The following is a 214,500-nucleotide window of genomic DNA, read 5'->3' as shown; positions in this document are numbered from 1 at the left end:
TTAATATAATCCTCACAAGATGGAGCTTTTGCTCATTAATTTGTATATTGTAAAAACATTAATATAATCCACCATAAGAGGGAGCTCCTGCTCATTGATTTCTAAAGACATAAAACATTAATATAATCCACCACAAGAGGGAGCTCCTGCTCGTTTATTTCTATAATGTAAAACACTAATATAATCAACCACAGGAGGGGGCGCCCTGCTCATTGATTTCTATAATGTAAAACATTATAACAATCCACCACAAGAGGGCACTCCCGCTCATTGATTTATATAATGTAAGACCGTAATATAATCCACCACAACAGGGAGCTCCTGCTCATTGATTTCTAAAGACATAAAACATTAATATAATCCACCACAAGAGGGCACTCCCGCTCATTGATTTATATAATGTAAGACCGTAATATAATCCACCACAAAAGGGAGCTCTTGCTCATTGAATTCTATATTGTGAAATCAATTAAACATTCATTCATAAGGAGGAGCTTCTGCTCATTGATTTCTATAATGTAAAACATTATTATAATCCACCACAAGAGGGAGCTGTTGCTCAATAATTTCTATATTGTAAAAACATTAATACAGTCCACCACACAAGGGAGCTCCTGCTCATTCATTTCTAAAGCTATACGACATTAATATAATTCACCACAAGAGGGAGCTCCTATTCATTGATTTCTATATATTATTATTCATTTTTATAGCACCATTTACATGTGAAAAATGGGTATACAAGACATGCACAATAAATATGAGCAATACAAGGCACACACAAGTACAGAAGGAGAGAGGACCCTGCCCGCGAGGGCTCGCAGTCTACAGCGGATGGGTGAGGATACACTAGGAGAGGGTAGAGCTGGTCATGCAGCGGTTCAGTTGACTGAGGATCACTGAAGGTTGTAGGCCTTCCAGAAGAGGTGGGTCTTCAGCTTCCTTTTGAAGGTTTCCGTGGTAAGCGAAAGTCTGATATGTTGGGGTAAAGAGTTCCAGAGTGTGGTGGAAGCATGGGAGAAGTCTTGTATGTGGTTGTGGGAAGAAGAGATAAGACAATATTGAAGTCATTCAACACTTGTTTCTCGGCCTCTTTACACCAACTGAGAAAGAATGATGGGGACAGAACGATCACTAATGGATCAATCTGTCCCCAAACAGTATCATGTTATCAGCAGCACATCTACAGTTTACACCCCATAGTCCTCCATATAATATAATGTGCCCCATAGTCCTCCATATAGTATAATATACTCCTCAGTCCTCCATATAGTATAATACACTCCTCAGTCCTCCATATAGTATAATACACTCCTCATAGTCCTCCATATATTAAAATACACTCAGTCCTCCATATAATATAATACACTCCTCCATATATTAAAATACACTGCTCAGTCCTCCATATAGTATAATAGACTCCTCATAGTGCTCCATAAAGTATAATACACCGCCAGTCATCCATGTAGTACAATTCACTTCCCAAAGTATAATGCACCCCATAGTTCTTCATATAGTATAATGTATTCCCCATAGTCCACGATACAGTATAATGCAGCCCATATATAGTATAATGCAGCCACCACATAGCGCATAATGCTACCACCCCAGAGTATAATGCAGCCCCACCATACAATATAATGTAACTTCCATAGAATATAATGCAGCCCCCCTCATAGTATAATGCAGCCACCCCTTAGAGCATAATGCAGCCACCCCAAAGAATATAATGTAACCCCCCCATAGAATACAATGCAGCCCCCCTCATATCATATAATGCAGCCCCTCCATAGAATATATGGCAGCCCCCTCAGAGTACAATGCAGCTCCCCATAGAATATAATGCAACCCCTTATATAGTATAACTAGCTATGAACCCGTTCTACGCCCGGGTGGGGAACATTTTTATTGTTATATGGTCTCCCATCCTGGTATGCATGCCCCCCTCATCCCTATAATAGTATGTATGACCCCCTCATCCCTATAATGGCATGCATGGCCCCCTCATCCCTATCCTGTATGCATGGCCCCCTCATCCCTATAATGGTATGCATGGTACCCCTCATCCCTATTCTGTATGCATGGCCCCCTCATCCCAATCCTGGTATGCATGCCCCCCTCATCCCTATAATGGTATGCATGGCCCCCTCATCCCTATTCTGTATGCATGGCCCCCTCATCCCAATCCTGGTATGCATGGCCCCCTCATCCCTATCCTGGTATGCATGGTACCCCTCATCCCTATCCTGTATGCATGGTACCCCTCATCTCTATCCTGGTATGCATGGCCCCTCATCCCTATAATGGTATGCATGGAACCCCTCATCTCTATCCTGTATGCATGGCGCTCTCATCCCTATAATGGTATGCATGGTACCCCTCATCCCTATAATGGTATGCATGGTACCCCTCATCCCTATCCTGGTGTGCATAGTACCCCTCATCCCTATAATGGTATGCATGGTACCTCTCATTCCTATCCTGATGTGCATGGTCCCCTCATCCCTATAATGGTATGCATGGACCCCTCATCCCTATCTTGGTATGCATGCCCCCCTCATCCCTATAATGGTATGCATGGTACCCCTCATCCCTATCCTGGTATGCATGCCACCCTCATCCCTATAATGGTATGCATGGCCCCCTCATCCCTATCCTGTATGCATGGCCCCCTCATCCCTATCCTGGTATGCATGCCCCCCTCATCCCTATAATGGTATGCATGGCCCCCTCATCCCTATTTTGGTATGCATGCCCCCCTCATCCCTATCCTGGTATGCATGCCCCCCTCATCCCTATCCTGTATGCATGGCCCCCTCATCCCTATAATGGTATGCATGGCCCCCTCATCCTTATAATGGTATGCATGGTACCCCTCATCCCTATTTTGGTATGCATGCCCCCCTCATCCCTATCCTGGTATGCATGCCCCCCTCATCCCTATCCTGTATGCATGGCCCCCTCATCCCTATAATGGTATGCATGGTACCACTCATCCCTATCCTGGTATGCATGCCCCCCTCATCCCTATCCTGTATGCATGGCCCCCTCATCCCTATAATGGTATGCATGGTACCACTCATCCCTATCCTGGTATGCATGCCCCCCTCATCCCTATAATGGTATGTATGGCCCCCTCATCCCTATCCTGTATGCATGGCCCTCTCATCCCTATAATGGTATGCATGGTACCCCTCATCTCTATCCTGGTATGCATGGCACCCCATTCCTCATCCTGGTATGCATGGCCCCCTCATCCCTATTCTGGTATGTATGGTCCCCTCACCTCCCCCCAATCCTGATGTGCATGGTCCTCTCACCCCCCAATCCTGGTATGAATGGTACCCTCACTCCCGTATCCTGGTATGCATGGCCCCCTCATCCCTATCCTGTATGCATGGTACCCCTAATCCCTATCCTGGTATGCATGCCCCCCTCATCCCTATAATGGTATGCATGGCCCCCTCATCCCTATCCTGTATGCATGGCCCCCTCATCCCTATAATGGTATGCATGGTACCCCTCATCTCTATCCTGGTATGCATGGCCCCTCATCCCAATAATGGTATGCATGGAACCCCTCATCTCTATCATGTATGCATGGCCCCCTCATCCCTATAATGGTATGCATGGTACCCCTCATCCCTATAATGGTATGCATGGTACCCCTCATCCCTATCCTGGTGTGCATAGTACCCCTCATCCCTATAATGGTATGCATGGTACCTCTCATTCCTATCCTGGTGTGCATGGTCCCCTCATCCCTATAATGGTATGCATGGCCCCCTGATCCCTATCCTGGTATGCATGCCCCCCTCATCCCTATAATGGTATGCATGGACCCCTCATCCCTATCCTGGTATTCATGCCCCCCTCATCCCTATAATGGTATGCATGGTACCCCTCATCCCTATCCTGGTATGCATGCCACCCTCATCCCTATAATGGTATGCATGGCCCCCTCATCCCTATAATGGTATGCATGGTACCCCTAATCCCTATTTTGGTATGCATGCCACCCTCATCCCTATCCTGGTATGCTTGCCCCCCCTCATCCCTATCCTGTATGCATGGCCCCCTCATCCCTATAATGGTATGCATGGCCCCCTCATCCCTATCCTGTTTGCATGGCCCCCTCATCCCTATAATGGTATGCATGGTACCCCTCATCCCTATTTTGGTATGCATGCCCCACTCATCCGTATCCTGGTATGCATGCCCCCCTCATCCCTATCCTGTATGCATGGCCCCCTCATCCCTATAATGGTATGCATGGTACCACTCATCCCTATCCTGGTATGCATGCCCCCCTCATCCCTATAATGGTATGTATGGCCCCCTCATCCCTATCCTGTATGCATGGCCCTCTCATTCCTATAATGGTATGCATGGTACCCCTCATCTCTATCCTGGTATGCATGGCACCCCATTCCTAATCCTGGTATGCATGGCCCCCTCATCCCTATTGTGGTATGTATGGTCCCCTCACCTCCCCCCAATCCTGATGTGCATGGTCCTCTCACCCCCCAATCCTGGTATATATGGTACCCTCACTCCTGTATCCTGGTATGCATGGTCCCCTTACCCCCTATCCTGGTATGCATGGCCCCCTCATCCGTATAATGGTATGCATGTACCCCTCATCCCTAAAATGGTATGCATAGTACCCCTCATCCCTATCCTGGTATGCATGGCTCCCTCATCCCTATAATGGTATGCATGGCACCCCTCATTCCTATCCTGGTATGTATGGTACCCCTCATCCCTATCATGATATGCATGGCCCCCTCATCCCTATAATGGTATGCATAGTACCCCTGATCCCTATCCTGGTATGCATGGTACACCTCATCCCTATCCTGGTATGGATGGTACCCCTCATCCCTATAATGGTATGCATGGCCCCCTCATCCCTATCCTGGTATGCATAGTCCTCTCACCCCCCTATCTTGGTATGCATGGCCTCCTCATCCCTATAATGGAATGCATGGTACCCCTCATCCCTATAATGGTATGCATGGTACCCCTCATCCCTATCCTGGTATGCATGCCCCCCTCATCCGTATAATGGAATGCATGGCCCCCTCATCCTTATAATGGAATGCATGGTACCCCTCATCCCTATCCTGGTGTGCATGGTACCCCTCATCCCTATCCTGGTATGCATGCCCCCCTCATCCGTATAATGGTATGCATGGTACCCCTCATCCCTATCCTGGTATGCATGGCCCCCTCATCCCTACAATGGAATGCATGGTACCCCTCATTCATATAATGGCATGCATGTGTGGCGCCCCTGAGGCTCTGTCGCCACAGAGGTACTGCACCTTCTCCTAAGGTGTAGTGCCCCACCATCCTGGTAAGTTGGGAGCTCCTTTCCACACTCCAACACCTGCACCCGCACACAGGATAGTTCAGCAAAGGACCAGATTTCAGAACATGCTTAGAGGGTACCAGAGCACCTTTCGTGGGTCCTTGCTTCGTAACACGAGATGTGCTGGGAGGTGGGTGGAGTTTAGATTCATATAAAAGATTGGGAAGGTTTAGAATTACAGGTCAGGGTAGTCTGACAGGAGGTCAGTCTCTTAGGGGTCAGTCTGACAGGAGGTCAGTCTGGGGTGAGTCCCAGAGGAGAGAAGGACAGTCAGTCAGGAGAGTCTGAGGATGGGTCCGAGGAGAAGGAGAGAGACGTAAACCTGTAACCTAAGCATTCATACGAAGGAGAGACAAGTACGGAACGAAGGAGTAGAGAACAGAGAGGAGGAGTGGGTTGGATAGGAACCCTGCCTATAGGTTCTCAGCGCAAGGCCAGGGCCCGGTCCCCGAGGTTGCATGGACACTTATGGCTCTGCAGCAGATACCAGAGGGGTAGGAGGCTGTAAATGCACTACTCCCATCCAAGACTTGGGACACAACAGCAACACGGATAGAGAGCCGGGATCCAGGAGAATCCCCGAGCAGGCTACAGCTGTCTGTCATACAAGTAGAGTTCTAGGAACATCTAGAAAGGAGGTATTCCAGGGTAACTAAGTACTGGAGTGCTTCACACCACAAGGCGCATTGGAGGAGAGCCCTGACTTGCCTGGGAGGTTGATTGAGTCTCTACCCCGGAGGACACGGCATGGAGGCAGGCACCAGTGTATACCACGAACTGTGAGTAAAGCTTTGAAACTGCAAGCTCTGGTGTCCTCCATTCATCCGTCGCTAACACCTTCAGCACCGCTACATCTGGGTACCAGCATCCACACCATCCTGCACCTATCCTCATCCATAGCACCTACACTGCCCTGGGACTACAGCTCCACCTGTGAGGAGCTACACCATCTTTGCTGCATCACACCATCAGTCCCAGTGGATCTGCAAGCATCTTACTTGCCATTCACCACGGGTGGCGTCACGAACTATTCCATTAACCACAAAAACCACCACCTTTGACATTGGGCGCTCAGGGCCACGGACCGGGTCACCGCCACCGCTGTGACACATTCTCCCCCTGACACCGGCCCGGTACTGAGTACCCCACAGCCCTGGGAGGGCGACTCACATTGCCCCCTCATCCCTATCCTGGTATGCATTGAACCCCTCATCCCTATAATGGTATGCATGGTACCTCTCATCCCTATCCTGGTATGCATGGACCCCTCATCCCTATCCTTGTACACATGGCCCCCTCATCACTATATTTATTTTTATTACCATATAATAAATATACTATCAGTCTGTCTTTTGAATGTGGGAGGAAAACGGAGTACCCGGAGGAAACTCACACAAACACGGGGAGAACATGCAAACTCCTGGCAGATGTTGTCCTTGGTGGGATTCATGTGCTGCAGTGCTAACCACTGAGCCACCGTGCTGCTACCCCTATAATGGTATGCATGGTACCCCTCATCCCTATCCTGGTATGCATGGCCCCCTCATCCGTATAATTGCATGCATGGTACCCCTGATCCCTACAATGGTATGCATGGTACCCCTCATCCCTATCCTGCTATACATGGCACCCCATTCCTCATCCTGGTATGCATGGCCCACTCATCCCTATTCTGGTATGTATGGTCCGCTCACCTCCCCCCAATCCTGGTGTGCATGGTCCCCTCACTCCCGTATCCTGGTATGCATGGTCCCCTCACCCCCTATCCTGGTATGTATGGCTCCCTCATCCGTATAATGGTATGCATGCACCCCTCATCCCTATCCTGGTATGCATGGCCCCCTCATCCCTATAATGGTATGCATAGTACCCCTGATCCCTATTCTGGTATGCATGGTCCCCTTATCCCCTATTCTGGTATGCATGGTCCCCTCATCCCCATCCTGGTATGGATGGTCCCCTCCCTTCACCTCACCCCCCTATCCTGGTATGCATGGAGCCACTGATCCAACAGTCATGTAATGTTAGCCCCCTCTACCTCACATCTGGAGGCAGCGCTGCCCAGGAACCACACAATGCAGGCAGCACAGCGGCGGGCCCTGTCATGTCTCCTGCCTCGCAGTCCGGCCAGACACTCAGTCCCCAGGTCTGCTGCTCATAATGAGGAGGGAGGAGGATGTGGAGCAGCTCCCCTCCCTCTCCCCGGTGTGCAGTGGAGACACAGGCCCTGTGCACAGTCTACCTGACAGGCCGCGCGCACTCGTGCTCCGGATCCTGGCACCGCGCCTCCGCCGGCAACTGACAAAAACCCTGACAGGTCAAGGTAGACACTAATGTGCAGGTCTCCGATGCGAGTGCGGCCGGAGCATCGCTTCCGGCACCTGTTAGTGAGGGGTGCGGGTCACTGACGTCATTGGGGAGTTCCCCGTGAACCACACCACCATGATGGCGCCAGAGATAATTCTATAATATAACGCTTGGAGCGTCACTCTGCACTGTGCAGGCGCGTCGCGCTTGTGCAGTCTATAGAGGCTTCAGACAGAGTGACGCTCCCACCGTTATATTATAGACGTAGGCCCTCCATAGAATACAATGTAGCCCTCCTCATATAGTATAAGGCAGCCCCAATGGAATATAATGTAGCCCCCTCATAAAGTATAATAAAGCCCCGATACAATATAATCTAGCCCCCCATAGAATATAATGCAGCACCTCATAGAATACAATGTAGCCTCCTCATATAGTATAATGTAGCCCCCTCATAGAGTATGATGCGATCACCCCCATAGAATATAATAAATATAATACAGATCCCCATAGAATATAATATAGCCCCGAATAGAATATAATACAGCCCACCTCCCCATAGAATATAATGTATCCCCCCTATGGTATATAACACAGCCACATAGTATATAGCACAGCCACAAAATATATAACACAGCCCACATAGTATATAACACAGCCCCACATGGTATATAACACAGCCCCACATGGTATATAATACAGCCTCACATGGTATACAGCACAGCACCATGGTATACAGCACAGCACCAAATGGTATACAGCACCATGGTATACAGGACAGCCCCACATGGTACTGCACTGCCCCATGGTATACAGCACCAAATAGTATACAGCACAGCCCCATGGTATACCGCACAGCCCACATCTCTTGCCCCCCCTGAGAATGGCCCAACAGTCCAATACTGTTACATTAAAAAAAAACAGACTCCTCTATCCCCTGTCTCCTATCCGCCTGCGATTTCCAGGCCTTCTGCTACCTGTTCCTGATCTCCTATCTGCCTGCGATCTCCAGGCCTTCTGCTACCTGTCCCCGGTCTCCTATCTGCCTGCCGTCTCCAAGACCTCTGCTACCCACTTCCCACATTCCTCACCTGTAAGCTGCACTAATCCCTGTCATGGCCTGTGAGCCCACCCGGTCATTGGCTTGGAGGGTCCATCTCATCATGTGAGCCTAACATGAAGTCCTTCTACACTACTGTCCGGCTCAACTTGTGCAATGGCCCGTGTTCTGGTATCTGCTCCATGCTCTTGATCTGGGAGAAACCGACATGACGGTACATGGATGTGCCATCTTGGAGAAGCTAGATGACCTGTGTCACCTGGATGGGCCGCAGGTATGGCTTCATGCTACCAGTAGTCATGAGGACACTGGAGGGGAGAAAAGGAACATGGCCCCTCGGTGCCATTCTGTATTGTGACCAGTGTTGATAAGACCCAGATTTCTCTGATTTTTGCAATGGGTGAATTTTGTAAGGCAAAAATTCTCTGCATCAGTTTATGACCCGCTCCCCTCTGTCACACAAGACACAAAAGCAGCAGCAACAGAACTTTTATCTCTTGCTCAGAACATGCTGAATCATCTCTTAGGTTATGTGCACACGCTGCAGATTCACCAGCGGATTTGTATCTGCGGATCCGTAGGTAAAACCGCAGCTAAAATGACCTGCGGTTTTACCTGTGGATTGGCCAGCGGTTTTCCCCTGCGGTTTGACACCTGGACATGTCAATTCTTTCTGCGGATTCAAAACCGCAGCTTTTCTGCAGTTGAAAAAGCGCAGCATGTGCACTGTGGATTGTAAATCCCATAAACTTACATTGTACTGTACACTGTCTGCAGAACTGCTGCGGATCCGCAGAGGCCAAATCCGCTGCGGATCTGCAGCAGAATCCGCAGTGTGTGCACATAGCCTTATTTTCCCTTTTTTTCTTCCTTCTCACTTTGCTGATCACCTGCAGCGGCGGTGTGCTTCAGCGCCTCCCTGTATTTACACACGATCTTATTACTTTCTGTTTCCTTTTCTGCTGCTTCCTGGTAGCTCTTTATACTTTCGCTCACAAAATGGAGACTATGTTCATCATCCTCCTGACTGTGCCAGCAGTGTATTCTGGTGAGTATTTATGGAGACGTCTTGTATCGCCATTTGCAAGTTCCTCTGCGATAACCAGACCCCAGCAATTAGGTGATTGACACTTGGTCATTATTTTAAGGGTTGTCCTGGACTGATAACTTTTCTAACACCTATTTGTGACCTTGATTCTTAGTGACAGGTGCAGAAAGTAGACGAAGCTGCTGTTACATGTCTACTCATCCCTAATTTGTATTTTATTTCATGATTTTTATAATAATTGCAAAACTGACATATTGTTACAAAAACTGCAGGAAAAAGCAAACAACACAAAAACGACCATGCAGGTTTGTGTCTTCCCCCATGAGCAACATGTTTTGCTTTGATGCTAAATGGAAATAAATCACTTGCAGTAAAATTGATTGTAGGAGATCACATAGGGCCCCATATATTGCTCCATTCATTATAATGAGCCCCATATGTTGCTCCATACAGTATAATGAGCCCCGTATTGTTGTCCATACAGAATAATGGACTTCATATAATGCTCAATACAGTATAATGAGCCCCATATACTGCTTCATACAGAATAATTGGACCCATATAATGCTCCATACCGAATAATGGGCCCCATATAAGGCTCCATACAGAATAATGGGCCCATATAATGCTCCATACAGAATATGGACCCCATAAAATAATCCATACAGAATAATGAACCCCATATAATGCTCCATTCAGAATAATGGGCCCCACATAAAGCTCCATACAAAATAATAAACCCCATATAATGCTCCATACAGAGTAATGGGCCTCATACTTTGCTCCATACAGAATAATGAACCCCATATAATGCTCAATACAGAATAATGGGCCCCATATAATGCTCCATACAGAATAATGAACTCCATATAATGCTCCATATTGACTAATTGGCCCCATATAATGCTCCATCCAGAATAATGGACCCCATATAATGCTCCATACAGAATAATGAACTCCATATAATGCTCCATACAGAATAATGGGCCCCATATAATGATCTATGCAGAATAAAGGGCCCCATATAATGCTCCATACAGAATAATGGACCCCATATAATGCTCCATACAGGATAATGGGCTCCATATTATGCTCTATGGAGAATAATGGGCCCCATATAATGCTCCATATAATATTCCATACAGAATAATGTGCCCCATATAATGCTGCATAGATAAGAAAAATAAAATATTTACCTCTCCCTCTTCCCCCCGCTGCTGCGGTCTCCTCGGTATCTTATGACTCTCTGCACTGCGAGTTGAAGGGACGTCATTGCTTCCTCTGCCCTGAGATGTCAGAGAGTCAAAAGACACGGAAAAGACCAGACCTGCGGAGGAATGAGGAGAGGTAAGTATGGAGGACCCATAGCGTGCTGGTGGCTCCTATGGCAAGTGGGCCCCTGCACGCGCTGGGTGATGACACCGGCCCTGCCTGCCTGCAAGGGCCCCCTCCACAAGCTGTACCGGCAAAATATGTCCACCCCTGGTGTGAGTATATATATATATATATGTGATATTAGCTGTGTATTAGTTTCTAATATGACTCTGTACTTCCGCAGAAACTTCTCTAGGTTTTGATATTTTATATAAACAATTAGTGCCTTCTTACTATCGGGGCTCCCTAACTGGCTCAGCCCAACCCACTAATTTGTCCTCTGTCTGTTCTTTTGGATATTTATACCTACTTTTTAACCCCTTCACCCCCAGCCTTTCTTTACCTTCCTGACCAGTGTCACTTTATGTGGTAATAACTCTGGAACTCAACGGATCCTACTGATTCTGAAACAGTTTTTTCTTGACATATTGTACATCATATTATTGGTAAATTTAGGACGGTATGACTTGTGTTTATTTGTGAAAATATCAGAAATTTGGCAAAAAATTACAATTTTCAAATTTTTAAGCTTTTAAACTAGAATGTTATGTCACATAAAATAGTTAATAAATAACATTTCCCACATGTATACTTTACATCAGCACAATTTTTGAAACATAATTTTTTTTGTTGGGAAGTTATAAGGGTTAGAATTTGACCATCGATTTCTCATTTTTTCAACAAAATTTACAAAATCATTTTTTTTGGGACCACCTCACATTTGAAGTGAGTTTGAGGGCTCTGTATGACATAAAATACCCAAAAGTGACACCATTCTAAAAACTGCACCCCTCAAACTGCTCAAAACCACAGACATTAAGTTTATTAACCCTTCAAGAGCTTCACAGGAACTAAAGCAATGTAGAAGGAAAAGATAAAAATGTTACTTTTTCCCACAAAAATGTTACTTTAGCCCCAAATTTTGCATATTTTGAAGGGTAACTGGATAAAATGCACTATGAAATATTTTGTGAAATTTCTCCTGAGTACGCCGATACCTCATATATGATGGAAAACTACTGCTTGGGCGCATGGCAGGGCTCAGAAGGGAGGAACACCATTTGACTTGTCTAACACAAAATTAGCTGAAATCATTAGAGGATGTCATGTTGTGATGAGCGAGTATACTCATTGCTCGGATTATCCCGAGCATGCTCGGGTGACCTCCGAGTATTTTAGCGTGCTCAGAGATTTAGTTTCTGTCGACGCAGCTGCATGATTTGCGGCTGCTGGACAGGTTGAATACATGTGAGAAATGCCTGTTTGTTAGGGAATCTCTACAAGCCCCAGGTGCTTCACATAATTTTATAACATTGAGCAGAAAAAATTTAAAAAATCATATTTTTCCCACAAATATGATGTTTTAGCCCCAATTTTTTTTGGCTTTACTAGGGTAGCAGGAGAAATTTCATCATGCAATTTCTCCTGAGTACACTGATACCCCATATGTGGTGGAAAACTAATGTTTGGACTCACTGCAGGGCTCAGAAGGGAAGGGATACAAACTGAATTGTTGAGCACAATTTTGGCTGTAATAGATTGTGGATGCTATGCAACATTTGACAAGACCTGACATTCTAAAAACAGCAGAAACCACAACAACTGACTCCTTTTTGGAAACTATGCCGCTTGAAGAATTCATCTAGTGGTGTAGTGAGAATTTTTAACCCTCAGACTATTAACAATATTGTATAACATTAGGCTGAGTAAATAAAAAATTACAATTTTTTTTCCACAAAAATATTGCTTTGGCCCCGTTTTTAGTTTTTGAAAGTGAATATAGGAGGAAATGAATGCTACAATTTGTTCCTCAATTACTCCTGAGTACACTAATTTGGGGCACAGTGCAAAGCTCAGAAGGAAAGAAGCGCCATTTTGGAGTTCAGATTTTGTTGGAATGGTTTGAAAGTGCCATGTCACATTGGCAGACTCCCTGAGGTGCCAGAACAGTGGAACCCCTCCATAAGTGACTGCATTTTACAAACTACACCTACCAATGAATTCATCTGGGGATGCAGTGAGCATATTGACACCACTTATAGAATCATAGAATCATAGAATCGTAGAGTTGGAAGGGACCTCCTGGGCCATCTGGTCCAACCCCCTGCTCAAAGCAGGATTCGCTAAATCATCCCAGTCAGATGTCTGTCTAGCCTCTGTTTGAAGACTTCCATTGAAGGAGAACTCACCACGTCTCGTGGCAGCTTGTTCCACTCATTGATCACTCTAACTGTCAAAAAGTTTTTTCTAATATCTAATCTGTGTCTCCTCCCATTCAGTTTCATCCCATTGCTTCTAGTCTTTCCTTGTGCAAATGAGAATAAAGTTGATCCTTCTACAATGTGACAGCCCTTTAGATATTTGTAGACAGCTATTAAGTCTCCTCTCAGTCTTCTCTTTTGCAAACTAAACAATCCCAAATCCTGCAACCTTTCCTCATAAGACAGGGTTTGCAGACCGGTCACCATTCTGGTTGCTCTTTTCTGAACTTGCTCCAGTTTGTTGATGTCTTTTTTAAAATGTGGTGCCCAAAACTGGACACAATATTCCAGATGAGGTCTGACCAAAGAGGAGTAGAGGGAAATAATGACTTCACGTGATCTAGACTGTACGCTTCTGTTAATACATCCTAGAATTGCATTTGCCTTTTTTGTTGCTGCATCACACTGTTGACTCATATTCAGTCTGTGATCTATTAGAATACCCAAGTCTTTTTCACATGTGCTGTTGCTTAGGCCTATTCCTCCCATTCTGTATATGCTTTTTTCATTTTTATTGCCCAGATGTAGTACTTTGCATTTTTCCCTGTTAAAAACCATTCTGTTAGTTGCTGCCCACTTCTCCAGTTTATTTATATCTTTTTGAATCCTCTCTCTCTCTCTCTCTTCTCTAGTATTAGCTATCCCTCCTAGCTTTGTGTCATCAGCAAATTTAATCAGTTTACCCTCAATTCCTTCATCTAAATAGTTGATAAAGATGTTGAACAATACAGGGCCCAGGACAGAGCCTGTGGTACCCCACTTGAGACATTATGCCTCACAAAATGTTTTACCATTTTTACAACTAAAAATGAAAAATGGACCTCACATGTGGCTGTACAGTACTGCTTAGCCACGTGGCGAGACTCAACCAATAGATAATAATAGTTTTCAGATTCCATATACAGAGCCCCTAAGTGCCAGAAGAGCAGAATACTCCCCTCAAGTGACCTCATTTTGGAAATTGACCCCTTTGGAAATTTATCTACAGATGTAGTGATTATTTGACTTCATGGGTGTTTTCCAGAAAAAAGCAGCAGTTGATGTTGCGGAATGAAAATTGCAAATCTGCTACTATAGTACATATACATTGTAGTACCGCTCATTGTGGTGCACAGTATATTGTAGGGCCCAATACATTTTGCCCAGTTCATGCTTCTGGAGGAGACATGCACACGTAAATCAGGCAGCTCAGAAATGCCAAACATGTGGTCGCTAAATGTAGTTTAGGCACACTGAGGCTCAGAAGGGAGGAGGCATTTGGATTAGGGAGGACAGAATATGCTGAATTTCTTTGGGTGGTGAAGAGCCATTTTGTGTTTTCAGAGCTTTTGTGCTTCTAGAAATGTGAAGCTCCTATTATTTCCGTTAACAAATGACAGATCAGAGTGGAAACATGCTTTTTTGTGGATTGATCTGAAGCTTTTGTTGGGAACTGTGATGACACAGCATTTTGTCTTAATTAACCAAAACTCTATTTTCAGTAAGCCAGGAAGAATAAACTTATCTATTTGTTGACTTTTGCTTTTGAATTATTTATGTGTTTGCTCTTTGGTAGAAAACAGACTTTGGTAAGAAAACAGACTTTTTTTTCTTGTAAGCCTTGAATATTGACTTTTAAGTTGATGTTTGTTGTAACATAATGTTCTATTATCCTGGATGACAGAGACGCAGGGTAATTGAACAATGATGTTTGCTAATATGTTGATTACACATTGTAAATAGATTAAATAATCAAACAGTGCAAGTTAGTCTCATCACCACTTCCCCTTTACCTGTGAATGATGGCTTGAAGAACAGTTGTGAATTATAAGAGATATATACCTCTATAACAGGATATCCAAGACATTCAAAGATCCAGAGAACCATAGACTCATCGCAAAACCACAGCCATGAACACTCTACAGGATAGCTGCCTGATCATGGCTCCATCACGAGGGACACAGATTTGACATTCTACAGGATGTCAATTTAGGGGACCTTGGCTCCTGCTAAAAGAATACAGATCTGCTCCATTGATCATCACTGAACCCATGGGTACATTTGGGATGGTCAGGATTTGGACCCACCGGTCACCTTAGCCCCATGGATACTTTTGGGAAAGCCAGGATTGCAACCCACCGGTCACCTGGCTCCATGGAGATGTAAGGAGAAAACAGGTTGTGACTCTTCTGTCACCTGGCCTTGTACCTCAATGGACTGTCAGATTCCTAAGCTCGTCGGTACCTCCTCTCTGTGCATGCCACAGGTGGGGATAGTCAGCCCTCAAAGCTCTGAAGTCACAGCTGCTCTTATCTCAGTGAGTCAGTGGAAGGTTGGGATCACACATGCAAGAAACACGGCCGAGTCTCGCATGTTAATACCCGGCACTGCTGCCGGCACTCGGATCAGAGCGTGAGGCCGCATAGCAATACATAGAGCCACAGGCTCTGCTCCCGAGTACCAGCGGCAGTGCCAGGTATTAACATGCGAGAATCGGCTATGTTTCTCGCATGTGTGATCCTGGCCGAAGGGTGAGACTCTGTAATTTGCAACATTTGGGGTATTTTGCTGGGACTTTTATTTGCCTGTTTTGTAGTACAATAAATTATTGCAACACTGTTTTACCCTTACCCTGTTTGGTCTAAGTAATATATTGCCCACGGTAAAATAAGAGAGGACATTCGGTGGGATGATCCCTGGTGCATGTGGTTTCGGCTAGTGGACTAGGGCACCCACTGAACCCCCGTGTCTCCACACTACATAACATTTTGGATCACATTTATCCTTCGCTCAACGCTGCTGTGCTCAGGGTTTCCATCTAAATATCCGAATAAGATGTTTTGGATGAAACCATGGAGAGTTCTATTTGCTATTATGAGGCAGAAGAGTTACTCTGGGCTCTGTCTGGCCTCTCTTCAGCATTATCCTTCTTTTCAGAAGTGCACAAAACTGTGGCAGCCCTCACTTTTATGCACGCTTAAAAAGACAGACACGCCAGATCATAGGACAGACACCGTCCATAGTGTCTCCATCTGTCTCATTATAGGGAATCTTCCTCCAGAGGTTCCATCTGAATCACATATTTCAAACATTTACATGGAAATGCCGGGGTAGGAGTTCAGTGTAGTGCGCAGGATAAATGTGAGCCAAGCCTTACTGCAATCTTTGGGAGGCAGAATAAACAAATCAATAGCAGGTGAAAAAATTGATTTTTTTACGTCGTTCATCATGTGGCATAAGTGATTAGACGACTTTATTCTTTGGGTCACTGTGATTACAGCAGTACCAGGTTTACATAGTTTTTTTAAGTTTGGCTGCTGTCACACAGTAAAAAACACAAAAGTAAATTTCTGTGAGCGCTATAATTTTTCCATATTTCTATCATCAGTCATGTGTGTGCTTGTTTTGTTGACATTTTTATTGACACTATTTTCTGTCACAACATTTTTTGATTGCTTTCTATTCCGATTTTTGAGAGGCAGAATAAAAAAACCCCAGCAATTAAGGAATTGTTTTTGATTTTTTTTTTTGTTGTTCTTCATGTGGTAAAATTGATAAGGCAACTTTATTCTTTGGGCCAGTACAATTACAGCGATACCACACTTATAACGTTTTTTATGTTTTGCGGCTTTTACACAATAAAATTTTTACAGGAAAAAAATATTTTTGCATTGCTGTCCTCTGAGAACTATAACTTTTTTTATTTTTCATCTGATGGACCTATATGGCGGCTTATTTTTGTGGGAAAGATGGCGTTTTCGGCAATACCATTTTTATTTACATTCATCTTTCTGATCGCTTTTTATTCCACTTTTTGCTTGGCTGCATGATAAAAAAGCCCCCATAGAAGAAGCATTTGTGAAACGGCGCTATTGGGGTGGGAGCACGTGGCAGCTGGTTCTCCTGCAGTTGGCACTTTATAGGTAATGTCTACTTTCCTCATCCACCTTATCTTGTTGTACACTTGTATTAGGAAGTGGTTTATTGTTAGCTCCACACTAGGAGAAATATACTATTTGCCTTGGTTATGTTGCACTTATACACTTTATAGGTAATGTTTACTCTCTTCATCTACTTTACCCTATATTTAAATAGTGGTTATGGCTATCATGATATCAGGAGTTACATACTACTTGCCTTGTTTGTGTTGTTTTGCACTAGTCACTTTATTTTGAATTTCATACTTTGGACAACTACTGATTTCTTTTAAGTATCTATATTTTGCACTACTCCCTTTCTTTGTATACTTATGAATTAGTATTGTCCTTTTTTTCACTTCACATAAAGGTCTGGATGATGAACACATAAACTTTACCACTTTGTTACATTGTGTATACGTATGAGTGCTGGCACTATTTGGCATGAATCCCTGCTCCCGTGCTCCTTTTCTCTTGTGTTCCTATAGCTTGATTATATGTAATATTTTTTATTATTTACGGTATGTGTTTAATCTTTCTTTCGAATCTTTATATTTTTTGCAATTTCACTGTCTTAAACCTCAAAATACATTTTTGAGGTTGTGTGTATCATGTGGCGTGATAGCTGTAAGGCATTATGGGGAATCCATGCCCGAGATCGTGTGATCCTTCTCTAGCTGAGACAATCTTCTTCAGTTTGTAAAATGTAGCCATCCTTTTTCCGTGATTTGAACTAAGAGAATCCAATCAATTCACTCATCTCGAATGTATACCTTGTGTAACTCCAGCTGTGTGACCTGTCGTCCTCCTCTTCATCTGCAATTTTAATAATATGAAATTTGTGAAATTGTTATATTGAATAGTACTAAAAACTAATTTACTAACCCACCCCTGATTTGATCCGTGTCATAGTGTGTTATTCCTCCTCAGACAGTCACTCTCTGCGATATTACTACACGGGGGTCTCCGCTCCGGGATATGGGATACCCGAGTTCTCTATCATTGGATATCTGGATGATAAGCCGACTGAAATATACAATAGTGACATTAGCAAATCTGTTCCTGTGGCTCCGTGGCTGAAGAAGGAAAGACCCGAGCAATGGCTGAGAAAAACACTGACTTGTAAAGCAAACGAAGATGTTTTCAGACATGAAGTGAAGATAGTGATGAAACGGTTCAATCACACCGGAGGTCAGACACACAATATACTGTGTATATATATCATGTATGCATTCTGCATGTACAATGCTCGTTACAAGTTGTGACACATTGGGCAATCTGGTACCTATAGGATCCATATTACATAAGGGTCGTATTGGTAGCAGGTAAATGAATCTTACGTAGACCTCTCTACTTTATCTTCAAAAGTACTTTTTGCAGCCAAGAACAGTTTATTTGCCTAATTGCTTCCTCTTTCTAACAATCCACGCCCAATGGTGTACCTTGAATCCAATGGGCCCTGGTGCAGAATTTGGATCTGGGCCTCCCCCTGCATGTTGATCAGATGTATGGGTCCTTGTAGCATTCTAGCTTCTGCTTCCTAGGAGATCCTGTGATACTTCTTCAACATCTGGGAAATTTGCCAACTCTTCCAGGAATCTGGTAGATCTCCACTTTTATTTGAAGAGTTTCCCAGATATTCCTGGAGCGTTGGTAAGTATGGTAAACTAGTGCATAAGAAATATATACAAGAAAACTGCAATAAAATATTGTGACATGACGACACACATGCTCGCCGTCCCAGACATGTGCTGTGTGACTTGTTCCTGTCTCGTGTGCAGGTATCCATTTGGTGCAGTTGATGCACAGCTGCGAGCTGAGAGATGACGGCAGCATCATAAGTTATGAGCAGTTCAGGTACGACGGGGAAGAGTTCATGTACTTGGACACAAAAACAGGAACCTTTATCCCGACAATGGCTGAGGCACAGATCACCACACAGAGATGGAACAGCCCGGATGTAAGAGCGGGAGAAAGGATCCGAAATTATCTGACCCAGGAATGTATCGACAGGCTGCGGAGATACATTGTGTACGGGGGAGAAGATCTGGAGCGGAGAGGTGATAACGCGAATACACAACTCCAATGTCAAAAAAGCTGAGACACTGTATAAAATGTAAAGAAAATATGAATTCAATGATCCAGAAATCTCTTATTGATAAATTTTATTCACAACCAGGGCCGGTTTTAGGCAAAGTGGGGCCCGAAGCAAAATTTAAAATGGGGCCCCAAATGCTAACATATTGCACATCACAGAAGCATTTCTATTGTTTTTACATGCGCTGAGTTCAGGCTGATAAACAAGAGTGATCGACAATATTGAAGTCGTTCAACACTTGTTTCCCGGCCTCTTTCCACTGTCTGAGAAAGAATTATGGGAACAGAACGATCACTAATGGATCAATCTGTCCCCATACAGTATCATGTTATCAGCAGCATTTCTACAGTTTAGGCTACTTTCACACATCCGTTTTTTTAAATCCGGCCCGATGCGGCGAAAATTGTGAAAACCGGAGCCGGAATTGGATCCGTTTTTTTTCACATAGAATGTAATGATCGCCGCATCGTGCCGGATGGACATGCGGCGCCTCCGGGTTTTTCCGGATACGGCAAACATGCGTCGTCCGGCGTCTGCAAAAAACGTTGGCTGCAACGTTTTTTTGCAGCGCCGGACCGGCTTTTTCAACAGCGCATGCCCGGGCACTGTGAGTTTTAACCCCACAAGTGCCCGGCGCGCATCTCTCTCTCTCCCCCTCCCCTTCTCTCTCTCCCTCTCTCTTCATACGCTTTATACCTTTCTTTGGCTGGCTCTCCCGTCCCCCGCTGTCTCTCTGGCTGCTCTCTCGTCCCCCGCTGTCTCTCTGGCTGCTCTCTCGTCCCCCGCTGTCTCTCTGGCTGCACTCTCGTCCCCCGCTCTCTCTTTGGCTGCTCTCTCGTCCCCCGCTCTCTCTTTGGCTGCTCTCTCATCCCCCGCTCTCTCTTTGGCTGCTCTCTCGTCCCCCACTCTCTCTTTGGCTGCTCTCTCGTCCCCCGCTGTCTCTCTGGCTGCTCTCTCGCCTCCCGATCTCTCTCCAGCTGGCTCTCTCGTCCCCCGGTGCAGCGGCTCCTTTAAATGTCCTCTAAGCCGCATCAGGCGCCGCATGTACATCCGGTGTCACCGCTGCAGGCCGGATCCGGCGGCCCGGCTTTTCGCCGCACGCCGCCGGACCCCTGACACCGGATGTCTGAAAGAGGCCTTACAGTGGCGATGTGCTGCTGAGAACAATGATTTTTGTTCCGGCATAAACAATCCAATCACTCGATGAATGTGCAGCATTTTGCTTGTTTAATATAATACACCACATAGTCCTCCATTTGTTATAATGTGCACCACAGTCCTTCATATTGTTAAATACACACCCCTTAGTCCTCCATATAATATAATGTGCCCCATAGTCCTCCATATAGTATAATACACTCCCTATAGTCCTCCATATATTAAAATACACTTCTCAGTCCTCCATACATTAAAATACACTGCTCAGTCCTCCACATAGTATAATACACTCCTCATAGTGCTCCATGTAGTATAATGCAACGCCATAGTCATCCATGTAGTACATTTCACTTCCCATAGTATAATGCACCCCATAGTTCTTCATATAGTATAATGTATTCCCCATAGTCCTTGATACACTATAATGTAGCCACCCCACAGAGAATAATGCAACCACCCAACAGAGTATAATGTAACCCTCCACAGAATATAATGCAGCACCCCTCATAAAGTATAATGTAGCCCCCTCATAGAGTATGATGCAATCACCCCTCATAGAATATAATATAATGCAACCCCCCATAGAATATAATGTAGCCCTGAATAGAATATAATACAACCCACCTCCCCATAGAATATAATGTAGCCCCATCAAAGAGTATGATGCAATCCTCCCTCATAAAATCTAATACAGCCCCCATAGAATATAATGTAGCTTCCCATAGAATATAATACAGCCCACCTCACCATAGAATATAATGTAGCCCCCATAGAATATAATGTAGCCCCCCATAGTATATAACATAGCCACATAGTATATAACACAGCCTCTCCCATAGAATATAATATACCCCCATAGTATATAACACAGCCCACATAGTATATAACATAACCTCATAGTATATAACAGAGCCCGCATAGTATATAGCACAGCCACATAGTATATAACACAGCCCACATAGTATTTAACACAGCCCACATAGTATATAAAACATTCCGCATAGTATATAACACAGCCCACATACTATATATCGCAGCCTACATAGTACATAGCACAGCCACGTAGTATATAACACAGCCTCATAGTATATAGCACAGTCCACATAGTATATAACAGCCTCATAGTATATAACACAGCCCACGTAGTATATAACACAGCCCACATAGTATATAACACAGCCCACATAGTATATAACACAGCCTCATAGTATATAACACAGCCCACATACTATACAGTATATCGCAGCCCACGTAGTATATAGCACAGCCATGTAGTATAGAACACAGCCTCATAGTATATAACAGCCCACATAGTATATAACATAGCCTCATAGTATATAACAGAGCCCACATAGTATATAGCACAGCCACATAGTATATAACACAGCCCACATAGTATATAACAGACCGCATAGTATACAGTGCAGCCACATAGTATATAGCACAGCCACATAGAATCTAACATAGTATATAACACAGCCACATAGTATATAACACAGCCACAGAGTATATAGCACAGGCACAAAAGATATAGCAAAGCCACATAGTATATAGCACAGCCACGTAGTATACAACACAGCCACATAGTATATAGCCCAGCCACATAATATATAACAGCCCACGTAGTATACAACACAGCCCACATAGTATATAACACAGCCCGCTTAGTATTTAACACAGCCCGCATAGTATATAACACAGCCCACATAGTATATAACACAGCCTGCATAGTTTGTAGCACAAACCTCATAGTATACAGCACAGCCCACATAGTATGTAGTACAGCCCACATAGTATATAGTACAGCCCGCATGGTATATAGCACGCCCCTCATAGTATATAGCACAGCCCACATCTCTACTTCCGCCCGGAGAATGACCCCACAGTCCAGTACTCACTTTTATGTTTAAAAAAAACACAATCCTCTCCTCATGCCCACGCTGCTCACGGCTCCTGTCTCAAGGGCAGCACTGCCGGCACACAGTGAGTGCGCGATGACATCATCACGCACCCACAGTGTCAGAGGCAAAGCGGGGAATGATTGGAGAGGGAGCGTCAGCTGACGCTCTCTCCTCCATCATTGCTTTGAACTGTACCAGCAGACACCGGTATAGTTCAATGCGGCGGGGGGGCAGGCCTGCCTCACGAGCTCCATAGGGCTGCGTGGTGTGCCACTAGCTGGGGGCCCCTGGGGGAGCGGGGGCCCTAGGCAGCTGCCTGGTCTGCCTGCCCCTAACGCCGGCCCTGTTCACAACTGATCAGATGAACTTTGGTCATTTTCCATTTTATTTGAAAAAATAACTAATTTACAAATTGATGGCAACAATGTATCTCTGTATATGAAAAAGGTTTTTGGAGATTTAGGGAATTTCTGATATAAAAAGTGTCCAAAGGTTCTCAGTATCTGGTAGTAAAGGAGGTGTAAAAAGACTGAAAAGGAAGCTGCCATCAGAAATTACCTAATGTTTAAATCAGGTTTAAGTTACAATTCTTACAATTAATCCTTAATTCACAATCACAATTAAAAAAACAAAATTTAGTAATCTTGCAATCTTTAGACTGACCACTAGGTCTTTTTTAAGGTACTGTCACACTTAGCGATGTACCAGCGATATGACGCGGTCAGGATCGCTGGTACATCGCTAAGTGGTCGCTAGTGAGCTACCACACAGGCAGATCTCACTAGCGACATCGCTGGGGACGGGGGTCGCTACTTACCTGTCACACCAGGCGATCCTGCGTCCTCCCGCCCGGCTCCACGCGTCGCTCGTCCTCACAGCAGGAAGCGCCGCAGGAAGCTGACGACGAGAAACGGTCCTGGACGTTCTCGCGCGATCAGCGATAACCAGCGGGGGAGCCGGTCGTAGGTAAGTATCAGACATAGTGATATCGCTAGCAATATCGCTATAACGTCACAAGTTATAGCGATATTGCTAGCGATATCTCTTAGTGTGGCAGGCCCTTTAGACTCACACTTCCTGTACTTTCAGGATGACCCATCAGCAGGCTCATTATTATCAGAAGCAGGATTACACTGACTGATAACACCTCTATATACAGCTGATAACACAGGATCCACCACTCACAATAGGTGATATCACAGCTCTCCTCCTCCTCCTGTACAATGACTGATAACACCCCTATATACAGCTGATAACACAGGATGATATTCCTTTTATCAATAGGATGTATTAATGGTAGGCTTGCCTTTCTCCTATCTGTCTCTGAGTCTCTCTCCATCGCACTAAGGGCCTGTCACACTAAGCGATATCGCTAGCAATATCGCTATAACGTCACTAGTTTTTGTGATGTTATAGCGATATTGCTAGCGACATCGCTGTGTCTGATACTTACCTCCGACCGCTCCCCCGCTGGTTATCGCTGATCGCGCGAGAACGGCCTGGGCCGTTTCTCGTCGTCAGCTTCCTGCTGGGCTTCCTGCTGTGAGGACGAGCGACGCGTGGAGTCGGGTGGGAGGACGCAGGATCGCCTGGTGTGACAGGTAAGTAGCGATCCCCGTCCCCAGCGATGTCGCTAGTGAGATCTGCCTGTGTGGCAGCTCACTAGCGACCACTTAGCGATGTACCAGCGATCCTGACCGCGTCATATCGCTGGTCGGGATCACTGGTACATCGCTAAGTGTGACAGTACCTTTAATGCCAAAAAGCAACAAACCTGCTTGTCCCAAAATGAGAATGACCAAAAGGAAATCATCTGAAAACTTTATGTATCTGATGCTGTAAAAACCTCTGCAGTCAGACAGATCACTTTTCTTTCTTCTTCTTAGTTCGGCCGAGGATAAAAGTGACACATCGGGAATCTAGAGACGTCACAAAGCTTCACTGCCAGGTGTACGGATTTCACCCCCGACCTGTGGATGTGAAGTGGATGAATGGGGAAGACGAGGTTCACTCATATGAGACCACAAACGTCCTCCCCAACCCTGACGGCACCTATCAGATCAGGGTCAGCGCGGAAGTGACCCCCAAAGATGGTGACAGCTACTCCTGTTATGTGGATCACAGCAGCCTGGAGGAGCCGCTCCTTGTTCTATGGGGTAGGGATAGAAGTTGTTTTTTATGGGTGGATAAGTTGCCAGTAAGAAACAATGATCAGGAAGATGATTGATGTTTGTTTTAGCATTTACATGCTGCAATTATTGGAAGGGTTTTGTAATAACGATCATTTATTTAATTGTTTGTTCTCCATTCCGTTTACCTTATTTCTGCAGAACATCTGTAAGCATGGTGTGGGATGCAGTGACAGGCAAGAGGCAGAGCAAGGGTTAACAAGATGTAACAATTTAATAGAACAAGATATTCACTCCTTCAGGTTGATGGTTAAGGGTATGTGCACACGTAGTGAAATCTGCTGCGTTGTACAGTACCTTTATTTTCAATGAAAAAAAAAAACGCAGTGCACATGCTGCGGATTTTTCCTCGCGGTTTTGCTGCGGTTTACAATCCGCAGCATGTCAATTGTTTGGTGCAGAAACGCTGCAGTTTTACACCTCATCTATTATGAGGTGTAAAACCGCAGGGCAAAACCGCAGATAAACCGCAGGATTTTTGTCCTGCGGATTTACCTGCAGTTTTCTCTCCAAAATCCGCACCACCCAAAAAACGACGTGTGCACATAGCCTAAAGGGGGATAATAGGAATAACAAATGTAAACAACAGCAGTCCAATGAAGGAACTTATCGTGTCCTGTATGCTCCTCTGCAGCAGATGATCCCGCAGGGCGGGAGATTGTAGAACCGGCAGCGGCCGGGGAGATGTCCTCAGATGGGGATGATGGTCTGTCTTCAGGCGGCAGCAGTCAGTCTCCGGTACCTTCCACTGAGCCCCTAGTCCATAAACAAGTGCAGCCGAAGCAAACAGGGCCGCAGAGCTCCCAGAGGCAGACGGAAACGGGCATGAAGCAAGTGGCAGGGGAGGCCGCAGGAGTCTGTCCGGTACCTGGCTCTCCCTCCTTTGCACGTGCGCGGTACTCACAGTCACTGAGCGCTTGGCACCTCTCTCTCCGGCAGTTACAGAGTGCACGGCACCTCTCAGAGCTGCAGTCCCACTGCGGACAGCGGGGACCAAACAATGCGGCCTGTCCCAACGCCGACACTCGGGGGACGGAGCGCAATGCTCATCTGGCTGCGCACTGCTGTTGGTTGGCGCCAAACTGCCTGCTGCTGCGCGTGCTTTTTCTTTTATCTCACTCCGCATCCCCGGGTCATGAGGTTGGTCTGGCTCCTCATTTCTTCCCCCAGGAAACAGAGGAGGCGGCCTCAACAGTTCCGGACCTGGCTCGGTACAGGTACCCACAACCCGGTCCTCCTCCTTACACATCTGCTGGTATCACAAGTGGATCTGCTGCTGGAGGACAATGCTCAGATATGATCAGCGACAAATGAATAAATTATTGTTTGTTGTTGGATCAACGGATACCAGGAAAGACCAGGCTCAAACATTCATAAGATCATTGATTCTTGTAAAAGGACAGTGTTCCCTATAACAAATATATTCAACACAGGAGCCCAAATAATAAAATGACTCACCGAGGAACATCAGATTAATACCTTAGTACTCGGCAGTTACAGAATACACCAAATTTATGACGGTGGCGCACTCTCTGTTAGATTTGGCGCATCTTGCATGACTTTGGACCTAAAGTGTCAAATCTTAGTTGCCTAATGTAGACCATTAAAGGTCTAAAAAACTAATTATCAGCTATCCTTTGGATATGGTATAACTTACAGATCACTGGATGTCCGACCACTGGGACCTCTAATGATCCTGACATCGGGATGGGGGGTGGCAACCCTGTCTTGAATGTAGCAGATGTGATTGCTGTACATGGCTGTTTCCAACTGTCCCGTAAACAATGAAGAACACCGAGGCTGAGCATGCGCATATCCGCTACATTGACGATAGGGCTGCAGAGCCACAGTATGGGGGTCTAGCAGTTGGCCCTCCAGTAATCAGCAAATTATCCCTTATCCTATAAGCAGGTTTTTTTTTTAGGAATAATCCTTTCATTTTTCCAGGCATGCCCCATTTTTAGACTCTTCAAAGCTATGATTGCTTTATAGATACATGCAAAACTGACCAGTAACACGCAAGATGAGTTACACCAAAAAGATGGATTAATCTGGATCTGCCCCAAAAAATTTACTATGGATTTCTGATACAATATTAGTTAATAGTTTTATCATTTTTAAGGTTACAGGTAGGCAGAAGTCCATCCATCAATTTATAACCTAACATGTTGATCCAGAAGAAGCAAAAACCCCATGAGGCCGATGCTAATAGCTCGGTATTAGGAGAAAACTTTCTCTCTGACTCCACATACGGATCAACATCCATCACAGAATCTAGTGCCCATAGCCTGTAATATTTAATTTATTGCAAATCCCAGACTTGTGGTCACGTGCCTGCCTGATCCTGGCACCGGCACCATGAAATCCTCACGTGCACACAGCGTTACACACCCTCACACAGCTGTTCAAGGATTGCATACCAGTGAGAAGAGCACTGTGCACTGGACGACATTGTCAATAATGAAGCACATTTTACTAATGGGGATTGCACAATCCAGGAATATAACAGCTAAACATAAACGGTGAAATAAGTCGCCTCCTTCTAAAGTCACTCAATCCAAAGTCAAGTCACAGAATCTCAAATCACACTTAAGCAAAACTACACTAAGGCTATGTGCACACGTTGCGTTTTACCTGCAGATTTTGTGCGGATTTCCCCTGCGTTTTTACACCTGTGGATTCCTATAATGGAGCAGGTGTCAGAACGCTGTGGATTCCGCACAAAGAATTGACATGCTGCGGACTTAAATCCGCAGAAAATCCGCAGCATGTGTACTGTGTTTTTCATTTCTCATAGACTGTACTGTACAACGCAGCAGAAACTGCTGCGGATCCACAGGGCCAAATCCCCTGCGGATCCGCAGTAGAATCCGCAACGTGTGCACACACCCTTAGAAGAAACCACTCGCAGCTCGTTCACCCCCTACTTCTGGTGCTTTAAAGATAGTTTCATTCTCTTAGCTGCAATACAACCTGCGACTCACTGCAATGCGTGCAAAGCATTGTGGGACAATATGGTGGAGAAGTGGAGAAAAGTAATAGTAGCAGTTACAAGTTACATGTTCGCTTATTATGTCCATGTGCATATTGACTACCTGTATCAACCATCTCATCATTCCATCCTTTCACTTTTCAGAACCTCCACACGTCTTCCCTCGGCCGGTGGTCATCAGAGCAGTAGTCATTTTCATTTCTGTTCTCACGTCTGTCATTGCTGGACTCATTATATACAAAAGTAAGTATTAGCGATAAAGGGCTCAGTGCAGCCAGAACATCACAATTCAAGGCCTCACCAATCCTTTGTCCATTCTTTAAGATCTCTGCTTGCTGTCATTCAATAGATGAATTTATAGCCTCGTTCCAGAGGATAAAAACATGTCCCAGTCTTATGAAGGATGCTCTTGGGCATGGCTCATTCCACTACAGTAAATAATAAAATAAATACATTTATATTATACTATCTGAAGAGCCCGGCGTTGCCTGGGTATAGTAACAAACTGTGGTTAGTTATAACAAATTATAATGATTGTTGAAGCAAATTTTTTTTTAACACAATAGTAACCCCTTAACGACTGCCAATACGACGTTTAACGACGGCAGTTAAGGGGCCTTATTCGTCCTGCACCTCATGCTTCTGCTTTTTACACAGCTTCCTCCTGCACCTCACGCTCCTCCTTTATACACAGCATTTTTCTGCATCACAGCTTTTCTCCTTTAGGCCTCATACTCACTGGCAATAAAATCGGACGATTGCAATCCGATTTTAAATCAGATTGCACTCTGACCAATGTGAGTGATTGGGTGACATCTCACTTGCGATTTTTTTCTCAGCCAAAATCGGTCTGAGAAAAAAAATCGCAGCATGCTGCGATTTGCAGCGATTTTCCACAATAGAAGTCAATGGGTGCCATTAAAAAAAAGACCAAAAACAGACCATCCGTTTTCCATCCGTTTTTAACAGATACATCACCATTCTGTGGTATAGAACACTGTAAATGGGCCTGTAAATGACTGTAGAAAAAGAGTGGCTGGGAAAAAGAAACGGATGAAAAACGGATGGAAAAATAAAAAATCGCATAGAAATCGCATGACAATGGCATAACACTCCACCCTTTTTTCCGGTCCAGAAATCGGACCGTTTATTTATTCGCCAATGGGTATGAGGCCTTATAGTCGCCTCCAGAGGACCATACGTCCATTTTATCAATACACAAATATTCACATTCCACAGACATGCACACATTACACATCTATATATATAAAGCTGAGTGTATGTATGTGGGTGTGTGTGTGTGTGTGTGTGTATGTATCAAGCCACGCCCACTGCATGCCCATTCCACATAGCCATATCCATATCTATATATATACACACACATACAATATATGCACACATATATACATTGGGGGGGAAAAAAGTATTTAGTCAGCCACCATTTGTGCAAGTTCTCCCACTTAAAAGGATGAGAGAGGCCTGTAATTGACATCGTAGGTAGACCACAACTATGAGAGTCAAAATGAGAAAAAAAAAATACAGAAAATCACCTTGTCTGATTTGGCAAGATTTATTTTTCAAATTATGGTGGAAAATAAGTATTTAGTCATCTAAAACCATGCAAGATTTCTGGCTCTCACAAACCTGTTACTTCTTTAAGAGGCTCCTCTGTCCTCCAGTCATTACCTGTAGTAATGGCACCTGTTTGAACTTGTTATCAGTATAAAAGGCACCTGTCCACAACCTCAAACAGTCACACTCCAAACTCCACTAAGGTGAAGACCAAAGAGCTGTCAAAGGACACCAGAAACAAAATTGCAGCCCTGCACCAGGCTGGGAAGACTGAATCTCAATAGGCAAGCAGCTTGGTGTGATGAAACCAACTGTGGGAGCAAAAATAAGAAAATGGAAGACATACGAGTCCACTGATAATCTCCCTCGATCTGGGGCTCCACGCAAGATCTCACCCCATGGGGTCAAAATGATCACAAGAACGGTGAGCAAAAATCCCAGAACCACACGGGGGACCTAGTGAATGACCTGCATAGAGCTGAGACCACTATAACAAAGGCTACCATCAGTAACACACTACGCTGCCAAGGACTCAGATCCTGCAGTGCCAGACGTGTCCCACTGCTTAAGCCAGTACATGTCCGGACTTGTCTAAAGTTTGCTAGAGAGCATTTGGATTATCCAGAGGAGTATTGGGTGAATGTCATATGGTCTGATGAAACCAAAGTAGAACTGTTTAGTAGAAACAAAACTCGTCGTGTTTGGAGGAGACAGAATGCTGAGTTGCATCCAAAGAACACCATACCTACTGTGAAGCATGGGGGTGGCAACATCATGCTCTGGAGCTATGTCTCTGCAAGGTGGGCTATGTATCGTGAGATTTTGAGTGCAAACCTCTTTCCATCATCAAGAGCATTGAGGATGAAACATGGATGGGTCTTTCAGCATGATAATGATCCCAAGTGCACCACCAGGGCAATGAAGGAGTGGCTTCATAAGAAGCATATGAAGGTCCTGGAGTGGCCTAGCCAGTCTCCAGATCTCAACCCCATAGAAAACCTTTGGAGGGATTTGAAATTCCATGTTGCCCAGCGACAGGCCCAAAACATCACTGCTCTAGAGGAGATCTGCATGGAGGAATGGGCCAACATACCACCAACAGTGTGTGCCAACCTTGTGAAGAGTTACAGAAAATGTTTGACCTCTGTCATTGCCAGCAAAGAATATATAACAAAATATTGAGATGAACTTTTGTTAATGACCAAATACTTATTTTCCACCATAATTTGCAAAATAAATCTTGCCAAATCAGACAAGGTGATTTTCTGGATTAGTTTTCTCACTTTGACTCTCATAGTTGTGGTCTCCCTATGATGTCCGTTACTGGCATCTCATCTTTTTAAGTGGGAGAACTTGCACGATTGGTGGCTGACTAAATACTTTTGCTCCCCACTGTACATATATATTACACACAGATATATATATATAAATACACAACCCTCCCACATATGTGGCCATACACTGTGGATGTGACTTCCATCTGATACATCACAGAGGAGCCTTCCACAGGTCTAGTACAGCTCCGGCTCTCCTACATTTGCAGTGCTCCCCAGTCTGTGCTCCCCGGCAGGGCGGTATACCGAGTGTATACACAGCCGTGTACAGTATATACAGTGCACACTGTTACCTGTCCGCGGCAGCAGAGGGCATCCCTCCCCGAGTCTCCTGGCAGGATCCTGGGCTGTGTCCGATCCTGGTTCCCCAATGTCTAGGCTGCAGGGATTTGTCAGGTACAGTCTGGTGCCGGCGGTGCTCTCCCTACCCGGTGCCGGCTCCCAGCTGCTCCCGGTCTCATCTTGTTTTGCCGCCGTGAGTTCTGCTGCGAGTGTTTCTGACCCTGATGGGAGTGTAATCTTACACGGTGGGAGGGGAGGCTCTGACACACTGTGATTACAGCGGAGGGGCTGAGCCTGCGGTCGGTGCGGCCGCTGGTGCCGGTACTGGGCAGCCTCCTCCTCCTCACCATTGCCTGTAGCTATCCAGTCATGTACCAGAGCTGATTGTGTTACTTGGGCCTCTCTGTGCTCTGAGATAAAGCTGCAGTCCCATCTATAACACTGCTTATAATTTTGAGATACGAATAAGGGGTGTTCACTGCTTTATACGGTAGGTGCTCAGGAGAAAATAAGTAATTCAATAAAATGACGAACTCCGGCACTCTGAAAGCACATTTCTACAGTTTATTTGACGAACACGATTGTTGTAGATGGCAGACCCAGAGAAAAAAAATTAATACAGACACGTGTAATTCCACATTTTGGCAATCTAGCCTTTCTCAAGAAATGTCTGTTTCTGTAAAGACATCAAATGTTTGGTGTAAAATTTGTTTAAAACAAACAAAGTAAAGAACAATGCAAGTGAATGGAGATTTACAGAATGCTGATTGCATGGTGTATTCCTGGTATACGGCGGGTCTTGTGGTGTGTTCCCATTATATGGCGGGTCTTGTGGGGTGTTCGCAGTATACAGCATGTCTTGTGGGGTGTTCCCAGTATACAGCAGGTCTTGTAGGGTGTTCCCGGTATGCAGCAGATCATGTGGGGAGTTCCTAGTATATGGCAGGTCTTGTGGGGTATTTCTGTTATACAGCAGGTCTTGTGGGCTGTTCTTGGTATATGGTGGGTCTTGTGGGGTGTTTCTTGTGTATGGTGAGTCTTGTGTGGTGTTCCCGGTATATGGCAGGTTTTGTAGGTTGTTCCCAGTATATGGCGGGTCTTGTGTGGTGTTCCCGGTATATGGCGGGTCTTGTGTGGTGTTCCCGGTATATGGAGGGTCTTGTGGGGTGTTCCTGGTATATAGCGGGTCTTGTAGGGTGTTCCCGGTATGCAGCAGGTCTTCTGGGGTGTTCCCATTTTACGACAGGTCTTGTGGGGTGTTCCCGTTTTACGGTGGGTCTTGTGGGGTGTTCCCGGTATACGGCAGGTCTTGTGGGGTGTTCCCGGTATACGGCGGGTCTTGTGGGGTGTTCCCGGTATATAGCGGGTCTTGTGGGGTGTTCCCTGTATATGGTGAGTCTTGTGAGGTGTTCCTGGTATACAGTGGGTCTTGTGGGGTATTCTAAGTATACAGCAGGTCTTGTGGGGTGTTTCTGGTATATGGCGAGTCTTGTGGGGTATTCATGAGATACGGCGAGTTTTATGGGGTATTCTTGGTATATGACAGGTCCCTTGAGGTGTCCCTGATGTACGGCAGGACATGCAGAGCACTGAAGCTGTGATAGCTTGTTGCTTATTGGCTCACGTCCACCTCTGAAAGCTTCTACGATGAGCAGTAGATAGGATCATGGAGGGATGGAGGAGGATGGCCTGGAGACTATGAATTACAGCTTCAGTCAGATCCATTTTGATTGCATAAGGGGCCCACATAGAATTAGGCAGGTGGTTGTGATGTTACGACTGATGCCTTTACTAGATCTTTGATTAATTACTTGACTTTCCTTTCCTAACTCCACTTCATCTGCTTATTTCAGAAAAAAGGGAGAATTACACGGCGGCCAGCAGTGAGTATTGTTCTCTGCAGCTCTTTTCTGCATGTGTAGGATGTAATTATTATATACGGTGCATTTATTGCACATCCTGAATATATCTTCATATTTCTCTAATAGTCTTGTCACAGTCTGGGTGCAAGTCTCTAAGAGAAGGCCCAGAAACCGCTCAGCCAGCCAAAGCTAAATGATAAAGTGCAAGCAATGGCTCCATCACCAACATATAAAATACGTGTTCAGAGGAGAGATTATATAGTATAGCTCTCTGGAAAGTGGAGGAAGGGATGTCTGGGAGAGCATTTCACATGAAATCTCAGTGACAGCGACCTCTGTCACTTATCCAAAACATTTACAGAAGTATAGAGTTATATGCAGTACAAACGACAGGAGTGCAGAACATGTAGTACAGGCAGAGAGCGGTACAGTACAAGTAGTACAGGTAGAGACCAGTACAGTACATGTAGTACAGGTAGAGAGCAGTACAGTACATGTAGTACTGGAAGAGAGCAGTACAGAACATGTAGAACAGGTAGAGAGCAGTACAGGACATGTAGTACAGGCAGAGATCAGTACAGTACATGTTGTACAGGTAGAGAGCAGTACAGGACATGTAGTACAGGTAGAGAGCAGTACAGGACATGTAGAACAGGCAGAGAGCAGTACAGTATATGTAGTACAGGCAGAGAGCAGTACAGGACATGTAGTACAGGCAGAGATCAGTACAGGACATGTAGTACAGGCAGAGATCAGTACAGTACATGTTATACAGGTAGAGAGCAGTACAGGACATGTAGTACAGGTAGAGAGCAGTACAGTACATGTAGAACAGGTAGAGAGCAGTATAGTACATGTACAGGTAGAGAGCAGTACAGGACATGTAATACAGGCAGAGAGCAGTACAGGACATGTAGTACAGGTATAGGGCAGTACAGTACATGTACAGGTAGAGGGCAGAACACTACATGTAGTACAGGAAGAGAGCAGTACAGTATATGTAGTACAGGTAGAGAGCAGTAAAGGACATGTAGTACAGGTAGAGAGAAGTACAGTACATGTAGTACAGGTAGAGAGCAGTACAGCATATGTAGTACAGAGAGCAGTAGAGTACATGTAGTACAGGTAGAGGGCAGTGCAGTTCATGTAGTACAGGTAGAGAGCAGTACAGTACATGTAGTACAGGTAGAGAGCAGTACAGGTAGAGGGCAGTGCAGGACATGTAGTACAGGTAGAGGGCAGTACAGTACACGTAGTACAGGTGGAGAGTAATACAGTACATGTGGCACAGGTAGAGAGCAGTACAGGACATGTAGTACAGGTAGAGAGCAGGACAGGACATGTAGTACAGGTAGAGAGCAGTACAGTACATGTAGTATAGGTAGAGAGCAGTACAGTACATGTAGTACAGGTAGAGAGCAGTAAAGGACATGTAGTACTTGTGGAGAGTAATACAGTACATGTGGCACAGGTAGAGAGCAGTACAGGACATGTAGTACAGGTAGAAAGCAGGACAGGACATGTAGTATAGGTAGAGAGCAGTACAGTACATGTAGTATAGGTAGAGAGCAGTAGAGTACATTTAGTATAGGTAGAGAGCAGTACAGTACATGTAGTACAGGTAGAGAGCAGTACAGGACATGTAGTACAGGTAGAGAGCAGGACAGGACATGTAGTATAGGTAGAGAGCAGTACAGTACATGTAGTATAGGTAGAGAGCAGTACAGTACATGTAGTACAGGTAGAGAGCAGTACAGTACAGGTTGAGGGCAGTGCAGGACATGTAGTACAGGTAGAGGGCAGTACAGTACACGTAGTACAGGTGGAGAGTAATACAGTACATGTGGCACAGGTAGAGAGCAGAACAGTACATGTAGTATAGGTAGAGAGCAGAACAGTACATGTAGTACAGGCAGAGAGCAGTACAGTACATGTAGTAGAGGTAGAGAGCAGTACAGTACATGTAGTGTAGGTAGAGAGCAGTACAGTACATGTAGTACAGGTAGAGAGCAGTACAGGACATGTAGTACTTGTGGAGAGTAATACAGTACATGTGGCACAGGTAGAGAGCAGTACAGGACATGTAGTGCAGGTAGAGAGCAGGACAGGACATGTAGTACAGGTAGAGAGCAGTACAGTACATGTAGTATAGGTAGAGAGCAGTACAGTACATGTAGTATAGGTAGAGAGCAGTACAGTACATATAGTACAGGTAGAGAGCAGTACAGGACATGTAGTACAGGTAGAGAGCAGTACAGTACATGTAGTGCAGGTAGAGAGCAGTACAGGACATGTAGTACAGAGAGCAGTAGAGTACATGTAGAGAGTAGTACAGTACATGTAGTGCAGGTAGAGAGCAGGAGGTTGTGTATATAGTATAATCATTGTACACTGTGTGAGGACGCTGCTTTGTTTGTGTATAAGATGTAATTACTTTATTCTGACATTTTTCACATATCTTCACAGTGTCGGACGCTCTGGGGGAGACCAGTTGTGAAGTCTCTGAGGAATCCTGATTTATAAGAGCAGATAGTACTTATTTTCCTCACTTATATAGCGCCATTAATTCCACAGCACTTTACAGATATTCAGGATGAGTCCAAAAACAACGATTATTTCGCGTCAGGGTTGGATGATATTACAGACTGATGCCCCTTGGTCCTGTCCCATCCACCCACAGTAGCAGCGACTAATGCATCAACCTTAGGCCTCATTCAGATGTTAGTTTTTTACACACATGTTCTGTCAGTGATTCTCACAGATATATCACATGCACATCATCCATGGGTCACACATCTGTGCTTTGTCGTGGTCCGTGTGTCACATACGTCTATGGTCTGTGGAAATCAGGCAGCACGTGGATTTCACTGTGACTAACACTGTAGTGTAGAGAAATCTATACAATCTATTCTTTTTCATATGCAAAAAAATAATTGGTGGTAAAAACTGAGGCACTGGAGACCCCATGACTGATATTTCTATAGATGGTGTTGGGTGAGCTATGATTTGCCCGTCTGTAGTTTCTGGCCTCAGCCTGGATGAATAGAACTATAAACTTGCTTGTCCTCTACCTGATTTGTAGCCAGAATCAGGTTTAGGCCGGGGTCACACTTGCAAGAAACTCGCACGATTCTCACATCTCAATACCCGGCACTGGCGCCGGCACTCGGGACCGGTTCGCTCAGCTGCATAGAAATACAAGCAGCCGCACACTCCGGGCCCGAGTGCCGGCGGCAGTGCCGGGTATTGAGATGTGAGAATCGTGCGAGTTTCTCGCAAGTGTGACCACGGCCTTAATCATTACCTAGACCTCTAGTGTTTTCCGGGAACATAAGGAATTAACCCTTTAAGATCTCCTAGTTGCCTCTTGCTTTTCCGTTGACCATAGCTTTTTTTTAATTGTTTTTGTAGCTGTGGCTTTTTTTTCGTGTAGGACTAGTTGCACTTTTATTGGTAACATGTTAGTTACATATTTGTGAGTTTATTTACATTTTAGATTTTGTGGAAAATTCTGAGAAAAGCGATTTATTTTTACATTTTTTATTGCACTTGCTAATTACTCAACAAATCTAATAGAACAAGTGGTTTCTCCAAATTCAACGCCGAATGCCACTGACGACTACTGTGGTCTATTCTGAGTACAAATTTATGACGAACTTTGACACTCTCAGTGCTGGAATGAATGTGTCGCATGGATTTATGTCTTTTTACATCAATTAAGGAATTTCCTTTTAAAACCTTGTGGGGGCATCACAACACAGAACTAGACCCCAATCAGAGGACCATAAAACATCCGGACTCCTTATCTATGAACTGGTCCAATGTTTATATTTATGTTTCTCCCTCTCACATATTGATAGTTCTGCTTCACGTCACTTGTCTTATCTATTGCATTTTTTCTAGGCTGTATTGTGCATAAATATGTGACTTCAGATTTTGTATTAGTCTATGCCTGATGAAGAGACCTGAGTAGTCTGGAAAGCTTGCAATGTGTTACCATCTTTTCAGTTAGCCATTAAAAGGTATCAACTACTGAGGACTCTCAAACCTGAATATTTTTCTATCTACTGGCTAACACGGTACAAAGATATACATCTTTCCTGTGTCTTCTCCTAGGATCCTAGGATTTTCTGATACTTGATTGAATCAATCATTCTGTAGACATCTCTGATCCCCTGCCATGCTTCACTGTAGGCATCTCTGAGCTCCTGTCATGCTTTGCTGTAGTCAGGGTGTTGTTTTCGCAGATACTTCTTTTTTCCTTTGCAAGCTGGCGTCTGGCTATGCATCAGGCTTGCAGCATGTCATATAAGCCAGAGGGTCTCTACTAAATAGTAACAACTCAAGTCATGAGTGGCTGATTAATCCTGAGACTTGTCATATTACTCTTGTTCAGCTATTTCGGTTCTAGTTTAACCGGTTTATTGCAAACATCAGAAAGATTGTAAATGTTGATAATAAACTGAATTTAGATTGGGGAGGGGAGTATTTTTTAGTGCACAAATATAAAAATATGTGCTGAAAAGCCCTAGCCAGTTCACCAACCAAACAGCCGGAGCATGGAACCTCGTCTGAACTTCAGCAAAGCATTGATTGAAGAAAAAAAAGGGATCGTTCCAGCTACTAAAAAACTTGCTTTATTGCAGAAAATTTAAAATAACAGTATGTCGGCTTTCTCCTCTCCATCAAAGGATACGATCCACTAAGGATCTTTTTCACAGCTGTAGATTGATGGTGTAACACAAATCTTATACACATCAGGAACCAATAGCAGATACACTTACAGTCACATGATTAAACACTAAGGTCCTTTGCACTTTTCTCAGAGAAAATAGAGATTTGCGTTATGCTGAGGATAAAATAATTATTTCACATTAATAACAAATACAAATATATAAAAAAAAGAAAAAAACATAGAAATAACCAATTAGTAATGGTACATGATTTCAGTTCTCTTCTTTAGACCATTAGGATATCTGAACCCCAAGCAAAAAATCCAGAAAGCCTCCCTTGTGAGAAGGCGTCTTTTTACATCTCCTCCACGTTTCAAATTTTTAATGCATTCAATTCCCACTACAGACATTGAATCCAGATTACCATTGTGGTGCATTAAAAAATGTCTTGAAGCCATAGAAATATTACGTGTGTTTAAATGATTATTCTCTACATCCCTAATATGCTCCAAAATCTGAGTTTTTAATTTCCTTGTTGTGCAACCTATATAGAACAAATTGCATATTTCACAGTGTATTTTATAAACTACATTTTCTGTATTGCAGTTAATAAATTGTTTTATGTTGTAAGTTTGAACATTATTGATGTCACTAAATTTTTTAACCCTTTGTGTGTATCTACACATTTTGCATTTCTTCTTACCGCATCTGTAAAAACCTGTAGTTTTAACCAATTACCAGTGGATTGCACTGATGAAAAAAAACCTGGAGAGACAATGTCCTCAATTGTAGGAGCACGCCTATCTATTACATTGGTGCCAGTTTGTAATATTTTAACCAAAGTTTCGTCCTCGTATAAAATTGGTAAACACTTATAAAAAATTTCCCTGATTTTATTAAATTGAAAACTATATTACAGGCTAACAAACTTTTTTTTGCTATCTTCTTCTAGCCTTCTCCTGCTTTGTAGGCCTGCACCATTTTCACTTTTGGAGTGCTAGACAGCTGATAAAAAGAACCCATGGTTGCTGTTTTTTGGCCCAAGGATAGAGGAGGCTGGGTTTTTAAAAAGATGATGATGATGATATTGAACAAGCCATAACCCTTACAGGCTAATTGACGTCTGAAACCATGGTTAAAGTTATCTGAGCACACAAATCTCCAAGGGTGCCCAAACATTTGCATTGGCCCATATTACTTTTTGTACTTTTTAAAATGTAAAAAATGAAAAAAAAAATACAAAGGAATTGTGTCATCTTTAACTTTAGGCCTCTTAGAGATCATTTCATCTTCAACTTGATTAACAGTTCACAATAACAGAAATCAGGGGTGCCCAAACGTTGACATGCCACTGTATGTAATGATACAAGCACAAAAATACAAAAGCATGGTATGTTATATTGAGCCTCTACCTACAGACATAATATACCTCTATGGTCAAAAACGAGGAAGGAGAATATGCGCAGGCACCTTGATCTCCGTTTCACTGCACTGGGCTTTGTCAGGTGGCGAATAGCTGCAGATACCCTGACCTTCACCTTTTCACCGACACTCATCTGGACTTACAACAACAGGGATTCCTGGGTTACATCCATGGAATAGCTGTGAAATGAGGTGGCAGAGGAAAGTCAATGAAAACTAGAGAGGGTACGTACGAGACAAAAATCAGGAGTTAGAGATGAAGTGAGGAGGTAGCCGACGTCAGAACCAGGAGTAGAGTGTCAGAGTCACAATTGTAAGGCAAATGGCGGGTTAAGTCAGTCTTGGGTTAGCAACAGATATCAAATGTGTGGGATCTGGTATCAGGGTAAGGCCACTTTCACACTTGCGTCGGTACGGGCCAGTCGCAATGCGTCGGGCCGACGTACTGACGCACGTTGTGAAAGATTTGCACAACGGGGGCAGGGAATGCAGTTTTTCAATGCATCCGCTGCCCCATTGTAATGTCCAGGGAGGAGGGGTGGAGTTTCGGCCGCGCATGTGCGGTCGAAAATGGCGGACACGACGCACAAAAAAACGTTACAAGTAACTTTTTTTGTGCGTCGTGGCCGCCAAAACACGACGCATCCGTCGCACGATGGATGCGACGTGTGGCCATACGTTGCAATGCGTCGCTAATGCAAGTCTATGGAGAAAAAACGCATCCTGTGGGCAACTTTGCAGGATGCTTTTTTCTCCAAAACGGCGCATTGCGACGTACGTCACACGACGCTAGTGTGAAAGTAGCCTAACTCAGACACCTCCAAACTGAGCCAGTATAAACTTACAACTTACAACTGTCAACTCCCAGCAGTATGCTGGGAGTACAAATAGGGTGTGGTGCTGCTTCTTTCACCACAGAAGGTAATGTTACACATACTGAGATGTTGGACAGCACACACATATCCATACTGTCTGACTGGACATCACCACAGTTCCATGATACACCAGGATATCTCGATAGACAGTGCCTGCATCGCACAGAACTATTGGCCAAAATATTTCCTCCATGACCAGTGCTACTCAAAGATTGAATATTCCGCACCTGGTGACAGAATCAGACGTCGCTGGAGTAAGTTCAGATACAGATGTGACACTTGCGTAAAGGAACAACTTTAGAATTATAGTACATATTCTTAACAAAAATGACCATATATATAATAAACAGCTTCATATTCAACATCGGCCATTTACAAAGTAGTATAGTATACTTATAGTGATGGCAGGCTGCCAAATTGTGACAGCGTGCAATGTGCGCACTGTCATAGTTCAGCAAAAAGCAGAAAGATGAACGGCAAATTAGGTACTTGCATGAAAAACATGAGATATCCAAAGGAATGTATATAGGAAAAATGCAGCATTCACCACTTGAGCTGAAGATTTATATGTCCTTTATTTCACAAACGTGCCAGGTCTCACCTAGACCCGTAGAAGTGAGCAATTGCGAATCGCCGTTGTCCGGCACATCCCTCCCCTTGCATTCCTCTAACGTCCTGCTTGTCCATTAAATCGGTCTATGGCACGTTTGTGAAATAAAGGAAATATAAATCTTCAGCTCAAGTGGGGAGTGCTGCATTTTTTTCTATATACTGTACATTGCACTGTCATGGTTCCCCGGTATTACTGGTGTAACTGGGCGATCATCTCGCCGTAAGCACGCGATTACATCTAACTTGAGAGAAGCCAGATGAGACAATTCAGCATATGCGAGGTGATTGCCCGTTCACACCGGGAACACCAGGGAATACTTACAGCATGCTCATAGCATGCCGCACTGTCCTGCCATAATTTGTCAGTCTGCAGTCACATACAGTGATTGAAGCCTTCTCTCCCAAGCAAGACCACCACTTTAAGAAAATACATAATGATATTTTGCATCTAAATTATATCTATAACATTCAGCAGAATATTATTGATGCAATGTAAATAAGTGGAAAAAATACATAAATAAATTTAAATTTCTCACATTCTTAACATTGTAACAACCACAAAACCCACCAAACCTAACAGAAAAGAGTTTGGTTACTGCAAAAAAACTTCCAGGATCCTTGCTTAGGACATAAAAAAAAATGCCAACCATGTAAATGTAAGCAGGAAAATCAGTGTCATCAGTTTAAAAACTTTTCAATCCAGATATATAAATGTACACTTTCACAATTTATACTATGCATTTAGGAAAATGTCCCCCCAAGGACGCACATCTAGCTGAGCCTAGCAGTGGCACCAGCAGGAACTAATCTGCCCCTGGCGGCGTCGTGGTGGCACCATTTGTTTCATCCTGAGTCGTGAGCCCACCAGGGGATTCTCCGATCTTTTGGTGGGCCAGTCCGAGCCTGTACATATTTAAAAATGTAATTACATTTATTTGACGTTATTACATTAAAAAAATGTTTTTATAGTCTTTATCCAGCCCCACCAACCCTTTTTCCAACCTCAGTCATTTCTTACTTATATTCCATGTCAGTACAAGGAGGATGATATGAAGATGGTGTTGACTTATCTCCCAAGTAGAACAAAGAATCAGATAATTAAAATGTAACAAAACAGAACAAAAAAGAAAAAAAAAACACCTTCAGTCTTTCTTACAACATCAGGAAAGCCTTGGACCAAAGACTTTTATAAAAGGCTCCTGATCGCACAGGACAAGATTGGATCACATCACTTGCTCCAAATCTCCAGTTTTCGCATAGAGCTATTTTTTTTCCTGGGTTTAGTTTTCATTTTCTTGAAGAAGGTTTTTAATACAATGCTTGTAAAAACAATCATATGTGAGTTAGGAAAGCTGTTTGATGCAATGTACAGGATTACAGAAGCAGCACCAAATTTGAGAAGTTTATGATCCTACAGTGTTGCCCCTCCACACTATTGTTGACTGTGTTTTGTGAATGGAGTTTTCTCCATCCCTTTCTCTGTAATAACCAGGCCACTTCAGTAAAATACCACAGTGGTCAGACCACAAGGAGGACAAGTGTGAATGTGGTTTTATGGCCACACATGCCATGGCTGGATTGCAATTGTTGATTTCACTTCTCAGTTTGAATTGTCACTTTTCTTTGCTATCAAAAATGGTGACTTCTCCTAACTAATGTCCAGTTTAATGACCAGACATCTTTAGCCCCTTAACTCTCCCAGTCCATCCCCACCCTGTTCTTTAACACTATCCTGCTGCTACGATCACTATCATACATTTATAACTACGGTACTTATAGTGCTTTCCAAAGGACCATAGAGGTCTGTGTCTGGTTTTCTTACTACCCGAGGTGAAAATTGAAATGTTGTATGTGTACAAATATATGCGGGGACAGTACAAAGACCTTTCTAATGATCTTTTTACTCTTAGACCTGTGACGGGGACAAGGGGGCATCCTCTACGACTGGAGGAAAGAAGGTTTAAGCATAATCACAGACGTGGATTCTTTACTGTAAGAGCAGTGAGACTATGGAACTCTCTGCCATATGATGTTGTAATGAGTGATTCCCTACTAAAATTTAAGAAGGGACTGGATGACTTTCTTGAAAAGTATAATATTACAGGGTATATACACTAGTTTCCTTAATATTGCGTTGATCCAGGGAGCTAGTCTGATTGCTGTATATGGAGTCGGGAAGGAATTTTTTTCCCCAATGTGAAGCTTACTGTTGCCACATGGGTTTTTTTACCTTCCTCTGGATCAACATGTTAGGGCAAGTTAGGATAGGATATGGGTTGAACTAGATGGACTTAAAGTCTTCCTTCAACCTTAATAATTATGTTACTATGTTACTATTGTGAGGTAGCGCTGTCATTTAAGTAGGGGATCAATCGCTTGGCAGCCACAAAATCACATCCGGCACAGGTTTTCCATAAACTCATAACGGTCCATGCGGTTTATTAAACATCATAAACCATGACCAGCAATATATAAACAGCATAGCGTCCATGACAGAGCTTCACTCTGTTAGCAATGTCCAATACGCAGGCTTTTCAGCCTCACAGTTATATCTCACCCTGTCAGAGTTCTCTCATGGCTGCTTCTCCATACTGCAGACATTCATTCCCTCCAGAGAACTCTCAGGCACTTGCAGCCATTAAAAACAGCGTCCACACGTGCTGTCAGGCAGGAAGCCCCATCTCAGCGGGACCTTCCACACTGGACCAACCAGGACCCAGCATTCACCCCCATGTGACCTACCCTGGCCACATTATATGGTCCATAGCCACGCCCACCAGGTCACATGACTCTGACCTCATCACAGGTCCTTCAAGCCTTTACACACTCTTTACAATAGTGCTTTAAAAACACCCCCTGGGTGGGTTTGTAGGTAACCAGGTCCGCCCATCTCTCTAGTTACCTGGAGACTTCTCCCTTACACATTGAAACAACACCTCAGCAGTATCACTGCTGATCAACACATAAGTCTCCATCCCAAAGCCACCCACTTTGAGATACATAAAGGCCATTCAGTATTCTGCCATTCATCCTTTCTCCTGGGACATCCACACAGCGCCCCCTAGCGGACTCCGTGGTTACTACACCACATACCTCCCCCCTCTGTTCAAACTTGTGGGGTTGAACACAAAGCATTACACCAGGGTCTCATGACCGGGCACTCACTACACCTTGCCACACAGGTCGAGAGAACCGTCTCCATCTGTCATACGGCCTCGTTCCTACGTTAGACCTCCCCCGCCTCCAGCGGTCAGAATATCGGTCGTTGTCTTTGACCCTCCATTCACTGTCTGTCTGCGTCGTCAGACACTGGTTAGTCACCATCCTTTCTCTATCTAAGCGTCTTGTAACAAATGGTACCCCACCACATCTAAGTTTACTTTTCAGTGCATTAACCTCACAGTTCTTTGCATCTGCTGTCTCTGTAGCAACCTCCAGTTCACACTGTAATCTACGGTGCAACGTATTGGCACGTTGAGCCTCTTTCTCTGCTTCTTCCACCTGGCGTTTCAACTGTTTCAGACGCACATCATTTCCCTCCGCCAGGCCTTTGTACTGCTCAGAATTACACCTTTCATCATCCATTTGCCTTAGTACGACCTTCAGTTTTTTCTCCGTACGACGTACTTGTTTGCTAGCAGATTGTCGCACTTTAATTTCTGCATCATGCTGTTCCTCCAGTAGTGCAACCTTTGCTTCTAAGTCCTTATTCTGGCGAACTAATTGCTGACGGGCATTCTCATTCTTCTGAGCCTTACTACGTTCTGTCTTCAGATCAGCATCCATCTGGTCAACCTGAAGTGTGGCCTTTCTCAGCTTGTCATTGGCTAATTCAACGTTGCCGTGTTCTTCCTCCACTACTTCTTCAAGCTGAAAATGCGAGACTCTAACCGCCTCTTTTCTTCCGAAGCCAGAGCACCTTCACCTCTGTGTTGGCAATCACATCAGTCAGTTAATCTCTTTCCTGCTGTGCTTGTCTTTTAGCACACTCTGCAGCAGCAAGCTCCATCTGCAAATGAATCACCTCTGCTTCCATACTTTTCAGTTTCTTTTTGTCTTCACACTGTTCCTCACTCAGGTCTGGCCGCTGTAAGTCTTTGTCCCACTTTTCTCCCGCAGAAGACCTCTTACAGTTTTTGTTAGTACTCCTACCTCTTCTCTGAGGGACTTATTCAGACCTTGCCACGATGCCAGGTGACCTTTGAGCTCGAAGACTTCTTTCTCTAGCTCATCTGGGTCGCCCTCCCAGGGCCGTGGGGTACTCGGTACCGGGCCGGTGTCGGCGGGATGTGTCACAGCAGCGGTGACCCGGTCCGTGGCCGTGGGCGCCCAATTATCAGGGGAAGTTCGAATGGTGGTGGAATGTAGTTAGTTGAATAGTTTGTGACGCCACCTGTGTCCTGGTGTTAGGCCGACACTGCATGCAGATCCTCTGGGATTGATGGTGGGTTGCAGCCAAGATGGTGTAGCTCCCCACAGGTGGAGCTGTAGTCCCAGGGCAGTGTAGATGCTGGTACCCAGATGTAGCGGTACCGGGTATGTTGGCGCAGGAATGAATGGAGGACACCAGGGCTTGTAGTTCCAAAGCTTTACTCACAGTCTGTAGTACACACAGGTGCCTGCCTCCGTGCCGTGTCCTCCGGGTCAGGGACTCAGTCAACCTCCAGGCAAGATGGAATGCTCCCTTCCAACACTCCGCCAACATGTGCCTTTCTGAACGTCTCCTCTATAGTGTGAAGTACTCCCAGTACTGAGTTACACTGGAGTGCCTCCTAACAGATGTTCCCAAGAACTCTAATTGTACGGCAGACAGCTGTAACCTGCTTCGGAGACTCCTTACTCCTGAGTCCCTGCTCACTATCCAAGTTGCTGTTGTGCCCCCAAGTCTTAGATGGGAGTAGTGCATTTACAGCCCACTACCCACTACTCCACCGGTGTCTGCTGCAGAACCATTAGTGTCCATACAACCTCGGGGACCGGGCCCCGGCCTTGTGCTTAGAACTTCTAGGCAGGGTACTTCCTCTAACCCACGTCCTCTGTGTTCCCTTTTACTCCTACATTCCATACTTGTCTTTCTTTCCTATGGAAGCTCAGGCTTCAGATCAATGTCTTTCTCCTTTCCTTTCCCGTGCCAGCTGGCTCAGATCACTGAGGCAGCTGCAGCACTCCTTCCTCCATCACTCTTCCAGGGATTTCCTTTCCTCACTACTCTCTGAGTGACTTCCTCCCTCAGACTGACCTGTAATTCTAAACCTCCCCGCTCTTTTATGTATTCTCAACTCCACCCGCCTCCCAGCACATTTCGTGTTCCAAGCAGGGAACCACCAAAGGTGCTCTGCTACTCTCTAAGCAAGGAGCCGCAATGTGGCTTTGCTGAACTACTCTGTTGTGTGGGGTGCGAGTGTTGGAGCGTGGTCAGGAGCCTCCAACTTACCTGAATGGTGGGGCACCACACCTCAAGAGGAGGTGCAGTACCTCTGTGGCGACTGAGCCTCAGGGGCACCACATATCCAGTCCGTGCTCCCTTTCTCTCTCAGAGCCACAGTCACCCCTAGAGTCTGAGTCACGCCGATCATCTGAGTCAACCCTCCAGTTACCCTCTGACCGTGTGTCCACTCCAGTCACCTCATCTCCCAGCCCACCATCTGTCTTGTCACGAGACGTCAGGTCCGTCAGTTGGGCAGATGTACTTCTTTTCCTAGTCAGTTCTACCTCTGACCTGTCCACGTCAGGAGTCGTCACTGTCTCAGTGTCTGCTGTCCCCACAGTCGAAACGTCTCCATCGTCCGACCATACGTCATCAAACAAAACAAAGTCTTGGCCCCTCTCAAAGGTATGCACTAAGTTTGCTGGCATACTACCACCTTGACACTTCCCCTTTGTCATCTCATTCATAACTGTCCACTAGGGTGACCGCAAAAAATCGATGTTGGAATTTTGTCCGTCTGGACCCCACAAAACGATTCCCCTTTCCAGATATTGAGATAGCCAAAATTTGAGCTCGATCAAACGACGTTAACCCGTGCCGCTCGTCGCTCAAAGTTTGAAAAAATCCAAATTGAGGTATTTTAAGATTTAGGTATTTTGCATAGTCTGTTAGACTATAAAGAATGTGACAACAACATTGCAGAAATAGCCCTGACCAAATTTTCGAACCATTTGTGGTATTTGAATGCAGAGTTGGTGGGATTATCGTTTTTTGATCCCACCATTACAGACAATGAAAAGTTGTTAATGGCTAATAAATTGCTCAGTAGCACAGATGAACCATCAGAGCACGCTAGGATTGTAAATCCAAAAGTTAGGAAAGAAAAATTAAAAGAGGTAGGAAGTAACCGACTTTAACGACCTTCTGACAAAAGATGAAGAACAAAAGCAATATGTCCTGCAAGTTGTAAGCAAATGCCGAGCATTATATTCTGATGTTTCAAAAACTACTTTAACAAAAGCTCTAGAATAGATTAGATAACTATGTAAAATTATCAACTCATGTAGGTTAGCGTGCTCTGATGGTTCATCTGTGCTACTGAGCAATTTACCACAGCTCCCTCCTGCTGTCACCGATCACGACACCACCGGTTGCTGTTCACACACAGCGGCTGGTGTCCTCTTCGTAACCCCACCAAGTTACAGGAAGCCGCTTGTTCCCTTCATAACCCCGCTGAGTTACCGGAAGCCGCTTGTCCCCTTTGTAACCCCGACGAGTTACAGGAAGTCACTTGTCACCTTCTTGACTCCCACTGAGCCACCACAGACTGAGTTGAGAAAAGAAAAAAAAACACCACACAAAAAGCTCACGTGTCCTGTCTGTGCTATTCAGGATGTACCGTCTTCGCCTGAGACCGTCCAACACACAGGGCTCATCGGGTGCTATTCATCAGGACATCCATCTCCGACTGAGACTGCCCAACACTCACGCCTCACCAGGTCCAAGGTCATACCACGTATTCCAGGGATTCGATTCTTCTCCTAGAATCTCCCCACACTGACCCTCCAGGACCTTGCTCACTGAACCCTCCAGGTACACCGTCTTACTCACTGACCCAGGTCAGTACCACACGAACACCTGTCCGTTACCTGTGTCAGCCACACAGGTCCTCGGGTACCTCTTCTCCACAGAGGCACCCTATCAATCACCAGTCTCTTGCTCATTGACCCCGGTCAGTACAACACGGCTTTCACGGCCATCACCTGCTGGCTGAGCAGGTTCTCGGACCCCTCTACCGGAGAGGTATCCTATAAGTCTCTTTCTCCTGGGGAAACGGCCGCACTGGGCTCACCGTTCCAGACAGTGCCTAACTCACTAGGCCGCCCCACGGTTCCAGAACCACAGCTGGCCAGTGGCTTCCCCAACAGTCAGCCCTCCTGGCTCAGCGTTGCCTTTAGCAACCGACTTTGCAGTCCTCTTCCATTGCTCCCAGCAACAAGGCTACAATACTGCCCATAGCTTTCTCCACCAAATGTGAGGTAGTGCTGTAATTTAAGTAGGGGATCACTCGCTTGCCAGCCACAAAATCAGATCCGGCACAGGTTTTCCATAAACTCAGAACGGTCCATGCGGTTTATTAAACATCATAAACCATGACCAGCAATATATAAACGGCATAGCGTCCATGACAGAGCTTCACTCTGTTAGCAATGTCCAATACGCAGGGTTTTCAGCCTCACAGTTATATCTCACCCTGTCAGGGTTCTCTCATGGCTGCTTCTCCATACTGCAGACATTCATTCCCTCCAGGGAACTCTCAGGCACTTGCAGCCATTAAACACAGCATCCACACATGCTGTCAGGCAGGAAGCCCCATCTCAGTGGGACCTTCCACATTTAACCAACCAGGACCCAGCATTCACCCCCATGTGACCTACCCTGGCCACATTATATGGTCCAAAGCCACGCCCACCGGGTCACATGACTCTGACCTCATCACAGGTCCTTCATGCCTTTACACTCTTTACAATAGTGCTTTAAACACACCCCCTGGGTGGGTTTGTAGGTAACCAGGTCCGCCCATCTCTCTAGTTACCTGGAGACTTCTCCCTTACACATTGAAACAGAACCTCAGCAGTATCACTGCTGATCAACACATAAGTCTCCATCCCAAAGCCACCCACTTTGAGATACATAACGGCCATTCAGTATTCTGCCATTCATCCTTTCTCCTGGGACATCCACACAGTGCCCCCTAGCAGACTCAGTGGTTACAACACCACACTATGTTCAGCCCAAAGTATGATATAAACTTGGAGTAAAAGAACACAATTCCACAATTGTTTTTGGAGTTTTGTTTTACTGTGTTCATTGTGTAGTAAAAATGACCTGACAGAATGATTCTCCTGGTCAGTACAATGATGGGAATACTAAACTTCCACAGATTTTTTTATTTATTTTTTTATCTTAGATGGAGTAGGGCTCCATAGAGGGAGGCGTGAAGCTGAGGTCAAGTGAATGAGTTTTAGTATAGAGAGGTTGGTATTAGCTGCAGAGGTCCAAGATTTGGAGGTACAAGTATATCACCAGCAGTGAGGAGAAGCATACAAAGGGAGAGGAGGTGGGAGAAAGAGAGAGAGGAGGTGGGAGTCATGCACAGTGTAGGACAGACTAAGTGCAAATCAAAGGGATAAGGGGAAGGGGCCAACACTAGGGAAGCGTGAAGTGGAGACCCCTAGGCAATCTAACATCACCCTGTCTGCCCTAAGAGACCCTAAATAGGTTCTGCACCTATCGCCGAGCAAAATACCTAATCCCTGCCAGACCCTAGCGGTAAGTCCTACTTAGGGAAAGAAGGGGTGAACGCTTGTTGGACCCCACTAACACCAAAGAGAGTTTGGATAAATGAAACAAGGGAGACACTTAAATTGAGTAGACTCAGAGAGAAACACTGGCGCTCTCCAAACTCCAAAGAGGACACCAGCAGACTACTACAGCTCCAAGCCTCAATATGAAAGTGCAAATAGAAAATATCACCCGCAACTCCCAACAGCAATTGGGAGTTAAAAACACCCAGATCCAGGTGTGACCATTAGAGCCGGCAGAAGTCTGCAAAGCAAACTGCTAAGACCCTCTGCAGCCAGATGCAGTGCAATGGTCTGCAGCCTATGACACATCTGTGACAGTACCTCCCTTTCTACTTGTGGCCTCCAGGCACTCAGGACCAGGTTTCTCAGGATAAAAGGTGTGGAACGAAGGAACCAGCTTGGAGGCATTCACCTCTGATGCAGAAACCCACATCCTTTCCTCTGGACCATAACCCCTCCAATGCACCAAGTATTGTAAGGAATGATGTCGGAGGTGAGAATCTACAATCATCGAAATTTGAACCTCTAGGTTTCCATCAACCATTACTGGGGGAGGCGGTAGGGGTGAGGGCTCAAGGGGTTCCACATATCTCTTGAGCATCGGCCTGTGAAAAATGTAGATCATAAGAGCCTGGGGTAGCTCAAAACGAAACGCTGCTGGACCAAAGACGGCGTTTATCTTATACGTACCAGTGAATCTAGGTCCCATCTTCCAAAAAATAACCCTCAACCTGAAATTCCTGGTAGACAGCCACACAAAATCATTCACATTCCAGTCCGGACCTGGCATGCGTTTACCGACAGTCATACGTTTATACCTGTCTCCCCTGACCCGGTTAGGCTGGTTTCACATTAGAATATCTGTGCGCAGCGTATGATCCGCATAGATCCGCATGCGTCACGCGTACATATATTTAACATTGCGTACGCAGGGACATGTGTTTGCATCAGTTCGGGTGCTGATGCATACACATGCTTCGTTCCGCGGTGTGGGGCGGTGTCTGGCGAACGCAACATGTTGCATTCTTTGAGGTGTCAATTATGCTCAGTTATGCACATGCGGATGAGTGCGTCAAAGCAAGGTATTACTGTCTATGGGAATGCATTGGTGCGTAAGGAAATGCGTTCTCATGCGCTAGATACACATTCGTACGTCAGAATCAGCTGGTCCAGGAAGTGTTAAATTAAACATTGTTTTTATTTTTGTTAATAATTTTTTTTTTCACAATCCCTGTCTCCCTGTGTTTTCTTTATTTATTTAAACATGTGTGTATTGTTGAATGAAGTATTAGCGGGTGTTACAGTCAAGGTGTTTAGTATTAAAGTTACAATGAAAGTGATAGTATTAAAGTAAGCAAACATTACAGGTACATTTTACTTATTAGCGGCTTAAACCATTTCATCTTGCCATGCCACATGTCCAATATCCGAAACAAAGTAGGCAGCAAATTTATCCCTCATTTGGGCAACTTCCACTGTAGTCCTCAGAAGGTGATCTTGGTAATCCTGCAATGTGGTAGTAACAGGTTCCTCAAGTTCTAAGTGGTGTCGCTTTTTCACCAGGATGTAATTGTGCTGAAAAACACACGCTTTCACAACCTCAGCAATTGTCTCAATTTTTAGATTGATGGCTGTTCCCAAAATGCGCCATTTAGATACCAGCAATCCAAAGGCACACTCCACAGTTCTTTGTGCCCTTGTCAGTCGATAGTTGTAAATCCGTTTGGTGTGATTCAAGTCCCGACTTGAGTATGGTTTTATGAGGTTGGCACACATTTGAAACGCCTCATCCCAAACCACAACGAACGGCATTGGTGGTACTTCAGTGTTCGGAAGAGGTCGTGGCTGTGGAAAATTGAAATTATTCCCATACAAACGTTGGCCCATGTCAGAGTTTTTGAAAGTCTGTGAGTAGAGTTGAGCGAAATGGGTCGGTCAAATTCATAAGTCGCCGACTTTCGCTAAAGTCAGGTTTCATGAAATGAAACCCGACCATAGCGTGAGGTCGGCCATGAGGTCGGCGACCAGAGCGCCAAAGTCGCGTTTCAAATGATGCTTCCAGCGCCCTTTTTCAGCCAATGATGGAGGACGCACACTGTGGGCAACGCAATGACATGGGCAGCGGTCACCACCATCTTTGAGAAGGGCATGCAAGTGATTGGCTTGCTTTGTGTGGCTTCACAGGGGCTATAAAAGGGCGTGCACGCCGACCGCCATCTTACTTCTGCCGATCTTAGCCTAGGGAGAGCTGCTGCTGATTCTATAGGGAGAGCGTTAGGCAGGGAAGAACAAAAAACCTGCTTCTGCTGGTAGCAATTTTCACTGTACAACACAACAGTTTGTGTGCAGTGACAGGGGAGGCTCTATTTTTGTGCATCAGCTCTGTTGGTTATTAGGCTGCCTTATAAGGCTCCCTGATAGCTGCATTGCTGTTTGCACACTGCTGTGCAAACTGTTTTTTTAAAAGCAAAAATACTTTTCTTCCTCTTTTCTGCACAGTTACCAAGTGTTCATTTCTCCACACTTTTGTGTGCAGCAGTCCTGCTTATTAGGCTGCCTGCTGCCATACTTGGACTGAGAGCATCATTGTAATCTATAGTGGGCCTGAGATAATAGTTCAGCCTCCTAAAATCTCTAGGGAGATTCAAATTCTCCCCAATACTATATACACCTTGTACTTTGTTTCACACCAGCCAATTTCAGCCTGTTAAATTGAGGTGTAATCTATAGTGGGCCTGAGATAATAGTTCAGCCTCCTAAAATCTCTAAGATATACAAAACTGTTGGCACAACTCTAAGGTGGTGGTGCACAAGTAGGATCCCAATCCGTGTACTTGTATAGACTAACTTGGCACACACATGTGGATAATGCTGGTGAAAAATGGTATTTAATAGAATACAGAACATACAGTAAACGTTTCGGTCACAGCGACCTTCGTCAATGTACTGAAAACAAAAATACAAATCAATAAACCAAAGTATATACAATAAAATATTGCTGGGTACAATTGTATGTAAAATAGTATTTATGCCATGTACCAATAAAGCATTATAGCAAACATAGAGAAATAGGGATTCATCAATAGGAATTATATACACACACTGAAGGACACAAAAATATATAAGCACATACCTATATACACATACCTCAGGGACGACGTTAACAAAGGAAAGGTTCACTTCCCTTGGAATATGTCCTCACTAGATCAGAAAGCGTTAAAAAAACCTGCAAGATAATAAGGATATAATCATTAAACCTGCGGACAAGGGGGGAGCAGTTGTAGTCCTTGATAAATCTATGTACCTAAATGAAATATACCGCCAATTAGAGGATATATCTATATATCGACCACTGCAGGGAGATCCCACTCATGAAATTCAGAACCAAATTCAGGAAATATTAATAAAATACACAAACAGAGGAGTCCTAGACAAAAAAACTTGTGAATACCTCACAAAACAATATCCTATTATCCCTGTTTTCTATGTACTCCCCAAATTCCACAAGAGCCTTGACAATCCACTTGGAAGACCGATTGTGGCTTCCACAGAATCCATTTTTTCACCCATTTCAAAATATCTAGAGAAAATTCTAACACCCCTCATCAGACACACAACATCTTTTATACTGGGCCAAAAGAAGAAAAAGAGTGCAATACATACAATAAAGTACAATGAAGTACACAACAATATGATGAAGTAAAAATAATATTTATTAATTAATTACAAATAAGTGTATACAAAAGTTTTTTTTATTAAAATTAAGTATATCATACAACCCTAATTAGTATATGTACCCAGTGCAAACCAAAACAACAAGACTCTTTAATGGCACATAACAAAATTATTTCACACAGGAGTGTTATAATGACCATTAAAAGGCAATACTATTACATATATATAGGCAAAAAGCTTTGATGGCACTAAATATAGTCATTTTACACCAAAAATTGTACTAGCCATAGAAACCAATAGCGCTACATGTATATAAAAGCCAACCTACAAAATACTGCTGATAAAAGTACAAAAAAGAGTCAAGTAAAATCACAGCTTCTTAACGCTTACCCATATAGTATGGTGCCTGGTTGCTCTGGAGCCACGTGTCACCCTTGACGCGCATTTCGCCCTTAGCTTTATCAAAAGATCCCTTTTGATAAAGCTAAGGGCGAAACGCGCATCAAGGGTGACACGTGGCTCCAGAGCAACCAGGCACCATACTATATGGGTAAGCGTTAAGAAGCTATTATTTTTACTTTATCATATTGTTGTGTACTTCATTGTACTTTATTGTATGTATTGCACTCCTTTTCTTCTTTTGGCACATTCTGTTCGGAGTTTACATTTACTTTATCCGTTAGGACTATTTTTGGGCACATATTATTCACTAGGTTTATTATTGACTGATAATAGGTGTCATTTTGCCCATAGTTGCATTTGGAAATTTGTTGAAATCTTTTATACTGGATACGGGTGCCTTCCTTGACCTAATACATAACCTAGGACAAATTCCCAAAGAAGCCCTACTTGTCACTTTTGACATAAAAGACCTATATACATCAATACCACATGTTGAGGGTTTAAGATCAATACGCAGGTTATTGGAACTATCAAAATTTGACCCAGAGCAAGAGAATTTATGCTGTCACCTACTCTCGATCCTTCTTACAAGGAATTATTTTTTATTCGAGGATACTTTTTATCTCCAAATTAAAGGCACAGCTATGGGCTCGAATACTGCACCCCCATATGCTAATTGTTATGTGGCACATTATGAGGAGGACATTATTTACATAGATGACCTCTTCCGCACATATGCACTGGTGTGGAAGAGGTATATCGAAGATATTTTTTGCATCTGGGGGGGTACTCTAGATACAGTGAATTGTTTCTTTTCCCGCCTACGTTCCTCTTGGCCGGGCCTAGATTTTACAATGTCACATAGCCATCGAGAGATCAATTTTCTGGATACCCTTGTCATCAAAGATGAAACTGGCATCCTTTCAACAGATATATACATCAAACCTACGGATCGTAACAGCTTGCTCCATTATGACAGCTTTCATCCTACCAAAATGAAGATGCCATACCAAAATCTCAAATGAAAAGGGTCTAGAGAATAGTATCTAATCAGGAGGTTCGGAAACAACGTATGGAGGAAATGTGCCTAAAATTTACAGAAAGGGGATATCCTAAGAAATCAATGGTTTCCATCAATACTCCACCTAAACCAAAAATGGAAAATCGTATCCCCTTCGTCCACGATTACCACCCTCTGGCGTATCGCCTTCATAGCAGCATACGCAGACATTGGCACCTCCTCAGCACGACCCACCCGAACATTAAGGAATTCAAAGAACCATTCCTTCCCTGCTTCAGGCGCCCTCGCAATATACGTGATCATTTAGTTAGAACAGACAATGGCTCTTCGCGTCCTCTCAAGAAACAACGTTTTCTCATGAATCCTACTTTGGTACCTTTCCTTGCTTACAATGCACACAGTGCAATAATGTGCTTAAAGATAACCATTTCTTCCATCCTTACACAGGTAAAAGATACAGTATCAAGGATTATTACACCTGCAGTACGTCTTTTGTGGTATACTTGATAAAATGTCCCTGTGGGCTTCTCTATGTGGGAGAAACCACACAGCACATAAGGGACTGGATCTCCAAACACAAATCTACAATCAGGTGTAAAAATCTACTCCTCCCAATTCCATCACATTTTGTTGCAGCGGGCCATAGTATTGCTCAATTAATATTTCAAATAATAGAGCAAGTCCATACACCATGCAGGGGAGGCAATCGTATCAGTTTACTAAAAAGAAGAGAGGCATATTGGATTCATGAGCTGAACTCATTGGCACCCAAGGGGTTAGATAAAGAATATGACGTGCAATCTTTCCTAACATCGTAAATGCACTACCGTTTTTATAACTGTCTTTATTGCCGTCTCTACATGACAAATTTTCTATATGGAATAATGTTGTGACATAGCTGTAGCCTATATGAAACTAATACTCTGAATCTCTATTACAGAACCCCCGGAATTGAAACCTACGAATTTATTATCTGTGAGCACGGACCAACACTGATCACATCCCCTCTTGAATAGCACAATGCCAAATATGGTCAGATTGCCTATCGCTGCACTGAGACGCATCCTGAACACAACAGCGCTCTAAGTAGGACGGCTCTCTCAAGGGTAACCTACAATGATAGACAGATATTGCACACGCCCTCCCTCCCACGTCCTTCCTGTCTGTGGAACACACAGTGTGACGCTGCTGAACCGCACGCCAAGGTACTTCCGCTCTGGAATTTCCGGTCGGCGGCGATAGCCTCTGTGTATATAACACCGGTGGGCGCACTCCATACATCACGGGAGACAAGCGGTGGAAACCGCGTCTATGCTACCACCCACCTCACGCTTCTATAACCGGTAAGGCACCGCACTTTTATGATACAATTTTTGAACAACAGCCTGGCCATAACATTCTATCAGAGGAAGTTATTAATCTTAGGCTTTTTGACTCCACAGACAGATGGCCCACCATGTTTTGAAATAGTTCTTAATGGTATGTAACACCATCACGCCACTATGGGCTCACTGGGACTTGGGTGCAAGTATATTACATAGTTATTAAGGTTGAAGGGAGACTTTAAGTCCATCTAGTTCAACCCAATAGATAATATTAAAAATATCCTTCTCCTATAGGACAGGTTGCCCTACTAACAAGTGCATTCAGTACACTATATAGGTATGTGCTTATTTATTTTTGTGTATTTCAGTGTGTATATAATTTCTATTGATGAATCCCTATTTCTCTATGTTTGCTATAATGCTTTATTGGTACACGGCATAAATACTATTTTACATACAATTGTACCCAGCAATATTTTATTGCATATATTTTGGTTTATTGACTTGTATTTTTGTTTTCAGTACATTGACGAAGGTCGCTGTGACCGAAACGTTTACTGTATGTACTGTATTCTATTAAATACCATTTTTCACCTGCATTATCCACGTGTCTGTCCTAAAATCTCTAGGGAGATTCAAATTCTCCGCAATACAATATACACCTTGTACTTTGTCATACACCAGCCAATTTCAGCCTGTTACATTGAGGTGTAATCTATAGTGGGCCTGAGATAATAGTTCAGCCTCCTAAAATCTCTAGGGAGATTCAAATTCTCCCCAATACTATATACACCTTGTACTTTGTCATACACCAGCCAATTTCAGCCTGTTACATTGAGGTGTAATCTATAGTGGGCCTGAGATTATAGTTCAGCCTCCTAAAATCTCTAGGGAGATTCAAATTCTCCACAATACTATATACACCTTGTACTTTGTCATACACCAGCCAGTTTCAGCCTGTTAAATTGAGGTGTAATCTATAGTGGGCCGGAGATAATAGTTCAGCCTCCTAAAATCTCTAGGGAGATTCAAATTCTCCCCAATACTATATACACCTTGTACCTTGTTTTACAGTACCATATAGCTGGTGGTATTTTGGGTACATTTTCCCAAAAATGAGGAAGTATGGTGGAAGATGCTGTGAACGTGGGTTGCTGGTACTGATGGTGGTGGTGGTGCATCTGCTAGTAGTGGCAAAAGCATAATAGCAGCTAAGGCAGGGAGGTGTTGAGCCTGCATCATCGTCTGGCTCCACAAGGCCTCAAAGGCTCCCTTTTCTTGGAGTAGGTTAACCGCTTTTAAAGCCGGAGCATCAGGAACTGGTTTTGGCTTACATTGCCAAAACAGACTCCAGCTAATATGCCCTCCTCTTCTGAAGTTTCAAAAAATGCAAGCACTGAGTCGTCAAGTGCTGACTCCTGGTCAGGAAGAACCCCTTTCCTTGTGTCCTTCACCTCACCGAAAGTGAATGATGCAGCAGGCCACACTTCACATTAGACCATGTAGCTCTTTCTCACATACCATGCCTGGGTTATCAAGTCAAATCGTGAATTCCCCAGTCCAAGATGAATCTGACATGGAGTGTGGGTTGCCAGCCAAGGCAGTGGGGTTAATCGGTATCGGGCCGGTGTCTCAGAGGGATGTGTCACAGTGGTGGCGACCCGGTTCGTGGCCCTGGGTGTCCATGCAAAGGGGTGAATAACGTTTATAGGTGAATGATACATGACACCACCTGTGGTTTCTGATCAGATTGACCAGCGCTGCAGTGTGGCTTCTCTGGGACAGATGTTGTGGCGCAGCTAAGATGTGGAAGGCCTGCACAGGTAGGGCCGTAGTCGCAGGGCAGATGAAAGAGTTGGTAGATGGTGTGCAGTGCAGGAAGTAGCAGAGTCATGCGCCAGGCGCAGGAGAAAGATGACAGACACAGTTGTGCAGTTCCTTAACCTGTACTTGGTAAGTGCCGTCCAGGACCCAGAGTACAGATGGAGGAGTTGGTCAGCCTGGAAGCAAATTAGGAATTATCTCTCTGCAGATAGGTAGTGTGGCCTCCGTTCTAGCGCTTATCTGAGGTACTCGCAGTACTGAGTTCACTGAAGTTCACCCTGTTGACTCTCTTTTGGAACTTTCTCGTATGGCAGGCAGCCGTAGCCTTTTCCTTCTGGCTCACACACGTCGCTGCTGGGGCCTCCGAGCCTTAGTTGAGAACAGAGCATTTACAGCTGCTACTTCCTCCGGTTTCTGCTGCAGGAACGTCAGTGTCCCTACAAACTCGGAGACCGGAATCCAGACCATGCGCTCCAGCTAGGAGTGAGCCTTAACTCTGCTCATCCTCCAGCTCCCCTTCTCACATCCACACACTTCCCCTTCCCTTTACAGACTGCTCTAACTTCCCTCCTCCCGACCACAGAGAGCAGCTCCTCAGCAGTCAGGTTCCGAGCTCTCCCTGCTGGCCTGGAGTGGGAACTGTGTTGTGTGTTGGTTTAACTGCTAGAGAGATCCTTCATTGCTCCCAAGCATAACATCACACTCCCTAGGAGGAAGGTAATGCCACTGTGGCGACCGTACTCCTGGGGGCGCCACAAGTGCACTGATGCCCAGCCACTGCTAGATGATTCTGCTGGTACATGGACCCAGACCACTACATTCCCCTCACACTCTACACAGCCAGAATCTGACCCTGATCAAACTCAGGTTCCCCTTCCCGCATACTACACCATCTTACACAGTGACAAAGAGGAAGGTGCAGATGAAAGTGCAGGTTCCTTGAGCAGGTGGGGGGGCATATTCATGGGCGATGGCACTGGCACAGGGCCCCTCATAGTACGCAAAAGTGTCTCTGTCGGTGGGTGGGTACGCAAAAGTGTCTCTAGGGCCCACCCACCCGCCGTCACCCGCCGTCAGACACACCGCCGTACTATGAGGGGCCCTGTGCCAGTGCCGTCGCCAATGAGTGGGCCCCCCCTGCTTGCTCAGGATCACAGCACTTGCAAAGTTGAAATACTTACCTCTCCCTGCTCCACCGCCATGACGTTTTCCGCGTTTCCTGACAGTGACATTCTAGTCAGAGAGCGCGATGACATCACGTCTGTACGCCCTCTGCCTAAATAGTCCAAGTGCAGAGAGATGGAAGATGGGGACAACGAGGAGTCCAGAGTACAAGGAATCCCTAGTGAGGAGACTTATTTAATTGTTTTAAAGGTTGGGAGCAATTTTTGGGGAGCACTATACTCTGGAGAATGATATATGGGGCCCACCATACACTGGAGCATTCCAAAGGTGGACATCAGACACTGGAGCAGCATTTACAGGGCCCATTATATATGGAGCATTATTTGGGCCCATAAGACAGTGGAGCTTCATCCATGGGGACCAACATATACTGTAGCATTATGTGGAGCTCATCATATACTGTATCGAACATTATATGGGACCAGAGATTCTGTATGGAGAAATATATGGGCCTCATTACTCTGTATGGCGCATTACGCGGTGGCCATAATACTGTATGGAGTAATATACTGAGACATAGAAAAAACACACAGTATGACAAACGTGCATGAATACTCTGTTGTAAAATATATATAACAGTAAGCAGCAAGTGCCAGTATGTATACGAAGCCACTCCACCACGTCACGGTATACCCTTCTCGGAGCAGTCCTATCTAATGTATTTAAACCTGATCATGTGAACAATACCTACATGAGCAGGATTCAGAAAGGCGCTGCCCAGTGTGGGCACGCTGGGCAAAATGGCTCTTCATGTGCATGTCCCACAAGAGAGAGGCGGGGATCTCCCAAAGCTTGCATGAGCAAGAAATTAATAAATTAAAAAACACATGGGTCATGAACAAGAATGAACAGGTCAGTAAGACAATGTTCACACCACCCAAAGACTGAGACACAGAAAAAACACACAGTATGACAAATGTGCATGAATACTCTGTTGTAAAATATATATAACAGTAAGCAGCAAGTGCCAGAATTTGGCACTTGCTGCTTAGGCCTGTTTCACCCTTCCGTTTTTGACCATCAGTCAAAATCCGCCGTTTTTGAAAAAAACGGATCCGCCATTTTTTTGGCGGATCCGTTTTTTTCCCCGTTCACTTGCATTACCAGCGGATCTTGACCGATGGCCATCCGTTGGATCCGTTTTTTTGCGGATCCGTCAATTTTTTTGCGTCCGCCGAGATGCCTGGACGGACCATGTAACGTTTTTTGTACTGCAGGATCAGCATTTTTATAAAGCGCATGCCCGGAGGAATGAAGTCAGGAGGAAATTTAACCCTCAAATCATTTCTGGCGGACAGAGAAAAAAAAATTCTCTCTCTCTCTCCTCACTCTTTGGCCCTGGGCCTGCGAAAATCTGGAGCCATCCCCAACCCCCCACAACTTTAGCCAAATAACCCCCAGTTTTCAATGCCTAACTATTATTATAAAGTAAATTAAGGTTGACAAGCTTAAGTAATAAGAATTGATGTTTTTGGCATTAAAATGGGCACTGTAGGTGTGTTTCCTGTCCTCCATTCACTGCCGACTTTTCTTCCCCATTGACTTGCATTGGGTTTCGTGTTTCAGTCGGCCTTTGTCTTTTCACGATAATCGGCCGATTTCGTTCGACCCGACTTTTGCGAAAGTCGGGTTTCATGAAACCCGACTCGACCCGAAAAAAGGCAAAGTCGCTCATCTCTATCTGTGAGTCATTTCCTCATCCAAATGAGCCAACATCCAAGGCGACAATTCAACAGTCAGCATCTGCAATCACCATGAGAACAATCAAAAAGTATTTTTTGTAATTGAAAAACTCAGATCCACTTCCAGCAGGTTTCATAATCTGAATGTGTTTGCCGTCCACAGCCCCCAGTTTGGAAAATTACAAATGTCCTGGAATTTTGCAGCATTATCCAGCCAGGGATCAGTTGTGGGTTGGGGGAGGAATTCTTCATGCAGAACATCACATAAAGCACGGCAGGTCTCCCCAACAATTCCAGAAAGCATGGACACTCAAATACGGAATTGAAAATTTCGAGATAAGGTCTCTCCAGTAGCCAGGAATCTGTCAAACAGAAAATGGGAAAAAAAATTAGTACATAGCTTTCAGAACAATCATATTAATGACAAGTGTTTCTTTTTCAAAATTGCGTACCTCAGGGTCACCACAGACGTTCCTCAGCAGGAATTGCTTGACGTAGCTGTGTTCCTGCCTGGTGATGGATCGTAGCAGCAAGTCATGGAAGCTCTGTTCCGACATTCTCGTGTACTCGAAAAACTTCTCATGGTTTTCACGCAGCTCTGTGTACAACAAGTGGTAGGCTCCACGGCTCTCTCGGACATCTAAGATGTGGTGTTGCCAATAGTGACGACGACGTCTTCTCCGTCTTTCTCTCCTTCTTTCTTCTTCACAAGCCACAGCAAAGGCAACAGCCAATTTCAATGGCAAATCAAGATTAAGAATGAAGCTCCATGCTAAGATCTATCTTGTAGCTGGATACAGCAGCAAAAGACAAGGATTTCATCAGTGCAGTGTGTCTATATATAGAAATCCCATGAGACACGCCCATTGGGTGTCTGGTGTCAAGGAAATTCTACTGGAAAAGCATTGGCAATATCGAACCCATGCGCATAAACAAAGCAAACGCATGCAAAAATGCATACAAACACATGCACACGCAGCATTTTTTGGCATCATGCGTAAGATGCGAATAAAACTGCTGCGTAAACATCCGTTTGCATGCGTTTTTGCATGCGTTTGCGCATGCAGATGACACTCTGCACACAGAAATGCTAATGTGAACCTAGCCTTAAGAACAGGTAGTGTTGAAACAGGACCAGATGGACGAGTATCTGGTACTTTCAGAACGTGCACAAACGTTGCAGGTAGACAATTGTTCAACCACATCCCGATGCAACCCAGGCAACCAAAAACGAGAAAGGAGATCTGTGGTTGCCTTACCACCTGGTTGGCCAGCAAGCACGAGTTATGAAATTCTCCAGTTACTTTGCGGCGCAGTTTAGACGGCACAAGTAACCTACCCGAAGGGCAGGAAGCAGGGGCGTACCTCTGAGCCTCCAACACCTTACCCTCCAGGTCAGTGTACATGGCCGACTTACCTACTGCCTTCTGCAAATTGGGGCAGGGTCATCCTAGTCAGACAAAAATGCCAGTAAGGTCCCTGTAGAAACAGCAGAAGGAGAAACATTTAGGCAGTTACCATGACAGTAATCTCCCCACTTTACAATCTCTCTGGATTGCCAATCCACAGTTGAATTACGCTTCACCAAACAGGGCAAACTCAGAACCATTGGAGTGTGGAGTCCCTTCAGGGCATAACAAGGGATTAATTCATAACGAAAAGACCCCACCTTCAGTCTTATGTTCTGAAAAATTTATGTCTGTGTTCTCTGTGCAAGTGGTGCGATGGGGCAAATATGAATAGGTTTAGCCAAGTTAGAGCAGACAAAACCATGAGTTCTAGCAAACTCAGCATCCACCATACTGACTCCAGCTCCACTGTCCACAAACAAAGAAATTTTTTCAGACCTACTCTCTAGCACCATTTCTGCTGTCAGGACAAAACAAGAATTGCAGTTGAAGATGAGCACATCCCTTGATTATCAAGCTCAAGGCTCCCAAGGGTTAATCGAGTCCCTTTTTGCTTTGGAATTGCAGGACATGCCCCCCAAAAAGTCCCTTCTTCCAACAAAAAAAACATACGCCCTATTACTTGCAAATGTCGGGGGAAACATGTGGCGTGATTGCACCTCACAACTGTATGGGTTCCGCTAACTCCGCAAGTATAGGTTCACCTCTGGATGTTTCCTCCTACACCTGGATCTTGTCCCGGAAATAAGGCTCAGAAGCAGGTGGTCTTACCCATTTGTCCCTCAGGCATCTATCCACCCGAATAGCCAAGGACATGGCAGCCTCTAATGACACAGCAGTTTCATACACTGCTAATGAATCCTTTAACCTTTCAGTGAGGCCCTGAAGGAATTGGCTTCTGAGAGCCAGGTCATTCCATTTGGTATCAGTTGACCACCTGCAGAATTCAGAGTTAGGCCGGGGTCACACTGGCGAGGAATACGGCCGAGTGAGAGGCGCTAAAAGCACGCATTAGACATGGACAAATGATTCTCTATGGGGTACCTCGCACCAGCCGTATATTTCTCCGGCGTATTCTACGGTCCGTGCCAATCGCAGCATGCTGCCATTGTCAGCGTACTACGGCCGTAGTACGCCAATGCAAGTCTATGGGTGCGCAAAAAATACGGATTACACACGGACCACACATGTGACTTGCGAGAAATACGCACCAGGTGTCTTTTAGCAAAGCCGGCAATTCAGTGCGCTATACAGTAAACTCACACTGACAGGTTTTATAAAGAAACGAAAGAATAGATATATACACATAGAATACACATATATATATATATATATATATATGCATTCTATGTGTCTATATCTATTCTTTGGTTTCTGTTAGAAACCCTGTCATAGGGCTCCATTATATGTCCATTTTGCAAGCCTGCGAGAAAATCTCGCCATGCGGATTACATACGGATGCTTACATGCGCAAAATACGCGACCACACCTTGATTACGGATGACATACGGAGCACTGTTTAGGGGTCTGTCATCCGTATTACGCATGTAAAATACTGACCGTATTTTGCGTCGGTTAGTGTGACCCCGGCCTTATAAGTCTCTACTGAACGATTCCCTTGCTGGATGCGATGCAGCCTGGATTCTGCCAAGGAAATTCGGTCAGGGTCATCACAGATAAGGGCTAGGGCAGGGGTGGGATTCAAATTTTTAACAACAGGTTCTGTGTTTGTGTGTAGGAAAAACACCCATTTTTGAACCACACCAATTTTTAAGCTACACCCATTTTTAAACCACACCCATTTTTAAGTCACACCCATTTAAGGAGAATAAATTGGAATGAGATCAGAACAGTGCACCTTCTGGCCAGCGGCTCTCCTGATGACGCGTGCAATCCAAAGGCGCACACTGATGATGTAAATGGTGAGGTCCATAACCATCCAGCTCTGCCAGGCTAGAAGAGGTGGTTATGCTATTTTAAGGGACGTCACGTCACGTCCAGGCTTGTGTGTGGACCGAGGGCAGAGTAGTTAGTACTGATGCGGCCAGCATGAGAGGAGACTGAGGGTATGTGCACACGCTGCGGATTCTGCTGCGGATCAGCAGCGGTTTTGGCCCTGTGGATCCGCAGCAGAATTAGCTGCGTTGTACAGTACCATTATATCCTATGGAAAATGGAAACCGCAGTGCAGACGGTGCGGATTTTTCCGCGCGGTTTTTGCTGCGGTTTCCAATCCACAGAAAGAATTGACATGTCACTTCTTTTCTGCGGATTCCGCTGTGGTTTGCCATCTCCTCCATTGTAGAGATGATAAACCGCAGAGCAAAACCGCAGACCAATCCGCAGGTAAAACTGCAGGTCTTTTGACCTGCGGTTTTACCTGCGGATTTTGCAAAATCCGCGAGGAAAAATCCGCAGACCAATCCGCAGCGTGTGCACATACCCTCAGAGAAGTTAGTGGCAGTACCCAGAGGCAGACACTGACAGCTTGGGGCCCCTGTGCAAGAAATGTGTCTGGGCCCCACCCCTTTTCTGGTGTCAAAGCTACATATATACTGTATATTAGCATATATAGCCACACACACGTACATGTATATATATTACATAGTCTCCTTTATTATGTATATTGCTGTCCCTTACACAGTGTCCACTCTTGTCATGTACAGTACTGTCCCTTACATATTGGATTATATAGAGCCCTGTTTTTTATTACATGCCGTCCTGTCTTGTTAGCTGTATAATGCAATGATGGCTGATGGAGCATGGGAAAGCTTCTTTTCTAATGGAGGAGCTGATGGATGGGTAGTCTGGTCACCGGCTCCTCGATCAGCAGTCATTTTATATCTAAAAAGAGAGGGGACTATGTAATAAAAGAGGGCGCTGTGAATAACAAAGATAACAATACACTATGTAAGAAACAGCACTATACATAACAGCAAAGGAAGCTATATAATAAGGGACGGCACCATATATAACTAGAGAGGATGGTACATAATAAGGGACGGTGTTATACATAATAAAAGAGGAAACTATGTAACTAAGGATGGTGTTATACAGAATTAGTGTGTACACTATATACTAAGGGACTGTGTTAGACATTGTGAGTGCACTCTATACTAAGGGACTGTGTTAGACATAATAAGCGATAATAATGTCTTCATCCACCTCCCCCTGTTCCTAAGAACATTATAAGTTCCCTATCCCACACCCCTCATTGTCCTCCTCCCCTCACATCCCATTATTGTCCTCTCCCCCACTCCATGATTGCCCTCTTCACCATCTCCATCATTTTCTTCTCCACCACTATCTTTGCTTTCTCCCCCACCACTCCCATCATTGCAAATTCCACCACCTCCATCATTTCCTCCTCCTCCACCACCCCATCATTGTCCTCTCCATCACCCCCATTATTGCCATCTCCCCATCACCCCCATCATTGCCTTCTCCATCACCCCATCATTGCCTTCTCCCCATCACCCGCATCATGGACTTCTCCCCATCACCCCATCATGGCCTTCTCTCCTCATCATGGCCTTCTCTCCCCATGTCCCCATCATATCATTGCCTTCTCATCCAGGGCCAGGCTCCACCTACACACACACAGACATACATACATACATACATACATACATACATACATACTGTACATACATATACACGCACACACACAGCGTGAACACACAGCACACACACAGCACACACACACAGCGCACGCACACAGCAGCCGCACCTCTCACCTGCCCGCCGCCCGCGCTTCCTCTCTCTGGTACAGCAGCGGCCACTGAATGATGATGTCATTCAGCGGCGCTCCTCTGTGTCTGGAAGCGCGGGCGGCGGGCAGGAAGCAGGACGGATCCTTGCAGCTCCACTGCTATTTTCTCTTGGAGGCAGGGGAGCTACTTGGATCGCTCTCTGCCCGCCGCCCTGCAGGGCCTCCCAATGCCGGAACCGGATCACGGCTCTGAATCTCCCTGGTTCGGGGAACCGGCTGCTTTTTTAGCAGAATGCTAAAGCTCCAAGCCTCAACAGGGAAGGACAAATAAAAAAATGTCACCCACAACTCCCACCAGCAATTTTGTAGTTATAAACGCATAGGTCCAGGTATGACCATCAGAGCCAGGGAACGTGGACACTGGGTCCTAGCATCATAAGAACCAGGCAGAAGTCTGCAAAAAACTGCTGAGACCCTCTGCAGCCAGATGCAGTGCAACGGTCGGCAGCCTCTGACATATCCATGACAGTGGGAGAAGAAAAGAAAGGATGAAGAGGTGGAAGAAGAAGAGAGGGAGAGGAGGTTGGAGAAAAAGAGAGAGGGAGAGGTTGCGGAAGATGAAAAGAGAGGGAGAGGAGGCAGGACAAGAAAAGAGAGGGAGAGGAAGTGGAAGAAGAATAGAGAAGGAGGGGAGGAGAGAAAAGAAGGGAGAGGGAGACGGGGCGGATGAAGAAAAGAGAGGGAGAGGAGGCGGGAGAAGAAGAGAGAGGGAGGGAGAGGAGGTGGAAGAAATAGTGAGAGGGAGAAGAGGTGCAAGAAGAAGAGAGAGGGAGAGAAGGCTGAAGAAGAAGAGAGAGGGCGCAGAGGCAGGAGAAGAAGAGTGAGGGAGAGGAGGCAGGAGAAGAAGAGAGTGGGAGAGGAGGTGGGAGAAAGAGAGAGGGATAGGATGTGGGAGAAGAAGAAAGAGGGGAAAGAGAGGAGAGAAGAAAGAGAGAGGAGGTGGGAGAAGAAGAAAGAGTGGGAGGAGGCTGGAGAAGAAGAGAGAGAGGAGGCTGGAGTTGAAGAAAGAGGGAGTAAGCGACAGAGCAGGAAGCCGGTGGTGGTTATGTTGACAGTGTCACAATCATTGTGGCCCAAGGCTGGCTCGGTCCATCTGGCATTTGCCAGATTTGCCCAATGGTCAGTCTGGCCCTGGTCACGTGGCATCATACTTAACAGTGTTATAAAGACATGACATGTCTGCAGAGGTGAGGGATTCAGGAAGGTACAGTATTACAGGATATCTGTGTGTGTGAAAATGTACTATGTAGTTGGATCGCCCCGTACCAGGGCCGTGGGGTGCTCGGTACCGGGCCCGTGGGGTTCAATGGGAGATGTCATGGTAGCTGTGACCCGGTCCATGGCACTGGGCGTCCATTGTAAAAGGGGAATGTCGAGCGTGTGGATGATGATGATTAAAGTTTATTAGTGAATGATTCGTGACGCCACCTGTGGTGTTTGGCAATAAAGATGTTAAGCTGACGATGCAGACAGATACTCTGGGACAGATGGTGTGGTGCAGCAATGATGGTGTAGCCCTCCACAGGTAGGGCTGTAGTCCCAGGGCAGTGTAGGTGAAGACGAGAGGTGTTAAGTGAGAGAGTGTAATGTCCGGCACCGAGATGCAGCAGTGCTGAGTGGGTTGGCGCAGTAATACGCGGAGGACACCAGGGCATGCAGTTCCAAAGCTTTACTCACAGTCTGTTGTGCATATGGGTCGCCCTCACACCCAGGGCTGTGGGGTACTCGGTACCAGGCCCGATGAGCTTCAATAGGAGATGTCACGGCAGCTGTGACCCAGCCTGTCGCCCTGGGCGCCCATTGAAAAAGGGGTTATTTCAGTGTGCTTATGGTGATGAAAGTTTATGAGTGATTTGTGACGCCACCTGTGGTGTTCGGCAATGAAGATGTAAGCCGACGCTGCAGACAGATCCTCTGTGACAGATGGTGTGGTGCAGCAGTGATGTTATAGCCCTCCACAGGCAGGGCTGTTGTCCCAGGGCAGAGTAGGTGAAGTGACACATAGATGGTGTAGTGTCAGGCGCAAGGGATGTAGCAGTGCTGGGCGGGTTGGCGCAAGAATAAGTGGAGGACACTAGGGCATGTAGTTCCAAAGCTTTAATCACAGTCTGTTGTACAAACAGGTGCCTGCCTCCGTGCCGTGTCCTCCGGGTCAGGGACTCAGTCAACCTCCAGGCCAGATGGAATACTCCTTTCCAACACTCCGCCAACATGTGCCTTTCTGAACGTCTCCTCTGATAGCGTCTTTAAATGAAGTACTCCCAGTACTGAGTTACACTGGAGTTCCTCCTGTCCGATGTTCTTATGAACTCTACTTGTACGGCAGACAGCTGTAGCCTGCTTCGGGGACTGCTTGCTACTAAGTCCTGGCTCACTATCCAGTTGCTGTTGTGCCCCCAAGTCTTGTGTGGGAATAAAGTGGTCACTACTTCTATTCCTCCGGTGTCTGCTGCAGGACCATTAGTATCCATACAACCTCGGGGACCGGGCCCCGGCCTTGCGCTTGGAACTTCTAGGAAGGGTTCTCTTATAGCCCATGTCCTCTGTTCCCTTTTACTCCTCACGTTCTGTACTAATCTTTCTTTCTATGGAAAATCAGGCTTTGAGTCTATGTTGCTCTCTCTTTCTTCCTTTCCCGTGCCAGCAGACCTAGGTCACTGGGATCTTCTGCAGCACTTCCATCCATCTATCCCTCTCTCTAGGGATCTTCTTCTCTCCAACTCCCTAACCAACTGACTACCAATCCTAAACTCCTCCCGCTCTTTTAGTGTCAACTAAACTCCACCCACCTCCCAGCACGTTTCGTGTTCCAAGCAGGGAGCCACCAATGGGTGCTTTGCTATACTCCAAGCAGGGAGCCGCCGAAGGTGCTTTGCTACATTACTTTGTGGTGTGGGGTGCAGGTGTTTGAGTGTGGTCAGGTGTCTCCATCTTACCTGGATTGTGGGATACCACACCTCAGGAGGAGGTGCAGTACCTCTGTGGCGACTGAGCCTCAGGGGCGCCACACATACAGGTGCCCGCCTCGGTGCTGTGTCCTCCAGGTCAGGGGCTCAGTCAACCTCCAGGCAAGATGAAGTACTCCCTTCCAACACTCCACCAACATATGTGCCTTTTCTGAACGTCTCCCTTGTGCGCCTATAGTGAAGTAATAATAATAATAATAATCTTTATTTTTATATAGCGCTAACATATTCCGCAGCGCTTTACAGTTTGCACACATTTCATCACTGTCCCCGATGGGGCTCACAATCTAAATTCCCTATCAGTATGTCTTTGGAGTGTGGGAGGAAACCGGAGTGCCCGGAGGAAACCCACGCAAACACGGGGAGAACATACAAACTCCTTGCAGATGTTGTCCTTGGTGGGATTCGAACCCAGGACCCCAGCGCTGCAAGGCTGCAGCGCTAACCACTGAGCCTCCGTGCTGCCCGTACTCACACTACTGAGTTACACTGGAGTTCCTCCTGTCAGATGTTCCTATGAACTCTACTTGTACGGCAGACAGCTGTAGCCTGCTTCGGGGACTCCTTGCTACTAAGTCCCGACTTACTCTCTATGCTGTTGTGCCCCCAAGTCTTCTGTGGGAATAAAGTGGTGACAACTTCTATTCCTCCGGTGTCTGTCGCAGGACCATTAGTATTCATACAACCTTGGGGACTGGACCCCGGCCCTGCGCTGTGAACTTGGGAAGGGTTCTGCTCTAACCCTGATCCTTAGTCCTCCTCTCCTTACGTTCCGTACTAATCCTTCTTTCTTATGGAGAGAGTCAGGCTTTCTATCAATGTCTCTTTCCTGTGCCAGCGGACCCAGGTCACTGAGGTCGGCTGTAGCACGTCCTTCATCCATCCAACCCAGGGGATCTTCACTCTTCCTCTCCCTCTGTCAGACTCACTGACTGACTGACCCCTAAACTCTTCCTGCTCTTTTGATGCCAACTAACTCCACCCACCTCCCAGCATGCTTTGTGTTCCAAGCAGGGAGCCACCAAAGGGTGCTTTGCTACACTACTATGTTGTGTGGGATGCAGGTGTTGGAGTGTGGTCAGGTGTCTCCACCTTACCTGAATGGTGGGGTACCACACCTCAGGAGGAGGTGCAGTACCTCTGTGGTGACTGAACCCTCAGGGGCGCCACATAATCATGATTTACCTTGCAATTTGAGCATCTTATAGCACCATTATTTGTGTACCGGCTATATTATCTCACTGTATAGTGCTATTATTTTGGCATTGTATGTCATTCTGTTTGATTGAAGGTCAAATATTGCCATGTCCATACTGTGTATAGTAAAATGTCTAAAATATTACAAACATTTACAGATGATAGATTATGACACACATTATACTCATGGTCAGTGTCAGTGTTGTTCTAGATGTTTCATATTTTCAATCATAAACCTCAATGAGTATAAAAACCATCTGAAGTTAATTTGAAGTTAATTTGTATGAGTTTTGCTGCAGTTTTACCCCCCTCCCTTCACATAAATGAGCGCTCGAGGTCTTTTATTTCTCATATTTTCCCTTTCGTTCTCGTCTATCCTGGAAGCTGCTGATCACTTTCTTTGCATTGCAGTAAGTCTGACAGCCACCCAATCAGAGCACTGCTCACGCCTTTTTGAGCTGCTTGGCTGTTTCATTTTATACTTCTCCATTTTCAAAGTTTCTGTTTTCTTCCATAAACCAAACACAGGATGTATAAGATGTCCGCCCTCTCCCTGATACTTCTGGCCGTGTCTGGAGTGTATTCTGGTGAGTGTGTAGGGTTTATTATATTATTATTTATGATACTATTATATTTACTTTGCCTTCTATCATTTTGCTTTTGTCAGCACTGGTTTCTATGTCGCTTTTGTGCTTTGTGTTAATATAAAGATATAAGATTTCATATAAACATAAACTGATTGTCCAGGACTCTGCTGCTGCGTCTTGTAACAGATTAATCACTGAGGCCTGAAGCTGCCTGCTACATCTGACTGATGTTGAAATAATATCCAACACCTAATTGGTCAGAGGAGATGGAGTGGGGTCATAATGACTACGATATCTAAGCAGTCAGGCAGGGAAGGACATACTGACGGCAGGCAGGGAAGGACATACTGACGGCCCTCCCGCAACCCATTTGTGTAATTCTAGTAATCCACAGGGTTTAAAGGAACAACTCAGACCACCCCTTCTTATTTACTATGTTCCCCCTTGTAACATAAAAACAGCCTATACTCACCTGCGTGCCATTCTATATTGGTGCCACCATGGATAAAACAAAAAAAGGAACTATTGCATGAAAGAAAGCACAAAAGTGTTTGGGAACCGGTCTGTTTCCTTCCTTAGGTACAAATAGCAACAAATACAAATAGCAACATATACAGTCACTTATATCAGTGGCGTAACTACAAAGTTATGGGCCCCAGTGCGAACTTTCAAATGGGCCCCCATGCTAAAATACATGCACATCTCCGCTCCGTACACGCATGGCTCTGCTCCGCCCATCTCGTACACACACGTGGCTCCGCTCCGTCCACCTCGCGCACACGCGTGGCTCCGCTCACCTCGTACACACACAGCTCCACTCCTTACACCTCGCACACACTCGGCTCCGCTCCATACACCTCTCGTACACACACAGCTCTGCTACATCCACCCTGTAAACCCCTCCTGACCCCACACAAACTTACCCTCATCCAGCACCATGACAACCAGCACAGCAGAGTCCTGCATACACGGAGGCTCCTGATCATGTGACCCCTGACTCCTTCCCTCCTGTGACCGCATCACAGGTCCTGTAACCTCATCACAGGTCCTGTGAGCACAGAGCAGCCATCGCGTCAGGCCAATTGCAGCCTGGCAGCCAATCAAAGCACGGAGCTGCACAGCCAATGATAGGCTGCAGCTCCGCGATCGGGCCCCTAAGCACTACGGGCCCCGTTGCAGCTGCAACCGCTGCGACCACAGTAGTCACGCCCCTGATTTATATAGTGGAGGTCAAATGAGTCATGAAATCAGCATAATTAATGAACACGAGGCTACAAGGGGATGAAACACTTAAAAACCGTCTGAACAATACAGCTCTGGGAAAAATTAAGAGACTACTGCACAGTTTTATAAAAATCAGCTTCTCTACTTCTCTGACAGCCATTCCATTCCATACCAATATATTAGCAAGTTATCATAGTTGTGATTCTCTGCATGTTATGGCACAAATCTAACAGCTGTGATGCTCAGCATGTTCTGACAACTTTCTATCATAGCTGCAATGTTCTCTGTCATAGCTGCGATGATATGTGATCTGACACCATTCTTTCAAACATTAATAATGGCCAAAAAATGAGAAACCACTATGCAACATAACATTTCAAATTAAATATATAACAAAGAATCCCTAAAGTATACTATATATACAGCTCTGGCAAAAATTAAGCAGTCATTGCACAGTTTTACAAAAATCAGCTTCTCTACATGTCTGACAGCCATTCCATTCCAAAGTCAGTTGAATTCCAAGCAGAGTACACCTCATTCTACTTAATGTGCTTCTGATTAGGTGATTATACCTGAACCAAATCTTATTTAACGAAGGAAAGCATAAAAACCCTGCCGTAGTGTTCACAATCCTGTTGCAATAGGACAAGCTGGATGGCAAAACAAGTGCTAGTAATATTCCAAAAATAATAGGAATGAAAAAATAACTTTTAACCATGCCAAAGGAGTTGAAAAGTAAAGTCTTGAGTTAGGAAAAGAAGGGCTCAAATCTGGCTTTACTAGCAGAGGGATAGCGTGAGCACTTGATGCCCTGATGAAGTGAGCTGGGACTGGCTCAGGAAACGCGTTGGCAATAAAGATACCTTGAATTCTACCACAGCAGCGCAGTCTCTTATTGCACTACCAGCCTTCTCTTTGTATCAATGAGAAGCATAGGAGAGCTAGGCTGATGTTTGCCAAAGACCATAAATTGTTAAATTGTAAATCGCTGCAGAATATGTTGGTGCTATATAAATAAAGATTATTATTATTATTATTAGAAGGATTGGACCATAGAGGACTGGAGTAAGGTAATCTTCTCTGATGTGTCTAATTTTCAGCTTTGCCCAACACTTGGTCTTCTAATGGTTAGACGGAGACCTGGAGAGGTGTACAAGCCACAGTGTCTTGTACCTACTATAAGAAGGGGCTAGGACGGTAGTCATAGCCGAGGACACCAGGGCCTTGGTGTCCTGGCCTATTCCCACAGAAAAATTGTCAGCTTCTACCGGCATACCTGGCTCACTGCCAGGGATTCCACTGCTGTGCGGCACAGCTCCTGTACACTCGGTGTCGGTGCATAAGGTTGAAAGAATGGACACAGATACCGATTCAGATGCCAAACAAACGATTTTACTTTTCTCTTCAATGGTCCCGGGCACATCAGTAACATTACAGTTCCCACAGCACTCCTCCTGCACTTTCCCTTTCCTGCTTTCTTTGTCCTCATGCACATTACGGGGTAGTAGCATCCTAGGCACTACCGCAGCATCGCTTCTGTAGGACCTCAGGACATAGGGGATCCCGTTCATCCGTTACATCCCGGACTTACAAGCTTCTGCCCTATTTAAGATCTGCCACATTGTGAATCTTCTGTGCCCTGAACGACTCTTGGACCACGTAAATGTGGTGCCCCCAGGAGTATGGCCGCCACAATGGCATTGCCTTTCTCCAGGGAAGGTGGTGTCATGCCTGGAAGCAAGGAAGGGTCTCTCTCGCAGTTAACCTATACATGCAACACAGTTCCACTCCAGGCCAGCAAGGGGGACTCTGAACCGGAATTAAGGGGAGGAGTGCTCTCTGAGGGCCAAGAGGAAGGAGTGGTCAGTTAGTCTGAGGAAGGTGAAGTGTGCAGACGTGTGGGAGAAGCGCGGAGATCGAGCAGAGAGGAAAGGCTCATCTCCAGGGAGAGCGCATGAACTGGAGCCTGGTCTCCACGGTTGTATGGATGCGAATGATCCTGCAACAGACACCAGAGGAGTAGGAGGCTGTAAATGCCCTACCCCCATCTAAGACTCGGAGGCACAACAGCACGGAGTGAGCCAAGAGAGGAATAGCGGCTACAGCTGTCTGCCATACGAGGAGTGAGAGTAGAAGAGAATTGAGAGGAACTTCAGTGTAACTCAGTACTAGGAGTACTTCACTCAAATAATTGCTAGGAAGGAGACTGCACAGCCCATCTGCTGAGAGAGAATCCCTGAGTTGCTTCCAGGCTAGCCTGCTCCGTTACATCTGTAATCAGGACCCTGGACTGCATTTGTCAAGTAAAGGTACAGAAACTGCACCCCGCTGTGTCTTGTCTGCTTCCTACCCTTCCGGCACTGCTACATCCCCGTGCCAACCACATCTACACTGCCCTGGGGCTACAGCTCCACCTGTGGGGAGCTTCACCATCTTGGCTGCAACACACCACCAGCCCCAGAGGATCTGCATGCAGCGTAGGCCTAACATCTCACTTGCCGAACACCACAGGTGGCATCACGAACTATTCCATTAACTACATTCCACCATTCAATCTCCCCTTTTTTACATTTGGCGCCCAGGGCCACAGACCGGGTCACCGCTGCTGTGACACATCCCGCTGACACCGGCCCGGTACCGAGTACCCCACAGCCCTGGGAGGGCGACCCAATTTCGGCGTCACGAACAGGATTACGGAGCCCGGTACCCCCCGGGTCCTGTGTGCCAGAGACTGTTGTGTGCTATAGACTGTGTGTGAAATTGGCGCCATCACCGCCATTATCCCGCTGATTGGCGCGCGCGGGAAGAAAAGGGGCAGGCCTTCGTGGAAGGAGCCTACCAGAGAGCGCGAAGCAGTAAAGTCCTGCGCGGGAAGAGGAAAAAGCGCGTGAGAAGTGGGAGGAGCTGAGGCCTACAGTCCGGAGCGTCGGGCCTGCGAAGAGGCCGCCGGTAAGCTCACCCAACCCCCGGCCCTGGCTAACGTTAAATAGGGGGGTAAGAGAATGTCCGCGCCACACAGCAATGCAGCGGCGGACGCCGCCGCTAACCCCTCCGCACCGCAAGGAGTAGCGCCCACCGCAGCGGTCCCCATAATGCCGCTGTCCATGCCCTACATACCGGGAGCGGCCTGGCTACCGCAGTACTCGGGTGAGTCACATACCCTGAGTGAATTTAAAGAGAGACTGTGCAGTTTGTTTGAAGTATACCCCCTGTCCGAGAGTCAGAAAGTGAACATCTTGATTGGGCAGCTAACAGGTACAGTGCAGAGAGAAGTGAAAGCCTGGCAGGACACTGACAAGGAGACTGTTAAAAAGATTTTGGCCAAGCTAAAAAGCACCTTTGACACTCGCACCGCAGCTGAGATCAAGATGAGGTTCTTTGGGTGTAAACAGAAAGTGCAGGACAGTATAAGGGATAATGCTCTTAACCTGCAGGAGGCGCTGCGAGCAGTTAAGCAAGTTGATCCTGACAGTGTGAAGGAGGAAGACAAGCTGTTAAAGGAACAGTTCATTGAAGGACTCCTAACCAGTACCCACAGAGCACAGCTGCGCATCATAACCCTACAAGACCCTGACCTGGACTTTGCTGATTTTAAGGACAGGGCTATTCGGGTACTGCAGGAATCAACTGACAGCCGTCCAGCGCCCCCTAGGCGCCCAGCGATCACCTACCACCAGGAAGCAACATCTTTCCCTTCCATCCCTGTGGAGGCTGATGCACAGACTCTGGATAAAGATCCAACTGAAGAGCTGCATCTCCAGGTCCAGGAGTTGACCAAAGGTATGGCTGCACTTACTAAAACTGTGCAGTCCCTGCAGGTGTCCTCCAAAAAGAAGATCCAGCTTGCTTCCAGTCCAGAGGATGTCCCGTGGCTCCGGAAGAGGAGAGCCCCGCCACTCCGAGGGAGGAACAACGACCGCTATGACCAGGACGGACGTCCCATCTGTCGTCGCTGCTACAAGGCAGGTCATCTTGCAAGATTCTGTCCTTTAAACGAGAAACCCCTGGGGCAGAGGGCCAACCCCCAGGAATAGGATCACAAGGCCCAAGGAACTGGAGAGCCAAGTATGTTGGAGGGAGACCGAATCTCCCTGTGGTGATTGATGGCATCCCCATGAACGCTTTGCTGGACACTGGCTCCCAGGTGACCACTATGCCCTATATCCTTTACAAGCGGTATTGGGTTGATTCTGAACTTACCCGTGGCCCCACTGATGAACTGACAGTAGTTGCCAGCAATGGTCAGTCTTTGCCGCAGATTGGATGTAAAGAGATTACTGTTAAAGTGGGTCGGGTAGAACTAAAATCTCAAGGTCTGATAGTTGTAGATATTGATCGACGAGAATATAATCCCATGATGACTCTTGGTACATATGTAATTGAAAATTGTCTTTCCGAGGTTATTGTCTTGTTGCAACAGATGGCTGAGACTGCTGGTTCCAGTGAACAACGAGTCCTGCAGAAGGAGATCAGAGCCCTGATGCAAAGACAACAGGTAGAACTCTCTGACGGAGAAATTGGTAGTGTCAGAGTGAGTGATTCTTTCCCCATTGCAATACCCCCCAGATGCGAAATGTTGATTTGGTGTCGGGCAGCTATAGGTCTCAGAGGGAAAGATTACCAAGCATTGGTAGAGCCAGTATACTCTGATAGCAGGCCCACTGTCCTGACAGCCAGAGAGGTGGTTGATGTACGTAAAAGGAGAGTACCTGTACGCCTTTTGAATTGAGGGGAGGAGGAGGCCACAATACCTCGGTACACCACAGTTGCTAAGCTGCTCACTGTCAGTAATAATGCAATGCAGGCAGCAGAGCCCTTGGTCTCATCCGACCAGGTGGAGGACAATGGCTCTGGAAAGCAGCTAGAGGAGTGGTGCCAGCAACTGCAGGTGGGGACTGACTCTACACCTTCATACCAGAAAAATGGGGTTTACAGAGTGACACAAGAATATGAGCAAACACCCACTAGATTTTGGGCAGGCAAAAGGGGTGCAACATCATATCCCTACTGGAGATCATCCACCCATAAATGAAAGGTACCGGCCTATACCCCCAACACAATACCAATGTGCTAAAGGTATGTTGAGAGAGATGAAGGAAGCAGGGGTTATCAGAGACAGTTGTAGCCCCTGGGCAGCTCCAATAGTTTTTGTAAAGAAAAAGGATGGTACCATGAGAATGTGTGTTGATTACAGGAAAATTAACAGCATTACACATAAAGATGCCTACCCATTACCTAGAATTGAAGAGTCATTAGCTGCACTTAAAACTGCTAACTACTTTTCCACCTTAGATCTCACTAGTGGGTATTGGCAGGTTCCCGTGGCAGAGGCAGACAAGGAGAAAACCGCATTCCCAATGGGTCTCTGTGAGTTCAACTATATGCCATTCGGGCTCTGCACCGCCCCAGGAACATTTCAACGGCTGATGGAGTGCTGCCTGGGACACATGAAATTTGAGACAGTCCTGTTGTACCTTGATGATGTCATTGCTTTCTCCAAGACTTATGAAGACCATCTGGAACACCTGGCTGAGGTGTTTGAAGCCTTGTCCAACTTTGGCCTGAAGGTGATGCCCTCCAAATGCCACCTCCTGAAGCCCAAGGTACAGTACCTCGGACATGTGGTGAGTGCAGAAGGTGTGGTACCAGATCCGGACAAAGTCACAGTCATCCGGGTCTGGCCGAAGCCCAGTAATCTCCATCAAGTACGCCAATTTCTTGGACTGGTAGGTTACTACTGAAGATTCATCAAAGGCTTCACTGAAATAGCCACTCCTATGCAAAATCTCCTGGTGGGACAGTCTAAGAAAGCGAAACAGAAGAATTCCTCATTTGAATGGACTGAGGAGTTGGAGAGATCCTTCACCCAACTGAAGATGGCTCTCACAGGAGATGAAGTTCTGGCCTACCCAGATTATGACAAGCCCTTTGTGTTGTATACTGATGCCAGCAACGTGGGACTGGGAGCAGTACTGTCGCAGGTACAGAATGGCAAAGAAAGGATGATCTCCTACGCCAGCAGGAAGCTTCGTCCCACTGAAAGGAACTCTGACAACTATAGTTCCTTCAAGCTGGAGTTCCTCGCCATAGTCTGGGCTGTGACTGAAAGATTCAAGCATTAGGCCTCTTTCACACTTCCGTTTTTGACCAGTCAAAATTCGCCAGGTTTTGAAAAAAACGGATCCGCCATTTTTTTTTGCGGATCCGTTTTTTTCCCCATTGAGTTGCATTAATGGCGGATCTTGACGGATGGGCATCCGTTGGATCCGTTTTTGTGAGGATCCGCCACATTTTTTTCATCCACCGGCATGCCTGGACGGACCTTGTAATGTTTTTTTTGGTGTTGAATCCGCATTTTCCATTGCGCATGCCCAGAGAAAGGAAGTCAGGGAGAAAATTAACCCTGAAATCCTTTCTGGCGGACGAAAAATAATATTCTCTCTCTCTCTCGCGGTTCCTTTAAAATTCTTCATTCTGCGGATCCGTCAAAATGTGGATCCTGTGCCATCCATTCACATCAGTTAGGAACGGATCCGCTTTTCCGCCTTTTTGGCAGATTTGAACTGAAACAAAAAACTGAAGTGTGAAAGAGGCCTTACCTAGCTTCAGCCAAGTTCACTACCTTCATAGACAACAACCCATTGACTCACTTGGAAACTGCCAAGCTAGGTGCACTGGAGCAGCGATGGATGGCTCGGTTGTCTAACTATGAATTCACCATCAAGTACCGATCGGGGCACAAGAATGCCAATGCTGATGCGCTGTCCAGAATGCCTAATCTGCCAGATGCAGGAGAAGACCCTGAGGCTCTTGAAGAAATAGAGTTACCTCCCTTCCACCGGCCACTTGCGGTCCAACGTGCTCAAAGAGTGAGAAACAGACGGTCTGGCTTGAAAGAGGTCACCCTAAATCCATTGCCCCATCATGACTGGGCAGAAACTCAGGATGATGACACCGCAGTCCTCCTGGTGAGAGAGCTACTGTCGCAAGCTGACTCACGCCCAGAGTCAAATGCTCCTGAAGAAACCCAGCAGTTGTGGAAGGAAAGAGGTCGGCTGTTCATTTGTGAAGAAAAGCTGTGTCAGAGGAGTATCAATGTCCGGACTCATGAGCTGGTCTGGCAGGTGGTAGTCCCAAAGAGAGAGGCATCAATGGTCTTGCAAGCATACCACAATGGAGCTGGACACTTCAGATGGAAGAAGTTGGAAGAATTGCTCCGGGAGAGATTCTACTGGGCTGGTATGAGGAAAGCAATTGAAAAGTGGTGCCGAGAATGTGGACAATATAACCTGCGCAGAAAGGATCGAAACAGCCAGAGAGCTAATCTGCAGCCAATAGTAACCAAACAGCCACTCGAGTTGGTAGCCCTGGACCATGTGAAGCTGGTTCCAAGCCGGTCAGGCTACATCTATGCTCTTACCATCGTGGACCACTACTCAAGATTCCTGGTAGTTGTGCCTATCAAAGATCAAACAGCCAGGACAGCAGCCAGAGCATTCCAACAGCACTTCTGTAGACCACATGGATATCCTGAGCAAGTGCTTACAGATCAAGGATCAGCTTTTGAGGTAGAAGTGTTCCAGGAATTTTGTAACTTGTATGGTTGTAAGAAGATCCGGACAACCCCTTATCATCCACAGACCAATGGCATGTGTGAGAAGATGAACCAGGTAGTGATTGACCTACTGAAGATATTGCCTTTGGAGGAGAGAAATCTGTGGCCAGAAAAGTTGCCAGATCTGGTAGACCTCTACAACCATATTCTAGTGAACTCCACCAACTGTACCCCAACCTACCTAATGAGAGCGAGGCCTGGTAAACTGCCTATTGATTTGGACATGGGAGTCCTGACACCTGAAGTAACGTCACCAGATGCTGACTGGGACACAGAGAGGCAGCAACAGTACAGAAGAGTACAAGAGTGTGTGGAGAAGAGTCTAGCTCAGAGGAAAAGAAGACTGCATAAATTGGATGACCAATGGGAAGCTGAACCCTATACCGTTCTACCCTCAAATTTTGATAATACCAAGGTGTGCCTTATTAGTAAAGATGGAGGAGAAACCTCAGCAGCCGTATCAAGGGATCATTTGAAATTATGCCCTGGCCAGTTAAGAGAATGAATGGAGGAACAAGATAACATCCAACCCATAGAAGAAGAAAAGGTCAGCACCATACTTGGAGAGTTTCCTGCCAATTGGACTAAAGTAAATGATGCAATAGTGGTGCCCGTGTTGACATTTCCCCAACTGGTAGCACAGGAAGATGTGACTCAAGAAAATCCTGAAGATCAGGAAAATCAAGCAGCAGATGCCACACCAGCAGTGGAGCCAGAGAACCCTCGCCCTGCCAGTGGTGAACCTGTTATGCCCATGGTGAGTCTAAGAGTCCCTAGACAATCTAGTATCCCCATGCTACACAGAACCACCAGTAGTGCATCCAGTACATTACCCACTACACCAGTAGGATCCCCAGTCACACCAGTGTTACGCAGGCCTATCTGTGTTACACAAGGTATACCGCCCATCAGATATCATATATAGATAAATAAGTGTAAATGTTTAAATTATATGTATGTATATGTAACTGTTCTCAAGCTTTGTGCCTACAGGTAACCTGTAAGAGTTTCCGCTGAATTTTCCAGTTTTTACCTTGTTTCATGGACACTGAACCACAGGACTGTGTGTGGTCAAAAACTTTCTTTGTAATTAGTTCACCATTTGCCCAGGAAAGGGCTATGGACATTGATGCTTGGACATGTCATCATAGGACTGTTTTTGGAGCTTGTGGCTTTTGTACATTTTTCAAAATCTTCTACAATTATATTTGTTATAAGTTATTCATGTTTTCTTTTATCAGCCCAGGAGTGCTGACTTGCACTAGGGGGAATGTGGCACCCCAGGAGTCTGGCTGCCACAATGGCATTGCCTTCCTCCAGGGAGGGTGATGTCATGCCTGGAAGCAAGGAAGGTTCTCTCTTGCAGTTAACCTATACATGCAACACAGTTCCACTCCAGGCCAGCAAGGGGGACTCTGAACCAGAATTAAGGGGAGGAGTGCTCTCTGAGGGCCAAGAGGAAGGAGTAGTCAGTTAGTCTGAGGAGGGTGAAGTGTGCAGACGTGTGGGAGAAGCGCGGAGATCGAGCAGAGAGGAAAGGCTCATCTCCAGGGAGAGCGCATGAACTGGAGCCTGGTCTCCACGGTTGTATGGATGCTAATGATCCTGCAACAGACACCAGAGGAGTAGGAGGCTGTAAGTGCCCTACCCCTATCTAAGACTCGGAGGCACGACAGCACGGAGTGAGCCAAGAGAGGAATAGCGCTACAGCTGTCTGCCATACGAGGGGTGCTAGTAGAGAAGAATTGGGAGGAGCTTCAGTGTAACTCAGTACTAGGAGTACTTCACTCAAATAAGCGCTAGGAAGGAGACTGCACAGCCCATCTGCTGAGAGAGAATCCCTGAGTTGCTTCCAGGCTAGCCTGCTCCATTACCATCTGTAATCAGGACCCTGGACTGCATTTGTTAAGTAAAGGTACAGAAACTGCACCCCGCTGTGTCTTGTCTGCTTCCTACCCTTCCGGCACCGCTACATCCCCGTGCCAACCACATCTACACTGCCCTGGGGCTACAGCTTCACCTGTGGGGAGATTTTACATCTTTTCTGCAACACACCACCAGCCCCAGAGGATCTGCATGCAGCGTCGGCTTAACATCTCACTTGCCGAACACCAGAGGTGGCGTCACGAACTATTCCATTAACTACATTCCACCATTCAATCTCCCCTTTTTTACATTGGGCGCCCAGGGCCACGGCCCGGGTCACCGCTGCTGTGACACATCCCGCTGACACCGGCCCAGTACCGAGTACCCCACAGCCCTGGGAGGGCGACCCTTAATTCTCTCCTTTCTTTGCTGCTGTGAAACACCGTAACTCCCGGGGTGCTTAGGTCTCATCCAGCAGCCGTCTTCTTGTGACCGTGCACTTTTCTTTAAACAGAACGTTTCGTAGCTGCTATTTCGTCCTGGGCCTAAAGCCCTTGTGGACACTTTAGGCGTCCTCATCCTTCTAACCTGTTCCTATCTCCTATGCTTACTTAACCCATAGCAGCTTCTCCTACAATTAACCCCCTATGAACTTCCTATCAACTATACCTAACAAGGCCCACTAGAATACCCCATCTAGTGGTCCACTACAGAACTACACTTGCCCATATCTAAGAACTCTATACTAATAGTGTCCTCCTCTAATGACTCCACAGGATGCACCAACTTACCCTAATATATACATAAATATGCAGAACATAAAACACAATATATTACAATCTGTACAGCATGGTAACACATATACGATGTGGCAGTTCCAATGAAGCAAACAATAGTATTATACTATAAGTGTAGCAGTACCAAGAATAATGACATATATACATTAGGCCTTCTTAAAGGGAGATGACCTTAAAGTGGATATCATACTTCACTCCCCTACACCACTGTGAAATTTGGTGGAAGATCGGTGATGATCTGGGGATGCTTCAGCAAGGCTGGAGTTGAAAAGATTAATCTTTGCGAAGGACATATGAATCAAGCTGCATAAAAGGTTATCCTGGAAAAAAGTTGATTCCTTCTGCTCAGGCAATGTTTCCCAACTCTGAGGACTGGTTTTTCCAGCAGGGCAATGCGTCATGCCACACAACTTGGCCAATTAATGTGTGGATGAAGGACCACCACATCAAATCCCTGTCATGGGCAGCCCAATCTCCAGACCTGAACCCCATTGAAAACCTCTGGAATGTAATCAAAAGGAAGATGGATAGTCACAAGCCATCAAACAAAGAAGAACTGCTTAAACTTTTGTACCAGGAGTGGCATAGGGTCACCCAAAAGCAGTGTGAAAGACTGGTGGCAAGCATGCCAAGACGCATGAAAGCTGTGATTAAAAATCATGGTTATTCCACAAAATATTGATTTCTGAACTTTTCTTGAGTTTGTTGTTTCTATATGACTAGCTTGGCCCGTGCAAAATTTTCACACATTGGTTGGTAGGGGGCACAGGCAATTTCCAAAAAAGCAAGCTGGTCAAATGTAAATGTATTTCATAAGCTGATGAACACAGACAGGTATTTATATATGTAGAGTGGTAATACAATAAATTGTTTTGATAAGTAGAGGCCAAAAAATGTTCTCCGGTTGAGGTACCACCTGCAGGTCATTGTGTCTTTCTGCAGGTTTATGAAAATGAATGTTTAAACTGTATTTAGTGATAAAATCATGAATGTGTGGTTTGTTTGATTATGAACTTGTTTTCTTAGCATTATTTGAGGTCGGCAAGCACTGCATTTTATTGTTATTTTGACCAATTCTCATTTTCTGAAAATAAATACAAAATTTAGTGCTTGGAAATTCGAAGACATGTTGTCAGTACTTTATAGAATAAAAGAGCAGTTTACATTTTACTCAAAAATATACCTATAAAGAGAAAAATCAGACAAACTGAAAATTTTGCAGTGGTCTCTTAATTTTTGCCAGAGCTGTATCTATATAAGAACAATATAAACATAAAAAGAAGTAACCCAATGAAAACTGACAATTACTATATTGATCAACATTCAATCAAACCCTCCGTCATTAAAGTGCATTTTTTTAAAATCCCAAATGTCTCACTATTAAATAACCGACGGAGTTGGTTACATGATTTCAGGAATTAACTCAATTTGAAACACATTGTATCCTTATTATGTTCAAGTAAAAATGTTTAGATGCATTATGTGACACTATAGCAAGATGGAAGTGATTGTGGTTCCCAGCGTTGGGGAAAGGGAAATATATGATGCCCAGCTGGGATCGCACAACTTAAAGGGAAGCTATCATCAAAAAATGGGCTATTGAAGAAATCAGGTTTTTATGTTACATTAAATAAAATTACATACAGTATACATTTTTCTCCATTTCACGATCTGTAGTAAAAAAATAATTAGAAATCTTGCAATTTTCAACTTCACTACTGGTTCTATTTTAGATCCTAACTTCCTGTTTCAGGAAACAATATATGTACATTAGCAACAATGTACAGACTTTGGCCCTATGTTTTGTTTTGAATCTTCTAATGAAAAAGTACAAAGGAAATTGTGAAGAGAAGGTGAGCTGTGATATCACCTATTGTGATTGGTGGATCATGTGTTATCTACTGTATATTGTCACGCCCACAGGTTGCGTGTGTGGTTCATGGACCCACTTTGCCACAGGGCCATCCTTACCTAGGAAGGGGAGTAGTTACCTGGTGTTCACTGGAGCTGCTGATGGTGGAGTCAGACTTGAGCTGCAGGTAGCCACCAGCTGCTGACCCCAGGGGTCTGGTAGTCTAACACGTACTGGACTCGGTGTACTTAGCAAGACAGGATATAGACTCTGCTCAGACTACGCAGGTTCTTGTTCCTTGGACAGAATAGTTACTGACATGAAGTCACAGATAGGGCTGGATTTGGATCCTGGAACAGGCTCCGACATGTTCAAGTACTGACGGAATGGTGCGACTTTGGATTTTCGTACCGCAAGATGCAGTTTCAGGCTTAGGACCTGGCCACACAAGGACCAGGGATTCATGTTCAGGTTCTGGCAGCACAAGAACAAGGGGTTCAGTTTCAGTCTCTTACCGCACAAGGACCAGGGGTTCAGGTTTGGGCCCTTGCTAGACAAGGACCAGGGGTTCAGGTACAGTGACTGGGACCTGGCTACAGACTAGTTGCACAACACTCACTAATGGGACCACATTGCACATGCGCCTCCCTCTTTGGGAGGGTGTCTTTTATACCAGATGCCTCCCAGCTATAGGCTGGTGGCATCTTCAACTTACATGCTATGCCCCTTTAAAAGCAGGGAAGCATGCGCGTGCACTAGTCGCGCCGGCAGGAAGACTGTAGGGCATGCACAAACAAGGAAGTAGGGAACGAGAAACCGCCGTGGCCGGGGTGGTGAGTATGTCGGTGTCCCAGCCAGAGGAAGGGAGAGGGGCCACACAGGGACGCCAACATAGCAACATATATAGACATGTTATCAGTCATTGTACAGGAGGAGGAGGTGATCTGTGATATAACCTAATGTGAATAATGTGTCCGGTGTTATCTACTGTATATAGAGGTGTTTTCAGTCATTGTACAGTAGGGGAGCTGGGGAGCTGTGACATCAGGGCTGCCACCAGGAATTTCCCCATACTGGAAACATTTTTGGACCCCTTGAGACTCTGCTCAGACTTCACCCCAGCTCTGCCTCCACCCACTGAACTTTCCACAGTCCCACCGCCCACTATTGGAAAAACTCCACTTCTGTACCATGTCCTCACCAATCACACATTAACAGTTCCCATTGAACACCATATCACATACATAGTCATCAGCTTTTGTTTTAGTCAAAAGATTTTTTTAAGTCACCACCAAGACAAGGTAGACTGTTCTGTTAGGGCCCTACTCTACTCTAACCTATTTAACATTTCTTAAAATATTCAACACTATTTTTAGGTGAATTTTTCTTAATTTTTCTTTAAGGGAAAATGTCACATTTTATAAAATGACCAATACTACCACATACAAGGGACAAATACTGTCAAACCATGACCAGACCACATATTACCATCCTAGAGTGGCTGAATAATAGTACATACAAGGAACAAATACCACCACACCAAGACCAGATCACATATTGCCACCTTACTGTGACCAAATACTGCAATACTAATCACTAATAAGCATAGTGAAGCCCCCCACACATTGCGACACAGTATCGTGCAGCCCACAAACACAGTATGGTGCAGCCCCCACACAGTATAGTGCAACCCCTCACATACACACATTATAGTACAGTCCTGCCACACACAGCATAGTGCAGCCCCCCACAGAGTGTGACAGTATAATGTAGCCCTCCACACACAGTATAGTGCAGCCCCTAGACACACACACAGTATAGTGCGCCCCCACACATAGTATAATGCAGAGACACATACACACACAGTGTTCTGAAGCCCATATCATGCACACATATACAGACACACAAAGAATACGGTACTCACCTTTCCTTGTTCCCACGCTGCTGCAGGCTCTGCTTCAGTCTCAGCAGCTTCACTACCGGCACAGCGTGGCGCACGACGATGTGATGTCACAAGCAGAGCGGGAATGACGGGAGAGGGAGCGTCATCTGACGCTCTATCCTCCATCACTTTCAACTGTATTGGCGTCTATGATGCCGATAAGTTGAATGCGCAATGGGGGGGCAGCGCCGGGTCCCTCTTATGAGCCCCATAACGTCCGCGTGGTGTGCTGGTATTAGCGGCACACCGTTGGCTGGGGGCCCCTGGAGGAGCAGGGGCCCTAGGCTGCTGCCTGCTCTGCCTGCTCTTAACGCCAGCCCTGATTGGTAGAGATATCTTCAGGAAAAGCAACCTTCATCTTCAATCCTTTTGAAAGGGGTCAAAGTATAACAATGGCTCATCTACAAAATTCTTCATAAGAGTTAACATCTGCTTAAAAAAATACTTGCAGCATACTGGAAATTTTAAAAATACCAGATTCACTTTGAGAAAAGAGGAATCACATTCTGTACATACATCACTTGTTTTATGTTTTCTGATGAAACATTTTATAGACTCCAGAAGAGTTGTAGTATATTTCTAAGAAATTCCAACTTTATATAGAGATACGAACAGAAATGACTGACTCAATCTGCAGGGGTTCGACTTCAGGGTGAATTTCCCTGAATATGCAGATTCCACAATTTCGAACAATTTGAGATTCAATGTGTGAGAATAGGAAAAAAATATACTCAGCGCCATTTTAAACACAGCTGAAAAGTCCCAGACCATTATAACCACATAAGGCATGGCGGCACATGCTTCATTATAATGCCATTATCTATCACATAGTCTAGCACAGCCAATCCAGGGGGCTATTACAGTCAGTATAAAAGATAGGGAGATCGGCCAAGGAATGCCATTTTATGATTTTTCAACATATGTGTAGGAGGTCAGGTCAGACTGCACATGTCAGTCCACAAAGGGACAAAAAAAGACCTAATCTGACTGTAGTGTATTACTGCAGTGCTAATGAAGCAGATTCAAAATGGAAGTGGAAGTCAGAATGTGAGTAAAATTCAAAGATTCACATGATATATAGGGAAATGTTGCTAACCAGTGTGACTGTGAATTGATTTATCTGAGATATACTTCAATAACTGCACCTTAATAACATCATCTCTATTATTCTTAAAATACTATAAACAAGGAGGGTAGCTTAATGCCCTTCTGTCCTAATTTTACTACTAAAGCAAAGTCCAAAAGTGGGGAAATAACCACCTACAAAGAATGTACACTTCAACTATAATCAACGGAATAATTCAACTTCAACGGAATCTAAAAAAAAAAATCCAGAAAATCACATTGTATGATTTTACATTATGAATTTGCATGTTATTGTATGAAATAAGTATTTAATACAATAGAAAATCAGAATATTATATTTGGCACAGAAAACTTTGTTTGGAATTACATAGGTCAGATGTTTCCTGTAGCTCTTGACCAAGTTTTCACACACTACAGCAGGGATTTTGACCCACTCCTCCATACAGATCTTCTCCAGGTTTGAGGCTGTTCGCTGGGCAACATTGAGTTTTAGATCCCTCTAAAGATTTTCTTTGGGGTTAAGGTCAGGAGACTGGCTTGGCCACTCAAGTACCTTGAAATGCTTCTATGGAGCCAATCCTTAAGTGCTCTGGCTATGTATTTTTTGGGTCATTGTCATGCTGGAAGACCCAGCCATGACCTATCTTCAATGCTCTTACTGAGGGAAGGAAGTTGTTGGCCAAAATCTCGTGATACTTGACTCCATCCAGCCTCCCTTCAATACCGTGAAGTCATCCTGTCCCCTTTGCAGAAAAGCACTCACAAAGTATGATGTTTCCCCCACCATGTTTCATGGTTGGGACATTGTTCTTGGGGTTGTACTGTTCTTCCTCCAGACACGCCGAGTGGAGTTGATACCAAAAAGTTCTATTTTTGTCTCATCTGGCCACAGTCCTCGCATGCCTCCTCTGGATCATCCAAATGGTCATTGGCGAACTTCAAATGGGCCTGAACATGTGCAGGGGGACCTTACGTGCCCTGTAGGATTTTAATCTATGATGGCGTAGTGTGTTACTAACAGTAATGCTTGACATTGTGGTATCAGCTCTCTACAGGTCACGGACCAGGTTCTCCCATGTAGTTCTGGGATGATTCCTGACATTTCTCAGAATCATCCTTACCCCATGTGGCAAGATCTTGCATGAAGCCCCTGACAGTGGAAGATTGACAGTCATCTTGTGTTTCTTCCATTTTCTAATAATTGTACCAACAGTGGCTGGCTTCTCATCAAGCTGCTTGCCTATTGTTCTGTAACCCATTCCAGCATTCTGCAGGTCTACAATTTTGTCCCTGGTGTCCTTAGACAGCTCTTTGGTCATGACCATGGTGGAGAGGTTAAAGTGTGATTTATTGTGTATGTGGATGGGTGTCTTTTATACAGGTATCGAGTTCAAACAGGTTCAATTAATAGAAGTGAGTGCAGAGTAGGAGAGCTTCTGAAAGAAAAACTCACAGGTCTATGAGAGCTAGAATTCTTGCTGGTTGGTCAGTGATCAAATACTTATTTCATGCAATAAAATGCATGGATGATGAAGAGTGAGTTCTTGACACCACTGTTCTGAAAAGACATCCCCAAAGTAAGACAAGTATTCTGGCAGAGAGACCCGGTATCAGTCCTGGCTAACCAGGTTCTCAAGCAGTGTCCTTGACAGTACTCGCTCCACCTTACCGCCTTCCAAATCTGCCAGTCCACTACGAGATTGTGCAATGTAAGCCAAGGTAGTCCAAGAACCACAGGAGAGGGCAGACCCTCTAGCACATGACAATTGCTTGATTCCAACTGCATAGTTCCTTCCTGTAGATGTATCTCTCAAACGACCTGAGTAAAATACCCCTAACTCAAGGGTCAGTGATTATGGGTATTGGCTTAGACAATTTATGTGAATTGAGACCCTGGTCCTGGACAAACCAGGTGTCAATGCAATTAAACCCTACCCACTGTTCAAAAAGACTGAAATAACAATCTTACTTATGCCAAAATGGATCTCAGCCAGTAAAAAGAATTGTGACCTACCCACACAGGAAATTTATAGACCCGGGTTGCTAACCTCCCCGCAACCTGGGCTCCTTAGTTTTACGGCAGCTGTTTGCGGTTATGTATGGATGGACAAGTACCCACAAAATTACCTTGCACACCACAGAAAAAGTACACTCCCTTTTCACACTGAACTGCAGGAGGACCAATAAAATGATAACATGAGCTACTCCCCCAACTACATGGGTTCCTCAAATGATTCAGCCCTAGGTTCCCTTTACCCCGGTTCCCCTGAAAATTGGGGCGTTTCTTTATGTCTGTGATGAAATGACAGACCACTGAGAGACCACTCCTCTCTGCTTCACACCTGACTGCACTTAGTTGTACATATATTGCAGAGCACAAGTCTGCATAGACTTCAGTCTGCATTGTGATTCCTATAAGTGTGTTCTAGAAGTGTGAAGATTAATTTAAGAATTAAAACCAGAATTGAACCAGAAGGGAACTGAAGGTAACTGGACACAGTCACTGTAAACAATGTTTCTGTTTGTTTTCACTTTCACCCCAATAATCCTTCACTTTCTGCTAATTCCCCTAATCCCTACTCCTAGTAAGGAACTGTTCATCTCTTCTTCAATCCTCCCCATCCACCTCACCTCCGCCTCAAAACTGTTCCTTAACATACAATCCTCTGTCTCCAAACACAGACAGCCCCCTCATGCCCTCTCCTGCTCCCACCTGCTAACACTTTCTCTGCTCCTTCTCACTGCTGGTGATATCTCTCCAAATCCTGGTCCTCCTCACCACATTCCCACAGTCATTTCTACCTCCCATCCACACTCTATCACAACCTTCCGTAACCTCTCCAACCTTATACCCATTCACCCAGCCCCCGCTTCCCCAGTCCCACTAACAGGAGCTCTGTGGAACGCTCGCTCTGTCTGCAACAAGCTTTCCTACATCCATGATCTTTTTGTTACTACCAAACTTTCCTTCCTCGCCATCACCGAAACCTGGCTCACCCCTTCTGACACAGCCTCTCCTGCTGCACTTTCGTATGGCGGCTTCCACCTTTCTCACACCCCCCGCCCCAGCAGCAAACATGGTGGAGGAGTTGGTTTTCTCCTGTCAGATACCTGCTCCTTCACCCCAATCCCACTGCCACCCTCTGTTACCCTCCCTTCCTTTGAGGTGCACTCTGTGCGCATCTACTCCCCCTCCAACCTCCAACTGGCTGTCATCTACCGCCCCCCAGGGCCAGCCACCACCTTCTTTGACCACTTCACCACCTGGTTACTTCATTTCCTTTCCGCGGACATCCCTACTATCATCATGGGCGACTTCAACATCCCCATTGACACTTCCCTCTCAGCTGCCACTAAACTTCTATCTCTCACTTCCTCCTTCGGCCTCACTCAATGGTCTTCTACAGCCACCCACAAAGATGGCCACACACTGGACCTCATCTTCACCCGCCTCTGCTCCCTATCTAACCTCTCTAACTCACCTCTTCCTCTCTCTGACCACAACCTGCTCACATTCTCTTCCCTCTTCACTCCATGTCTACAATCCCCACCCCACAAACTTTCACACCCTCGCAGGAATCTTAAACACCTTGACCTACACTCATTCTCTGAATCCCTCCTCCCTCTTACAGATATAAGTTCCTTACACAATGCGGATGCCGCTGCCGCTCTATATAACACCACAATAGCTGTAGCTTTGGAATCCGCTGCCCCACTTACACATACCAAAACTCGCAAAATCAACAGACAGCCCTGGCACACCAGCCTGACCAAAGAGCTGAGGCGAGCTTCCAGGGCTGCTGAGCGCAGATGGAAAAGATCCCACTCCAACGAGCACTTCATCGCATTCAAACAGTCCCTCACTACTTTCAAGACCACACTCGCCACAGCTAAACAAACCTACTTCTCATCTCTCATATCCTCCCTGTCTCACAACCCTAAACAGTTATTCAACACCTTCAATTCTCTCCTCCGCCCCCCAGCACCTCCTCCCTCCCCACTCATCTCAGCTGAAGACTTTGCCTCATTTTTCAAGCAGAAAATTGATAACATCAGGGACAGTTTTGGTCAACAACCCCCAGAGCCCTTCCTCCCGACTTCCCAGCCCTCCACCTTCAAAACCAACTTCTCCACCATTACAGAAGATCGACTCTCCACTCTACTCTCAAGATCACATCTCACCACCTGTGCACTCGACCCGATCCCATCCCACTTCATCCCAAACCTCACCACAGTCTTCATCCCAACCCTAACCCATCTCTTCAACCTATCACTAACAACTGGTGTTTTCCCCTCAAGCTTTAAACATGCCTCCATCACACCTATCCTCAAAAAGCCCTCTCTTGACCCATCCTCTGTATCTAGCTATCGCCCTATATCACTTCTCCCATACGCCTCCAAGCTACTGGAACAACACGTCTACCTTGAACTGTCCTCCCATCTCTCTTCTTGCTCCCTCTTCGACCGCTTACAATCTGGCTTCCGGTCACACCACTCCACTGAAACTGCCCTTACTAAGGTCACCAATGACCTCTTAACTGCCAAGAGCAAGCGACACTATTCTGTCCTCCTCCTCCTGGACCTGTCGGCTGCCTTTGACACAGTGGACCATTCCCTATTATTACAGACCCTCTCATCCCTCGGCATCACAGACTTGGCCCTCTCCTGGATCTCATCATACCTAACAGACCGGACATTCAGCGTCTCCCACTCACACACCACCTCCTCACCTCGCCCCCTATCTGTCGGAGTCCCACAAGGTTCAGTCCTTGGGCCCCTGCTGTTCTCTATTTACACCTTTGGCCTGGGACAGCTCATAGAATCTCATGGCTTTCAGTATCATCTTTATGCTGATGACACACAGATCTACATCTCTGGACCAGATATCACCTCCCTACTAACCAGAATCCCTCAATGTCTGTCCACTATTTCATCCTTCTTCTCCACTAGATATCTGAAACTCAACATGGACAAAACAGAATTCATCATCTTTCCCCCATCTCACGTGACCCCCCCTACGAACCTATCAATTACAGTAAATGACTGCCCACTCTCCCCAGTCCCACAAGCTCGCTGCCTCGGAGTAATCCTTGACGCTGATCTCTCCTTCAAACCACATATCCAAACCCTTTCCACTTCCTGCCGACTTCAACTCAAAAATATTTCACGCATCCGTTCATTCCTCACCCAAGAATCTGCAAAAACCCTAGTCCATGCCCTCATCATCTCTCGCCTTGACTACTGCAACCTCATGCTCTGTGGCCTCCCCTCAAACACTCTCGCACCCCTCCAATCTATTCTAAACTCTGCTGCCCGACTAATCCACCTGTCCCCCCGCTATTCCCCAGCTTCTCCCCTCTGTCAATCCCTTCACTGGCTCCCAATTGCCCAGAGACTCCATTACAAAACCCTAACCATGACATACAAAGCCATCCACAACTTGTCTCCTCCATACATCTGTGACCTCGTCTCCCGGTACTTTCCTGCACGCAACCTCCGATCCTCACAAGATCTCCTTCTCTACTCCCGTCTTATCTCCTCTTCCCACAATCGCATACAAGATTTCTCTCGCGCATCACCCCTACTCTGGAACTCTCTACCACAACATATCAGACTCTCACCTACCATCGAAACCTTCAAAAAGAGCCTGAAGACCCACCTCTTCCGACAAGCCTATAACCTGCAGTAACCACCGATCGACCAAACCGCTGCACGACCAGCTCTACCCTCTCCTACTGTATTATCACCCATCCCTTGAAGATTGTGAGCCCTCGCGGGCAGGGTCCTCTCTCCTCCTGTACCAGTTATGACTTGTATTGTTTAAGATTATTGTACTTGTTTTTATGTATACCGCTCCTCACATGTAAAGCGCCATGGAATAAATGGCGCTAGAACAATAAATAATAATAATAATAATAATAATAATGAAGACGGCGATCCACATGGATAACCAGAGACATGGCAGTGTGGAGACACAGCATTGTATTTTAATTAACCAGATGTCTAATTTTTGAAAGCCAGTAAGAATAAACTGTTACCTATACAGTCATGGCCAAAAGTATTGACACCCCTGCAATTCTGTCAGATAATACTCAGTTTCTTCCTGAAAATGATTGCAAACACAAATTCTTTGGTATTATTATCTTCATTTAATTTGTCTTAAATGAAAAAACACAAAAGAGAATGAAGCAAAAAGCAAAACATTGATCATTTCACACAAAACTCCAAAAATGGGCCTGACAAAAGTATTGGCACCCTCAGCCTAATACTTGATTGCACAACCTTTAGCCAAAATAACTGCGACCAACCGCTTCCGGTAACCATCAATGAGTTTCTTACAATGCTCTGCTGGAATTTTAGACCATTCTTCATTGGCAAACTACTCCAGGTCCCTGATATTTGAAGGGTGCCTTCTCCAAACTGCCATTTTTAGATCTCTCCACAGGTGTTCTATGGGATTCAGGTCTGGACTCATTGCTGGCCACCTTAGAAGTCTCCAGTGCTTTCTCTCAAACCATTTTCTAGTGCTTTTTGAAGTGTGTTTTGGGTTATTGTCCTGCTGGAAGACCCATGACCTCTGAGGTAGACCCAGCTTTCTCACACTGGGCTCTAAATTATGCTGAACCTCCGCCATATTTGACTGTAGGGACCGTGTACTTTTCTTTGAATGCCTCTTTTTTCTCCTGTAAACTCTATGTTGATGCTTTTGCCCTAAAAGTTCTACTTTTGTCTCATCTGACCAGAGAACATTCTTCCAAAATGTTTTAGGCTTTTTCAGGTAAGTTTTGGCAAACTCCAGCCTGGCTTTTTTATGTCTCGGGGTAAGAAGTGGAGTCTTCCTGGGTCTCCTACCATACAGTCCCTTTTCATTCAGATGCCGACGGATAGTACGGGTTGACACCGTTGTACCCTCGGACTGCAGGGCAGCTTGAACTTGTTTGGATGTTAGTGGAGGTTCTTTATCCAACATCCGCACAATCTTGTGTTGAAATCTCTTGTCAATTTTTCTTTTCCGGCCACATCTAGGGAGGTTAGCCACAGTGCCATGGGCTTTAAACTTCTTGATGACACTGCGCACGGTAGACACAGGAACATTCAGGTCTTTGGAGATGGACTTGTAGCCTTGAGATTGCTCATGCTTCCTCACAATTTGGATTCTCAAGTCCTCAGACAGTTCTTTGGTCTTCTTTCTTTTCTCCATGCTCAATGTGGTACACACAAGGACACAGGACAGAGGTTGAGTCAACTTTAATCCATGTTAACTGGCTGCAAGTGTGATTTAGTTATTGCCAACACCTGTTAGGTGCCACAGGTAAGTTACTGGTGCTGTTAATTACACAAATTAGAGAAGCATCACATGATTTTTCGAACAGTGCCAATACTTTTGTCCACCCTCTTTTTTATGTTTGGTGTGGAATTATATTCAATTTGGCTTTAAGACAATTCTTTTTGTGTTTTTTCATTTAAGACAAATTAAATGAAGATAATAATACCAAAGAATTTGTGTTTGCAATCATTTTCAGGAAGAAACTGAGTATTATCTGACAGAATTGCAGGGGTGTCAATACTTTTGGCCATGACTGTATGTTGACTTTTGAACATATGTGTTTCTTTCTGGTTGGTCAAGAAAACAGACTTTTGCTTATGTAAGCCTGTAATATTGATTGTAAGTTGACAATTTGTTGTAACATATTGTGCTCTTATACTGGATGACTAGTAATATTTTCTGATATGCTGATTACACATTGTCCAGGCCAGCCAGTTTGTTGACTTGAAAAATAGAGGAGGAAAACTATGCAAATAGATTGCATAATCAAATAATGCAAGTTTGTCTTATCAGCATTCTTCCCCTTTACCTGAAAATACTGAATGAAGGACACTTGTTAACTACAAAAAGAGGTCATATGCCTTTGTATAATGAGGCAGATATTCAGTCGAGACATCCAGACTTCCAAAGGACCAGAGACAGGATAGCACCCTGGATATCATGTATCCATCGTGAGGAACACAGATTTGTCATTCTACAGGATACCAGCTTAGGGGACCACGGTCTCAGCTGAAAGAATACAGATCTGCTCTGTTGACCATCGCTGAACCATGGACACATTTGGAGAAAGCCAGGAAAGGGACTGTTCTACATGCTATATGACTGTTTTGTGGTTCAATAAACAATTGCCGCACTGTTTTATCCTCACCTAGTTTTGTCTGAGTAGCGTTAAAAGGAGAGCAGGAGTTCAGCGGGACGATTCTTGGTCCATGCGGTTTCAGCTAGCGGACCGGGATGTCCGCTGACTCCCCTCCCCCTGTGACTCCACAGGCAGCCTCCGGGAAAACTGGAGTCTCGTACAGGACAAAGGCATACTTTACTCTCTCAGAAAGCCCTTAAACAGAACTGACTACCGAGTGTGGGGTCATTCCACGTAGTACCCGTAGACCACCTATGGAACTCAGAGCGGATGTAATTTAGACTTGGCCAGAGAGACGGGATTGCGGTGGTTATAGATATGACTGAGAGCCTGAAAAAATTCTTCAACCATCCGAAGCGACTGAAAGTCAAAAAGAAGAAAAAATGCCCAGGCTTGGTTTACAGGTCTCTCTGAAAACAACGAACTGATCTCGACCCCCCAGAAAACCTATCCAGAAGAGCAATCTTGGGTTCCATCAGGGGTTGCCTGGGAGCCAGGTGCCCTTAACCTGAAGTGTATGGACACTGCAAAGTCTGCCACCTCCAAGCTGAGTCGCTGCAGTTGCCCAGCCATATTGGATCCAAAAAGGTAAGGCCAGAGATAATGTAAAGTACTGTTGCAGGTTTTCTAGAGAACCCTTCCCTATCCCTCATGCTTACAGATTACCCTGGAAGGTGGAGACACTGGGATCACGTGCCTTGCTATGCTCATGACTTACGCTTATCTGTTCCCTCCCCCACCCAAGATGATGTGCGGCAGAAGTGTATAGGATTACACTAACCAGACTGACAAGAGAAGACTAACAGGGATAAATGAGAACTGCAACCATACAAAATGCACTCATCAACAACAGTGCGGAATATAGGAGAAGGTCAGGTAGGTGAAACCAAATAGGAAAGGATGAGAATAAACATGCAAACAAACTCCACGCAGAACAACTCTCCAAACGTCTTCTTCTTTATTTCTTTATTTTTTTTTTTATATAGCGCTAACATATTCCGCAGCGCTTTACAGTTTGCACACATTATCATCACTGTCCCCAATGGGGCTCACATTCTAAATTCCCTATCAGTATGTCTTTGGAATGTGGGAGGAAACCGGAGTACCCGGAGGAAACCGGAAACCGGAAACGTCGACTTCAAACACCAAACATCTCCTCGTACTCCAAACCAGGCAGAATCAACTATCACTGACAACTCTCAAATTCCGGTGTCAAGCACATATACCAGAGGGGAGTGTCCAACACAGAAAAAATGAGGTAATCCATGATGGAGAGTTCAAAGAGATCAACTGAACTGATTAACCCTAGCAATGCCAGAGCAAAGAACACCTACACTGTTTAGTATGATGGTAAAGCAGTTCTAATCAGTGCAAGAGTTCAGGTAACTAGACACCACTATTTCTTGGCCCCTATCTGTCATTGTATCCTTGTGACACTCATGCTCTGATGCTTCTCCAGGGTGGTGAATGGTGCCAGGCAACTTTTGTTTTTCTTTGCAAATAGAATCTCAAAGTGTCGGAATTCACATGAAACTGTGAATTTCAGGAAATATGACTCAAACTTGATCCTCCGCTGATTGAGCTACTCATCTCTAATGAGTGTTGACCAGTAGTGGATGATAATATGATCTGTATTCTGTATGTCTCTTTCAGACAGTCACTCTCTACGCTATTATTTCACGGGGGTCTCAGCTCCAGGATATGGATTGCCTGAGTTTTCTAAAGTTGGATACGTGGATGATCAGCAGATTGATGTATACAGTAGCGATAATCGGAGAAGTATTCCCTTGGCTCCATGGCTGAAGAAGAATGAGCGACCTGAGCACTGGGAGACTGTAACAGATATTGCTAAGGAACACGAGACTTTGTTCAGAGATGAAGTGAAGATAGGGATGAAGAGATTCAACCACACCGGAGGTGAGACACCCAATACCCTATATAATCATTATACAGGGTGAGCCATGTATATGGATACACCTAAATAAAATGAGAGTGGTTGGTGATGTCAAACTTCCTGTTTGTGGCACATTAGTATATGAGAGGGGGAAAACTTTTTAAGATCGGTGGGGACCCATTTTGGATCCAACTTTATTTTTTCCAATGGGAAGAGGGTCATGTGACACATCAAACTTATTGAGAATTTCACAAGAAAAACAATGGTGTGCTTGATTTTAACATATCTTTATTCTTTCATAAGTTATTTAAAAGTTTCTCTTTGTTTACAGCCATTGACATGTCGCAGAGGTTAACACGTGAGGAGCAGATAGAAATTGTGTTGATGTCTGGTGAACGCAGTACCCGGGTCATTGCAACAGATTTCAATGCAAGACACACTACGCAAGAAAACTGTCACCATTCCCATTTTATTTAGGTGTATCCATATAACTGGCCCACCCAAAAAAGTTTGCCTCATCACTGAACATAATCTTCTGTGTAAACTGAGGATCCTGTTCCAATTGTTTTTTTTTCCCATTCTGCAAATTCAGCGCGTCGATCTGGGTCATCCTCAAAGAGATGCTGCAGCAGCTGGATTTTGTAAGGGTGCCATTTGTGAGTAGCTATTATCCGCCGAAGGGATGTTCGACTGATGCCAGATCGGCGCGCTGAATTTGCAGAATTAGTATAATGCACCCCCCCATAGTCCTTCATGTAGTACAATTCACTAACCATAGTATAATGCACCCCATTGTTCTTCATATAGTATAATGTATTTCCAATAGTCCTCAATACAGTATAATGCAGCCCCCATATAGTGTAATGCAGCCACCCCATAGGGTATAATGCAGCCACCCCACAGTATATAATGTAGCCCCCTCATAGAGTATAATGTAGCCCCCTATATAATATAATGTAGCCCCCTCAGAGTATAATGCAGCCCCCCAGAGAATATTATGTAGCCCCCTCAGAGTATAATGCATCCCATCTCATAGTATAATGCAGCCCCCATAGAATATAATGCAGCTCCCTCACAAAGTACAATGCAGTCCCCCTATAGAATATAATGTAGCCCCCTCATATAGTATAATGCAACCCTCTCATATAGAATAATGCAGCCCCCCCATAAAATATAATGTAGCCCCCTCATATAGTATAATGCAGCTTTCCCCATAAAATATAATGTAGACCCCTAAAATAGTATAATGTAGCTCATCTCATTGAATATAATGCAGCTCCCCATTCCCCCACCCCATCATATAGTATAATGCAGCTCTCCCCATAGAATACAATCCAGGCCTCCACCCTCCCCCAATAGAATATAATCTAGGCCTCCCCCCTCCCCCCCCCCCCATAGAACATAATCCAGATCTCCACCCTCCCTCTCATAGAATATAATCCAGGCCTTCAGCTTCCCCCCCCATAGAATATAATCCAGCTCATTCACATATTAAAAAAAGCAAAAACACCATACTCACCTCTCCTCCTCGCTCCCCGCACTGCTCTAAACTCTACAGAGCGTCTCAGCAGCTGCACTGCCCGGCACACAGCGGGTGCGCAAGGAAGTGACATCATCGTGCACCTGCTGTGTCAGAGGCAGAGGGGGATAATGGGAGAGGGAGGGTCATGCAACGCTCTCTACTCCATCATTGCTTTCATCTGTATCGGCGGGCCCCCCTGATTCACGGCCCCATAGCGGCACGACCATGGCCAGGGGAGAGGGGGCCCTAGGCAGCTTCCTGGTCTGCCTGCCGCTAACGCCAGCCCTGATTGTATGGTATTCAGTAAAATAAGTCATTCTGGACCAGATTTCACTTATACAGTAGCACCCATTATTCCAGATCTCTGTTCAGTGACTAGTCCCAGAACTTTAAAGTATATGTGTTGTACACTAGTTTATTCTCCAGTACAATGTGTAGAAAAAAAGTCAGGGTATCTCCATCTCTATTTGTGTGTGCGACTATAAACACTACTCTACAGCTCACTCTCGCCCCCACTCAATGTGAAAACTGTGCACAAGACTCAGCCCAAAATGTCCACAAGTCAGGAATTATTGGTAAATTATATAAAAGTTGTACTTTTGTTATGTGTAACTTCTTCCTGTCTTGTGTGCAGGTTTCCACCTTGTGCAAGTGATGCACCATTGTGAACTGCGAGATGACGGCAGTGTCATAGGGAAGCAGCAGTACAGATATGACGGGAGAGAGTTCATGTACTTGGATGTAGAGAAGGCGACATATTACCCTATAATGGCAGAGGCTCAGATCACCACACAAAGGTGGAATAGTGAAGATGTAAAAATGGGGGAAATAGCCAAAAATTATCTGGAGAGGATATGTGTCACGAATCTGAAGAGATACATTATGTACGGGAAAGAAGATCTGGAACGGAGAGGTAATAATCTTCGATAGGTCAAATATTGCCAAATCTGGTGCAAAAGGAAACACTGGAGGAGTTGCTCATAGCCATCAATTCCAATCTATATTCTATTTTCATATGGACCTATAAAAACTGAGCTGAGCTGGAGTCTGAAAGGTCGCAGTGAACAACTTCTCCAATTTATCTCTACTTTAGACCATTGTTTCCCAAACTGCAGTCCTCACGGCCCCCAACAGGTCATCTTCTCAGGATTTCCTTAGTATTGCACACAGATAAAGAATTCCTGATGCCTTGAGAATACTTCCACCACCTCTACAATACTGAGGAAATTCTGAGAACATGACCTGTTGGGGTCCGTGAGGACTGGAGTTTGGGAATCACTGCATTAAACTGCTAAACCTTTGTTTAATGTTCAAGGGGTGTTTTGCAAATTGCACACACACACACACACACACACAAACAAAATACTGTTGAGAATTATGATAATTCCAGGTTTTGGCTTGGATCTTAATCCCATGAATGTTCTGACCATCAATGAAAAAGTTTGATGCTCACTGAAAAGTAAACCGTAGAATATGACAATAACCAATTATACCAGTAACAGAAGAAAATGCCTCAATGGTACAGTAAAGAATTCATAGTGGATTCTTGATCGTGAGCTGTGTAATCTGTGATGTAGCTGTGGCGCCCCCAGGAGTATGGCCGCCACAGTGACTTTGCCTTCCTCCAGGGAGGGTAATGCCAGGCTTGGAGGCAATGAAGGGCCTCTCTCGCAGTTAACCTATACATGCAATACAGTTCCACTCCGGGCCAGCAGGGGGGAATCTGAACCGGAATTAAGGGGAGGAGTGCTCTCTGAGGGCCAAGAGGAAGGAGTGGCCAGTTAGTCTGAGGAGGGTGAAGTGTGCAGACATGAAGGGAAGAAACGCAGAGATCGAGCAGAGAGGAAAGGCTCATCTCCAGTGAGAGCGCATGAACTGGAGCCTGGTCTCCACGGTTGTATGGATACTAATGGTCCTGCAACAGACACCAGAGGAGTAGGAGGCTATAAATGCCCTACCCCCATCTAAGACTCGGAGGCACAACAACCCGGAGTGAGCCAAGAGAGGAATAGCGGCTACAGCTGTCTGCCATAAGAGGGGTGCTAGTAGAGAAGAATTGGGAGGAACTTCAGTGTAACTCAGTACTAGGAGTACTTCACTCAAATAAGTGCTAGGAAGGAGACTGCACAGCCCATCTGCAGAGAGAGATTCCCTGAGTTGCTTCCAGGCTAGCCTGCTCCGGTACCATCTGTAATCAGGACCCTGGACTGCATTTATCAAGTAAAGGTACAGAAATTGCACCCGCTGTGTCTTTGCCTGCTTCCTACCCTTCCGGCACTGCTACATCCCTGTGCCAACCACATCTACACTTCCCTGGGACTACAGCTTCACCTGTGGGGAGCTTTTACATCTTTGCTGCACCATACCATCAGTCCCAGCGGATCTGCATGCAGCATCGGCTGAACATCTCACTTGCCGAACACCACAGGTGGCATCACAAACTATTCATTTAATCAACTACATTCCACCATTTCAATTCCTCCATTACTTGGGCGCGCAGGGCCACGGACCAGGTCACTGCTGCTGTGACACATCCCGCTGACACCGGCCCGGTACCGAGTACCCCACTGTCCTGGGAGGGCGACCCAATTTGGCGTCACGAACAGGATTACGGAGCCCGGTATCCCCGGGTCCTGTGTGCCAGAGACTGTTGTGTGCTATAGACTGTGTGCGAAATTGGCGCCATTGCCGCCATTATCCCGCTGATTGGCGCGCTCGGGAAGAAAAGGGGCAGGCCTTTGTAGGAGGAGCCTGCCGGAGAGCGCGAAGCAGTGAAGTCCCGCGCGGGAAGAGGAAAACGCGAGCGAGAAGTGGGAGGAGCTGAGGCCTAGAGCCCGGAGCATCAGGCCTGCGAAGCGGCCGCCGGTAAGCTCACACAACCCCCGGCCCTGGCTAATGTTAACTAGGGGGGAAGAGAATGTCCGCGCCACGCAGCAATGCAGCTGCGGACGCCGCCGCCAACCCCTCAGCGACGCAAGGAATAGCGCCCACCGCAGCGGTCCCCATAATGCCACTGTCCATGCTCTACATACCGGGAGCGGCCTGGCTACCGCAGTACTCGGGTGAGTCACATACCCTGAGTGAATTTAAAGAGAGACTGTTCAGTTTGTTTGAGGTGTATCCTCTATCTGAAAGCCAGAAGGTGAACATTCTGATTGGGCAGCTAACAGGTGCAGCACAGAGAGAAGTAAAAGCCTGGCAGGACACTGATAAAGAGACTGTTAAAAAGACTTTGGCCAAGCTAAAAAGCACCTTTGATACTTGCACTGCCGCTGAAATCAAGATGAGGTTCTTTGGATGTAAACAGAAAGTGCAGGACAGTATAAGGGATAATGCTCTTAACCTGCAGAAGGCGCTGCGAGCAGTAAAACAAATAGATCCTGACAGTGTGAAGGAGGAAGACAAGCTGTTAAAGGAACAGTTCATTGAAGGACTCCTATCCAGTACCCACAGAGCACAGCTGTGCATCATAACCCTACAAGACCCTGACCTGGACTTTGCTGATTTTAAGGACAGGGCTATTCGGGTACTGCAGGAATCCACTGACAGCTGTCCAGCGCCACCTAGGCGCCCAGCGATCACCTACCATCAGGAAGCAACATCTTTTCCTTCCATCCCTGTTGAGGCTGATGCACAGACTCTGGATAAAGATCCAACTGAAGAGCTGCGTCTTCGGGTCCAGGAGTTGACCAAGGGTATGGCTGCACTTACTAAAACCATGCAGTCCCTGCAGGTGTCCTCCAAAGAGAAGTTCCAGCTTGCTTCCAGTCCAGAGGATGTCCCGTGGCTCCGGAAGAGGAGAGCCCCGCCACTCCGAGGGAGGAACAACAATCGCTATGACCAGGACGGACGTCCCATCTGTCGTCACTGCTACAAGGCAGGTCATCTGGCAAGATTCTGTCCTTTAAACGAGCAACCCCTGGGGCAGAGGGCCAACCCCCAGGAGTAGGACCACAAGGCCCAAGGAACTGGCGAGCCAAGTATGTTGGAGGGAGACCGATCCTTCCAGTGGTGATTGACGGCATCCCCATGAACGCTTTGCTGGACACTGGCTCCCAGGTGACCACTATGCCCTATATCATATCCTTTACAAGCGGTATTGGGCTGATTCTGAACTTACCCATGGCCCAACTGATGAACTGACAGTAGTTGCCAGTAATGGTCAGTCTTTGCCGCAGATTGGATGTAAAGAGATTACTGTTAAAGTGGGTCGGGTAGAGCTAAAATCTCAAGGTCTGATAGTTGTGGATACTGATCGACGAGAATGTAATCCCATGATGACTCTTGGTACAAATGTAATAGAAAATTGTCTTTCCGAGGTTATTGTCTTGTTGCAACAAGTGGCTGAGACTGCTCGTTCCAGTGAACAACGAGTCCTGCAGAAGGAGATCAAGGCCCTGATGCAAATACAGCAGGTAGAACTCTCTGGCAGAGAAATTGGCAGTGTCAGAGTGAGTGATGCTTTCCCCATTGCAATACCCCCCAGATGTGAAATGTTGATTTGGTGTCGGGCAGCCATAGGCCTCAGAGGAAAAGATTACCAGGCATTGGTACAGCCAGTATACTCTGATAGCAGGCCCACTGTCCTGACAGCCCGAGGGGTAGTGGATGTACGTAAAGGGAGAGTACCTGTACGCCTTTTGAATTGTGGGGAGGAGGAGGCCACAATACCTCGGTACGCCACAGTTGCTAAGCTGCTCACTGTCAGTAATAATGCAATGCAGGCAGCAGAGCCCTTGGTCTCATCCGACCAGGTGGAGGACAATGGATCTGGAAAGCAGCTAGAGGAGTGGTGCCAGCAACTGCAGGTGAGGACTGACTCTACACCTTCATATCAGAAAAATGGGGTTTACAGGGTGACCCAGGAGTATGAGCGGGTGTTCAGTAAACACCCCCTAGACTTTGGGAAGGCAAAAGGGGTTCAACACCATATACCCACTGGAGATCATCCACCCATAAAAGAAAGATACCGGCCTATACCCCCAACTCAATACCAATGTGCTAAAGGTATGTTGAGAGAGATGAAGGAAGCTGGGGTTATCAGAGACAGTTGTAGCCCCTGGGCAGCTCCAATAGTTTTTTTAAAGAAAAAGGATGGTACCATGAGAATGTGTGTTGATTACAGGAAAATTAACAGCATTACACAAAAAGATGCCTACCCATTACCTAGGATTGAGGAATCATTAGCTGCACTTAAAACTGCTAACTACTTTTCCACCTTAGATCTCACTAGTGGGTATTGGCAGGTTCCCATGGCAGAGGCAGACAAAGAGAAAACAGCATTTACCACTCCAATGGGTCTCTGTGAGTTCAACTATATGCCAATTGGTCTCTGCACCGCCCCAGGAACATTTCAACTGCTGATGGAGTGCTGCCTGGGACACATGAACTTTGAGACAGCCCTGTTGTACCTTGATGATGTCATTGTTTTCTCCAAGACTTATGAAGACCATCTGGAACACCTGGCTGAGGTGTTTGAAGCCTTGTCCAACTTTGGCCTGAAGGTGAAGCCCTCCAAATGCCTCCTCCTGAAGCCCAAGGTACAGTACCTCGGACATGTGGTGAGTGCAGAAGGTGTGGCACCAGATCCTGACAAGGTCGCAGTCATCCGGGACTGGCCGAAGCCCAGCAACCTCCATGAAGTACGCCAATTCCTCGAGTTGGTAGGCTTCTACCGAAGGTTCATCAAGGGCTTCACTGAAATAGCCACTCCTATGCAAAATCTTCTGGTGGGGCAGTCTAAGAAAGCCAAACAGAAGAATTCCATCTTTGAATGGACAGAGGAGTTGGAGAGATCCTTCACCCGATTGAAGATTATGACAAGCCCTTTGTGTTGTATACTGATGCCAGCAACGTGGGACTGGGAGCAGTACTGTCACAGGTACAGAATGGTAAAGAAAGAGTGATCTCCTATGCCAGCAGGAAGCTTCGTCCCACTGAAAGGAACTCCGACAACTACAGTTCCTTCAAGCTGGAGTTCCTGGCCATAGTCTGGGCTGTGACAGAGAGATTCAAGCATTACCTAGCTTCAGCCAAGTTTACCATCTTCACGGACAACAACCCGTAAACTCACTTGGAAACTGCCAAGCTAGGTGCACTGGAGCAGCGATGGATGGCTCAGCTATCTAACTATGAATTCACCATCAAGTACCGAGCAGGTCACAAGAATGCCAGTGCTGATGCGCTGTCCAGAATGCCTAATCTGCCAGATGCAGGAGAAGACCCTGAGGCTCTTGAAGAAATAGAGTTACCTCCCTTTCACCGGCCACTTGCAGCCCAACGCGCTCAAGGAGTGAGAAACAGACGGTCTGTCTTGAAAGAGGTCACCCTAAATCCATTACCCCATCATGACTGGGCAGAAACTCAGGATGATGACCCCGCTGTCCGCCTGGTGAAGGAGCTACTGTCGCAAGCTGACTCACGCCCAGAGTCGAATGCTCCTGAAGTAATCCAGCAGTTGTGGAAGGAAAGAGGTCGGCTGTTCACTTATGAAGGAAAGCTGTGTCGGAGGAGTATCAGTGCCCGCACTCATGAGCTGGTCTGGCAGGTAGTAGTCCCAAAGAAAGAGGCCTCAATGGTCTTGGAAACATGCCACAATGGAGCTGGCCACTTTGGGTGGAAGAAGTTGGAAGCATTGCTCCGGGAGAGATTCTACTGGGCTGGTATGAGGAAAGCCATTGAAAAGTGGTGCCAAGAGTGTGGACATTGTAACCTGCGCAGAAAGGATCGGATCAGCCAGAGAGCTAATCTGCAGCCAATAGTAACCAAACAGCCACTCGAGTTGGTAGCTCTGGACCATGTGAAGCTGGTTCCAAGCCGGTCAGGCTACATCTATGCTCCTACCATTGTTGACCACTACTCAAGATTCCTGGTAGTTGTGCCTGTCAAAGACCAAACAGCCAGGACAGCAGCCAGAGCGTTCCAACAGCACTTCTGTAGACCACATGGATATCCTGAGCAAGTTCTTACAGATCAAGGTCCCGCCTTTGAGGCAGAAGTGTTCCAGGAATTCTGTAACTTGTATGGTTGTAAGAAGATCCGGACAACACTGTACCACCCACAGACCAATGGCATGTGTGAGAAGATGAACCAGGTAATGATTGACCTACTGAAGACCTTGCCTTTGGATAAGAGGAATCTGTGGCCGGAAAAGTTGCCAGATCTGGTAGACCTCTACAACCACATTCCTGTGAATTCCACCAACTGCACTCCAGCCTACCTAATGAGAGCGAGGCCTGGTAAACTGCCTATTGATTAGGACATGGGAGTCCTTACACTTGAGGTGACGTCATCAGATGCTGACTGGGACACAGAGAGGCAGCAACAGTACAGAAGAGTACAAGAGTGTGTGGAGAAGAGTTTAGCCCAGGCAAGACAAAAACAAGAAAGGAACTACAATCAGCATGCACCTGCAGTTTCCTTGTCACCAGGAGAGCAAGTTCTCAAGAGGAAAAGAAGACTGCATAAATTGGATGACCAATGGGAAGCTGAACCCTATACCATTCTACCCTCAAATTTTGATAATACCAAGGTGTGCCTTATTAGTAAAGATGGAGGAGACCTCAGCAGCCGTATCAAGGGATCATTTGAAATTGTGCCCTGACCAGTTAAGAGAAAGAATGGAAGAACAAGATAACATCCAACCCCTAGAAGAAGAAAAGGTCAGCACCATACTTGGAGAATTCCCTGCAAATTGGACTAAAGTAAGTAATGCAATCATGGTGCCAATGTTGACATTTCCCCAACTGGTAGCACAGGAAGACGTGACTCAAGAAAATCCTGATGATCAGGAAAATCAGGCAGCAGATGCCGCACCAGCAGTGGAGGCAGAGAACCCTCGCCCTGCCAGTGGTGAACCTGTTGTGCCCATGGTGAGTCTAAGAGTTCCTAGACAATCTAGTATCCCTGTGCCATGCAGAACTACCAGTAGTGTATTCAGTACATTACACACGACACCAGTAGTTAGCACCAGACAACCTGAGAGGTTTCCAGTCACACCAGTGTTATGCAGGTCTACCCATACTACGCAAGGTATACAGCCCATCAGATATCGTGTATAGATAAGTGAATGTAAATGTTGAAATTGTATGTACAGTGGGGCAAAAAAGTATTTAGTCAGTCAGCAATAGTGCAAGTTCCACCACTTAAAAAGATGAGAGGCGTCTGTAATTTACATCATAGGTAGACCTCAACTATGGGAGACAAACTGAGAAAAAAAAATCCAGAAAATCACATTGTCTGTTTTTTTTTTCATTTTATTTGCATATTATGGTGGAAAATAAGTATTTGGTCAGAAACAAGCAAACAAGATTTCTGGCTCTCACAGACCTGTAACTTCTTCTTTAAGAGTCTCCTCTATCCTCCACTCATTACCTGTAGTAATGGCACCTGTTTAAACTTGTTATCAGTATAAAAAGACACCTGTGCATACCCTCAAACAGTCTGACTCCAAACTCCACTATGGTGAAGACCAAAGAGCTGTCAAAGGACACCAGAAACAAAATTGTAGCCCTGCACCAGGCTGGGAAGACTGAATCTGCAATAGCCAACCAGCTTGGAGTGAAGAAATCAACTGTAGGAGCAATAATTAGAAAATGGAAGACATACAAGACCACTGATAATCTCCCTTGATCTGGTGCTCCACGCAAAATCCCACCCCGTGGGGTCAGAATGATCACAAGAACGGTGAGCAAAAATCCCAGAACCACGCGGGGGGACCTAGTGAATGAACTGCAGAGAGCTGGGACCAATGTAACAAGGCCTACCATAAGTAACACACTACGCCACCATGGACTCAGATCCTGCAGTGCCAGACGTGTCCCACTGCTTAAGCCTGTACATGTCCGGGCCCGTCTGAAGTTTGCTAGAGAGCATTTGGATGATCCAGAGGAGTTTTGGGAGAATGTCCTATGGTCTGATGAAACCAAACTGGAACTGTTTGGTAGAAACACAACTTGTCGTGTTTGGAGGAAAAAGAATACTGAGTTGCATCCATCAAACACCATACCTACTGTAAAGCATGGTGATGGAAACATCATGCTTTGGGGCTGTTTCTCTGCAAAGGGGCCAGGACGACTGATCCGGGTACATGAAAGAATGAATGGGGCCATGTATCGTGAGATTTTGAGTGCAAACCTCCTTCCATCAGCAAGGGCATTGAAGATGAAACGTGGCTGGGTCTTTCAACATGACAATGATCCAAAGCACACCGCCAGGGCAACGAAAGAGTGGCTTCGTAAGAAGCATTTCAAGGTCCTGGAGTGGCCTAGCCAGTCTCCAGATCTCAACCCTATAGAAAACCTTTGGAGGGAGTTGAAAGTCCGTGTTGCCAAGCGAAAAGCCAAAAACATCACTGCTCTAGAGGAGATCTGCATGGAGGAATGGGCCAACATACCAACAACAGTGTGTGGCAACCTTGTGAAGACTTACAGAAAACGTTTGACCTCTGTCATTGCCAACAAAGGATATATCACAAAGTATTGAGATGAAATTTTGTTTCTGACCAAATACTTATTTTCCACCATAATATGCAAATAAAATGAAAAAAAAACAGACAATGTGATTTTCTGGATTTTTTTTTCTCAGTTTGTCTCCCATAGTTGAGGTCTACCTATGATGTAAATTACAGACGCCTCTCATCTTTTTAAGTGGTGGAACTTGCACTATTGCTGACTGACTAAATACTTTTTTGCCCCACTGTATATATAACTGTTCTCAAGCTTTGTGCCTACAGGTAATCTGTAAGAGTCTCCTTTGAATTTTCCAGTTTATACCTTGTTTCATGGACACTGAACCACAGGACTGTGTGTGGTCAAAAACTTTCCTTGTAAGTAGTTTAGCATTGGCCCAGGAATGGACCATGGACATTGATGCTGGACTTATCATCATTGGACTATTTTTGGAGCTCTTGGTTTTTGTAACTTTTCCTTTTTCAAATCTTGTACAATTATAATTGTTCACCTTGTTTACATGTTTATATGTTTTTCATGTTTTGTTCAGCCCAGGAGTGCTGACTTGCACTAGGGGGGAATGTGGCGCCCCCAGGAGTATGGCCGCCACAGTGGCTTTGCCTTCCTCCAGGGAGGGTAATGCCAGGCATGGAGGCAATGAAGGGTCTCTCTCACAGTTAACCTATACATGCAACACAGTTCCACTCCGGAGCAGCAGAGGGGACTCTGAACCGGAATTAAGGGGAGGAGTGCTCTCTCAGGGCCAAGAGGAAGGAGTGCACAGTTAGTCTGAGGAGGGTGAAGTGTGCAGACTTGAAGGGAAGAAGCGTGGAGATCGAGCAGAGAGGAAAGGCTCATCTCCAGTGAGAGCGCATGAACTGGAGCCTGGTCTCCACGGTTGTATGGATACTAATGGTCCTGCAACAGACACCAGAGGAGTAGGAGGCTGTAAATGCACTACCCCCATCTAAGACTCGGAGGCACAACAGCAAGTAGTGAGCCAAGAGAGGAATAGCGGCTACAGCTGTCTGCCATACGAGGGGTGCTAGTAGAGAAGAATTGGGAGGAACTTCAGTGTAACTCAGTACTAGGAGTACGTCACTCAAATAAGCGCTAGGAAGGAGACTGCACAGCCCATCTGCAGAGAGAGATTCCCTGAGTTGCTTCCAGGCTAGCCTGCTCCGGTACCATTTGTAATCAGGACCCTGGACTGCATTTATCAAGTAAAGGTACAGAAATTGCACCCCGCTGTGTCTTTGCCTGCTTCCTACCCTTCCGGCACCGCTACATCCCCGTGCCAACCACATCTACACTGCCCTGGGACTACAGCTTCACCAGTGGGGAGCTTTTACATCTTTGCTGCACCATACCATCAGTCCCAGCAGATCTGCATGCAGCGTCGGCTTAACATCTCACTTGCCGAACACCACAGGTGGCATCACAAACTATTCATTTAATCAACTACATTCCACCATTTCAATTCCCCCATTACTTGGGCGCCCAGGGCCATGGACCGGGTCACCGCTGCTGTGACACATCCCGCTGACACCGGTCCGGAACCAAGTACCCCACTGCCCTGGGTGGGCGACCCATAGCAATATAGCCTGGGTCCAGAACATGTCCACCACCATGAGATCCACAGCATTGATATTCATATCAGCAGTGCTTCAGATAATTAAACCGTAGATATTCTCAGCAGAACTTGAATTAGATTTCTGAACGTTTAACTCACAAGTTTACTACTAAGACACATGAAATGTTCTCACTGCATATGTGATCCACCCTTAGAGGCAGCGTAGATAGCAATTAGGCCGGGGTCACACTGGCGAGGAATACGGCCAAGTGAGAGGCGCTAAAAGCACGCATTAGACACGGACAAATGATTCTCTATGGGGTCCCTCGCACCAGCCGTATATTTCTCCTCCATATCCTACGCTCCGTGCCAATCGCAGCATGCAGCGATTGTCAGCGTACTACGCCGTAGTACGCCAATGCAAGTCTATGGGTGCGCTAAAAATACGGATTACACACGGACCACACATGTGACTTGCGAGAAATACGCACCCGGTGTCTTTTAGCAAAGCCGGCAATTCAGTGCGCTATACAGTAAACTCACACTGACAGGTTTAATAAAGAAATGAAAGAATAGATATAGACACATAGAATACATATATATATATATATATATATATATATATATATATGCATTCTATGTGTCTATATCTATTCTTTGGTTTCTGCTAGAAACCCTGTCATAGGGCTCCATTATATGTCCATTTTGCAAGCCTGCGAGAAAATCTCACCATACGGATGCCATACGGATTACATACGGATGCTGACATGCGCTAAATACGCGACCACACCTTGATTACGGATGACATACGGAGCACTGTTTAGGGGACATTCATCCGTATTACGCATGTAAAATACTGACCGTATTTTGCGCAGGTTAGTGTGACTCCAGCCTTACAGGCATTTTCATGATCTCTCTTCAGGAGCGCACTGTTCCTTTCAGCTTCCTGGTTGCCAGGAGCAAGGTGCTCATGAAGATCGATAGTTTGGACCAGTGGCATGGTCTCATGGTTGTTCTCAACTGAGCGCTCTCCCATGGAGAAGCAGATAGATCGTGGGAGAAGTGTGGGGGCACTGAGGCTAGTCAGATCCAAACATACAGTCAGCTTCAGGCAGTGTTTGGATACTAGAATAGAGTCTGCTAGCAACGCACGCTCCTTGCCTAAGTAATTGTCCATTTTGAAACCACAGGGTGGCCAGTAACTTAAGTAATGAGCTGTAAACTATAGAATTTTCAATTTTTGAGGACAGATTTTTTTTAAATAGGTAAATTACAAAGTTTCTTAATTTTACAAGTCAAGAGAAAAACCTGTAAGCAATTACCGTAACTCTTCTTTCCCATCCCGCCCAGACAATCATTAAGATTTCTCCCAAACAAGTTCCAAAAGAGTCGCCCAGACAATTCTGCTCTTATAATATACAGAACAGTCTTAGCAGCTTACCACAACCACAAATCTTCATCCTCCAGAACTAGAACAGTAGCCACAAATCCAAATATGAAAAAGCCATGATGCCGATCACAGGGAGTTAATGGCTGTTATGGCAACCTGAGGCCAATCAATGGCCTTTAGGTCTGCGTCTACTGCAGCCTGTTAAACCCAGCAACAAGCAGGATCTAATAGGCCTCTTGTCAGAGTAAAACTCATAGGTCTAATGAAATGCAATACAGAAGTACTGCAGGAGATTAGACTGTGGATCAGACTAGTGAAAGTTCGAACCCATAGTGGGACCAAATTTAAAAAAAATGAATAAAAGTGTAAAAGAAAAAACAAAGTACAAAAAAAGGAAAATATATGCTTATTATTACTTTTTTTAATGAAAATGTCATAATCTCTAAATAAAAATTGATTTTGAAAAATACAGGCAAAAATTTAGCTTTTTCATTATACTCACACAAAAATGGAATAAAGTTATCAAAAAACTGAATGTAAAAAAAAAAAATTTCCAGAACTTAACGACCTATGAGATTGGTGGGAGTCATACACCTCTCACACCTAAAAATCAGCTTAAAATTGCATTGGCATTTTGGCAACAGCTGGAAATAAACAATGGAAAGGCAGAATACAGCAGCACCAAGCTTAGTTACCTCCTATTCAATTGAATGTACTGCAGTAATCGACAGCGGCCATTGAGCCATTTGCGGTGCTGCTGTGTTTCACACCAATTTTTAAGCCGTTTGACAGTTTATGGGGTGTGTGCCTCTAGAAGCCCAAGGTGGGCACCATGTTTTAGGTATTAAAATGGTATATGTACAATTTTCACTCTGTATGCTCATTTCTGGAAAATCCTTGAGGATTGAAAATAGTCACTGCACCCATAGATGAATTCTATGAGGGTGGTAATTTGTGAAATGGATTCCCTTTTTGGAGATTTCTACTGTTCTGGCACTTTAGGGGCTTTGCAAGTAGTGCCCCAGTTTTCTAGGAAAATCTGCATCCCAAAAGCCAAAAAGCACTTGAGAGAAATAGTAGTAATTTTAGGGGATATGGGATATTACGTTTGGGAGAAATTGTGTAAAAAAGTGCTATATTCATTTTCTCCTATTGTCCTTTGTGGAATGATAAAATTGAGGCTAAATAAACAACTTAGTGAAAAAAATAATTTTTCATTTTTTTAATTTCACTCATTCCTGTGAAGAACTTGAAGAGTTAACACATTCCTAAATGCCGTTTTGACTACCCCTCAAAGTCACTTAAAGTGGGAATTAAAAAAAAATAGATTTTGTCTTTTTTATTGCTCAAAAAATTAAATGGTTTTCTTTTCTTTCTTAGTTCAGCCGGGGGTAAAGGTGACACACTGGGAATCTGGAAAGGTCACAAAGCTTCACTGCCAGGTGTATGGATTTCACCCCCGAGCTGTGGATGTGAAGTGGATGAAGAACAAGGACAATGAGATTCCCCCATTTGAGACCACAAACGTCCTCCCCAACCCTGACGGCACCTATCAGATCAGGGTCAGCGCGGAAGTGACCCCCAAAGATGGCGACAGATACTCCTGTTATGTGGATCACAGCAGCCTAAGGGAGCCGCTCCTTGTACAATGGGGTAAGGCTAATGGTAGTTTTATATGGGCAGATAATTTGCCTGTAAGAAGCATTGATCATTTTGCAGTAATTGTAAAGGTTTTGAGCGAACCACACTTTATTTGATCATTCGCTTTCTGACCCCATGTAGTTTACATTATTATCTGCAGCTTATCCACACTTTACACAAGGGGATACGCTGCTGGCAAATGATGCTGATGTTAAATAAGTGAATTACCAATCATCATTGAACACCGAACACCGAACATCATTGTTCGATCATTGAACACCGGACAAAATTGGGATCGAACAGTCATAGGATCAATTGGGCGATCATCGGTTCTTGTAAAAGGACCTTTATCCACAGAGCACAGTACACTAGTACACAGTGTCCTCTGTAGTATACATATATTAAGCCCAGGGAATCCAAACAAGAAAAAGAAAAACATAGTCAATAGATTTGTTTCTTTATAATTAATGGTGTTTTGGACACTAGATGGCAGCTGTTTGCAGATTCATATGACTGTCACGTGTATGTCAGTTGGCACACAGGGATAAAACCAGTTTGATCCGCCCCCAGCGTCAGTTGGAAATCTGAAGTATGACTGAGAGTTGCAGGTGGCCATCTTGAGCAGGGTCTGGAGGGAGGGAGAGGGAGGTAGGGAGGGAGAGGGAGAGGGAGAGAGGGAGGGAGAGGGAGGGAAAGGGAGAGAGGGAGGGAGGGAGAGAGGGAGGGAGAGAGGGAGGGAGAGGGAGAGAGGGAGGGAGGGAGAGAGGGAGAGGGAGAGAGGGAGGGAGAGGGAAAGGGAGAGAGGGAGGGAGAGGGAGGGAAAGGGAGAGAGGGAGGGAGAGAGGGAGGGAGAGGGAGGGAGAACGGAGGGGGAGAGAGAGGGAGGGAGAAGGAGGGAGAAGGAGGGAGAGGGAGGGAGAGGGAGAGGGAGGGAGAAGGGAGGGAGAAGGGAGGGAGAGAGAGGGAGGGAGTGTATAAGGTTGTGCTGGAGAGGGATGTGGTGAAATCCCCTCGTGACAGCACCCTTCTGAGTAAAGAGCAGCGGCAGTTTGAGGCTGAACTGAACCGGTATCTGAACCTGTCCGATGCAAGGGAATTCCTGCTGTAAAAGCTGTTAAAGAGCAGAAAGGACTTGGGACCTGTGAAGTGAAAGGTGCCGAATCAAGCACAACCCTTCTCGGTATTGCTCACTGGACCGGCTGGAAGAGCGCTGCGTCCATCTGCGTGTCCTGATTGTGTCGTTCAGAGCAAACCCGGCGGTAAGAAGCTCTAAGGCTGCGTTCACATGTTCAGGTTTTTTCACGGCGGTTTTTACCGCGCAATTTTGCAGTGAAAGCGCAAAAAAAGCAGCATCTCATGCATTCCTATGGGATTCCACAATGCTATGCTAATGCTGCGGATTTTCCCGCGGCGGAATCGCATCACGGAAAAATCCGCAGCATGCTCATTAACTTGCGAAATCGCGGCGATTCCGCCCACATAGGAATGCATTGCTCTGCTTACTTTCCTCATGTGGCTGTGCCCACCATGCGAAAAGTAAGCAGAACATTTGCGGATGGTACCCACTGTCCGGAGGAGAGGAGACTGTCCTCCGGCTTGTGGGTACCATATTCCTGTAAAAAATAGAATTAAATAAAAAAATCGAGTTATATTCACCTTCCGACGTCCCGCGCCGCGTCACCAGGCTTCAGCGATACACGCGACAGCTCCCGTTCCCAGTAATGCATTGCGATGACCTTTGCTGACATCGCATCTCGCGATGCTGTAGCGGTCTCGCAAGATCACGACGTCATCAAAGGTCATTGCCGCAATGCATCACTGGGAACGGGACCTGTCGGAACATTCTATCTTTTACTATTGATGCTGCATAGGCAGCCTCAATAGTAAAAAGTTGGTCACACTAGTCAAACACTATGTTTGACAAGTGTGACCAACCTGTCAATCAGTTCTCCAAGCGATGCTACAGATCACTTGGAAAACGCTAGCATTCTGCAAGCTAATTACGCTTGCAAATCGCTAGTTTTTCCGCAGGAAAATCGCGGAATTTAAAATACGATTTTCCCGCAGAATGGAATTCCGGAATTCTCGCGGTAACTTCCGCAGGAATTCTGCTACGTGTGAACTTAGCCTAAAAGCCCACTGCGATGCTGCAGTAAGTAAACGTGCACGCATCACAACAAATTTTGGCGCCAAGAGACACAAGGCTGCAACTAAGTCTTTGGTTAGGTATATTGGCTCTATGGACCACATTTTCCTACCGGAATCAATGGCCAGGAAGGAAGAGTTGTCTCTCTGTGGGATATTATAAGGTAGATCAGTGATTCAGCTCCAATAGACTTTGTCCATGGAACCCTCACTGATATATATATATATATTTTGTGGCGTGGCTAAGGGTTGTATAGTTGATGGGAGGTATGTGTCTCAGAGATGGCTTGTCTCTGTAATGTAAGCCCAGAGTGTTTCTGTAGTACACATAAGCCCTAACTAATATCACTATATTTCTAATGTATTGCAAGGACCTGTGGTGAGGTCACAATCACGTGACTAGTCAGCTGCTGGGTTCGTGGGTGTGGCTAGAACTTTATAAGATAGACTACTCCTGAAACACAGGGCTGTATGTGGGGAGGGGAAGCCTCCTGTGTGTGTTCTGGCTCCAGGACTGAGCCTAAAGGACTGGACATTTGTTCTGTGTTTTGCCTGAGCTAAAGGCTATTTCTTTTGTTCTCTTTTGTTTTGGGGTTTGTGATGCAATAAACCCCATGAACTTTAAAGGGAACCTGCCTTCTGATTGACTCCCGTTGCACCTGAGCGAGTAAAATCGCTACAATATATATATATATATATATATATAAAAACAACAAGGAAATCCAGCAAGGACTCAGCAAACCAGGATTGGAGTAAAATAATACTTTTCTTTATTTCTTCAAAAAGGTTAAAAAGACGACCCACAAGGATCAGGAACCAGAGTGCGTGGCAGAAATAAACGCAAATGGGACTTGCGTTTATTTCTGCCACGCACTCTGGTTCCTGATCCTTGTGGGTCGTCTTTTTAACCTTTTTGAAGAAATAAAGAAAAGTATTATTTTACTCCAATCCTGGTTTGCTGAGTCCTTGCTGGATTTCCTTGTTGTTTTCCTATTGAAGGATTTACTCCTAATCCAGTCCGTGCAGGAACTTGATCACCTGGTGGGAAAGACCCATGAGGTTCATTGCTGCAGCTGGACACTGACATACATTCTCTCATATATATATATATTTGTTTAATTCTGTAATATTCTCCATATAGTCAAGGACAGACTTTTCCTATAGTTTCTTGAGTTAATACGGGGACAGGAGCAGAACATTTAGTTGAGAAATAGGAATAGAAATATATGTGTTCTTAAGATTGTGAACCACTGTGCTAGACGGCAGGCGAGCCCATGATTTGCACTCAATTAGACCAGTTTGTTCTCAGGATCTAATAAGGTAACGGTGGCCTGTTCAGACGGGCACGCCAACAGGTAAATTTCCATAGAGTAAATAGCAGAAACAGTTCTCTTGGGTGAAGAGCTGTCCAGTACAGTCAATATAGCCTTCTGGCAAAATGTTTGTTTAATGTGTTTTCTTCATTTCTAAGTAAAAGAGTTATTGACAGTGGGCTGTGTGGAAATTAGTTATTTTCTTGTCTGTGACTCCGCTGCATCCTGAACAACCTCGGTACTTGATTTACACTGCTAGAAACAACTTGTTCTAGATCATTAACAAATAAGAGTGGTAAGCAGCAATAGAATATATCTAATAAAATGTTAAATACCACAAAGTCAAATAGTCAGAAATCTCATGCAAATAGGAAAGACTGATAAACAGAAAAGTCCATGATATATAAATCCATGCTGAAAAACAAACCATACAGATAGGGGTAAGTATAAATGAACAATAGAGCATACCTACATGAAGCATATTATGATGTTAATTGTTGTGAATTCTCTTGATCTGACTTCTGAGTCGGGGCTCCCTCTGGTGGTTACTGCGGGTAGTGGAGCTGGCCGGGTTGACAGAAGTTTGCCACCAGATGACGATGATTGGAAATCAGGGGTTACTGACTGGGAGGATATAAGTGAGCAGGCTTCCCTTAGTTGCTGCTGGTGATTTGTTTCTTCCTGTGCATTTTGAGGTCTGCTGTCTCCTGCCTGATCCTGCATTTTTCAGTTAAGTTGTTCATTTGCTAATCCTTTGCATCTGATCTGGTTTTGCCTCTTTCTTCTTTGCTGTGTGAGTTCAGCGTGCTCCCTGCTAGGGCAGTGCTGGACCCCGCTCCATATGTTACAGCTTGTGTCAGTTTGTTCAGTCCCCTGTTATATTAGTCTCTTTTGCTTTGCTGCCAGTTCACACCAGAATGCTGATATAGTAAGGGAGAGGTCATGAGAACTCAGTGTTTTTTGTACATCAGACGTGTTGGATTTTTTAGTTTTTTTGCGTGATTGCAGACAGTGTCTTTCCTTTCCTATCCTATCTAGACAGTTTGGGCCCCATCATTTGCTCAGTCTATTTTCTGCCTGTGTTTGTGCCTCATCTTGTCTCTCCGACAATATATGTTTGGGGGCTATTTCTTTGGGGTTCTATTCCGGGGCAGTTTAGATTTCACCTTTCTTGCTTTAAGCTTAGTTAGTTCTCCGGCTGTGCCAAGGCGTCTAGGGCATCGTAGGTACGCCCCACGGCTACTGCTAGTTGTGTTGTTAGGATTAGGGGTCTGCAATCCGCTAAGTTACCAACCTTCCTGGTTTCCTGGTGGCCTAGCCTATTCCTGCCATCCTCCTCGGTGACCTATTCATAACAGCTAATGGTGTATGTTGCTGTGAGAGTAGAGCAACCTGGGTTAGCAAAAAGTCCATGCCCCTGACAGGGCAAAGCGTGCCCAAAGCTTTTGTTACATTTAGAGGTTCTTTTAAGACCTTAGATTTTTTTTAACAGACGACAAATCTTTGCATTCCTATTTTAAATCATTGAAAGATTATTCCCAAAACAATAAAGTCATCTGACTGCTTTGCAACTCCATATGGAATGAAGGTGAGGTGCATAGGCTCCACTCATTGACTGAGGGACTGCTGGGGAAGATGGGGTAAAGCACTTAGCTATTTCTGGCAGTCCCATAGACAATTAATTATGTGGAGGTTGGGCATATGTAGCAGATTGAGGAGCTAAGGCAAGGTATATGGCCCCGTCATCTTCACCATCAGAAGTAACCCAGGGAACAGGGCGAGCTAGAGCGCTGCTAGCATTAGGGACAGGGAAGGTGCCCCTGGTCCCATGACAACAGAGTTGTGACAGAGAATGCATAGGGGATTACTTATTTTTGAGGGGAATAATCCTTTTTTTGCTTAAAAACTTGTGTATTTCAATAATAAATCTGGAGCATTTTTGGGCTTTAAAAAGTCGTCACCCTTTTCAAGACATTATGGAAAACTGTCTGGTAAGGAGCAAGGTGATTTTTTCCACAATCTAGATTCCTGACAGCATTAGCAAATGCAGGCTAATAAGATGAAAAAGAGAAATATTAGTAGTTTTGTCACCATATTGTTTCCATGTGTATATTATATGTATATTAAACGCACTAAAGCCTTATTGTAATCGTCATCTCATCATTTTCTGTTTTTACATTTAAGAACCACCACATGGCTTCCCCTGGCTTTGGATCTTAAGTCTGGTGATGTTCATCATCATTCTTGTTGTCGCATCTGTCTTTGCTAGAGCCCTTCTATCCAAAAGTAAGTATCAAAAATAAAGGTATCAGTGAAACCAGTCCACCACATTTCAGGGAATCACCAATCCTTTGCCCATTCTTTAATAGCCATGCTTGCTGCCATTCAGTAGGAGGCTTTATAACTTAGTTCAGAAGGATAAAATTATGTCAGTCTTCTGAAGGAAACATGAAGAACTTCAAAAGGAAAATGTCAATTTAACTACGGTATATATGTCGGTACTCTTTTATTGAGTATATAATGCTATCAAACAACTGTAGATTCAAGTCTCCCATGGGGGCTAAAAATAAAGTAAAAATTAAAAAATGATTAAAAAAAACATTAAAACAAATGTTTAAAAAAGATAAAACACATTTGGTGCTGGCTCGTCTGTAAAAGTCCAACCGTATGTTTAACACTTCAAAGCAAAAAAAAAAATTGAAACATGAGAAATGCTGTCATTTGGTCATGATATCTTTTCTCACAAAAAAGCCTTCACACAGCCCTCTACAAAAAAATTTAAAATAGCTTAGTTACTCACCGATAACGGTGTTTCTCGGAACCCATGACAGCACCACGGAGAGAGGGGGTCCGCCCATCAAGGACAGGAACCTACAGACAAAAGAGCGGCACCTCTCCTCCGCCCCCAGTTGGTTACAGAGCATCAGAGGGTCTCCCGGTTAGTTAATAACAAAAGTATATACATAACATTATAATTTGCATACTTATAGAGAAACCTCGTGTCTAAGAACACACTCTACACACATTAAATCGTGCTCACCGCACACGTGAAAAAAGGGGGGGAATTAAGCGGGTGCTGTCATGGGTTCCGAGAAACACCGTTATCGGTGAGTAACTAAGCTATTCTCCCTCACCCATGACAGCACCACGGAGAGAATTTCAGAGATTGGTAGCTTAGGGAGGGACCACCGCCTGAAGGACCCTTCTCCCGAAGGTCAGGTCAGACGCAGAGGCTAGATCTAGGCGATAGTGTTTGAAAAAGGTAGAAGGTGTTGACCAGGTGGCCGCCTTACAGATCTGTTCTATCGATACCTCTGATCTTTCTGCCCATGAGGTCGCCATTGCTCTTGTAGAGTGGGCTTTTAGACCCTCCGGGATGGTATTCCCGCTGCATGAGTATGCCAGGGCAATCGCGTCTCTTATCCATCTTGCCAGGGTACTTTTGGACGCCCCGAGCCCCTTACGAGGTCCCTGGAAACACACAAAGAGAGATCCTTCCTTCCTACATCCCTTGGTGGCCTCTAGGTAGTGCACTAAGCACCTCTTCACATCTAATGTGTGAAATTTCTCCTCTCCTCTATTCGTAGGGTTTGGGCAGAAGGAAGGAAGGACTACCTCCTGTGATCTATGGAAGTGTGTTGCTACCTTGGGCAAATATGCAGGGTCAGGTTTCAATATAATTCTATCCTCCATAATTTTAATGAATGGGGGTATTGCCGATAAGGCTTGAATGTCACTTACTCTGCGGGCCGATGTTAGGGCCACTAGCAGTATCGTTTTTAATGATAGGGTCTTTAGTGGAGCTGACTGAATAGGCTCGAATGGGGGTCCTGTTAGGGCTGACAACACTAAGTTCAGATCCCATGATGGTACTTTCTGGGTAGCTATTGGTCTAGACCTGGCTGCGGCCCTCATAAACCGTGCCACCCAAGGGTCGCTCGCTACCTCCTGATTATAGAGGGCGCCCAGGGCCGCTACCTGTACCCTCAGTGTGTTAGTCGCTAGTCCCTGTTCTAACCCCCTTTGGAGGAATTCCAGGATTTTATCCATTTGTATTCCATCCTGAACCTTTGCCCCCGAACTGGATAGGAATTTTCTCCAGGTTCTACCATAGGCTTTGATTGTAACTGGTTTTCTACTTTTTTGTAACGTGGAAATTAGATTTTCTGAAAATCCTTTCCCCCTCAGCAGTGACCTTTCAAATTCCATGCTGTTAAATGGAGGTTCACTGCTTGGGGATGTAGCACAGGGCCCTGCGATAGAAGGTCGGGGAGATCTGGTAGAACCCAGGGGTCGGTTACTGACATTATTCTGAGCCATGAAAACCATGTTCTTTTTGGCCAGAAAGGGGCTATAAGTATTACCCGAGCCCCCTCTTCCCTGACTTTCCTTATCACCGCCGGAAGGAGAATGGTCGGTGGGAAGGCATACAGTAAACCCCGTGTCCATGGGAGCATAAATGCGTCCAGGGTGTGAGGATTCCCTTTGGGATTCAGAGAACAGAATGTTTCCACTTTTTTGTTTTTGTGGTCTGCAAATAAGTCTATGTCTGGGGTTCCCCACATTTCCACAATCTTCTGAAAAACGGACTGATTTAGAGCCCACTCCCCCTGATGTAGTTGGGTACGGCTCAGAAAGTCTGCCGTTTGGTTCTCTACTCCCCGTATATGTAGCGCCGATAGGGACAGTAAGTTTTTCTCTGCTAACCCGAATATCTCGAAGGATGCCTCCATTAGCGTTCTGGACCTGGTTCCCCCCTGGTGGTTTATATAGGCCACTGTTACTCGGTTGTCCGAGAATATCCGGACATGATGGCCTTTTAATGCTGGCAAAAAGTGACTCAAGGCATAATTTACTGCTAGCAGTTCTTTTTGATTCGAGGAGGCTTTTAGTTCTTGACTTCTCCATCCCCCTTGAGCCACGCTGATGCCCATGTGTGCTCCCCATCCCACAGGACTGGCGTCGGTGGTAATTACATGTGTGATTTTGGCCTCCCAGGGGATCCCTTTGGACAAGTTGTTTTTGTCCTCCCACCAGGCTAGGGAAAGAATAGCTTTTGAACCTAGCGTAATATGATGTTCCAAGTGGTCTCCTAAGGCCCGCTGGTTGGTCAGGATATCCCATTGCAGATCCCTCATATGTATTTGTGCCCACTGGACCGCCGGCAAGCATGCAGAGAGGGACCCTAACAGGGACATTGCTCGTCTTAGTGTCATAGAGGGGTTTTGCCTCGCTTTTTGTACCATATGAATAATTCTGTCCCTTTTGTGATCTGGCAAGTAACACACTTGGATGTTTGAATCCAGTGTCAGGCCTAGGAACTCCTGGACTCTCTTTGGTTCCAGCCTTGACTTTTTCAGGTTCAGAAGCCACCCGAGGTTTTTTAGAGTGCTCATCACTCGGTCCCTCTGTTCTGTGCATTTCTGGCCTGAGTTGCTCGCTATTAAAAAGTCGTCCAAATAAGGCACTATCAGAACATCCTGTTCTCTTATGTGAGCCATCATCTCTGCCACCAATTTCGTAAAGACCCGTGGAGCCACTGAGATCCCAAATGGCAGGGCCTTGTATTGGAATTCTCTTATTTCTCCTGCTATCGAGACTGCTAGCCTGAGGTATTGCCTGGATTCTTTGTGAATGGGGACATGGTAGTAGGCATCGCTGAGGTCTAGGACCACCATAAAGCATTGCGGAAAGAGAATTTTGATGGTCGATTTGATCGATTCCATCTTGAATTTTTCGTTCTTGATATAGCAATTCAGTCTTTTTAAATTTATGATGGTGCGGAAGGTGCCGTCTGGTTTGGTTACCAGGAAGAGAGGCGAGTAGAACCCCCTGCCTCTCTCCTGTGGGGGAACCTCCTGTAGGACTTTTTTGTCCAACATACTCAGAACCTCCTTTTCGAGGGCGTCCTGTTCGTTTTTTGACGACCTTATCGGGGTAATTATGTATTTTTGCGGCGGGAGAGAATAAAAGTTTATCCTTAATCCCGATCTTACAAGATTTATCAGCCAGGGATTGTTGGATATTTTCTCCCAGGCTGGGAGGAAAAACCTTAGTCTCCCTCCCACCCTGGGCCCACAGTCACTTGGCGGGTTTTTTATCCCGGGACGAGTTACCGAAGATGAACCCCCTGTCCCTTCTTCTGTCTTCCCATTTTTGGTCTCTCGGGGGTCTCCTCTGGAAGAACTTTTTGTTCCGAAAGGACCGTTTAAAGCCTGTGGCGGTCACAGGTCCTAGGTTTGGGAAGCCTTTCTTTTTGTCGCCTGCCTTTTCGAGGATGTCATCCAAGGTTTCCCCGAAGAGGAATTTTCCTTCACAGGGAATGGCGCATAATTTTATTTTTGTCTGGAGATCCCCAGGCCAACATTTTAACCATAAAGCTCGTCTAGCTGCATTCGACAAGGCTGCTGTTTTAGATGACAATCTTATCGAATCAGCCGAAGAGTCGGCCAGGTAGGCTGCCGCCCCTCTTATCATTGGCATGGATTCCAGGATTTTATCTCTGGGAACCCCTTCCCTTATCTGTCTCTCCAATTGGTCTATCCATACCATAAGAGCTCTGGAGGTACAGGTTGCCGCTACCGCCGGCCTGATGTTTCCCCCTGCTGATTCCCAGGTGCCCTTAAGTAGGGTATCCGCTTTTTTATCTAACGGGTCTTTCAGGGTACCCATATCTTCAAAGGGGAGTGCAAACTTTCTTGAAGCTTTGGCTATCGCCACGTCTAGTTTGGGGGCCTTATCCCATGATGTGGATGCTTCCTCCTCAAATGGGTACTTCCTTTTGATGGAAGGAACCGTGGAGCTTTTCCTATCCGGTTTTTCCCATTCTTTATCTATGAGGCCTTGGACGTTCTTATTTAACGGAAATACCTTCCGTTTTTTTTGACTCAGTCCCCCGAACATAATGTCCTGGACTGATCTATCAGTCCGGGGGTCTTCCACCCCCATAGTGGATCTTACCGCCTTTACTAAGGCATCCACTTCGTCCAGGGGGAAACAATGACGACCTTCCGTCTCCTCATCGGAGGATGACGAGTCGGTATTTACAGTATGGGAGGTGACTTCCCCTGACGATAAGCTGTCTGATTGGGACTCTATCACCACGTCCCCCTTCCTTCCCTTCCTTTCCCGTTTTCTGGATGAAAGGGCACTCTGAATTTCTGCGCGGATTACCGCCCTTAGGTCTGCGGCATGATCCGGGGTTTCACCGCCGAGGACCTCCTGTATACAGGAGTCACACAATTTTTTCTCCCAGGGCGTTGGTAATGGTTTCCCACAGGTGGGGCATTCCCTGTTCTTGGTCTTTTCTTTCTTCTTTCCCTGATAAGGGAAAGAAGTCTATTACAATGGGGAACATTCACGAAGATCCACTTACCCCTCATGCGCGGTTGCAGGTACCAGTTCTGGAAGTGGATCCAAATCCCTCACTGGGCGATCCACGGCAGGTGACTTGCTCCTTGCAGTAGACTGCTGCGTGGAGTGGCTGCTGGACCTGCTCCCCCGTCCGTCTTTATCCTTTTGGCGGCGCTGGTGATGCTGCCTTTGTTGCTGCTGCTGCTGCTGCTGCTTAGGCTGCTGTAGCTCCTCATGCTGGTCGCTATCCATCGCGCCTGAACGCTTCCAGCTCTGAGGCTGCTTTAGCGTTCCCAATTTGAATAAGCCGCCCTGGCGTCACCTGTCTTCCCGGCCTGCACCGCTCTTCCCCCGGGGAGTGCGTACTGCGCATGTGCCGACCGCGGGGACCCGGAAGTTCCTCATTCTACTTCCGGGGCAGCGCCATCTTGGTACACCTGTGTACCCAGCGCTGCCCCTATCCGGCGTCCCTCGGCCCCTACTCCTCCCGGAGCGGCGGCCCGGTCCTCCCCGCCCGCTCACCCTGGACAGCCCCTCAGCTGCAGCGGTGGCGGCTTCGGCAACCGACCCCGCCGCGACAGGGGCCTTCCCGCTGTCTGACCGCGGACGGGGCGGTCCCGGATCTTCACCTTCCGGTAAGCGCTGCGCTCTTGCTGCCGTGGTTCACCCGTCAAGGACAGGAACCCAACTGGGGGCGGAGGAGAGGTGCCGCTCTTTTGTCTGTAGGTTCCTGTCCTTGATGGGCGGACCCCCTCTCTCCGTGGTGCTGTCATGGGTGAGGGAGAAAAAGACACACGGCAGTTGGGTTTTTTAAACTCTTTTCATTTTTTTTTTTAAAAAAAAACAACACTATGATTTTTTCCCACTAATATATACACTGCTGAAAAAATAAAGGGAACACTAAAATAGCACATCCTAGGTATCACTGAATGATATATTACAGTTTCAAATCTTTATTAATTACATAGTGGAATGCGCTGAGAACAATAAAGCATAAAAATGATCAGTGTAAATCTAAACTAATATCCCATGGAGGTCTGGATTTGAAATGATACTCCGAATTAAAGTGAAAAATCAATTTACAGGCTGGTCCAACTTCAGCGGAAATGCTCAAGATAAGGAAATGATGCTCAGCAGTGTATGTGACCTCCACTTGCTTGTATGACCTCCCTACTATGCCTGGGCATGCTCCTGATAAGGCGGAGGATAGTCTCCTGAGGAATCTCCTCCTAAACCTTTATTAAAGCATCAGTCAACTCCTGGACAGTCTGTGGTGCAATGTGGGGTTGGTGGATGGAACAAGACATGATGTCCCAGATGTGCTCGATTGGATTCAGGTCTGAGGAAAGGGCAGTCTAGTCCATCGCATCAATGCCTTCATCATGCAGGAACTGCTGACACACTTAAGCTACATGAGGGCATGAGGCCTAGCAATTTCATGCATCAGAAGGAACCCAGGGCCCAGTGCACCTGCATATGGTCTCACAATCGATCTGAGGATCTCATCCCACAACCTTATGGCAATCAAGGTACCTTTGGCTAGTACATCGAGGGCTGTGCGGATATCCAAAGAAATGCCTCCCCAGACCATTACTAACCCACAAACAAACGGTCATGCAGGAGGATGTTGCAGGCGGCAGAACGTTTGCGGCATTTCCAGACTCTGTCACATGTGCTAAGTGTGAACCTACTGTCATCCGTGAAGAACAAAGGGTGCCAGTGTCGTTCTACAAGTTTTAGTGTTCTCTGGCAAATCCCAATCACCCTGCATGATGTTGGGATACATCACACTAATGATGATCATGTAGTAAACACAAGGCACCACTGAATGGTATATACAATAAAAATATTCTTTATTTGAAAAATATTATAAACATATATAAACAAGGTGCTGAATGAATGAATGGGGACACACTCGCCATAGACTCACCACAAACCAATGCTGTCTAACCGCAATACAACAAATTTCACAATGTGATAACAATCACAGAGGACCACAATGCCCTATCATGAATAAATAATGAGCCTAAAAGAGAGGCATACATATAAACAGAACTGTGCATCCACTTCTCACAACTTAAATGCTGGCCTGTGCCAATACTATACTGTGAATGGATTTAAAAAGATGTATGAATGTACATACCAGCGGTAGAACGGTGGTGAACACTGGATGTCCTCCCGTCCCGCTGAACACTGCCGGCAAAAGATGAAGACTGCCGAGTGCAGTGAATTCCGGTGGAAGTTAATGAGCAGGCCCAGAAGCAGACAGCGGAACGGGAGGACGCGTCGCTGCACAGGTAAGTATAATGTTTATTATTAATTTTCTGGGGGTTTTTTTACATCCGGTCCTGGACCCGAACTGTAACACAAGTTTCCCATGGAAATCCGTGTTCAGGACCTTGTGACCGAACACTATGTGTTCGCGGGTCCCAAACTTTACAGTTCGGGTTCCCCCATCGCTAACACTGATGAGACAACAATTGAACAGGTAAGTGATGATTCTGAACACAGAAGCTAGCCTTCAACCAAATATTAGCTTTCAAGCACTTTAAAACAATTTGCCTAAGGAGAACAGAGGCCCGTGTGTTCTTAGAAGTCTGAGTGTTAATGGCAAAAACCAACCCCTTACTGTGAGACTGAAAACAAATTCTTGAATTTGACAATTTCGAAGACCAAAGAAACAAACACATCAAGATACAGAACAACTCGGGTGCCAAGAAGCAGCACACCATTCACGATCAAAAATAACACCAAAGCCAAAATCACTGACTGCATTAAACAAAGATGTAAAATGAATCTTGAAAGGTGTGTTGCCAACAAGAAATCCTATTGCAATTGTCTAGAAACTGAGACCAAACCAAAAGATCCGATTTCAACGAACTTGTCAACTGGATATGTGAACCCAGGGAGATAACTCCAACTGTGGCATCATACATTCCCCTCAAGAACACCCTACCCATCGGAATAATGCATACTTCAAAGTTTAACAGGCCTACAGAAGACTCTAATTGCCACACTGTCACCTTTGACTGAGACAATAAAAATTGTACCGAAGCCTTCAACTTTTGCAACTTAACATCCATCAGACAGACTGCACGTCATATGGACAGGATCAATCAAGATTCCAAGAAACTCCAACCGATGACACGGCAATACCATTTTATTCTCTGCCAATGGTACGCCAAAAAACTACATCAGTGAAACAAATTTGTCCAACAAACTACAACAGCCTGAAAAGAATAAAGAGGAAATAAACAAAAAGTAATCTAAGTAATGAAGCATATAACCATCGTTACTGTAACTTCTTCCTGAATGCACCATTGTAAAAACCTATCAAAAACTATCAAAATAAAAAGATTTGAGAGAAAAACCCATAGGAAGTGACTTATCAAAGAAAAATAAATTCCTAAAAGACAAACCAAAAGAATTAAATCCAGATGGATGAACAAGTAACAGACTAAATGCTAATTTAACATCCGTCTTAGGCCTCTTTCACACTTCAGTTTTTTTATATCAATCAAAATCCGCCACTTTTAGAAAAAAACGGATCCGCCCATTTTTTGGCGGATCCGTTTTTTCTCCCCATTGATTTGCATTAGTGGCGGATTTTGACTGATGGTCGTCCGTTGGGTCCGTTTTTTGACGGATCCGTGACAATTTTCGCGGCTCCCGGGTGGACCAGACGGACACTGCAACGTTTTTTTCGTTGACGGTCCGCTATTTTGAACTGCGCATGCCTGGAAGGTTTGCTCCGGGCACAGTTTTAACCATGAAATGCCATCCGGGAGCGGCGAAAACCTCTCTCTCACTAGGAAATCGCTCTTCCCGCGGCCCGGCTCTCGTCTCGCGGCTCTTCCACGGCCCGGCTCTCGTCTCGCGGCTCTTCCTGTGGCCCGGCTCTTGTCCCGTGGCCCAGCTACATCGGCGGTCCTTTTTTCCAGCCTGCGGTTCCTTTAAGATTCCTAGATCGGCGGATCCCGTCAAAACAACGTCCGTTAGCACACGTTGTTCTCACAACGGAAACAGATCCTGTTATGAATGGGCCACCGAGGAGGAAAACTCAACAAGCTAAGTCACAGAAAACCAGAGAGGTATGGAACTATGCAGATTGCAGACCCCTGATCCTAACCACACAACTAGCAGCAGCCGTGGAGCGTTCCTACGATGAATCTAGACGCCTCATCACAGCCAGAGGACTAAATAAGCCTAAAGCAAGAAAAGGGGAAAACTAACTGCCCCAGAGCAGACCCCAAAGGAATAGACAGCCCCCACACATGTATTGATGGTGAAACAAGATGAAAACACAAACACAGGCAGGAAAATAGGCTGAGAAAACGATGGGGCCCAAACTAACTAGAAAGGACAGGAAAGGAAAGACACTGTCTGCAATCTGCCCAAAAAACCCTACAAAAATAATGTCCAACACTTCTGATAACAAAATTAACCCTGAAGTCACTAGACTTCTCCCACTATATCAGCACTCTGAAATATTCTGAGACAGAGCAAAAAAGAGGCCAATCTAATAAGGGACAAAAAGCAAATTGGCAAATACAGATAAATAAGAGTGGAAATTCAGCACAGCCCTAGCTGAAGCTGGCTGACCACACAAAAAACTGAATAGACCAACAAAATCAAGTGTGAATATTAGCAGAAACACTTAGCTTGAGATGACTGGAACAGAGCTGAAAACCAAGACCTGAAAAGCCAGAAGGAATCACCAGCACCAGAATAGGGCGCCGGCTGTCTTAAATCCAGTCTGAGATTCCAGAGATCCAATCGTTATCCTCATCAACAGGTGGCAGATCTCTACTAATTACATCAACCTCACTACCTCCTGTTACCACCAGAGGGAGCCCAGAAGTAGAACTCACAACAGGATCCATTGGCAGCACTTTTAACGGATTGCAACTGATGCCATATAACGTAAGTGTGAAACAGGCCTTAGTCAACCATGCGTGCACACCTGCATGCCTCAACAAGTCCACAGCCATGTCAAAGGACGCATAACGAACAGAAGCCGAAGTAGAATCCACTTGATCATTAATGGAAGCGCCATATGGGTAGGAAAGATGATGTATCAGGCAGAATGATCCAACCTCCTTTCTTGGCACAATACCAAGGGGTGACACTCTAAAACCGGCAAACGGAGGAGAGGAAAAAGAGCCCGCCATCCTGCCTGCGGAAACTTTTTTAAGCAACTTTTCAGCCACCACCTCCTAATATTTACCAACAGATGGCAAATAAGCATGAACCACACAGCCCACGCCTAAATATTCAAGAACATAAAACCCGTCACTGAACCCGTGAAAAATCATATTAGCCATCTGCCTGTCGGGATACCTGTCTAGCCATGCCTGCATGTTTTGCACTTTCACTGGAGTTTTGCCCCTTTAGAACCCTGCTCCTTGGAGGAAGGTTGCAGCTGTTGATTTTGCTTACGAAAACATTTCGAAGCAGGATGAGTACCTTTGCAGAAGGAACACTCGTGCCAGTATCAGCAGCTAGCTGCCCAGTTACAAACTGTCTCATTATGCGCAAAACAAACGCCCTTTCTCAGGACTGGGGCTGACATTTGCTTAGCAATCGCATGATGCTGCAGCAATGTAAGAGGGGGCCAGGACTGTAGTCGTAGCCGAGGACACCGGGGTCATGGTGTCCTGACCTCCTCCCACAGAAATACCATCAGCTTCTACCGGCGTACCTGTACGAGATGCTGGTCCAACCTCATGGATTCCACAGCGGTGTTGCACAGCTCCTGCACTCTTAGCTCCAGTGCTCTGGGTTGAAAAAAACAGACACAGATACTGGTTCTGATGCCAAACCAACGAGTTTACTTTCTTCTTTAACGGTCCTGGACACATCAGTTATATTACAGTTCATACAGCCTTCCTCCTGCACTTTCCCTTACTTAGTTTCTACGTCCTCACACACAGTCCGGGGTAATACCACTCCAGGTGGTACCGCAGCATCACTCCAGTGAGACCTCAATCCATAGGGGAACTGTTCATCCGCTTCGCCTCAGACTTGCAGGCCTCAGCCTTATTTAAGATCTTTCACATAGCAAACCCTCTGCGCCCTGCACGACTCTTGGACCACACTTTCCTTTCTGTTTCCGCTGCTGTCTCAAACTGTAATTTCCACAGGTGCTCCGCTCTTAAACAGCACCCGACTACCTGTGCCTGTGCTTCTCTGCTTCTCCATAACGTTATGCAGCTGCTGTGGCGTCTGTAATGTATAATAATTAGATCTGTCTCTTTAAGCAAGCCAGACTTATGGGACTTGGGGGGTGGAGACAAGAGGGATGAGAAGGGAAGTTTCAGTTTCACTTCTGTGTAGCATGGGAATGCAACTGTTATGCTGTGTGCTGGAGGACGAAGAATAAAACATATCTAAAGTTTAATACCTTGAATTCTTCATAACGTGTGGATATTACAACTGGCGACGAGGATGGGATATAATCACCTACTGCTGTGAGTACGGATTATATTTTACCGCTTCACACGCCAGCACCACTGAGAGACTCTATCATGGCTGACTACTTGCACACATTCCCACAATTTGATATGACTGATGTCATTAATCTCTCCCATAACTGGAGAAAATGGCTAAACAGATTTGAGAATTTCCTAGAAGCCATGGACATAAAGGAGGTCAAAAGAAAGAGAGCTTTGCTCCTGCATTGTGCAGGCACAGGAGTCTATGACATATACAGTACGTTACCTGCAGCAGAAACAGACACATACAGCAACTGCACTAAAGCTCTCACTGGCTACTTCAACCCCAAACAGAACATCAGATATGAAAGATATAAATTCAGGATTGCCAAGCAGCTTCCAGAAGAGTCCATAGACACTTATGTCACACGGCTGAAAGGGTTAGCACATGGATGTGCCTTTACAGATGTAGATGATGAAATCCTAACTCAAATAATTGTCACCTGCTCGTCTAATAACCTAAGGCGTAAGGCTCTGCAGCAGGATATCTCTCTACATGATTTGCTCAAAATGGCCCGTACTATAGAAATAGCAGATCATCAGGCTACCGTAATGGAGAATGGGGATAAATTACATGTGCATAATCTCAAACAGAAAAATTTACCAGACAAACAAGCCCAGAAACAGAAGAAATGTTATAGATGTGGACAGGATTTCCCTCACCACCAGAACAAATGTCCAGCTATGGGACAAACCTGCAGTAAATGTGGAAAAGGGAATCATTTTGCAGCTGTTTGCAAATCAGCGCACTACAAGCCTCCGCTGCCTATGACAAAATCTGCAGATGTAAAAGTGATAAATCAGGACACAGAAGAAATGTCTGCGACTGAGAACTATGTGTTCACTACCTCTGTCACTGGTTCAGTACAGTCTCCCTGTGTTACACTCTCAATCTGCAACACTGACATTACCTTTACAATAGATACAGGAGCTTCAGTGGATATCATAGATGGCACTACATATGAACAATTGAAAACAAGGCCAGTCTTACAACAAGTGCAGACTAAAATCTTTCCTTATGGATCTAAAACACCTCTAGCTATAATGGGACAATTTGATGCTGAAATTAGATATAAAGAAAACAGGCAGAAAACCACTTTCCACACATTACAAGGATCGGGAGGCTGTCTTCTCAGCTATCACACTGCCTTGGAGCTAGGGCTCATCCAGATTATTCATACCATAACTGACCCTGCGGATATGGATGTACAAACTATGGTGAACAGCTTTCCCTCCCTATTTAGTGGTTTGGGAAAACTAAAGGACTCTCAAGTACACCTTCATGTGGATGACACTGTTCGTCCAGTAGCCCAGCCTCACAGGCGTATTCCATTTCACCTGAGACAGAAGGTAGAAAAGGAACTCCAATTTCTCATGGATGAGGACGTTATTGAAACTGTTACTGGTCCCACTCCGTGGGTCTCTCCGCTTGTGGTAGTTCCAAAACCAAGACTCCTGATCAAGTGAGACTGTGTGTTGACATGCGCCTGCCCAACACCGCTATCCAGAGGGAAAGGCATATCTCACCTACGATTGATGACATTATTCATTTATTAAATGGAGCCACCGTCTTCTCAAAGCTCGACCTCAATAAGGGATATCATCAATTAGAACTGAGTCCAGAGTCCCGATACTTGACCACATTTTCCACCCATGTGGGCCTCAGAAGATACAAAAGATTGACTTTTGGAGTCTGCTCAGCAGCAGAAATTTTTCAGGATGCAATAAGGAGTGTCATTCAACACATCCCAAATGCCTTTAATTACAGTGATGACATATTGGTTTTTGGTAAAACTCAAGCTGAGCATAATCGTGCTCTATATGCTATCTTCGAATGTCTGCTTTCTGCTGGACTCACTTTAAACAAAGAAGTGCGAGTTTGACAAGGGTTCATTAGAATTCTATGGTCACATCTTCTCGGCAAAAGGAGTACAACCAGACCCCAAGAAAGTGGAAGCTATCAGAACAGCCTCAATTCCACAGGATGCCAGTGAAGTGCGTTCTTTCCTTGGAATGGCAAGTTACTGTGCTAGATACTGTATATTCCGAATTTTTCAACAATCAGCAATCCACTACGGGAACTTACAAAACAAAGTTGTATTTTTCAGTGGTCTCAAGACTGTCAGGCCTCTTTTGAAACAATTAAAAATGAACTCTGCTCGACAACCACTATGGCTTATTTTGATCCAGCCCTTCGAACTGAACTGATTGTGGACGCCAGTCCCGTGGGACTGGGTGCTATTCTAGCGCAGTACAAGGATAACAATCAAAATCCTCACATCATTTCTTATGCAAGTAAGAGTTTAACAAACACTGAAAGAAAATATTCTCAACCTGAAAAAGAAAGCTTGGCAGTTGTCTGGGGATGTGAACACTTTCACTTATTTCTCTATGGAGCTCCCTTCACCATTGTCACAGATCATCAAGCACTTCTTACAATTTTTGGAAATCCCAGAGCTAAAATGCCTGCACGAATTGAACGATGGGGCCTACGTCTACAGGACTACAACTATAAAATTGTTCACAAACCTGGAAAATACAGCAATCCGGCTGATTATCTTTCAAGACATCCTACTAATGATGATATACCTGTGCATTCCTCCATTGAAGAATACCTACGTTTTGTTACAGATCATGCCGTGCCAAAAGCACTTTCTCTTGATCAATTTATAAATGAAACAACAAAAGACAAGACACTCTGTGCCCTAATACAAATCATCCAAAATCGAAGGTGGCATGAAATTCAAAAGGAAAAATTTCCTGATTCTGAGATTGATCTGAAAGAGTTAAAACTATTCTCAAACGTACGTGAGGAATTATCAGTCACTGAAGAACACCTCATTCTTCGAGGTACCAAACTAGTTGTACCTAAGACTTTGCGTAACTTAGTCATACAGATAGCACATGAAGGTCATTTAGGAATTGTTGGCACAAAGAAGTTACTCAGAGAAAAAGTGTGGTTCCCAAATATGGATCACTTGGTGGAAGAAAAGATTAGACGCTGTTCTACTTGTCAATTAATCACTCCATCATCAAACTTAGAGCCATTACAGCGTCCTGGACCTAGAGCCCTTGTTAACCTGTCGGGTGTGATAGCCCTTCTGAACTATTCCTATAACCTACACTAACTTATCTCACTGCAGCTCCCCCTACAGTTAACCCTTATATGAGCTATCAACTGTACCTAACAAGGCCCACTAGCGTACCCCCATTTAGTGGCCCTTTGCAAAACTACACTTAGCCTATGAATACTATATACTATAAGTACCCTCCTCTAAGGTTCCCAAAGGATGCACTAATTTTCCCTAATCTATACATAAATACAGAGGCATACAACACAATAAAAAACATCATGGTAAGGCTACTTTCACACTTGCGTTTTTTTGTGCTGCGCTGCGTGCGCAGTGCAAACGCGCATAAAAACGCATTATGCATTTTTTAATGCGTTTACTTGTTGTTTGCGCATGGTTTTTGCAAAAAAAAGCATGCTTTTTTAGCGCTGACGTGCGCATGATCATGTGCACGTCAGCGCTCCCATAGACTTTAATGGGTTTTGGGTGAATTTCGTGCGCATTGCATGCGCATGCATTTTTTTGAGACAGGTTGGACGCACAAAAAATGCAACAGGATGCATTTTGTGCACCCAGGCGCACCCTACAAAAAAACGCATGCGCATACAAACGCGTACAAACGCGTACAAGCGCATGACAATGCGCACCCATGTTAAGTATAGAAAAAAAACACATGCACATGTATGCGCAAAAACGCAGCACAAAAAAACGCAAGTGTGAAAGTAGCCTAACAAATAATGTAGCAGTACCAATGAACAGGAGGTAATACACCATAGTGTAGCAGTACCGAAACATCATAAGCACTGTACATTATTTACAATACACATTACTATTAGAACTCCTTAAAGGAGAGGTAGCATTAAAGGGATATTCTACCCAATCCCTTACAGCAACATGAGGTTAAGCCATAATTCCACATCTTTGCAGTCCCATGATATAGTCCGATGTACAGCTAATTTCTGTCTAAAGCTTTCATCATAGGCGAGCCACGCCATGCCTCCAAAATTCCTATAAGCTTCTAAAACGGCATCAGCGTGCTGAAATAACCCACAACATAAGGCAGGTGTCTTTTCACCCAGCACAGATGCATAAATTGCAAATGCTTGCAACCAATTATTAAACTATTTAATCATCCTCCTCTCATCAGCTTTCTCATCTTTCCTGTCAGAACTGAGAAATTGGTCTTTCACTGGTAATAAAGAGAACACATCCACATATGAACCTTCCCATATTTTTTGCTTCACTGCATCCGAAAGAGGAAACCCCAATGGGGACATATCACAAGTCAGAGCCTCCTTCATACAGGCCTCTGACACCCCAGGGTGACAACTGGGAACTTTACTACTAACTGAGTTAACCACCATATGCTCTTTAGTTAAATTCTGAGGTAACCGCTTTGTCATTAGTAGAGGAAGCCTGGGAAGCTCCTGTGGTGCCAGGATCAGGAGGATCTAAGCAATCCTGTAGACAGGCTTCCCCTCCAGCAGCTCTGGCCCTGATTGAGTAGCAGACAAATCATCTGTGACAGGATTTACTGCCAGCACTAGCCTTTATCTGCTCTGCAGCTGTGACAGGAATGGCAGGTCAATTTTTTGCTTATATTTGGCGCCCTTTCTCTGGCCCAATCATATCAGACCTATTCATGAGGAGAGATAAGAACCAATCAAACAACACAAACTCACTTAAGCTGTTGCTAAGGCCTGTTTCACACATCCGTTTTACTGCTCAGTCGAAATCCACTAAAATGGCGGAAAACAGATCCTCAGGCAGATTGAAAAAAACGGGTGGCACCGGACAGTTGTCTTGACGGATCCGTGTAAGTTAGAATTTTAAAGGAACCGTGTCTAGAATAAGGAGAGAGAGTCATTGTCCGTCCGGGTATGTCGGCAGACGCCAAAATTTTGGCGAATCCGTATAAAAACGGATCCAAAGGATGACCAAGAAAAATGGCGGATCTGTTTTTTTTTTTTTGCAGAACGGCGGATTTTGACTGATGGTGACAGACAGATGTGTGAAACAGGCCTAAGCCCCAGTAAAATTAACCCCTGATAAACCGAACTCAAATTAATACACTGCCAGGTCTGTGACATCATGCAACCACAAGCTTATGCTAGCTGGGTGGTTTTCCATTATGTCCTGACAGAGTCCCTTTAAATAAGTCAGAGCAGTTCAAACACTTAGGGTGTTACCAGTATAGCAGGTTGTGTGGGACTTTCCCCAACATGTAGTAATTAGTACCTAACACGAACAACCAGTGAAATGACAACAGCATTATTAACGCCCAAGGCTAACTGAAGAGATTCCAGACCAAATCGGATACCAGGGAAGTACTAATCATTTAAAAAGTTTCGTTGGCTAAGATAGAAAGGTAAATTAACACAAAGGTGTCCATCTGCGGTTTAGTAATATGGCACCATTTGCCTGAAATTTAATTGTCTCCACCATGATTGGTTTCAAGCCTTTGGCTGTGACTGTGAATGAGACTGTCATTTATACTACATGTTCAGTGGCAGTATTTATGATCACATCTGAGGATTCATGATTGGTACAAGGGGTTATATATTGTAAGTTTTGGTTGAGATTTAGGATTTGTTTCACTTCTATCCCCCCATTCTTTGAATAGTACTTTTGAATTATATTTAGTCTCATTTTTTGCTTTCCCTTGCACATTGACTTACCTCACTTTATAGTGACTTATGTTTTATAGCAATTGAGCTTATTAATTTATCATTCTTGTGGTTCTCCCCTGTGAGGCGCTCTGCTATTTTTAATTTTTGGTTTATGGTTTTTCTTAATTGTCAATAAAGATTTATATTTTTTTAATTTTTTCTTTGGATCTCTTCATAATTTTTGGTATTATTAGGTACCAAAATGTGTGATTGTATAAGATAGAAAGGTGTCAGATGACACAGCTTCCCAGCTATGAAAGAAAACTGTAAGATCACATCACAGCTATGACAGAAAGGTGTCAGATGACTCTGCATCCCATGATCGAAACCTCATATTTCTATTTGAACTATTTGTTTAATTCAGGCATAAAGTTTTGATTGACCTTATATTATACTCTATGTAATATTTTATACTTATGTGGCGCCCCTGAGGGTTCAGTTGCCACAGAGGTACAGCACCTCCTCCTGAGGTGTGGTACCCCACCATCCAGGTGAGTTGGAGGCTCCTAACCACGCTCCAACACTCGCAACCCACACAACACGGTAGTTCAGCAAAGCCACATTGCGGCTCTCTGCTTAGAGTGTAGCAGAGCACCTTTGGTGGCTCCCTGCTTGGAACACGAAACATGCTGGGAGGCGGGTGGAGTTTAGAATACATAAAAGAGTGGGAAGGTTTAGGATTTCGGGTCAGTCAGTCAGAGTGTCACTCAGAGAGGAGTGAGGAAGGAAGATCCCTGGAAGAGGGATGGAGGAAGGAGTGCTGCAGCTGCCTCAGTGATCTGAGCCAGATGGCACAGGAAAGGAAAGAAGGAGAAAGACGTTGAACAGAAACCTGATCTTCCATAAGAAGGAAAGACTAGTACGGAACGTAGGAGTAAAAGGGAACAGAGGACGTGGGTTAGAGGAAGAACCCTGCCTAGAAGTTCTAAGCGCAAGGCCAGGGCCCGGTCCCCGAGGTTGTATGGACACTAATGGTTCTGCAGCAGACACCGGTGGAGTAGTGGGCTGTAAATGCACCACTCCCATCTAAGACTTGGGGACACAACAGCAACATTGATAGTGAGCCGGGATTCAGGAGTAAGGAGTCCCCGAAGTAGGCTACAGCTGTCTGCCATACAAGTATAGTTCTTAGGAACATCCGTCAGGAGGAACTCCAGTGTAACTCAGTACTAGGAGATCTTCACACTTAAAGGCGCTATAGAGGAGACGTTCAGAAAGGCACATGTTGGCGAAGTGTTGGAAGGGAGCGTCCTATCTTGCCTGGAGGTCGACTGAGTCCCTGACCCGGAGGACACAGCACGGAGGCAGGCACCTGTGTGCAATACAGAGTGAGTAAAGCTTTGGAACTACAAGCCCCGTTATCCTCCATTCATTCCTGCGCCAACACACCTGGTACCGCTACATCTGGGTACCAGCCTCCACACTGCCAGCGCCTCTCAGCTACCCCTACATCCACACTGCCCTGGGACTACAGCTCCACCTGTGGGGAGCTTCACCATCTTGGTTGCAACACACTACCAATCCCAGAGGATCCGCATGCAGCGTCGGCCCAACATCTCCCCTGCCGAGCACCACAGGTGGCATCACGAACTATTCATCAATTCTATTTCATTGTTCTTTCACCCCCTTTTGCCATGGAGCCCCAGGGCCACGGACCGGGTCACAGCTTCCGTGACAACTCCCATTGAGATCAACGAGCCCGGTGCTGAGATCAACGAGCCCGGTGCCGAGTACCCCGATAGCCCTGGCCGGGGCGTTCCACTTATCATTCCGCTGTTCCCTTTACCTTTATTCCCTCACACCCTTGCTTCCCCATACCTTTGTTCTTTAGATACCTATTTTGTCATTTGATTAATATTTCGTTTGATTATATCTTTTGTGCATATTGCTCTGTCTCCCTTAAAATCTATTAAAAAATTTCTTTTTTATGCAAATCTTTATTTGTTAATTTTTCCAAACAACTTGCACATAACAGTACTTTCCAGAATATACAAGTTACAGTCATTCCGGTGTTGATGAGCTGGAAAACGCAGTTTACAGGTCGAACAAAACATGTAAAATAAACATAAACATAAACATATCAGGCAAGTACTTTTCCAGTGTTATTGATCCTTGAAGGATCATTTATAGGTGAACAAAAATGTGACAGGTGAACTCACAGTAAGAAATAACCTGTAGTGGAAATTAAAAACGGCATAAGGTAAATTGCAATTTTAGACTTAAAAGGGTTATTAAGTCAAGTACCGGACTCGATCACCTTGGCGTGTACTACAAGGGTAAATTTAGTCAATTTCAATTTGTCCCCATCAGAGTATCGGAATATTTCTTCCAAGGGAGCCATAAGCGTTTGAATTTTTCATGGGATCTGGTTTCCCAACTGGATAATTCTTCCAGTCGGTATGAGTCATGGACCTTATTGTGCCATTCCCCTATCGTGGGGGGGATCTGAGATTTCCAGTGTGAAGAAATCAGTTGTTTCGCAGCAACTACTAGTAATGAGAGTAAGTCATGTTTTCTTGGTTTAAAAGTTTTCGAGGAGAGTGACAATAAAATCTCCTGGGGAGTTAATAAAAATAATTTGATGGAAAGGTGTGAGAACGCGCAGAGCATCACAGCACTGAAAGGAAAGTATCAGATCACACAGCATCATAGCTATAATAGAACAGTGTCAGATCACATAGCATCACAGCTATAATAGAACAGTCTCAGATCACATAGCATTTATTGTTTGAGATGTACCCCTTTAATTTGCTCACGTGGCCTTTATTTCTTATAGATCTTCAGTGCAGGCCATTTGACTAGGCACAAGTTAATCCCTAGGTTATATTTCTTTAAGCTGCGGGTGGTGGGGCGCATGTATTTCCTGCAGTTTCACAGACTTCAGTCTGTGCGCAACATAGGGACTGCTTGCTTTCCATGTCTGCGGTTCATTGTGCACATTCCAGAATTCCCTTGTACTTTTTGGAGCAGAGAAGGCCCACTATGCTCCACATTTGCCTACTACAGCATTCCTTTGTCATGACAACATCATATCCCGATTATTAAAATCTTAAATGAGGAGAGGCAGTCTTACTATTAACCCATTCCAGCAAAACGTTCTCTATCCCAATTGGCCATTGGGCTGTATATCTAGGCAGTAGTCCCCTAACATGGACAAGACCACAGAGAAAAAGCGAGGCGAAACGCGCATTGGAGGGACACTGTGCCTGGTTTCTTCCCTGCAGTAGTGCTTTCAGTATTTAAGTTATTTGAACTTTCTAACCTGGCCTATATGAACTCGATTTTACTGTCTGGGTTTCATGGCTTTTTCCTATATCTGGACTAATGTACATGGTTACAGGAATGGCGTATTATTATTCTTTAGCACTTGCATTGGCCCTTCCAACTAACTACTCTGCCTATGTGTGTACCATATTTATTTTCCTTACACCAGGCATTTCATGTGGCCTTCTTTTAGAGGCTCCTATTGTTCAATATGTTTTGTGAATTATCATCAATAATGGATCATTTCAGATGTCTGAATTAAGTGCTGCGTTCAATAAAGTCAATGTATCTAAAGGGCCCGTTACACACAGCGATCTCGCTGGCTAGATCGCTGATTTAGTGACACATCAGCGATCTCTCCAGCGAGATCGCTGTGTGTGACATCCAGCAGCGATCGGCCCCCACGCGGGGTATCGCTGATCGTGCTGCATCGTCCTTGCCCCCTTTTTTCATCGCTGGTCTCCCGCTGGCCAGCGCGTATCGCTGCATGTGGCAGCAGGAGCCAGTGATGAGCGATGCTGCACGCTGGTTTCCAAAGTAATCATCGAGTTTCTAAGGGCCACGGGGCCCTTAGAAACCCGATGTTTACCCTAGATACCAGCGTGCACTACAGGCAGGGCGGGAGGTGGAGGCAGAGTGGCGCACAGACCGGAATAGCTCTGCTATCTGCTACTCCAGTCTGTCAGACCGGAGTAGCAGATAGCAAAGCTACGCCGGTCTGTCTGCACCGCTCTGCCTCCTCCTCCCTCCCTGCCTGCAGTGCACGCTGGTATCTAGGGTAAACATCGGATTTCTAAGGGCCCCGCGGCCATTAGAAACCCGATGTTTACGTTGGTAACCAGCGTGCTCGCTGATCCTGATCACTAGAGGGGCTGTCTATGTGACAGCTCACCAGCGATCAGCTATCAATGTCCCAGCGATCCCATCCACGTCGGATCGTTGGTGGGATCGCTGGGACATCGTTATGTGCAACGGTACCCTAAGCGTTTGTCTGTGACTGTTTGATATCAGTATGGGTGGTTTTTGTGCCTGAAGAGGGGACTATTTGATTACAATGCAAGAAGCCCAAAGGGAAACGAGCAATATTAATTGTCCTCTTCCAAAAACACTACACAAATCCAAAAGAGGGAAGCTCAAAACAAAATAAGATCAGTAGAAAATTTTTATTAAGTACAATCTAAAATATAGATACAGAATCAAGCAGAACATGGCAGAGAGGGGAAATACTAAAACCCTATGTTTCATTTTTGTCTATGCCTATGGTAGATATTTTAGTCGTATTCATCTATACCTATGCCTATTTTAGATTATTTTCATCGTTTCATTTTCTTAATTTAGTTTTCCTTTCCACTTCACTCTATTTGAAGCACAGTAACCAATTTATTTACTTAAGTATTTATTTGACATAAGGTTGCTATACATGAATGTAGTGGTTAACTTTTTTGGAAGCAGAATAACGGTTTTAAGCTCCGTTTTTTTTATTGGAATGAGTTCATATTAGTACAACAAGGTTATCTTCCCAGTTTTATCAACATTAGAACTACTGAGGTAGTCATTTTGACTACTTCGCACTATGTATTTCTCCTCTGTGACTACATTTTTTGGAATTCCGGCTTGAGACTCGGTGACTTTTCCTCAAATAGGATGTTAAAATAGATTTTGTGGCAATAAATAATTTAGGTGCAAAAATTGCGCATTTATTTCAGCATTCTCCTATGACTACTAAAGGTAGTCATTTTGACTACCTGCTATATTTTGCTGTCCTTTTGTCACTAAAAGTTGCTGTAAAGTTTTGTGCATAATTTTTTCACTGTATCTTATTTACCCTGATGTTCATATAGATGCAGTTCAATTCAGATGTCAACTTTTCACATTTTCATTGTGTTACCTGGTTGTATTATGACTGGGGAATATCGTTATACAAAGCGATAATGTCTAGGGACCGTTTTGTAGAAATTATGCATTACCTCAGTTTTGATGAGAAGTCCAATCGATCGCAGAGACTGCAAACCGACAAATTTGCTCTCTTTTCTATTGTGTGGGACAGGTTTATTGCCAATTGCATTGCTTGTTACAAACCTGGCCCATACATTATGGTTGATGAACAACTTTTCCCAAGCAAAACCAGGTGTCCTTTCACACAGTATATACCTTCCAAGTCAGATAAATATGGCCATAAATTTTGGCTAGCTGTAGATAAGGATAGTAAATATGTTGTAAATGGCTTCCCTTATCTGGGTAAAGATGATTCACGTCGTGCTGATGACCATTTAGCTGACCACGTAGTCATGAAACTATTGCAGCCGTTTTTGAAAAAAGGTCGAAATGTAACCACTAGAGTTGAGCGATACCGTCCGATACTTCAAAGTATTGGATCGGAATGGATCGGCCGATCTTAAAAAAAAGTATCGGTATCGCCGATTCCGATACCGGAAGTCCCATTCAAGTCTATGGGACTTCCGGTATCGGAATAAGAAAAACCCTGTTTTTGCCTTGTACAGCCTCTCTGGGGTCTGTACGGGCCTTTCGGGGGCTGTGCCGGCCTGCCAGGGGGTCTGTGCAGGCTCCGGTGGTCTGTGCCGGTCTGCCGGGGGGCTGTGCCGGCCTGCCGGTGGTCTGTGCAGGCTCCGGTGGGCTGTGCCGGCCTGCCGGGGGGCTGTGCCGGCCTGCCGGTGGTCTGTGCAGGCTCCGGTAGGCTGTGCCGGCCTGCCGGGGGGCTGTGCCGGCCTGCCGGTGGTCTGTGCAGGCTCCGGGGGGCTGTGCCGGCCTGCCGGGGGGCTGTGCCGGCCTGCCGGTGGTCTGTGCAGGCTTCGGGGGTCTGTGCAGGCATCGTCCGATGGGACTACAAGTCCCATCGGGCGATGCCTGCTACCATGACAGTGATTGACACATTAGCCAATGATGGGACAGTAGTAGTCCCATCATCCGGCTAATGTGTTGAATGTAAAAAAAAAAAAAAAAAAAAAAAAATTACATGCTACATACATGCTACATACATACAACATGCATACTACATATATACTACATTCTACATACATGCTACATTCATACTACATATATACTACATGCATGCAACATGCATACTACATGTATACTACATGCTACATACATATTACATATATGCTACATACATACTACATATATACTACATGCATGCTACATACATACTGCATGCTACATACATACTACATGCTACATACATACTACATATATGCTACATACATACTACATATATACTACATGCATGCTACATACATACTGCATGCTACATACATACTACATGCTACATACATACCACATATATACTACATACATACTACATGCATGCTACATGATACATACATACCACATACATACTACATACATACTACATACATACTACATGCATGCTACATGCATGCTACATGCTACATACAGAACACATATATACTACATGCATGCTACATACATACTGCATGCTACATACATACCACATACATACTACATACATACTACATACATACTACATGCATGCTACATACATAATGCATGCTACATACATACTACATATATACTACATGCATGCAACATGCATACTACATATATACTACATGCTACATACATATTACATATATGCTACATACATACTACATATATACTACATGCATGCTACATACATACTGCATGCTACATACATACTACATGCTACATACATACTACATATATGCTACATACATACTACATATATACTACATGCATGCTACATACATACTGCATGCTACATACATACTACATGCTACATACATACTACATATATACTACATGCATGCTACATACATACTACATGCTACATACATACCACATACATACTACATACATACTACATGCATGCTACATACATACTACATGCTACATACATACCACATACATACTACATATATACTACATGCATGCTACATACATACTGCATGCTACATGCATGCTACATACATGCTACATACATACTACATACATACCACATATATACTACATACATACTACATACAATACATTCATACAATACATACATAGACATACAGTACATATAACATAGAGTAACATACTTACCAATACTTGTCACATTGTTCCCCGAAGCCATTGTCTTTTACGGAATAAATATTAACATAACAAACCACAAAAATACTCACCCACGATCCGAAGCAGTCCACGAGTGTGTCCCACGACGATCTTGGGTAGAGAACTGCAGCATCAGCTGATGCTGCCGTTCTCTACGGGCTGCAGGAATCCAATGACGGAAGGTAGGTATCCTTCCGCACTGTATTCCTCCGCCACTTAAAAAAAATTTCCCACGCAGCAATGGCATAAAGTGAGACTAGGGACTTTTTTTTTTTAAGTGGCGGAGGAATACAGTGCGGAAGGATACCTACCTTCCGTCATTGGATTCCTGCAGCCCGTAGAGAACGGCAGCATCAGCTGATGCTGCAGTTCTCTACCCAAGATCGTCGTGGGACACACTCGTGGACTGCTTCGGATCGTGGGTGAGTATTTTTGTGGTTTGTTATGTTAATATTTATTCCGTAAAAGACAATGGCTTCGGGGAACAATGTGACAAGTATTGGTAAGTATGTTACTCTATGTTATATGTACTGTATGTCTATGTATGTATTGTATGAATGTATTGTATGTAGTATGTATGTAGTATATATGTGGTATGTATGTAGCATGTATGTAGCATGCAGTATGTATGCAGCATGCATGAAGTATATATGTAGTATGTATGTAGCATGTAGTATGTATGTAGTATGTATGTGGTATGTATGTAGCATGTAGTATGTATGTAGCATGCATGTAGTATATATGTGTTATGTATGTAGCATGCATGTAGTATGTATGTAGTATATATGTGGTATGTATGTAGTATGTATGTAGTATGTATGTAGCATGCAGTATGTATGTAGCATGCATGTAGTATATATGTAGTATGTATGTAGCATGTAGTATGCATGTAGCATGCATGTAGTATATATGTAGTATGTATGTAGCATGTAGTATGTATGTAGCATGCATGTAGTATGTATGTAGTATATATGTGTTATGTATGTAGCATGCATGTAGTATGTATGTAGTATATATGTGGTATGTATGTAGTATGTATGTAGTATGTATGTAGCATGCAGTATGTATGTAGCATGCATGTAGTATATATGTAGTATGTATGTAGCATGTAGTATGTATGTAGCATGCATGTAGTATATATGTAGTATGTATGTAGCATGTAGTATGTATGTAGCATGCATGTAGTATGTATGTAGTATATATGTGGTATGTATGTAGCATGCATGTAGTATGTATGTAGTATATATGTGGTATGTATGTAGTATGTATGTAGTATGTACTGTATGTAGTATGTATGTAGCATGCATGTAGTATGTATGTAGTATGTATGTAGTATGTATGTAGCATGCAGTATGTATGTAGCATGCATGTAGTATATATGTAGTATGTATGTAGCATGTAGTATGTATGTAGTATATATGTGGTATGTATGTAGTATGTATGTAGTATGTATGTAGCATGCAGTATGTATGTAGCATGCATGTAGTATATATGTAGTATGTATGTAGCATGTAGTATGTATGTAGCATGCATGTAGTATATATGTAGTATGTATGTAGTATGTATGTAGCATGCATGTAGTATGTATGTAGTATTTTTTTTTTTTTAACATTTAACAGATTAGCCGGATGATGGGACTACTACTGTCCCATCATTGGCTAATGTGTCAATCACTGTCATGGTAGCAGGCATCGCCAGATGGGACTTATAGTCCCATCGGACGATGCTTGCACAGACCCCCGGACATCAGCACAGCCCCCCCTGGCAGGCCGGCACAGCCCCCCGGCAGGCCGGTACAGACCCCCACAGGGTGCACAGACCACCGGCAGGCCGGCACAGCCCCCCGGCAGGCCGGTACAGACCCCCACAGGGTGCACAGACCACCGGCAGGCCGGTACAGCCCCCCGGCAGGCCGGTACAGACCCCCACAGGGTGCACAGACCACCGGCAGGCCGGCACAGCCCCCCGGCAGGCCGGTACAGACCCCGGGCAGTCCACACAGCCCCCCAGCAGGCCGGCAGAGACCCCCGGAAGGCCCGAAATGACGGCGCATCATGATGCGCACACACCGCGCATCATGATGACGTCAGGCTGTCAATCAACTTTGAACTTCCGATTCCGATGCCGACTTCCGATATTGAAAAAATATCGGAAGTCGGTATCGGAATTCTGATACAGCAAGTATCGGCCGATACCCGATACTTGCGGTATCGGAATGCTCAACACTAGTAACCACTGATAATTATTTTACATCAGTAAAACTTGCCAAACAGCTAAAAAGCCAGGGAACGACTATCGTGGGGACGCTAAATAAGATAAGACGAGAAGTGCCTAAAGAAATAAAAACAATGAAAGAAAAGTTGTACAGCACTAAAGTCTATAAAAATGAGGATAATTTTACACTTACCCTGTATCAAGGTAAGGCAACCAAAAATGTGATAATTCTGAGTTCCGTCCATCCCGATGTTCTTGTTGTTTCTGAATCTCCAAAAAAACTCCAGAAACTGTAAAGTTTTATAATGAAACAAAATATGGAGTAGATGTAGTAGATCAGATGGCACGCAAATACAGCACAAGAACAGGTACTAGGAGATGGCCTGTTCACGCATTTGAAAATACCTTAGACTTAGCGGGTATAAATGCTTGGATATTATACAAGGAGATGACCACCGGACAAATGTCACGCAAGGCATTTTTGCAAAAGCTTGTCACAGAGTTGAGTGGTCCGTATGTTGTATCTAGGGGAAAGGGTGGCATGTCCCTAGTTGCTATATCTTCAGATGTGATGTCTCAAAAAAAATTTTGCCAGATAAAAGCAAAATGCAAAAATAATCGATCTGTTGGAAATTGTATGACTTGCCATAAGTCTTTGTGTGGGCAATGTACCGCTGTAATTGAAAGACGATGCCTGAAATGCGAATCAACAACTGTTTAGAAAGTTACCGGTTGTACTTCATAATAACGGTTGGTCGGTTTTATTGAGATTCTGCGCCATATTTTCATTTTTCTTCTCCTTCACTTACATTTTCTCTGCTTGTTGTTCTTGAGTTGTTGTTTATATGTGTGCACTTTAATAATAAATTATTTTAAAACGTCTATTATTATTGTTTTACTTAGTTTACTTTTGTTATTTCCTGTAGAAAAATATGAAAAAAAATCAGAAAAAAAACATTCCAAAGCATTACTGTTGGATCTCACAATAATAATACATTAAAAAAATATAATTATTAATAAATAACCACAAATGAAACTCTAATAATAAACGAAAACAAGTCAGTAGTCAAAATGACTACATTCAGTAGTTCTAGTAGGTGTCACGAGTACAGTAGTTCTAGTGTTAAGATCTTTGTAGGGATTCAGTCTTTATGTGCTGCCATATTCTGCAATACCTAGGCCTAGTGTGTTATCATAGTTGGAAGCAGAATAACGGTCTTATGCTCCGTTTTTTTTATTGGAATAAGTTCATATTCGTACAACAAGGTTATCTTCCCAGTTTTATTAAGATCTTTGTAGGGATTCAGTCTTTATTTGAATTATAAAGTTGCTATATAGGAATGTATGGGTGTTCAACTTTCTTCCCAAAATAATCTCTGCTAATGGTAACCAGATCTTCCATCTAAATATAGCACAGTAAATGTTATCTGTCCTCAATCTAGCTTACCATATACAATACTACAATAATCTGTCCCTAAATCACTAATTTTAAAACATGCAACTAACTGTCCCTCGCTAAACTATTCCCCTAAAGCGTACTCAGATTGAAGACATTTTAGGAGAATGAATGCCCGAGGATGTGCGTGCACGTGCATTCCAGCAACGGTTCAGTTGCACTTTGGCCCAGAAGAGGAGCTTCGTGGGCCAACAGGAGGGTGAGTAAGAAACTGGGAAGATAACCTTGTTGTACTAATATGAACTCATTCCAATAAAAAAAAACGGAGCTTAAAACCGTTATTCTGCTTCCAACCATGATAAAACACTAGGCCTAGGTAAAGCAGAATATGGCGGCACATAAAGACTGAATCCCTACAAAGATCTTGATGAAACTGGGAAGATAACCTTGTTGTACTAATATGAACTCATTCCAATAAAAAAAAACACGGAGCTTAAAACCGTTATTCTGCTTCCAACCATGATAACACACTAGGCCTAGGTATGGCAGAATATGGCGGCACATAAAGACTGAATCCCTAGAAAGATCTTAATGAAACTGGGAAGATAACCTTGTTGTACTAATATGAACTTATTCCAATAAAAAAACCGGAGCTTAAAACCGTTATTCTGCTTCCAACCATGATAACACACTAGGCCTAGGTATGACAGAATATGGCGGCACATAAAGACTGAATCCCTACAAAGATCTTAATGAAACTGGGAAGATAACCTTGTTGTACTAATATGAACTTATTCCAATAAAAAAACCGGAGCTTAAAACAGTTATTCTGCTTACAACCATGATAACACACTAGGCATAGGTATGGCAGAATATGGCGGCACATAAAGACTGAATCCCTACAAAGATCTTGATGAAACTGGGAAGATAACCTTGTTGTACTAATATGAACTCATTCCAATAAAAAAAACGGAGTTTAAAACCGTTATTCTGCTTCCAACCATGATAACACACTAGGCCTAGGTATGGCAGAATATGGCGGCACATAAAGACTGAATCCCTACAAAGATCTTGATGAAACTGGGAAGATAACCTTGTTGTACTAATATGAACTTATTCCAATAAAAAAACCAGCGCTTAAAACCGTTATTCTGTTTCCAAAAAAGTTAACCACTACATTCATGTATAGCAACTTTATGTCAAATAAATACCTAAGTAAATAAATTGGTTACTGTGCTTCAAATAGAGTGAAGTGGAAAGGAAAACTAAATTAAGAAAATGAAACGATGAAAATAATCTAAAATAGGCATAGGTATAGATGAATACGACTAAAATATCTACCATAGGCATAGGTATAGATTAATTTGGCACATAGGGTTTTAGTATGCACCGGCAGAGAGTGCTCCTTGTAATCAAGAAAAACAGATAAACAGTTTATGCACAAAAAAGAGGCATTAATAGATTATACACTATATGTACACATCTATAAAAAATCCAAGTGGACAAAAAGCTAAATAGAGTATGTGTAAATTAATATCAATGGACCGCAGTATACTATGTAAAGTGCATCATGCTAGATAATTTTCAATTCGTGGCTTGTCATAAGTGCATAGTGCTATAAAATACATGATTTATCCCAAGTATCACACATGTCAGGCTAAGTTGCTAATAGGGTGCACACTAAGGAATAAAGTGCATGTAGTAGAAATGCCAAATAATAGACTAGCCAAAAGCTAAAATGGAAGGTCCAAAATGTATACCTGTCAACTTGATGGCATGGAGGAAAAAACCCTGACGCGCATTTCGCTAAATCGCTTCTTCCATAGGGGGCGTCAGTGTATACAGCGATAGTGTCAGCTATTTATAGTAACACCATGCTTGAAGCGGCGCTTGTGGAGGCCACACAAGGACCGGAAGCGTCAGGTTCAGCGTCCCACGTCATCAATCCCCGCCCACCTCTGACGCGCCAGAGGGAGGGAGGGAGAGACAACACTAGGGGACACGCCCAGTCACTGCAAGCCCACGCAAGCGCACAGCGAGGTGATATAGGACACGCCATGATGGATAGGGGCAGAGGGAATGCAAGGAAAGAATATGAAAAAAATGGTTAGGTAAAAACCGGACTGAAATAAATCTATATCACACTACCTAATAGGTGTAAAGATGAGAGTGAAATACTGATGTGTATCCAAAAAGTCAATACTCACTTGACTATACTTGCATGTTAATTTGATGTTCAAAACATTCCTGTTCAGATGTTGGGTGAAGAGCAATAAATCCGTTTCAGAACCCTGCCAGAAAACCAACATGTCATCTATAAAGCGCATCCAGGTAGACACCTGTTCTATTAAAGGAACACAGTTTGTCTGAAAAATGTCACGTTCCCAGGACCCAAGAAATAAATTCGCGTAAGAGGGTGCAAAAGCCTCCCCCATCGCAGATCCTATTTTATACTGATACACTTGTTGATATATCGTGTATATATACATAATATTATGATATATATATACTCCTTTCATACACTTTTTGTATATGCATCCACATTAGTATTTCATATCTTATATTTGTCCTTTCATACACTTTTATGTATATGTATTCACATCAGTATTTCACTCTCATCGTTACACCTATTAGGTAGTGTGATATAGATTTATTTTAGTCCGGTTTTTACCTAACCCGTTTTTTCAAATTCTTTCCTTGGATTCCCTCTGCCCCTATCCATCATGGCGTGTCCTATATCACCTCGCTGTGTGCTTGCGTGGGCTTGCAGTGACCGGGCGCCGTGGCAACGCGTCCCCCAGCATTGCCTCTCCCTCCCTCCCTCTGGCGCGTCAGAGGTGGGCGGGGATTGATGATGTGGGACGCTGAACCCGACGCTTCCGGTCCCTGTGTGGCCTCCACAAGCGCCGCTTCAAGCGCGGTGTTACTATAAATAGCTGACACTATTGCTGTATTCACTGACGCCCCCTATGGAAGAAGCAATTTAGCGAAACGTGCGTCAGGGTTTTTTCCTCCATGCCATCAAGTTGACAGGTATACATTTTGGACCTTCCATTTTAGCTTTTGGCTAGTCTATTATTTGGCATTTCTACTACATTCACTTTATTCCTTAGTGTGAACCCTATTAGCAACTTAGCCTGACATGTCTGATACTTGGGATAAATCTTGTATTTTATAGCACTATTCACCTCATGACAAGCCACGAATTGAAAATTATTTAGCATGATGCACTTTACATAGTATACTGCGGTCCATTGATATTAATTTACACATACTCTATTTAGCTTATTGTCCACTCGGATTTTTTATAGATGTGTACTGTGGTGTAGTGACCACTGTGTCTGCTATGGGTCGCCGTATGGATGTCCCAGGAGAGTGGATGAATGGCAAAATACAGAAGACCGTTATGTATCTCAAGGTGGGTGGCCTTGAGATGGAGATTTCTGTGTGTGTTAATCAGCAGTGATACTGCTGAGGTGCTGGTTCAATGTGTCAGGAACTAGTTACCTCCAAACTCACCCAGGGGGTGTGTTTATTAACGCCATTGTAAAGTGTATATGTGTGTGTAAAGGACCTGTGATGAGGTCATAGCCATGTGACCTGGTGGGCGTGGCTACGGACCGTATAAGGTGGCCAGGGTAGGTCACATGAGGTGAATGCTGGGACCCAGTTGGTCCAGTGTGGAAGGTCCCGCTAGGAGAAGCATCTCCTGGCTAACAGCCTGTGGAGTGGCTGTGTGTCATGGCTGCCAGCGTCTGAGTGTCCCAGAGAAGAGAGTGGATGTCTGCAGCATGGGGAAACAGCCATGAGGAAACCCTGACGTGGGTGAGATAATGATGAGGCTGAAGAGCCTGAGTATGGACATTGAGTAACCTGTGTGACCACAGGCTTAACCAGAGTGAAGCTATAATGGACGCTATGCTGTAATGCTGTTTATGTTGCTTCTATGGGTTTATGATGGAGGAATAAACCGCATGGACTGTGTTATGTTTTATGAAAACCTGTGCCGGATCTGATTTTGTGGCTGCTGAGCGAGTATCCCCTACTTGAATGACAGCGCTACCTCACAATTGGTGGAGAAAGCTAAGGGCAATATTGTAGCCTTGTTGCTGGGAGCAACGGAAGAAGACTGCAAAGTTGGTTGCTAAGGGCAACGCTGAGCCAGGAGGGCAGACGGTTGGGGAAGCCACTGCCCGACTGTGGTTCTGGAACCGTGGGGCGGCCTAGTGAGTAAGGCACTGTCCAGATCGGTGAGCCCAGTGCGGCCGTTTCCCCAGGCGGAAAAGACTTATAGGATACCTCTGCGGTAGAGGGGTCCGAGAACCTGGGCGGCCAGCAGGTGACAGTCGTGAAAAACGTGTTATACTGACCGGGGTCAGTGAGAAAGAGACTGGTGATTGCTATAGGGTGCCACTGTGGAGAAGAGGTATCAAAGGACCTGTGTGGCCAACACAGGTAACAGACAGGTATTCATGTTGTACTGACCTGGGTCAGTGATAAAGACTGTGTACCTGGAGGGTTCAGTGAGCAAGGTCCTGGAGGGTCAGTGTTGGGAGGTTCTGGGAGAAGAATCGGATCCCTGGAGTACGTGATATGACCTTGGACCTGGTGAGGCTTAAGTGTTGGGCAGTCTCAGGCAGAGAAGGATGTCCTGAATAGCACCCGCTAAGCCCCTGGACCTGGTGAGGCCAGTGTGTTGGGAAACCCTGGGAGGAGGGCTGCTCCGTGAATAGCACCCGGTGCGTCCTGTGTGTTGGATGGTCTCAGGCGGAGACGGAACATCCTGAATAGCACACAGACAGGACACGTGAGATTTTGTGTGGTGTTTTCTTTTCTTCTTTTCTCAACTCAGCCTGCGGTGGCTCAGTGGGAGTCAAGAAGGGGACAAGCGGCTTCCGGTAACTCGGTGGGGTTACGAAGGAGACAAGCGGCTTCCTGTAACTCGGTGGGGTTACGAAGAGGACACCAGCCGCTGTGTGTGAACAGCAGCTGGTGGTGTCGGTGATCGGTGACAGCTGGAGCTGTGGTGGTGCCAACAAGGACTTGTGTGGTATCGTAAAAGAGACAAACTGTGCTGTGTGAACTGTGGTCTAAGGAGACCGGTATAAAGGACATGGGGAAATCCCGAAAGGGGGTGGTGGCCCAAATCGGGGTGGTAGCCCAAAAGGGGGTGGAGTCCCAGAAGGGGGCGGTGACTCAAAGTGGGGTGGTAACCCAAAAAGAAGTGGAGTCCCAGAGGGGGGTGGTGACCCAAATTGGGGAGGTAACCCAAAAAGGGGTGGAGTCCCGGAAGGGGGCAGTGACCCAAATTGTTGTGGTTCAGGAAATGGCAGCACTGGTTGCTTCAGTGGGTATGTCTGGGGAACCGCAGTGTGTGTATGAGTTTTGAGGAGTGCGGCATGTATTTTCCGGATAATGACGGACCACAGGTGTGTACCGTGATGCTGCACCGGGAAGGAGTCTCTGGTAGACTGGACTCAGAGAGTCAGGTGACTCTGACAGGAACTCCTCTCGTTTTATCTCTGACCGAGAAAAACGCCAGGGTTCGCTGTAAACATGGGGTCACGGTGAACTATGCAGTAGACCGAGTAATGTTTGAGGGGACCAAAGGTGGTGAGTGCCAAGGGGGCGGGATACCACGGGACTTAGTCTATGCCTTGGAGAGGGGCCGGGAGTTTGTTTTGTTTGATAACGTATGGTCGGACGATGGAGACGTTTCGACTGTGGGGTCAGCAGACACTGAGACAGTGACGGCTCCTGACATGGACCGGTCTGATGTAGAAGTGACTGGAAGAAGGGGTACATCTGCCCAACTGACGGACCTGATGTCTCGTGACACGACAGATGGTGGGCTGGGAGATGAGGTGACTGGACTAGACACACAGTCAGAGGATAACTGGAGGGTTCACTCGACTGGTGGGACTAACCCAGTGGTACCCTTTGACAATATAATCAAAGAGGTAGTGGTGAGACACGTGCTGGCCAAAAGAGAACAGGATCGTGAGATACAGCTGATAAAGGAGACAGTGGAAGGACATCTCGAACGGGAAAGAGTCCTGAGACAAATGGCCAAGCACAGGGTTGAGGAGCTCGAGAAAGAAGTCTTGGAGCTCAAAGAAACTGTAAGTGGTCTTCTGTGGGAGAAGAACTTGGACAGTGATGAACAGCGGCCGGGTCCGACTAGTGGTGGAACGGAGCTGCCGGTGCCCGTCTTGGCAGACTGTCATAAAGAGATGAGATCTTGTGCGGTTGAGGAGCTGAGAACTGAAGAAGACAGTTACCCGGTCGGGGCAACTGTAGTGAGGGAAGTGTCCGTGGTAAAGCCAGAGCCTCCCAGTCAGGAAGAGAGCAAGACCATGACCTTCAAGTTTGTGATTGATGTACCAAAAGACATGCAAGAGGCCTGCGCTGAGAAAGGTGTGCATGAAGCTTTCAAAGAGGCGGTCAAAGCGTGTAAGGTGCACTGGGCGCCTGAGACTCGGCAGTTGATGATAATGTCAGCCAGGGAAGACACAGCAAAGCGGGTGGCTGCCCTGAAAAACATGCATCTGCAGTGTCTCCATGTCAAACAGTTGGTTAGGCGGAGTAATATGAAAGCTGCTCGATTCCTAGAGTTACCAAGAGAGGCTGTGGATCGGTTGGGTTTGCGGAAAGAGGTAGTTCCGGTTCCCAAAGGTCTGATTGGGAGAATCATTGGAAGATTCGGGAAGGTAATGCAAGACCTTGTAAATAGCTCCGGTGTGGTGAGGGTGAGGATCCCTCCTGATGATGAAGACCAGGTATCCAGTGAAGAGGGTAGGATTCCCGTCCTGGTGTTTGGCTCCGTGAAAAGCCTGAGAAACTTTTCGATACCTGCAAGAGATTGAGCAGTTGAGGCTGGACCGTCGGCGAATCAGTAAAGAAGTACGGAATACCAGGTGGCGGCCGCCCTCAACCCAAGATGTAAGGACCTGAAGGGTTCCTCCAAGAAGTGACAAGGCAGGTGGCCGAAGAATGTCAGCAAGTGGTAGTTCGACTGGCAGGATGACGTTGAGAAACCGTAGTTCCTGTGAGACGATGACTGAGTCAGACTCAGGCTTAACTAAGACTTATGACCGCTGGGGGCGGGGAGGCCTAATGAAGAGATGAGGCAGTATGACGGATGGAGACGGTTCTCTCGACCTGTGGGGCAAGGTGTAGTGAGTGCCCGGTCTCGAGAGCCTGTTGTAAGGTTGTGTGTTCAACCCCACAAGTTTGAACAGAGGGGGGAGGTATGTGGTGTAGTGACCACTGTGTCCGCTAGGGGGCGCTGTATGGATGTCCCAGAAGAGTGGATGAATGGCAAAATACGGAATGACCGTTATGTATCTCAAGGTGGGTGGCCTTGAGATGGAGATTTGTGTGTGTGTTAATCAGCAGTGATACGGCTTAGGTGCTGGTTCAATGTGTCAGGAACTAGTTACCTCCAAACCCACCCAGGGGGTGTGTTTATTATCGCTATTGTAAAGTGTATATGTGTGTGTGAAGGACCTGTGATGAGGTCATAGCCATGTGACCTGGTGGGCATGGCTACGGACCATATAAGGTGGCCAGGGTAGGTCACATGAGGTGAATGCTGGGACCTGGTTGGTCCAGTGTGGAAGGTACCGCTAGGAGAAGCATCTCCTGGCTAACAGCCTGTGGAGTGGCTGTGTGTCATGGCTGCCAGCGTCTGAGTGTCCCAGAGAAGAGAGTGGATGTCTGCAGCGTGGGGAAACAGCCATGAGGAAACCCTGACATGGGTGAGATAATGATGAGGCTGAAGAGCCTGAGTATGGACATTGAGTAACCTGTGTGACCACAGGCTTAACCAGAGTGAAGCTATAATGGACGCTATGCTGTAATGCTGTTTATGTGGCTTCTATGGGTTTATGATGGAGGAATAAACTGCATGGACTGTGTTATGTTTTATGAAAACCTGTGCCGAATCTGATTTTGTAGCTGCTGAGCGAGTATCCCCTACTTGAATGACAGCGCTACCTCAAAGTACATATAGTGTATAATCTATTAATGCCTCTTTTTTGTGCATAAACTGTTTACCTGTTTTTACTTGATTACATGGAGCACTCTCTGCCATGTTCTGCTTGATTCTGTATCTATATTTTAGATTGTATTTAATAAAAATTTTCTACTGATCTTATTTTGTTTTGAGCTTCCCTCTTTTGGATTTGATTACACTGTGTAGGTTCTGCAGCCAACAAGCCATATTCTATAGGTTCAGGCCTTACTTATTTCCGGATAATGGAACAGTGTAAACAGGCTGGCGAATCATTGTTCTCGGCAGCACATCGTCAGGTGTGAATAAGAGGACTCGTTCTGCTGAGAAACGAAGTAGCTAATCTGTGGTTCAGTGCCACAAGTCAGGCTGTGTAACCCACCTTTACATTAATGGCTACTGGCCAGTTATCTAATAGGTATACAGTGGGGAAAAAAAGTATTTAGTCAGTCAGCAATAGTGCAAGTTCCACCACTTAAAAAGATGAGAGGCGTCTGTAATTTACATCATAGGTAGACCTCAACTATGGGAGACAAACTGAGAAAAAAAAATCCAGAAAATCACATTGTCACATTTTTCATTTTATTTGCATATTATGGTGGAAAATAAGTATTTGGTCAGAAACAAAATTTCATCTCAATACTTTGTGATATATCCTTTGTTGGCAATGACAGAGGTCAAACGTTTTCTGTAAGTCTTCACAAGGTTGCCACACACTGTTGTTGGTATGTTGGCCCATTCCTCCATGCAGATCTCCTCTAGAGCAGTGATGTTTTTGGCTTTTCGCTTGGCAACACGGACTTTCAACTCCCTCCAAAGGTTTTCTATAGGGTTGAGATCTGGAGACTGGCTAGGCCACTCCAGGACCTTGAAATGCTTCTTACGAAGCCACTCCTTCGTTGCCCTGGTGGTGTGCTTTGGATCATTGTCATGTTGAAAGACCCAGCCACGTTTCATCTTCAATGCCCTTGCTGATGGAAGGAGGTTTGCACTGAAAATCTCACGATACATGGCCCCATTCATTCTTTCATGTACCCGGATCAGTTGTCCTGGCCCCTTTGCAGAGAAACAGCCCCAAAGCATGATGTTTCCACCACCATGCTTTACAGTAGGTATGGTGTTTGATGGATGCAACTCAGTATTCTTTTTCCTCCAAACACGACAAGTTGTGTTTCTACCAAACAGTTCCAGTTTGGTTTCATCAGACCATAGGACATTCTCCCAAAACTCCTCTGGATCATCCAAATGCTCTCTAGCAAACTTCAGACGGGCCCGGACATGTACAGGCTTAAGCAGTGGGACACGTCTGGCACTGCAGGATCTGAGTCCATGGTGGCGTAGTGTGTTACTTATGGTAGGCCTTGTTACATTGGTCCCAGCTCTCTGCAGTTCATTCACTAGGTCCCCCCGTGTGGTTCTGGAATTTTTGCTCACCGTTCTTGTGATCATTCTGACCCCACGGGGTGGGATTTTGCATGGAGCACCAGATCGAGGGAGATTATCAGTGGTCTTGTATGTCTTCCATTTTCTAATTATTGCTCCCACAGTTGATTTCTTCACTCCAAGCTGGTTGGCTATTGCAGATTCAGTCTTCCCAGCCTGGTGCAGGGCTACAATTTTGTTTCTGGTGTCCTTTGACAGCTCTTTGGTCTTCACCATAGTGGAGTTTGGAGTCAGACTGTTTGAGGGTGTGCACAGGTGTCTTTTTATACTGATAACAAGTTTAAACAGGTGCCATTACTACAGGTAATGAGTGGAGGAAAGAGGAGACTCTTAAAGAAGAAGTTACAGGTCTGTGAGAGCCAGAAATCTTGATTGCTTGTTTCTGACCAAATACTTATTTTCCACCATAATATGCAAATAAAATGAAAAAAAACCAGACAATGTGATTTTCTGGATTTTTTTTTCTCAGTTTGTCTCCCATAGTTGAGGTCTACCTATGATGTAAATTACAGACGCCTCTCGTCTTTTTAAGTGGTGGAACTTGCACTATTGCTGACTGACTAAATACTTTTTTTCCCCACTGTATATACATATTTCAGCCTATTTTTTTTTTAATTTGTTCTCTTCATTCCATCTTACTGAGTGGTCTGAAGAAAAAAATCACAGCGTACACTATTTGCCTCATTCAGATGGCATTCACCCATTCATGTCTTTTGATCTGTGGGGAAAAAATGAGACTGCAGTGGATAATCGGACTGGTTTTCTCGGAAGGAGAGAACTGTTGTGTGACCCTAGCCTTAGGCAGAGTTCCCACAATGAGTGTGCATTTTGACTCTGCATATTTTCACTGAAGCAAAAAATGCTCCTCATTTCAGTTCCAAAGTGAATGGGATTTATTGAAGCGTCATCTTGTGCTTTTTTTTTTTTATTATTATACCGCTGCACATGCTTTTGGGACAATTATCTTTACCTTGCTTGAGCTGCTAATCAGCTTTGCTTAACCATAACCACACTGGATATGTAGCCTGGATATGTTCATGAAAATCTATGGGAAAGTGACCTGGCTTCTCATTCTGAAAGCATGAGGATGAGGTTTACTGTAAGTGATCATCCACACTCGGATCCTTCAGACGGAACCTGAAAACCCACCTCTTCAGGAAAGCTTACAGCCTGCAATGATCCCCGCTGCCTCCTCACCACTACTGGAGCTACCGCCTCATAATCACTGGAGCTGCTGCAACCCCCCAACCTACTGTCTCCTTTTCCACCACCCTGTAGTATGTATGTGGGTCGCCCTCCCAGGGCTGTGGGGTACTCGGTACCGGGCCGATATCAGCGGGATGTGTCACAGCAGCGGTGACCCGGACCGTGGCCCTGGGCGCCCAAGTATTGGCGATATGTTAATGGTGGAATAGTTTGTGACGCCACCTGTGGTGTTCGGCAAGGGAGGTGTTAAGCCGACGCTGCAGACATCCTCTGGGACAGATGGTGTGGTGCAGCAGTGATGGTATAGCCCTCCACAGGCAGGTCTGATGTCCCAGGGCAGTGTAGATGTGGGGGGACACTTAGGTGGTGTAGTGTACGGCGCAGGGGATGTAGCAGTGTCAGGCAGACGGACGCAGGAAGGAATGGAGGACATCAGGGCATGTAGTTCCAAAGCTTTACTCACAGTCAGTAGTGCCCGCTTCTGTGCCGTGTCCTCTGGGTCAGGGACTCAGTCAACCTCCAGGCAAGATGGAAAGCTCCCTTCCACACTCCGCCAACTTATGTGCCTTTCCTGAACGTCTCCTCTATAGCGCGTTTAATCGTGAAGATCTCCAGTACCGTGGTACGCTGGAGTTCCTCCTGACAGATGTTCCCAAGAACTCTACTTGCACGGCAGACAGCTGTAGCCTGCTTCGGGGACTCTCTACTCCTAAGTCCCGGCTCTATATCCGTGTTGCTGTTGTGCCCTCAAGTCTTAGATGGGAGTAGTGCATTTACAGCCGACTACTCCACCGGTGTCTGCTGCAGAACCATAAGTGTCCATACAACCTCGGGGACCGGGCCCCGGCCTTGCGCCGAGAACCTATAGGCAGGGTTCCTCTTCTAACCCACATCCTCTCTATTCTCTCTACTCCTTCATTCCGTACTTGTCTCTCTTTCTTATGGAATCTTAGATTCCAGTTCTACATCTGTCTCCTTCTTTTCCTTTCCCGTGCCAGCTGGCTCAGATCAAAAGCCTGCAGCTTCCTCCATCCCTTCTTTCAGGGATCCTCACTCCTTTCTGAGTGACCTCCTACACTTTCCAACTCTTTTAAGTATCTTAACTCCACCCACCTCCCAGCACATCCAGTGTTCCAAGCAGGGAACCACCAAAGGTGCTCTGCTACCCTCTGAGCAAGGAGCCGCAATGTGGTTGTGCAGAACTACCCTGTTGTGTGGGGTGCGAGTGTTGGAGTGTGGTCAGGAGCCCCCAACTTACCTGGGTGGTGGGGCACCACACCTTAGGAGAGAGAAAGGTGCAGTACCTCTGTGGCGACTGAGCCTCAGAGGCGCCACATATGCCCGAAAGGGCAGGGTCCTCTCTCCCCTCTATATCAGTCTGTCATTGTAAGTTTGTTTACTGTAAGTGATATCTGTAATTCGTATGTAACCCCTTCTTATGTACAGCACCATGGAACCAATTGTGCTTTAAAAAAAAATAATAAAATATTGTATTTTAATATTATTCCATAGTTCTCTTCTGTTTCCTTTGCGTATATGTATACATCTACAGTTGTGTGAAAAAGTGTTTGTCCCCTTTCTGGTTTCAGATCACCATACAAATTTAAATATCAGTCAAAAATAAACACAAATAAACACAAAATGCAGTTATTAAATGAAGGTATTTGTTATTAAGGGAAAAATAAATCCAAACCTAAAGGGCAATGTGTGAAAAGTGATTGCAAAATAAACTTAATAACTGATTGTGCCACGATTAGCAGCAATAACTGCAATCAAGTGTTTGCAATAACTGGCAATGAGTCTTTTACAACGCTCTGGAGGAATTTTGGCCCACTCATCTTTGCAGAATTGTTGTAATTCAGCCAGATTGCAGGGTTTCCGAGCATGAAGGTCATGCCACAGCATCTCAATTGGATTAAGGTCAGGACGTTGACTAGGCCAGTCCAAAGTCTTAATTTTGTTTTTCTTAAGCCATTTAGAGGTGGACTTGCTAGTGTGCTTTGGATCATTGTCCTGCTGCATAACCCAATTGCGCTTCAGCATGAGGTTTCAAACAGCTGGCCAGCCATTTTCCTTCAGGATTTTTTGGTACATATCTGAATTCTTGATTTCATTTACCCCAGCAAGTCTTCCAAGTCCTAAAGCAGCAAAACAGCCCCAGACCATCACACTACCACCACCATATTTTACTATTGGTATGATGTTCCTTTTCTGAACTGTTACTTTTGTACCAGATGTAATGGCACATTCCAAAAAGTTAAACTTTTGTATTGTCAGTCCAAAGAGTATGCTCCCAAAAGTTTTGGGGCTCATCAAGATGTTTTATGTCAAATTTGAGACAAGGCTTTATGTTCTTATTGCTCAGCAGTGGTTTTTGTCTTGGAGCTCTGCCTTGCAGGCCATTTTTGCCCAGTATATTTCTTATGGTGGAGTCACAAACACTGACCTTAACTGAGGTAAGTGAGGCCTGCAGTTCTTTGGATGTTGTTGTGGGATCTTTTGTTACCTCTTGGATGAGTTGTTGCTACGCTCTTGGGGTAATTTTGGTAGGCTGAACGCTCCTTGGAAGGTTCACCACTGTTCCATGTTGTTGCCAATTGTGGATAATGGCTCTCACTGTGGTTCACTGGAGTCCTAAAGCATTAAAATGGCTTTATAAGCTTTTTTTACAGACTGATAGATTTCAATTACTTTGTTTCTTATGTTTTCCAGAATTTTTTTGGATTATGGAATGATGTCTAGCTTTTAAGGAACCTTTGTTCTACTTCACTTTGTTAGGCAGGTCCTAATTATGTGATTTCTTGATTGAGAACAGGTGTGGCATTAATCAGGCCTGGGTGTGACTAGGAAATGTGAACTCAGCTTCCCAAACATGTGATAAACCACAGCTATGGTTTAAGGAAAGGGGGCAATCACTTTTTTCACACAGGGCCCTGTATGTTTGGATTTCTTTTTCCCTTAATAATAGGGATCTTCATTTAAAAAATGCATTTTGTGCTTACTTGTGTTATCTTTGTCTAATATTTCCATTTGTTTGGTGATCTGAAACATTTAAGTGTGACAAACATGCAAAAAAAATAGGAAATCAGGAAAGGGGCAAATAATTTTTGCCACAGCTGTACAGTGGTGTAAAAAGTAAGATACCACTGCAAAATTTTCATTTTCTCTGATTTTTCTCTTTATAGGTATATTTTTGAGTAAAATATACATTGCTCTTTTATTCTATAAACTACTGACAACATGTCTTCGAATTTCCAAGCACTAAATTTTGAGTTTATCTTCAGAATATGAGAAATGGTCAAAATAACAAAAAAATGCAGTGCTTACAGACCTCAAATAATGCTAAGAAAACAAGTTCATAATCATTTAGAGACAACAATACTAATGTTTTATCTCAGGAAGAGTTCAGAAATCAATATTTTGTGGAATAACAATGATTTTCAAATCACAGTTTTCATTCGTCTTGGCATGCTTTCCACCAGTCTTTCACACTGCTTTTGGGTGTCCTTATGCCACTCCTGGTACAAAAATTTAAGCAGTTCTTCTTTGTTTGATGGCTTGTGACTATCCATCTTCCTCTTGATTACATTCCAGAAGTTTTCAATGGGCTTCAGGTCTGGAGATTGGGCTGGCCATGACAGGGATTGGATGTGGTGGTCCTTCATCCACACATTGATTGACCTAGTTGTGTGGCATGGCGCATTGTCCTGCTGGAAAATCCAGTCCTCAGAGTTGGGGATCATTGCCTGAGCAGAACTGTTTTTCCAGGATAACCTTGTATGCGGCTTGATTCATACATTCTTCGCAAAGATTAACCTACCCAATTCCAGCCTTGCTGAAGCATCCCCAGATCATCACCGATCCTCCACCAAATTTCACAGTAGGTGCAAGACACTATGGCTTGTACGCATTTCCAGTTCTCTGTCTAACCATTAGACGACCAGGTGTTGGGTAAAGCTGAAAATTAGACTCATCAGAGACGACTACCTTACTCCAGTCCTCTATGGTCCAATCCTTATGGTCTTTGGCAAACTTCAGCCTGGCCCCCCTTTGCTTCTCATTGATGAAATGCTTTTTTCTAGCTTTACATGACTTGAGCCCTGCCTCTAGGATCCTGTTACGAACTGTTCTTACTGTGCACTTCACCCCAGCTGCCATTTGCCATTCCTTTTGTAGGTTACTTGATGTCATCCTGTGGTTGCTGAGCAACATTTGAATAAGATGACTGTTATCACGGTCGGTGGAGAGTCGTTTTCACCCTCTGCCGGTCTGTAGCTTTGTTGTCCCCAGTGTCTGCTGCTTGACCTTGTTGTAATGGACTGCCGTCTTAGAAATTTTAATGATGGAGGCAACATGACTCTCACTGTATCCCTCTGCTAGTAAAGGCAGAATTGAGCCTGTCTTTGCCTCACTTAAGACTTTTCAACTCCTTTGGCATGGTTAAAAGTTATTTTTTTATTGATATTACTAGCAATTGTTTTGCCCTCCAGTTTGTCCTATTGCAAGAATATTGTGAACATGACAGCAGGGTTTTTTATACTTTCCTTCGTTAAGGAAGATTTGGTTCAGGTAATTACCTAATCAGAAGTACATTAAGTAGAATGAGGTGTTCTCTGGTTGGAATTCAACTGACACAGGAATGGAATGGCTGTCAGACATGTAGAGAAGCTGATTTTCATAAAACTGTGCAGTGGTCTCTTAATTTTTGCCAGAGCTGTATATATAGTATACTTTAGGGATTCTTTGTTGTATATTCAATTTGAAGTGCTAAGTTGCATAGTGGTTTCCCATTTTTTCGACATTATTGTTTGAAAGAATGGTGTCAGATCACATATCATCGCAGCTATGACAGAAAATTGTGAGAACACAGAGAACATTGCAGCTATGATAGAAAGTTGTGAGGACACTCATAATATTGCAGCTATGATGGAAAGTAGTGAGGACAGGCAGAGCATCATAGCTCTGAAGGAAAAGTGTCAGATCACACAGCATTGCGCTATGATAGAAAGGTGTCAGAACATGCTGAGCATCACAGCTGTGTTAGATTTGTGCCATAACATGCAGAGCATCACAACTATGATAACTTGCTATATATTGGTTCATGTCCATGTCTGTAAGCATCTACTATAAGCATGTAAGCAGAAGAACTGGATTGTGGAGCGATGTAGGAGGATGGCCTGGTCCGATGAATCACAAGGTGTCAGTTAGAGTCGCAGCTATTGATGCACGTGGGTATTTACAGTACATAATATTAGACAGAGGATTGTGATGTTATGATTAATTTCTTTATTAAAGATCTGTGATGATTTTTTTCCCTTGCTGATTCCACCTCTTCTGCTTATTTCAGAAAAGAAAGAAAAATATAAGGCGGCCAGCAGTGAGTATTGCTCTCTGTCATCTCTTGCTCTATTCTTCATGTATATGGGGTATTTACTGTAAAAGATGCATTTATTGTGCATCCTGAATACTGTATATCTTCATATTTCTAAAATAATCACGTCACAAACTGAGTACAATTCACCGGGAGAGCACTCACTACATCCACTAAACCAGCCAAAACTAAATGACAGCAAATAATGGTTCCATCACCACAATCTACAGTTAGGTCCATATATATTTGGACAGAGACAACTTTTTTCTAATTTTGGTTCTAGACATTACCACAATGAATTTTAAACAAAACAATTCAGATGCAGTTGAAGTTCAGACTTTCAGCTTTCATTTGAGGGTATCCACATTAAGATTGGATGAAGGGTTTAGGAGTTTCAGATCCTTAACATGTGCCACCCTGTTTTTAAAGGGACCAAAAGTAATTGGACAGATTAAATAATTGTAAATAAAATGTTCATTTCTAGAACTTGGTTGAAAACCTTGTTGGCAATGACTGCCTGAAGTCTTGCACTCATGGACATCACCAGACGCTGTGTTTCCTCCTTTTTGATGCTCTGCCAGGCCTTCACTGCGGTGGTTTTCAGTTGCTGTTTGTTTGTGGGCCTTTCTGTCTGAAGTTTAGTCTTTAACAAGTGAAATGCATGCTCAATTGGGTTGAGATCAGGTGACTCACTTGGCCATTCAAGAATATTCCACTTCTTTGCTTTAATAAACTCCTGGGTTGCTTTGGCTTTATGCTTTGGGTCATTGTCCATCTGTAGTATGTAACGACGACCAATCAGTTTGGCTGCATTTGGCTGGATCTGAGCACACAGTATGGCTCTGAATACCTCAGAATTCGTTCGGCTGCTTCTGTCCTGTGTCGCATCAACAATAAACACTAGTGACCCAGTGCCACTTTCAGCCAATCTTGCCCAAGCCATTACACTGCCTCCGCCGTGTTTTACAGATGATGTGGTATGCTTTGGATCATGAGCTGTACCACGCCTTCGCCATACTTTTCTCTTTCCATCATTCTGGTAGAGGTTGATCTTGGTTTCATCTGTCCAAAGAATGTTCTTCCAGAACTGTGCTGGCTTTTTTAGATGTTTTTTAGCAAAGTCCAGTCTAGCCTTTTTTATTCTTGATGCTTATGAGTGGCTTGCACCGTGCAGTGAACCCTCTGTATTTACTTTCATGCAGTCTTCTCTTTATGGTAGATTTGGATATAGATACGCCTACCTCCTGGAGAGTGTTGTTCACTTGGCTGGCTGTTGTGAAGGGGTTTCTCTTCACCATGGAGATTATTCTGCGATCATCCACCACTGTTGTCTTCTGTGGGCGCCCAGGTCTTTTGGCATTGATGAGTTCACCAGTGCTTTCTTTCTTTCTCAGGATCTACCAAACTGTCGATTTTGCCACTCCTAATGTTGTAGCAATTTCTGGGATGTGTTTTTTTATGTTTTTGCAGCTTAAGGATGGCTTGTTTCACCTGCATGGAGAGCTCCTTTGACCGCATGTTTCCTTCACAGCAAAACCTTCCAAATGCAAGCACCACACCTCAAATCAACTCCAGGCCTTTTATCAGCTTAATTGAAAATTACATAACGAAGGGATTGCCCACAACTGTCCATGAAATAGCCTTGGAGTCAATTGTCCAATTACTTTTGGTCCCTTTAAAACAGGGTGGCATATGTTACGGAGCTGAAACTCCTAAACCTTTCATCCAATTTTAATGTGGATATCCTCAATGAAAGCTGAAAGTCTGAACTTCAACTGCATCTGAATTGTTTTGTTTAAAATTCATTGTGGTAATGTCTAGAACCAAAATTAGAAAAATGTTGTCTCTGTCCAAATATATATGGACCTAACTGTAAGTTTGTAACAATTGGTAAAATTTGTGTTTAGAATGGATTATACTTCTGTATGGAAAATAGAAAGAGGGGATATCAGGAGGAGCACTGCTTTCACATAATTACCCAGCGCTATTGCCAGGTGTTAAATTCATCTAATTCCAAGACACATACACAAGCAAGTAGTTGTATACAGTACAGCAAGAGAGCAGTACAGGACATGTAGTACAGGTAGAGAGCAGTACAGGACATGTAGTACAGGTAGAGAGCAGTACAGGACATGTAGTACAGGTAGAGAGCAGTACAGGACATGTAGTATGGGTAGAGAGCAGTACAGTACATGTAGTACAGGTAAAGAGCAGTACAGGACATGTAGTACAGGTAAAGAGCAGTACAAGACATGTAGTACAGGTATAGAGCAGTACAGAACATGTAGTACAGGTAGAGAGCAGTACAGGACATGTAGTACAGATAAAGAGCAGTACATGACATGTAGTACAGGTAAAGAGCAGAACAGGACATGTAGTACAGGTGGAGAGCAGTACAGAACATGTCAGGGGAGGACAAATAATATTTCTGAGGGGCTACATGAGAGATTGTGACTGTTGTGGAGGGCCGAACCAATAGGCTGAAATGAATTAAGCTCAATATTAATATCAACATATAATTAATATAATCATTATAATTTACACTAATTATCACTCAATATTGAACAGAAGTATGCCAACATTACCCTATAGACCATTTGAACCCGAATACAGCCTCTTCTATATCGTATGAGGCCCACACAGCCTCCCCCTGTCCAGCATATGAGGCCCACACAGCCTCCCCCTGTCCAGCATATGAGGCCCACACTGCCTCCCCCTGTCCAGCATATGAGGCCCACACTGCCTCCCCCTGTCCAGCATATGAGGCCCACACTGCCTCCCCCTGTCCAGCATATGAGGCCCACACAGCCTCCCCCTGTCCAGCACATGAGATCCACACAGCCTCCTCATATCCAGCATGCGACCCACACAGCCTACCCATGTCCAGCATGAGCCCAACACAGCCTCCCTATATACTGCATGAGCCCCACACAGCCTCCCCATGTCCAGCATATGAGGCCCACACAGCTTCCCCATGTCAAGTACGAGACCCACACAGCCTCCCCATGTCTTGCATGTGAGGCCCATACAGCCTCCCCTTGTTCTGCATGTGAGAGCCGCACATCCTCCCCATGTCCTGCATATGAGGCTCGCACAGCCTCCCCATGTGCTGCATATGAGGCTCGCACAGCCTCCCCATGTGCTGCATATGAGGCTCGCACAGCCTCCCCATGTGCTGCATATGAGGCTCGCACAGCCTCCCCATGTGCTGCATATGAGGCTCGCACAGCCTCCCCATGTGCTGCATATGAGGCTCGCACAGCCTCCCCATGTGCTGCATATGAGGCTCGCACAGCCTCCCCATGTGCTGCATATGAGGCTCGCACAGCCTCCCCATGTGCTGCATATGAGGCTCGCACAGCCTCCCCATGTGCTGCATATGAGGCTCGCACAGCCTCCCCATGTGCTGCATATGAGGCCCGCACAGCCTTCTTATGTCCACAGTAAGACCCCCACAGCTTCCCCATGTCCACAGTAAAACCCTCATAGCCTCCTCATGACCACAGTAAGACACCCAGAGCTTCCCCATATCCACAGTAAGACCCCCATAACCTCCCCATGGGCAGCCAAATATCCCATATAAATAAAAAACTAAAAAAAAACATACCTTGGTCCCATTCCCAGGCACTCTGCTCCTGTCTCAGTGTCTCTGGTGCGCTGACTCTCCACAGTATACAGCTGAAATGATATCATCACATCAGCTGTTTCACACGCTGATTGGTGGAGGAAGTGACCTGAGGCCCCTCCTCCACCAGTGCAGTCAGCATGGATATACCGTATTTCTCGGACTCAGACTCTAAGACACACCGAACCATAAGACACCCCTAGATTTTAGAGGAGGAAATAAGGGAAAAAAAATTAAAGCAAAAAATGTGGTCAATTCTATACTTAATATCCCCTATCCTGGTATATATGGTTCCCTCATCCCCATCCTGATACACATGGCCCCCTCATCCCTACCCTGGTATACATGTCCCCCTTATCTGTAGCCTGGTAAGCATGGCTCCCTCATCCCTATCTTGGTATGCATGGATCCATCATCCCTATCTTGTATGCATGGATCCCTCATTCCTATCCCGTATGCATGGCCCCCTCATCCCTATCCTGGTGTGCATGGCCCCCTTATCCCTATCCTGGTAGGAATGGTCTCTCTCATCCCTATGCTGGCAGGAATGGTAACACTCATCCTTATCCTAGTATGCAAGTTCCCATTCCTATCATGGTATGCAGGACCCCCATCTCGTCCTAGTATGCATGGTCCCATCCTTAGTCTGGTATGCAGGGCCCCATCACTATTGTGGTATGATTGGCCCCCATCCTGGTCCTGGTATGCATGGCTCCATCCTTATTACTGGCCCCCACCCCCATGCTGGTATGCATGGCCCCATCAGAAAACCTATTACACTTACGTTCCTGGCGCTCCCTCGCAGCATCCTGATCTGATGTCAGCAGCTGCTTTATGCTTGTAAGCAGCGCATGGTAGGGATGTCATGTGCTGCTCACAAGCAGAGCCCAGCTGCCGGAATACTCATTGCTCTGCACGCTGGGACTGTGGCCCCAGAGAGCAGTGGCGGTCACGCGTGCATATTAATTTCTCTTAAGTAGCGGCACATGTGACCACTGGCAGCAGCAGGAAGCCGGCGGCTGACACTGTGCGCGCTGCACGCTACTGAAGAGCAATGAATACTCACTGCTCTTTGCGCGCACAGTCCCGGCGTGTGGAGAAGTGAGTATTCCGACAGCTGTTCTTCGACTTGCAAGCAGAGAGTGATTTCCCTGCCATGAGCTGCTTACAAGCATAAAGCAGCTGCTGGCATTGGAACAAGATGCTGTGAGGGAAAGCCGGGAAGGCAAGTGTAATGGTTTTTTTTCTGTTTTCTTATGGGGCCCTGCATACCAGGATGGGGTTGGGGGCCAATCATAAGGATGGGGCATGCATTCCAGGACTGGGGTTGGGGGTCAATCATACCAAGACGCCATTAAAGAGAAATTAATATTCCTTGCTCTCCACGCCCATGGACGTGGAATGCAGTGAATACTCATTTCTCTTTAGCAGCGGGCACAGGAGTTAGCCGCAACTGCCAGCTCCAACCTCCTGTGACCCGCTGCTCTACAGATGCTGCTCCCCCTGCTACCCACCACAGCCAAAGCTGGTTCATCCGGACTATGAGACGCACCCCCCATTTTCCTCCACATTTTTTGACAAAAAAGTTCCCCTTATAGTCCAAAAATTACGATAGACAGCGAGCGGCACAGTGCAGACCGTGGGCCACTGTTTTCAGCCCCTCGGCTGTCTCGGTCCACGAGCTGGACTGAGACAGCCTGAAGGCCGGATGTGGCCTGCGGACTGCACTTTGCACAGGTCTGGTACATGTAGTACAGATAAAGAGTAGTACAGGTAGAGATCAGTACAGTACATGTGGTAAAGTACATGTAGATGTATATGATGTAATTCTGCCATTTTTCACATATCTTCACAGTGTCGGACGCTCCGAGGGAGACCAGTTATGAAGTCTCTGAGGAATCCTGATTTATAAGAGCAGATATTCAGGATGAGTTCAAAAAGGGCAAATATTTAACTACAAAAATGATATTACAGACCAGTGCACATTGGACCTGTCCCTTCCGCCCCCACTTATAGCGAACGAAGCATCAAACTTATACAAAATCCTAGCATACAATGACAGCTGAGAGAAATGACAGACTAATATTTATGTGGGCAGTGTTGGGTGAACTAATGGTGGTCCTTGGATTTGGACTGGATGTATGAAAAATAAATGTGTAAGGATTATCGCGTTATGTGTTGTATTGTATTGTGAATAGTGTCTTGTGTCTTTGTATATATTGTGTTGTGTAGTATACTACAAAGGTAGGATATGGTGTGAGGGAAAATTCTTTATGCTGAGGATACAAACATAAGACTTTGTGCCCATTAGCCAGGCTCGGACTGGCCCACAAGAGACAGTGTTATAACCTGCTTCAAATGTAATGCATAGCTAGACCCCTAATTCTAGCAGCATTCCTGGGCAAGCTTAGCCTAGTCCTTCAATGGCAACGGCCTCGAGATCACTTATATCTTTCTGTTTGCTGCAGCCGCTTTCTTCATATTCCACAAAATATTTTCTGTTAAGTTTAAGTCAGGCACCTGTGACAGCCGCTCCAGAATGTTCCAGGACTTCTTTTAAAACCAAGTCTTTGTGGACTGTGAAATATGCCTGAGATCATTGATTTGTTGGAAAATCCAATGATGCCCAAACTTCAATTTCTTTACAGGAGGCATGGTATTTTCTTCTAGGATCTCCTGGTACTTCATCGGAAGCAAGCAGCCTTAAAGCATCACAGAGCCATCTCTATGCTTCACTGTAGACATCACCGAGCCACCTCCATGCTTCTATGTAGGCAACACCAAGCCTCTACCATACTCTCTGCAGGCATAACCAAGCTCCCGGCATGCTTCACTGTAGGCATCACTGAGTCACCTCTGTGTTTCACTGAAGACATTACCGAGCCCTCGCCATGCTTCAATGTAGGCAGCACCATTCCCTTGCCATGCTTCACTGTAGAGAGCACAAAGCTCCCACCATGCTCCACTATAGGCATCACTGAGATTTCATCATGCTTCAATGTAAGCATAACCGAGTTGCGGCAAAGCTTCTTTGTCGGCATCAACGAGTCACCACCATGCTTCTCTGTAGGCATTATCGAGTCCCCACTATGCTTCATTGTAGGCATCACCAGGCCCCTGCTATGCTTAACTGTAGACAGAAACAAGAACCCGCCATGCTTCACAATAGGCATCAGCAAGCTGTTGCCATGCTTCACTGTAGATTACTGAGCCTTCATCATTCTTCACTGTTGTAAAGATGTTCTTTTGAGCATCTGCCTCATTCTCCCTCCTCCAGACACATCTGCTGATCCATAGGCCCAAAAAGTTCTACTTTTGATTCATTTCTGCATAGTACAGAATCTGAATGCACCTGTGGTTATTTCTATGATTTTGAGCATATTGGAGCCAACTTTTCTTGTGCTTTTGCTTCCTCATGGAATTTGGGCATGGAGATCTTTAAAGGGAACCTGTCAGCTCGTTTTTCCGCAATAAGCTGCAGCTACTGCCTTTCGGGGCTTATCTGCAGCATTCTTTAATGCTGTAGATAAACCGCCGATCTAACCTGACAGAGAAGAAAAATATGTTTTATTATACTCACCCGGGGGCGGTCCGGTCCGATGGGCGTTGCAGGTCCGGGTCCGGTGCCTCCCATCTTCTAGCAATGACATCCTCCTCCTTGCTTCGTGTCGCGGCTCCTGCGCAGGCGTACTGATCTGCCCTGTTGAAGGCAGAGCAAAGTACTGCAGTGCGCAGTCACTGGACCTCTCTGACCTATCCTGGCAATCGAGGAGATGGAGAAATTACTTGCTCCGCCTCCTCCGCAGCTGTGCTCTGATCCTCTCTGTGTGAGAGGCTCGGAGCACAGTCGCATGACACTATGCTATCACTCGCAGCAGAACAGGAGCCGAGGGTCATTAGCATATCGCATCTGATGCTCTCACATCAAAAGCCATACATTAGTGTGACCCCGTAAACAGAAACTATCACCTCAAAATTCACAAACTTAAACATTTTTACAGGGGATGTAGCCCCTATAATATACATTTTAGGGTTGTAGTTGCAGGTAAATATACAAGCATCCATATGCAAATGAGAGTGCTACAATGCACATTTGGTGTGCAAAATGTATCAGTGCATCATTAAGACCACTATCTACTATATAATCGTCTAATTCTGTCTGTCTGTAACAGAAATTCCGCGTCGCTGATTGGTCGTGGCCGGCCGGGCGCTACCAATCAGCGACAGGCGCAGTCCGGCCACGAATTGGTGCGGAAATCGAATGACGCATGCCACCGCTACCCGATGAAACCTGAAAGATAAGAAAAAAAAGTTATATTATACTCACCCCGGTGTTCGGTTCGGTCTGATGGGTGTCGCCGTCCCGTCCAGCACTTCCCATCTTCATACGATGACGTCCTCCTCCTTGCTTCTCCCTCGGCTCCTGCGCAGGCGTACTTTATTGGCCCTGTTGAGGGCAGAGCAGAGTACTGCAGTGCGCAGGCGCCGGACCTCTCTGACCTTTTACGGTGCTGTAGAATGCTGTAGATAAGCCCCTGATGGCAGTGGCCCCAGCTTATGGGGCAAAAATGGGGTGACAGATTACATACATATTCTAGAATACCCGATGCGTTAGAATTGGGCCACCATCTAGTTATAAATATCTAGCATTGTCTCAGAGCATGTTTGACAGCAAGGGCTCCCTAAACTCAAATCCTTGCTCCTGCACAGGTGAACTGACACTGGTGTGCTCACAGTGTCAGGCAGGCGCACCCTCTCTGAGTTTTGCCATGATCTGATCACCGCCTCTTGCCAGTCTGTGGCCACCACTGACGCTACCCAGAAGTGTAGCAAGAGGCTTCAGAATGCAGCTAGGCTGCAGAGCATTCCCACACCAGTACTGAGTGTGTGCCTGCCCTGATACTGTGAACAAGCCACAGGGCTGCAGTGTCAGTGCACACGTTCAGGAACAGGGATTGGAGTTTAGAGAGTGTTCACTGGAAAAAAAGTTATTACTGTCAATCAAGCTCATGAATAGTGCTGAATATGGAAATCAAGGGGTGTAACGGTGCACCACACCCACGGTGCATCAAAACAACCTCATTTGCATATTTGGACTCTCAATTATAAATACTTTTCTATCTACTGGCTAACACGATACAAAAATATATATCTTTCCTGTATTCATTTACAACTGCACCACTGAATGCTTATTACTAGTATGATTTTTATAGGAGCTAAGTCCCTTACATAAATGTGTAAGTAGCTGAATTTGAACTTTGGGGGTATGAGGCAGTGACAGGTGTTATATGTGAGGGTCGTTATGTGTCCCCCAGGATGCGCACAGAGGCGTACTGAGGCCGTGGGAGTACATTGCAGTCACAGGCATAGCAGTGATTGCAGTGCAAAATAAAAATAAGTCTGGTCTTGGACAAGCTATTTGACTAAGGCAGATTTAATAAAAGGTGGCTTGGACTTTTATTTTTGAAGCGGACTGCAGGATGGTAGTGGGGCTGTTCGCTCCCTCCAGGCCGGGTCCATGGCCACAGGTTCCATTTTAAAAACCCTGCAGGAAATGGTGTCAGCCATAGAATCATAGAATCGTAGAGTTGGAAGGGACCTCCTGGGCCATCTGGTCCAACCCCCTGCTCAAAGCAGGATTCGCTAAATCATCCCAGTAAGATGTCTGTCCAGCCTCTGTTTAAAGACTTCCATTGAAGGAGAACTCACCACTTCTCATGGCAGCTTGTTCCACTCATTGATCACTCTGTCAAAAAGTTTTTTCTAATATCTAATCTGTATCTCCTCCCATTCAGTTTCATCCCATTGCTTCTAGTCTTTCCTTGTGCAAATGAGAATAAAGTTGATCCTTCTACAATGTGACAGCCCTTTAGATATTTGTAGACAGCTATTAAGTCTCCTCTCAGTCTTCTCTTTTGCAAACTAAACATTCCCAAATCCTGCAACCTTTCCTCATAAGACAGGGTTTGCAGACCGGTCACCATTCTGGTCGCTCTTTTCTGAACTTGCTCCAGTTTGTTGATGTCTTTTTTAAAATGTGGTGCCCAAAACTGGACACAATATTCCAGATGAGGTCTCACCAAAGAGGAGTAGAGGGAAATAATGACTTCACGTGATCTAGACTGTATGCTTCTGTTAATACATCCTAGAATTGCATTTGCCTTTTTTGCTGCTGCATCACACTGTTGACTCATATTCAGTCTGTGATCTATTAGTATACCCAAGTCTTTTTCACATGTGCTGTTGCTTAGCCCTATTCCTCCCATTCTGTATATGCTTTTTTCATTTTTATTGCCCAGATGTAGTACTTTGCATTTTTCCCTGTTAAAAACCATTCTGTTAGTTGCTGCCCACTTCTCCAGTTTATTTATATCTTTTTGAATCCTCTCTCTCTTCTCTAGTATTAGCTATCCCTCCTAGCTTTGTGTCATCAGCAAATTTAATCAGTTTACCCGCAATTCCTTCATCTAAATCATTGATAAAGATGTTGAACAATACAGGGCCCAGGACAGAGCCCTGTGGTACCCCACTTGAGACATTCTTCCAACTGGATGTGCAGCCATTTACGACCACTCTTTGGGTCCGATCACTAAGCCAGTTATGAATCCACTTAACAGTTGCCTTGTCCATTCCATACTTAGTCATTTTTTCAATAAGGATTGTATGAGATACTTTGTCAAATGCTTTGCTGAAGTCAAGATATACTATATCTATAGCATTTCCTTGATCCACCCAATCAGTGATTCCGTCATAGAAGGAAATTAAGTTAGTCTGACATGACTTATTAGTTACAAACCCATGCGGACTCTGTTTAATCACTTCATTCTTATCCAGGTACTGACATACATGTTGTTTAATAATTTGTTCAAAGATCTTTCCTGGTATAGAAGTCAGACTCACTGGCCTATAGTTGCCTGGGTCCACCTTCTTCCCCTTTTTGAAGATAGGAACAACATTTGCTCTTCTCCAGTCTTTTGGGACTTCTCCTGTTCTCCAAGAATTTTCAAAGATTATGGAGAGGGGTTCAAAATTTTCTTCTGCTATCTCCTTCAGTACTCTGGGGTGTAATTCATCTGGACCTGGAGACTTGAATTCATTTAGGTTAGCTAAGTGTTTCCTCACTATCTTTCTGTTTATAGATATCCTGGATTCTTCTATACCCTTAATAGGACAGTGAAGAACAGTTGATGTTACATTTCCTTTCTGAGAGAAAACAGATGCAAAATAGGAATTTAAAAGTTTGGCCTTCTCAACATCCTGTCTTACCATTTCATCATTTTCATCCTGTAAAAATCCTATAGCATCTTTGACTTTTCTTTTACTTTTGACATATCCCCAAAATCCTTTATTATTGCTTTTGACATCTCTTGCAAGCCTCAATTCATTTTCAGCTTTAGATAATCTGATTTGTGCCCTGCAGGTTCTGCAGACAGCATTATATTCTTCTTTATAAAATGGAAAGAGGGAGGCATATCTAAACATTTTTTTCTTCCTTTTTAGCATGTGCTTAAGTTCTGTGTTCATCCATCCTGGTTTCCTTAAATGCTTCCTATTCTTCCCTCTTTTCGGAATTGTTAACAATTGTGCTTTGAGAATTTCATTTTTCAAGATTTCCCATCCTTCCTGGACATTTTTGTCTTTAAGGATATCCAGCCATTGGATCCCTCCAATTCTCTTTCTGAATCCCTTAAAATCTGCCTTTCTGAAATCTAACCTTGAAGTCTGAGTCTTCACAGGTCTTCCTCCTCTAGTTATCCAAAATTCTAAAATAGCATGGTCGCTACCTCCTAGGGTCCCAGCCACTTTTACCTCCTCAACCATTTCCTCCCTGTTTATAAGGATTAGATCCAAGGTAGCAGTTCCCCTTGTTTTCTCCCCTACCTTTTGGAAGATAAAGTTGTCAGCAAGAGAGGATAAGAATTTCCTTGACCTGTTAGTTTTGCCTGAGAGAGATTCACAACAAATGTCTGGATAGTTGAAATCTCCCATGACAACTATGTCATATTTTTTGGAGAACTTGGCCATTTGATGCATAAAGAGTTCATCCATATCTTCAGCTTGCACAGGCGGCCTGTAGTATATGCCTACAATGGTGTCCTTTCCATTGTTCTGTCCTTGAATTCTTACCCAAACAGTTTCCACAGAACTCCCAGTCTCTGAAGCTTCAATCTCTGTGCAGATATACGCGTTTCTAACATACAATGCGATACCTCCTCCTCGTTTATCAGGTCTGTTTCTTGCAAATAAGTTGTATTCTTCTAGTCTTGTATTCCAATCATGTGTATCATCCCACCAAGTTTCAGTGATTCCAATGACATCATATTTCTTTTCCTGTGTTAGTAGTTCCAATTCTCCTTGTTTGTTGCCCATGCTTTGTGCATTAGTATAGAAACATTTTAGTTTGTGATTGGTTTCTCTTTCTCCAATTTTTTAATTAATTAGATTCTTTTGTCTTTGTTCTTCCTTTCCACTTCTAATAGCAGAGTTCTCAATAGCATTTGTCAGGTGTATGGCTTTTTCTGGTCTTTTGCTTCCCTTCCCACGTTGTTCTAGTTTAAAGCTCTCCTTACAAGTGTAGCAAGGCAACTTCCAAATACATGTTTTCCAGTCTTCGTAAGGTGCACCCCATCTCTAGCAAGCAGTCCATCGTAAAGGTAATTCACTCCATGGTTTGCAAACTACAGAGCAGGAGGCTCTGCAAAACTTCACCCTGTGTGAAGTAACAAGGAGCCAAAAGGCCTGGCACCCCTCAGCGGACATGGCGGTGCAGTCGCCCACTGTAACCGGTCTATGATATGGACTGTCTTGTTTCCCGGCTGTGATCCGGAGGATACCATTTGTTTTCTGTTTTGTGAGTACCCTGAACATTAAAGAGACTTTGATTTGAACTTTCCTGTGGTCATTGCCTGTCTGTCACAAGACACCAACCCTGCTGCACTACAGGGGTGACAGACAGATTCACTTTAACCCCTTCCCGACCTTTGCCATTCTATTACTGCTCTGCGGGAACTGCATTTCTTCCCACAGCAGTACAAGTACAGCGGCACGATCACTGCGTCCTGCGTCGTGGCCATTTAACCCCATCTAACTCCTCTGATGCCACTGTCCATGGAGATCCCTGGCTCCAAGATGGCCGCAGAGTCCTTCCGGGTCCTTCAGTGAGGTGGCCGGCAAGTCTCCTTCACTGCCTGTCAGATTGCTGATCTGACACTGTGCTGTGCAAAGTAATATATATTTATATATTAATGTCCCATCCTGGGACAATGTAATAAAGTAAAAAAAAAATATTATAGTGTAAAAATATTTTTTTTTAAATCCCCAAATAAAGAAAAAAAATGAAATAAATATTTTACCAATAAATACATTTATTTATGTAAATAAAAAAAATAAAAATATACATATTTGGTATCGCCGCGTCCATAGCGACCCGACCTATAAAACTGTCTCACTAGTTAACCTCTTTAGTGAACACCATTTAACCCCTACCCGACCTTTGACGCCGCGTAGGCGTCATGAAAAGTCGTGCCAATACGACCCATGACACATATGTGGCGTCATGAATTAATTGCCCCCCTGCGGTCGGGTGACCGGGGTCACTGAAAGGTCACCCGACCCGCACACAGAGGACATTTGAGAGTTAACCCCAGGGGGCGAGGCTTACGATCGCTCTGATTGGCTGTTAAAAGTGAAACAGCCAGCCAATCAGAGCGATTTGTAATATTTCACCAATGAAATTTGGTGAAATATTACAATCCAGCCATGGCCGATGCTGCAATAGCATCGGACATGGCTGGACACCGAGACCCAACCCCCCCACACCGACTGGCGGGGGGCGATTAGCCCCCGCCACTGACGGAAGACGTCAATCGGTCGCCGCCGTCATCATCTGGTCCCCCTTCCCTCCAATCCCCCCACCTTCCAATCCCCCCTCACCCCCCCGGTACCTCCGATGTCCAGCTGTGGCTCCCGGGGTCCCGCCGTCCCGGATCATGGACGCCGCCATCTTGGAAAATGGCGGGCGCATGCGCAGTGCGCCTGCCATTATCCAAGATGGTGCCGCCCATGAATTTTCCGGCTGCCCATTCATTTTTCATTTTGATCACTGTGGTAAACTCTCACAGTGATCAAAATGAAAAAAAGTAAATACACCCCCTGTTTATCACCCCCATAGGTAGGCCCAAATAATAAAATAAAAAACATACTTTTATTTTTCCATTAGGGTTATGGTTGGAATTAGGGTTAGGGGTGGAATTAGGGTTAGGGGTGGAATTAGGGTTAAGATTAGGGTTAGGGGTGGATTGGGGTTGGGATTAGGGTTGGGCTTGTGGTTAGTGTTAGAGTTGGGATTAGGTTTAGGGGTGTGTTGGGTTTAGGATTGTGGTTAGGGTTATGATTAGGGTTGGGTTTGGGTTAGGAGTGTGTTGCGGTTAGAGTTGGATTTAGAACTGAGGGGTTTCGTCTGTTTAGGCACATCACGGGGTCTCCGAACGCGACATGGCGCCACGATTTATTCCAGCCAATTTTGTGTTCATAAAGTCAAACAGCGCTCCCTCCATTCCGAGCCCCGACGTGTGCCCAAACAGTGGTTTACCCCCACATATGGGGTATCAGCGTACTCAGGAAAAATTGCACAACAACTGTGGGAGTCTAATTTCTCCTGTTACCCTTGGGAAAATAAAAAATTGGGGGCTAAAAAATTATTTTTGTGGAAAAAAAAAGATTTTTTATTTTCACAGCTCTGCGTTATAAACTTCTGTGAAGCACTTGGGGTTCAAAGTGCTCACCACACATCTAGATACGTTCCTTGGGTGGTCTAGTTTCCAAAATGGGGTCACTTGTGGGGGGTTTCCACTGTTTAGGCACATCAGGGGCTCTGCAAACGTAACATGACTCCTGCAGACCATTCCATCAAAGTTGACATTTCAAAACATCACTACTTCCCTTCCGAGCCCCGACGTGTGCCCGAACAGTGGTTCCCCCCCACATATGGGGTACCAGCATACTCAGGACAAACTGTACAACTTTTGGGGTCCAATTTATTCTGTTACCCTTGTGAAAATAAAAAATTGTGGATTAAAAAATAATTTTTTGAGGGAAAAAAATGATTTTTTTATTTTCAAAGCTCTGCGTTATAAACTTCTGTGAAGCATTTGGGGGTTCAAAGTGCTCACCACACATCCAGATAAGTTCCTTGGGTGGTCTAGTTTCCAAAATGGGGTCACTTGTGGGGAGTTTCTGGATCGCCCCGTGCCAGGGCCGTGGGGTACTCGGTACTGGGCCCGTAGGCTTCAATGGGAGGTGTCACAGTGGCAGTGACCCGGTCTGTGGCCCTGGGCGTCCATTGTAAAAGGGGAATGTTGAGTGATGGGATAAAGTTTATTAATGAATGTTTCGTGACGCCACCTGTGGTATTCGGCAATGAAGATGTTAAGCCGACACTGCAGACAGATCCTCTGGGACAGATGGTGTGGTGCAGCAATGATGGTGTTGCCCTCCACAGGCTGGGCTGTAGTCCCAGGGCAGTGTAGATGAAGAGATAGAGGAGAAACGTGGATGGCGTAGGGCTAGGATGTAGCAGTGCTGGGTGTGTTGACGCAGGAATAAGTGGAGGACACCCGGGCATGTAGTTCCAAAGCTTTACTCACAGTCTGTTGCAGGTACAGATGCCCGCCTCGGTGCCGTGTCCTCCAGGTCAGGGGCTCAGCCAACCTCCAGGCAAGATGAAGCACTCCTTTTCAACACTCCGCCAACATATGTGCCTTTTCTGAACGTCTCCCTCCTTAGCGCTCGTAGTGAAGTACTCACAGTACTGAGTTACACTGGAGTTCCTCCTGTCCGATGTTTCTATGAACTCTACTTGTACAGCAGACAGCTGTAGCCTGCTTCGGGGACTCCTTAGTACCTAGTCCCGGCTCACTCACGATGCTGTTGTGCCCCCAAGTCTGGTGTGGGAATAAAGTGGTGACAACTTCTATTCCTCCGGTGTCTGCGGTGTCTGCACACATCTAGATAAGTTCCTTGGGTGGTCTAGTTTCCAAAATGGGGTCACTTATGGAGAGTTTCCACTGTTTAGGCACATCAGAGGCTCTGCAAACGTAACATGATGCCCGCAGACCATTCCATCAAGTCGGCATTTCAAAACGTCACTACTTCCCTTCCGAGCCCCGACGTGTGCCCAAACAGTGGTTCCCCCCCACATATGGGGTACCAGCGTACTCAGGACAAACTGTACAACAACTTTTGGGGTCCAATTTCTCCTGTTACCCTTGTGAAAATAAAAAATTGCAGGCTAAAAAATCATTTTTTGAGGAAAAAAAAATTTTTTTATTTTCACTGCTCTGCATTATAAACTTTTGTGAAGCACTTGGGGGCTCAAAGTGCTCACCACACATCTAGATAAGTTCCTTGGGTGGTCTAGTTTCCAAAATGGGGTCACTTGTGGGGGTTTCAACTGTTTAGGCACATCAGGGGCTCTCCAAACGTGACATGGCATCCGATCTGAATTCCAGCCAATTTTGCAGTGAAAAAGTCTAACGGCACTCCTTCCCTTCTAAGCTCTGCCGTGCGCCCAAACAGTGGTTTACCTGCATATGTGGGGTATCAGCGTACTCAGGACAAATTGTACAACAACTTTTGAGGTCCAATTTCTCCTGTTACCCTTTGTAAAATAAAAAAATTGTATCTGAAGTATAATAATACAGTGCAGGGCAGGTGACGCAGGACTGATTAGGGGACACAGCTGGGTGCGGTTTCCAAAGCTATACTCACGGTTCTGGTTTACCTGGATGCCCGCTTGGCGCTGTGTCCTCCAGGTGAGGGGTCCACCAAACTCCCAGGTAGATCAGGATACACCTTTCCAGGACTCCTTTATGTATGTGCCTCTCTTGGCTGTCTCTCTGCTGGCTTTCCGCCCTTCCTGCCCAACACCTCAATGTTCCAAGACAGCAGCCGTGGACCTTGTCGGGTGATGTTCTCTCTGCGTCCCCTTGCTCTCTTATGGCTGCCTTTTCGATGAAGGTAACTGTGGTTGTAGCTAAAGCACCTAGAGATGCCCCTGCCTCCGGCTTTCTAGCTGAGTCTGATGATTTCTCCAATAGTCTTGGGGGGCCGGTACCCCACTGTGACCTGGTCCCTCCACTTGTTGGTGATCAGCATGGATACGGGCCCCACCGGTGGACTTCTCACTACCCATGTCCCAAGGACCCCTTCTCTCTTCTGGGAACTTCCTTTTGTCTCTCCGTTTCAGCTTTCTCTCTGCAGCGCCTTCTGACAGGGAGCTGCTTCACAGCATGTCTGCTTACTTTCACTTTCTCCTGTCATCTGACTCACTCTCTCTGCACTGTTCTTCCCGCTCTCTAAGCTCCTCCCCTTTTCCTACCTTCTCCACCCACTCTCCCAACACCCTTTACTACCCAGCCTGGGATAACACCATCCTCCCATAGGGTACATCCTGGGTGCCCTGATGCAATAGTGTGTGTTGGGTGCAGGTGTTAAGAGTCCTGGGTGGCGACTGAACCCTCAGGGGTGCAACACTAGGGGGTGCGATAACCTTAAATCTCAGCGCTGTGGTTTAAGTACCCTTAACTGCCGATAAGGGGTTAAATGTAACTTTCAACATTCTCCCCTGCTCACACCGATCTCCGGCAGAGCAGGGGAGAATGACGAGAGCCATGTTCAGCACCTGACACTGAGCAACAGGGCTTACTGCAATTGTAGTACATGGGCTGACTGGGGTTGGTCCCTTTCAGCTGCGGAACAGACGGGAGACAGATGCTGAAATCCTTTCAATCAGGTCCAAACTTTATTGGGTGTCCTCTTGATACCCAAAGCAGACACAACAGCTTCTGCTCCCTGGCCTGGGTACCTGTCCCCTCCCTTCTGCTGTTGTTCGGGAAGACCCCTAGGTTCCTTCACTGTGGCTGCCGTTATGCCCACGACCACAGCTCTTCCCCCGACCGAGTCTGCCTGCCGCAAAACAAACTCACTCTTCGGTGTCCAGCTGTCCTGTACCCCAGACCTCCATTAGTCACTGCCGTCCCGTCCTGCAGCTGTCCTCTCAGGGCCCATTCTCCGCGTAACCGTCTTTCTCTTCTGCCTTTCCTGAGCTTCTCCTTCCTCCGTCCTCTCCTGAGCTCTTCCCGCTTCTCTCTTCCTCCTGGGTGTCTGTCTTACCCCTGGGATTCTCCTTCCTTATATCTCCTCTTTCTGGAAATCCCATTCCCAGTCCCGTAACTCCACCCACCATGACTATGCAGTTTTCCTAGCCTAAGGCTTGCTATTGAGTCCGTTTCTTACTACTCTATGTCCCCATCTTGTGGCCAAAACCCGGTACTACACCATCTTTCCCTAATTCTAGCTGTTGTCCCACACATAAACATACAAGTCAGAATAAAGCATTGTATACATCATCTTCTTACATTTCCCTCTTTATCAGACAGGTCCATAGGTCAGTCCACCCCCTACACAATATTTCTTCCCTGGCGCCCGTCCTTGTGCCACAAGTATTACCCACACAGAAACTGACATCTCCGGTACCGGAAATATTACGATGTGTGAAAGAGGCGTTATAGCGGGTTTTTATGTTTGGCAGCTGTCACGCTAAAAGACACTTTTTATTGCAAAAAATAGTTTTTGTATCACCACATTTTGAGAGCTATAATTTTTCCATATTTTGGCCCATCGAGTCATGTGAGGGCTTGTTTTTTGCTGGACGAGTTGTCGTTTTTATTGGTACCATTTTCGGGTACATGATATTTTTTGAACGCTTTTTATTACGATTTTTGGGAGGTAGAATGAACAAAAACCGGCAATTCATGAATTTTATGTTTTGGCGCTTTTATGCAATAAAAACTATTTTTGATAAAAAAATAGTTATTTTTGCATCGCTTTATTCTGCGAGCTATAAATTTTTTATTTTTCGCTGATGATGCTGTATGTGCAGCTCGTTTTTTGCAGGACAAGATGACGTTTTCAGCGGTACCATGGTTAATTATATACGTCTTTTTGACTGCGTGTTATTCCATTTTTTGTTTGGCGGTATGATAAAGCATTGTTTTTCTGCCTTGTTTTTTCTATGAAGTTCACTAAAGGGGTTAACTAGTTTTATAGGTCAGGTCGTTACGGATGCAGCGATACCAAATATGTGCACTTTTATTGTTTTAGTATTTTTTCATTCAAATATTTATTGATAAGATAAATGTTGATTTTTTTATTATTATTCTTTGTTTTCTAAAAAATATTTTTACAATTATTTTAATTTTTTTTTTAATTTAATTCTTACTTTTACAATTTGTCCCACTATGGGACACTCATTTTGTGCAGGCTGATCGCTTATATGGCATGCAGATAAGCTGTCAGTGCTGCACTTTCTGCACACTGAACTGAGAGACTTCCTGGCATGCACTGCGCACAACAGGAAGTTTCTCAGCTCTGGAAACCCGGATGTCGTCGGGTTACCATAGCAGTGACCAGGACCCCACGTTAATTTATACAAATTCAGTTGTGGAAATTATTATTATTACAGGATCTATTGATTAATATCAACTTTTGTTCATGCGAAAACCCCTTAAGTTGTGTTGCAAATGGCATAAGGATGTTCGGTTACAATCCGGGAATGACAGAGAGAACTTCTGTGAGCTTCCTAGTTCTGACTTTCCACTTTCTATTTCCTCCACTACAGTGCGGTACCCTGTGATCCTCTGTGGTTAGAATAGGACTTCTCTAGAACTCCAGCGTTGGTCTACAGGTTTCCCTTATGTAGCCCACTCCACCTAGCCGCATAGGCGAATTGTGCCTCCCGCAGCTGTTTAATGCTAGGCAAGTTCTCACTGATGTTGAAAGGAACCTTCTTGTTACTTCTCATTCTATCTCTGCACTCCAGCCATTTAGGTAGTAATTAATTGCTCTAGAACTTATTCTAGAACTTTCTTTAACCCTTCAATTCTTTTGGCGCTACACATTCTCCAACTTGTAGTGGTCTTCAATAGCTTAACAATCACTACTTCACCAGCTTCCTATGTGCCCCCTAACTCCTCCCCACCTGGGCTGTTACTGACTATTAACCCTGTCATAGTCTAACAAACTACTACCGAGCACAGTACATATAAAATCACATTCAAAACAGGTTATTGCAATACATTAAGGCTATGTGCACACGTTGCGGAACTCCCGCGGAAGTTACAGCGGGAATTCCATTCCGCGGGAAAACTGCATTTTAAATTCCCGTGATTTTGCTGCGGAAAAACTAGCGATTTGCAAGCGTAATTAGCTTGCAGAATACAAGCGTTTTCCAAGCGATCTGGAGCATCGCTTGGAGAACTGATTGACAGGTTGGTCACACTCGTCAAACACAGTGTTTGATGAGTGTGACCAATTTTTTACTATTGAGGCTGCCTATGCGGCATCAGTAGTAAAAATATCTAATGTTATAAATAATAAAAAAATAAAAAATCGTGTTTTCTTACCTTCTGGCATCCCGCGCAGCGTCACCGATCATCGCGATGCTCCCGTTCCCAGTAATGCCTTGCGAGATCTTTGATGACATAGCGGTCTCGTGATACTGTAGCGGTCTCGCAAGACCGCTACGTCATCACAGGTCCTTGCCGCAAGGCATTACTGGGAATGAGAGTTGGCGGGAGCATCGTTAAGACTGCGCGGGACACCGGAAGGTGAATATAACCTGATTTTTTATTTTAATTCTATTTTTTACAGGGATATGGTACCCACAGCCCGGAGGACAATCTCCTCTCCTCCACCCCCTGGGTACCATCCGCAAATGTTCTGCTTACTTTTCGCATGGTGGGCACAGCCACATGCGGAAAGTAAGCAGAACAATGTATTCCTATGTGGGCAGAATTGCCGTGATTCCGCAAAATAATGAGCATGCTGCGCATTTTTCCACAATGCGATTCCGCCACGGGAAAATCCGCAGCATTAGCACAGCAATGCGGAATCCCATAGGATTGCCCCAACATGTGCCTGAACAGTGGTTCCCCCCCACATATGGGGTACCAGCGTACTCAGGTCAAACTGTACAACAACTTTTGGGGTCCAATTTTTCCCGTTTCCATTGTGAAAATAAAAATAGTGGGATAAAAAAAATCATTTTTTGATGAAAAAAAAATATTTTATTTTCACAGCTCTGCGTTATACACTTCTGTGAAGCACCTGGGGGTTCAAACTGCTCACTATGCATCTAGATAAGTTCCTTAGGGGGTCTAGTTTCCAAAATGGGGTCATTTGTGGGGGAGCTCCAAAGTTTAGGCACACAGGGGCTCTCCAAATACGACATGGTGTCCGCTAACGATTGGAGCTAATTTTCCACTCAAAAAGTCAAATGACGCTCCTTCCCTTTTGAGCCCTGCCGTGCGCCCAAACAGTGGTTCCTCCCAACATATTGGGTACCAGCATAATCAGGATAAACTGATCAACAACTTTAAGGGTCCAATTTATCCTGTTACCCTTGTGAAAATAAAAATAGCGGGCTAAAAAATTATTTTTGAGGAAAAACATTTTTTTTTTATTTTCATGGCTCTGTGTTTATAAGCTTCTGTGAAGCACTTGGGGGTTCAAAGTGCTCACCACACATCTAGATAAGCTCCTTGGGGGACTAGTTTCCAAAATGGGGTAACTTGTGGGAGGTTTCTACTGTTTAGGCACATCAGGGGCTCTGCAAACGCAACATGATGCCGCAGAACATTCCATCAAAGTCTGCATTCCAAAATCGCACTCCTTCCCTTCTGAGCTCTCCCATGCACCCAAACAGTGGTTCCCCCCCACATATGGGGTATCTATGTACTCAGGACAAATTGCACAACAACTTTTGTGGTCCAATTTCTCCTGTTAGCCTTGTGAAAATAAAAAATAGCAGGCTAAAAAATCATTTCTGAGAAAAAAAATGATTTTTTATTTTCACTGCTCTGCGTTATAAACTTCTGTGAAACACTTGGGGGTTCAAAGTGCCCACCACACATCTAGATACGTTCCTTGGGGGGTCTAGTTTCCAAAATGGGGTCACATGTTGGGGAGCTCCAAAGTTTAGGCACACAGGAGCTCTCCAAACGCGACATGGTGTCGGCTAACGATTGGAGCTAATTTTCCATTCAAAAAGTCAAATGGTGCTCCTTCCCTTCCGGGCCCTGCCGTGCGCCCAAACAGTGGTTTATGACCACATATGAGATATCGGTGTACTCAAGAGAAATTGCCCAACAAATTTTAGGATCCATTTTGTCCTGTTGCCTATGTGAAAAAGAAAAAACTGAGGCTAAAAGAAAATTTTTGTGAACATTTTTTTTTACGGATCAATTTGTGAAGCACCTGGGGGTTAAAAGTGCTCACTATGCATCTAGATAAGTTCCTTGGGGGGTCTAGTTTCCAAAATGGGGTCACTTGTGTGGAGGCTCCAATGTTTAGGCACACAGGGGCTCTCCAAACACGACATGGCAACCGATAAATATTCCAGCATATTTTCCATTCAAAAAGTCAAATGGCGCTCCTTCCCTTCTGAGCCCTGCCGTGCACCCAAACAGTGGTTTATAACCATATATGAGGTATCGGTGTACTCAGAAGAAATTGCCCAACAAATTTTAGGATCCATTTTATCCTTTTACCCATGTGAAAATGAAAAAATTGATGCTAAAAAAATTTTTTGTTTAAAATGTCCATTTTTTTCCTCCACGTTGCTTTAGTTCCTGTGAAGCACCTGAAGGGTTAATAATCTTCTTGAATGTAGTTTTGAGTAGTTTGAGGGGTGCAGTTTTTAGAATGGTGTCACTTTTGGGTATTTTCTGCCACATAGACCCCTCAAAGTGACTTCAAATGTGAGGTGGTCCCTAAAAAAATGGTTTTGTAAATTTTGTTATAAAAATGAGAAATCGCTGGTCAACTTTTAACCCTTATAACTTCCTAACTAAAAAAAATTTTGCTTCCAAATTTGTGCTGATGTAAAGTAGACATGTAGAAATTGTTATTTATTAACTATTTTGTGTCACATAACTCTCTGGTTTAACAGAATAAAAATTCAAAATGTGAAAATTGCGAAATTTTCAAAATTTTTGCCAAATTTCTGTTTTTTTCACAAATAAACGCAAAAATTATCGACCTAAATTTACCACTAACATGAAGCCCAATATGTCACGAAAAAACAATCTCAGAGTCACTAGGATGCATTGAAGCGTTCCAGTTATAACCTCATAAAGGGACACTTGTCAGAATTGCAAAAATTGGCCACGTCATTAGGGTCAAAATAGGCTGGGTCATGAAGGGGTTAAAAAAAACAAGGCAAAAAAAATGCTTTATGATCATACCACCGAATAAAAAGTGGAATAACGCGCGATCAAAAAGACAGATATAAATAAATGTGGTACCGCTGAAAACGTCATCTTGTCCTGCAAAAAACAAGCTGCCATACAGCTCCATTACCGGCAAAATAAAAAAGTTATAGCTCTCAGAATAAAGTGATGCAAAAATAATTATATTTCTATAAAATAGTATTTATTGTATAAAAGCGCCAAAACATAAAAAAATATAAATGAGGTATCGCTGTCATCGTACTGACCCGAAGAATAAAGCCGCTTTATTAATTTTACCACACGTGGAACCAGCGTCGGACTGGAACACCTTGGGCCCACCAGAGAAAATCATTCTTGGGGCCCACTATGTAGCTGCATAGAGTTAAATACCAGACCACCAATTATGCGGTAAAACACGCTAATATCCGGGTATAATATAAGGTTGTACATGTCTTAATTATGTAGCAGGAGTTGGGGTAGCCCCCTCATAGAATATAAAGCAACCCCCTCACATAGTATAATGCAGCCATCTCATAGAATATAATGCAGCCATCTCATAGAATATAATACTGCCCCCCTCATAGGGTATAATACTGCCCCCCTCATAGGGAATAATGCACCCCCTCATAGGGTATAATGCACCCCCTCATAGGGTATAATGCACCCCCTCATAGGGTATAATACTGCCCCCCTCATAGGGTAGAATAATGCACCCCCTCATAGGGAATAATGCACCCCCTCATAGGGAATAATGCACCCCCTCATAGGGAATAATACTGCCCCCTCATAGGGTATAATACTGCCCCCCTCATAGGGTATAATACTGCCCCCCTCATAGGGTATAATGCACCCCTTCATAGGGTATAATGCTGCCTCCTCATAGGGTATAATACTGCCCCCCTCATAGGGAATAATGCATCCCCTCATAGGGAATAATGCTGCCCCCTCATAGGGAATAATGCTGCCCCCCTCATAGGGTATAATGCTGCCCCCCTCATAGGGTATAATGCTGCCCCCTCATAGGGTATAATGCTGCCTCCTCATAGGGTATAATACTGCCCCCCTCATAGGGTATAACGCTGCCCCCTCATAGGGTATAATACTGCCCCCCTCATAGGGAATAATGCTGCCCCCCTCATAGGGAATAATGCTGCCCCCCTCATAGGGAATAATGCTGCCCCCCTCATAGGGAATAATGCTGCCTCCCTCATAGGGAATAATGCTGCCCCCCTCATAGGGAATAATGCTGCCCCCCTCATAGGGAATAATGCTGCCCCCCTCATAGGGAATAATGCTGCCCCCCTCATAGGGAATAATGCTGCCTCCTCATAGGGTATAATACTGCCCCCCTCATAGGGTATAATACTGCCCACCTCATAGGGTATAATGCACCCCCTCATAGGGTATAATGCACCCCCTCATAGGGAATAATGCTGCCCTCCTCATAGGGTATAATGCTGCCCCCTCATAGGGAATAATGCACCCCCTCATAGGGTATAATGCTGCCTCCTCATAGGGTATAATACTGCCCCCCTCATAGGGTATAACGCTGCCCCCTCATAGGGTATAATGCTGCCCCCTCATAGGGTATAATACTGCCCCCCTCATAGGGTATAATGCTGCCCCCCTCATAGGGAATAATGCTGCCTCCTCATAGGGTATAATACTGCCCCCCTCATAGGGAATAATGCATCCCCTCATAGGGTATAATGCACCCCTTCATAGGGTATAATACTGCCCCCCTCATAGGGTATAATACTGCCCCCCTCATAGGGTATAATACTGCCCCCCTCATAGGGTATAATGCTGCCTCCTCATAGGGTATAATACTGCCCCCCTCATAGGGAATAATGCACCCCCTCATAGGGTATAATACTGCCCCCCTCATAGGGTATAATACTGCCCCCCTCATAGGGTATAATACTGCCCCCCTCATAGGGTATAATGCTGCCCCCCCTCATAGGGTATAATACTGCCCCCCTCATAGGGTATAATACTGCCCCCCTCATAGGGAATAATGCATCCCCTCATAGGGAATAATGCTGCCCTCCTCATAGGGTATAATGCTGCCTCCTCATAGGGTATAATGCTGCCTCCTCATAGGGTATAATGCTGCCCCCTCATAGGGAATAATGCACCCCCTCATAGGGTATAATGCTATATAGATATATAGATATAGAGTTAGATAGAAATAGATAGAAAGATAGATGTAGAAATAGATAGATATAGAGATAGATAGTAGATAATGGATAGAAAGTAGATAATGGATAGATATAGATAGAAAGATTCATAGAGATAGATAGAGATAGATATAAAGATAGATATAGAAAGAAATATAGATAGATAGATAGATAGATAGATCGATAGGTAGATAGATATAGAGATAGATAGAAAATAGATAATGGATAGATAGATAGATATAGAGATAGATAGCTATAGATAGAAAGATATAGAGATAGATAGATATATAGATAGAGAAAGATAATAGATAGAGATAGATAATAGATAGAGATATACAGATATAGTAATAATAATATAGACATATATAGATAGATATAGAGATAAATATATATAGATAGATGGCTATAAATAAAAATAGATATAGAGATATATAGAGATAGATAGATATAGAGATAATAGATATAGAGACAGATAGATATAGAGACAGATAGATATAGAGACAGATAGATATAGAAATAATAGCTAGATATAGAGATATGTATAGAGATAGATAGATATAGAGTTAGAAAGATAGCTAGATAGATGGATAGATAGATATAGATAATAGAGATAATAGATAGATATAGAGATAGATAGAGATAGATGGATAGATCAATAGATAGATAAAGAGAGAGAGATAGAGATTGATAGATAATGAGATATAGAGATAGATATAGAGATATAGTGTTAGATAGAAAGATAGATATAGAGATAGATATGGATATAGAGATAGATAGATATAGAGATAGATAGATATAGAGATAATATATAGATAGCTATAGAGAGAGAGATATAGAGATAGATATAGAGAGAAACAGATATATATATAGAGATAGATATAGAGAGAGAGATATAGAGATAGATATAGAGATAGATAGGTAGATAGATATAGAGATAATAGATATAGAGATAGATAGATATAGATATAAAGATAGATAGAGAGAGCGGTAGATAGAGAGAGAGATAGATACAGAGATCGATAAATAGAGAGATAGATATAGATAGATAGATAAAGATAGATAATAAATATAGAGATAACAGATAGATATAGAGATAGAGTAAGATAGAAAGATATAGAGATAGGTAGATATAGATAATAGAGATAGCTAGATAGACATAATAGATAGATATAGATAGATATAGAGATAGATGTAGAGATAGAAAGATAGATAGAGATAGAGCGATAGATAGAGATAGATATAGATAATAGATAGAGATAAATAGATAGATAGATATAGAGATAGATAGATATACAGAGAGATCGATATAGAGATAAATAGAGAGATATAGAGAGAGATATAGAGAGAAATAGATATAGATATAGAGATAATAGATATATATAGAGATAGATAGATATAGATATAGAGAGATAGATACAGAGAAAAGATATAGAGATAAATAGATAAAGATAGATAGATATAGAGATAGAAAGATAGATAGAGATAGAGAGATAGATATATATAGAGATAGATAGAGATATATAGATAGATAGCTATAGAGATATAGAGATAGATATAGAGAGAAATAAAGATAGATATAGAGATAGATAGAGATAGATATATAGATATAGATATAAAGATAGATATAGAGATAGAGCGATAGATAGCGAGAGATATAGATATAGAGATAGATAGATACAGAGAAAAGATATAGAGATAGATAACGGATAGATAAATAGATAGATAGGTATAGAGATAGATAGATATAGATATTAGATAGAGATATATATAGATAAAGATAGATAGATATAGATGGTAGCTAGATAGATAATAAATATAGAGATAATAGATATAGAGATAGATAGAGTAAGATAGATAGATAGATATAGAGATAGATAGATATAGAGATATAGAGATAGATGTAGAGATAGAAAGATAGATATAAAGATAGAGCGATAGAGATAGATATAGATAATAGATAGAGATAGATATAGATAATAGATAGAGATAGATATAGATAATAGATAGAGATAGAAAGATAGATAGATATAAGAGAGATAGAGAGAGAGAGATATATTGAGAAATAGAGATAGATAGATAGAGAGACAGATAGAGAGAGCGAGAGAGATATAAAAAAAAAAAAAACAAACACAATACTCACCTCTCCTCCTCGCTCCCACGCTGATCCCGGCTTCAGTGTCAGGAGCTGCCCCCTCTGCCAGACACACAGCGGGTGCGCGATGTAGTGACGTCATCGCGCACTGGCTGTGAGCCAGGAGCAGAGGACTGAGGGCGGCGCCGGCCCTGATTTACAGCTGTAGTCTGCAGAGCAGCTTACTGGGCTGGGGGCGGGGCCTCTGGGGGTGGAGACTGTGAAATGATATTCACTGCTTCGCAGTGAATATTCATTTCTCTTTAGCAGCGGGGACAGGGGCTCCTGCCTCCTGACACCCGCTGCTGCTCCGCTGGCAGGGGCCCCCATAGCAGCTGCATGGTGTGCGACACACCACTGGCTGGGGGCCCCTGGAGCAGCGGGGGCCCTAGGCAACTGCTGGCCCTGTATGCCTGCAGGTGCCAGGGCCCACCAGATGCCAGGGCCCACCGGAGAATCCTCCGGTTCCCCGGTGGGCCAGTCCGACGCTGCGTGGAACGGTATAAACGCCGCCCCAAAAGAAATTCATGAATTGCTGGTTTTTGTTCATTCTGCCTTCTAAAAATCAGAATAAAAAGCGATCAAAAAATGTCATGTGCCTTAAAATGGTACCAATGAAATCGTCAACTCATCCCGCAAAAAACAAGACATCACATGACTCTGTGGGCCAAAATATGGAAATATTATAGCTCTCAAAATGTGGTGATGCAAAAACTATTTTTTGCAATAAAAAGCGTCTTTTAGTGTGTGACAGCTGCCAAACATAAAAACCCGCTATAAAAACCCACTATAAATAGTAAATCAAACCCCCTCTATCACCCCCTTAGTTAGGGAAAAATAATAAAATAAAAGAAATGTATTTATTTCTTTATTTCCATTTTCCCATTAGGGTTAGCGTCAGGCTTGGGGCTAAAGTTAGGGTTAGGCTTGGGGCTAAAGTTAGGGTTAGGGTTGAGGCTAATGTTAGGATTAAGGTTAGGGTTTGGATTAGGGTTAGGGTTGGGATTAGGGGTGTGTTAGGGTTAGATTTGTGGTTAGGGTTATGATTAGGGTTGGGATTAGGATTAGGGGTGTTTTGGGGTTAGGGTTGAAGTTAGAATTGACGAGTTTCCACTGTTTAGGCACATCAGGGGCTCTCCAAACACAACATGCATCTGATCTCAATATCAGCCAATGCTGCATTGAAAAAGTGCACCCAAACATTGGTTTACCCCCACATATGGGGTATCAGCATACTCAGGACAAATTGTACAACAACTTTTAGGGTTCAATTTCTCCTGTTACCCTTGGGTAAATAAAATATTGGGGTGAAAAGATCATTTTTGGGAAAAAAATGATTTTTTATTTTTATGGCTCTACATTCTGAACTTCTGTGAAGCACTTGGGCGTTCAAAGTGCTCACCACACACCTAGATAAGTTCCATAGGAGGTCTACTTTCCAAAATGGTGTCACTTGTTGGGGGTTTCTACTGTTTAGGCACATCAGGGGCTCTCCAAACACGACATGGCTTCCCATCTCAAACCAGCCAGTTTTGCATTGAAAAGTCGAACGGCGCTCCTTCCCTTCTTGAATGTGGTTTTAAGCACCATGAGGGGTGCAGTTTTTAGAATGGTGTCACTTTTGGGTATTTTCTGTGTGCATTTCCACTGGGCAGCCGGACCACAAATGGTTACTGGCTGTCCTCATCAGTGGAATGCACCTGTGCTGCTTAAACCTTTATCAATGGGGTTCTGCTGCGTCCTGCCAGTGCATCAGTCAGGGTTTGGTGAGTTACCTTTCAAATGATTTTTTATGGATTTTTTTCTGATTGCTGTACGTAATTGCCATATTTGTATGTGTTGTGTATATACATGTTTATTATTATATTGTATTATATGCTAGATAGGGATAGTGCAGTTAGGAAAGGGGCCACTAGATGGAGGCACTGAGTACACTGCACAGGAAGATTTAGTTTTAGTACACTTAGGGTACGTGCACACGCTGTGGAATGGGGTGCGGATTTGGCAGTGCGGATTTTGTAAAATCCGCAGGTAAATCTGCAGGTCAAAAGACCTGCGGTTTTACCTGCGGATTGGCCTGCGATTTTGCCCTGCAGTTTTTCATCTCCACAATGGAGGAGATGGCAAACCGCAGCGGAATCCGCAGAAAGAATTGACACTTCAATTCTTTCTGCGGTTTTGAAACCGCAGGAAAACTGCGTGGAAAAATCCACACCGTCTGCACTGCGGCTTTTAATATCCATAGGATATTATGGTACTGTACACCACAGCTAAAACTACTGCGGATCCGCAGTGGCCAAATCCACTGCGGAACCGCAGCAGAAACCGCAGCGTGTGCACACACCCTTAGAGGGAGTATTTAGGAAGAAGAGAAGTGTTAAGAGCACAGTATACGCAACAACGTAGTGAAGAATTTAAAGAAGAAGTTTGGGTACAGAAGAAGTTAGAGTGGGCCACTGTGAAAGTGCATGGGCAGGATAACCATTGAAGGGGTGGACGACCCAGTAGATAGTATTTCCGGGTCAGGGACGAAGTCGGTTTCAGGGAGATATACTGAAGTGGCGTTTTCACTGGGCTCCTCGTCCCGTTATATCTTTGTGGCCTATTCCTGTGAAGCAGAAGAAGTTAGGGAAAGAAGAAAATGCATTGCTGGTACTGTGACAAGTGTGCTGGAAGTGTTATGGATGTGCTGTGTCCTGAAGACAATAAACCCATTTTGTTTAAAGTTGCTTTGGACTCTGCCTCCTGTCCTTTGAACACGAGGAAGAATGGAGGACACAGCAGGGAAGAAGCAGCTGCCAGCACAGTGAGTATGGATTGTGCTGACATAGTACTGAACAGAGAGACCTCGAACTTATGGTCAGATATAAAATAAAATAATAATAATAAAAATAAGAAAGGCAATATATAATTAAAATACCTTTATTGGATAATAGTGGTAAATGGTAACACAAAAAACAGTGTGCGCTCTTTTTTTTGTTTTTAGTGTTACCATTTACCACTATTATCCAATAAAGGTATTTTAATTATATATTGGATTGCCTTTATTATTTTTATTATTATTATTTTATTTTATATCTGACCATAAGTTCGAGGTCTCTCTGTTCGGTACTATTTCTCGAATGGTCTGCCATTCTTCTTTAGCAGCTAATATATCACGGGTAATATTTTAATTTTTAATAATTTTTCTCTTTTATATATTTTTTCACCAAAAAGATTTCTCTTGGATTTAATTATATTTTAAACCGTGGTGTATATAGATATTGCTACAATCAGCTTGTTTGGTGTTTATTGTGCTGACATGTCTACAACCCTGTCACTGTTTTACATGTGTGTGAGAAAACCATTAAACAGGAAATCCGGGACTGTATAAAAAAAAAATGTGCCTAAGTACTAACAGCACCTGTTGTGCTTGGCGTAGTTCTTCGCTGGCACAGAGTGGTTTTGCCGGTGATTCAGCTAACTCTGTTGACTTCATGTCGACAGAGAGGCAATTTTTTTTTCGACCTGTTCAGTTGATGGGATGGAACTGCCGACATCATTCTGACTAACTGTTGGATCCCCACTGCCTAACTGGGGGAGCTGACTGTCAATCAGCATGACGTTGGCAGTCACAGGGGAAGGGGTGTTAAAGAGGACCTTTCTATAGTTTTAGCATTTTAATCTGGCCACATCATGGAATAGTAGCTGCACGGCTGAAGAAAATATATTTTTTATTTTTTTAATTCCCATATCCATTGCTTGTAAAGTTTAGATTCTAATTTATGCAATGTATTACCAGAGATTCGTCTTTTGAGAAGTGTACTTTTATCCCTTGCATGAAGTAGACCAATCAAAGACAGAAGGCAACATGCAGGAGAAAAAAGAACACACCCCAGAAAAGCTTAGAACAGGCTTTTTCTGTATGAAGTTGAAGGTAGATGGCGCAAGGATCCTCAAGTAGGACAAAAAAGTTTTCTGTTAAAAAAATCATGGTTAATAAATCACTTCAAAAGTAGAAACGTAAACGAAACACTTGGCCTATGCGTTTCAAGTTTCATAAGTTCTATGATTAATGTTTTCCGTTTGAGCTTGAATTTCTTAAGTTTTTCTTTTATGTCTCCCAGCCCCTCTTTTCTACTTTTGGAGTGATTTATCAAATATCATGGTTTAAGAGAAAAAATCTTTTAGATACTGGCGTCATCTACTTTCAACTTCATTTATTACTTGGGAACCAGCCCACATCCTTGTCCATGAACCACACCCAACATTTTATTACTTTCACCTTGAAGTGGTGAGTTGATGGATTTGTTTCCTGTATATCTTTTTCTATAATGACACACAGCCTTGTTCTCCTACATGATGTGAGCACCTACTGTGTAGACTTCAACTGAGCTATGTGTCACTGCAAGCATCTCTAGAAGCTTTCATTTCACGGCACAGTCAGTGTAGGGGGAGTACAGCTGAGCTGTACTACAAACACCTGTAGCAACTTTCTTTTCCAATAATTTTTATTGAACATTTAAATACAAATAAGAAAGGAGGGGAGTGGGAGGGGGGGAAGGGGGAAGAGGGGGGGAGGAAGGGGGAAGGGTAACAACAAGGAGAGGACCACAAGGTCCGAACAGGCTCTATATAGTGTCTACATTAAACATATAATTATATACAGTAGTCATGCAATCATACAAACATATAATCAGATGGTTTGAAATCGGTTTGGTGCACATTAATAAACTAGCTCAGTGCATTGGATAAGTTTCCAGCCACTTTGCCATTTCTTGGCATATTTGTTGAAATAGTCATGGGTAATAGCAAACCTATACTCATATGTTTTGTGTAAATTTATTTTATTTATCATGTCAGAGAAGATAGGAGGATCTGGACTTTTCCAGTGGTAGGCAATTTCATTTTTGATGACCAGAAATATATGGATTCTAATAGCTCTCATAGAGGGATTTATATTTTCTCTTATTGGTATTTATATTTTCAACCTGTAGCAACTTTCATCTGAGGACAGTTAGTGGGGGGGGGGGAATACAGCAGAGCTGACAGGGCCATGAAATTCAAGCTGCAAGAGGTGTTTGTAATGGTACATAGCTCTGCTGTATTTCCCTCCTCCCTCCTAAAAAACAAAGTGAAAATTAAGAGCGGGATCTGGGCCTCTGCATCACGCAGGCGCGATCGCCTGATGTCTGTGCCCGGGCAGCGCGCACTGCGCATGCCCGAGAATTGTTGGCACAGCGCAGGCGCTGGCATGTAACAGCAACACAGGAGGAGGTGGCGCACAGATGCAAGAGAAAGATGGACGGCTGGGAGGTGGCTGATACAGGGGGACACACCATACCTATGGGACTCAATACAGGTATGGGGAGCAAATTATAATAGTCAATATTTCAGTGTTACTAGGGATCAGAAACAGAAGAGCCACCTTCACAGAGTGCAGCCTTAGTGCTGCTGAAGGTTTCTCTTTTACTTAAAAACTCCCTGGTGGGGTGACAAGTTCCCTTTAAGGGAACCTGTCACCTCTTTTTGCGCTGGGCCTCTCTGACCTTTCCCGGTGCCTGCGCACTGCAGTACTTTGCTCTGCCCTAAACAGAGCAGAGAAGTACGCCTGCGCAGGAGCGCCACATGAAGCAAGTAGGAGGACAACATTGCATGAAGATGGGAGGCGCCGGTCCCGGACCTGCAACACCCATCGGACCGGACCGCATCGGACCGCCCCCCCCCGGGTGAGTATAATAAAACTTATTTTTCTTATCTTGCAGGTTGGACCCTGTGCTTATCTACAGCATTATAGAATGCTGCGGATAAGCCCTGAAAGGCAGTGGCTGCATCTTATAGCGGCAAAAAGAGGTGACAGGTTCCCTTTTAACTCAACTGAACTTCCTGAGAAATCTGTAACTATCCCAATGCTCCTACCCACCATTGGCCATCCTACAGTTAATCCTTGCATAACTGTCTCTGTTTTACTGTTGCTGGTAGAGTTGAGCAACTTTGGACGGATCGGGTTTCGTGAAACCCGAATGAAACAAAATTTGAGTCGGATGAAATTGGTCCGACTAGGGCAAAAAAAAGTCGGAGTTTTGTCCGAAACCCGACCCCAATGCAAGTCAATGGGGATTAAAAGTCGGCATTGAGTGGATGAATGTCATCAAAGTCGCTCAAGTCTAGTTGCTGGGCAAAACTTAACCTTTCACCCAGTTCTACACAAGAGTAGAAAAGACTTCAGTGACATCTTGAGGCTGTTAGTACTGCAATTCACAGGGAAATGAACACTTGTTACCACAAGAAAACATATTTTACATAATAACCATTAGCATCATGCCTCGATGTCTTCTGGGGGCGGAGAGGACTCATTATCCACCCTCTTACACTATGAAAATTTAAAATATATATATAAATATTTACATAAAGGAAAGTGCAAAATAAAAAATTGATACTGAAAGGTCAGACAGATTAGGTAGAAGCTTCTTCAAAGTCGGGAACTTGCTAATAATTGTAACACATTCATACTGGCTCATAGTTATTATGGGGCCTGCCAGGATCAGTATACATTTATATGTGTTTAAAATGAAATCCTCTTATTGGCAGATGTTGCTAAACTCTGCAGTCGCCAAACACAGGAAGTTTACTGTGGACAAATATGGAGTGAGGACCTTGATGAGTAGAACGTACAGTATAGGAAAAAGAGTGGTAAAAAGTGCTTGTATTTTATGGCCCAGCTATCTGTTATAGGCCGGCGTCACACTAGAGAGGAATACGGACGAGTGTTATGCTATAAAAAAATTGCATAGCACTCGGACCAATGTTAATCTATGGGGCAGCTCCCATCATCCGCTTTTTCCTCAGCCGTATTATACGTGCGAGAGAAATCGCAGCTTGCTGCGATTTGCACCGTGTCTTGGCCGAGACTCGCCAATGTAAGTCTATGGTTGCAAGAAAAAAATGGATTAATAATAATAATAATAGTAATCTTTATTTTTATGTAGCGGTAACATATTCCGCAGCGCCTTACAGTTTGCACACATTATCATCACTGTCCCTGATGGGGCTCACAATCTAAATTCCCTATCATGGACCATGCGTGTGACTTGCGAGAAATACGCAAGACTTCTCCAGGTGACAGGAAATTGAATCATCCATTATCAGGAAGCTTTGGCATGCTAATTAGCTTGGGAAGCTCTAGGAAAAATCCAGGAGGCACGCCTGGATAAACCGGAAGCACATTATGCAGACCGGGCACGTAAGGAGGCAGCATGGAGGAGAATAGGAGAATATGCATGCAGATGTTCCCCGATTATGATGACAGATCTCGTGAGGCCCAGCAACAAATTAGTAAGTACAATCCTTTAAATATACTATTGAGCAAATTAACACATGTGTTACCAAAGAACACAAAATCCTAATAAGTGATGTTTTTGGTAGAATATGTGGTGCATTTTAGACTTTAAACTTGCAAAGTATCAGGCCACATTACACTGTAAACTACATTTTGCAATATAAAAACACATAGTTTCAACGTTCAAACTTTTGTTATGTTACGTCGCAGTGAATGATGTCACGAGACGCTGGTGCAGCTGCAGGGACCAGTACCGTCGGGAATGACAGATGTGGGCCAGGAGTGGGGATGCAGCACCGACAAAAAGGAAGTATATCTACTTCGAACAGCTTCATTTTTTTGCTCCCGTTCTGGATCTGAGACCGTAAGTGCATGCATCACACCACATTTTACACATGCTGTTACGGTCAAATCTTATTTATTTATTTATTTATTTAAAAAAAAACCCCAAAACAAACAGAACAGAGTCAAACCTAACAGAGAGGGAGACAGCACCAGACTCTGAGGCCCCTATAGATCCAGTCGGGGAGGGTGAAGAGGTGGCTGGCCCATATATTGCACCTTCCAGCTGCACCCACTCACCACTACCACCACCACCAGCAGCGGCATCAGCACCACGGGAGGAACATCCAGAGGAGTGTGGCGCCCCTGAGGGTTCAGTAGCCACAGAGGTACTGCACCTCCTCCTGAAGTGTGGTACCCCACCATCCAGGTAAGGTGGAGACACCTGACCACGCTCCAACACCTGCATCCCACACAACACAGTAGTGTTACAAAGCACCCTTTGGTGGCTCCATGCTTGGAACACAAAGCGTGCTGGGAGGTGGGTGGAGTTTAGGTTGCATCAAAAGAGCGGGAAGAGTTTAGGATTGAGTCAGTCTGACAGAGTCAGAGGAAGAGTGAAGATCCCCTGAGTGGGATGGATGAAGGAGGTACTGCAGCCGACCTCAGTGACCTGGGTCTGCTGGCACAGGAAAGGAACTTTGCTAGGAAGCCTGACTCTCCATAAGAAGGAAAGGATTAGTACGGAACGTGAGGAGAAGAAGCGAACTAAGGATTAGGGTTAGAGGAGAACCCTTCCCAAGTTCTAGGCGCAAGGCCGGGGTCCGGTCCCCGAGGTTGTATGGATACTAATGGTCCTGCAGCAGACACTGGAGGAATAGAAGTTGTCACCACTTTATTCCCACACCAGACTTGGGGGCACAACAGCATCGTGAGTGAGCCGGGACTAGGTACTAAGGAGTCCCCGAAGCAGGCTACAGCTGTCTGCCATACAAGTAGAGTTCATAGGAACATCTGACAGGAGGAACTCCAGTGTAACTCAGTACTGTGAGTACTTCACTAAAGGCGCTAAGAGGGAGACGTTCAGAAAAGGCATATATGTTGGAGTAGTGTTGGAAAGGAGTGCTTCATCTTGCCTGGAAGTTGGCTGAGCCCCTGACCCGGAGGACACGGCACCGAGGCGGGCACCTGTACCTGCAACAGACTGTGAGTAAAGCTTTGGAACTACATGCCCTGGTGTCCTCCACTTATTCCTGCATCAACACACCCAACACTGCTACATCCTTGTGCCTAGCCCTGCGCCCAACACTACACCATCTATATGTCACTTCATCTCACTGCCCTGAGACTACAGCCCTGCCTGTGGAGGGCTATAAAATCATTGCTGCACCCCACCATCTGTCCCAGAGGATCTGTCTGCAGCGCGGGCTTAACATCTTCATTGCTGAACACCACAGGTGGCGCCATAGCTCATTCATTCATAAACTTTAATCATCATAAGCACACTGAACATTCCTCTTTTTACAGTGGACGCCCAGGGCCATGGACCGGGTCACAGCTACCGTGACAACTCCCATTGAAATCCACCGGGCCCGGCTCCGAGTACCCCGCCGACCTGGCGAGACCCTGGAGGCGCTCCATTTCTGGCGTCACGAAAAGGATGACGAAGCCCGGTGCCACCGGGTTCTGTGTGCCTAGGATTTATTGGACTTAAAGATTGCTGACAATGTGCAGTATAACCAAATTAATAGACTGTAAAATGGACTCTAAAAATTGCCACCGGCGCGGAGAAGGAGGGCGTGACAATATGGGTGGTCCTAAGAAAAGACCGCGAACTGTCCTGGGCCTCCCCTGCCTGAACTTCTATGCAACTGCAACATGGCCCAGCCCCCGAGAGGTTCGTATACTGGCCTGGTATGGAGGAGTAGGAAGAAGACGCCGCCCTCAGAAGGAGGAGCGAGGGCCGGTGGCGGGAAAAGAGTCGAGACAGGAAGAAGGAAGGGAAAAACACCATGATGGAAGAAGGAGGGAGGCCCAAACAGCGCAGGGAGGCTGAGCTGAACCTCCCCGGTGCATTGGCTGAAGGCTCCAATCCGACTTCCATAATGGACCGCCAGCAGCTGGAGGCCGAGATTGTCCAGCTGACACACCATCTACGGCTGAGGCAGGAGGCGTTCTGCATAAGGAACTGGCACCACGCCAGGGAGGGACCTACACCATTGATACCTCCATGCCTGGTACGCTTACCATTGGTACCCGCTGTCGCTGCCGTCACATCAGTACCATCACCCGTGGTACCTGCCGCAGCTGCACAAGACTTCTCCCTGGCAGCACCTGTGAAACCAACGGCCGCTGCTGTGCCATTGGCAGCGCCTGTCTCCACCTGCATGCTGCCATCACCACAGAGCGCGGCCTGTCGGGAGGAGCTCTCTGAGGACCTGGGAGCCGGAGCGGAGGAAGTTGAGCTCCTGCCTGGACCTGACACGGCTGCGCCGGTCCCACCGGAGACCCTTGCTGACCCAGAGCCGCCAACGGCTCCACCGCCACCGCCGACTGCTAATTGGATATTCCGGTGGATGTCCCTGCCATTGATTGCCGTTCCAACCCTGCACCGGAGCTGGAGCCTCACCAGAGGGCCCCAGGTACGTCCACTGCCCCTACACCTGGGAAGGCCTTCGGGGTGTGTAGTTGCTGCAGCGTCCAGACAGGTCGTGCTGGACCTTGTCTGGGATGGGGACTCTAAGCCCTGGGGGGAAACACCTGAACCCCTAGCGGTGGTACCCTTGTCCACAGTGGGTAAAAGCAGGTCCCGGGATGAAGCAGAGGAGACGGAGTCCTTTTTGCCAGCAGACCCTCCGCCAGTTGGCAGCCGAGCAGAGAGCGCGGGAACAGGGAAGGCTGGCTGTGCAGGGCCCTGATCTGGATCGGAAGGAAAAGGTCCGTGCTGGTCACTTTGGTCCCTGGGACTCAGCCAGATGGGGACAGGTCCTCAATGTGAATCATGAGCGGGGGTTTGGTTTTATCGCAGACCCCAAGCGGATCAGCGACCTCTTCTTTAGTAGGAGGGATGTGGAGTCACACCTCCGGAAGGGACACCCTGCCAGAGACTTGCAACCGGGGGAATACGTTACCTTTACCCGGCATGAGGGGTTGCGTGGCTGGTACGCCATAAATATACGCTTAATCCCCGAAGATTTCATTGCGGCCTACAAGAAAGAGAAGGCCTATGTCCCACCGGCAGGAATACCTCCCACCGTAGTGATCACACCTGCCAAGGTCAGACATGCTACATCCACCCCTGTTAGTCACCCTATGGTACAGGTAGTTGCACCCGCTGTACCTCAGGCAGCAATTGCACCAGCTGCCACCACCTCGTCCTATGTGAACCCACAAGCAGGAAGAGGATGTTCACAAGTTCTTCCCTGGAAGCAGCCCAAGTCATCAGCTTCCAGTACCCCAGGAGGGGACCACCAACATTAAAGAGCATACCAAAAACTAACTCTGTTACCCAGGAGGGTATTTGCACCATTGTGCCTGTTTTTCTATTTTTGTTATCATGATGCTTCCTGTTGATTCCAGTTTTGTTGCCCAGTTTTATTGGCAGCCTTTTTCTTACTGAACTGTGGAGATCATGGACACTGAATGATCCAGAACTGTAATGTATATAGTTGCACCTCTTTAGGTGCCCTTTCTTGGTTTTACTTAGCCCTTTTTTTTTGAATAAGGACTACCTCACTTGGAGCATGGCTCCCACCAAAAGGACACTGCAAGAGATCCCGGCTGGGAGCGGTGTCCAGCACTTACATGAATTGTTGAAGTTTTGATGTGAAGTATTTTATAATGTGCCTCATGAAAGTATTAATAGTTAGAGAACAGCTTTTATACAGAATCTAGTTAATAGCAATAACTATTAGGAATGTTTTAATAAAGAGATCAAGGATTTGAATAAAGATAAAGATTTGAAAGATGCAGGTGATGAACCAAGCATCAGCGGTTGTCACTCAAGGTTAATATTAAGAAGTAGAAAATGTCAAAGAAGAAGTGATGAAGGAATGTGTTAATGATAATACTTGAAATAGCACTTTGAATTAGGAACTGTAGTAAGATATAGATAGTTAGTTAAAATTGTTTGCAACGTTCAAGAGTCAGTGCCTCCTACATTGGGAAGTTTAGATAAGAACTGTTTATTTAGCATTACAAAAATTTTGTATGTTCCTGTATTTGTCCATCTTTGCTTCTTTTACAGCCCACGGACGTGCTGTGTTTAACGGGGGGGTATGTGGCACCCCTGAGGGTTCAGTCGCCACAGAGGTACTGCACCTCCTCCTGAGGTGTGGTACCCCACCATCGAGGAAAGGTGGAGACACCTGACCACGCTCCAACACCTGCATAGCACACAACACAGTAGTGTAGCAAAGCACCCTTTGGTGGCTCCCTGCTTGGAACACGAAGCGTGCTAGGAGGTGGGTGGAGTTTAGGTTGCATAAAAATAGCGGGAAGAGTTTAGGATTGAGTCAGTCTGACAGAGTCAGAGGAAGAGTGAAGATCCCCTGAGTGGGATGGATGAAGGAGGTGCTGCAGCCGACCTCAGTGACCTGGGTCTGCTGGCACAGGAAAAGAACTTTGATAGGAAGCCTGACTCTCCATAAGAAGGAAAGGATTAGTACGGAACGTGAGGAGAAGAAGAGAACTAAGAATTAGGGTTAGAGGAGAACCCTTCCCAAGTTCTAGGCGCAAGGCCGGGGTCCGGTCCCCGAGGTTGTATGGATACTAATGGTCCTGCAGCAGACACCCGAGGAATAGAAGTTGTCACCACTTTATTCCCACACTAGACTTGGGGGCACAGCAGCATCGTGAGTGAGCCGGGACTAGGTAATAAGGAGTCCCCAAAGCAGGCTACAGCTATCTGCCGTACAAGTAGAGTTCATAGGAACATCTGACAGGAGGAACTCCAGTGTAACTCAGTACTGTGAGTACTTCACTAAAGGCGCTAAGAGGGAGACGTTCAGAAAAGGCATATATGTTGGAGTAGTGTTGGAAAGGAGTGCTTCATCTTGCCTGGAAGTTGGCTGAGCCCCTGACCCGGAGGACACGGCACCGAGGCGGGCACCTGTACCTGCAACAGACTGTGAATACAGCTTTGGAACTACATGCCCTGGTGTCCTCCACTTATTCCTGCGTAAACACACCCAACACTGCTACATCCTTGTGCCTAGCCCTGCGCCCGACACTACACCATCTACGTGTCACTTCATCTCACTGCCCTGGGACTACAACCCTGCCTGTGGAGGGCTATAACATCACTGCTGCACCCCACCATCTGTCCCAGAGGATCTGTCTGCAGCATCGGCTTAACATCTTCATTGCTGAACACCACAGGTGGCGTCACGACTCATTTATTCATAAACTTTAATCATCATAAGCACACTGAACATTCCCCTTTGTTACAATGGGCGCCCAGGGCCACGGGCCGGGTCCCAGCTGCCGTGACATCTCCCACTGAAGCTCATCGGGCCCGGTACCGAGTACCCCACGGCCCTGGAAGGGTGACCCAGGAGGACCAGGGAAACAGCAGCAGCCCTACCATGCCTCTGGATACCTCACCGCCATCCCACGCCGTGGCCAACTCAGGAAAGATGTTACAATCTCAGGCACCAGGAGGCATGTTGACAGTGGGGTGTTGGACTATTTGGCCAGGGCTGCCCACGATGATGGGGTGTAAGCATATGCCCGCAGCCTGGCACGGTACCTCCGTCCAATACCCCGAGAGGTGAGGCTGCATGCCAGAGGTGCTATTCAGATCCTGATTGATGCCTGCACACCCCTCAATAACCCCAACCCAGTATTTGCCTTTTTGGAATGGTGGCAGTCCATCAATAATCAGCTGCAAATGCCAGGACTACCAGAAGTGCAGGCTCAATCAGTTTCTGAGCCACCACTTCCCTGGGTGCTTACACCTCAGCCACAGCCCACCCCAATCCTACATTGGCCTACTCAGGCCCAAATTTCTGGCCATAATGCACCTGCCCAATATGGCCACTTGATCAGACCCACTGTTGGAGGCTGGTCCCAACATGGGTATGGTCGACATGGCCATATTGGGGGGTATGAACCACTTGGGTACCCAACTACCCAGGAGTACCCACTTTACTATCCCTCATCCCATTACTATCCTCCACCACAAGATAATGCCCTGGTCCACCATCCTGGCTCAGTATATGGAAACCCACAGGGTGAAATAGAAGTAGCGCCACAAACGCAGCAAACATCACAAGCTTCCCTCCCGCCATCACCACTCCCAACCTACCACAACTTGTAATGTTCATTCAAGATTTTTTTTTAATTAATTTTTTATTGTTAATTTTTTACTTTTGCTAATTTTTTTATTTTTTGTTGGCCCAGTTGTATTGGCCAAAAAAAAATATGATAACAATATGGTGTTTTGTTTTGAATAACAAGATGTTTTGATTAAAAACAGTGAAAAATATATGACTGATGTCTGTTGTAATGACAATATTGGTCATCTTCTGATTTTCACAGTTTACACATTATTAGGGCAACACAACACACACTTCAATCATAAACATGACTTTAATTTCACCCCATAATTCAAATTTACAACATAGAAACAGCATTGTCTTGCCACTGAGTAGATCCCTCTGGTGAAACAAAATAATTTGTGAACACATCCCGCACTTTTAGTCCAGAGGGCTGACGACGGGGATGAATTATATGTGTATTAGGCCTAACAAAATTTACCAACGCAACTTCATCACCATCATATGAAGAACAGTCATGGATTCTGGTGAAGTTGTGAAGTACCGTATTTTCCGGTGTAAAAGACGACCGGGCGTATAAGACGACCCACCAACTTTTCCAGCTAAAATAGAACATTTTCATAAAAGTCGGGGGACTTCTTATATGCCGGGTGTCATCTTATATGCCGGGTGCGAGGGAGTGGTCCCGATGACAAAGGGACGGTGTACGTGGCTATCATCCCCCTTTTACCTCATTGGTGGCAGCGGTGCTGTCTGCGGGTCTCTGTGCTGGGGATCGGCGGCTACTCCGTCTGCACTGTGGCGGCTCTGTGCTGGGGGTCAGCGGCAGCTCCTCTTTGTCCAGCGTGGGGGCACTGTGCTGGGGGGCGGCTGCGGAGGCTCTCTGTCCAGCGTCGGGGCTCCTCCGGTATTTCCCCAAAGCCCGGAGGCCCAGTCAGCTCCATTGCTGCGATGCGGTGGCCTCCCTGAAAATGGCCGCTGGAGCCCGTGCATGCTCAGATTCAGATGTCGTCTCCCGAGATCTCGGGACGAGTTGGTTACATAGATCAGGAATTAGGGGGAGAGGGTATGTATTTTTCACAGTAATTTTGTTTAATTCCCGAAAGTCGAGGCACGGCCGCAAACCATCATCTTTTTTCTTAACAAAAAAGAAGCCCGCCGCCACAGGTGAAACAGAAGGCCTAATATGGCCTTTGCGGAGACTCTCGGTAATGTACTCCTTCATGGCTAGACGTTCAGACCCGGACAAATTGAACAGGCGAGCCTTGGGTAACTTGGCTCCAGGGACTAGATTAATGGCACAATCAAAGGGTCTATGTGGTGGTAGCGCCTCAGCCTCACTTTCAGAAAATACGTCTTCAAAATCTTTCAGGTACTCCGGAATACCTTCGACAGACGACACTGACACAGATTTTACTGGGGTGACAAGAGTTGTCAAGTTACAACATAGACCGTTAGCCATACAACCCCACTGAATGATCTCCCCCGTGACCCAGTCAATAGTAGGATTGTGACGCTGAAGACAAGGCATACCCAGTACCAGTCCAGCCGGCAGATTATTTAGAGCAAAACACCTTAATTTTTCCACGTGAGTGGAACCCACTTTCAGCGAAAAGGTATCAGTCATGAAACAAATTCCCTCCTGGGTGATAGGAGAAGAATCAATTGCCACAATTTTAACAGGATCTTTTAACCTGACTGTCCCTATCTTATGAAAAGTCACAACTTTGGTATCGATCAGATTAATAGAAGAACCACAGTCAACAAAGACGGTAGTCCCAACTGGACTGCCTGTAAGTTCTAGTTCCACCGGAAGCAGAATTTTAGTAAGTGAGGAAAAGGGTACCTGGGAGTCTGGGCAACCTCCTCGATTGTTACCCAGACTCAGTCGTTTTCCTGACGGCTTCACTGAAGAAGGGCAAGAAGGACAGTTACTTCTCCAATGTCCAGCGGATCCACAGTAAAAGCATAATTGGTTGTTTCTACAGCGTCTCCTCTCTTTTTCCTCCAATGACGTGGCACCAACCTCCATGGGCTCAGGACTAGATGCAGAGTCTCTTAGATTGGAGAATAAAGGGGTCTCCTGCAGCATGACCCCTCTTGCCCGCAGCCTACGGTCCATGCGGACAGCCTGGATCATAGCGTCCTCCAAAGAATCCGGTGGAGGATGAAGGGCTAGGGCATCTTTCAAATGTTCGGACAGGCCTCTACAGAACAAACCCCGGAGGGCAGTATCATCCCAGGAGACCTCCGCTGCCCAGAGTCTGAACTCAGAGCAGAACCATTCAGCAGAGTGCCTCCCCTGTGTCACACTCATCAACATATCCTCTGCCAGACGCATTCTATCAGGCTCATCATAAATGTGCCCCAGAGCCTCAAAGAACAAATTCACAGACATACGTTCAGGAGCAGAGGAAGAGAGAGAGAAAGCCCATGCCTGTGGAGCCCCCCGAAGTAGGGAAATGACGACCCCCACCCTCTGGAACTCATCCCCGGAGGAGCCGGGCCTCAGAGAAAAAAAAAAGGTTGCATCCGTCTCTGAACGACCTGAACTCCCTTTTATCCCCTGAGAAAGAGTCTGGCAATTTGACCGGAGATTCAAGGGATGCCAATGACACATCTCTATCCCCAGCACTAGTAGCCCCTGCAGCGACAGCCCCCTGAACAGTATCCACCAACTGTTGCTGGGTATGGGCCATCGTGCGCTGTTCCCCATTAAGTTTGTGGGACATTTGGGACAGGTGCTTGACCTGATCAACCAAAGCTTGTATGGGATCCTTGAGGATAACACACTTTCCCTCAGAGGAAAAAACTGAAATGGTCAGCAATAATGTCAGGAACACCGCACTGCACTTGCTCACTGAGCCAGTGCGCGTGTCCTGAGTACAAAGACTGTGCACAAAGATACCTGCAGAGCGGGGTCTCAGTGGTGACAATGCATGCTCCAAGCTCACAGGACCTGAAGCATGTGACTGCTGGGGACATGGCCTCAGTGCCACAGAGCCAGGAGCTGCAGGGAAACTCCTAGAAAGGTAACTACTGGACAGTGTAACCAAGGGGCATAGACAGAGACAGAAACCAGGTCAAGCCGGGTCAAAGCACGAGATAGCAATACAGTACCAAAGGGTTAGACAGAATGGATAGTCAGGACGTAGCAATAGATCAGAAAACCAGAACGGGCAATAGACGGTACAATAGGGACAAACTGTAATGGAGTAACGATACCCAAGCCGGGAGGTCAGAACCGGAAAAGACAATAGTGCCGAAACGAGAAACGGAGTACAGAGTGAGGGAACGGACCAGGTCATACACGGGAAGCAAACAAGCAACGCAGAATACACGCACACCAGGGGTCAGACACACCAGAAAAACAGTATAGCTGACAGAGAACCCTGTTAAAGAGTGAGTATAAATACCCCTCCCAGATCCAGAAAGAGGCCATGAACACTTAACCCTGTGAGTGCATGGCAAGAACCCTGTTCAAACCATGACACCATGGAGATGTGGGTCCATGGACTCTCTGGGGCGGGCAAGGACTGGAGCCTGCCGGCAGGCCGATTATGGGGGGACTTGGTGCAAGCACAGATTTCGCAAGCTAGTACGTAATCTTTACAGATCTTAACTACCGTCTGCCACCAAAAATTCCTAGTCACTAGTCTGGCGGTATTATTGACACCAGGATGGCCTGCCAGGACAGAGTCATGCGACTCCTTCAGAACTTGTAGACGAAATGGGGCTGGAACGAACAATTTCTGGGGGGTCGTCGTGTCAGGGGCTGGTTCTGAGGACCTACGGATCTCCTCCAGAAGGTCCAGAGACACTGCCGACACAACGATCCCATTGGCCAGTATTGGAACTGGTTCCGAGTCCTCGGCCTGTGAGGGGCAGAAACTTCAAGAGAGTGCATCAGCCCTTACATTTTTAGTCCCTGGACGAAACGTGATCACAAAGTTAAACCTTGAGAAGAATAAAGCCCACCTAGCCTGCCTAGGATTCAGTTGTTTAGCTGACTCCAAGTAGGTCAGGTTCTTCTGATCTGTGATCACTGTAATCTTGTGTTTAGCACCTTCGAGGAAGTGGCGCCAATCCTCGAAGGCCCATTTTATGGCCAACAATTCCCCATTCCCTATATCATAATTTTTTTCAGTAGAAGAGAATTTTCGGGAAAAGAAGGCGCACGGACGGAGTTGAGTGAGGGAAGCAGTGCCTTGGGAAAGCACTGCCGCTACTCCAACCTCTGAGGCATCGACCTCTACCACAAAGGGGCGGTCTAGAACAGGCTGGATTAATATCGGGTTGGCAGAAAAACAATCCTTTAAAACAGAAAATGCCTGAAGTGCCTCCGGCTTCCAATTAACCATGTCTGCCCCCTTCCGGGTCAAATCCGTGAGCGGTTTGGCGATCTCAGAGAAGCCTTTGATAAATTTACGGTAGTAATTTGTAAACCCCAAGAATCGCTGCAGCGCTTTTAGAGTTTTGGGTTGCACCCATTCTATAATGGGTCGGATCTTGGCAGGATCCATGCGGAACCCTTTAGCAGAAATCATGTACCCCAAAAATTGTACCTCCTCAGCCATAAAAACACACTTTTCCAGCTTGGCAAATAGAGAATGTTCTCGAAGTCTCTGGAGCACAGAACAGACATGCTGCGCGTGTGTAAGAACATCAGCAGAGTAGATCAGGATGTCATCTAAATAAACCACTACATATACCCCACAGATATCCCTGAAGATATCATTCACAAAGTTTTGGAACACAGCAGGTGCGTTACTTAACCCGAACGGCATAACAAGATACTCAAAATGACCAATGTGTGTGTTAAACGCGGTTTTCCACTCATCTCCCTCTCTTATGCGGACAAGATTGTAAGCTCCCCGGAGATCAAGCTTAGTAAACCAACGAGCTCCCAGTAGCTGATTAAAAAGATCAGGGATGAGTGGAAGCGGATACTGATTCTTTACAGTAATAGCGTTCAGCTCATGATAATCAATGCAAGGTCTGAGTCCACCATCTTTTTTTTCTACAAAGAAAAACCCAGCCCCTATAGGTGAGGTGGATGGTCTAATAAAGCCTTTTCGTAGGCTGTCTGCTATGTAGTCATTCATGGCTACACGCTCTGGACCAGAGAGATTAAATATTCTCCCCTTCGGGAAACAGGAATCTGGGACCAAGTCTATAGGACAGTCATACTCTCTATGAGGAGGTAATTTCTCAGACTCCACTATGGAAAAGACATCCTCATAGTCCCTGAATGCATATGGTATAAAGGGTGTTTTAATTTTAATTTGGTTCACTGACAGTGACATACAGTTATTCTGACACTGTGGACTCCAGCGCACGATATCACCTAGGTGCCAGTCAATAACAGGATTATGCTGGCGCAACCATGGCATACCTAAAACAACTGCATGTGATAAATTGTGAATAACAAAAAATGACATCTGTTCTGAGTGTAATGTCCCCACTGACATGGCAATTTCTGTAGTGACAAATTCCACTCCACCCTGGATAATAGATGTACCATTAATCGCAGTGGTTTGAACAGGGGCATTAAGCCTTAGCAGAGGTACACCAAGATTTCTTGCAAGCAAAAAATCCATAAAGTTGCCTGCAGAACCACAATCCACATAAGCCTTTACACACAGAGATTTCTTAAAAACCGAGAGAGAGACGGGTAACAAAACTTTAGCCGCATTTGCGGGCAATACCTGAGCCCCCGGGCAGGTTTGACCAGAGCTGCCCAGGGGCCGATGTCCCAGGAATGTGGATTTCTGACGCCCAGCAATTCCCTTGAAGTCTCCTTGCTGCAGCATGCTGGTATAGGAAGATGGGAGTGTTCCTTCAGGCTGTGCACTGAAGCAGGACTTAGGCCAAGAAATCAGCTCAGGCAGGAGAAGAAGGGAAAAAAAATTCAGGAGACTGCTTTTATATATGATGGACATACATACAAAAAGCAGTCTTTTTTGCGCCGGATATAATGTGACGACTGTCTGCGAATCTGGGCTGCAGTAGGAACAGCTCCCCGAGTAACCCCGAGACCCTTAACCACTATACAGGGATCTGGAATTGTAGCAAGGCCCAGGGGTTAGCTGTCTAGGGGTGCAGTGGACAAGAGCAGAGCCGTCGCCAAGGGGTTAAAACTAAAAACCCGTAATTGTGGTCCGGAGGCAGGAGTCGGAGGCCGGCCGGCAGCAGAGGTACAAAATCAGCAGGCAGAAGAAGGGTCTAAAGTCCGGACCAAGGTCAGTAAAAAACCAGGAGGGCAGCACAGGTACAAAATCAGCAGGCAGAAGAAGGGTCAGGAATCCAAGCTAAGGTCAGCGTCAAAAATCAGGAGAGAGGCAGAGGTACAAAAGCGACAGGCAATAGAATGGTCAGAAATCCAGGCTGAGGTCAGAGTTAACTATAGCAAATCACACAGTAGCACGCAGGGGAACCAAGAATATATCCGGCCGCTTGCAAGACCAGTCCCAAGGTATTTAAGGGATCAGGTCATCCCTCACAGGTTCCCGGACTGATGATGTCACTAGGACCGCCCTCAGGACAAGGCCACATGGTGATGCAGTAACCCCCTGATTACTGACAGAGGGGCGGAGCCTGCGCCCACCAGATGCCTGCGCAGGAGCCCTTTCTCTGTCACCACCATCACCCACGGGCGAACCACGGCGCCTCCCAATGGCAGAGGCAGGAACAGCCGTCCCCGTGTCTGACGGCGAAGTGATGGTCCGGCGCCTCCTAGTGGCCGAGACCGGAACAGCAGGCCCCAAGTCTGACGGCGACGTGACAGACTGGCGCCTCCTAGTGGCCGAGGCCGGAACAGCAGGCCCCGAGTCTGGCAGTGACGTGCCAGTCTGGTGCCTTCTAGTGGCTGAAGCCGGAACCGCAGGCCCTGAGTCTGACAGCGACGTGACAGGTGGGGAACAAAATTCACAGTGAGTCAGCAGAACGAGACAAAAGGAGTAGGAGATCGTGGGAGCGACAGAGGGCCAGAACGACTCACCAGAGCCAGGAAGGAGGCCAGAGACAGGAGGGATACTTCTCCTGGACATCAGTGGGACGGCGCCGAGATGACCGTCCGAGAGCCGGTGCCCCGCGTCGACCAGCGGCCGATGCCGCCGCCTTCTTCCAGCCCGCGGTCATCGGCGGCCGCCGCCGCCTTCTTCCGGCCCGCGGCTGCGGCTGCGGCCTGCCCGTGGTCACCAGCGGCCATTGCCGCCTCGCTCCTGCCCGCGGCTGCAGCCTGCCCGTGGACACCAGCGGCCGCTGCCGCCTCACTCCAACCCGGGGCTGCAGCCTGTCTCCCACTGCCTGCAGCCGCTCTGCCCTCACCCGTGGCAAGCCCAGTGCCATCGGCGGCCACCACTGTCCCGCTCCGATCCGCGGCAGGGGCCAAGCCTCTGCTTGACGCGGATTCCCCGTCGCAGCTGCTAGCTGCACAGGTGGCCTGTCACCTGCCACCCTGCTTCGCTGCCGCTTGCCCCTGTCCAGAGGCTGCTGCCTACTCGTCCAAGGACTCCTCCGGGGCCAGAGGTGCTCCAGCACCACAGGAGCGGCGGAACGCTTGAAGACTATGCCAACTCTTCAGCAGCTGGGCCCAGCGGCTGCTCTGCCGAAGAACCACCGTCCAGAACGCCGAGGGATGTCAGGACGGCTAAGTTGACTATATAGTTAAGGACACGTTGTCGGCCATACCACGGCCCTATAGTGACCGGCTCTCGCCGGATGTAGTTGTGTTCTACTCTGTTTGTGTTTACTGGTATTGAGCCCCTGTGAGGGCAACCCTTGTTACCCCTTTTGGTCGGTCAGGCCGAGCCTGAGGAAAGTCACCTCTAGGCCTATAAACGTTCTTACCAAAAGCACCAAACAGTCTCGCGACTCGTCACTGCATCCTGCGTACCTGCTAGTACCACATTTGGCGTAGTCGGCAGGATGCAGTCTCCGAGCGCGGACAACGAGGGCCCCTGGACCAGCATTTCTTTGGGGGCCATGGTAAGCAATCTACCCAGGTTCTCCGGCAGCAATACTATGCTGTGGAATTGGACGGAGCGAATGAGTGGGTTATTCAGGATGCATCCGCTTACCCCTGAACTAGAGGCAGAAGTGGCCCTGATGGCGTTGAATGGGGAAGCCCGGGATACCGTAATGTTGAGGCCCCGGGGGCGGCGAAACACCTTCGTCAGGGTGTTACAGATCTTAGAAGAGGCCTATGGGGACTCGACCGATGTGGGGGAACTGAGAACCCAGATGTTTAGACGCATGCAGAAAGAGGGGGAAACAGTGACCCAGTATATGAATGTTTTCCAGGAACTGTTTTTAGCCATTGAAAGGAAGGATGGAGTCGGCGTGGGGACCGTGGACGTAACATTACGTGACCTGTTAGTGACCGGGTTACGAGACACCCTGACAAGACAGGCTTTGCGAGAGCGGGTGCAAGTGGACCCACATCTGACCTTTTCAGAGATAGGGAAGGAGGCACGGGTTCAGGAGCAGGAGCAAGAGGTGACGGTCCCCGTGGGGATGGCTCAGAGTATCGAAGCATCCGAAAGCACCCTGAGCGAACCCCACTGGGTACAAGAGGTGAAGCAAGAGATACAGAGTATTAAGGGTGAACTGGCCGAAGCCAAGAAAGCAGCCACAAGGAGTCGTCCAGGGCCGGGTAAAGAAGGCATGAACCATCGCGGCCCCCACCCAAGTCGGTCCCCACGACCATTTGCCTGTTACGATTGTGGAGAATTGGGACGCTCCTCCCGAGAGTGCCCACGTTCCAGGGGGAACCTGCCCCGCTGGCCAAGAGGAGCAGAGGACCCTGAGCCGTGGGGACGCCACCCGGAGCTGGAGCCCATCACACGGGGTGGAGGAAGTCACAAAGACCTGGTCGCCCGGTGCCCAGTGGTATGGGCAGAGATCGAAGGCCGTGCCGTGCGATGCCTAGTAGATACGGGATCGCAAGTTACGACCATGCCAGAGACTTATTTTTGGCAGCATTTTCCCGAAGCAGTGCGACCTCAGTGGGGGACAGTGATAAAGTTGGTAGCCGCCAACCAGCTACCAGTTCCTGTTGTCGGAGTAGCCTGGATGCAGATTTCGATAAGCGGCAAATCACTCGGCCGCCGGGGAGTGGTCCTGACCCAGGGAGATACAAACATCAAACATCCGGTTATACTGGGTGTGAACATACTATGAGAGTTCGGCAACCTCCTCCTCAATGAACCCACACAAGAGACTCTGAGCCACTGGGGTTCTCGCACGGCCCAAGGGCAGGTCTTCCAGCAGTTGGTGCGGGAGGCACGAGTGCTCCAGGAGTGCCAGGAGGGTGAGGCGCTGGGCAAGGTCATCGCACCGGCGACCCCCCGCTCGTGCTTCCTCCAGGGCACATGGTGGTAGCTCTGCCGATCCGCGTCCCGATGCCACTGGAGGGCGTGGAGGTGCAGGTGGAACCATGTTACTCGGAGTGCCTGCACCCTGGCATACTGGTAGCCCGCTCCCTGTCCACGGTGCGGGAGGGAACCATCCAGGTGCATTGTGTCAACCTGGAAGACCAAGATATCACCCTGAAGCCCCGGTCCGAAATGGCCAAACTAGTGAGGCCTTTGGAAGAGATGCTGCTGGACCCCGTGGTCCAGTTGAGGGTGCAACCCGAAGATCCCTGGGCAGTAACAGTACGAACCCAACAGACTGCCGCATTCTCGGCTCAAGAAAAAGGTCGAGTCATCCTGGAGAAAATGCGCGCTGAACTTTCCGGCCTAGCGCCAGCCCAGCTTCTCTAGGTAGAGACACTTCTTGGACAATTTTACAGTGTCTTCGCCAGCCACGAGGACGACTTCGGATGTACCACAGCCATCATGCATGGGATCCCCACGGCAGGAGTGGCCCCCATCCGGGAGCAATATCGGCAAATACCACCGCAGCTATACCAGGAAGTGAAAACCCTATTAGCCCAAATGCTTTGGAAGGGGGCCATACGAGAAAGCCAGAGCCCTTGAGCGGCCCCCATTGTCCTGGTTCATAAAAAAGATGGCACTCTGAGGTTCTGTGTGGATTATCGAATGTTGAACGCCTGCACCATCAAGGATTCGTATCCACTGCCCCGCATAGAAGAATCTCTGTCCGCCTTGGGGAACGCGACGTACTTTTCAACTTTAGACTTGGCCAGTGGGTACTGGCAGGTGCCAATCTCGGAGGAAGACAGAGCCAAGACGGCATTCATCCTTCCCATGGGACTGTTCGAGTTCAATCGGATGCCGTTTGGGCTGGCCAACGCCCCAGGAACTTTTCAGCGGTTGATGGAGCGGTGTCTAGGAGACCTCAACTTTGAAGCCACGTTGATATACCTGGATGATATTATCATCTATTCCGCCACGTTCGAGGACCACCTGAGGTGGTTGGGGCAGGTGCTTGGCCGGCTGCAGAAGTACGGGTTAAAGGTAAAGCCCCAGAAATGCCACCTGTTCCGCACCCAGATCGAATACCTGGGGCATACCATCTCAGCAGAGGGCGTCCGACCATCCCTGGAAAAGGTCGCTGCCATCCAGGGGTGGCCTACCCCCGAAACGGTGAAGGACGTGCAGGCCTTCTTGGGGTTGGCCGGCTACTACCATCGATTTGTGAAGACTTTTTCACGCCGAGCTCGAGCCCTGCAAGACCTGCTGAAGGGGGCTCCCGCTGGAGCAAATGGACGGAAGGTCCAGTGGCAGCAATCGCAAGAGGATGCATTTCAAGATCTCAAAGCTGCTCTCTCGGACGCCCCGGTATTGGCGTATGCGGATTTCTCGCAACCATTCATCCTGCATACCGACGGGAGCCTCCAGGGACTAGGACCTGTGTTGTCACAGGTGCAGGACGGCCGGGAGAAAGTGATCGCCTACGCTAGCTGGTCGCTGCACGACTCAGAACGCAACCCGGACAATTACAGCTCCTTTAAGCTCGAACTCCTCGTGGTAGTGTGGGCAATGACGGAGCGGTTCGCAGAGTACCTGTGGGCTCTGAAGTAGTAGTGCGGACCGATAACAACCCGTTAGCCCATTTGGAGAATGCCAAACTGGGGGCCCTAGAGCAGCGGTGGGTGGCTCGGATGGCCAAATTCAATAAGATCATCTACAAACAGGGAGCTGAAAACATGCACGCCAACGCGCTCTCCAGAATACGACACACCACCCCAGGAAGAAGTCGAGACCATGAGTT

At 45.4% G+C, this 214,500-nt stretch overlaps 2 protein-coding genes across 3 annotated transcripts; both read left to right on the top strand.

The window, feature by feature from the left end:
• The first annotated feature begins 9,708 nt into the window (after positions 1 to 9,708).
• On the top strand, positions 9,709 to 35,826 carry LOC141073824 (class I histocompatibility antigen, F10 alpha chain-like). The gene is made up of 7 exons (XM_073561284.1): positions 9,709 to 9,789; positions 18,251 to 18,511; positions 19,102 to 19,380; positions 24,364 to 24,633; positions 27,803 to 27,901; positions 32,700 to 32,729; positions 35,175 to 35,826. Exons 1-7 carry the CDS (start codon positions 9,741 to 9,743, stop codon positions 35,222 to 35,224), a joined length of 1,038 nt encoding a protein of 345 aa, XP_073417385.1. The 5' UTR covers positions 9,709 to 9,740; the 3' UTR covers positions 35,225 to 35,826.
• A 34,060-nt stretch (positions 35,827 to 69,886) lies between these two features.
• LOC141073820 (major histocompatibility complex class I-related gene protein-like) lies at positions 69,887 to 171,737 on the top strand. Of its 2 annotated transcripts, XM_073561274.1 has the most exons (8): positions 69,887 to 69,954; positions 70,073 to 70,131; positions 96,353 to 96,616; positions 98,750 to 99,028; positions 111,908 to 112,180; positions 117,811 to 117,912; positions 162,193 to 162,222; positions 168,490 to 171,737. In XM_073561274.1, the coding sequence occupies exons 2-8, from the start codon at positions 70,074 to 70,076 to the stop codon at positions 168,546 to 168,548; spliced, it is 1,065 nt and encodes a 354-aa protein (XP_073417375.1). In that variant the 5' UTR covers positions 69,887 to 69,954; position 70,073; the 3' UTR covers positions 168,549 to 171,737. The 2 variants fall into 2 exon arrangements, with proteins under 2 accessions (XP_073417375.1, XP_073417376.1); XM_073561275.1 differs by lacking the exons at positions 69,887 to 69,954; positions 168,490 to 171,737 and adding an exon at positions 167,697 to 168,015 and having other exon boundaries at positions 69,975 to 70,131.
• The last annotated feature ends 42,763 nt before the right edge of the window (positions 171,738 to 214,500 follow it).

This window comes from Dendrobates tinctorius, unplaced genomic scaffold (genome assembly GCF_039654945.1).
Source record: "Dendrobates tinctorius isolate UK_male_01 unplaced genomic scaffold, ASM3965494v1 ptg000315l, whole genome shotgun sequence".
NCBI lineage: Eukaryota > Metazoa > Chordata > Amphibia > Anura > Dendrobatidae > Dendrobates > Dendrobates tinctorius.
The sequence above is the reverse complement of the archived record's forward strand: the minus strand, read 5'-3'. Positions and strand labels throughout refer to the sequence as shown.

What these genes read in the sequence shown, in the direction of transcription:
- LOC141073824 (XM_073561284.1), top strand. Translation starts at nt 9,741, where the DNA reads ATGGAGACTATGTTCATCATCCTCCTGACTGTGCCAGCAGTGTATTCT. An exon ending in ACGGTTCAATCACACCGGAG is followed by an intron (nt 18,512 to 19,101) that starts GTCAGACACACA and finishes TCTCGTGTGCAG; the next exon opens with GTATCCATTTGGTGCAGTTG. An exon ending in AGAAGATCTGGAGCGGAGAG is followed by an intron (nt 19,381 to 24,363) that starts GTGATAACGCGA and finishes TCTTCTTCTTAG; the next exon opens with TTCGGCCGAGGATAAAAGTG.
- LOC141073820 (XM_073561274.1), top strand. Translation starts at nt 70,074, where the DNA reads ATGTATAAGATGTCCGCCCTCTCCCTGATACTTCTGGCCGTGTCTGGA. An exon ending in GCCGCTCCTTGTACAATGGG is followed by an intron (nt 112,181 to 117,810) that starts GTAAGGCTAATG and finishes TTTACATTTAAG; the next exon opens with AACCACCACATGGCTTCCCC. An exon ending in AAAATATAAGGCGGCCAGCA is followed by an intron (nt 162,223 to 168,489) that starts GTGAGTATTGCT and finishes ATTTCTTTACAG; the next exon opens with GAGGCATGGTATTTTCTTCT.